The sequence below is a fragment of the Marmota monax genome, unplaced genomic scaffold (genome assembly GCF_021218885.2).
Source record: "Marmota monax isolate L192 unplaced genomic scaffold, Marmota_monax_Labrador192_F-V1.1 WCK01_AAM20220418_F8-fsc00010, whole genome shotgun sequence".
In the NCBI taxonomy this organism is placed as follows: domain Eukaryota; kingdom Metazoa; phylum Chordata; class Mammalia; order Rodentia; family Sciuridae; genus Marmota; species Marmota monax.
In genome coordinates, this window is record NW_026692321.1 from 4,117,414 (window position 1) to 4,378,899 (window position 261,486).

At 44.3% G+C, this 261,486-nt stretch overlaps 2 protein-coding genes, 1 non-coding gene and 1 pseudogene across 7 annotated transcripts; 1 reads left to right on the plus strand and 3 right to left on the minus strand.

Annotated features, from left to right (window-relative positions):
• Nucleotides 1-12,287: 12,287 nt before the first annotated feature.
• On the minus strand, nucleotides 12,288-143,174 carry Mboat2 (membrane bound O-acyltransferase domain containing 2). Of its 5 annotated transcripts, XM_058578350.1 has the most exons (14): nucleotides 122,859-125,779; nucleotides 100,309-100,454; nucleotides 94,656-94,733; nucleotides 67,174-67,287; nucleotides 59,625-59,720; nucleotides 47,627-47,682; nucleotides 42,162-42,216; nucleotides 36,163-36,346; nucleotides 29,866-30,058; nucleotides 26,072-26,175; nucleotides 23,318-23,382; nucleotides 21,545-21,677; nucleotides 19,422-19,573; nucleotides 12,288-18,248 (listed from the first exon to the last, which is right to left on the minus strand). In XM_058578350.1, the coding sequence occupies exons 6-14, from the start codon at nucleotides 47,676-47,678 to the stop codon at nucleotides 18,023-18,025; spliced, it is 1,164 nt and encodes a 387-aa protein (XP_058434333.1). In that variant the 5' UTR covers nucleotides 47,679-47,682; nucleotides 59,625-59,720; nucleotides 67,174-67,287; nucleotides 94,656-94,733; nucleotides 100,309-100,454; nucleotides 122,859-125,779; the 3' UTR covers nucleotides 12,288-18,022. The 5 variants fall into 5 exon arrangements, with proteins under 5 accessions (XP_058434333.1, XP_046297168.1, XP_046297170.1 ...); XM_046441212.2 differs by lacking the exons at nucleotides 67,174-67,287; nucleotides 122,859-125,779 and adding an exon at nucleotides 143,001-143,174; XM_046441214.2 differs by lacking the exons at nucleotides 67,174-67,287; nucleotides 122,859-125,779 and adding an exon at nucleotides 142,340-142,653.
• Nucleotides 52,468-53,630, plus strand: LOC124090571 (cofilin-2). Its single transcript, XM_046441215.1, has one exon. It carries the CDS (start codon nucleotides 52,483-52,485, stop codon nucleotides 52,981-52,983), a length of 501 nt encoding a protein of 166 aa, XP_046297171.1. The 5' UTR covers nucleotides 52,468-52,482; the 3' UTR covers nucleotides 52,984-53,630.
• Nucleotides 113,203-118,181, minus strand: LOC131424085 (heat shock factor-binding protein 1-like; annotated as a pseudogene).
• A 49,916-nt stretch (nucleotides 143,175-193,090) lies between the features above and the next one.
• Trnaa-agc (transfer RNA alanine (anticodon AGC)) lies at nucleotides 193,091-193,163 on the minus strand. The gene has a single exon. It is a non-coding gene; the product is annotated as a tRNA-Ala (tRNA).
• Nucleotides 193,164-261,486: the final 68,323 nt, after the last annotated feature.

A 261,486-nucleotide genomic window follows, 5' to 3' on the forward strand; every position in this document is an offset into this window, starting at 1 on the left:
TTCTCTCCTGTGTTCATGGTGGCATTACTCACTATTTCTCCAAGAGCTTGCTAGGTCACTTCCTTTAAAGCTCTTGTAGCTTTCCACTTCTTTAAAGTTAGTTCCCAATGGTACTTTGTTTGCAAGACTCTCTGTGGGTCACCCCCACTCTGAGGTTGCTCCATCCTTAGATTCCAGGGCGCCATTAACTCCCCTCACCTAGTTTAGAATGGTGTCTGGCCTCAGCAAGCCACCATAGAAGAAGCCATACATTTTAGCTCTTTATTATATGCTGTTGGAGTATTCTCTTATTGTTTCAGGAGGGTCACACCAGCTTCTGAGGAAGCCACACTCCTTTTTGGCTTTTCTCATGAATGGCCAGGTTGACACATTGGTGGAATACCAATCAGAATCATCTGTGGATTTTTTTTTTTTTTTTTGTACCAGAGCATGAACCCAGGGGCATTTAACCCAAGGGCTGGCCACATTCCCAGTCCTTTTTATTTTTGAGACAGAGCTTCACTAAGTTGCTGAGTCTGGCTTTGAACGTGCAATTCTCTTGTCTCAGCCTCCCAAGTCACTGGGATTACAAGCATGAGCCACCACTGTGCCTTCTGTGGAGCTTTTTAAAAATCAAGACTCTACACTTGTTGGGGCAAGGAAAGAAATGTGAATTTTTAAATTTACATTTATTTATTTATTTGTGGTACTGGGATTGAACCCAGGAATGCTCTGTCACTGAACTATATCCCAAGCTATTATTAATATTATTATTATTTAGTTGAAGATGGACACAATACCTTTATTTTATTTGTTTATTTTTTATGTGGGGCTGGGGATCAAATCCAGTGCTTCATGCATGCTAGGGAAGCGCTCTACCGCTGAGCCATAGCCCCAACCCCTATCCCCAAGCTTTTTACTTTTTTATTTTTTAAATTACTTTGAGACAGGGTCTCACAAAGTTTCCCAGGCTGGCTTTACACTTGCAATTGTCCTACCTCAGCTTCCCATGGAGCTGGGATTGCAGGCATGCACCCCCAGCCCAGGTGCCCCCAGAATTTCTGTTAATTCCAGCAGTACTGCTTGGTTATAGAAACCGCCATTCCACAGCAAGCCTGGGAGAAGGGCTTTAGGCAGGTCCAGACTGGTAAGTAGGCCAAACTCTGCCCACCAGCAGTGAGCTACCCTGGTGGGGAGGAACCCACACAAGCAAAGCACCTTCCTTCAGGCCTCTGGAATGCAGCTGTAAGTAAGGCGGCAGAAGGGGAGTGGGGGCTCTCCAGCCAAGGCAGCCCAGCAGTGCTGAACTAAGCCGGGGCATTCTCAGTGAAGATCTTTGCCAATTCCCATCTCAGCCCCAGAGGCTGGCGCCTGCTACCTGGACTTACTCCTTCTCCACCAAATGAAAACCCCTGTAAGCTGACCGTCCTGTGGGGTCAAGTGCCAGCCTGGGAAAAAGCAATGAGAAACAGTCTTGATATCAGCCCACACTTTAATGGTGTGGGCTGATATCATGCCCGGGCTGGTGGGGTGAGGACAGTCACCATAACAGAGGACAACTTTGTCAACTAGCCCAGGCCCCACTGCAGGCCTGGGGAGGAGAGAAATTCTAAGTTCACATTTTTTTTTTTTATTATTATATGAGCCACGTACTTCAATACTAAAATGAGGGTTTTTGATGATGAAAAATTACTAGATAACATTTTATGATCTAAAGGTAACATGAAAATTATGAGATCTACTCAAAACGCCATCCAGGGACAGGAAGCAAGGGGAGACAGGGCATTTGCAGAAGCCATCCCTAGGAAAAATGAAGGTTGACTGTAATCCTATTCTACTGCATTCTCTTGCCTTGAATATGGTCACATTGAGTAAATTATCTCTATTTTGATAATAAATATTTCCTGAGGTCAAATGCTGCTGATTCCTTTCCTATTTACTGGCCCTAACTTGCAAAGGCAGAACTGTTACACAAGGTAACCAAATGCTTTGTCCTCAGTTTTGTTTCAAAGACAAGCCTCTCTCCATGTTATTTAGTCTTTTGTGTTTTATGTAGCTTGCCTAAAACTTTCTGGCAAAGGCATCCCCAAGCTTTTACTCCAGCAGACTCACTCTGAGAGTGGTTTTGTGTAGAAGGAAAAATAGGAGTTATTTTTCCATTCGTCACCACTCTCCCCATCAAAACTGTAATTTAATCACCCTTTCATCTTTTTCCACAGGATCAGCAATTGGGATGGTGATTTCAGTAGTCCAGCATTTTTATATGGCTTCAATTTCACCGTCATATTTTCTGTAAAAATTTCAATATTTTTGCATACCACATCACTTTAAAAATTGTTCTGATTACAAAAATATGTATTCATCATAAAGAATTTGAAAAATGTATAAAAATTTGGAGATAATTCCCCTGTTCTCACCACTGAGTTCTCTTTTTTTTTTTTTTAGTTGCAGGTGGACACAATACCCTTATTTTATTTTTATATGGTACTGAGGATTGAACCCAGTACCTCAAACATGCTAGATGAGCACCCTACCACTGAGCCACAACCCCAACCCAAGTCCTCTGACTTTTTCAATAGAAATTTGGAAAAAACTTTATTGATCAAACTCATTTTAACACTCATTGTTTGAGAGCAGAGAGTGATGGGGATGCTCTCCTCTCTGGCCTATTTGATCAGCATATTCCTTCCACATTTAAAAAAAAAAAAACATGTGAAAGGAAGTTTCTTCAACTCTGGGATGGTCCCAGAAAGAAAAGGAACACACAAGAAGACAGTTAAGGGCAGACCTGAGATGCAACACAGGAAGGGCCAATGCAAAACCTCACATTGCAGTATGGTTAAAATTGGATGGGAAAGAGTTATAACTAAGCTCAGGTGAAAAAGACCTGGGGTTTCAGCCCATCACAAGCTCTGCAAGCAGAGCAGACCCGTTCATGCTGCCAGCCCACTGACTGGCCACAGGTGTGACACACTCAACCTTTTGTCATCACCAAATTCTGTCTCACTGATAGAAATTAAAAATTCAGAGCTTGTATTATGAGAATACAATCTAATTAGGGAGACAGGTGATATGCTAGTGGGGAATGTTATCAGTAGGAGATAGGCTAAGAGCCAAAGAAGTGCTGGTTCAGGGCAGACATGAAGATAGCACACCTGTAATCCTAGCAACTCAGGAGGCAAGATTGCATGTTTGAGGCCAGCCTCAGCAACTTACCAAGGACCTAAGCAACTAAGCAAGACCCTGTCTTAAATAAAAAATAAAAGGAGCTATGAATGTGGCTCAGTAGTAAAGCACCCCTGGTTTCAATCCCCAATACCAAAGCTGGGTGGAGAAAGTAAGTGGTAGTTCAGAAGAGTGAAAGAAAGGTTGAGTGAAAGGTCTCTGGAGGTTGGTGGATTTGACCAATTTTTCCAAAAAAGAGACAAGCCTGATTAGGGGAATTATGTGCACCAAGAGATGTAAATGGGCATTGTGGTGTTAGGAACCACTCGGGATTCACATCCAACACCATTGGTTTAAAGGCTTATATTTAAAGTATTTTTTTCTTGCAATATCTTTATTTTAGTTACTTATTTTATTTTATGTGTTGCTGAGGATCAAACCCAGCACTTGACACATGCAAGGCGAGTGCTCTATCATAAAGCCACAACCCCAGCCCTATCTAAAGTATTTTTAGGGCAATATCAACTTAGCTAAAGTCCATTTAAAAAGTACTTTTTATTTGAGACCACATCTCACTGAATTGCCCAAGCTGTCCTAGAACCTGGGATCCTTCCTTCCCTTCTGAGGTGGGAGGATTGCAAGTTTGAGCCCATCCAGGGCAATTTAGCAAGACACTGTCTCAAAATTAAAAAGGGCTGGCAATGCAGCTCAGCGGTAGAGGATTCGATCCCCAGTGTAGGGATCCTTCCTTCCCTTCTTTTTTTTTTAACATTTTTTTTTTAGTTGTAGTTGGACACTATACCTTTATTTTTTTATTTTTATGTGGTCCTGAGGATCAAACCCAGCACCCTGCTGGTGCTAGGCGAGTGATCTACCCCTGAGCCACCCACTCCACTCCCTCTTCCTTCCCTTCTCGAAAACTGGAATCACTACTCATTTATAGTGTCTTCCTATCTCATCCAAGCAAAATGTGCGATTCCATTAGTCTCCAAAGCCAAATTTCATTCACAAGTACAGATCCCCATAAAAGGAAAAAAAAATAGCTGGAATGCAAAGAGAAGAGGTAGTTAATATTGCATTAGATTCACTGGTTAATATTTTTAGCCCCTTCACTTCTAGGAGACATGTTAATGTTGAACTTTACTATGCCGTGTGTGTGTGTGTGTGTGTGTGTGTGTGTGTGAATTTCAGTTGTGTTGGTGCATGCCTATAATCCCAGCTTTTCTAACCTTTTTCTAAAGGTTGAGGCAGAAGGATCCCAAGTTCTAGGACAGCTTGGGCAACTCAGATGTGGTCTCAAAATAAAAAGTATTTTTTAAATGGACTGGGGATGTAGCTCAGTGGTAGAGCACTCCTGGGTTCAATCTCCAGTGCAAGATATAGATAGATAGATAGATAGATAGATAGATAGATAGATAGATGAATAGAATGAATGAATGTAAAATTCAGATCTGCTAGTTGGTACATTTTGAAATTTTATCTATGCTGTATCTTCATCTAAAATTTAGTTTCATTTTATCATATCTTAAATCAGCAATTTTTCCTTGCTAAAGACATATTAAAAATTTAGGCCAGCATATTATTTGGCAGCATTAGATTCAATAACTTTTTAAAAAATTTTTTAGTTGAGATGAATACAACACCTTTATTTATTTTTAGGTGGTGCTGAGGATGGAACCCAGTGCCTCACACATGCTAGGCAATCTCTCTACAACTAAACTACAACCCCAGCCCCAACTTCTTTTATTATTAATTATTCTACTTCTCTCTATACTTTTTCCCCCTATATCTTTCTCTAAAACCAAAGTTTAACCTAAAGAAAGTTGCTTTTCCATTTGCTTCTCTTGAAGTATTAAATCTTTTCTTTACTTCCAAATTGCCCCTCACGTGCTTCCTTGGGTTTGTATTTTCTTTCTTTCCCTACACTGGGGATCGAATCCGTGCTCTACCCCTGAGCTGCATTGCCAGACCTTTTTAATTTTGAGACAGTGTCTTGCTAAATTGCCCAGGATGGGCTCAAACTTGCAGTCCTCCCGCCTCAGCCTCCCCAGTCCCTGAGATTACAGTCTAGACCAGTCCTTTCCCGGTGAGCTACAGCCCCAGCACCTGGGCATCTTTGAATCAATATAGCATGGTATAAATCACTCTAGTTTTATAATTAGTCCTAATATTTTGTAGAATAAGTCCTCCAATATTATCCTTCTAGGCCCTGTGAATTTCTACTATTTGGCCTCGTTGGAGGTTAGTTCTTGGTGCCTCCCATTAATGTCAGAAAGTTCTCTGGCATTCTCTCTACTTACCTACTAGAACTAAGCCGGGAGCAATATATACTTAGCATAAAATTTTGGTGACCTCAGATAACAGAACTTCCTGGAGGCATAGTAGGAGAGACTGCTACTATGGGAAAATAATGGGGAAGCTATAGGATATCATTACAGACTGTGGGTTGTGGGTGAGCCTCTATTCACTCATTCATTCATTTTACTCATGCAAATCAATGAGCCTATTATGTGCCAAATACCACTTTTGTGTGGGGTTGGGGGTGGCGGGTGTATTGAGGATTGAACCAGGGTATACTCTACCACTGAGCTACATCCCAGTCCTTTCATTTTGAGACAGGTCTCACAAAGTCGTTGAGGCTGGCCTTGGATTTGTGATCCTTAGGACTCAGCCTTCTGAGCTGGGATTACCAGTGGGTGCCACCACACCCGACATCAAACACCCCTTGGATGGATGAGTGAGCCACTGTAGGACTCTCTCATTTGACAAATATTTACTGGGAAAATGTTGCATGAGTGGGACACTATACTATCCTGACAAGCTTCCCCCTCACCCCTTTTCCTTTCTGATACTGAGGATTGAACCCAGAGGCACTTAACCACTGAGCTACATCCCCACTCTTTTAAAAAGAGACAGGATCTTGCTAAGTTGCTGAGGCTGGTTTTGAACTCGAAATCCTCCTGCCTCAACCTTTGGAGTTGCTGGGATTATAGGCATGCAACACCATGCCCAGCCTTGAAAAGCTTTTCTGAAAATCTAAAACTGTTCTAAAATTAAACTTTCGTTGAATATATTTATATTTCTTCAATGATTCAGTATATTTACAATGCCCCACACTTTTTCTTTTTTGATGAATCTTATAGAATTCATGTGATTTTTAGTATTAGATATATATAGTAGAGTATATATATCTATATGCAAAGGTGAATATTTTATGCATCCTAATAATCAATACTAAAACACAAATTTCAATCAAGCATGCTAGTGGAAAGTCTGAATTATGTGTCTAATTACAAAATCAAACATTTTAAAATGCAGAGTATATGTCTAAAACATTTAAGGAAAAAAAATCAACCAAATAACTATTTAAAATATCAGATCATAGATAATAACAATCTAAAAATATAAGTCAAAAAATTTCTAGATTTTTTTTTTAAATATTTATTTATTTATTTTTCGGTGGACACAACATCTTTGTTTGTATGTGGTGCTGAGGATCGAACCCGGGCCGCACGCATGCCAGGCGAGCGCGCTACCACTTGAGCCACATCCCCAGCCCCTCTAGATTTTATTTATAGTATTGCTCAGATTTTAAAAACTTATGATTTCTTTTTCTACCTTAAATACAAAAAAGCAAATGCTTTTTTAACTAATATTGTCACCTTTATTTTCTAGAATCTCATCAATTTTAGGTTCCTCCCCCCAAAACCAGATTTTGCTCTTCAGATAATCACCAGTAATGAAAGGGACAAAGTTAGGGGTGGGGACACTTGCAGGTCGGAAGATGTGGATGGTATGGGAGTGTGCAGAGGTTCTACTCATTAAAATGAAAAAAAGTTACTCTGCTGCAACTGAAAAGGGGAGGACATGCTGGAGTTGGGACGGGCAGAGGAGGCACTAAAAAGTCTTCTAAGGGGCTGGGGTTGTGGCTCAATGACAGAGCACTTGCCTGGCACATGCGAGGCACTGGGTTCAATCGTCAGCACTACGTAAACATAAATAAAGGTCTTGTGTCCATCTATGCATATATGGAGGAAAGTCTTATTAGGGAAGGCAGAGTGAGTGAGGTGGAAAACTGCCTGACCTTGCTGGACATTGCCAAGGTCAAACTCGTCAGCAGAACCATCAGGTGCCCAGGGGCAATTGTGGTGGAGGAAGCCACTTAAAAGGACTTGTTTGGCTTTGCTGGGTGAATCTGAAAAGGGAAACAGAAAAAAAGGAGTTGAAGGCATGTGCCACGGATGGTTAGAATCCCCCACTGGGATCTCAGCAGGGTAAGAACTCGGGCCAAGATCCATGGAATAAAAGTGTCAAGGGTCAATGGAAGCTGTATACTAGAGGGAGGGAAGTGGAAAGTAGGAGATGGTTCACAAGGGAATGCCTAAAATGAGACCACTGGTAACAGTAGGGTCTAAAACATGCTATTTGTGATCCATGTAGGAAAGGGGACAAGACCATCAGAGGACAACAGGTCAGGGAACTGAAAGGCCATATTGGATGGGTCTTTATAGAAGGACATTGAAATCAGCAAGAATATGTTGTGCCAGGCGAGGTGGCGCACGCCTGTAATCCCAGCAGCTCTGGAGGCTGAGGCAGGAGGATCACAAGTTCAAAGCCAGCCTCAGCAGCTTAGACTCTGTCTCAAAATAAAAAAATAAAATGGGCTGGGGATGTGGCTCAGTGGTTAAGCACAAGTGGGTTCAATCCCTGGAAAGAAAGGCAGAAAGGCAGGTGGTGGACAGTTTGGCAAACAAATACATGAGTGTAGAGTATGACATTAGAAAACCCCACATGATCACTATAGCAGCATCAAGTTCAGGTGGTTAACCATTCACACAGGAAATCCCACCAAAAGGCACCTGATGATACAGCAAGAACACCTACTCACACCGTGGTTTCCAGGTCCAGTCCACATGGACTAAGCTGTCAGGCGCACATGACATGGTGTCAAGCCCCTACTTGGTGCTAGTCAGTTCCTCCAGGAACAAACTGGGAGTCACCCAGCTGGCTCCTAATAGGGGAAGTATCTTGATGTGCTGTTGTCTACTTTCCTAACATTCTGGGTAACATTCCTAACATTCTGACTGAATAAAAGACTTGTTTTATTTTATCTGGGTATGGCCTTACAGTCACTTGAAGAAAATTACTTCCAGGAAAACATCATCTAAGTGAAGAGACATACAGGTCTCCACCCTCTTACTGCTTCAAAGTCTATAAATGCAACTAACTGAACAACCTATTTTTTTTCTTTTTTTTGGGGGGGTGGGGAACTGGGGGTCGAACCCAGGGCATTGCGAATTCAAGTCAGATGCTTTGCCACTGAGCTGCATCCCAGCCCCCTATTTTGTTTTTATGGGTTAGAGTAGGGCTAACACGGATTTTCCTTAATCTGCATATTAGTCACGTCCATAATTTCCTTTTCTTCTTCTTCCTTTTTTTTTATGATACTGGGGACTATATACATGGCTACAAGCTGGGCAAGTGTCTAGTGCTGAGCTATACCCCAAGACCTTTCTATTTTGAGACAGGTGCTGTTAAGTTGGGGAGACTGGCCTTGAGCTTCTGATCCTCCTGCCTCAGCCTCATGGGTCGCTGGGATTACAGGCGTACATCAACATACCTGGTGAATTTCCTTTTTCTTCTTGTCCTTTCAAGTAAGATAGGTGAAATAGGTAGAGAGAGGCTCAAAGGAGGTTCAACAGGAAGTTTAAAAACTATTTTGCAAAATACATCTCTACCAATCTAATAGGAAAAAGACCAGAAAGAAACACACCAAAATGTGAAAACCATCTGTGATAGAATGACTCATGGGTTTGGGGGGCTTCATTCACTTGAATGCATTTTACTACTCATGTCAAGCCAATGTGAAGATGATGGAGGGAACAAGTTAGTGTGGATGTGGACAACTATAAAATAATTTCTAATCAGAGGGTCTGGACATAAAGTATCTGTCTATGGTACACCCTAAGTCTTATGTTTTTGTTTTATTTTGGGGGGAATTATAGTGTGGGTTTTCTAAAATTCATCAAATTTCACAACTTTCTTGCATTGTACAAACTTGGAATTATTTGTATTGAGATATGGTTTATTAAACATAAAGAAATAATTTATTTGCTGAGTAATGGTTTATTACTTAGCACATGTTGACATGGTCCTCCCATCTTAAGCACGGCCCTCAGGACTTAAAATGTTTGGGCTGTTTGGCTCTCTACCACGAAATACAGAGACTTGGGCATTGTACCTGTATATCAACCAACTTATGGCTGCTGATGAAGACCTGTGGAAACGAAGTCCCATGGCCGCAGGCACCATAGTGTGGAGTAAGCACCAAATTGTGCATTGTTCTACATTCGTTACTCCACGTTTGGTTATTTTTTTCAACTTCCAGCTACATCTAGCATTTACTAACATTATAATCACCCTGTGGCCACTTTAAGGCATGCACAGGAACAATGAGCATAGAACTTGGCTGTGGGAGGTTCAGGGGAAGATGGAAGAGTACCATGGCTTTAAATGCCTCTGCCTCCATCATAGCCTGTGGTCTGTGGTGTGAGCTCACTAAACACTTCCCCAGTAATACTGATGAAGGGGAACTCAGCAGAAAAGGAGCAAGGGGACAGGACCGACAGAAAAGTCAGGGTGACTCAGTGGGTAGAGGCCATGGTGAGCTGTGTGTAGGGGGAGCAGCCGAACTGGGGCAGAGATGCATGAGGATAAGCAGGTACTGGATCACCATAGACTTCATGCTGTTCTCAAGAGTTTATCATGAAGGCTTCAGGGAACGGTTTCTTTCTTCTTTGAAACTGGGGATTGAACCCAAAGGAGCCTAACTACTGAGCCACATACCCACCCCCACCCCCTTTTTTGAGACTGGGTCTAAGTTGCTGAGGCTGGCTCTGAACTTGTGATCTTCCTGCATTAGCCTCCCAGTCTGCTAGGATTATAGGTGTGTGCCACTGTGCCCAGCAAGTTTCATTTTTGAAGCAAGAGAATAAAAATCTGATCCGTGACTTCCGAAAGGCCTCCAGGTTGCTTTTCAGAGAATGGGCTGGGTGGCAACAGGACTGGGGAGTAGATGCTGGGTCGGGAGGCTGCTGCTGTAACTGAGTGAGCAACTGGGAGGCCAGGGTGGGGAAGACAGTCATCCTGTGGCAGGGATACAGCTGACAAAGGCAAGGATGGAAATCAGTCTCTGATTTGTGTTAACCAGGGAAAGTTGTTATTATTATTATTATTATTTTGATACCAGGGGTGTTTAACCAACCAAGCCACATCCCCAGTACTTTTTAAAATTTTGAGAGGGTCTCATTAAGTGGCTTAGGGCCTTACTAAATTACTGAGGATGGCTTTGAACCTGCAATGTGCATGTGCCACTGCACCAGGTGCAAGTCATAATTTTTGAGATGGGGACCCCAGAGGAATTCAAGCTTGGGCAATGGTGTAATGAGAAGGCAATTTGGTCTGATGTGTTGAGCTTGAAGGTGCCTATGCAAATACTTAGCAGGAACTACTCATACATTAGGTTGGGGTGGGGAGAGGCTGGAGGAAGGTGGAGTCTGATGGAGATGTGTGGGAGGCAGGCTCTGCAGAGCAGAAAACATGGGAGGTGTTAAGGGTGTAAGCTGGTTAGAGGAACCTGGATTGGGAAGGATTAATCAGAGGCAGAGAGAGAAGCAAGGCAGAAATCACACAAAAGCCAAGAATGCATCTCAAGAAAAGAGCTGACCTGGTCAAATGCTACAGAGATCAAGAGATATAGACAAAAACCTCAGGAGATTCATCAAGAAAGAGGCCAAAAACAACCCCAGTAAGTGGCTCATGAAGTGCTGGGGAGAGTGAGCGAGCCAAGCTACCATGCTGACTCCCTTCCCAGCAGCCTGAGAGGCTGAGACTGTGGGCAGCTTCCATGAGCTGTTGACTGATGCCTCCTTCCCACAAGGGCTTGATCCAAGACAATCTCTTTGAAGCTTACAACATGCATTCAAGGAGTATGGGGTGACAAACAAGAACTCCACTTTCCAGTCCCTGGGCACAGGGCGAAGACTTTCCCAGGAGCGAATGTTAACACTGACATCTATGCTCCAATTGCAGGCCAGCATATAAGGTCACTCTCCTGTTCACCTTCCACAAATGGATGGCAACCAGTGAAGGGCTCCTGCCCCAGGGTGTCCGTCTGCTCTAGGACCAGACCCCCTGCTGGAGGTGAGCCAGCCTGCACCAAGATACCACTGGTACTGTCCAGAGGAGATGACGGAAAAAAGAAGCACAGAGCCAAGCCTACTTGGACAACAAAAGCTACGCAGTAAGATAAGGTTTTTACCAGTATGGAGAAATGTGATTTTTCATGACTAAAAATCTAAGCTGCTGGCTGGGGATGCAGCTCAGTGACGGAACGCTGGTCTAGCAAGTCAAGAGCATGGATTAGACCCCCACTACCTCAGGGTCGGTGGGGGGAACACACAAATCTGACGCTTGGCAGCAGCAACAAGTGGACTGAGCCAACACAACCAGTCTGCATCTGTTAAAGAAAGGGGGCAGTAAAGCACCATGCCTCTCAACGCCCCCTCCTTCCCATTCCCCAAACCCTAGCCAAGTTAAGGGAATGAGAGCAAGCCTGGCGGGACATCCAGGTACGCAGCATCTTGAAGAACACTGGCTACCTCTCCTGCCCACTGGCTGCGCATCAGTGCAAAAAGTCAACATGAGGCATCTTTCCCTCAGCCGCAGCATGCAGCAGAGTCCCCGAGTCTGCACCTAAATCTCCAGTCACCATGTCTGCAGGGGTCACAGTGTTCTGCTTCTAAGAAGCAAAACCCAGGTCCAGATTCGAGCGCTGGGAAAGAGACCACACAGAGCTCGGAAGGCCGACTCCCCCTGCTAGGCAGTCAGTAACTTCTTCCCTCTCTGTCTGAGGAGAGAACACAAATGCTAAATGCGAACTTAAGGGTGGTTTTAATTTCCTCCCAAGTGCTTATGTGACAGTAGATTTATAAAACTAATGTTCAGGCAATTAAAGAGCCAATGATTCTTAAGAACATCATCATTACATCGAAGACTTCTTCAAGAAAAAAAACTGTTCTTTCTTATGACAGTGCCCCATTCTGCAGATGGATTTAAAGTCTAAAATAAGCAAACACACACCATTTCTTTTAAACTACTGTTTAATCAGTTTCAAAGACACACAAATTAGAAAAAGAAAACATGTACATTCAACACACCTTCAAACCCAGCAGTAAGCCACCAGAAGAGCTCTGGGGACACAGGTCAGGAACAAGTGGTAAAAACTCAAGACACCACATTGAACTGACAGTGGTGGTTGCAACTCACTGTACAACAAGAACTGACTTATGGATCTGTTGAAAAATAACACTTCTTTAAAAAAATATTTTAGAATAATAAAAACAAGCAGCACAGAACACCACATGGCATTCTTGCCTGGGGAGGGGAGAGAACACTGCTGACCGTGGCTGCTGCAGCCACACTCCCCTCACCGTCCAGTAACAGAGACTCAGCAACTTCCAGGCAGAGGTCCAGACGCGCTCTGAAGGGAGGGCGGGATGAATCACACACCTCCCTGCATGGGACACAACCCCTTGCTTTACCTCAAGTATTTTTACCTCCTTCCCTCTGCCTTATATTATGCCCCTTCTGGTTTGAGAGGCAATCCCGTAAAGATGACAGAAGACGGACAAGAACATAGTGTTCAACACTTTTTTCCTTGCGATAAAAAGTCAGTAGCAAATGTACTTCATTGACAAATCCAACTAAAAATACTTAAATTGGGAAAGAAGCATATTTAAAATGCCTCAGTACTTAAGTTTGTCCTTTCCTGGGAAGGGACGGAAAGGAATATTAACAAATCAACTTCTCAAAGAAAATCCAAACTATAGCTGGAAACAGTAAACAGCATACACTTTTTCCACTTCAAACATGCTATTAAAAATTGGTTAGTCATTTTGCTTATGTTGCTCTGTAACTTTCCGTTTTTCATTATATTTTTGTTTCTTTTTATAGTTGCAAAATTTGATAAAACATGGCTGGAGAGATGGCTGTGTATCACTGGTAAGTGTCAGACAGCAGTTTTACATGGATCTTTATACTATTTATAGAACACAGAGTCTTGGGTTTGTTTTTCTTTTTTCTTTATAAAAGTCATACTAAAAGAAGAGTTATAATCAGTTTTAAAGGCAAGACAATTTAGTTGGCATAAAAATGTGTCTTTACTTTTGGTTCACAAAATTTTCCCAATCAATGACCTGAAGCTTGTCAGTTCTTTACTGGGGTTTAACTTTATGTTAAAAACCTATTAAAATAAATATTATTTTAAAACATATAAAATATTATTAAGCAGCCTATCAATTAAAATGCAAGTGGCTGCATCCTCTGTACAACAAGAGCCTCAAAAAGCAGCTTAATCACTGATTAGAAGTGCATTCCTACAAAATATCAATGTTGAAAATTTCATTTTAAATTTTCTTCTGTAAGGAGAATTACTATAAATAGAATTGACTACATGGTGTTGCAGAAAAACACTGCAGAGACCCTTTACATTCTAGTCCTTCAAACTCAAATTTCAGTGTGGATTTATTTTTTTTTTAATGCAATCTGTTCATTCAACCACAGTGGTACAAACCCACTTTTATTAGCAGAAATTTAGCATCCAAAGAAAGAGCATGATGATCAACCACTCATTGGGTGCCTCTGGGTCAAGTGCAACAGGTGTGTAAGGGCCTTGAGGGTAGTTAAGATTGCATTCACAGTGTTATTCAGAATCCTGCACCTATGTTAAATTTGATTTATTAAATTTCAGCAGAATGGACTATTAATGTCTGACTAACCCTCAAAATACTGACCGATATTTAGAAGCTTGGACAAATCCTTAGCTGACAGCAATACAGGTACCATTTTGAGATAATCATTCTCTCAAGTAATTTTTTTCAATCTTATGTAGAACTCATAAAACCAATTATCCAATAATTATGAATTTGGAAACAAAAAGTATAAATGTCCAATTTGTTCAAGAATATCCAAATTAAATATTTAAAAGGTATGAATTTTAAACAGGAAATGTTTGTCCTAAAGTCAACAAATAAAGAATGACTTATATAAAATCATTTTAATGGCAAAAATTTTAATTATTTTCTGTAGTTTAAAATAAAGTGGTAAAGGCGGATCACAAATTCAAGGCCAGTCTCAGCAAAGGACTGGGTTCAATCCCCAGAACCAAAAATAAAAAATAAATGTTTTCTTCAGTAGAGACCATTTCACTATGAAAGTCATTTTTAAGGGCTATGTTCAGTAGAAATAGTATATTGCCACACCTTCTGATCTAATGGATTGTTTGCCCTCTGAGCCGGGCAAGGTGGCACACTCCTATAATCCCAGTGACTGAGGAGGCTGAGGCAGGAGGATCAAAAGGAGGGCTAGGGATGTAGTTCAGTGGTAAAGTGCTCCTGGGTCCAACCCCCAGTACCAAAGACAAAACAAAATAAAATTTAAAAGATCCAAACCACAACTAAAACAATCAAACAACAACTAAAAAGGTTTTCTTCTGGCCAGGTGCAGTGGTGCACACTTATGATCCCACTGATTCAAGAGGCTGAGACAGAAGAATCAGAAGTTCAAGGCCAGCCTCAGTAAACTAGTGAGTCCCTGCCTAAAAACAAAAATAAAACAGTTGGAGGGTGTGGTAGAGCATCCCTGGGTTCAATTCCCAGTACCACACACACATACACACTCACAAATACTTTGTTGCTATGACAACCTTTAAAAAAGTCATGGCTTTGAGTGTCAGTAATGAAAATTAGCAACCACAATAGTTCTCCTTGTGAATCTGCCCATGCCCTTGCACTTGGCTCCCCTTCCGGGTCCTCATTCCTCTCCCTTGCAAGGGAAGGGAGCATGAGCGCTAGAGAACAGGCACTCAACAGGCAGAGCCAGAGTTTCCAGTTCCTCCTCCAGTTCAGGCAGTGCTCACAGGAGGAGCTCCCCTTACCTCCAGAAACCACCTTTCACTGCCAACGTTTCTCAAAAGCGGTGTGTATGTAAGTCCCTGTGTGAGTGTCAACATGGTGGGGACCAATGGCAACATGTTAAACAAGTGGAAGGTGGAGGCTGATACGAGAAGTGGTAGCTGGACATTTTTGAAGCCAAATAAATCTTGTCTATTACTCTGGATATTTCAGAAGCTAAATAAACATCCCCTATTACCCTGAGTTCCAGCAAAAATGCTAATTTTAAAAACAGAATGAGCCACTTATAAAATGATGACAGTTGAGACACGCCAAAGTAACTATTATTGTTTCAAGAAAATGAAATTGAGGGAAGAATAATTATTTTTGTTCAATTTTTTTCCCTGAGTAGTATGTAATTAACCAGAAGTATAAATATGATGTTGATTGATCATCTCTAGTGTGGTTTCATGATATCTGAAGAGTGGGAAAATAATATAAATACACACTGAATCCTATTCTGCTGCTGAAGGAAAAAAAAAAGCAAGCACACATCACAATGAATCCCTTTATACTTGACAGCAGAAGAGATATGCTAGATTTTAATTCTTCTACCATAGGTAGAAACAAAAAATTAATCTTCACATCACTCCAAAGAGAATATTCATTTTGTAAAACTTTTTTTTTTCTTGGAGAAAAATCAAGGTGAGAATTAGAATCCTAGTTTTTCTTTTAGATTGCATATTTGTGATTATTTCTCCAAATCAGATGAGAGGTATTCAAAAAACATTTCATAAAAAGCACTAGTAGATTCAGGGGGGTAAAAATTACCACCAGGACGGCTCAGCGCCATCCTGGTGGGAATCCAGGAGCCAGCCCAACACTTTGCTCTTTGCAGACAGAGCTGTAGTTAGATGTTCAGTCAGCAAAAAGCAGGGGGCATGATGTGGGCTGAGAGATGAAATATACTCGGGCAACAGAAATAAATGGTGACTCTCTGTAAGTAGCTGGATAGAGAGAACCAAGAAAACAAAAAACACAAAAGTTTTTGCAGAGCTTTCTGGTTACTCTACATTTGTTTACTTTCTCTTAACAGTGAGCAGATTCTCTGCAGCACTGATTAAACTGAGAAGATGTTTTAAGAGGAGACACTTTCCATGAACATTCCTTTTTAACCTCACATTATGCAGCTAGCTTAATTTCAATGCCGGGGAAAACAGACAAAAGTTACTTAGCTATCTACCCTGGCCTGGGAGGAAGAAGTGGGGTTTGCCTCATCAGAGAGAAAAACATAAGCCTTTAGAAAAGCAAGTGTGTTTCTAAAAGTTCTAAGACAATACACTGACTTTTTGAGACCACAGAAGTTCCAAGTGCATTGACTTTGCATTTCTTTACATGAAATACTACAGAGCTTATGTCAGATTTTTGTTTTGTCTTTACTTCATTTATAAGTTTATTAGTGATCAGAAAAAGAGACTCATCATAGACATATAATTTCATTTCATAAAAATTTAAGGCAAAAAGAAAAGTTCCACCAAAGATTGGTCAAGCAACGGTGAGGTTGGAAGGCCTCATCTGCTTTCCCTGCCACAGGGTGACAGACCATCTGTGGCTGGGCCCAGCTGTAACACCTGGCCTCCAGTTCCAGCTCCTGCTCTTGCTACTGCAGTCAGCACAATACTCTGCAGGCTAAAGGAGATGCCCAGGAATTCAAGGCAAGATTATTCATGGTAGAAATGGCCCATAAGAAGGAATCACAGTTTTCTTCTTACAGAATCTAAAACTCATTTTAGCAGGAGTTAACAACAAAATTTTAATGTGAGAAATTTAAAAGCATCTGGAAACTAATCTCAAAAACGTCATTCAGTCGCTATGTCTTTTTGATTTCCTAAAACTTTTCCACATAGGAATTAAAGTGACAAGGATAGGAAATTGATTAGCCAGACAGAACCCTAATTACTAGAGACTTCTTTCAAAAAAAGCAGTCTATCACTGTTACTCTCATTATCTCTTCTAATTCTATATAATTTATGCTTGATCAATTTCACTTGAAAGTCCAAAGTATTACCCAGTTTTTAAACTTTTATGTCTTAGACAGTTACACAGAACCCCATGCAGAAAGGGGGAACTGTTTCTAGCTCCAAGTCTCACAGAGCTTTCTTCATTCCTACCTTCCTGCCTCATTTTCTCTTTTTTAAGAAAATAAGCTTAAAATATCACATTACCAACCTTTAATTATGTTTAAGAAGTTCCTCCTGGAAGGACTCTCTGACTAACACAAGGTAATTAAGCTCTCCAGCAAAATAAGCTACCTATAATTTGGCATCCATTACTGCTTACAGTTTCACTATGCACTGTAGTCATTTGAGATACTTTAAGAAAACCCTTCAAATACTGAGATGTTTATTGCATTTTTAAAGTATCTACCATCTTAAATATCCTGTTTCAAATTCCTTCACATTATACAACATCAAATATTGAAATAATCTTCTCATACTATTACACTTGAAAATACCATTTAGGAACAATATTTTAGGAAATAGAGGGTTTAAGGCAAGACATTCATTTGGAAAAGTTAACCCCCTCAATCATTCAGTCGGACACGATAAGTTTTCCACCTCTGCAGTGCCTTGGGGTACACAACATACATTCGGCAACAGGGCACACATATGACCTTGTGGACATATGCTGAGGTTGGAATGCCCCATGAAATATGAAAATATTTTTATGTAAGGCGTGGCCCACAGGGACATGGCATGGGAGGGCTGCTTCTTTCCGTTTCCAATCTGGTTTACAGGAAATTCCCTACCTATAGCTGTCCCATTTCCCCCGTTAATCTCTTTTCAAACAAACACAAACCCCTTGCGAAGGTGCTAAGACTGGTTTCTGTCAACACAAGAAAGGCAGTCAGCAGGAAGGCCTCCCCATCACTGCCTTGATGAAGATGGTCTAGAGGCTTTTTCTTGGTTCTGATTGCAAATGCTGTTTCTTGTGGAGAAACTGTCCTCTGCCAAAGAATTTTCTCTTTCGTCAACCTTTCTGGACTGTGAGAGCTGATGGTTTTCATGTATATTCTTTCCTCTTTGAGTCTTTTTCACTGGCAACAACCATAATACTAAGATACTACAGACGTGAAGGCAGTAATACCAGGAGCTAAAAGAAAAAGGAAAAGTTAGTTGTATTAAATTTGGACACTAGTAATCCTTCACTGCACCCTGTGGACACCTGCGTCACTGCTCCCTCCCCTTCAAGGTGGACTCCACACTGCGGCCCAGGGTCTCTACAGAGCTCTGCCCCCGTGAGCACGAGAGTGGATTACACAGCTTGGAACAGGACAAGAAGAAAGGTACTTATTAACAGTGGTAGTGATCTGAAAATAATCCCTTCAATCCAGAGACTCTAATTCTGAGTCACCAAAGAGACAATAAGGAAAGCAGAGCCTGGCTTGGCCACGCCCCCTGCTGTCCACTGTCTCTCCCTGAGTCACAGGGATTCTGAGGAGGAAAGCAACAGATAAGCAACAGTGCCTGGTGGTGACTTCCACACGTAAAGAAAGGCCATGTTATTTAAGATACTCAGAAACATCATTCCCCAAATCAAATATAAACCAAATGCAACCTCAACTGCTCTATAATAGTTGGAAGTTCAAGTGATTGAGAGAAGTACCTGAGATGCATCAAATAGCCCAATTTACTGCATTTTAAAGTAAGAAATGATTCTGTTAAAGTAGAAATGTCTTTCTGTATGTATGATTTTTGTAATATTGTATTTGACAATTTTCCAGCTGCACATTCTGTTCTAAGTCACTCTAAAGTCTAAAGAATTTATGAAAGGATCAAGTTTTGATCTCTAAGCTATCACTATTATGGGGGAGTGGAATTAGATGGGGCAAGGGGAGGAGATAAACAAATAAACAAAAAATATGGAATTCAAGTTAACAATTTCTAATAATACAGTGATGACCATAGTACTAATGAAACAAAAGAGTGAAAAGTCTAAGTAACTTATTTTCCTTTGATTAAAGAAACCAAGATAATTAATCATTCTTTGTAAAGACCCGACTTTTTTCCCAACCAGGTTCTGGACAATCAGGCCAGGAGGTTTCCAGTTCAACATCCCTGAAAGCTAAGGCAGCAGTTACCAGCTGGCACTTCCCTCACCTTCAAGAGTGTGAGCCATCCCATGAAGATTTGAGATTGCTTGGTTCAGGATTAAGAAGTAACTGTCATGCTTCTACCAGCAGAAAATGAGGTACAGTACTATTTTCATATCCCATGCAATAGCAAGGAACTTTCTTTCCTGACAAATCTTACGAGTAACACTTACCTGTAAAACGTGAATGATGGTTTTATAGAAAGAAGCACAAATGGCACAACTGTATAACTTATTGCTATTTGAGTTACTGCCCATGTTATGATGTCATAAAATAATTTAAGTTGGGGAGTTTTGAGGAAATAATGTCTAAAGTTGTTTCTCATCTGAAATAAAAAATAAACAAAAAACACTTACTATATCTTTAAATTAACATTACTTACACAATTATACTGGCAATGACTATATCAAGAATGTTGAACTTGCATGCAGCTGGCATGAGTCTAAAATGATACTACCACTGTGAGAAAAGCTAGTTCTGAAAAATTGAACACACCTGGGCATAAGCTGTGGCGGTGGAAAAGAAGGCATCCAGGCGAGACATGAACTCATGGATCTGGGCCCTAAGGCCTACAGGAGCTCTGTGCAACTTCTTAGTTGATCTGAAGTTGCATTAAAATGAAAAATTTCCCCAAAGAGTTAAAAACAATACTACGCAAAGCTCCTTAACTGGTACTTGGGAGAGGACACAATAGAGTTCAACCTATTTTCAGTTTCTCCTGCCACCATGAAAAGTACATTCGTCACCTCTCTCTTTAACCTCTACACATGTGAACAAATAGATCCCGTGCACTGAGCTCAGGTTAAATAGCACTCACTAGAAACAAACAGCAACCACACACATCACTCACAAATGGAAGCCGGAAGAGCCTCTCAAAAAACTGGTGTTTTCTAATCTTCACTATTTTGATGACTTTTTAATGCTTTCAAGGTAGTGAAAACATCTCAACCTTTTCAACCCAATCATGGTGCTGTCTCTTGTCCTGCGTTTCTCACTCTTCTCGTCTAGTATGTTTATGGGACGCACAGCCCTGTTCTCCAGATGCCGTCTTAACTCCTTTAGAGTGGAGCTGGCACATGAGAAATGGTTCTTCCACACAAAGACCATCTTCTTAGTGGCCAAAACCAAATCCTGCCTGTGACTTCTTGCCTAGCTCACCAGCGGGACACCTATTATCTAGTCCACTCTGCTCATTAATGACAAACCCATTTCTTCACGTATGGTGGTCAGTATTCTTACAAACCTTACCCAGCTGGGGAGCTGGCTCCCTGGCAGAGTGCTTGCTAAGCATTTCCAAGGCACTAAGTATAATACCCAGCACTGCAAAAATAAAAATAAAAAACCGAAAGACAATGAAAAGCAAACCTTACCTTAACTACCTAATACTGCAAACAGAACAGGCTTAGGCTCTTCCCCACTTTGATATTCAAGTTCTCCCATTATTGCTCTCCTCCTCTCCCCTCTGTACCTATCCAGAATTATCCACTATTTATGAATACAATTCTCCTCTTCAATTAGATTTAGTTATTGTTCTCCAAGTATAGCATGACATTTTAACCACAGTTTTGTTAATGTCATTCCATGCCTAGAGTAACATTTTCTCCCCCATATCTCCCCCACATCTCACTCAGTATTGAAATAATAATTTCCTTTTTTTGGCCCTGACGTGTGATCTCCCTGCCTCAGCCTCCTGAGTTGCTGGGATGACAGGTATCCGCCACCATGCCTAGCTCTACCTTTCATCTTTCAAAGCCCAGACTAAATGCTTTGGATCTCAATGAAGAAATATTTCTTTCATCTCTGATACTTACCATCTTAAAAAAAACCATGGAGCCTATCATACATGCCTCGGGAAACATGCGTTGGTATGTGCATATAACCACTCACAGCGAACACACACTCGATACCCGATTTCACCAAACTATCAAAGGCACAGCCTTTAGCTTCCTGACTTCCCTCGTACACCATCATGCTACCTTAAAACTTAACAGTCAATACTTGCTGTTTGTTAAATGAAGCCACCTTACCTCTGAGTGCTACCACAGCTAGTTCAAAAGCACTTCTCAAACAAACCTATGATTCTGATCATCTTTATTTAACTATTTTTCTCTTTCGCTCAGAAAATTCTGTAAAAATAAGTATAATATGTGAGTGCCTCCTGTGTGCTTCTCCGGTAAGCAGGGAAGGCCGCGTGCAGGGAGACTCGCTATGTATGTGGCTCCACTGCAGAGGACTGTGCTAATCAAGGCTAAAGAAGTAGGGTCACTGAATTATAATTAAAATTCTTGATACTTACAGCTCGTGCTGCTAATGTCATCAATACCCCTGTTAAAAAGGTCAGATAGTATCCTGGGTATACCCCATGCCAAATGGCAGAGAGAAAGAAAGTCTGGATGGTTGGACTGATGGAGGCCCGTTCATAACACACCCTAAAAACCACAAAAAAACACAAAGAACCAAGAGGAGTGAGTGGATCCGAGCTTACCAACCCTACACTGATCATTCTCCCATTACTTGGCAGGATTTTAGTAGCCAGAAGAACAAATACTATCTATTTTGGGTAATAACTTGGTCTGGAATCTCAGGGATGTTACGATTATTAAGTATCAAATTTAGAAACATAAATTCAATTCCTACTTTCCCACAACCACTAAATTATCATTTCTACTATTTGGGAGTCTCTAAAGTTTACCAGAAATTTATAATTAATATTAAAGTTAGAGGTTTTATTCTACATATTTTTTTTCTTTGTCTCCCCTCCTCCCCTTTTTTGATGGCACTGGGGACTGAACCCAAGGCTCCTTTCCGCTATTCGATCTACCTCTGAGCTATGTCCCAGCCCTTTTTGGTTTGTTTTTGTTTTTTACTTTGAGACAGGGTCTCACTGAGCTGCTCAGGCTGGCCTTGAGCTTGGGGTCAAGGAGTAGGATCCCAGCCATGAGCGATTTTATTGCTTTCGTTAAAAACACTCAAAACTTTCAATTGAACATGATTCTTTCTGGTAAATTAAATAGGCTATGCTTAGTCTGAAATTCTCCTATAATAGGGCATATAATTCAGATGGAAATGAGCTTAAAATTTAAAATTAAATATATAAGTATAAATATATAAATAACAACAATAACATCACACAACAGATGAGTTGGTCCGACACTGCTGGGGGCCTGGCTGGGATCAGGAAGGCATGGTAAAAACGAGGTATCTCAAGGGGTAAGATATTCAATTGTTTTAAAGAAACACTACAAAGGCAGGCGACTTTGAGCCCTCTCTGAACAGGAACAATACTTTAAGAATAAATTCAAGACTGAGCAGGTGCCTGTGGACACTGGAGAGAGAGCCTGGGTGTTCCGGTGTCATCCTAGACTGGACAGGCCCTGCTCTGCCCAGGGCTGGTTGCCCTCTCCTTCCGGGCCGCACATCCTAACTGACATCCTGGGGCTCAGGCTTCTGAGAAATGTCCCCTTGTTTCCCTGCGTGCCATGCTGCTCCTGCTCTCTCACAATACCCCCCATAGGGATCAGCAGGTGCCTGGTCCACTGCTGTGCTCTGAGACCTCTGGGGGGACTGGCCTATCTTTGGGCCTGTGCCTAACACATAAAGATCTGTCAGACTGGAATATTCAAACTGGAACTGTTCCAGAAAACCTGCAGCACATGTAGAGTGGATATGTACAGAGTTTCTTTAAAATCACATATTGGGCTTGGGATATAGCTCAGCTGGTAGAATGCTTGCCTCGCAGGCCCAGGCCATGGTTTCAATCCCCAGCATCAAAAATCCCAAACCAAAACCAAAAACAAAAAAACCACTCCACATCTCTGGGGATGGCAGCAGAGGCACTGAGGACTCGGGCAGAGGAGCAGAAACTGGCTGAGGAGGTGGTGATAGAGAACCGTGACTCAGGCCCAACTGTCCTGATCAGGTGGGTGCTAACAGTCTTTCCTAGGTTAATGCCAAAGCCACAATGTCACTTAACACACCATGAATTTAATTGAGAACATGAATTCGACAAAGTTCAACTTCAAGTACTAGATGCCAAAATACATCTAAAAATGTTCTTGAAGAAACATACCTTTTGAGCCAAAGAGCTGTCTGGATATTCCAATTATCAAGAAACATCTTGAAACTTGTTGACATCTGAAAAACAAAGGAAACTTTTCTTTGGCCAACAAAACAATGAAGCTATAAATATTATGCTGATGAATTAAAACTTCCGCATAATGATGATAGCAAAAGATTCCTCATTTCTTGATGCTATTTTTCGAAGATAGTAATAACATCATTCTTAAAAGGAGTTAATTTTTGAGAATGAATAAATGCACTCTCTTTCTCCCGTGTGTCAATATTTACAAAGCTTGTCATGAAATTACTACAAAGAAAGTCCTGCTGAGTACACAAACACCTTTGTCCAACACCAAGGACTGGAGTGTCTACCTCATCATCTTCCTTTCTCCCAATCCCTGCCACTGTCTGGGTGAAGTGGGAGAGGAAGACTGTGTTTTATTTTATTTTAATTAACATTTATTTGGGGCTGTGTTGGGGATTGAACCAAGGGTCTTGTGCATGCAAAACACTCTACCTCTGAGCTACATCACCAGCCCTCTTCTACCATTTTAGACTCCATGGTCCATTATTTACTATTGTCTTATCAAAATCCCCGAGGCCTTTGTCTCTTTTCCTTTCAACCTGCCTGCCCATCATAACCCCAGCCCCTGACAGCAAGCTGCCTCCTTCCCCACAGGCATATCTGCAAGCCAAGCCTGGAACAGCAGGGGCATTCTAGACCTCCAGGCTCATGGTTCTCAACTAAAGCAACCTATAGGACACTTATCTGTCCTTATCTCAGTTGACACCTCAGGGACACTTAGCAGAGCTGTCCACACTCTCCTTGGAAAAACTAATGCTTTTCTTGATGTTATTCCACACAGCACCCCCAAGAGGATGAAAACTGGTCCTAGTGGGGTGCATAAATCCGGTCTTTTCCTGTATAAACCACGTGCATGCACACAGTGGACCAAGAGACACACAGTATGTCCACAGCACTAACACTGCAGGGGGACGACCAGGGAACAAAGTGCTGGGAAGGCTCTGCAGGTGGTGACCACAAAACGAAGCCTGGACCACCACCACACTTGCGTCCCTGGCTCCGCAAGAACCCATCTTCCCTTCCTCTTCTCCATTTTTCATTCCTCACATTATTAGGAAGATTTCAAAACAATTACTACAATCGCATTTCACGTGGAGATAATGCAAAATTGATGCCCAACAAGGACATTTTAGAAACCATTATTAGATCTAACAAAATTAATAATAATTTTTCTTTTTTAGGACAGTCTCAAACTTCTGGGTTCAAGCAATCTTCCTGCCTCAGCACCCCAAGCAGGTGAGACTACAGATATGTACCACCCACTACACCCTGCTCAAATGATTTAGCATCATTTAATACCCTTTTTGTAGTCAAACATCCCTGTTTGATTTGTTGGCCACAGTCTCCTTTAATCTGTAATAGTCCCTCTCCACCCTCTACTTTTTCTATGCCACCAATGTGTTTTAAAAAACAACCCCACAGGTCATATGTCTTATGCCCTGTGAAATTTCCTAATTCTGGATCTGACAGTTGACTGACTCCTCTCTAGTCCACATTCCCTCTAAACTGAGAAAGACCCAGAGGCCCCACTCAGGTTTAGTCACCGTGGGAAACTTCCCCGGGGCCAGCGCTCTGCTTCCTGCAGCTCCTCACTGCAGAGCCTGCTGACCATGCCGGGATCCTGGGTGGGTCCAGCCTGGGCCATTTTCATAAAGTTCCCTGTTGACCTTTTACCTACAGTCTTGCAATTTCTCCTGCTTGGAATAAAGCTTCTCACAGGCTGGCGAAGCATCTGCCTGGCTTTCCCTCTTCTCCCTGCTTCTTTTCCTGATGGCCTCCTTGTCTGGCCTCCTGTGCTCTTTCAGATTCACCTTCTCTTCTCTCAGTTGCCTCTGCTGGCCTTGCTCTTAGCTTCCCCCAGGGCTATGAGTTCGAGTTCCCAAATTACAATTCTGGGCTCAGGTGTCTCTGCTGATTGACCACTTGTCTGCCTGCTGGACAACTTAGTGAGTCTGAGATTTACACACACTCTCTATCTCTCCAAACCTGTGCATCTTTGTTTCCTATCTCAGTGAGAGGCATCACCATAACCCTGGTTGCTTAAAGCAGCTATGCTTGACCTACACCTTGTTTCTCTGCTGGTTCCAATTCATTACCAAGTTCTGTTGAGTCTCACACACAGCGCTCCTTTCTTTCTATTCCCTCTGGCAGTTTCCTAGTTTAAGGCACCAGCATCTTGGATTAATACTATACCTCCCAGCAGATCTCTGCCTGTAAGGACAACAAGTTCTACATGCTGGATCCTTCTAGAACATGTCTCTGGTTTCAGCTCACTCATCTGCCCCTGTAACATACCTGCAGTGCTCCACCACTGCTCCTGCAAGAAAGTTCAAACCCCTCATATGGCCTCTAAGACCGTGCTGGGCATGCCTGGCCTTGCACACCTTGAGCCCAAGGAGCCCTCACAACTGCCTAAACCTCTCATCCTCTCAGGCTGCTCCTCCTACCTGGAGTACCTGGCAGTCTCCTGCTTAAGACATCTGTCCCTGAGACACCCGCACTAAGCTAAGCCCCAGTCTGAAGAACACTATATGCCTAGCCCTCTCTGATCAGAAACCTGATGGCACTGCTGGAGGGCCCTCTGGTACCCATCTTATTCCTTGGTTCCTTGGCACAGGGCTGGTCATCAGTAAATACTGGTAGAGTGACAGAATGATAATTTCTTCATGATTTACTCACCTCTATTTGCTGAATTCTCAAATTGGAAATCAAGTCCCAATGAGCTGCTCCATTTCTGTCATATCCTCTGAAACCAAAGCCTGCAGCATTGTTAATAGCATCAGCTGTAGCAAAGTAAAAAAAAAAAAAAAAGAAAAGAAAAGTATTAATGTGTCTCTTATTATTAAACAGTATAAATAGATGTATTCTAAGGAAGGTTAGAAACATTATCACACACATTGAAAATAACTACCCCAATAAGGGCAATTTGAATAATCAATGAAATAAAACACATTAAGCATGAGTAAAGGGCAGGTGTAATTTAAGACCTGCTGGCACCAACAGGCTAAATAAAGGTACATACTGTGTGTAGAAAATAACTTTGAAACTCTACAATGCTTCCTGGAACACAGACAAAAGCATTCAGCACCAAACTGCTAGGAGATGCTCCACTGTGAGATCACCATGTTCCTTTTAGACACATATTTGACTATATTATAAAGAAGAATATATAGATGAGGCATGTTTTCATTTCAATTTGCTTCTGTCTTAGTTCATTAGAATCCACTCTACGTCTCCAAAATCTGTTTTTTAATCCTTTTCACCACAATGCTCAATTAGTTATCTTTGATTTATATATCTGCTTGAATTCTCCCTCAAATAAGCCCTTTCCCAATCAATTGGAAAACTTTATAACTTATGCTGTTTCTGCTACAACCAAGAGTAAGCTGAAATCCACCAAAAACCAACAGAAGACTATAGATATGCACCCCATCCTTAAGTTGTTTTCATTCCATTAGTGTTTTAGTATATTAAACAGGATTTTCAAAATTTACACTTTGGAGGAAAAAAGAACACATGAGCTAGACTGATCCCTTTGTCAGGGTTAAAGAGCTTAGCTGCCTTTGGTCCAGTAAACAGGAGCCTTTCAGGTAAGCATACTGATACAGGAGCCTTTCAGGTAAGCTTATTGATACAGGAGCCTTTCAAGTAAGCCTACTGATAGGGCAACACTCACTACCAGCACGGCAGCACGTCTGTGCTGAGGCCCTGCTCCACGGAGGCTGCCACCTCTGGTTTCTTAACTTGCTCACTTTTGCCATCTTTTCTGGCCTGCTGCCATCTGGAAGTAACTCCTCTCCAACAGCTCCTCTCCCAAGGGGACTGGCTCAGAGACCAAACGGCAGGTGAGGCCTCCCTTTACCCAGCCCCCAACAAGAGCCTGGCCTGCACCTCAGGTGGCCTGAGGTTCCTCAGGGTGAGGTGAGTGACCCATGACTCCAAAGAGCCAACCACTGGCATCAACTCAACTTTGACCTGTCCCTATACAGACCAAGTCAGGGCTATGCCAACTTGAGTTAAAAACAAAAAACTGTTCAAATTCCAAGAAATGATCTATTTGAAGGGGTGAGAAGAGGGCAGGTGGGAAATCTAGAAGCCTGATTCCTATTTTGAGAAACCTTGAAATGAAAAATTAAACATTACTGTTGAGGTAGCCATTTAGTATCAAAGAAACTAAATTTAAAAACATTTATTTACAAGAACCTACCAAAGTAATTACCCACATGATCCATTCTTCTTTTAAAAATTATGATCAAAATGCAAAAACTATATTAAAGGATGATACTGGAACTCTTGGACCCTGGACCTCCAGATATCACAGAACTCCAATTTGAGAACCAAATGGACAATTAAAAAAAAAAGGCTCAGGAGGAGAGGGGATGGGCCCACTCAGATGCTGAAATAAGCCTCACTCTGCTCCTTGCCTGATCCAAAACTGCAAATTAGATTGCAGATGTTAACCATCACTAATACCTATAATAGCATAGCACACTACAAAGTTAAAGCATTTGCTGAATGAATAAACAGCCTTATAAGCTCATGGCAAAAATTCTTTGAATGTAGCTCCATTTCAAATTGTTCTGATCAAATTATGTCCTTAAAGAGGAACTGGGAAAAAAGAAAATAATCTTTTCCTGGCTTATCAAACCAAATATTGGGGTGGGGGTATACAATCTTCTAATCTTCTAATTTTTCATTTCAAGGTTTCTTCTAATTGTCACAATTAGCAAAGAAATAATTAGTTATGAATCTCTTTTTGTCTTTCATGTGTGATACTGGGAATGGAACCCAAGGGCCCGTGTGCTGAGCAAACACTTTCAGTGGTGCTACATTCCCAGCCCTTTTTGTTTCTGTATCTGGAGATGGTCTTGCTAGATTGCCCACATGAGCCTTGAACTTTCGACCCTCCTGTCTTGGCCTCCCACAGTGCTGGGATTACAGGCCTGTGCCACCATGTCTGGCATTCTTATGCATTTCTTAATGAAACCCTACAAATGCTGGGTGGGTATGGAGAAAATTCAGTCTCAATTTAAAGACAGAATACTTATTTATTTATTTATTTTGGTGGTACTGGGGATCGAACTCAGGGGTGCTCTACCACTGGGCTACAATCCCAGTCCTCTTTATTCTGAAACAGGGTCTCACTAAATTGCTGATGTTGGCCTGAACTTGTGGTCTTCCTGCCTCAGTCTCTTGAGCTGCTGGGATTACAGGACTGCTCCACTACTGTACCTAGTTTATAAGTGGTATCACAGGTGTAAAAAAACATCTTCAGAAGTGTTTGTTCACCACTAAACAAAGCACGTAGTAAATGCCAGTGCTCAGCCTGCTCCCAGCATCAGGTGACTGGCATGCTTCTTCAAGTGTTCACTCAGCCACCAAGTACCAAACACAAGGCAGATGGACACAGTGTTGAGAACAGAGGGTCCGTAACCAGTGGGTCCAAGCCCAAGATGACACATATCCAAGAGGTTTTGATTTGACATGTATCTCTGTCTCTTTACCAGGACAGGAGCTGGCCTCAGCTGTCAGCCTCGGAGGTCTGCTAAGGCTCCTTTCAGCAGGGTGGCAGGGTCTTGGGAAAGCACTATTTCTAAATCCCAGTTTCCTCCTTCCTGTGTGGCCCCAGCTACACCTGTCAAAGATTAGGTACTTCCACAGTTCTTGGCTCATGCATGTAAAACTAGCCATTTTTTAGGGCTGAGGTTGTGGCACAGTGGCAGAGCACTTGCCTAGCAGGCATGAGGTACTGGGTTCGATCCTCAGCACCATACATAACTAAATAAGTAAATAAATAAAGGTACATCAAATAAAAAGTATTTTTAAAAAACTAGCCATTTTTCACATGCTAAAGTCACATTCAATCGTAAAAACCACAATTGAGGGTTATCTTTTCTCTAATACCTGCTTTACCTATTGGGCATAACCAACAACCTCTTTTCAGTGTACCAATATAATTTTGTTCACTTTGCCGATAAAGTCCTTATCATGTGTTTAACAATCTACTTAATCTTAATGGAAGCTTAATATACTCAGATTTTGAGGGGAGAGACTATATATATATTCTAGCTAATACAGAATCTAGCATTCAATCGGCACTTAAAAATATCTGTCACTTCAATGATCTATTAGTTTTTACCTTATAATAGAATGGGCTTGATCTGGTTTTTAGGATATCCCATATGTAAATGGTGGGGCTTATGTCTTCTACCCAGACAACTCCCAATTTTCAAATTGGTCTTTAATTATACATCCTCAAGAGGGTACTCTTGCGCCAGGTATGGTTGGTGTGCCTGTAGGCCCAGTTCCTGGGAAGGCTGAGGCAGGGCAGCTTGAGTTTAAGAATGTAAAGCCAATTTGGGCAATACATAGAAGCCCCATCACAAAAAACAAAACAACGAAGACACTCTCATGATTAGCTATAAGATACACTATAACACAGAAACAGAGAAGTCTATTTACATGTTACTTACCTAAGGTCCATGCAAAATAGTATTTAGGTCTGGCAGCCAGTAGAGACATGTACAGATAGGTAATCTTGGTTGGCCATGAAGCTGTGGCTTGAAAGCGCTCGTCAATGTTGTACTCCACAGGCAACATGTTGGAGATGGTCAAGTGAACGAACAAGGAGAGCCCACACACCAGGAGTTTCTGAACCACGGATTCCTGCAAGGTGTGAGGCAGAGTCACCAACTGCATTCAAACCCCCTGAAGAGCTCTTACATGTTATCACTGATTCGCATCCTCAACCAGCACCAGCCCAAGGCAGGAGCTGCACAGCACTCAGGGTCTCAGGTGACCCATTGTCCCAAAGGAACAGCAGGAACGAAACCACAACTCAGACCAGAACCTAAGTTTGTGTTTTCAGAACTTTCAGGGAATAAAAAAATCTAAAAGCATGCACAAGGCTAAAGATGTGAATGCAAATGGATACCAAAAAATATTAACACTATAACGTTTGGTAGATTTTTATGTGAAAGTTAAAATTGATATTAATGTATGTTATTTGGAATCACAAATTGCTAAATTCATTTCCACACTAAAAAACACTTGCAAATTTCCTGGGAGGCAGGTTGCCCAAGGTACAGACCTGGCTGCATCTGTGACGGGAGATGGGGGGATGGGGGACATGGGGTTGACACCTCCAGGTTTATCTCCCCAATTCTCTTCTTTTTTTTTTAATATTTACTTTTTAGTTGTACACAATACCTTTATTTTGTTTGTTTTTATGTGGTGCTGAGGTTCAAACCCAGGGCCTCGCACATGCTAGGCGAGTGCTCTACCGCTGAGCCACAACCTCAGCCCTCTCTTCTGTTTTTAAAATGTGTGTGTGTATGTGTACACAATCATAAATAGACAAACAAACATACAGACACGCTTTGACTCTTGCTTGTTTGTTCTTTTTGTTTGGGCTGTGCTTCTTTTCCTACTTAGCACAGGGACATTTGGCAGAGGGAACTGTATACTTTTTTTTATTATTGATTTTATTTTTTATTTTTTAAATGACAGTAGAATGCGTTACAATTCTTATTACACATATAGAGCACAATTTTTCATATCTGTTTGTATATTTAAAAGTGTGTTCACACCAGTTCATGTCTTCATACATGTACTTTAGATAATGATGTCTATCACAGTCCACCATCATCATTGCTAACCCCCTGACCCACCCTTACCCTCCCACCCCTCTGCCCGATCTATTCCTCCCACGTTCCCCCTCCCTACCCAATTATATCAGAGAAAACATTCATTATTTTTTTTTGGCGGGGGGATTGGCTAACTTCACTTAGCATTATTTTCTCCAACGCCATCCATTTACCTGCAAATGCCATTTTATTCTCTTTTACTGCTGAATAATATTCCATTGTGTATATATGCCACATTTTTTAATCCATTCATCTACTGAGGAGCATGTAGGTTGGTTCCACAGTTTAGCTATTGTGAATTGTACTGCTACAAACATTGATGTGGCTGTGTCCCTGTGGTATGCTGTTAAGTCCTTTGACTCTTGCTTTTGAGTCATTTTATTTTTTTTTTTTGGCATTGTTATAAAAAGTATTAAAATAAACATGTTCTTTTATAAATTACTTAACTTGAATTTTATTTGGCTATTTAAAGTACAGAGCTCTCTAAATCCAGGTATTCTGTTATACATTCCTTTATCTGGATATATATATATATATATATATATATATATATATATATATATATACACACACACATTCATATATATATTCCTTTACCTTTTTTCCACTTGTATCTTTTTTCTGTATAAATATATAAACATCTATGTGTGTATATTTATATTTTTATGTGTATATACACATATGCATATTTTATTGTGCTTCATATACTTTCCAGGTTCTAGGCATTTCATGAACATTATTTATATAATAGACAATATATACATCTCTTTAATGGTGAAAAAAAAATTTTTTTTTTTTTTTGGCAGTATTAGGGAGAAGACCCAGGGCTCAGAACCTGCTAGGCAAGTGCTCTACCAGTGAACTATACCCTAGACCTCTTGGTGTTCTGTGGATTTAAAACTATACTACTTGTGTATTTTTAGAAGACCAGAATATTTCAAACTCATTCAATATAAAAGAGATGATTCAGGTCATGAAGGAAAAGACACAAGTGGAAAAAAGAAAAAGCTATATCCAAATAAAGAAATGTATAACAGAATACCTAGATTTAGAGTGCTCTGTACTATAAATAGCCAAGTAAAATTCAAATCAAGTAATTTATAAAAGAACATCTATGTTTTAATATTTTTTTATAACAATGCCAAAAGAGTAACTCAAAGGCAAGAGTTAAAGCATACGCTAGTTGAGCACAGTAGCACATACCTATAACCCTAGTGGCTTGGGAGGCTGAGGCAGAAGGATTTCAAGTTGAAAGCCAGCCTCAGCAAAAGCGAGGTGCTAAGCAATTCAGTGAAGTCCTGTCTCTAAATAAAATACAAAATAGGGATGGGGACGTGACTCAGTGGTTTACTGCTCCTGAGTTCTATCCCAGGTACACCCCCTCTGCCCCTCCCAAAAAGCATGTTAAATTCTTTGCAGTTCTTAAAAAACTATTCATTTTATTCTTAGTTGCTCCTTCTTGGTATTGAGGGCTCAAGGACTTTTTTTTTTGGGGGGGGGGGATACCAAGGATTGAACTCAGAGGTACTCGGCCACTGAGTCACATCCCCAGCCCTATTTTGTATTTTATTTAGAGACAGGATCTCACTGATCAAGGACTTCTTGCTGCACCTTTTTATACTGGGAACTAAACCTAAGCTCCCACATTAGGCAAGCACTCTACCACTAATCTACATCCCAACTCTTTTTTATTTTTTTGAGACAGGACCTTGATAAGTTTCCCTGGCCTCTTAACAAAAAATCCTCCTGCCTCAGTCTCCCAAATAGCTGGGATTCCAGGTATGTACCATCACACTCAGCAAGGCTACTCTTTCTTTACACAGTCTTCAAATAGCTTACCTATACATTTGAATAAAGGCATTTTAAAAAATAGAGAACAACTAAAAATTGAAAATGAAGTCAGATAAGATAAATGACCCTATATATTAGCCTAAAAATGAGGTATAAAATACTGTGGCCATTACACTATGTCTAGGGGAAGGAAGGAAGGGAGGGAGGGAGGGAGGGAGGGAGGGAGGGAGGGAGGGAAAGAAAGAAGGAAGCAAAGAAAATTAAAGTACCATAGATGTGATCTCAACTTCAAAGAGGCATAGATAGCAGTGAGAACCAATCAGTGCAGGCATCAGGTATCTTTGAAAAATGGGGGAAAAGCAGGAGGCCTAAACCTGGGAGAAGAGCTTGTGGAAAGGCAGTTTTAGCCAGGTTTCTCTAGCCACCTGCTTCGTAAGGTGGGAGTATGTGGTGTGTGTATACCACCCCCATATACACCTGATTTACACAGAGAAGATGCCTTAATTTAGAGAGGCAGATACCCCTCCATCTTTCTAGCAGGAGGCTGGAAATATCCAGGCTTAGAGACAGGTCTGGAGTAGGCTGGGTAAGATGCTAGAATGAACGTGGAGAGCCTGGAGAAAGTCCACCTCCCAAGGGATACCCTCTGCCCCTGCTCCTGCCCCCCTCCATGACCACCAGTCAAGTCTGTGATGAACAGAAGATTGGGAGATCTCTTACTCTAGAAACCAAACAGCCCCAGAGCAAAGGCCCACAGACATCAGGAGGGACTGGCCAGTGTTGCCTGGGAGCTACCCTCCTCCACAGAGCAGAGGAAATGGCACTTAGGCACAGGCAAGTCCAGCTCAAGATGCATCTCTCAGCCTCTTGGAGCCGAGTGAAACTATGCAATTAATTTTGATCAAGGGAATGTGAGAAACTCTGTGGGGGCACCATGATATCCACAGACTGCAACACCCAAGCTGCTACGTGAGATAAGCTGCTACTTTGTTTAAAACCAACTATTACTTTGTCCTACATTAACTAATGTAGATAAAGAGAACTGGGAGGAACCAACCAAAGAGCCAACTGGCTACCTGACTATCCTACTTTGGACTCTAAGAGTATGCACGGCCCATGGAGGCACAAAGAGTTTCCAAATGCAACTTGAGGGATTTATAAGTAATTACTGCTATTTGACTTTGTCAAGTATATGCCTATGGAATTTACACAAAATATACTAAAATGATGAGAAATTTTAAAATGATATTTGCCACTGTCAACAACTTCTGATAATATCTATAGCCCAAAAGGAAAGCAAGATTTTATAAGAGTAAATTCCACACAAAATAAAGTGAGGTGATATAAGCCTGTATTATTGTTGGGTTTGGTTCACTACTACACTCACATGTTTATAGTTCTTGATATTTTTTCAAATATTTTACAAAATCCCTTGCTCTTCAGATACTCCCTAAAGTGGGGAAGACATGAAGAAAGGGACTCAACATTAACTGATGAGCTCACATGATAAAGCTGAACCTATCACTAAATGTCCAGCATCTTGACCCCCAGGTTTCCATTCTCCTTTCAGTACTCCACTAAACTTATACAAGTTGTCTGTACCATTCTCCCTCAGTGTCCACAGAGGTTCCAGGACTCCTTCCAAATACCAAAACCTGCAGATGCACAAGCACCTTATATATAATGGTGTAATATTTGAATATAGGCTATGCATATCCTCCCATATGCTTCAAGTCATCTCTGGATGACTTACAACAGCTACTACAAAGTGCTGATAAATAGCTGTAATACTGTATTGATGAAGGAATAGGACAAATGTGGACATGCTCAATACAGATGCAATTAAAAAATATTTCTGGTTCAACCTGTGCATACAGAATCCTCAGATCTCAAGGGCCAACTATAATTACCTTCACTTTCTGTTATAGAAGTGAGGCCTCTGAAGGATTAAGTCTCAGACTGGACACATGAAATACTCAATGGCAGAGATTCCAATTTCAAGTCTGAGTCCAACCTAGTTTGATCTGGCATTTCTCAATTAGTACTTAACCAGTAATGAAAAATATGGAGAATAAAACATCCTTCTGGCATGAAACACAATGAGCCACATGGTACAGAAGAAGTTCTGCAAAAGGTTCCACAGTTTTTCACTCACACTTTGCTGCCTGCACATATGCAGGTCGGTGGCTCTGAGAGGAAAGGTGGTGACCCTTTGCTCCAAGCCACATGCAGAGGAAGCACAGGAGCCCCTCTTCTCCATCACACAAACTTTCTGATTAGCCTATGATTTCCCAGGGAATACTTGATTGAATGCAAGGGAAAAAGCCTATAGGAAGCCTGGATGCCTTAGAGCATTCTTTAAAATGCTCTAACTGTGCAGTCCAAACACCCCTGCAGTTCAAAGGACATAAAATTGTATTCATTTGGGAGGCAATTTAAGTACAAACTCCAGAGCCAGGCTATATGGGTCTCAATTCCAATTCTCCTCCAGTCACCCAGGAAAGCCTGGTCTAAGGGCTGCGCCTTCCTGTCAGTACTCTCCCCAAGGCAGTGAGGAGAGCGAATACCTCCCAGGACTGCTGGGAAGGCTGCGTAGCAGCTGCCAGGGAGGGGCTTTGTAGAGCCCGGCCAAGTGAGAATTACTAGCATCACTTTACTGCAGGGACCAGAAACAGCTTCATGGAAAAGACGATATGTGAAGCAGCCATTTAAAAAGGAACAAGATCTTGACGGGCAACAATTAGGATGAGGAGGGTAAAGCAGGAAATCAAAAGGAGAACAGTGCTTCCTACATGCGAATCCCAAGGCACAGGCCAAGGCATCAGCCTGGAAGGTGATCCGGGTCCAGTCCAGAAGGGAGGGCTCGCATGTAAAACAACGCCACACCCTTATACCACATCATTCTCACTAAGGGATTCAGCACGTAGAGTCTGTTCTTTAATCATGACTGTACTTCTACAAGGCATCACTACTAAGTATAATGTGAAGAATCGTTTATCTTGAAAAATATCTATAAAGAAATAGGGAAATTCAAAATGTGAAAACATCATTTTAAAATAAGATGAATGGGGCTGGGGATGTGGCTCAAGCGGTAGCGCGCTCGCCTGGCATGCGTGCGGCCCGGGTTCGATCCTCAGCACCACATACAGACAAAGATGTTGTGTCTGCCAAATACTTAAAAAAAAATAAATATTAAAATTCTCTCTCTCTCTCCCTCTTTCTCACTCTCTCTCACTCTTTCTTAAAAAAAAAAAAAAAAAAAAAAAAAAAAATAAAATAAGATGAATGAACACGTGTTTTCATAAAGGTTCCAGATACATGTCGTGGGCTTACGTTTGGAGATGGCTCTGTTCTCTCATACTGCACCTCTTCTTTTCCGTTTTCACCTGACTGTGTCATGTGGTACGACCTGCCTTCAATGAAAGTAATGTAGTCTTTGTAAGAGCAGAGTGGGCCCGCCAGGATGCCCATGAAGTTACAGTTGTAACTTACATACTCCAGGAGGCTTGGCATGCGCCTGCAAGGAAAAGACGTGCAATTGTGAGATGAAACCGTTTGAAAGATTTCACAGGAATAATATTATCTACTTCTGTTTTCATCATGTTCACAATAAAAGAAGATTAAATTTTCATCTGCACCCACACAGTAAAAACTTAAAAGACTGGGATGTGGTAAGGCCCAACAGTATTTCTGGGTTTGAGAGTTTCTATGAGCACCTGTATTAGCAACTACATTTCTACATAGATTTCTCACTGAGAAAGAAACCTAAGGCAGACACGACATGGCATAAAGAGTCATCTATTCCTAGTCACTTGCTCACTCATTCAACAAATACATGTTGGGTATCAACTACCAGCATGTGCCCAGCATGCTCCAGTGTCTTCAGATACAGCAGTCAACAAATAGAAATTCTGCATCATGAAGCTTACTTACCAGCTACAGAAATTAGATGATCAAATACATACATATATTATTTCCAGAAATGCTAAGTGCTCCAAAGAGAAGGTGGTATTCTATAATATTAGGAAGTCAGAAGCTTGTTGCAATGGTGCACACCTGTAATCCAGCAACTCAGGAGGCTGAGGTAGGAGGATGGTGAGGAGTTCAGGGGCAGCCTTAGCAACTTAGCAAAGCCCTAAGCAATTTAGAGAGACCCTGTCTCAAAAAATAAAAAATAAAAAGGACTAGGGATATAGCTCAGTGGTAGAGCATTCCTGGGCATAATCGCTAGTACAAAAACATAAATAAATAAAAGACAAAAAGAAGTATCGGGCTGGGGATGTGGCTCAAGTGGTAGCGCGCTTGCCTGGCATGCGCGCGGCCCGGGTTCGATCCTCAGCACCACATACAAACAAAGATGTTGTGTCCGCCGAAAACTAAAAATAAATAAATAAATAAATATTAAAAAAAAAAAAGTATCAAAAGGCCTCACTTGTAAGGCACCTTTGGATAAAAGACCAGAAGGAAGTGAGAGGTGTGTGAATGTTGGTGGTGACAATTCCAGATACAGGCAATGGCCAATGATACGCCCCTAAGCAAGGCATGCCCACAGCAGGATGGCCACAGGCTGGAGCACACTGACCTGGGACAAAGGTGGGTTGTGGGACCTGCCTCCTAAGTCATGGTAGGAACCATGGGTTTCATTATGAATGAGATGAAAACTATAGGAGGGTTTTAAAGATCTGTGTTTCAGAAGCATCACTCTCGTCCCTGTACACAAACAGAGCAAGGGAGAAGTAGGGGGCAACCAAGGCATGGGGGGCCTTGGGGTGCACCCTGCATCAATTTTGGCAGTAGAACCGTGGGATCTGCTGATGGGTCACCACAGGGCCCACAAGGCAAAGGAGTCCAGTGCATCTGAAAACATTTTTAATTTCATTGCCTTGAGGCCTATCCAAATGGCATGTGATATCCAAAGTATACCAAGCATCCTGGTTCTCAATGCAAACAGCAGGGTAAAAGTGAGTGCTCAATACAGACAACTACAGACTACACGTTATCATATAAATGAGTAAGGGGCATATGTGTTTATTTCTTAACACAAGTTCTACTAAGCAAGTCTACTGTTTGCTGCTAGTTACAAACCATCACAGATAAAAGAAGAACCTGGGGGCAGTGAATAGTGTTCTTGAACAAGCTATAATCTTTTCTCTAAATGAGACATGATCGCTCTTAAAAACACACTCTGGACAACGAGAGACAGAGAGTGTGTGTGTGTGTGTGTGTGTGTATTATTTTTATGTAAAACTAACCTATAGAACAACACACTACATCCTGCCCTTTGACACTGTTTAGATGAACAGCCAAAACTCCTTTTATAATTTTTTCAGAATTATTGTTGTACATTTAAGTATTTGGAATCTTAAATATTTTCCCCTTTGAGCTCAAAGCTGATGGGTGAGAATGTTTCTAGCATTCGCCATTGGCTTGTCCTGCATAATACTGACACAAAACACTTTCCCACCGCACCAAACACTGGACAGGCACCTGCAATCTCTGAGGAACATAGACACTCCATGTCCCCCGGCTGCACAGCTCCACTCTTAGCATCAATTCTTTTAGACCCAAACCTGGGTCAGGCTGACCCAGCACGGCTCAATCTCACCAAGTCAAAGTACTGTCTTGCAATGCACAAGGACAGGAGAAACGCTTAACCAGGAAACTTGCTGAAGTGATTCCCATTCAATTGTCATGTTGAATGAGTAGTTTTGTGCACTGACATAACCTCTGCTATTAAAATGAGAACTGAAGCCCGACTGTGATACTTCTTTATGATACAAAATCAAGTACTCATTCTTTCATTCCATCAATGCTGACGTGATACCAGCTATGCGTGGTCTTACGTTAAGATTTCTCAGCCCTAGAATTACAGACATTTTTTGGCAATAATTCCTTATTGTGGGGACTGTCCTGTGCACATAGAACGTCTGACAGCATCCCTGGCCCGTACCCACATGATATCAGTAACACCACCCACCAGTTGAGACAATCCAAAATGCCTCTTGACCTTGTCAAATGTCTCTGAAGGAAGAATCACTTTAATTAGTAAATCACTACTTAGGTGATAGGTTTTCAGATGACTGACAAACCAAAGTTCATGTCCTTAATGACTTTATGTTTGGGGGAGAGGGAGTGTGACAATTAAATAATGCTGTGTAAAATTTGACAGTAATACATATTAGGAAGAAAATCAAGGACATACCAGGGGCTAGAAAGTGAAAGGAGGGTAGGGAAGGAATTTTTGATAGGGTGGTCTGTAGAGGTAAGAGTGCACTGAAGTCAGGCATGGTAGTACACACCTGTCGTCCCAGTGACCTGGGAGGGTGAGGCAGGAGGATATCAGGTTGGGGCCAGATTTAGCAACCTAGAATGAAGCTGTCTCAAAATAAAAAATATAAACAGGGCTACGGATGTAGCTCAGTTGGGAGAGCACTTGCCTAGCAAGTGCAAGGCCCTGGGTTCAAACTGCAATACCAGGAAAGGAGGAAAAAAAAAAAAAAGAAATGTGGTAGTGCTCTGGGTTCCTATTGGGCCTTATGTGTTGTGGTCAGATGTCTGAAATTTTATTCTAAATTACATGGGAAACCATTGGAGGTTTTCATCAGGAAAGGCAATAATATAACCCAAAGCACATAAAGACTCTCTGGCTGCTAAGTGGAAAGGAAGCTACAAAGGACAGGAAAGAAAATAGAAAGACTAAGTTAGGGAAATAGGGAGACTAAGTTAGAAAACCTGCCAAGTAGAAAATGAGTGTCTGGGCAGAGCTGAGAGCAGTGGGAATGGTGAGCCATGGTCAGGTTCAAGAGGCAGGAGGATATCAAGTCGAAAGGACCTTGACTCACTGGTAAAGTGGATTTATACTAAGAAAATCCCCCCCGAAGGCACCAGTGATGGCGGGCACTGTAATTAACTACAAGGCAACAATGGTGAGAAACAGGAGTGGGGGAAGGAAGAGAGACAGACCAGAGTTCTGTGCTGAACGCGGCTATCACTGTCAGTGCAGCGACACTGATAATGAGGCCGGGGCTCAGGAGAGACAGCAACATGTAGGTGGTACGCAGAGGAACTGGGCTGCAGGTGAGCACCTGGAAAAACATGAGATATCTGGCCTGAGTCGTGGAGCACACCAACAGTGCAGGAGATGAAGGGACAGAGACGGAAGAGGAAAATCACATGATGCAGTATCCTGGAAGGCTGGCAAGGAGGGCATCTCAAAGTCAGGGGTCAGCAGGCAACTACCACCAAATGGTTGAGCACCTCAAAAAACAAGCTAACAGTGAAATTTGCTAAGACTATGAGCAACGTGGAAAGAACGGGGACAAAAACCTGACTGGAGGGGCAGGTGAGAGAAAGGGGGTGGGGGCATGTAAACAAGAACACCCTGAAGCCAGCCTCTTCCCTTAGGCTGGTGGGAATGATCCACACGGAGGGGGAGAAAAGAGGAGGAACGGGGCAGAGTCAGTGTGGAAGTGAACAGTGGATTACAGACACTTAATTCCTGGCTCGAGGAAAGAAAGTAGAGAATTTCTTTTCAGATCTCAGGCGGTTCTGAGGGGCACTTTCTTTTGCTTTGTGTTTTTGTGGTGCTAAGGATGGGTCCCCACCCGTGCAGGTCCACAGTTCTGCTGAGCCACGTTCCCAGCCCACCTAATAGGCTCTGGGATCGTAGAATAAAGTAGAGTTGCTTTTATTTTCTCCAAAAAATAAAGTTTGGGGAGTCTGGGAGAAAGGAGACTATGTAATGTCACAGGAGAGGGAGAGCTGCGGAAACCAAGGATGGCACTGACAGCCCGTGACAGATTCAAAACCAAAACAGCCACAGCCAGGGTCTTCCCCCAGCTCCCTCCACTGTTCAGGCAGGGGGAGAGCTGAATTGAACCAGGTCTGGGGATCCGTCAGGTGGCTATTCAAGAGGGAAAGGGGAAACAGAGCACAGGGTGCTGGATCAGGAACTCAGAAAGGCTGGAGAACCAGATCCAATTAATCCTCATCAGTCAGTGCCCCCGAGGAGCTGGGTACTGGTAACAAGACAGAGAATATCAGAATAAAACACTTTTTTTTTTAAATGCTGATTTTTTTTCCTTTTTGGGAGGGGGGTTTTAATTTTGAAGAATTTGCATTTTGACACAACATCCATAAATGGAATACAACCTCTCATTCTCTGGTTGTATATGACGTAGTGTTACACAGGTCTACATGCAGTCATATGTACATAGGGTAATAATGTCCGATTCATTCTACTATCGTTCCTACGCCCCAGCCCCCTCTCCTTCCTTCATTCCCCTCTGTCTAATCCAAATTACCTCAATTCTTCCCTAGCCCCTGACCCTTATTGTGAATTAGTATCCACATATCAGAGAAAACTTTCGGTCTTTGGTTCTTTGGGACTGTCTTATTTCGCATAGCACAATATTTTCCAGTTCTACCCACTTAACAGCAAATGCCATAATTTCATTCTTCTTTAAGGCTGAGTAACATTCCAATGTGTATGTATGTATGTATGTATATGTGTGTGTGTGTGTATATATATATATACATATATACATATACATATACATATATACCACAATTTCTTTATCTATAAAACAGAACATTTTTTAAAGGCATGCTCCTTGGGATCCAAGGGGAACATCTGTTACAGGTCTGTCTACTGTCACAAACGTCATCTCATTCTGCTAGTAGATGTGTACTTACCAGCTGAAGACTCAGGAATAAGTATTCTATAGGAAATTTTTCTTTAAGTAAAATGAGTATCTGATCTCTAACTATATTAGTTGAGACAGACCTTGCCAGACATTGAGCTATTCTTTAGATTATGCGACAGAATATTGGTAACAAATGAAGAAGCAGCCTACGCCAGAATTAATGTCTCAAGTTAACAATAAGCAATATCTGAATGGTCCTTCATTTTTTCAAAATGTGGCATCTGTGTGTTATATTGATATATTCTGTCTTGGCCAATGCCTGCTATCAAGTTACTGGTCTACGAATGGTGGCTACGACTACTACTAATAATTACTACGGGGGAGACATACTATCATCCGCATTAAAGGAACTCAAGAGTCCCAGGGAGAAAAACTTAGCAGACGGCCTCCTGGTCCACAGGAGCTGTGTACTCTATGAATACCCGGGGGCAAGGGTCTAGGGGAGCTAGTCTCACATGGCAATGTGTAGTGGCAGGGAGGTAGGAGAGGGAAGCAGCCTGGGCTTGCCTGGGCTTTCCTGAACCAGATAACTCTAGAAAGACCAAGAAGCCTTGGCCGCACAAGTAATGCATATTCTAGGCAGAGGTGGTCCGCGAACCTGGCAGGACATAATACAAAGGCACAAACCTTACAGCCAAGCCCCTCTGTGATGGAGTCAGTTCTTCATCCTTTCGAACCATCCCTGAGAAACAAACAAAGGTAATTAGATCAATTATGAATTCTCCCAAGAGGGCATTTTTCCCCATTCATGCTTACATCACCTGAAATTCATGCTATATTCTCAACAACTGTCCCTTTCTTTCTCATGGCAACAGTTTCAAACATGTGAAAGGACCATCATGCAGTCTAACACACCCAGGTCTGTATAAGATAAACAGCACACTGTCAGCAAACAAAGCCACTAACATGACTGCTGTCTAAAGGAAACTTGTTAAATTTTAAAAATTCTGATATGCTAGTACTTTTTAAACAAAAAAATTTTTTAGTTGTTGACAGACCTTTATTTTATTTATTTACATGCGGTGCTGAGAATCGAACCTAGTGCCTCAAACATGCCAGGCAAGTGTGCTCCTGCTGAGCCCCAGGCCCAGACCCATGCTGCTACTGTTTAAACTTACAAATGTATTATTCTTAACAGTAAACGCTATGACTTTTCAAAAAAGCAGCCTTAATTTTTTTTGATTGTTGGATGATTTAAATCACTAAACATCTGTGCTACAAAGTAGAATCTCAACATAAAGCAAGGAATAATTTCCTTACCCCACATGACTCCAATGAACAGAAACTCAAATCAAAATTGTATTCAAATATATTTCTTCCCAAATAGGAAGTTATTTCTATGACTACATATCAGTTTACTAGATCTATATCCTTTAAAATATATATACCCTAAATCCAATCTAAAGACCAAAAGGGGACTAAATTAAGAAGCAAATAACAGACTTAGGAAATATTTACAGCAAACATGATACAGTGTTAACATACCCTTAAGAATCAAAACCAAACCAACCAAAACACATTAAGGCGGACAGGAAAACATGAAAAACAAACCATACAAGAAACCAGCATTCAGTTAATGTATAAAATGCTACCTTTATGATTAATGATGATGACAGATTTGCAATTTCATTAACAATGAAAATGTGATCATATAACATGATCTCAATTATGTAATACATTTTAATATTATTATGTGTGTATACAAAACAAAGATAAGAAGAAAATTGTTAGTCTTAAAATGCCACAGGAACTATCCTATGGCCTAGGAACCTAAAATGCCTAGGAACTATCCTAGGCACTGGAAGCAGAGGAAAATAGAATATAAGTGTTGCAGCACTTATATTCTGGTAGGGAGAAAGAATACAAATAAAAAATAAATGGACTACTAAGAAAAACCCATGTCATCTTCCTCTCCACCAGTGGAAAAAAGCACCAGGACTCTAATGTAAGGAAATGACACAAAGGTGTGATTTGAAATGCACTATGGATCATCACAGCCTTGTACATAATAGGGAAAAAAAAAAAAAAAGAAACTACCTATGTATACAACAATTAGGGAATGGGCAAATAACTGCACATTTACTTTTTTTTTTTTTAATATTTTTTAGTTGTAGTTGACAATACCTTTATTTTATTTATTTATTTTATGTGGTGCTGAAGATTGAACCCAGGGCCTTGCATATGCCAAGCGAGCACTTTACAGCTGAGCCACAACCCCAGCCCCCACATTTATTTTTGATAATTATATAAAAAGAAAACTAGGGCCTGGGGTTGTGGCTCAGAGGTAGTGCTCGCTTAGCACATACGAGGCACTGGGTTCGATCCTCAACACCACAGATAAATAATAATAAATTAAATAAAGGTACTGTGTCCAACTACAACAACAAAAATATTTTAAAGAGAACCAGGCTTCCTAAGAGCACAAAGGAAACATTAGTACAAAGCAGCTCTGGCTCTGAAGAGCTCTGGCAGACAGACACAAAGGATCATTATTTTTTCCTTTGGACTTAATTTGCATTTTCAAATTTCCTTCAGTGAATATATACCTACATTTTGTAATCAGAAGGAAAAAACCTTAAAACTGTAGACCAGAGAAAGGTGAACAGTGGTCCGGAAGAAGCCACGGAAGACTTCTGGGACTTTAAACTCTGCTTTCTTCCCCAGGTCAGAAACACTGCTGTCCATCACTTTCTTTCTTTCTTTTCTTTTCTTTTCTTTTTTTTCTTTGTTAATAGTCTCTATATTTTTTAGTTATAGTGGACACAATATCTCTATTTATTTACTTTTATGTGGTGCTGAGGATCAAACCCTGAGCTTCACACATGCCAGGCAAGCGCTCTACCACTGAGCCACAACCCCAGCCCCTGTCTACCATTTTCTTAAAAACAAAAAGAAACCAAGGGCTCTCTCTGGAAATGAGGATCAGTATTTTCTAGAAAAGCTCCTTACCATTCTGTGGGCAGGGACATTGCTCCTTTTACCAGGAAGGGGCCACGGTAACAGCCCCGTTTGGGAAGCCAAGCCATGCTCCATGTCATATTTGTGCTGTTTTGTCAGCATTTCCACGCCTTTGGTGTCGTGGGCTTCTGTGTCCATTTGATTTGCTATCCTGACCGGGGAGGCTACTATCATTTTAGAGTAGCAAATGAGCCAAGGAAAGTAGAAATGGGCTTAAAGGAGATTCTCTTAGACCCGTTCTGTGTTTTGTGTTTCCCTGTACAAGGAATTGAGCCTCCCTTCTCAGTTCACAAATTGGGCACTTAAATAGAATGACCAAAAACAGATTAAAGACAAGATGCTAGTTTTTAAAGCCAGAAATCCAACCTAGTACAAGTCATGCAGCCTGCATCTGATAGGAAACAAGGCTCCCCGCCTTCCCACGCCAGGCACAGGCCCCAGCAACACTGCACGGTCCTCCTGGGAGGCGCCAGAGAAAACATGCCACACACTCCCGCAGCCAGGCAACAAGCACATCTTCAGGACCTCATCTACCTGAGGCCTCAGCAATGCCATACGCATACTTCAAAACCAGAAGGAAAGAGAGGGAGGGAGAAAGAATACAAATAAAAAATCTCATCTCATCACCAATCCTGTGAGGGTGACGAGATGTCTGAAAATCACGTCTAGCAGTTTCCGAGACCAAAGAGCACCTGCTTCCTGAGGCTGCCTGTGTGAGCACTGCCCCAGGGTGGCCTCTGAAAAAAGACCAGAGACTCAGAGAAAGGCCCCACCTGCTGAGCCTGCAGTGCTCAGAAAGGCCTACTGGTAAGAAGATGGACCTAGGGCTCACTGAGTTGGCAAAATGTCCCTACCAATATAAATGCTCTCTTATGCCAGATGCAGTGGCACATGCCTGTAATCCCAGGCTGAAGCAGAAGGATCACAAGTTTGAGACCAGTCTCTGCTGTTGAGGCTCTAAGAAACTTAGCAAGACCTTGTCTCAAAATAAAAAAATTTTAAAAAGTCTGGGGATATGGCTCAGTAGCAAAGTGCCCCTGGGTTCAATTCCCAGTTCCAAAAGAATAAAAGAACAGACCAATGCTCCTCATATCTGGACAGTTTGTGCCAACAATATTACTTACTGTGAAGTCCTGCTTGCCCTCTGGGTGCCTATGTGACTGGTCCCTAAAAGCCTTGGGTGCCGAGTCCTAGCGAACTCCCCGGCAGGCCACACTTCTCAGGCCTTGCTGTGACTTGCTGCTGGGGGATCCAGCACATCCTCTGGAACTGCACTGGGGACTCCTGGAAACCTGAGCCTGTTTTCCTCCAGACCACACTACAAGTCCTTTTGATTCTGATCAACTTTGCCTGGAATCCTCACTGTAGCAAGTATGAGACATGAATTCAATGACACGGTGAGTTGAATGGGCTTGGTGTCCCCAACACACAGATGAGGAGGCCCTCCTTTGTAAGACTGCTGGGGAAACAGGCCAGAGGGCCAACCCTCTGCCCCGTGAGCATCAAGTGGCAGGGTATGGATGCAGCAGGGCCAGCCTAGGAGACCAGGAGAATGGACTGAGGCAGATTGCAGGGGCACCATTTTGAAGTCTAAACTCTTCAACTATTGCCAAGGCTAAACAAAATCTAAACTGCTCCAAAGAAATAACTAAAAGAACAGGTCAGGAAATGAAGTTCTGCTGCTTTTTTTTTTTTAAAAGCTCTGAGTTGAATATATATTCTCATGTGCTTCTAAACCAATAAAATTAGATCCCTGATCCTGACTTTCCTACATTTTCCTCCCAGAGTCCTGGGCATGATTCAGGATGTGGAAGTCTCAGCACCCAAAGATAACTTAAAGTTTCATGACTGGTTTAGTACCCTGTCTGGAGAGCACTACCCACTTCACTGTTGAGGACATGAACCCGTGAGACAATATAAATCAGCTATTATCCCTTGAAAAGATCCTCCAAAGGGGATCTCGAACTATGACTTTACATATGAGAAACCTGAAACAGGAATGTGCCGCCCTCAGAGGCCATCTCTGTCTCAGCTGCCACCACCCCACAGAGACTCAGATGCCAGTTCTGCCTCTCCCTGCCTCAGATCTCCACATCAGAAGGACAGACGTTGAGTTGCTGTTCAATACACACATCTGATTAAACAAGTATTTGAGACTCCTTGAAAGTCATCTATTCTCTCCCTCTATTCCTCCAAAAAGCTAAGTCGTTTGATTCTGCTTGTCAGTAGCCAAAGGGTAGAAGAGGAACACCCTCCCTCTCTTCACAGCTTTGTCAAGGCTGGCCCCTAACTGTACAGTGCATTCTGGCTGCAGTGGGCACAGGCTGGGTGGAGGGGGCACACGGGGCTCCAGGGATCACTCTTCCATCTCCAAAGAAACCAGAGCCTAAATTCTGTGATTCAGAGTTCTAACTGCTATCATTTCCTATGGTTACACGTCCATTTGAAATAAAATATATAAATGCTTACCCTAAAAGTGTATGTAAATATGTACCTATGCATTGTAAATATAAAGGGAGGGGTAGGAAAACATAAAAATTTTAATATAAATTCAAGGCAGAGATGAAACAGAAATGAAAGTAGATTTAGAACCAAAGTCTCTTTCCTTTGTATTTTAAATTGTCACTAACGTGGGCCAAATGATTGGATCTGCTACTTCACTTTTTGTTGCTGAACTGAATTAAAAATCAGGGTAGGGGGCTGGGGGGTGTGGCTCAGTGGTAGAGCGCTCGCCTAGCACACGTGAGGCACTGGGTTCAATCCTTAGCACCACATAAAAATGAAATAAAGATATTGTGTGACCACATACATCTAAAAAATAAATATTTAAAAAAAAAAAATCAAGGTAGGGTTGGGATGTAGCTCTAGGGTACAGCACTTGCCCGGCATCTGCAAGGCTCCAAGTTCCAACTGCAGGACTGCAAACAAGCCAACAAAGCAGAACAAAGAAGCCACCAGGGCAGCAAGCCTGCTCGGGCAGCCCAAGCCCCGTCAAACCCCCCGTCAAACCCCCACCTCACCGCATGCTGTCCTGGCACTCTGCGGGGAGAAGAGAACTGTGGTAGTATCTCAAGCAAAAGATTATTTGAATGGGACTATATTCAGAAATGAAGAATTAATTTCAGAATTCTTACCATCATGAATTTCATAAGCCAAACTGGTGATCTTCTGAGTGATGATCATCATCGGGCTACAACAGACAAAAGGCAGGAGGTTTAAAAGAGGAAAGTCAAAGCACTAAAGGCATGTAAAGAGAGTTCACTCCTCTTAGGGGACTACAGAATGATGACATTTCTACCATAAATGGGATTTCAAGACCAGGGGTCTTCTGTGAGCCAGTGATCAGGTCCTATCTCTTCATTTCATGCCCCAGAAAAGGACGTCCAGAGGTCACACACCTGGCCTCTTGTGACCCAGCACCTCCTTCAACACACACTGCCAGCTGCTGCCTCCAGCCCGGGTGGGGGAAGGTAGGACATGACTGCCTGGGAAAGGCGAAGGGCTGGGAGACAAGGGCGTCTGGGTGAGAAGTGGGAGAGGTGAGGGCAACAGCACAGGGAGGAGGAAAGGAGAACAGGGACTGCTGCAACTTCCCTGATCTCAAAGCAGTGCATGCCAGCCACCACGCAGGGCAGGCCAGGCACAGCAGCTGAGCCTTATTTGAAGGAAAAGAGGACTTCAAAATCAAGTTGCAAGCAAGACAATGGCAACACTTCCCCCATTTTTAAAAAGTGTTCTAATTAAATGGATAATTTGGAAAGGAAAAAAATGAGCTACACAGGAAGCACATAGGAATGTGGGTGTGGTTCAGGGGTGGAGTGCTTGCCCAGCAAGCAGGCGGCTGGGTTCTACCCCTGGTACTGCAGACATAGTTACCTAGGTTAGGTTAATTTAATTTGGGAAACTGCAAAAACAAAAGGCATGAAATTCATTTGCTTGGAGGCAACACATGTACTCTGTGTGCCTGGAGCAGAACGTCTCACTGCACCCTCCTGGCAGAGACTCACCTGCACTAGGCAGGAGGGGCAGGGAGCTGACCCCACCAGGAGGAGTCTGTTTCCCCCACCACCTCTCTGCTCACAGCACAGTCGTGCAGTGCCAATGGCCACCTCTGGCAAACAACCGGTGTCTCTCAAGACAGGACACTAGTTACACTATGTCTCCCAATGTCGGCCCACAGTCTGAGGGCCTGTTTCCAACACTTCCACTCTAGAAAGCAGACGGGAACATGGCCCGTGAGCACGTGGGCTCCTCCTCCACACCTGACAGGCCAGGGTGGAAGAAACTCCAAGACTTAAGGGAGGGGACCTGTGTTTAGACCACACATTCCCAAGAAATCATTCCTCAGTCAGCCTAATCCCCCTCTGCTTGGAGAGCAGACTCATGCCCTCTAGGCTTCGAAGACCATCCTTCATGGGGCCGGGGTTGTGGCTCAGGGGTACAGTGCTCGCCTAGTGTAGGTGAGGCGCTGGGTTCAGTCCTCAGCACCACATAAAAATGAAATAAAGGTATTGTGTCCACCTACAACTAAAAAATAAATTAAAAAAAAAAGAGAGAGAGCATCCTTCATGATCTTAAGGACCATAAACCTGCTCTACCTCTTCCATTCCCCTGGGAAAAAAGTACCATTTTTCTCACCCTGCCTAATTCTCTTCTTAGTTTATCCTACCAGTAAATTATGAAAGCCATTTCAGTTCTAAAGTCTAATCCTCAAGTCACCTTAAAACATAATTAACTGATAAATTATTAAATTTAATCAACTCAGTGACATGGTAAGCTTCCAGGTATCATATATAAGATGTTCAAAATGCTTTCTGAATACTTGCCCACACTGTCCCCACCCACACTCTGCACCTTCATGCAACTTCTATTTCACCAGATGCAAGGGATGCAGAACCTCAGGATGTCATGCTCAGCTGGGAGAAGAGTTGGCTCATGGGTGCATGTGGGTTACGCTTCTGGAGCTGTGATGCAAAAAGACCTACAGCCCCTCCTTCAAGTCTCAGCCTGAAAGTTACTCTCTGTCCAAGAGGCCCTATGTCAAACAGCTCCGCTGCACAGATGCCCACACTCAGACACTCCAAATCATCAGCTGCACAGATACCCACACTCACACATTCCACCTCATCTCAGCTTCTTGTCTGTTTCTTTCAAGGTGTTTCTCATATTTGCAGTTCTTATGTTCATTAAATTACAATGGTTATTTTTAAAGTGTCTCCATTCTTCTTCTTCTTCTTCTTTTTTTTTTGGTGGTGATACTGGGGACTGAACCCAGAGGTGCTCTACCACCAAGTCACATCTCCAGTCCTTTTTTGAAATTTTGAGTCAGAGTCTCGCTCAATTGCTGGGCTGGCTTTGAACTTGCAATCCTCCTATCTCAGCCTCCCAAGTAGCTGGGATTACAGGGTGCTCCACTGTGCCCAGCAATCTCTCTCTTTAGAAGCCCATGAAGCAGGGAAGCCCAACGCCCTCCATACTGAACCTCCAACACACAGTTCAGCCTGGTACCAGACAGGAATACTGTAAAGACACAAAATGACGTGACCCTGCTAGGTGTCTACCCAAGAGGTGTCTCCTACAGGCAGTGACACTTCTCTCCATCTGTCCACTGTCACCACTGAAAGCATTTGTCATACTAAAATAAGACTGTTTACTTCTCTGTCACCACAAAAATACCCATGAACTATTCAATAGCAGGAACGCTGCCTTATCTTTGTGCCTTCAGAAATTGGCACCTGATACACAAAGTACTGCCTGGTTTATGAAACTGTCTCATAGTTGTTTCTGTTTCCTTTACTGGTGATCATCAGCCCCAAACATTCCCTTTGTTTTTAATTAATTAATTATTTATTTTTTAAAGATAAAGATAGACACAATATCTTTTTATTTTTTTTAATGTGGTGCTGAGGATTCAACCCAGGGTCTCACAACTGCCTCTGGCCCAACCTATCTTCAGGGCAATGGTGAATTTAAGAAAAGAACAGAAGGTAAAATTATCATAGAGTGACTACAAAGGGAAAGTCAGTGTGGGATAAAAGGTCTAAGAAGAGTTAAGAAGCAAGCGGCAGGTAAACAGACAGATGACTGCAGCCCAGCACAGGCACCGCGGGGAGGCAGAACAGAGCCAAGGGAATGTGCGGACCTCACCCTGTCAGCAGACGCTGCTGGACAGAGAGGCACCCCCCCAGTAAAACCAACACCACTAGCCACAGAAGCAAGCTGCAGATTTCAACAGCAAATATGTTCCCAAATATCTTTTTCAGGACAATCAGAGCGACTCTCCCAATTATTTCATTCTCACCTTTACTGATACTTTTAACTCTCCACTGGATTTGTGTAGAAAGGAACTCTTGACATGTTCCCCTCCCAGGTCCCAGGAAAGTCTGAGATAACCACGCCTGTTTCCCAGGGGGAGGCTGGGAGCTGGAGGGCAGGCAGGGGAGCAGAGGGCTCCAGGACCCGCCAAGGAAGAGTCAGTGGGACTTCCTCTTCCTTCTGTGTATCACAGCATCACTGTATTTAAATAGTATTATAGAAATTTTCTTCCAGGGAGACTCTGCTAGGAATGTAGGAAAACATGGAATCTAACTAGTCAAATAAATAAACTAATGGAACAGTTTCAGCTAATATAAATTAAAATACTCATGAGGTACAGAATTTTGAAACTCCAGACTTTCCAAAACAAAAAGGAGGAAAGGCTGTAAAAAATTTTAAAAATATTTACACGTTTCCCTACAAAGAACAAGAATAGTAGAAGTGGTTCTATAACAATGGACCCTCAGCTGTCGTTATACACTATTGGAGAAGGAAGGGTTAAATGAACACATGCTTTCTGAAGAAGTGCTCCATTATCTCTCCCAGACTACGGAACTCAAGTGATGCTTGTATGTTAATCTTACAAAGCTTCTACAGAGACCTACTAGGTAAATGGTCAGCTTGAGACTAGGATATCAATCACTTCAGCACAAGGCAAACTGTCAATTACCAACTCTCAGAAATCCCTAGGGACACAAGTACTCTTTATCCACAAAAAGTGGGGCTCACACCAAACCAACCCCACTTGCCTAATGCCAAACGCAGGCTGGAAGGCTCACTGAGATCAGAGTCCTGCACCCGTCATCTACTTGTTCTCTCATCTAGAAAACAAGCACTAGTGGGCATCTAAAATGCACCAAGCACCACTCCAAGTGCTGAAGACAGAGTGTGGACAAGACAAAGTCCGTCCCGTGGTGGATAGCAGTGGAGAGAGAGAGATTATAATGAAGAAGCAGGTAAACATACAGCATGCCAGATGTCACCAAGAGCTGCACAGTAAAAGAAGCAGGGAGTGCAGGACACAGGTGGGCACTGGCCATATCTGGAAAGTGGCTCCTAACAGAGAACAAGCCCATGGACACCTGGGGTGAATATCCAGGAGAGAGAGAAGCAAGTTCAGCAGCCCATGGACAGAGTCTGACTGCACAGGGTTGAGGAGGACAGGTCACTAAGACAGGCAGGAGGAAACAGAGTTGGCAGGCTTCGGTGGGGCACTGTGGCTTCAATCTGAGGCAGAGAACTCCTGGAAGAATTTAGGCCATGAGGTGATCAGGTTTTAAACAGAACCATTCTGACTCTGGGTTGAACAGTGACAGAGGGGTAGAGGGCAGGTAGGAAGGGACAGTGGCTCAGACCAGGGAACAGGACAGGTGTCTGCAGCCCATTCCAGGTATATTCTGAAGGTAAAGGCAACAGGGCTGAAGGAGCTTTGACACTGCATTTGATGCTGAGTTCAACACCCGACGCCACCAAGGTTTCTGAACAGGGATATCAACTATAAGAACAGGGCTGACTGGGAAGGAAGGCAGGGAGCGGAGACCATAGGGAAGGGGAGCCAGCTGGGGCGAGGTGTGCCCAGAGTGATGCCCACAGGAGGACACGTGGGATGTGCTGAGGAGGCATTTGGACACTGAGGTCAGAAAACACAAACCCAGCAGTCACAGCCGCGGGCACTATGGCATCTGGAGTTACAGTGAATGATGAAGTCATCAAAGTTTTTAATGATATGAAAGTAAGGAAATCTTCTACACAAGAGGAGATCAAAAAAAGAAAGAAAGCAGTTCTCTTCTGTTTAAGCGATGACAAAAGACAAATAATTGTAGAGGAAGCAAAGCAGATCTTGGTGGGTGACATTGGTGATACTGTAGAGGACCCCTACACATCTTTTGTGAAGTTGCTACCTCTGAATGATTGCCGATATGCTTTGTACGATGCCACATACGAAACAAAAGAGTCTAAGAAAGAAGACCTAGTATTTATATTCTGGGCTCCTGAAAGTGCACCCTTAAAAAGCAAGATGATTTATGCTAGCTCTAAAGATGCCATTAAAAAGAAATTCACAGGTATTAAACACGAGTGGCAAGTAAATGGCTTGGATGATATTAAGGACCGATCAACACTTGGAGAGAAATTGGGAGGCAATGTAGTAGTTTCACTTGAAGGAAAACCATTATAAAATGACCATCAAGTGCCATCTGGATCTTAAGGGGTTTCATTTCTCCAGCTCAGTCCATTGGAATAGCATTAGGTGTTTTTTCATTTTTTTTTTTTTTTTTTCCCTTTCCTCTGGGCCCTTCCAACACAGTGAATGAAGGAGATATCATTCATTTAAGCAGCCTGTCAGTGATTGCCATTAGACTCTTCAAAATGGTTATTTTTATGTAGAAGGAATGCCTTCCTGTCTTTATTTTAGCCAAAACAACTGGTTATATGCCTCCTTTGCAGCAAGCACTACAATGAATGTGATTGTCAATGTGAATAGTCTAGAATACTGCAAAGGGTAAGCAGATTGAATGCCTTGAAAGTATTATCCACTGGTCAGATGGTGAACTTTTTTCAGTATTATTATAGTTGCACTTGATTGTAGTTCTGTGAGGCGCTGGAGCATTCATACACCTCACCTGCCTTGGCAAGCCTTCTTTTGTGACATGGCAGCACGAATATAACACTATGCATTAAAAGCACTTTTGTTTTTTAAATGAGTTTAATCCCCCCAAAGGAATGCCAATTAAGTTTCATTAACTGTGTCATCAATTTATCCTAGTACCTCAGTGTTCATTCCTATTACCTACATATCTTCTTAAAAGAAATATCTGTTATTAATGCCTTTTTGTTTTCCATTGAGTGTACACTACTGAATAAGTGTAGGAGTTTTATGTTTACCATGTGAGTCTTGCGACACTAAAGATATTTTGAATATCAGTCATGATGGCAATTTCTGTATAAAAGAGCCTTAAATGGAACATTGTTTTGAGATCAAACTCCCCATCCTCACAAAAATGGCCACGTTGCAATAAAAATTGTGGCATGTTAAAAAAAAAAAAAAAAAAAAAGAAAACACAAACCCAACTCCACCACTCACCCTCGTGGAAGAGGGCCTTAGTTAACATTTTTCACAACTGTCCTTGTCTATAAAAAGGGGACCACACTGCCACCGTGGGGTTAAATGAAATGGCAATACGACAAAGCCCTTAGACAGTATCTGAGTCACAGATGTTGCTAAGCGCTAGCCCTGTCCGACATCCAGCCTTCTTCTGGCACATGTTGGAACTGCTACCAAGAGCAAGGCACTGGAGGGACACAACCATCCCGTGGCAGCGCTGCTCCTAAAGAGGCCTCCTGCCTAGAGCAGCATCAGCAGGGGCACGAGTGCAATGGCCTCCTCACCCTCAGTTACGATTTCTGTGGTTTTGATTACTAATTGCCAAACAAAATCTGAAGATACCAAATGGAAAATTCCACAAATATACACTTCCTAGGCTTTAAACTACATGTAGTTCTACGTAACAGGATGAAATCTTGTGCCTTTCCCTTGTGTCTCACTGGGGTTGCGAACCACTCGTCTGTCCATGCTGCATGCATCACCCATCCATCAGTCCTTTCCTAGCTGTCTTAGTTATGGTATCAACTGTCACAGCATCACATGCTTGATAATGTCCCCAAGTACACAAGTAGTGCTGACAGAATTTCAGATATGCCCAAGAAAAGCTGTAAGGTACTTCCCTTAGTGAATGTCAAAGCTGATCACAGCTCTGTAGATATAGGAAGAGGAACAGTGCATGGAGGGTCTGGTGCTATTGTGGTTCCAGACACCTCCTGTGGGTCTTGGGGTGCCTCCTAGGGGTAAAGGGGCTACTGTAACTACATAAACAAGTGTCAAGTGAAAAGCACAACAAATGTGCAGAGGTGAGAGAAACTTCACACCCACAGAGCCAAGGGGGAAATATCTCAAATAAGTTATTTAATTCAGTCCTTTAAGATTTGGGAGGTTTTGACAGGCAGATATGGTTGGAAAGCTGTTCCAAGCAGAGAACAGGGTGAACAAAAGTACTGCCAAAGAAAGAACAGGAGAGACAGACCTGAAAAGCTGTGAGGGGCTCTGTAGGCCTGTGTTAAGAAGCACTGTGTTTATTTTTTTTTTAATTAGAGCATTATAGTTATACATAGAAGTTGGGTTCATTTTGACAAAACTACACATGCAAGGAATTTGATACTCCATTTCAGCCCCTGGTCCCCTCCGCACGTATGTTTCTGATAGAGGTTATGCTGCATTGCCTTGTAACAGCCATAAACTCAGAGGAAAAGCCCAGGCATGGGTGGGGGACAGACAAATGATAAACAGGTTGTCTCTCTTCACCCACAGTCACCTGAGCCCTATTAGCAGCAGCTAGACAGGATGGTTCCTGTAGACAAATGTAGGTCAAGGGGTTGGGAGATACTCCCACAGGATGAACCAGGACAGGTGGAACACCATGGCTTGTGAGCACTTGAATAATTTAGTCACCCCATTTACAGCTGCTTCTGGGTGCACTGCGAGGCAGAGGAGGGTCACAAAGAGCGGCCTTTGTCCTCCTTTCACAGAAGGCGAAGAGATCCCTAAACTTAGACTCTGCATTTAAATACAGCTGAAGAGAGTAATGAAGGGGACAAATCACATCTGCAGTTCTGGAACCAGGGCCTGTCATTGCATGTGCTTAACAGAACTGTCACCTACAAAAGCACCTACCAGAAGGCACACCACCCCCACCAAGGACAGGCCCAGCTAAGCCACAGCGAGTAGCTTACTGAGCATCTGCTTCCGTCTGCTCTGCTGAGACAGAGTCTGGATTTGAATGGAAAATTATGTCACACATAGCTTTTTTTGGTAGACATATTAAAAAATCTCTTTGGCATCACAAAAATCAACATATTTCAATCAGAATTCATTATCCTTCTGCCAGAAAAACTGCTCTTGCCTCCATCTACAATTTGTCAATCTCCATGTGAGGTAAGGATCTGCCTTTCCCTCCTCCTCCTCCTGATGTCCTGGTGCTGAAGAAATGGGCCAGGCTTGCCCACTGGTTTTGATCCCACCATTGCTATTCGGTATTTTTATTCTTAAATCCCTGGGGTCTCTCCTTCTAGGTCCTCTACCCTGGCTTTCTTGATTTGTCTACTCCTATGTCAGTTCCATAGTATTTTAATGACCTTTTGGGAGGGGGGTTATTGGGGATTGAACCCAGGGGTATTCTACCCCTGAGCTACACCCCCAGTCCTTTTTACTTTAAGACAAGTTCTTGACCTTGAACATACCATGCACCTGTCTCCTCTTCAGGTCACTGGGATTACAGGTGTGTACCACTGCACCTGGCTTAATGATTCTTATTTTATAGACAGTAGCAATCTTTATACTGAGTTTACTACTCTCAAGAATTTAACCTTCCAGACAAACTTTTCAATCACTTTATCTTATCTCTATCAAAACCCCAATTTTTACCACATTCAGTGTCAGGTTAACAACAGGAAAATTACCATCCTTACAAAACTGAATTTTACTATTCTTATGAATGAATGATTCTCAAGTTAGTATTCAATGTCCTAGAATAAAAGTTTTAGTTTTCACACAGAAATCCTGCTCATTTTTTAAAACATGTATTCCTAGATATTTCATAGTTTTTACTGCTTCTGAAACTTCTGTGTTTTCTAATTGATTATTGTTGGTATAAAGGAAAACTATTTTGTTGTTTTATATTTCTCTTGTATCTATTTTCTTTTTCTTTTGGTACTGGGAATTGAACTCACAATGAGCCACATCCCCAGTCCTATTTTTTGTATTTTTATTTAGAGTCTCACTGAGTTGCTAAGTGCCTTGCTTTTGCTGAGGCTGGCCTTGAACTTATGATCCTCCTGCCTCAGCCTCCCCAACCGCTAGGATTACAGGCATGTGCCACAGTACCCAGCTCTTGTATCTATTTTCTAAGGCTAATCTAAGCTCTAACAATTTCAGCTTTCAATCTTTCCATAAATAGAAACTTCTATTAACAGACCATTTTAGGGGCTGGGGTTGTAGCTCAGGGGTAGAGCACTTACCTAGCATATGTGAGGCACTGAGTTCGATCCTCGGCACCACATCAAAAAATAAATAAAGTTATTGTGGCCATCTACAACTAAAAAATATCTTTTAAAAAAGAGTTCCTCTTGGGCTGGGGTTGTAGCTCAGTGGTACAGCGCTTACCTAGCATGTGTGACACACTGGGTTCGATTCTCAGCACCACATGTAAACAAAAAGTAAAGGTCCACTGACAACTACAATAATATTTTTTTAAAAAAAAGTTCCTATTATCTAATTAATGTTTTAAACATATCCTGAATTGTATGTGTACATACCTTGTGCAAAGACACCACCTGCCCCATCAACTTAGAAGAAGTTGCCAGAGAGCCTGAAGGAGGTGGAAATACAAGAAAGAAAGGGCCTGGTCCCCTAAGTTATTGTGTGGAATGGAAGCGTCATCCTCAGTGAACTGTAACGTGAATGAGAAGTAAAGTCTTATGTTATTCCACTGAAGTTATGTGACTGTGTAACAGCAGGTAGCCTATCCCTAGCTAATACGGTGAGATGTTAGGTGGAGGACTAGAGAATGAAAAGAGTTTGGAGCAGCAGATGAGACAAATGAAAAGGGTAATGACTAATTTCAAACTGAAGAAAAGGTAGTAAGGGTCTCTCTGGACTGGTCACACAAAGCTGTATTAGCATCAACCCACTTGGTTGTATGATCAAATTCAACTGGATTATACTAAATTACTTTTATATCTGGTGGTTTTAAAAAATAAAGAGAAGACTTCTTAATGAAATATGTAGAATCCTAAAATATTAACTAGCAAAACCTTAACTGGGGTTGAAACAAGACTGGGAGACCTAGAACCTCAGTGGCTTAGCTCCTTATCCTCTTGCACTGCCTGCAGAACTTACCATGGAGTCCTAGGACTCCAGGGGTGGAAAAGTAATGATTGCACGGCACTGTCAGCTTAGATGCTGATGTTAACATTTCTGTTTTCAACATTCATAAACTAAATTAGTTGAGAAAATTCTTTTTGTTTCTATTTTATATTAAATGCCTAATTTATTTCTCATTTATTACAACGCAAGTATTCAAAGCTATGAATTCACCTCTCGATTCAGTTTGTCTGCATGGTTCATGTTTCCCTATTTGGGTTTTTCCCTTTCCTATTGTATTTTCTACTTTTTCCCTTAAGTATTATTTCTAATTCAATTAAATATTTAATACCATTGTGTGCTACTACAGTACGGATATAAGATGAACAAGGGCAACATGATCACTATTCTTAGGTTAATTTTTGCAGTGACCGTGATACTTTTTAAATACTTCCTAACTTCATTACACTATGATGACAACATGTGACAACATGTGATTCTGTTTAGGAGCTCAATTTCTTTCTACTTATCTATCCATTCATCCATATACATATGTGTATATACACACATACACACACACACACACACACACACACACACACAGGGAAACTAAAGACTGACCCCAAGGGTGCTCTACCACTGAGCTACATCCCCAGCCCCTTTTTGGGACAGGGTTTCACTAAGCTGCCCAGGCTATCCTTGAGCTTGCCATCCTCCTATCTCAGCCTCCAGAGCAGCTGGGGTTACACCCATGGCCATTGCACCCAGCCACAGCTCAATTTCTTCGAGAACACCTACTACTCATAAGAAGCTTGACAGTCTGTTTTCCTTTTCTGCGTTCTAGGTATGCATCTCAATTTCACTCATTTTGAGTGAAACTGCTAGTTAGTGGGTTTAATTGGTTTTTATGGCATCCTTCTGTTTTCACTTGGTTTTATTTCTCATGCAACCTTACTTTCATTCAAGACTACTTTTATATCTGTACAGTAAAACCCACTTGGTCTCTTTAGGGAGAAAAAGATGGGTCATCTTCTGTTTCACAGAAGTGATTTTTTTTTTTTCATCAATTTGGGCCCATTACTATTGTCGAGCAATTTTTTCCTCCAGAAGTATTGTAACCTGTTTTGTCTAATTTTTTTCCAATTTACTTATTCTTAAATTGGATCTATTACTGATTATTGTGCTGTCCAATGACTCAAGACTGACCTAGCATCTTCTGTACGCTGTCCATGGAGAAAGCTGTAGAGCCCGACATAAAGAACACTGAGGTTTAAAATCTCCCCCTCCCCACCTGGCCCACTGTGTATGAAGACACCCCTGTGTAGAAGGGGGAGTGAATCAGGAGACAAGGGCTTGTGCAGCAGGGTGTCTTAACAGAAACTCCAACAGCTACTAGAACAGGACAGACCTAACTGGCCAGGGAGGGAATGAACCCCCTCTGCAGCAATGGAAACCTGAAGTCACCTCCACTACTGTTGAAACTAATGTCAGATAAGTGGAGTGGAGATAGTGGGAAAGGGAGAGGGAAGGGGGAGAGGGGGTAAGGGGGTGAGCGGGTGGGGGAGGGAGAGGGCAAGCAGCAAGAATATGGGCTCCAGGGGGCTAAATTTCCAGAATCATTAATTATTGCTGAAATCTCTATCAGAATTAGAAAATGCTTTCAATATCAGAATGTTATGTAAGAAATTAAATTGTTATATATTTAGAATAATATTTTGTGACATAAAGTATTATAAAGAAACCAACTATGATAAGAAAAATTCTAAATTCATAAAGGAATTTTGAACTCAAATGTTTAATGATAGTCTTTCACTGGAACTAGTAAATGCAACTATATTTTGTTTTATTTTAACCAAGAGTTACAAAAGATAAATTGGAGTGCTGAATCAAAGTTTTAATCTTACCCTGAAAAATCAGCAGAATATTGTCCATAATCAAAGATATAGACTCTAGTGATTTGGCACACTGTGAGGTATCCCAAAGCAAACACAAAACAGTATCTGGAAAAAAAAAAAAAAAGAAAAAAGAAAAGCCAGATTAATAATGATAAAAAAGTCATTTAAAGAGTATATTTTAAAGTAAGTCATTAATTAAATGATATGCATGAATGATTAAATCTCACTAGATCTACTCTCAAATAACGGGCCCAAGAGCACTCTACCAGGAAGCTATATGCCCAGCCCTACTTTTGTTGAGACAGTGTCTCACTAAGTGACAAAGGTTGGTCTTAAACTTGTGACTGTCCTGCCTCAGGCTCCTAGGTTGCTGGGAGCACAGGCTGGTTACAGGCAGTTGCAGCTAGCTCAAGTAACTTCATAAATTAAGAAAACTCTTCCCTAGTTATCTGCTTTGGTTTACTTGGCTACATGGTAAATGCAATCAATTACTGCCTTTATTCATTTACTTGTGAAAGACATCCACACATCATGTTACATATTTGAAAGTTATAATTACGAGCATAAAATTGTAATTATTGACATCTGCTGTGTCTACTGATTCTTATATTCTAGAAAACAAAATTTAGCACAAAAATACTTGGCTCAGATATACATTAAAACAAATTCTTAACAGGAGTCTAAAAATGTCCTCAGTAATCTAAAATCATAATCACACATCTTTGGTGTGGGTTAGGTGGCATTTAGCCACATTTAGATGTATGAACACTTAGTGACTTTCACCAACTTAAGACATCTGGGTTGGAGTTATAATAAACAGTATGAAAAATAATTCACATATCAATAGAAAAGAGCAGGAACATATTTTAGAATATATAACACTATACAGTGCAATAAAATCATGAGTCTACAATGTGAGGAAGTTCTGCCTTCACTCCACACTATGACAATGGACTACAGAATAAAACAAAATATATACCAAACAGGAACTGTGGCCAAAGATTCAAATGTTCTCAATTCAGGAAGGACCTTCTAAACATATACAATACAGAGAAATGAAAATGAAAAGTAGTGTACTTGACTAAACTAAAAGCTTCTCATGTAGGCAATTCAGGTGATTTTATGAAACTGTGTTTTTTTTTTCAAACTTTGAACAAGGACAAAGGGAGGACGATTTCCTAATTCAAATGCTGTACAAAGTTAACAAACCATGATCATTACACCTCACAATCATTACACCTGTGTGCACATGTGATCACCAAGCGCTCACAAACCAAACTTAAATTTCTAGAAACCACTCATTTCCTAGTCACAACATCTCTCATCATAAGTTTTCTGCAAATTTGCTTGCTTCCCCACAACGGGACAGTCTGTTTCTCTGTCCACCTCAGTCTGGGCCAGTCTTCTATATGAAACATACTGTGAGTTCCACACACGGCCCCTAATTGTCCTGGCAGTTGCTACTTCTTGTTCTTTTGGTGGTTAATTGTCATGAGAGAAAAGTGACGCTCCTGAGACCACTGCATGTGGGGGTCTGCAGTGTGAGACTGTGGAGGAGAAGGGAAGGGGGGCAGACACCAGGCAGGGGTGCCTCCAGTCATCAGGCGGTGAGTGAATAAGCCAATGGCACAGGAGAAAGAGAGGACCATTCAGCTGACCTTCCCAAGCCACAGAAACACAGTAATACAAGTCACTGTTTTAAAGCCACTGTGCTCTGATCTAGTGACATCATTAAAACAGACTGTAAAGCACTTTGGAAATGGGGTGCTTCTGTAACAAAAACATGAAACGCAGCACAGGGTTGGGGACTGGGTTGTGCTCAGAGGCAGAACAGCCCCAGGAGATGTGGGCTTAGGCAGGAAGGCCAGAGAGGGAGCTGGCCGGAGCCCGAGCAAGGCTAAGCAGGCAGCTGCGAAGCCGAAGCCGAGAACAGGAAACACACCTAAGGTTAACATTAGCCGGCTTCCTGCAGATGCCATCGCAAGGTACGGACCCAGACAGAAAGTAAAATGAGTGTTCAGGTTTTAATGAGGATATACAAAAATAGGAAGGCCCTTCTAGTCAGCAAAATGTTCTTAGTCAAGGTAAAGATGAAGTCAAGTGTCATCTCCAATGATCCCTCAGCAAGACTTAAAAGGCACACCTTCACAGAAGTTCTCCAGTAAAAGCTAGTTTCTAACAATCTCCAGGGCATGGCCTGTCAACCATCTGTTACAAAAGGAAGTCCCCCGCCATCCACTTTTATTTACTTTTCATTACTTTAAACCCTCAGACAGTATGGCACCACGCATCACAGATTCCTTTTCAAGCGGCCCTAGCATTTCAAAGAGTGGCTTTGGATTTTGGCATGAACCACACCACAGGCATGAGTTCTCTTTGCCCAGATAACTCTGGTTTTGTCCGGCTAGTCACTGAGAGTCACTGTGTTTTTCTTTAAGCATATTTCTTGCCCAAGTATAATTCATTTTTATCTCAGGCCTAAACACCTTCAGTATTAGGAAGAGCTCTGTGCTCTTTGGTTCCATAATTCCTTGCTTACAGACAGCAAAAATGGCCTTGCACCCCAGCCTTCCATACCTGCCCATGGGAAGTCCCGTTCCCAGCAGGCTTCTGCAGGCTCCAAGATGGCAGAAGAAGCAACAAGAAAGGCATTCAAGAACCCAAGTGTATTGTTGTTCCTGGACACTCTGACTTTCAGACCATGGTGGCAAGGAGATTGACTTAAAGAGGTTTATGAGTGTGGTTTCTGTCTAAAGTAATAGATTGTAATTAGAAGCACAGGAAGCCCACAAGGTTTTTTAAAGGCATTATAAATAGTTCAAAACAAAAAGAGAGGGGCTGGGGTTATAGCTCAGCGGTAGAGAGCTTGCCTCGACTTGTGAGGTACTGGGTTCGATCCTCAGCACCACATAAAAAATTAATAAACAAATAAAGATAAAAAGAGAGAGAGAGACAGACAGAGATAGATAGATAGATAGATAGATAGATAGATAGATAGATAGATAGATAGATCAATCAATCTGGGTCCCCAATTTTCTACTGGTAGGTAGTAGACTAGGAGAGCTTTTCAACTGTAAAGCAGGTTAATTTTTATGAAAAAGGAAGGAATTCACATCTGTCTGGACTTCACAATTGCTCTGGACCACAGACTGATGGGGCCTTCCATTCCCACCTTCTTTGAACAGAAGCATCTTCTACAGTTATCTACCACTGTTCACCACTAAACGCCAGGTGTGTGAGAGGCAAAACCTCCCTCTTCAACTCCTCCATGGAGAACTGTACTTGAGGCCCACCCTAGAGAGAAGCTCATTCATACTAGATCTGACTCAGATGAGAAGTCAGAGCACATGCGCCTGATGCTGCAACGAGACGAGACCCTGAGAATTCTGGGAGGACAGCGAGTGTCCGTTTCTCATGGTATATATGTGGACTATGGAGACTGTCTCTGAAGACTGCTGCCACCCATGACAACCCCCCTGTTGCACACGCTGCTCTTGGGATAAAGAGCAGAAACATAATTCTCTTCTTCTTTAACCTATGCGGGACTCAATTACTTGCTTTACCCACAGAATACAGTGTGCATTTAGTTTCTTAAATCTTAAGGCTACATCATAGGAAGGCTTGCAGTTTTAGCTCTGGTCTTCCTGAAAGGCTGGCCCTGAGTGCTCTCTCTGAGCCTTGGCACCATAGATGAGAGGGCTGAGGCCACATGCAGAGGCCACAAGGAAGTGCCAGTCAACAGTTCAGCTGATCACCAACTGCTCAGCCAATATCAGCTCAGACACACAAGGAAACCATGGTGGATATGAAGCAGTCAAGCTTTCAAATGACTGCAGCCTTGGCCAACATTTACAGCAGCCACATAAGACCCCAAGCAAAATATCCACCGAAGCCTAGCTGACACACACAACCAAGGAAAACCATAACTGTCATTAAAATAATCAGCTATCTCAGAGAAGCGTATTTTATGATTCTATGAGGACTAGTAATATATATATATTAGGAAAAAGGAAGGAAAATTGTGGTGTGTGTATGTGTGTGTATAAAATCAAAGTGATACATCAAAGGAAACAATAGATTAGAAGGGCATTTATGAAGATTCAAATATATTTCAACACAAAACTCTTAGTAAACTAAGGGAAAAAGTCACTTCCTTAACATTAAAAAAAAAAAAAGTCTACCTAAACATTCAGTATCTAGCCCACGAGGGGAGCAGGAGACAGGTGCATGTGTCAGCACAGCTCCAGCCCCACTCAGGTGGACGATGCAGGAAACATGGAAGTCCACTCTACTGAAACTGGTCTCTAAATTTAGCATCGCAATCCTAATCAAAATTCCAACCATACTTTTGGTGGGGCCAAACTAGCCGATTTCCAAGGTCCTCCGGAAAACTAAATAAACATAAGCCAAGGAAGACTTGCCCTAGCCCAGCAGATAAGAGAATATGCCATGGTGATTTATAATGTAGTATTGTTTCAAAAATAGATCAAAAGATTGAGCAAATGGGAGAAAGTTCAGAAAGACTCATTGTAAAATGGAGAGCCTGTTTATTATAATGCTGGCACATTTAATTAGTGGGAAGATGGATGAGGTTAAATGAGGTTAAAAAATTAGCTCATATTTCAGAAAGTTTCCCAGTTCACAGCATGCACAAATGTAAAAACAATCCAGTAAGATTATGGAAGACCCAGGTGTTAAAACAATACCTTAAAAAGTAAAATAATAAGAAACAAGAAAACACCCTCAAAATCCTACCTTGGACATAACTTTGTAAGCACAACAAAAATCACAATTGCCTGAACATTAGTCTGACATATATTATTACATAAACATAGAAACTTACAGATGACAAGGACAAAAGATTAAATATGTAACAAAATTATTTACTATCTATAGGTTAATGTTTTTAACAAATCCTTCAAGTCAATGTGAAATAGTAAGAATTTAAGTAAAAAATGGATGACAACATAAAGAGAAAAATTATAGAAGAAAAAACTAACCTCCAGTTCCTTTAGAAAAATAAATGAAACTCAGGACAGGAATAAACAGTAAAAGCCTGGAAATGCATATTAGGATGAAAATATCTGTCCAACAAAGGACTAGCAAGTTAAAGCACACACCGTCCCCGCTGGCTGGGGAAGACAGGCTACTCCAACACAGCTAGTGGACACCACTGGAACAGCCTCTTCTGGGCAGGTGATTCTGCAGAACACATTAGAATGTGTACATGTTCTCTGAAGTGCCAATTTCACTTTCTTATTTCACTTAATACACTTACAACAAAGTTTACTTACAAAGATGTAATGGTGGAAATACTACATGTCTGCTACTGAGAATTTCTTTAAAACTTTGCATTTATGAACTTAAAGTTAGTGGTTTTAAATCTTATCAAAGTGGAAGTACTTACACCAAGAATTTGGCAAAAGTCCAGAAGCATTCTATGGGTGTCAACTGGCTGTGTAAAATTTATAGTAAAGAGCATTACACATTTTATATGTAAATTATGTGGAAAAAATCGACTAGATTTATAATTATATAATAAATTCATGTATACCACTATCCCCCAGTATCCCCCACAGACAACAAAATCCAGCTTCTTCAGTCTCTTATATAAAATGGATTTGCATATAACCCACACTCATCTTCCTGTGCACTTTAAATCCCCTCTACCTTATTTATAATACCTAGTACAATATAAATGTTTTATAAATTGCTGCTACTCTGTGTTGTTTAGGGAATAATAACAAGGAATAGAGTCTGTACATGTTCAGTACAAATGCATTTTTTCCAAATATTTTCTATTCATAGTTGGTTGAACCCACAGATGTGGGGCTCACATATGCAAAAGCCCAACTGTGTACTTTTACATATATTTTTCCTCAAAAGTCAGTTACTTGTTAACTGATTAATTACTAGCCACATGTGATTGCTGGGCTCTTGAAACTGAGATCTGTTATAATTAGAAAATATGCCCCAGATTCTGAAGATCAATAATAAAAACAAAATGAAAATATCTAATAATTTTTATTGACTGCACTTTAAAAATGGTAATGTTTTGGATATACTGGGTAAAATAAAACATATTACTAAAATAAACAATGTATTTCTTTGCAGTTTTTTAAACTATGACTACTAGAAAATTTAAAATTGGCTTGTATTACGCTTCCACCACAGAGGCTAGGTGTTCTTGAAAAGGGGAGCGAGACAGCCAGCGTGGCTCTTCCCACTTTTATCTTTCTTTGGGCCCTGCACATGGATGTGACAGTTGCCCCAGCAACGCCCTGCATGCATGAGGACAGCACAGCAGAACCAGAAACCTGGTCTCTGGAAAAACCCTAATTCCAGAAAAAATTATAGGTGGAAAGCTTCTTTTCTACACTTTGCAACTGATAAAGAGCACATCAAATTTTGTTATCTTTTGAGAAAGATTGCAGGAAGGATGTTGGGCAAAGCTTTGATTCTTTAAGTTCATACATCAGCAGAAAAAGCAGATGTATTAGCCAATATGCAAATGAGCATTTTAAGTGCTATGGTCCAAGTATGAACTTCACTGAACATCTTCAAAAAATAATATGCACATGCAAATAAGACCTGGACAAACCTGAGCTGGATTTAGACAACAGCCTGGTTCTCTCCTCCTAATGGGCAGATGCCCGATGAGTCCGTCCCACCAACTCTGACACCACCAGTGCCCTCACCCTCCTGACCTCTGTGCCCTCACCCTCCTGACAACTGACAGGAAGCTTAGATCTGGTCAGTGAGACATGATGCACAGATTCTGGGCAATTCTCACTCTGAACATGGGGCATCTGCTACTGTCTGTCATATGAGAATATAGCAGCCACTTCCACTGATAAGAGGAGAGCACTTAAGGAATACTCAATGTGCTGGGATGGCAAAATACAAAATTAAGCAGAATATGCATTTCTGATGCTCTCATCAATCCTAAATTAGCTAAAACGAATTGCCCTGCCTCAAAACTTCTAGCTTTGAGAGGTGATACTTTCTACAGTTTACACCACAGTACCACGGACATGGTATTCTTGCTCTGTGTAGCTAAAAGTGTTCCAATACAATTATTACTAATATCAAAATTAAGTCAACAGCAAATGAAAAGTTCCAGAACAGAACATTTTTTTAATTCATGAAAAAATACACATGTTGAATTACTGCTTTGCTTCAAAAGCTAAAATGACATTTCTAACAGCTGTTCATTTAGGTATCAGACACAACCAAAATTGTTCAGGAAAAAACAAGGTGCTCAGGGAATTAATGAACTCAAAACGCTGAGGACACAGAAGAATTCTTCCCAAGCAAGGAAAACAGGTAACATCATCCAAAGATTTTGAATTCTGATGGGACATGGGCTGGGGATGCAGCTCAGGGCAGAGCTCTCACCAAAAGTCCAGACAAAACCCTGAGGTTCAGTCCCAATACCGAATAAACAAATACATGAATGACGGGGGGGAATAAAAAATTAACAATAAATACTTGTTTTATTGTGCTGAAGTCAAATTAAACAGTTTACTTTTGGAGATTCTCAAGCTTATATACCAACCTTTTTGTTTTGCCTGTGTGATCTTTAAAAAGTTGTTATCCTGCAGGTGGGGATGTGGCTCAGTGGTAGAGTGCCTGCCTAGCACGCACAAGGCCCTGGGTTCCATCCCCAGCACTGCAAACACAAACAAACAAAAACAACAAAAATACTATAATTATAAAAAAAAAAAAGCTAAATTGACTTCATCAAAATATAAAGGTTCTGCTTTTCCAAAAAAAATTCAGAACTTATCTACCTGGCAAAGGACAGAGGTCCACAATACAGAAAGAATTATAAAAAGAAAAGTCCAGCAGTAAAAGATTTGAAGAAAATATCTGCCAAGAGATGCACAATTAGTCAATCAGCACAAGAAAGATGCACGCCTCATCACTAATCATCAGAGAAATCAGGTGGCAGGAAAGATAAGACCAATACCACGGGACAGTGAGATGTACTCTCACACTTTGGTAGCAGGCATAAAGTGTTATGACCATTCTGGAAAGTTTGTCAATCTCTTATATGATTAAAATACTTTTTATCTTTTGCCCTAGCAATTCCTTTTCCAAATAAAAACATATCCACAAAAGACTCGTATAAGAATGTTCTATGAGTTTTATTCCTAATAGCCCAGATTTTGAAATAACTGAAATGTCCATTGATAAGAATAAAGATACATGAATTGTGGTACATCCAGAAAATGGAATGCTACTCGACAACAAAGAGGAACAAACTTTTAATAAACACAACATGAATGAATTTATTTAACATTAAGTTAAAAAAAAAAAGAAAAAAAAAGCTAGACACAAAAGACCAGACTATGATTCAGATTATTTGAAATTCTAGAGCGGGCAGAACTATGGTGATAACTGATCACTGTCTGCAGGGAGCGGGGGTTGGCTGTACAGGGGATAGAGCAAGTTTTGGGGATGAGTGAAAAGCCTGAGGGGTGGTGATCTACACATCTGTCCAGATTCACGGAACAGATATACTTTAGTAAAGTATATCTAAATAAAGTAGATTAAAAATTATTTGGAAACAATCAAATTTTATAGAATCCCTTTGCAGATTCCTTCTCATCCTGGGGCCCCAGGGTCCAGTTTCTTTCTTTTCTCCATTTATACTCATCTTCCCAGGATTTCATCTATCCCATCATTTAAAATACCCGCTCAATAAGGATAGCTCCCAAATTCTATATGTCTAACTGGACATGTCTACTGATGCCCAAACTCAAAGCAACAAACTACATAACTTCTCTACTTGGTTGTCTAATGAGTATCTCAAACTAGAAACTTCCCACTCGTCTGTCTTGGTAAAGGGATCATTCTTTTACCCAATTGCTCTGCCCCAAATACTAAAGTCATCTTAATATATCTTTATGACTTATCATCCCATGCCCAATCTTCAAAGCTATTTTCCTATCTCACATGAAATATGACTCAAACCCAAATCTACCTTCAAAATTCACCCTGGACCAAATTAGTTTCTACTTAAGCTCATCCAGGCTAGGACCATCATCACAATGTCCTGACTAGTCTACCTGTCTTCTCACCCCTAGTCTGCGGTTCACAGAGCATGCAGGTGCTCAAGACTTCTAACAGCTATCCACCACACTAGAATAAAATCCATGTTTCTTAAGAATGGTCCAGGGGCTAGGGATGTGGCTCAAGCGGTAGCGCGCTCGCCTGGCATGCGTGCGGCCTGGGTTCGATCTTCGGCACCACATACAAAGATGTTGTGTCTGCGGATAACTAAAAAATAAATATTAAAAAAAAAGAAAAAGAAAAAGAATGGTCCAGGATGGGGCTGGGGTTGTGGCTCAGTGGTAGAACGCTTCTTCATACTTGTGAGGCACTGGGTTCAATCCTCAGCACCACGTAAAAATAAATAAATAAAATATGAAGTTACTGTGTCCATCTATAACTAAAGAAAAAAAGAATGGTCTGGAATCCAGGTTTTTGTTTTTTGTTTGTTTGTTTTCTTTGGGGGGGGGGGGCTGGGGATTAAACTCAGGGACACTCAACCACTGAGACACATCCCAGCCCTATTTATACACACACACATATATAAGTTGTTAACATATACACACACACACACATACACACACAATTTTTTTTTAGTTATTAATAGACCTTTATTTTATTTATTTTTATGTGGTGCTGAAAATTGAACCCAGGGCCTCACACATTCTAGGCAAGCACTCTACCACTGAGCTACAACCCCAGCCCTATTTTGTATTTTATTGAAAGACAGGGTCTCATTTAATTGCTTAGTGTCTTATGATTGCTGAGACTGTTTTTGAACTCGAAATCCTCCTGTCTCAGCCTCCCAAACCATTGGGATTACAGGTGTGCGCCAGTGTACCTGGCCAAGTTTTTTTTTTTTTAAATTAAGTCTTTTCTTTGATTTTTATGGAAGAATGATACACATTTACATGTGTATATTTTGAGACCAGTAAAACAAGAAATCTATTGGTGCTTAGAGAAGCTCAGCAACACTCAAAGTACCCATCACTTGGGTAGACCACTGGAATCCCAGCAAGGATGGGGGAAGGTTAAGTTATCACAAGTGTCATCTCAAGTTAGGTACAATTTTCAATCAGTGTTGTTTTTACATTAAAATGGAATGGAGCAAAGTAATTAAAGACAATTTTGTTCTTGTTTAACTATTTCTTGCTATGCCATTCTGAGCCTTGCTTGTTTTCTCTCCCTTTCCTCCGAGTTTTGGGGACTACCAAGTGGAAACAGTGGTCTAGACAGAAAGGAAAGATCAGGTTCAAACTCCTAGGGGCTCACAGAAGCTCTAAAGACAGGGTCGGTCTAATGTGTGCTGTTATCTACAAGCCTCTCTCACCTCTCGGCATATCAACTTGCATCCTGTGTGTTATCTCTGTGACCGCGAAGAGAATTTACTTACCTCTAAGCCAATAATTCTCCAAACCCACATCTTAAGGCCATTCCTCTAGAAAGCTATTCTGAAATTTCTAAGCACAATTACACATTTCTGTTTCTAGAATACCCCATTTCAACAATTAAATAATTTAAATTATAACTCACCCAATCTAGCTAGACCATCTACTTCTTTTTGTTTATGTTTTGAGACAGGCTCTCACTATGTTGCCCAGGCTAATCTTGAACTCCTGGGCTCCAGTGATCCTCCTGACTTCTCCTACCTGTGTAGCTAGAACTATAGGCACATGCCACAATATCTGTCCTTTCTTTTTTCTTTTTCTTTTTTTGTTTTGTTTTGCTTTTGGTACCAGGGATTGATTCCAGAGACACTTCAACCACTGAGCCACATCCCCAGATCTTTTTTATATTTTATTTTGAGACAGATCTCACTGAGTTGCTTAGGGCTAAGTTGCCGGGGCTGGCCTTGAACTTGCAGTCCTCCTGCCTCAGCCTCTTACGCCACTGGGATTACAGGTGTGCGCCAATGCACCTGACTGTCCTTTATTTCTTTTTTAAATATTTATTTTTTAGTTGTAATTGGACACAATACCTTTATTTTATTTTTATTTATTTTTATGTGGTACTGAGGATCAAACCCAGAGCTTTGCACGTGATAGGTAAGTGCTCCACCACTGAGACACAATCCTAGCCCATTATTTCTTATCTATTTAAACAGTAACAAACATAAACCTAAAACCTCAAATTAATAAGGGGGTAAATACTATTGGGGTAGAAAATAAAGTGAGGACACATTAAATTTAAAGATGCCACTAATCTGAGAGGTATTTAGCAAATAATTTACGGGATCTTAGTAATAATTAACTAGAAAAATACCACACACATGACCTTAGTAGACACACAATTTACTAACATGCTAAATATAGACATGTATTTTTTAATCTAAAAATATAAGTCATGTTAGTGAAAATGTCTAGACATAAAAAATGTGTTGACCCAAAAATGAATGGAATAAAGGAAACGAACCATGAACATCCTATTTGTGGGTATAGTTCAAAAGAGGATCTGAAGTCTAACAAAATCAGAGATCTAGATTGCTTAAAATTTACTCATGTATTTTACTGAAGAATTTATCATTAGTGAAGTTGGTCCACTTTCATGAAGTAATACGTGCAAGGCAATCTGAAGAACTATTCTTCCATGAGATAGCATCTGAATGCATGCTATTATTCTGAAGTCAGCATTCCAAAGTGAGCTTGTCTCTGCTATATTTTTATGAAAATTGTAGGTGCACAGAGTTTACCAGTCAAAGGGTAAAACCTGGCCAACCAGACAGGCTCTGTCTCTGCCGGTAACCGGCTCACCCCTGCAGGCAGAAGCCTGCTCTCCCAGCCAGAGGGCTGTTTCCTCCAGTGTTCAGCACTGGGCTCAGCCACGCCAACAGCCTGGCTCCTTGGCATCACCACCCTCTGTGAGCACTTGGAATTCCAGCCTCCCTGTGAGCTTACACTCCTTAAGTGGAATTTCAGAACATGGAATTTCAAAAGAAAGCAGAAATATTTGTGTTTACTCTGCTGCAATTACCTGAAAATATCAGAATTTCATCTTAAAACCACTATCAGAGTATCGAATTTCTAAACTCTTCTTGGTAATTCCCTGACTTTTAGTAACAATCCACTTGTATTTGATGGAATTTTTATAAATTTGAAACGGAACACTTCTCACTCTTTGTGTGCAGGAATACATCCTAACACACACTGTTTCTATTACATTATCACAACTAATTACTAGCAGGTGATAAATCAATAACCAGCCAAGTCATGTAGTCTCTAAGGGCCAAGTTTCAAGGCCCTCCCACTGCTCCCACACTCAAACATACCCTCTTCACAGATACCCAGCAGCCAGTCTTCACAATTGAAGACAGCATTTCTCATCTTTTTCCTTAGAGTTGGTTTGTTAAAAATGTCACTTTGACACAATACACGTGATTTTTACAGGACTGAATAGAAAGAACAGCAAGATACAACCTGTCCACTTCAAGAACCTGCAATTGAATCAGACATCCAAAAAACTGAAGCAGCAATAGCAGGTTTTATGGGATTAGCTATCAAAATGCCACCACCTGGTCCCTATAGCCCACTGTGTTCCATCCAGAAATGTCTACCACGTTTTGTGATAAACTGGTTTCTCATACATCCTCATCCTTCACTAGACTGAGCTCCTCCAAGAGCTCAGACATCTCCGTTTCTGAGTCTGGCCAACGGTGGGCCTTCTGTGAAGTCCACGGCATAACATGGGCCTGAACAGACACCTGCAAGGAAGAGGGCAGGGCAGAGATGAGCTCGTGGCAGAACAGACCAGTGAGGAGATGGACAGACTCCAGAAGTGCCCGAGCTCCTCCAGGATGGCAACATGGACACTGCGTCACACAGTGCAAGAGACCCAGAAAGAGTCTTCCCTGTCCGTGAAATGCTCTGAGCCATGAGTCGGCATATCATGTGGTACCACTGCAATATTTATCTAGCAAAAACTGGGGAAAACAACGGCAAACAAGTGGGTTGGTAAGGAGCTCAGAGCATTCTGAAGGGACCTGAACTCCTTGAATGCACACGCTAATTACTCTTCTGTGAGCATGAGAGAGCTCGCGAAGATTTCCATGTGACGATGTAATATGATGAAATAGTTTTTAGGAGACTAACGGAGAATAATCCATAAAAGTGAACTGTAAGAGAAAGAGAGTAGAAGCCAGGATAGCTCTGCAGCATAAGAAATGGGGATGGAGTAAAGATGAAGGACGTGCTGGTAGGAAAAAAGCACTAAGGATTTCCAAGGGAACATATAAACATTTCAAAAGCTAAGAACCAGTCAAGTTTTAAAATTTGGGTGTCTCAACACATAAAGTTGAGGTCAGACCTGGAGTAAAGGTTGGCACTGGCTGGGGTGCTGGCTTGACCTTTTACTAGTAGAAGGACTTCAGACGAGTGGCCTGAATGGAGCCTCAGCCCTCTTCTCTTGTGGGTTTGCACTCTCTTCCTAGATGATTTCATTGAACTCCAAGGCCATCTGCCTTTACACTGAACTCCAGACCTGTCCAACTGATGCACCTAGACATTGCCACAAATGTCTAAGAAGGCTCCCAAACTTCACCTGGCCCAAAGGCTCTTGACCAATAATGTGTTTCTCCCTCCACCTTCTCACCTCCTTAATAACAGCAGGACTCACCAGCTGCTTGAGTCCAGAAAAGGCGATTCCCCTCTTCTCTTCATGCCCACACTCAGTGGTCAATCCTCTTAGGTCTGCCTCTAAAACTGACCCTTCATCTCCACCTCTATCTCCAAAGAGGCCTTCCTACTTGAAGCCACCAACATCTCTTGTCTATATGTTGGAGTATTCTCCTACTGGTATTTTTGCTACCATGCTCGCCCTCTACCTACACACAGTAGCAATGGTACTTTGACAAAAAACACCACCTTGCTTATAGCTCCCTGGAGGTTCCCACTGCACTGAAAACTACAATCTGGCCCAGCCCGCCGCCTGGACTTCATCTTACACCACTGGGCACCTTGCTCACCAGGCCCAGGCTCACTAGCCCTGCAAACACCCGACTCCTGAGAGTCCCACGAAAGCTATCCGATCTCCCAGAGTGCACTTTCTCTGGCTCCCGGTAAGTTGGCTCTTCCCCACTCAGTTCTCAACCCTTCTACAAGAGAGCCCTTCTAGGGTCCTAGCTAACCTGTCATGACACTTCACTGGCACCACTCTGAACTAACCCCATGTCCGAATGCAGCTGCTCACTGTCTGTCTCCACCATCTGAACACTGGCAGCAGTTCACCTCAACACAGAGAACACACTGTGGCACAAAGCAGATATGGGGATACTGACTGACTGAATTCACAAATGTGCGTCCAGGGTGTTTTAACCTTTACTTGAGAAAGTTAATTAACCTCACAGAGACCCTCAAACAAAGAAGCAGGAAAAGCATATGACAGCAGGATGCGAAGCAAGGACTAGGGGTCACAACAGCAGGAAAAGGGGTACAGAGTGCTGCCAGGACTCTGCACTTCCGGCAGCTGAGTGAAAGAAGTGACAGGAAGCAACATGGAAAGGAGCCTCCAGGACTGAACAGGGCAAGTCTGGAATGCTGCTGGCTGAGTAGGGTGGCCGAGGAAGGGGACATCCCCAAAGACCATCAGAGAGCGGAGTGACCCTGCTTGTCTTCTGCGGCTAATGAGCACAGCAGTGACCTTTTTATTTCATGAAGGACACTTTCTGTATTCTCTTCCATCCATAAACCTCAATCTTTGTACCTACACAATAAACAAAGAACCTGCGACCTCCTGGAGCCTGTCACTACTGTATGAGTAAACTTATTTTGACTGAAGCATGTTTTAGTTACCTGCTCCTTCTCAGAACCTTCTGTCATGTATATCAAGAGGCACATAAAACTCAGATCTATCAGATTTTAAAAATACTCTTATGTTAAAAAGTATGTGAAAGTTGTAGGTTAATCTGTATTTTAAGACCCAAGAAATAATACCATATCTTCAATGCTGGGCACTTTTAGGTACCAAAACTAAATATGAAAGGATAATATTTTGTTTGAGCCAGGAGTGATGGCACATGCCTTTAATCCCAGCAGCGCAGGAGACAGAAGCAGGAGAATCACAAGTTCAAAGCCAGCCTCAGCAATTTAGTGAGGTCCTGAGCAACTTAGACCCCATCTCAAAGTAGCAAATAAAAAGAGCAGTGGTAAAGTCCCCCGGGTTCAATCCCCAGTACCCACACTGCAAAAAAAGACAAGGGCTCCAACTCGAAGCAGACACCCTCCCTGGTTCTGCCTGGCCTATACTGGAGAGCACCCACACACCTGCACTTCAGCCAAAGAGCAGGTTTGGGGGCCAGAAAAGCAGCTCTGTACAGTGCACACAACAGAAATACTGTGGTACGGGGCGGGGAAACGTGACCCTAGGGCCACATCTGGCTTTCCTCCTCTGTTCCGCGTAAATAAGCACCACAATCAACAGAGTGAAGAGAAATACCTAGTGAGAGAACAGACTTGTACAATTTGCATCTAATACCACTTAATTGGTAAATAGATCTCAGTAGACTTTTCCCTGAATACAGACTGCAACACCAGGTTCTTGGATGTAGTGACCAAAACACACATTTGATTCCTTTCTAGAGATCTGCAGATAATCTTGTGCTCCTTAATAAAGACTGCTATTCCTTAGAAGTCAGCCGTGCCTTGTCTGACCAGGTGTTCTGAGTGAGAACAAAGAGATCTCAAAGTTTTACATACATAAAGTTGTAAAGGATTTTGTCTGTTCTTTTACAAACACTATTCATGAGAAAAGGCAAGGGGCTTAGCTGTATGCACTAAACCAGACATAAATAGTGATAGTGATGTATGAAGCCATTCGGTTCTTTCCTCTTCTTGTTTACAGATGACAAAAACATACCAAACCACCTGCCTCTTATTCAGTTCTTTCTTCACAAAATTCAACTTTTGCTCCCACACCTGGCTTAGTAACATAATTAAGACATTTAACTGTCATTTATGAAGAAAATTTCCAAAATTGACTCAAATATACAACAAAATTGGGGGGTTTTTTTTAAATACTTTTAAGAATTTTAATATTTATTTTTTAGTTATCGGCGGACACAACATCTTTGTATGTGGTGCTGAGGATCGAACCCGGGCCGCACGCATGCCAGGTGAGCGCGCTACCGCTTGAGCCACATCCCAGCCCCACAAAATTGGGTTTTGACTGTTGGTATTAAGCAAGATTACTTTGTCTTTCAGATTACGAAGAATAATATTATAGTTTACAACAACATTTAAGATTTCTTGATGTAGTTCAATATATCATCCAACTAATAGTTCCCAATCCAGCTTTATCTAGTATCTCAAAAATACTTAGGAACCAAAATTTAGAGCTTTTAGTAACATCAATCGTGCCTGACAATAATGATTGGGGCAACTGAGAAAGGCAATTATCCACAAAAACACACATCAAGATTTTACCTTATTCTAGGTGCTGCTAAAACCAGGACTCAAAAAAATGTTTTGAGAAAACTTCCTCTGACTCCCAACCACGCCCCAATTCTAAGGTCTACGGCCACCACAACCAGATGATAAGGCACCTGTATAATCCTTCAGGGTACATTTCAATAAGCAGTGTTCCTGCCCAGATCTCCCACTCCATAACCACACACACACTCTCTCTCACACACACAAAAATCACTCATCTCTCTTCCACTATATTTCAGGAAAAGTATTTATAAAACATTTATGTAGAAAATTATGGCAGGGGTTCCCAAACAATTCTGTATAGTTCAAAAATAGACAAGAATGCATGAGTTCTTTGCATTCCAAATTTTGGCTCATAATGCAAGTGGTCTGAGAAGGAGGAAGAGGAGGAAGATACCCCAGCAGCTGAGCAGGAGCCCAGCAGCTCAGATGGTGAGAAGTCAGGACTTGGAGGAAGGACACACATCAGTGTGCCCTCTGCAGGTATGACAGAATGGGCAGCTCATAAGCAGTCGCTGTATCTCAATTACCTACGACTGTCTGGTGAGGGTCTGAGGACACAATATGAAACAAGACTTAGTACTCGTGTTCTTAAGAACAAAGTCTAGAAAGGGAAACGGACAGTCGTCAGGCATATGGCACACCTCTGCTGGGCCTCTGTGTCCTCTATTTCACCTTATTTGATACACATCTATTTTCACATTTTAGTATCTGTAAAATCAAGACTCCCTTCTCAACTGATGCCATGAAATCCTCTTTAGTGGACATGAAATAATGGTTTATCTGACAATAAATGGCATCTTCTATTTAATGAAATGCAGTATCTCATTCAGTTTTCATTACAATCCCACAAGGTAGACATTGTTCTTACTCCCAATTTAGAAATGAGAAAATTGAGGCCAGAGAAGCCCACTGTGCAGATGAACAAGGATGAGAAAGGTGTGGCTCTGGAGGCGGGACTGTCACCAGGGCCCCAGTGTCTGAGAACAGGTATGCACAACGCAGGTGAAGCACATCACACAGGGGCAGAGGCGACTCGTCCTACCTGGGAGAGGGGAAAAGTCTCCACCCCCAGGCCACAGTGGACAGGGCTGTGAAAGCCCTGCAGGAATTCATGCGGGGGCAGTGCTGCTTGCAAATACAAAGGAGCGAATGTGAAACAGTGGGGCATGTGTGTGGAGCGACAAACGGCTCATTATGGTGGGCAGTCTTGGCGGAGAGTGGAAAAGCAGGCGGGGCTGTCACAGGGGCACCATTAAGCAGCCACACCAGCAGGGACAATATGGGACTTGAAGCAAGGAGGCACAATCAGACAGACAGCAGAGCACAGTGAGGGTGTCCAGGTGTGAATCAGGGAACAGCAGACCAGGAGGAGCTGAGGGGCAGCAGTGAGGGGACTTCAGGAGGGAGAGGACAGCAGCACACGCTCACAGCTGTTTCCTGAGCGCTCCCTACCTGCCAGGAGGTGCAGCTTAACACCTGCCAGGTGCAGCTCTGAATGCTTCACTAATGCCAGGTCCTCAAAGTGGCCCAAGAGCCAGAGAAGCACAGACAGCTCTTGTGATGGCTGCCCGTGGGAGGAGGAGGGGGGGAGGGTGTCATCCAGCCATCTGGCTTGGCTGTCTGGATGGAGAGCTCAGCCAGAGAGTGTGAGGGCGCGAGAGGAGACCCGGGGCCAAGGGTGAGTTCAGACTTAGATGCACAGGGCAGGGGCCGGGGAGGAATGTGCAGGACAAGCCGCAGTGGGGGCCTCCTCAGCCCAGAGGCAGCTGCAGACACAGCTCCCAGCTCCCACCCTGTGGTCGCTTCCCCATCTCCTCCAGCTGCCTCTGCACCTCCCAGTTGTCTGTATCCTCATCTTACAACTTTTAATCACAGATCTATACTGTCTGCCAGGGATGGGAGAAGTGAATGGGTTGAACAAGGTGGCTACAATTCAGACTAAGCTCTGAAAAGAACAGGAAAGGGAAGTGAAAAAATGTCACTACAATGACTTTCAAGAGAGCTGGAGGCTTCAGCCTGCTCCTTCCTGACTCCACAGGGCTGCCCATGCGCAATAGAAGCCCATGTGCACCCAAGATGAAGTGCCTGGGGGCGACAAGTGCACCCCAGGACAGAGGAGGTGACGTGCAGGAGGACAGGAGAGCGAAGGGACGCCCCTCCACACCTACTCACGGAGGTGAGAACTGCTGGGCTTTGTCATCCCGACAAAACTGAGAATTTAAAAATATTTGTTAATTCAAATATTTGTTAATAAAAATGACAGTAAATCTATTACAGGCCAACATAAATAACATTTCTTTGAAAAATATATTCCAAAATAAAAGCAAATTAGTGGAAAGAATGGCACTGTTTTACGTTCTTACAAATCTCTTTAGCGTCTAACTCAAAAGAGACAGCTGGATTCTAAAACAGTTCTGCTACAACATCAAGCCTTCCATTGCCTTCGAAAAGCCCCACTTCCACCTGGAGAGAATGAGGTGGAGAGGGCAGACAGTAACGTCCAAGTGTCCACATCAAAACAGTTTCGACTTTATTACCTCCCAAAGGATCTCAAGGACTACCAGGGTCTCTGGGCCAAACTGTCAAGCAACTCATCAAGAGGCTGGCAAGTCACCCCAGTCAGAGAAACAAAGAAAAAAGCAGTCAGATTGCACCCCAAGACTGGAGGAGTGGTAAGTAGAAAGTGGTGGTGGGAAGATAGGGGAACTGCCCATGACGGTCCGTCGGCAGGCACAGTGAGTGAGCAGGTCAGCGAGGACCATTTGTGTTTATTTTTTGTTTTTCAGGTGTAGAGAGGGTAAGCCTTATCAGAATCACTGTCTCACTCCCCAAACTTCTGATAAAACCATTTACTCCACAGAGGTGAGAACTGCTGCTACTGAGTCCTCTTGCTCAGGCCTGGAGCAGGACGAGGAAAGCTGCCGAGAACCACTGACGTGCCACAGCTCCCACACTTCACAGGGGTTACCAATCGAGGCCCAGATAAACCAAGAAACTAACTCGGGAATTAGAATGAACCACCCTCGGGGCTGGGGGGTAGCTCAGTGGTAGAGCATTTGCCCAGCATGTGCAAGGTCCTCCCCTCATCTCAAAAAATTTAAATTAAAAACAAAAGGAATAAATAGCTCTAGCTTCTCAATTCAATACCAAACTAAGATCATTCATGTTACTTGCACACAGACCAAGCAATGATAAAGGAAAACAACCCTAAAAGGATAGAACACTGAGATTCACAGGGAGGATCCACACAGCAGTGAGATGGGAGGAGCCGAGTCTGGTGGCCAGGTGCAAGTGGCTTCAGCACTGCAGACTCCGGTACCAACTTAGTTTCTACAGAGGACACGCTGCAAACATACTCAAGCTCTCTGTTTTTCTCCACTGAAAGCTGAGGTCACAGTCTCTAGCCAGGGCAATCATAAATACCAAATGCCAGGAGAGGGGGCAGTTAACACTGATCGGACATAGCAGTAGTGTCTGCAAATGCTAGGGGCTGATAGAATTTAGTTATTAATAAGACTCTAACGGTAATTAAAGCTGTGATGAGTTACACAGATTACACCTTGTTTTGCTAGATTTTATTTGTAACTCAATTCAACTACTTTTAGGAAATCTACAGAAAACAGAAGACCACATATTAAGTAAGAACTTGAAGACAACCCTACTGGATTCCTGAAAGCAACACACAGAAAGAGCTTGCCATCCCAGTCACTATGGTAACGAGAGTCTCCTAACCCAGAGGTCACGGAGCAGCACTCATCTCACCTGCAAGGCTCCACACATCCCGCTGACCTTCTGGCCTCCATACAGAAGCTTCCAGCATCTGTGCCACAGACAGTTACTCAGAATCCAGTGCAAGGCAGGACCCTGCTGGGTAGGGAGGCTGTGCGTCCCTGTGGGTGGTGGCAGGGCACCACACTGCCCACTGACACACAGGAACCCAAACGTTAAGAACCAGGCAAGGACAGAAAATGGCAGGTGACGGCCAGAAGACAGCGTCTCAAGGAGCAGGATGCTACGGGGCGCACTCTCACAACAGAGGGACTGGGCTGGGAAAACCACCACGGACGGACGGGTGTCGCTCCATCTGCCTAAGATCAAAGCAGCCCTAGTGTTTCCCCGGGGAGCTAAGTCCTTTAGAGTAATGAAACCTTGTCTGTTTGGGCTTGTCTGTTTGTTTTAAAATATGTAAGGATGAGAATGAAAAGAAACTGGATAAGAAGATATCAAAAACACACAATTTAAACAAGGAATGAAAGTGATTAAGTGTAAAACAAAATGGGATTCTGACATAAAATGCACACAAATGCAATCACTGGACCGGAATCAAACACCAGAGAGATCAGAGACTGGTTTCAAAAAAGATCCTGCAGAGTCTTAAATAATCAGGAAACAGAGAATGATATGTTTCTATCTTTGTACATTATTTTCAATTGATCCCCCTCCTTCCATTTCCTAGAGCAAAAATGAATTCTGAGCTAAGTGTGCTCAATTCAATCATACTGATTCTATAGAATTAGATTTTAGATTTCATACTTTTAAAATTTGAGTAGCTACAAAAAGTGCCTAACTTAAGGCCATTTCTAAACATCTTAAAACTCCAGTGTCTAAGAAAAACGTGACAACAGGGTAAGACTTCATCTCCTGCTCTCGTAACAGCCTCTGACCTCCTGGGCTGTGAAAGCAGGGCGTCCCTCCACAAGCTCTACAGAGCTTTAAATTTTTCTGAAAGACAAATACTGGCCGCCCCATCCTGGGTCTGTCACCTTCTCCCTATGGCAAGGCACACCAGGGAACACTGATGTGCAAAGCCCAAGGTCAGTTCCTAGGCCAGGACACACCAGTAATCCCACCTCCTTCCCACAGGCAATGGTCTCCCAGCTCACCTGCCAACAGCAGTTCACCAAAAAGCCAGGGGGCTTTTCAGACCATTGATGCTCCCTCTATTTCCCTTTGTCTGTCTTTCAACACATGCTCTACAGAAGGATTTTTTGTTTGATAAGCTGTCATTAAGACAATGTCACACTGGGCCAGGTATAGTGGCACACACCAGTGATCCCCGAAGCTCTGGAGCCAAAAGCAAGAAGAGATCACAAGTTCAAAGTCAGCCTCAGCAACTTATTAGCAAGACCCTAAAAAATAAAAAGGACTGGGGAATGTGGCTCAGCAGTTTAGTACCAAACAATCTGGAAATTTTTAAATAAATTCTAAAGATTAAAAGACCCTCCAATACCACATTTTGGTAAAGATTAAGAAAATGCCAGTCATAATACAATATCTCAACAGTATCTTACTCTTTTAAAAGAAAAAAAATCAAGATTTTTATGCCGTCTGATAAGCAAATAAAAAATGTTTCCCCAACTTAAATTTTAAAATCATTTTAAAAGAATCTCATTAAAAAAGCAATCTAACCATCCCAGCAACAAGGGTGAGCTTCTTGGACCACAGACTTCCAGAGCTGCCAGTTTCTAGTTTTGTTTTTGTTTTATTAACCAAGACTGAACCCGAGGGATACTTTACCACTGAGCCACATCCCCAACCTGTTTTGGGTTTTTTGTTTGTTTTGAGACAGGGTCTCACTGAGTTGCTAAGGGTTGCACTAAGTTGCTGAGGCTGACTCTGAACTTGAGATCTTCCTGCTTCAGCCTCCTGAGCCACTGAGATTATAGGTGAGCATCTCTGTGTCTGGAACCAGTTACTAGTTTCATGACCATGTTCAAGTGATTGGATCAAGTAATAAGAATCTCAGTTTCCTCACATGTACAGATAAATACCACCTCCTACCACATAGGATCAACCTAACAGGTAAAAAAGATATTTGTTTTAAAAACAAAAAGAAAAACCCAAAAACTCAACAAAGTGCCTGGCCTGTAGAAGTCAAACCACCAAGTTTCAAAGTCAGTCCAAAGGCTTCCTGTAAAACCACATTGCCTCCAGTGTGGAACCCGCACTCCCCAGGGCTGGCCACCTAGGAGTGCCACACCCAGGTGGCGCTCTCATCCAGCAAGCCCCTGTTTCTCACATCATGTAAAATAGCCGTCACTCATGCTTTCTTCCCACAACACTTCCACAAGGACCACAGGTTTTATGTAAATAGCACGGGGTCCAGGAAGGTCACAGAAGGACAGTGTTCATTATCCACAAGGATGGACTCATTTTTTCTTTTAATATTCATTATCCACAAGGATGGACTCATTTTTTCTTTTAATATTCTGACCAGACTTAAGACCATGATATAAAAGCAAGATTAGTTTCTAGGAAGTACCTAATACCATAATACTCTTATTTTTAATTATTACAACTACCTCATTATTTTAAAATAATGGTATTTTCAAGACCAGAAAGACATATCATCCAATTAGATAACATCTTCAAAGTTCTTTTATTTTTAATTGGATACTTTGGCATATTAGCTATTAAACAAACATTTTTGACTCCTGACCTGGTAGAGCCCCCAGCCCATAAGTAATACATGCAGGTTTCTTTCTATTATAATACATTTAGACATAATAAAACACTCAAAGTAAACCTTTTCTTTACCAAAGAGGGTGTTGGAGTCTGGCAAGCATCCCTACGTGAATGTAACCCCTACTTCATTCACAAGCCCAGACCTGAATAAAGAATGCTCACCTCGTGTTTTCAAGAATGGAAACTCCTTAACAGGGACTCAGTTTACAACTGGAAATAAAGTTTAGAACTGAAAAACCCCCAAGAGATTCCATAGTGACTAACAGTATAAAGGAATCTGAGCCATGTCCTTCGATCTGATGCAATAATAGTATGTTCTACAGATTTTCAGAAATTCCCTAGGCCAAGTAGACTCCCTATGGGAGCTAACAGTATCTGAAAAGCCTACACTGTAAACACAATATGCCAAATGACAACTGCAGTCTTTTGAAAAGGAACACCCGCACATCTGCTCTCAGGAAGAATAACTAACCCTACAAACCCCCACCCAACAAGGGCCCAGTCACCCTCTTGGCGCCTCCATTTCTCCTCAATCTATTTAAGGTATTTTCTTTCCTTTGGTACTGCTGGAACTCAGGCCTTCACACTTGTACACCAGGGTTCTACCCATGAACTACATCTCAGTCCTTTTTATACTTTTTGAAACAGGGTCTCCCTAAGTTTCCCAGGTGAGTCTCAAACCTGCCTCAGCTGTGATCAGAGGCGTGCACCCACACGGCCAATTAGGGTATTTTTTGAAGAACATGTTTTCATAATCACAGTTAATATTAAAACTAACAGGACACAATGATGGATAGCACAGGCCAAATGGAATCAGGCTCCAACCTCAGCCACCACCTATGCCCACTTCTGGTGAGATGGTATTCCACACCCACCTCTGAGGATGGTTAACAGGATGGAATGATGATGCAAACACAGGGCAGACACAGAACTGCTGGAATAGCAACAATCATGAGGACAAGATGAGACTACAAATCAATTTTAGAACTGCTAACAGTTTTAGTTTAGTATCAGGAATACCAAAAGTACCTGTACCTTTGTTCCAAACCTTTGAAAGGCTTTTTTAAATATGGTCCACAAAGAGTATAAAAGAAAAAGACGTAAAGTCCACTTTCTTTCCTGGCACATTTTATTATGTCTCATGGGATTGTCCTCACTAAAGGTAATACTGTCCCCCTCAGGGTCTGCTGAGCAACTAACCACAGCTAATCAGCTTCATGAGAGCAAATTTTCAAATGGCTTCAGGCTTCTGCCTGCCAGACCACAGTTCCAAGATCCTCCTTCACTCCTAACACAGTCCAGGCAGTTGTGACACATTTTTATCTAAGAACCCGCAATGTAGGAGCCTCTTCAGCCCTGATGGGTGATGTGCTGAGGCAGACCCTGATGCTGCCTGCCTTTCAGGGTCATGGTGGGCAGAGAAAAAGGCCACATGAGCTAAGGCGGCCCCTACTTTCTCTAGCTCCACCCACTGGCCAGTCATGTCCACTGTTCTGTGGTGAGCCCAGGATGGGAAAAGCAAGTAGGGAGAGAGACACAGGACAGCCACCTCACTGCAAGCCACCCATCAAACAGGGCACTCAAAGCCACCAGCATAGATGCTATCTGGAAAACAGTTACATTCAAGAGACAAGGAAGAGATAATTTCAAGTACTGAGCAGCTACCATCTATGTGTTCAACAACAGTGTGAAAAGGTGTCCATGTTCTGAGGAGAAGCAACAAGGATCTGTGGTACAGACCGGGCACAGGACAGCATGAGCACCTTCAAACAAGCCCGTCCGGGCTTCATCAAGCAGTCAAAAGACCCAGAAAAGAAATGCTTCATACCAAGAATGACCTCCGAGAACAGTTCATCCAGAAGTTCAAACCCGGGGTCCTGGTAGCCAAACCTCTACCCAGCAAGGGCTCACGGAGCCACCCACACATGCAGTGCACACACCGTGCTCCTGCATATGGCACCGAGTCCACTGCAGGCCCAGGAAGGCCACATCCCAAAGCTAATGGAAATCTAGCAGAGCTTGAAACCCAACTCCTCTCTGGCTTCAAAACAGTGCTCCTAAGACCCATACTAAGGCCACCCTGTGGAAGCCAAAGCTCGAGTTTGATCTTTTCTCATGTCCTACTACGCTGCGCCAATTTTTTAAACATCAATAAAATGGACTTCTGAGGAAAATACCACTTTACTATTTCCTAATATTTTAAAATACTCACCCTGTAGTGTGACCGTTTCTGTCTTACTCCACTGAATAGTCAAGGGCTGGGACTCAGTCACCCCTCCTCCTCCTCGCTGCCTTTGACACCACTGTCAACGCAAAAAGTACTGCTGCATGAACGACCGCCCTCAACCAAGTTCAGAGGTGTGGACCACACGGCCATTACCACTGAGTTTCTGGACATCTTTAGCCACAGGATAAAGACTGATCCAACCTGAGGGAAGCTGAGGCACCTGAGAGGAGGTTTGAAGTCACTTTCCTGCAGCTCTCTCAGAATAATCCCCCACACAGGGGGCAACATGTTAGTTACACACAATGTATACTTACATCTTTCACATTTTTTACATAATTTGTGCTGTTGAAAACCATTTGCAGGCTGGGGTTGTGGCTCAGTGGCAGAGCGCTTGCCTAGTACATTGTGAGACCCTGGGCTCTATCCTCAGCACCACATAAAAATAAACAAATCAAATAAAGGTATTGTGTCCATCTGCAACTAAAGATTCTTTTTTTAATCAACTGCAACATTACAAAGAAATATTTCAGTTCCATTTCTCATGGCAAAGAAGGTTCTCCACTCTTCCATTTTAATAGTTTCTGCTATTTAGACTGAAACAATGGCAGTTCCCTTGTGCTGTGTTCCAAACATCTCAAGACTATTTTTTGGAACTCAAAATTTTCCCATAGAAAAGTTAAAAAACAAAAAATGAAATACAAGAAGGTGCCTTGATTCCCACGACCATCCACAAAAGCCTCTTCAGCACAGTAGAATACACAAAGCCCTGTCTTCCTAATGCCAATTCGCTGTGCCTGAAACCCATTGCTATTCCCTCCCTCTCCCATGGCCTAGGTGGGGAGCTCCCTACACGCACCCCTTCCTTACTGCTTCTCCCAATTCCGCGCCCCTGGAAACAGGAACAGAAGTACAGCCCAGCAGCAGGCGCTTCAGATACAAAAATCAGGCGAGGGAGCGCTCCCGGGTGCAGAGGAAGCAGGAGGAGCAGCCACTGCTGGCCAGACTCCTCGGGGGCAGGCCTGTGATGAGCCAGTGGTCCTCAAGGAGCAGAGGCTGCGGCTGGACAGCATGAGCTCCAGGAGGTCACCTGATAGGCCTGCTGACACACAGAAGCCATGTTCCGTTCATTCACTCATTCAGTAAAACTGAGAACGTACAACCTCCTAGGTACTGCACCACACCCGGAAAACAAAGCAAGACGACGACGTCACAGAACTTGTCGTCTGTGAGGGCAAAACCTCAAAGATCAGTGAGAGAGAGGGTGGGAGGAGGAAGGGCTCTCCAGAAGGAACACATGAAAAGCACCTGCAGAAGAAGACAGAATTTCCCAGGAAGGAAAGCAGCTCACCCCGGAGAACAAGGCCAAGTGGCCAGCCAAGGACAGGGAAAGCACGCTCCAGCCTGGACGAATTCTTCTGAGTCCCCGAGGTACCAGGCACGCTGCTAGGCCCTGGGGGTGGAACAGCGTATGAGTGAAGGGTTCATGCCCCAACTCACCCACATCCACAGGGGAGGGCAGACCAAGAGTGACATACACACTAACTTCAACCAGGGGTGTGTGACCATGAAGCCAGCACGCAGCTGGAGGAGCTCTACGCACGCACAGCACACCTACTACCAGGCCTTTCGATGCTGCTAGCTGGGCCAGACACGTGGGGAGTGTGCCCATTACCAGACCGTATATTTCTATAAGAAAGGCCATGTGTCTGTTTTTAAACCATATATACTAAACAAATGCCAGACAAAGGAAGTCAGCCTATCTACATTCCTCATACGTGATGAGGAATGTGATGCATCTGCTTCTCCCTCGACAGCACAGGGAACTATTACACAATGCCCTTCAGCCCAAGAGAGGGAGGCACTCACAAGTGTGATCTGAGTTGACACTGTCCCCTCCCCAAGCTCGCCTTTCCTCTGTGCCTACCTCACACTCACACACACTTCCCATAATCTCTTACAATCGGCTGCCTAGTAAACCACCAGTCCTTGCACTCTGGCCCTCCCGCAGGCTACTGGCTGGCATCAGGCTCTGCCAGGCTACCACTCTGGCCAGCTGAGGCCCTGACTCACAGCACCCTGCCCCTGTTCTCCCGGCTCCTGGGTGGGTCAGCCATTTCTACTTTAAGCTGCACAGGTTTAAAGTGTGCACTCACATACCTCCCCCCAGCCTCAGCCCTGAGGGAAGAGGCTGAGGGACAGCCTGGCACCCCGTGCAAGGGTGCCAAGTCAGTCTAGTGAAAAGAACAGATGCAGATGTCAATAAACAAATAGACTGACTGCACAACTAACAGCCCCTGCTGGAATCCTGCCCACCACAAAACCACCAGGTCATCTTCCCACAAAATGAGGCCTGATATTCGTGCACCCCAAGAGATTTGCTGTGACCCTGGTTCTCACCTATGTATCATACCCGAGAAACCTGTCCCACTGACAAAGCCACTAGAGCTTGAAGCCCCAGCAAATCCCATCACTCACCTCCCCCTGCTCCAGAGTCAGAGGTCCTGTGACCGCTGAGGCCAAAAGGAATGGACAGGACAGAGCTAGACGGAATCCATACAAGGGGCAGAGCAGGGCAGAAAGTGTCCTAAGGCAGATGAATGGAAGGGAACAGAGACTAGGAGGTGACACAGCTCCCAGCCTCTGGGCCCCAGCTCCAATCAGAGACCACCAGGCTCCTGGGCCTGGCACCCACACACGTCCCAGTAAATGGACCTCAGCTGCTGCCATCCGGGAGGCATTGCTGAGTCGGAATGACACATGCCATTGAGATGATAATGGTTATGTTAAGCTGTGTGTTCAATTGTATATTAGACCCCTGCTGTCCCCTGCTACTTTGGAGTTCTCTCGGGGATTCCCGGAGAGTTCCCACTGGTTGGGGAAGTGCGGGAGGAGGGATTTCCGGAGGAGGGATTTCCGGTTGGTGTGGTGTGTCCAGGGAGAAGGCCCCGTGCGTGGCGTTGGGAAGTTTGTTCCTGCTTCAGTGGCTCGTGATTTGTGCCCAGCCAGACTGCAGCAAGGCATGGTCCCTGAAAGAGCAGAGGTGAGGTCAGGAAAGAGCAGCAAGTCCTCTCCCCAGGCAAACTGAGAGCACACACTTTGGAGACAGCTCTAAAGCACAGCAGGATGTGCAGACCAACAGGAAGAGCCGCCCTGTACTTCCTAGTCCTGCTGATTATCTAGAAAGACTCCTGTTAGCTGCTATGTGTGATTCCTTTAATAGCAACAGCTTTTCATTTCATAAAAAGGGTAAAGGGCACGCTGGCTGTGACAGCCAGGAATGAGTGTTAATCACGGGATGAAATCACTTAAAAGAGCACACCTGGAGTAATGGACAGGGGTACAAGTCCACAATCCCCAGCCCCCAGGCCTGGCTCCAGTTGTCCAGTCATAGAGCGAGAGGCCAGCGGCAGCTCCCCTTCCATGTGTTCTGGTGGCATCAGGAAACAATGAGGTACTGCTATCCAAAAGCAGCAGTGCATGAACTGAGGCATAAGGCAGAGAAAAGGGAGAAAGTCAAAATTGAAATTATGGGAACTCTCAACTTTATTTAGGGCTTTTTATAGGTATGAGGGGGGGAAGGTACTGGCACTCATAAACATCTCACATTCTGGGGTTCCAGAAAGCTCCAACTACGGCTTATCCCGAATGACTTTCAGAAGAGAATCTGGAGGGCAGCTGGCACTGTCCCCTACAGTATTCAAACCAAGTTGTCCCCAAAGCATCTATTTAAATGTCTCAAGGACAAAGCAATATTTCACAAATCACACTGTTATCAAGGTCATCCTTCCTCGGACCAAAAATGTGCCTTTTCACATTTCAACTAGTGATCCAATCCTGTCTGGAGTAATCCAAAGCCCAAACAAACCCTCTCCTTTCCAACACTAAATGGGTGCTACCAGGTCTCCCCTCTAACATCTAGGTTTCCACCCTTTGAGGGTCAATGTTATCTTTGACCCTTCATTCTTATAACTAAATTCAGGAAAAATGTGGATGCCTATAAACATTTCTAAATTTGCTAAAATGAGAAAATATTTTAAAAATCCTTAAAACAAACATTTCCAAATGGTACCTCAATTTTAATATTGATCTTTCTGTATGTAATTCCCTTTATAATGCTCATTTTTGTTGGGGAGGCAGGGACTGGGGCAGGAACCCAGGGCCTCTCATCTGCTTTACTGAGGTAAAATTTACATGTCATAAAATGTAAATTCAATGGATTTTAGTAAATTTACCTTAAGCTCAGCTTAAGAATCCTTCCATCACCCTCGCCCCCACAAATTCCCTCATTTCCATTTTCAGTCAATCCTCAATCCAAGCTCCAGCTTCCAGCAACCACTAATTTCCTCTTTCATTACAGTCTTCCTTTTGTAGAAACTCCGCACAAGTGGGCTCTGGCCTGTGTTCTTCCACTCAGCATAAAGGTTCTAGGAGCCATCCGTGTGTGGCAGGCTCCTGCTCACTGACCAGCAGTGCTCCACCCAGCAGAAAGACCTGCACGTCTGGGTAGTTTCCAATGTGGGCTATTGTGAATGCACACAATGGCTACTGAACATGCACACACGAGCATCTATGTGGATATGTTTTTGTCTCTTTGGGAGCAGAATTACTAGACTGTATGATAAATACGTGCTTAATTTTTTTAAAAAACTGCCAAACTCTTCCCTTCTTGGGCTGCCCCATTATACCTTCCTGCCCTGTTTTCTCTATGTGATCACCACACCTGCTTCTTAGGGACTGTAAAGTGGTATCTTGCTGTGGTTTTGTGTGACCAATGATCCCAAGTATGTAATCATATGCTTATGTTGCATTTGTTTATTGTTTCTCATGATGTGTCTATTCAAATTTTTTGCCCCTTTCTTGATTGGGTTGTTTGCTTAATATGGAGCTGTAATAGTTCTTTAAATATTCCAGATACAATTTATGTTTAAATATTTTTTGTTTAAACGTAGATGGACCCAATACCTTTATTTTGCTTATTTAGTTTTATGTGGTGCTGAGAATTGAACCCAGTGCCTCACACATGCAAGGGAAGCACTCCACCACTAAGCTACAACCCCAGCCCCCAGTTATAATTCTTTATCAGATAAATATTTGCAAACTTATTTTAGTCTATGGCTTGCCTTTTCAGTTTATGAACAGTGTCTTCTGAAGAGCAAACTGTTTTATTTTAAATGAAGTCAAAACCATCAATTTTCCTTTTGTTGTTCATGTTTTTAATATCATCACACCTTCACCTAATCCACTGTCAAAAATATTTGCTCCTACAAATGGTAGAATTTCTGGTCTCACATGAAAGCCTCCAATGTATTTTAAGTTAATTTGTGTGTGTGTTTTAAGGTAAAGGTAAAGATTATTTGTTTGCATGTGTTGTTCAAATGTCATAGTACCACTATTGAAATGATAATCCTTTGGCACAGTGAACTGCCCTAGCACTTTGGTCAATAATCATTTGACCATATTTTGCTCAGCTAATATGCATGTCTACCCCCACACCTGTTGTACACTATTTTAATTACTAGAGCTTTAAGGTAAGTTTTGAAATGAGGTACTGTAAGCCCTCCAACTTTTTCTTTAGGGGCTATCCCAGGTCCTTTGTGTTTCCACTTAAAATTTGAGATCATCTTGTCAGCATCTACAAAGATATCTGTAAGAATTTTAACAGGAATGCACTGAATTTATTAATCAAATACAGATAAAATACCATCTTAACAACTTCCAATCCATGAACATGGTATACCTTCGTATATTTATCATGGTATATTTATCTAGGACTTCTTTATTTTCAAAGCAGCGCTTTTTTTTTTCAAGTCTTCATACATGTACTTTGGATAATGATGTCTATCACATTCCACCATCCTTGCTAATTCCTTGCCCCCTCCCACCCTCTTCCCTATCTAGAATTCATCTATTCCTCCTATGCTCTCCCTCCCTACCCCACTGAGTGTCAACCTCCTTATATCAGAGAAAACATTCGGCATTTGTTTTTTGGGGGATTGGCTAACTTCACTTAGACTCAGCAGTGCTTTTCATTTCCAGTATAGTTGTCTCGTGCTTCATTAAATTTATTCCTAAGCATATTCTTCTTTTTGATGCTATTGTGAATCAATTTAAAATTTTCACTATTAGACTGTTCATCTCTCTCTCTCTCTCTGTTTTTTTTTTTTTTAGTATCAGGGATTGAACTCAGGGACACTCGACCACTGAGCCACATCCCTAGCCCTATTCTGTATTTTATTAGAGACAGGGTCTCATTGAGTTGTTTACCACTTCACTAAATTGCTGAGGCTGGCTTTGATCTTGTGATCCTCCTACCTCCACCTCCTGAGCTGCAGGACTGTTCATCTCTAATAAAATAACAATTTATGTGTTCATAAGCCTTTACTTTTACCATATTCCTTTTTTGTTGTTTTGAATAACATATTCTTCACTTTAAGTGTTAAATATCAGCTCTTACCTCATTATTCCACTTCCCTTCTACCAAAATAAGTTATACCAAGAGGAAGGCAAACATTTCCACCATCTCTTTAGGAAACTATCTGGTTTAGAACAGTAATTCAAAGTGAGCCATTAATAAACAAAGCTCAGATAGTCCACTATTTGTGCTATATAACATTTAAAATTACACTTAGCAAAAAACCAAACTTATAACATATTTTTTTAAGTTGGTATAAAGAATCTCTCTGCCTCCCACTCTTAAAAATCTTAGTTTTCACGTTTGAACAAATTCAACTCACAACCTCTTTCGTAAATAAAACATAACTGAAGCACAGCCATGCTCAATTGTTGTGGCTGTCTTTGAGCTGTAACAGCAGAGTGTATATGTTTTACAACCCAAAAGCCAAAGTTCACTATTTGGTCCTTTACAAAGTCTGCTGTGTGAATCAGGCAAACATTGCACTCTCTTAAATTAAGAAGAATTAATATCCAATGTGTAGCACTACAGAATGTTTGTATCACTGCTTAAATGTCAATCTTGATACCTAATTCCCAATGTGAGGATATCTGGAGGTGGAGTCTTGCGGATGTGATTAGATCATATGGTAGAATCCTCATAATGAAATTAATGCCCATAGAGAAGAGACCTAGAAAGCTCTCTTGCTCCTTCTACCACGTGAGGTTACAAAGAGAATCTCAATAACTATGAGTCAGAAGCCAGCCTGCACCAGACCAAATCTGTGAGCCTGATCTTAGACTGCTCAGCCTCCAGAACTGTGAGAGAAATTTCCATTTTTTATCAGTTTATGGTACTATGTCACAAAAGCCCAAACTAACTAATAAGATATGTAAGAATACTCTGTTCCCTAAATATTTTTCCTTAGTCTTTATCACCTAAACTTTTCAATTATTTTTCCTCAAAATTTTTAAAGTTTATTTGAAAATACTGGCTATTAAAAAAAAAAAAAACAGTGAATATTAGAATAAGTTAAGTTTCACAAGTAAATTACCTAATATGGACCAGAATAATACAGCCTGTATATGAATGTTAAATGAAGGGAGCTACAAAATAATCAAGCTTATATTGTGTCAAAAGATTTTAATTTACACACGGATCTGTTTTAGAGAACAATGATACAATAAACACCTCATAAAGACCATAAAGCAGATAGATTCAAGAAACTGAAAACTGTTGAGTACTCGGAGAAGTACAAATTATTCGTTTTAAACATTTAAAACCCAGCTGTTCAAAAAATATGCATACCACGTAAAACTAGACTGAAAGATGTAAGTAGAATTATATAATACATGGACAATAACTTTGAGCAACACATAAGAATGTTCAAATCCCATCCATCTAGTGTAACTGGGTTGTAGCTCAGTGGCAGAGCTTTTCCTTCATATGTGTGAGGCCCTGGGTTTGAGCCTCAGCACCACATAAAAATAAACAAACAAAAATAAAGACATTGTGTCCATCTACAACTAAAAAAATTTTTTTAAATGAGCATATATGAGTAACAAGAAAGAAAAAATAAAGTCAAACACAGAAACATAAATGGGTATAAAATGAAACAGAAGAGACCTTAAAATATCAAAACACACATTTTTCCAGTTAATTATTCCCCTGCTATTTGTTTCCTAATAACAATTCAGATGGCAAAACCCAACTCATCCTAATCAGTTCCATCAGCAGTGTCAGATGCCAACACCTGAATTCTGTTCTAAATGTCAGTTACATATACACAACTATCATTTTCTCTCCAAAAACTTACATAAAGAAAAAACACACAACTATCTGTCTTACCATAAAGATTTTACCCAACTATTTGTCTCTAAAGCAGCACTATCCAATAGAATTTTCTGAATAACAGAAAAGTTCTCTATGTTAGTCACATGTGGCTGTATAACAACTGAAATGTGACTAGTGTAACTAAGGACCTGAACTGTAAGTTTTAATTAACATATTACATTAAATTAACATTAACCACATGTAGCTAGTGGCTACCATATTGAACACTACTCGTCCAAAGTACTAGAAAGTTAACTTCACAGATTTCTATTGGTTCAGAAAAGAAATAATTTCCTTTTTCTTGCTATGAATTAACTAACCTTCTAACCCCAAGGCATATTACTTCTGCTTTAGCAAGTAAGTAGCACATAAATCCTGTTTTCAGTAACGTAATCTGGTTTTTCTCCTACCATCTCCAGATGAAAAACATACAGCTAGTTTTTATCAGATATCAAGGGTACTGCAGTTTTACTTTGAACCAGCCATCTATACAAGGTTTTAAAAACAGGATCATAAAGGTGCAGATTGCTTCACCTAAAACACCACCAAAATGTTCTTTTTTCTCTTATAAAAACTAATTCAAGGGCTGGGATTGTGGCTCAGCCTTGCATGTGCGAGACCCTAGGATCGATCCTATAAAAAAGCACCACATAAAAATAAAATAAAGGTACTGTGTCCAACTACAACTAAAAAATAAATATTAAAAAAAAAACTAACTCAAACTTCAAGAACTTTTAACCATTGATTGGTGAAGAACACAACAGAAGGGTGATGAATAGTGTAAACACAGAAGATGCAAAATAAAGTGAGACTTAGAAAAGCACTCATCAAAAGCTGCTGGGCTGATTCCTTGTGCAAAACTCTTGCAGACATTTGTGTTTCCAAATTTTGAAAAATAATGGACAAATGTTATATATCACTTGTCAGGTATTATGGAATACTCCAGCAGGAACTGCTAGTATGCTCTGTCCCTGGGTTTTACATTAAGTACCTTTTACATATCTTTTACATATTTCCAAATTTATATCTCTAATCCTCCTATCCAGATCCCAATATGTGTATACCTAGCTACCCAACTGCCATTACATGTCTCCAGTTACTTAAAGTCAACATTATTTACTCAACAAATACTTATTGAGTGTTTACTATACACCAAACATTGTTTTAGGGGCTGAATAAATACCCACTTGAAATGCTCTATATCCTCAAAATGATCCCCACTTTCGAGTAGAGTATGGAACCTGGGACTTCCTTATTTTCTACCCGCACTACCCGTCAATCATCCACCCCTTCTAAATTTACCCAAGTCTCTCTCCAATTCATTCACTCCACCCCACTTCACTGCTGTCACCTATTGACTAGTGGAGGCAATATGGCACCACAGGACATCTGAAAACATCTGGACTCATGGTTGTCACACTTGGGGGGTGCTGCCAAGATCTTCTAAAGGTCCTTCAGTGCACAGGTCAGTCCTGAACATCAAAGAACTAGCCACCCTAACATGCCAGCAATGCAGAGATGAGCAGCTACACTCTAAGAGACTGGAAGTGATGCGTAGCACCAACTCGGCAGTTTTTCCCTTAAGGAATCATGATTCAGAATTATTTTTAGTATAACAAATAAAATTCTCTGAGTTGAGTACTCACTTGTGCATGCTCTCCACTCCTATTATGATCATGATGCAGTAGGAAATCCCACTTTGCACAAGAAAATGTAAGGCATACCTGTAACAAAGTAAGAGTCCTGTTAGAAAAAGTCACAGACATCGAGCTCAAATAACTTAAGCTAACAAATACTTAGACAGAACCCAGAACATTCCCAGATTAAAAAAATAAGGAATAAAACCTACAAAGCCAAAAATCCAAAAATTCACTGGAGAAGTAGTCCCATGTTCAGCCCCAGAAGCTGGAAACCAACCTCTAAACACTACACTCAGTGGCCCAGGATTCCATGTCTCCCAGCAACAGGAAGCAGGGTGGGGTCTGTGGCTCAAGGATCACAGCCTTCCTCCTACTCAAGCCAGTGAGTGAAGGGCAGTGTTCAAGGAAGCCCTGCACAACATCTGCTGCTCCCAAGCTGCCTTCTCCAACCCTAGCTTGACTCTGCCTTTCTCTGTTGAACAACTGTACTCACAAAACAACAAAAAGTACTGAGTATTAGCGCTTACTAAAAAATGAGTATGCCCAAATCTATTCACAAAACAATTCTAATAAATTTAGAATACATTTGTCATCTGATAATTTGCTGTAATGTACCTACAAGACACTCTGGCTTACATGGAAGCATTTTCTAATATCTTAATATAGAAAATAAACAAATGAGAGAATTTATCCATTCATTTCACAAAATTCAGGCAACATAGGATTAGGATCTCTGGGATTAAAATCCATTACACCATCACTGAGGTCACGCATGTGCGTGCTCCCTCTTTCAATCTTTCTCCTTTGGTGGCATCAATAATTCATGATAAAAATTTCAAATCACTGTGTACAACTGAAGTATTAATAAATGTCTAAAACCTATGATTAGAATCACTTTTTAACTTAATCATTATGAAATAACTGCCACCACTGATGTAGAAAAGTTACTTAAATATTTGAACACACTTTCCGTACGTAAGGAAGAAGGTCCAAGGCAGGCACAGAGGAGCAACTCCCTTTGCCCACTGGGCCAGGCAGGCCGCTCTGCTCCTGTCTCTCACACACAGGACACAATGCTGGCCTGCAGTGCTGCCGTGGTGAGAGCGCTAGGAGATGGCTGAAGACCTTTACGAGTATAAATTCAAATATAAAGAGGCTTAAAAGAAAAGCATGATTAACACACACCCTTCTCAAAATCATCCACATCCTATTTATTGCCAGCACAACAACTCACTCACAGACTTGAGCGAACATGTTGAAGGGCCTGCTAGATTCTTCTAGGGGCTTTTAAAATTGAGAGCACAGCTCATTAAAGGTACTTATCTTAAACAAGAGAAAAGAAAATAAGCTGTAGTATTCTTTGGGGAAAATTTTACTTTTCTATGAGTAAATTTCCTTGGAATACAAGACATGAAAACTCTGAGGCCAATGATTTTATTTCTCAAACAGCACTATGGTGCCTACTGTCACTTTCAGGTGCCCACTCTCCTGGCATCGCCATTCTGACGACCTGCCTGGCAATCTTGTGGATGCAGTGCAACGCGTGGGCAGCTGTCTAGAGCACCTCCACATCCAGCACCAGCTGCTGTTCGAATGGTCACTGCACTTGTGATGTCCTCGTGCTTTCCTGAGGACTCCGCCTGTCCTCATTAGGAAGATGGGTGCAACGGATCTACAACAGCCACTTGGGTCTTTCAGGACTGAGCGAATAGAAGGAAAGCACTGACCGGGTTACCTGGCAGGGAAAGCACCCAACTAGTAAGCATTATTAATAGAGTAAAAAAATTAGAAAATTTTAAAGAAATTCTTTAGTTTTCTTTTCTAAAAAAAAAAAAATTAGAAAAAGAATTTTAAGATGGGGCTGGGGATGTGGCTCAAGCGGTAGCGTGCTCGCCTGGCATGCATGTGGCCCATACAAACAAAGATGTTGTGTCCATCGAAAACTAAAAAATAAATATTAAAAATTCTCTCTCTCAAAAAAAAAGAATTTTAAGATGCTCTCTAACCAACCTTCATAATTTCAGAGTTAAGGAAACTAAGGTCTGACACCCAGTCAACAAGAAAACTTGTGTTGTCTCTGGCCACTGGTTGATTCTTCAAGGGGCAGGGTGAGGTAGAATGTGCATCATAATCTTTTCAGCTGTGTGAGCACTTTGAAAATAAATGCTTTCTCCCCAAATTTTAATTTATTTTTTACTTCAGTTGTATTAGTATTTTATTGACTGACTGGCTGATTGATAGAGGTGCTGGTGATGGAACCATGCTGGCCTCATGCATGCTAGGCAAATACTCCACCACTGAGCTACATGCTTAGTCCTATTTTTATTTTATTTTTTACTTTATTTTATTTTCTGGTACAAGGGATTGAACTCAGGGGCACTCAACCACTGAGCCACATCCCCAGCCCTATTTTGTATTTTTTATTTAGAGACGGGGTCTCATTGAGTTGCTTAGCACCTCACCGTTGCTGAGGCTGGCTTTGAACTTGTGATCCTCCTATCTCAGCCTCCAGTCCAGAGCCACTGGGATTACATGCATGCACCACCACACCCAGCTAGCCTTAATTTGTTTTTAACTAACACATGTTATTTATTTTGAATTTCAAATCACACTAAAGATAGACATAAATTTATTTAATAGAGCACAAGTTTTAAAAAGGCTGAAAACATTTGATTTTTTCAACTACTTATTGAATATTATTATTATTATTATTATTATTATTATTATTATTATTATTATTATTTTGAAGTGTTGGTGATTAAACCCAGGGTCTCCAGGTTTTTGGGTAAGCACTCTACCACTGTGCTATAACCCCCGTCTCCTGAATTGTCATTTTCTGAAAACCACTGTGGTAGACACTGGAAATATAAGAATAAGATGACACCATTTCTGGCCTCAGAGAGCTTCCAGTCTAGAGAGAAACACACAAATAAAACAAGAACACTACTCCAATACTGTATGATAAACACTAACAAAGAAATTGGATAAACACAAAAATTTCCAATCTGGATCACCAACTATGTGACAGGAACCCAGCTTGCGCATTTGTAATCTACAAATTCACTCCCAACGGCTTGCCTCCAGAGCATTCCAGAGGACAGGTTTGTGGATGGGAGATGCTCAACTACTGAAGTCTACACAAATATTTCAAAAACTATGGAACCAGAAACACTTTTGGTCCCAAGCGTTTCGGATAAGGGATACTCAACCTGTGACACATAAGTGACCTTGAGTAATGGCCCCTGCTCACAGCGTTTGCTGTAGCACCTTGGCTTTTAGTGCTCAGAATAATCACTGACTGCACTTTACACAGAAGCAAGTGAAGCTAACAGGGGTCAAATAACAAGTCCAAAGTCAGACCGCTACAGGCAAAGCCCCCAGACCTCATCGGGTCTATCTGACTTCAAAGTCTAAGCTTCATTTCATTACCCTATACAGTTACCAAAGGTATTTAAATGATTTTAACTATTAACTAATTTTCAGTTTAAAAAAAAAACCTTACAGATGATAGTTTAAAAAAAATTGAGAACAAGCAGAAGTAGGTAAAATAATCAATTATTACAGAGTACAAATGTATGTCCTTCCAAAAGGAAGTTGTAAAAACCAGTAACAGATGATTACCTTTAAGCCTGAAAAACAAAGTGCTAAAATGTAAATGAAAAAATATTTCACTTCTCACTAGCTAAATTCAACTAGCAAAGAGTGATCTTACACATGATGCAGAGGCATCAACACCTCTCTTCCCAAAGGAAGGAGAGCAAAATGGATTTCTCTTTTAAGAAAGGAAAACTCAATTTTTAAAAATCCTGATTATCACATATAACTTGAAATACTAAGATTACATAGCTGGGCATGGCAGTGTCTGCCTGAAATGCCAACAACTCAGGAGGATGAGACAGGAGGATCGAAAATTTGAGTCAGCCTCAGCAACTTAGCAAGACCCTGTCTCAAAATTAAAAAGGGTTCAGGATGTAGCTCAGTGGTAGAGCGCCCGTGGGTTCAATGCCCAGTACCAAAAAAAAAAAAAAAAAAACAACTTGCAATTATCTAACATTAAAGCCAGGTATCATGTGCCACCATGTTACGAAGCATCCAAGGCAGCTTGCATGTCAAGGAAGTGCTTCGTCAGTAAAGAACAGTGAAGCAGAGAAACCTGCCGGCCCTACCTCTATGTTACAGGGTCCCAGCATCATCATCCACTGTTGCCACAGGCCACAAATTGAGTGATATGCCCTGGCCAACCTCCTCCAACCCTCATGAGAACATTCTACAAGTACATATTGAAAACCCAAGTTACTTATGTGTAAAATGTATAGGCAGAAATGTACTTCACTCTAGAAAAATAAACTGGGATAAGAAAGAATGGTAGGGTTTGATACCTGTTGAAGCTGGTGATGGGCACCTGAGAGTGTATACTCCTATGTTTAAAATTTTTCATAATAAAAAGTTTTTTAAATGGGTGTTTATAAATAAACATAAATAAATATAAACACATTAATGTTTATATTTTCCCCCCATTGCATGATTTACCAGAAGCCTTGGTTTCTACCCAAGAAAACTTTGATGACACAAATCTGATGTCATCAAGGAAGGAAAAGACCATGTTTGGATCCACCTGGGAGATCAACTCACACCTCCTCCTGCACACATGCATGCCCAAGACAGCACCCTGACTCAAGGCTGGCCACAGGGCCATGCAGGCAGGGACACAATAAATCATGCCTCAGTGACTTTTCATGAGTTTCTAGGAAACACCTGCAATTGCCAGAGGCAAAAATTAGACTAAGAAATACCAACACACTCCAGAATGCTACATCATCCCAGAACAAACAGAAGTGTCATCAGACTGCAGGTGCCACACCCCACGGGGGCAAGTGGCTGGGACAGACCATGCGGGTGCACTTCCACCTCACCGCACTCTGCTCTCAAGCAGCCTGGCATCCTCCTGGAGTGGTGAGCAATCAGCAAGTGACACGCAAGGTAAGTGTCCTAGAAAGGACACCAGAGGGAGGCACCAAGCAGCCCTTCACCAAGAGTCCACCTGGTTAAGATGCTCTCCCTGGCACCCAGGAGGCGCTGTTCTGGATGAAGGCTCTCAGGTAGCCCAAGATAGAGAAGGGGCTCACTGAAGGACCACCCAGGCCCACACGAAGGACACAAATAAAGCCCTCCATCATAAATAACTTTTCTTCACCAAGAGCACACTCTTTTTGCCAATGGTAGAACCTAAACAGTGGTAAGAGAGCTCTCTCAATATGGACATTACCGGCCTCTTAGAAGCCACTAGCACCAAAAAAAAAAGAAAGAAGAAAGAAAACCATCACCAGCACCACACCCATTTAAAATGTTCTGTCTTGGCATAAAAGATTTGCACAGTGCTGCAAAGAACTACCCAGCCAGATGAAAATGTCTTTTTACATCCTTTTTTATCTCTCCTTTTTCATAAGTTACAATTTAGTAAATTCCTCTCTAAGACCAACCAAAGAGTGACAGCCCATTCCCCACTCTTTGTTCTGCTATTAAAAATAAAAATGTTAAGTCTTGAGAGAAAACTTTATAAGCAAATAAAAGAACAAAACCCTTAAATGTATCTTTAGCAGCTCAATTCTCAAATATATCCAAATAGTCTTCATTTAAACGTGATCAAAATAATACTTACCATCCAAAGCAAAAAAGTGCAAGATAAAGGCCCAAAAGGGTAGCAACTATATGTCTTATAAAAGAGCTAGTTTTGCTTGAATGTAGATAAGTTCGAAACCAAATGGCTGCTAACAAGGCAAAGAGTTGGCACACTACAAAGTTGACCTGTAAAGAAAAATCAAAATTTTGCATTAGCAACAGACTTGAATTTTTCATTTTATGGTACATTTAAATTCTCAGGACAAAAACATCATGGTTACATAAAATTAAGAGCTTCCAGTTTAAAAAACAAACAAACAAAAATCCAGCCTGCCCAGGGAGGAACCTCAAGCTTCAACACCCTCTGTGCACACTGCACCTAGCACGGTCAGATGGGCCCAGGTCGGGGAGTCTGGAAGGGCACCTGTGTGGCAGAGGGAGCCCAGGCGTTGGAGCCCTGCACTAACTCTCCTGGGGGAAGAGGAGCTGGCCTCCACAGTGCTCCAGGGCATCCGTGGCAGTGGGAGTGGGGCCTGCACACTCTAAACGCCACGCCTGTCAACCAAGGGCCCTGGCGGCTTAGTCTCAGGGACAGTAAGAGGACTGACAACAGACCTGCGGCCTTCAGAAAGCCACAGGGAAACTCCTCCCCAAGTTCCCAGCAGCACCTCCAGGTGGCCTCACAATGGCCAGCAACCACAAAACCCCCGGGAGAGGCGAAGGCTCTGGGGCCTTGGCTGCTCTCTCCCCGAGCTCCACAGAAGGGCTCCGAACATGGTCTTCACGGGCACGTGGAGCCTCAAGGAAACCCACCATTTTTCTTTCGAGGCACATTCTCACAGAATGTCCGGGAAGCTGTGTCCCTCAGTCTGTGCGCACCAGACACCACGTTGCCCCCTGAGAGGCACAGCTCTCCGACACACCCGCCTGAGCCCAGTGTCCCGGACAGGCTGCAGTGCTTATGCTCCTAAAGGGTTCCAACAGCATTTTAAAAAATCAAACCCAAAGTAAAATACATCAGAAAAGTCAGTATTCTTGATATTAAAAACTGTTCGCACTTCCATAGCTTTTTACAGTCAAAAAACTTCCAAATATATCAATTCTTTCTTTCAAATCTCTGAATAAAAATTAGGATATGATCTTGAAGAAATTCTTTAAAAAGAAATTTCTTTCCTAATAAGAAATCTTAGAAAAAGAATTTAATACCGTCTACCCAAGAGTTGAGGAAAATAAGGTCTGACACCTATAAGTCCCTCGCCGTGCATGCCCAAGGGGCAGCCACAGGACATGTACAAACGCCCAGGCCCAGCACCGGCCCAGGGTAATTCTGATATCTAATATAAATAGGAAACATATGCACAGAATTTCAATCAATATTAGACAGCCTCTTTAAAAAGTTTGCAGATAGTGGTTTAAGGACATCATAAAGGAGAAGCCTGAGGGTGAATGTCACCAAGCAGGTGGAAATGCTGGGCCACAGCAGTAGGGAGTTCCAAATCCCTGTTTGAGGAACCTCCCTCCTTCTCCCTCAGCCTTCTCTCTCTTCCCATACTTGTATATTAATATAATTTAAAACAAAGTGTGGGGAATGGGGTGGTGGCTCAGTCATAGAGCACTTGCCTAGCACATGTGAGGAACTAGGTTCCATCCTCAGCACCACATAAAAATAAATAAATAAAATACAGGTATTGTGTCCATCTACAACTAAAACTATTAAAAACAAAGAAACAAACAAAAAGTGTGAAGCTGGGCATGGTGACGCAGACCTGTCATCCCAGTAACAGGGGAGGCTGAAGCAGGAGGATCACAAGTACAAGGCCAGCCTCTGCAACTCAGAGGGACCCTGCCTCAAAATTTAAGAAGGGATGGGGATGTAGCACAACGGCAGCCGCCCCCCCCCCCGCCCCATTCAATTGCTACTACCACACACACTCAAAAAAAAATATGATTACTATAGAAACATTTTAGAACTACTGACATATCGGACGGATTTTATAGAATCTTTGTGACCATCTATTTTCAAACTGTCATCTTTTTAGATCAAGAAAACGAGATCAGATCTTACTGTAATCAAAATCTTTGGTGCCCGAATGTCTTTGTCAACACACACCCGTGCACACATTCTTACAATCCTCAAGGCATGAGAACCATCATGCTGGACAGTAAGAAAAAGGGGGGAAACCCTACAACATTAAGGAAGCACTCAGTGATTAAAAGTGCAAATGAAGGGCTGGGGATACAGCTCAGTTGGTAGAGTGCTCGCTCGCATAAACAGGCTCTGGGTTCAACCCCAGCACCACAAGAAAAAAGAAAAAAAATGTGCAGGAGAGAAATGAACAGGGGATGGAGATGAGAGGGAGGGAGGGGCCATAAAATATAGCAATGAAAAACCACTGACAATTTTTTTTTCTTTTAAGAAAATGTGATTTGCACTCTGCTTCTGCATAGGAAGGAAAAGAACAAAAAAACACAGTAGGAGGCCACTGCTCCAATGCCCGGAGGACAGAGGCCTAGACTTGCTGGGAGAGAAGTGAGCTAAAGAAGAGGGTCAGGGTGGGTAGCTAGATAGGACTAGAGCATGGGAAAGGCAGCTCACAGCTGATGGACGCTGGGGAGAAGGTGGGCAGCAAGGGCAGTTTAGGGGAAATGGACTCTATCTTAGCTGTTCTTGGCTTGGGAGTGCCCAGGGGACAAGCTGGCACACTGCAAACACAGCTCAGCATGAGAGGAAACCTTAGGCAAAATCCCAGAGACCTGCAAAGCTCACACCCAAGGCCAAGCACCAAGAGCAACAGAGGAGCAAGCAGAAGTGTAAGAACGAATAGTCCTGGGGTGGGGGCAAATGCTCAAGCAGCCATGGTCACTGCCAAGTGTCAAAAGTCCAAAGGAGCCTCCTGATCTGGCCACCACTGGTGATCGTGGTGAGAGTAGCTGACAACTCCCCAGAGCCATATCTTATAGATGAGAAGATTTAAGTCCCAGTGTGGAGGGAGCCTAAGAATTCATACATTTACCCACCAACTGCCCAGGTAACCATGCGGGAGACAGGAAGATGCACAGAATGTGGTCCTGCTCAGGAAGGATGAGGAACAGTTCCGGTCCAGAGCTGGAGCAGGAATCCAGTGCTAAGGCCTAGAAAACCCAGGGAAAGGGCAGCCCCCACCCCCCTGCGGAGGGGAGGCTTCCCGAAGGCAACCCTGGACCACAGGCCTTGTAACTGCCTGTGAAATAAGATTGGGACAGTCGTCGGTGGTAGAACTCTAAGGAGGGGGAGCAGCGTCATTCATATCAAGATGTGCAGGACAGCCAGATGGAAAAGTCCAGATTATCTGTTACTTGGCTAGGAAAGACTAGAAGACGTACACACCCAAAATTCCAATAAGTCCTCTGAAAGTTCTTAAATGTAAAACTTCCCCACACAGAAATCCTATCTGTCTTAGTCGCTGAGATCAGGTGGGGCTGGAAAGGCAAATGAATCCTGAGGGAGAAAGAGCAAGAGTGCAGGTAGGCACGCACCTCCAACAGGTCCTCCTTCAGGACCCCAGGGTTGCGGGTCGCGCTACCCACCACGCGCTGTGCTCCTCACACTAACTCCATCATCCAGTCCCAAGAACGGGGAGCTGCACCCCAAGTCACTCAACCAACTAAGCACCAAGCTCAAGGTCACATAAAGGAAGACTTAAGCCCAAGTCTGACTGAGCCTGCGCTGTCCCAGCCTCTGCTTCCAGAGGTGGTCTGAAGATCACACTCAATTGCTACAGGCAAGATTCTGAAAGACATGCTATCTACTAGGTATGGCTGTTCTGTTTCCAAAAAACCCACAAAAGGCCATTTCACATAGCTAATAAACATGATCAAAAATACGCTGTGTGGAATTACTGTACACTTGTTTTGGCCTGTTACAGTTATCTTTCTATATAAGTTTTCTTCCAGGTGGAAAGAAGTAAACTAAAAAGATTTTATGTTCTTCTTTCAAAAACTATTTTATTGAAAATACAGACATGCCTCCATACCTGCAGGTTCCACAATCACCAGATTCAACTAACCATGGGTGGAAACTCTGTGTGTGTGTGTGTGTGTGCTGACCACTCACAGACTGTTCTTCTTGTCATTATTCTCTAAGCACTGCAGTATAACAACTATTTACATTGTATTAAGATTGTAAATCATCCAGAGATGAGCTAAGTATACAGGAAGTCACATTCAATACTGCACCATCTTAAATAGGAGACTTGACAGCCATGAATTTTGGTATGTGAGGGGGATTCTGGAACCCTCCTCCCCAGTACTGAGGCACGTCTTATGGTATTGAAATGACCTAACCCCTGAAGTAATGAGCCTGAAAACTGCATTCAGTAATGCGGGAGTGGGAGGCAAAGGTGGACAGCACAGGCAAAGGAGAGAGAAGGCAACAGTGAAAAACTGAAACCTTTTGAAGACTTATTTATAACACATCTGTTTGTTACAAAAGAAATTTGTTTAAAAAACAAAACAAAATTAAAAAAAAAACTGCATCTAAAAATACTTAGAAAAGCCATGGTTTAGATAGGACAGAGGGGTGCTTACTCTACATAGTGTAAGGGAAGTATGTTTCAACACTGAGGGACTGGGTTCAATTTAACACGTAAGTTAGTGTCTGACACGGAGTCTGAAAGCCACCTTAGCACTTAGTGGCTCATAAAACTTCAAAGTAATACCAACAAGATTATCTTTTAAAGACATTCAAAGAATTTAATAATAAATCAAAATAAATTTGAAAGAAGTTTAAGAGATTCCTTAAGAGGAAATTTGAAAGCCTTTCCCAAGGGAAAAAAAAAACAGACATAAAAAAAGACCGGTAGATTTTGAATACACAAAGATTTTTTAACTACATACGGGAAAATGCAGAGAAAAAAAAGCAAAAAACAAAAAGTGGGGGAAAATATCTACAAAACATGACATTTTTTTAATATACTGAAAACTTTTACATAGCCATGAGAAAATTATGAACTACCAAAAGCAAATTGGGCAAAAAGGCATGCAAATTTAAGAATGTCAATGTCTCATTCAGATCTAAGAAATGTTCTTTTTCAACCCTAACTAAAAACGTGTGCATTAACCACCAAGAGGCACTGCACTTCACCTCCACTGGGGATCTGCTGGCTAAGATGATGCATGGACCAGAACTCTCAACTGCCAGAAAAGAAATTTTCAGGACCATCTTTCTGTAGTCAATGTTCCAGAAGTGAGAGCAAAGTGGGCCCCTCCATCCGCCCATGATTACACAAAGAGCAAGACAGACTTGGTGTTTTAAGCTGGTGAGGTCTGGGGATGGCCTGTTAGTGCAGCATAACCTAGCTAGTTTTTCCTGACTTGATATATAACTAAAACAATGTCAAAGAAAAATATACACATACCCCCATGAAACACATAATAAAGCATATTAAAAATATGTAGAAAGAACTTCAAGAAGTCAAAAGAAAAATACATTATGTGGAAAAAGAAACTAACATGTAAGTCATAGATATTACCAATTAAACAAGATTGTTAAATGTGGTAAAGGGAAGTATATGGATCTGTCCGCTCTAACAGGTAAGATCGGCAGCGTATTAGTAAATGAAGTGCGAGTTGCAGGACAGAAGGGAAATCCCATCTATGAACACCCGTTCATTAAACATGCATTCATCTGTACTCACTGGCAGCCTCCTGTGCACTGACCACATGCTAGACATTAATTAATACACACCACCCTCATTCATGGTAGGCGCTCAGCACGTCCTAAGTGTGTGCCAGGCGTGTGCAACATGCTCAACCACAGGAATGAGTACATAATCCACAACCAGGCACATCTCTACTCAAGAGCCCATGTCACCAACCACAGGTTACTCTGCTTCCACACACTCAGACCCAGGAAAATTGGATAGCAAGCCAACAGAGGCGGTACCTATAGGAGGGAGGTAATGAAGAAAGATGCAAACTGGAAACAGCCCAGGGTTCCCCACATTTCTGAACAGCGAAGCCTCTGGTGCAAAGCCCTCCTTTCCGACCCTGTCCTCTCCACTCCCCGCCTACAAGAGTACTTGCCAGCCTTAAGATGGCTAGTAGCTTCCTGCATATTTCCACTCTCACCACCTATATAATTTACTTACTGGATTGCTTTGAAAGATTAACTTTATAAAAATGGTGAGAATCTAACCGTAAACTCTTACAATTGAACATTGCTGCTATTCATCCATGCTGGCACAGGCGGCTACTGCGCGTGTCTGACCAGAAGGAAGACTTCCAGTCAGCAACTGGGCTCCACCTGGCAGCGTTCAACTGCTCTCCCGGGAAGCAGGGCCCTGTTTACAGCCACACAGCAGTATGAGTTCAACGGGTCCCTATTTTTTTTGTTGTTAGAGCTACATATAAAAGTTTTATTCTACTACTTCTACTTTTAAATATATTAAGTACTTCTAAATATCTAGAAGAAATGGACATTTTGCATGAGAATAAGCCTGCTGTGTGATAGCCCTAGTGGAAAACTCACACATGGCCACGGTGGTGCTCCCAGCTACCTTCTACTATGGGTCAGTGTGGCCTTGAACCTTTCCCTCCTCACTTCCTTCTTCCTGCCTTCACTTCCGTGAACAATAGAAGGCATATGCAATCCCTAGAGATGACTGAACAAATTCATATCCAAAAGTCGTTTATAGAGGAGAAGCTTTCCTTCAAATTCCAACAAAAAGTATATAAAACGTGCTAATTTTACTAGCTACTTCATCATGATGACACTAGCAAATTCTTTAACACCTAGAGACTAGATGTTGCAAAACTGGGACTCCTTTGTTCACTGCCACGTATTCTTGATAACAGGTGGTACTGTCAAGACTTTTGATTTTTGCCAAGCTAATGAATATAAAATGTTGTCTCACTGTTTTTTAATTTGTATTTCCCTGATTACTGGAGCCAGGCATTTTCATTAGATGTTTAGCTTCCTCTGCCTATTTTTCTACTATGTTGAATTTTTCAGGTTTTTTTTTTTTAACAGAACATTTATTTCAGGCTGAGGATGTAGCTCAGTGGGAGAGTATTTGCCTAACGTGTGCAATACTCTGGGTTCGATTACCAGCACCACCAAAAGAAAAAAAAAAGAATATTTATCCAAGCCAAGCACAATGGTGTCTGCCTATAACAGCAGCAACTTAGGAGGAGGCTGAGGCAGGAAGATAGCAAGTTCAAGGCCAGTCTGGACAACTAAGGAAGACACTGTCTCAAAACAAAAACTTAAAAAAGGACTGGGGAGGTAGCTCTGTGGTGGCACATCCCTGGGCTCAATCTCCAGTGTTGCTCCCCCTCCAAAAAGAAAGAAAAATCTAGAAACTGAGCTGCAGAGAGCATCTGTCACAGCCCCCAGCTTGCCTTTCACCTTCTTTACAGTGTCTCTTCCAACAGCCACTTCCTCTCAGAGCTGTGCTTTTGCTGTTGGCACCACACACACAACTGTAAAACAAGAATATCTGAACACATATCCACGTGGGTTTTTTAAAAAACAGAAAATGGCTCAAATGTGATTAAATCAGTAAGAGAAAACAGGAATTCTGCAATCCCCACTTTCAACACTAAGATACCAATCTGATTCCTATTTAAACCCAGCACCTTAGTGCTCCCAGTACTAAGGTCTTATAATTCTCAGTAATACATACCATATTCCATTCCTAAACCTAAGTTATCCTTGGTGCTCAATGACGTCAAAATCATCTCCACGTAAGAGCAAAGAACAAGCACAGCAGGATCGGAACCTTGCCCTCCAGGCTCTCATCTTGTGTTTTTTTCTTTTTAGTCCCAAAGTTAAACCTGATCTTACCATTTTCTCATTTTACTAAGGGTGTCTAGACTATAATATGTGACTAAAGAAATGTGAAAATTTCACATATTCACATTCTGTCTGCACAACAGACTGCATTTTCTCTGCTTTACATCTCCTCTCCCTTACTGGAACACACAGAAGGCTCTGGGGTGTTCAAAATGCAAATCAAACCATGCATTTATACCTGTGCAATTTGCTAATGGATCTGCACTGCTAATTAACAGCCATCAGCCACATGTGGCCAAGAGCACTTGTCTGCGCATATTTTAAAAAGAGATGTGTTCAAGTGCCAGTGTACACAAGACTTTGGAAATGTAGTATGAAAAGCAAAAGAATGTAAAGCATCTCATAATAACTTCACATAGATTACATGTAAAAGTAATATTTTATACTCATTAATAAAACACATTATAAACATTAATTTTGGTTGTTTCTTTTTACTTTTGATGTGTCTACAACAACATTTAAAATTATATGTATGACCAGCATTTGTAGTTCATTTTACTTCTAATGGATAAACCATTATATCTTGTCTACTTTATTTCAAAAGGTAAAAAAACCTTTTTTCTTCCTTTTATGAAAAATACTTTAACTGACACACATGCCAAACAAATTTGTTAATTACCTTTTGGTATCAAACACTTAACAATATGCCAAGAACTGACTTAAAATACCTTTAGGGAAAAAAAAAACTTTAATTTCAAGACAGCTCAAAAGATTACAATCCAGGAAAAATCAATAAAAGCACACAACAAAATCTGTTACATCCACATCTCTGTTGATGGAATACAAAATATATTTTAATGCTAATTTTCTACCACTATACATGAATTCTAGATAACATGCTTTCATTCTCAGCCCATCCCTCCCAAGATGAATGGCAGTTGAGACCCCACTTAGATAGAAAGGAGCGTGGAGAAGAATAAGCCAAACAGCCAGAAGCCCAAGATACCTAGAACACCCTTCTGTTTCCTGGCACCATGGGATTCCGCCTGCCAAAGTCTAACTGCATCTTAACCACCTGGACAGCTAGTTAGAAATACCAGCCCCAGAATCTTTCCTCATTTTTGAAATGCAACCTTGAATTCTTTTTTTTTTCTCTTACTTTCCCAGGCCAAACTCACATGTAGTTTTTGGAAAACAAAGGTTTCATCCAGCAACATCATCTGCCACAAACCAATACCAAAGCCAAGCAGAGATGATAGGGCCCAAAGGTAAAGGAAAGAACCACTTTTTAGAATTTTAGAATACAAACTAAAGTCAAACAAAACTACTGGAATACTTTATCAGAAAACTTAACAATAAAACTGGATGGGGGAGCTGGGGCTGTGGCTCAGTGGCAGAGTGCTTGCCTACTGTGTGTAAGGCACTGGGTCCCATCCTCAGCACCACATAAAAATAAAATTATTTAAAAAAAAAAAACTTGATGGGATTTTTCATGCAGCAGGCAAGCATCAGACCCAGTGTCATAGCGGGATATATCATGACCACACAAGCAGACGAGAGGAAGGAGGGCTCGGTGTATGCTCAGAAGCAAACACCCCATCTATCAACTTCAAAGACTGACCATTTTTCAAATTATTTGAGGAATCATTAATTTAAAAAAAAAAAAGCAAATGTCACCTGACCACACCAGTGTAACTCTTGCCATGTGATGGTTTTAACCCTCTGGTGTTCCGTAAAGCGAGGAGAGCATCATGAACAAGTGCAAGCAGATGAGATGGCAGGAGGAGTACTCATTAGCAGTTGCCCTTAGACAACTCACTGACCTCTCAGATTCAGGTCAGAAACCAGACAAGAAGTTAGAAGACATAACTGAAGATCAAAACTCCAAATACAATAGGAACAGGAAATATTTAAGTCACTGAAAAAACTTAAAAATACAAATCTAGGGCAGGTGTGGTGACACACGTCTGTAATCCCTGCAACTCTGGAGGCTCACAAATCGAGGCCAGCCTCAGCAACTTAGTAAGGTCATGGGCAACTTAGCAAGACCCTGTCTCAAAATAAAAAGGGTTGTGGATGTAGCACCTCTGGGTTCATCCCTAGTGCCTGCCCCCTAAGGGGGGAAAAAAACTACAAAAGCAAAATTTTAAATACCAGAAAAAGATTTAAAAACACTTGGGTAAATTAAAAAAAAAAAATACTTGGATAGAAAGACTCAATATCATTAAAATGTTAGTTTCTCCCTAGGTTAATTATAAAGTACATTTAATAGAAATGGCAATAGGTTTAAGAAAAATTAGCTTTAAAATAGAGAAATACAAACACATGAGAATATCCAGGAATTTATAAAGAAGGTAGACTCTCTTTCAGAGAGTACATTTTTTCCATTAAAAATTTATTTTTAATTTTATTGTTGCGTTATAATTACAAATATTAGTGGAATTCATTGTTACATATTGATACATGCAAAAAAACATAATTTGGTCAATAGTAAAGTACATTTTTTAAGAAGCTAGAATGATGAACAGATAGATAAGTGAAATATAACTGGCATTCTACAGACAGCCAAACACAGTGGTATGATATCACGATAGTGGTGTGATATCATGACAGTGGGGTGATATGATCGTGGTGTGATATCATGATGGTGGTATGATATCGTGACAGTGGTGTGATATCATGATACATATATCTTGGGTTTTGCGCACAGTGTCGGGCTCATAGTTCCCTTTCCAAGCAGGCCATGGAAACCAGAAGGTCTCTTTCACAAGGCAGGTCATAAAAACACTACTCTTCCCTGACTTCATTTTGGAGTCAGGCATAAAGAAATTCCTGAAACTACCCTTTTAAAGTAGGTCATGAGAAAGATAAGCAGTCAATCAACAAGTACATGAAAAAATGCTCACCATTTCTAGCAATCAGAGAAATGCAAATTAAAGCCACTCTAAGGTACCATCTCACCCCAGTAAGAAAGGCAGCCATTATGAAGTCAAACAACAACAAGTGCTGGCAAGGATGTGGGGAAAAGGGTACACTTGTACATTGCTCGTGGAATTATAAATTGGTGCAGCCAATTTGGAAATCAGTATGAAGATTCCTCAGAAAGCTGGGAATGGAACCACCATTCGACCCAGCTATTCCCCTTCTAGGACTATTCCCAAAAGACCTAAAAAGAGCATACTACAGGGATACAGCTTCAACAATGTTCATAGCAGCACAATTCACAATAGCTAGACTGTGGAACCAACCTAGATGCCCTTCAATAGATGAATGGATTAAAAAAACGAGGCATATACACAACGGAATATTACTCAGCACTAAAAAATAATAAAATCATGGCATTTGCAGGGAAACAGATGGCATTAGAGCAGATTATGCCAAGAGAGTCAGCCAATCCCTAAAAAACAAATGTCGAATGTCTTCTTTGATATGGGGGGGGGCAACTCAAAACAGAGCAGGGAGGAAGAGCATGAGAAGAAGATTACCATCAAACAGGGATGAGAGGTGGGAGGGAATGGAAGAGAGAAGGGGAATTGCACAGAAGATGGAAGGAGACCCGCACTGTTATACAAAATACATATAAGAGGATGTGAGGCGAAGGGGAGGGGAAAAAAGAGAGAGAGAAAGAAATGAGTTATGGTAGATGGGATAGAGGGAGGAGAGGAGAGGGGAGGGGGATAGGAAGGGGATAGGAAAGGCAGCAGAATACAACAGACACTAGTATGGCAGTATGTATAAACGTGGTGGTATAACCAATGTGGTCCTGCAATCTGTACACGTGGGAATAATAAGAATTCATACCCCATTTGAAACAAATGTATGATATATGATATGTCAAGATCAATGTAAGGTTTTGAGCAACTAATAAATTTCTGATGTTAAAAAAAAAATAAAAATAAAGTAGGTCATGAGATCCTCCTCGTTCCACAGGGGTCCTGTCCCCATTAGCTGAGGGAGGAGTGTGCAGGCAGCTTGCTGTCAGCGCGAGGTCACACCCTTTCTGTCCAAGCCCATTTAGACGCAGTTACCCTTGCTCCAATCATGTCTCCACAGTGAAGTCTCCACAAAGAGCCAGAGGATGGGTTCACAAACTTCTGAGTAGCTGAACCCAAGGAGGTTCTGCGAGGGTGCACACCCAGAGAGGTCCTGAAAGTGCCACACCCTCTCACACGCTTCCCCTGTGCGTCTCTTCATTTGTATCCTCTGCATTATCTTTTATAATAATCCAGTAAATAGAAGTGTTTCCCTGAGTTCTGTGATCCACTCAAGCAAATTAACAGAACTCAAGGAGGAGGTGTGGGAACCCGATTCACAGGGTGGGAGGCACAGGGAAGCCCTACTCTGGGGAGGGCAGCCGAGCTGAGGGCAGAGCGCCTAACGGATGGGCGCTGGCACTACCTCCAGCACATGTGTCAGAACTGAACTGAGTCAGAGGTACCTCGATGGTGTCTCTGTAGGACCAACTACTTGTGGGCTGGTGGGGAGAAGTCCCCATAGCCCTTCTGGCCACAGAAGTCTGTGGTAATCACTGAGGCTTGAGGACAGAGGAGGAAAAACACTCCCTCATGGCAGGATGCAATAATCAGAGTTAAACACAAACAACAAACTTCAAGGAATATTTATAAGTCATATCACCCAGAGCTAATTTCCTTATATATAAAGCTCCTCAATATATAAAGCTAATTTCCTTAATATGTATATATATAATATATACAAATTTTCCTGATATATATAAAGAGAAACACTGTTATGGAAAAATAGGCAGAACACAGGCATGATCTAGTCTCTGAAAGGGAATTACAAATGACTCAGACATTTAAAGAAAACTCTGTAATAAGAGAAATGGAAATTAAAATCAGAATGGCAAAATAAAAAACTTCAAAACCACATGCTATTGTCAAGCATATAAGGAAACCACATTTTTTTTAAGAACTGCCAAAATTTTAGTGTTTAATAATTAAGAGCACAACTGACCAATTTCCAAGATGTGAAGATACCATGTTTGAGAAACTGGGGAGAAAAATTGCTCTAAAACCTCACTATACAGTATGTGGTAAGAACACACTGTAATATAGAACCTGTCCACACTTAGTATTTAGTTGCAAAAAGCCACTCAGTCTTCTCTTGGCTGGAAAAACTATGTTCTGGATTTTAGGGTGATCAGAACCTTCGACTCCTTCATGTGGCAGGTATCTTGTTTTCACCTTCCAGCTCTTCCACCCCAGCCTGTGTCCTGAGGTCTGTTATGTTTTCCTCCAGATCATCAATGCAACTACTCATATCATCAAAAAATTCTTCCAATGATCTGGTTGGACATGGTCTGAAATTCATCTTGCATCTGCTGCAGGAGTGTCTGCACCACCAAGGTGAGGTCCAGCAAGGTCCTGGGATCAGTCTCAGCCATCTCTCCAGTTCCCAGCTTGGCGGCAAGATCTCAGACTGACACCCCACATTTCCATTTGTCCACACAGGAAACCACCACTCTTAAAACACTGGTTGTGCTGGACTTCATGGTGCACACCTGTAATCCCAGTGATTTGGGAGGCCCAGGCAGGAGGATCACAAGTTCAAGGCCAGCCTCAGCAACTCAGCAAGGCCCTGAGCAACTTATCGAGACCCTGTCTCAAAATCAAAATTAAAAATGTCTGGGACGTGGCTCAGTGGTTAAGCACCTCTGGGTTCAATCCCCAATAACAAAAAATAAAACACTGGTAGTGAAGGTTAGGGATGTGGTTCAGTGGTAAAGGGTCTGCCGAGCACGCACTAGGTCCTGGGCTCAATCCCCAACACCACACACCCCCAGATACACACACACACACCACTGGCAGTGAAAGTCTACTTGATACACTGCTGCTAGAGAGCAACTTGGATGCCCGGAGACCGGCATGTTTACACCATGCACGGGGGCAGCACTGAGGCAACAGAACTGGAAACAAGGAGCAGCCCTAAGGACTGGGTAGGAAGAGCTTCCAGACACCTCTTAGCAGCAAGAGAACCCTGGCTCTGTTCATAACCAGGCAGCCACTCACTACAAGAAAAGCAGACCCTCCCCTGGTCCTGTGGCCTCAGCCAATCAGTGCCTACCACTGATTCAGAAAATGTGCCAGTGCTGCATCTGATCAATGAAAAATGAGACTTGAGACCACTGGGAGTGTCCTCACTCAAGACAGGCACTGCCAAGAGCCTGGGCTTTTGCTTGTGGACTTTGCCATATACATGAGACACACGAAATGGGAAAGGCACCTGGGAATAATGAGGAGCAACTTAAGAGGAAGACACATTAAATCAGAATGCACAGATTAAAGAATGCAGTTGTGATGGCATATCTGAGCTACTGATATGAGGGATCCTGGAAGCAGTGTCCCTGCATATCCAGAGAAGGGCTCAGGAAGGTACCCATAGGTGGGGAACAGTGGCTGCTGCACAGAGTCAAGATAGGGACAAAGGGAGACTTATGTTTCATTGTGTTCCGGTCTGTTTATATTTTACAGTACTGGCATTTATCATCTACTCCTAAATAGATGATTTTTTTAAAAAGTGAAACACACTTTAAACAAAGCAGCACCAGGATTTAAGATAGTAATTACCTAATTTTCCTAACACTGAATGTACAATGCTAGTTTTGTCCCACTACATTTTATGCAATTAGCAACTATGTCTTAAAGAACATGAGCATTTGCCGGCAACAATGGCGCACACCTGTAATCTGTGACTTGAGTGACTGAGGCAGGAGGAACACAAGTTTAAAACCAACCATAACACCTAAGGCCCTAAGTAACTCACCAAGACCCTGTCTCAAAATAAAAAATAAATGTCTAGGGGTGCTGGGGTTGTTCTCAGTGGTAGAGCGCTTGCCTCGCACGCTTGAGGCACTGGGTTCAATCCTCAGCACCACATAAAAATAAATAGATTAAAATAAAAATATTATGTCCTTCAACAACTAAAAAAATATTTAAAAAAAAAAAAGAAAAGGTCTGGGCTGGGGATGTGGCTCAAGCAGTAGCGCGCTCGCCTGGCATGCGTGCAGCCCAGGTTCGATCCTCAGCACCACATACAAACAAAGGTACTGTGTCCGCTGATAACTAAAAAATAAATATTAAAATTCTCTCTCTCTCTCTGACTCTCTCTCTTTAAAAAAAAAAAATGTCTGGGGATGTAGCTCAGTAGTTAACAGCCCCTGAGTTTAATCTCCAGTACCAAAAATAAAAAATAATAATGAGCATTTTCAAACATTTCTAGAGACACAGAAAAACAACTTTTCAAGCAAAAAGTAATTAAACTCCACTGTTTATTTAGAAAAATACAAATCAACTTTGGTAATATACAACATTTAAGTCAAGAACTGTGACCTCTCCATTAATAGTACAAAGGAATTCAAACCTACAAATTGGGGACACAGTCTTTATAAATCAGCCCAGTAGATTATGCCAGTCATCTACAGATTGTCCCTCAACAAACCATTCACACTGAACATATCCCGAACTGGATCCCTGCACCTGCCCCACGTCATCCCACCACCAAACCTGCCTCTTTCCTCCTGGGCTCCCTATTTTAATGAGATCACTTCCATTCAGCAACTGGAACCTTTATTCCACAATATTTTAAAACCATCACTTAACTCACTCTCTGGACTATTGGTCTGACTTTCCCTTCAGACTGGGAGCTTCTCAGGGCTCAGGAACAAATTTTATTCATCCAGGCATTCCTACTCATCCCTGAGTGGACTTCCTGGCTCAAGCGTCTGCTTAAAATATCAAGGGGCATCATCTACCAAGAATACAATTTCTATTTATCTTCCATCTTTCTTAAGGCCATAAAGCTCTTAATATCAATTGCTATAATTAGAAACCTGATAACTAGAAATTTTAAACTAAGTATAGTAATCATAAAGATGCACTTACAAATCCCAGCAGCCAGCAACTAGAGAGACGACCAACAGTAACAACTGTGATCTCCAAGTCTCAGGGTGCAGGAGGATCAGCTCTGTGAGCACACAAAGGACAGACCGCATGGCACGCCTCTCAGGACTGCCTGTCTCCTGAACAACAAGGCAACTGCCCAACCTGATCCCACTGTGCGCACCGGCAAAGAACCTCTCCCCCTATACCGGCTGCTCCTCAGACACAACATTCTCTTTTCTTTCTCCCCCATCAGGGGCACAGAAAACTGCAAGGCTAGACCCAGGCATCCCCTAAACAACTCCTCCACACTAAAGCAGATGCCATTAAAACAGCCAGACTCCCAGGGGCTGATCAACTGGCAAATCCCTAAGTATATTCTCAGATCATCCATAGAAACAAAAAAAGCAGAAAGCTTTTCCAAGTGCACTGAACAGAAGCAGAAAGCATGGGATTTAATCAAGACACCACAGATGAAAGGAAGTGTCTTCTATTTATCAGGTTAATGGGGGCTTATCTCATTTTCATCTCAGTCCCAACCAACTATATAAAATACCTATGCACTACGAAGGAATTTATTTAACTCCCTTGTGAAGTTAAAAGGTACTAGATTTACTGCCCTCACAACTGCTATACTGTGGAGCTAAAGTAAGGTAATTTGCTGAAAAAAAATATAATCAAAATCAAAAATAAATAAAGCTCAATATACACACATCCAAAATATCACACAGGACACAGACACAAGGAAGGATGGGTCTGCTTCCCACTCACAGCAATGCCAAACTTGTTCTAGCAAATGAACAACCAAGTAGTTCATCCCTGAACTGGCAATGGGATGAGTACAAGAACAGGTAACCCCTCTTATCAGAAGAGCTGAGGGTGGGAGAGTGTGGATGCTCATTTAAATGTCTCCCAGATGGTCACAAATAACACTAGCAAACAGAAGACATGCTGAAGGGGAAAAGCTGTCTAAGCCATGAAGACTGGAAAAGCACATCTGCTCAGTCCGTCCGCACAGCAGGTACCACTCAGCAATCCGAGGAGAGAACTACTGACACCAACAGCACGGCAAGCTCCAAAATGAGTGAAAGAAGCCAAAAAAAAAAAAAAAAAAAAAACCAGAAGAGTACCTACCGTGCGATCCACTTACATGACTTTCTAGAACATGCAAACTCATCTGTAGGGGAAAAGCCTATCAGTGCTGCCTGGCGCTGAGGGAGGCGGAGGCTCCCAGTAAGGTATGAGGGAGGAGACACCAGTAAGGGACTTAGGAAGCTGGCAGGTGACAGATGTGATTATCATCATTATCGCAGTGGGTGGACACCCATGTCAAACATCACATTTTACACTTTTAATATGCACAGTTCATGGTGTGTCATTTATACCTCCACAGATGTTTTAATTTTACAAACATTTGGCACTGATCATCGCTTGAGTTGAACTGGAAACCTCACAGTGTCACTTTTTTTTAGGGAAGGGTTATTTCATGTCTGGCACAGATCATGCTTTTTGGACCAGCAATTTTGGGAGGAACACAGATGTGCAATGCTTAAATGTATTTCTTCCCATCCATCATTTTCATGATTGAAAAGCTAGAAGCATTTTAGTAAAAATTCCCATCACTTTTCCCAGAGAGTTTCTCTCAGCAACTATCCTCTGGAACTCAATAAATGCAGCCATCAATCCTCAGCTTTAAAATACTTAACTAGACTGCCCATCATAACAAAAATAAACTCTAACTCTTCCGCTGCCCCACAGAACCAGGGCACCCCCACCTCCCTAGTCTCGTGTCCCCTGGCACTGTGTGTCCTCAACTACACGTTGACCTACACACCACACTCACCTCACGCAAGATCAGGGCCTCGCCTACCTGCACCAAGAAGGCACACACACCTCCACCCTCACACCTCTGCCCAAAGGTCCCTCCACAGCTCCAGACGTGAATGCCAAAGCCTCACGCCATCTGCTGTCACCACAGACCCTACTTTGCTGACTTCATAGTTCTTACTCCTATCTAAAATTCTCATATAAACCTCTTTACTCACTTATTATATTTGCTAATACAATTTACTTGTTGGTTCATTCCTGCTATGACTATCAGAAGCATCAGCTTAAGTAAAAACAATGATCTTTTCCCAATTTAACGTGAAATCACTCATCTCTAGGCACCCAACTGTGTAAAAAGCACCAACCTGGGCTAGGTTGTGGCTCAGTGGTAGAGCACTTGCCTAGCACGCGTGAGGCACTGGGTTCGAGTCTCAGCTAAATAAAAAAAAATGTCCATCAATAACTTAAAAAAAATTTAAAAAAAAAAAGCACCCAACCTATTAACAAAAGAAAAAGATCAATTCCAACTCTCATACTAATATCACAAGGCTTCAAATGGTGCTCCTGAAGAACTGAAGTACTCACTCTGCTCCAGAGCTGCCTCATTGTCACCAGATCTCAATTCAATGCAAGGGCAACTTACAGGTGCCTGGCATGGCCCTTTTCATAAGGGATCCTTTTGACTCGAAAGGGTTATCTCCCAATGCCCAGCGTGGAGCCGGACACCTGGCCTTCGGAACACTCGACATTAAACACTGGAATCCAACTGCTCTCATGTAACCATTTTTAATTTCTCACTTTTTCCCAATTTTAAAGTTTTCAGACACTATTACCAAAAGATTAAAATTGGTTACTTTTCTTCTCGATGTCATACTCTCTAAATGATCTGATGACAAATCATTAACATAATCACTGGAATGTACCCTCCAAGAGGATGGGGATATTTAATGGCTTTGGCCTGGCTGCCTGACCCCCCAGCACCTAGTCCCCGACACAGACATGTGCTGTCAAACACCAAAAGCTCATTTACCTCCTGAGATCAACACATTATCCAAAACTTGGGGATACTGCCGATGACATACGTCATCTCTTTCTGGTATTGCTTGAAACTTCAGTAAGCACGTCTCTGGCTTCACACTACACAGCAACGTGTGGTGAGTCCAGGCCAGAGGTCAGTGCCGACGCTGACCCACGGTGCAACCAGCGTGGCTCCCCTTCGCCTCAGGCGTGCTGAGGAGGGAGAAGAACGGGAGTGGTGATGCTGGGTCCCAGAGCACTCCTGACAGCAGCGTCCATTCTAGCCAGGGAGAGCACAGACGGAAGACTGGCACTGCCCCACCATCACACAGCCACACCCCTCCACGGCGACTGCTGTCCAGCCCCACAGAGCTCCATGAAGAGGGCAGGGTCAGCACCATCAAAGGCACTGATCACAAACAACAGGAAAGTGGCTCAGTTGAGAGGTGTTTCAAGTAATTTATACTAATAAAAAGCTAAAGTAGTCAAGTTTGTGAATGATTTAATAAAGATGTCCCCAAAGCACTGCCCTCACCCTCACATTTCCGGGAGAAACAGAGATGCAAGCAGCTTGCAGGGCAAGGCCTAACAAGGTGGAACGGTGGCTTACAGGCATGTCACCTACTGTCACAGCAGACTGACAACACAGATCTGAAGCGAGAAGATAACCATCACCTCATGGACTGTAAATATGAACCCTCACTCCAGCCTTGACCAAGCACCTATGGCACTTAGGACTCTACGCCTTAGTTTCTTAAGGATAGTAAGCACAACCCCTCATCGAGCATGCTTCTAGTCCCCCACCACCATGGCTCGCCAGCCTGGACAGCTGGACAGAAGTAAAACAGGGTCAGAGCCTCTTGAGAGAGGTCCAATACAAGACAAGAAGATAATTCAACAGGCAATTACTTTTTTAAAAATTATAAAATGTTATGCATTATGCTGCCCACACCACCATGGCCTACAATCAAAAAGACACATAATAATAAGTGTTGATAGAATGTGGAGAAATTGGGATCTTCGCACATTGCTAGTGAGAAAGTAAGACAGAACAGGCCACTTTAGAAACCAGCTCCTCAAAATACTAAACACAGAGCTGCCGTTTAACCCAGAAACTCCACTCCCACATACATATGCAAGAACACCTGAAAACTTAAATACACCCAAAAATTTCTACACAAGTGTTATCAGCAGCATTATTCACAATAGCCAAAAGTGGAAACACCCCAATGTTGTTATTTAAGGGTATTCATCTCTCTCACTGAGAAAGAATAAATAAATGTAGAATATCCATATACTGGAATATTATCTGGCAATAATAAGAAATGCATTCTGATACATGCCAAGACATGGAGAACCCCTGAAAACTCTACATTAAGTGGAAGAAGCCAGACACAAAGGCATTTTATGAGACGTCTAGAACAGGCATCTCTGTAGACAGAAAGTACATTAGTAGTGGTCTTTCTTTTCATGATGAAAGTGGTCCAGATTCATCAGTGGTGATAGTTGCACAATTCTGTGAGTATATTAAAACCACTGAATTGTATACCCTTTTTTTTTCTTTTTTCTTTTTTTTTAAACTCCCTGTTGTGGGGAGAGTTAGTTTGCTTTTTTTTTTTTTTAATCAGGGATTGAACCCAGGGGCTCTTTACCACTGATCCACAAACCCAAGACTGAGTCTTGCTAAATTGCTTAGGGCCTCACTAAATTGCTGAGGCTAGCCTCAAACTTTTGATCCTCTTGCCTTAGTCTCCAGATAGCTGGGATTGAACCCCGGAGCACTTAACCACTGAGCCACATTCCCAGCTCTTATTATTTTTTATTTTGAGGCAGGGACTCAATAAGTTGCTTAGGGCCTCACTAAGTTGCAGAGACTGACTCTGAACTTGTGGTCCTCCTGTCTCAGCCTCACAAGCTGCTGGAATTACAGGCAAGCACCACCATGCCCAGAACAAATCATATCTTGATAAAGCCGTTAAAAATCACCATGTGGGGGCTGGTCCTTGCCTGGAATGTGTGAGGCACTGGATTCGATTGTCAGCACCACATAAAATAAATAAACAAACAAACAAACAAACAAATAAATAAACAAAGATATCGTGTCCATCTACAACTAAAAACAATTTTAAAAAAATACACTATGTGGGCTGAGGCTTGGGCTCAGTGGTAGAATGCTCACTTGGCACATGTGAGGCCCTGGTTTCGATCCTCAGCACCTTATAAAAATAAAAAATAAAAATAAAAATAAATAAATATTAGTTTTTTAAAAAGTAATTGCCTGTTGAATTATCTTCTTGTCTTGGACCTCTCTCAAGAGGCTCTGACCCTGTTTTACTTCTGCCCATGTATTACCCTTAAATAATGACTACAGCTTTCAGGAACATGGTGGCACCACCTGTAATTTCAGCTACCTGGGGGACAGAGGGAGGAGGCCAGCAAGTTCAAGGCCAGCCTGGGAAACTTAGCAAGACCATATTCAAAATAACTATTTTACAGGGTTGGGTATTATAACTCAGCACACGAGTTCCTGGCCTCAGTCCTCTCTATCACCAAAAAAAAACTACACACACACCCATAAAATATTTCATAAAATGATCTCTTTTATCAAGATGGAGAGAGACAGTGTGTGTGTCCCCCTCAGCACTCCTCGTCCATGCAGTTACAAAGCACTGTCACATCCCTAGACCCCACGACCACAGGTCCCCCTAGGGCATTTATGCCAGAAATAGGGATTTCTTAGGTGAAAGGTACCAACTCCATAAAAAGCACAGACTGCTGTAATTCACCCAACAGGAATCTGAATTTACTATTATTTATTCGATGAGAATTACGAAATCTGTAATTTAAAATGTTCTAAAAAATAAATTGTCCAGGCCTTGATGGTTTTATTGGAAAATTCTACCAAATATTTAGAAAACAATTAAAACCGATTTTACACACTTTCTTTAAAATAAAAAAAAAAAAAAGGAAAGGATATTTTCCAGTTCAACAAAGGGACGTCCTAGACACAGGGGGACTGAAGAGATTTGAGAAATAAATGCAAACTGTGACGCTGAACTGGACTCGTTTGCTAAAAGGCCTGGCGGGATGAGTGGTAGTATCTGAAAGAGGTCTAAAGATCTGAGGGAGAAATGTATATATTTCCTAATTTCTGATGGTCATCTGGGGGTTATAAAGAATTATTCCCTTGTTTATGGGAAATGCTACAAAAATATTCAGAAGTGATGTGACACCAAGTCAGCAACTTATTTCCAAACAGTTCAGGGGGGAAAAAATTCTCTGAACTATACTTTTAACTTTTCTGTAAATATAACATATTTTAAAGTTAGGAAAATTGTTTTTTAAAAAGACGATACAAGCCAGGCACAGTTGCACACCTGTAATCCCAGCAACTCAGGAGGCTGAAGCAGGAGAATTATAAATTCAAAGCCGGTCTCAGCAACTTAGCAAGGCCCTAAGCAACTTAGTAAGATTCTGTTTCAAAATAAAAATTACAAAGGACTGGGATGTAGCTCAGTGGTTAATGTCTCTGGGTTCAATCCCTGGTACCAAAAACAAGAGACAATACAAGAGCATACCTTTATGATGGACACAAAAAGAAAAATTTGCTACACGAGGTTCAAAAAATTGCAAATGATAAATAAAATGTTATCAATTCATTCACACTTGAATAAGACCTTATTACAATGGAATATTATTCAGCCTCTAAAAAGAAGAAAATTCAAGTTCATATGACAACATGATACATATGATAAACTTTGAGGCATCATGCTACTGAAATAGTCAGAAAAAGACAAACTATAGGTTTCCACTTAAATGCAGTATCTAGAATAGTCAATTTCATAAAAATAGGAAGTACAACAGTGGTTCCCAGGGGCTGGGGTGGAGGAAATGGGCAGCTATTCAATGAACATGCAATTTCAGTTTTGCAAAATGCAAGTTGTGGAGATCAGGTGCACTGCACTCATCACTGCTGAACTGTATGCTGAAAATGGCAAAGATGAGAAACTGTCATTTTTACCACACACACATGCACATCTGTGGTTTGAAGAAAAGCAAAGAATTGACACGTACCCTATCTCCAAGCTGCTCCTCTCTGGAACAAGGGTCTAGAAGGGGCACACAAAGTCGGAAGAGGTTTTCCTAAGCCAGAGAGACGGGCACAGTTTTTTCATCACCCTCTATGTACACAATGCTTGTAGATATTCTGCAAAATTGAATATATATATGTGTGTGTGTGTGTAGTTGATAGACCTTTATTTTATTTATGTATACACAGTGCTGACAATCAAATCCAGTGCCTCACACATGCCAGGCAAGTACGCTACCGCTGAGCCACAGCCCCAGCCACTGCAAAACTTTCTTAAAATCAACTCCCCAGAAAAGGGATGATGGGCCAGTACAAACTCTCTAAAAATAAATAGAGTTTGGGGGGAAAGAAAAGGAAAGACCCATAAATTCCTCTAATAATATTAACTTAAAATTTTATTTTCTAAAAATAAGGGCTGGGGATGTGTCTCAAGCAGTAGCATGCTCGCCTGGCATGCATGCGGCCCGGGTTCGATCTTCAGCACCACATACAAAGATGTTGTGTTCGCCGAAAACTAAAAAATAAATAAATAAATATTTAAAAAAATAAAAAATAAATAAAGTTAATAGGTCTGCTTCTATGTAGCAATTTAAAATTTAAGTTCTCAATGGTTATGGTCAAACATAATATCATTTTTCAAAACTGCCATATATGTTAAAGTCCTATTATGTAGCCAAATAATATAAATGTTATAGTCTCCCCATCTTCATCATCACAATGAGAGACTTCAAGACAGAAAGCCAGCCCTCCCCAGGGGACAAGGGAGAAGGCAAAGTAGAAGGACACAGGCAGAGGCGCCAAGACTGGCTTCCACCTGGACAAGCATGAAAGCTAGAGCCGTCACCACCCGCATCTAGGGAAGCCCCTGCTCCTGACTGATTACCCTCTGGAAAGAAGGAGACAAGAGGCACTGGTACGCGGCTGTCCCCAAGGCCAGACACACACTGCTCCTTGGGGAAGAAACGGACACTGCCTCTTTCCCAGTAGTTTTGAAGTATCTAAATCAAACTAAATTGTCCACTGCTCAACTTGCTATACTAGCCGGGACTCAAAATCATACAGAGAGGCCACCAATGCTGATTAAAAGGTTATCTATATTGTTTCTCATCGTGTTTATTAACATTTGTGTGATGTCAGTCTTTTTCATCACTCTGACCAAATTATGCCTGGGCACTTTATTCTACCAAACCAAATCCGTAGCCTGAAAGCACAATGGAATTATTTAAAGATACAATGTGTAACCCCCAAATTGAATCTTGAGCCCTGCCACATACCCTGAGGTCAGATTCAGTCTTCAATGGCCTACACAATATTTCTACTGCAGTTTAATACAACCCCAAACACATGCCCAAACTGTAGAAAAACCTCAGACAAACCCAGCGTGAGGGACATTCGGCAACATCCCTCAAAACTGTCACAGAGAAAGCCTAAGGAACTGTCACCATCTAGAGGAACCTAAGGAGACAAGAAGACTCAATGCAATGGCAACAGCAAAGGATCCTGGAACACAAAAAGGATCCTGTTACAGGCTAAGGGTCTGTGTTCCCCAAAGCTCTCTGCTGAAGCCCCAATCCCAATGAACCACCCAGCCAGGTGCAGGGGTGCACACCTGTGATCCCGTCACTCAGCAGGCTCAGGACAGAGCAGCACAAGTCCACCAACAGCCCAGGCAACTTGGCAAAAAACGTCCCAGAATAAATTTTTTTTAAAAGGAGCTGGAAATGTGGTTCAGTGGTAGAGTCCTTATTTAGCAAGCACAAGGCCCGGGGTTCAATTCCCAGCAGCCCCACCCCAACCCACCAAAAAGAAATAAAGAAATCTAAACAAAGTATACAGTTTGGTTAGTAATGTACCAACACTGGTTCAGTAGTTGTGGTAAATGACCATACTAATGTAACATAGTAACAAAAGGGTTACGTCAGAGGACTACTATGGGAATTCTCTGTACTATCTTCACAACTTTGTGTGAAGTAAAATCATTCTAAAATAAAGGGTTTATTCTAAAATAAAGTACAATGGTTTCCCGTCGTATTCAGATTATACCCAAATGTAAAAGAGATCCTGCCAGTTTCTTTTCAACTCATCGTCTAATGCTGCACTGTTCTCACCTGGGTCTACCACATTTTCTTTCACAAGGTTTTCAGAGGACATGGGTAACAAGCACATGCGTTTGTGAGTATTGTTCAAACTGTACATGGAGGCTCTGTGCATTCCACCACATAGAAATTAAAGTTCAACATTTTTTAAACACATAATTGCCAAAAAGAAAGCTTTGATGACATTAGCCAAGCTCAGTGCCCAAACCTGTAACACGCGCCTTGGGAGACTGAGGAAGGAGGATACAAAGTTTGAGGTCAGCCTCAGCAACTTAGCAAGGCCCTAAGCAACTTAGCAAGACCCTGCTTCAAAGTAAAAAATAGAAAGGATTGGGGATGTGGCTCAGTGGTTAGGCACCCCTGGGGTTTTGGGAACCCCCGCCCCCTGCAAAAAAAAAGTTCAACATAAACATTACTCTAGAACATGGTGGCTTAAGATAATAACAACATTTCTTTTGCTCTAAAAATCTGCATTTGGGGCAAGGTTCAATAGAGACAACCAGGGCTGGGGATGTGGCTCAAGCGGTAGCGCGCTCGCCCGGCATGCGTGTGGCCCGGGTTTGATCCTCAGCACCACATACAAACAAAGATGTTGTGTCCACTGATAACTAAATATTAAAAAAATTAAAAAAAAAATAGAGACAACCAACTGGAGCTCTACTTGGCATGAGGGACTGGAATTCTCTAAAGGCTCAGTCATCACCTGTCAAATGGTTAATGATAGGAGGAAGTCTCTCAAAGACATGGGTAATACAACAGAACATGTTGTGACAGAATTTATCCAAAAGGTCCAACATCTAACAAATAAAGAATTCCAAAAAAAAACAAAGAAAGAAGAAAATATTTAAAAAAAAAAAATCAGCAAATTTCCCAGAACTAAAGAGCATGAATCTTTGCATTGCAAAAATTTACCAAGTTATCCATATAGACACAATAACATGCAGTGCAAGATAAACAGAAGAACTTAAGTAATCTTCGAGAACAATCAGATCAACTACAAAGCCACGAAAACTAGACTAGCATCACACTTCCAGCAGCATGATGTAAAGTAATGGCACAACCCTACGTTACACCGGGAGTCACTGACAACCTGCAGTTCCGTGATGACATCTCCAAACACTTAAGACTGAAATTTACTTAGAAAGTTTAATTTCTTAGGAAGTTATTTAGACATATGCTTCAGCAAAACAGAAGTCTAACCAAAGAAGGAATGGCACAGGATTCAGAAAATAAAGCATTTTGTTCCTGTACACAGTCAGAACAAGTAGAGACTGCAGTCAGCAGAGCAGAAGTGCAACCAGTCCAGAGGGGAAGAGAGGGAGCCCCTCCTGAAGGGAGTTGCCCAAGGGAGAAAAGTAAGGACTGAAAGTACTGACAGAACTTTCCTCCTACGGATTTGAATTCAAGATTTAAGTTGGCAAAATACTTTCCCAATTTCTACAATGGAAATTGTTAATTTTGTAACAAAAAAAAAATTTATAAAGAAAAATTTAAAATAGCAAGTTTAAGGGTCAGAAAATTACATAGAAAAGGTTTTTAAATCTGTTTATTTGCCTAAAACTAAGTCTGTGGAAATTAATTCCCTCCCAAAAGAGAAACAGTGATCATTAAAATCTTACACTTCCCAGCCTAAACAAAGGCAATAACTTTTCTTTTTGCCTGCTTATATTATCAGTTTTTAAAAGTTCCATTCTGCATTCTAGAATAAGTAGTTTATAAAACCAACACATAATTCTAAAAAAAAAAGTGAGTCTTTTATTAACATCTAACTCAGAAACCCACAAAATATACTTTTCATTATATGTTTTTGCTCATTTCAAAAATAAGTACCTATCGGGCTGGGGTTGTGGCTCAGTGGCAGAGTCTTGCTTAGCACGCCCAAGTTTGATCCTCAGCACCACATAAAAATAAATAAATAAAATAAAGGTATTGCATCCAACTACAACTTAAAATTGATATTAAAAAAATAAGCACCTATCAACATATATGCACACACTGGAATAAGAGCCTCACAGCAAACGTGTCCTCGATCCAAGTTCTGGCCTAGGGCCTGCCACTCACCAGCTGCCCATCAGGCAGATGGGCCACTGCTGTCAAATCCGTAACAAAAACTATATAGTATCGTTTGAGGACTAATGGAGCAATCAGGACACAGGAGGAGCCAACGTACGCCTGCACAGTGCAGGCACTCACTAAGTGGAAATTATTTCATATAATTTCCCCTCATTCTAAAAGGATGACAAATAGTAACTGCCATTTATTAAGCAGTTACGATGGCTTCCATTAATCGAAAATACTCTTGCTTCCCTGGAAAAATACTATTTTTCATATGAGGAAAGTTTTCATTTTAAAAGCAAGGAAACAAAAAAATCAGAAAAATCAAATAATTTTCTATAGTCACACAGCATGGGAGCCAGAATTTTAAGCTCCAAAGACCATGCTTAGTCCACTACTCTAACCCCTTAAGCATATGCAATTAATTCAAAAGTTTTGGGAAAAAAATTATTGGGGGGGGGGGATTAGTGTTTTCCAAAATACAAGTGCTCTTTCTGGAATCAGAAGATTTAAATGGCCTAGCATTGTTCACTACTGGTAAGGTCGCCCAGAGGTCAGAAAAGCTGCCTGGCAGGAGACACCATCCACAGTGATGGTGGTAAGCATCATCAGCTACAATCTGCCTCTCACCAGGCACGGTGGGAACACACAGGGTGTGGCAGGGCTGCATAACCTGCAAAACACACTGCTGGGAGGACAACAAGGACGCCCATCAGGAGGAACGGGAGTCGGCTACTGCTGGCTGTAAGTGATCTGATGTGGAACTGGGACCTGCACCTTAAATGTCAGGCGTAGAAGGTGGGGTTATTCTCCACCAAGAATTCACTTGCTGTTTACATGCAGACCTCTCCAAAATGAGCTTCACTGTATTTATTCAATATTAATTCCTCCTACTTTGTCATTGCTTTTTTAAAAAAATAATTTAGATGTTGATGATGTTTATTTTATTCACTTATTTATATGTGGTGCTGAGAATCGAACCCAGCGCCTCACACATGCTAAGCAAGTGCCCTGCAATGAGCCCCAGCCCAGCCCTGTCATTGCTTTTCAATTAGAAAATGCACTCTAATATTAACATCTGTAAATATTCCATCACTCAGCAGGACCTGACTTCTTCTCCACTACCTATTAATGCAGAGAAAAGAAATGCAGTAAAATATAGATCAAAGGAAATATTCAGGGTGTGTTATTTTGTGTAGCTTGGTTCTTGGATTAAGCAGAACTATTTTAATTACTACTGTTAGAAACTTTAAGTGTGGATGTATTAGTCCACATTCTTTTTCTTGGTACTTACTTTTTCGTATCCTGTCCTTGAACTAGGAAGAATTTAAAGCAGATTTCTTTTTTTGACTCTAAAATCCACCTCCTTTCCACAATGCCATGGTTCTCAAGCCATTACTTATCCACTAACAAGCCAACACTACCGGCTCATCCAGTGCTGGAGAGTCAGGGGACAGTGACTAGCTCCTCCCCCAAGGGGCTTCTATCTAGTCTAAGGAGTAAGCTGTAAAATAACATCACAGTTCTGAGTGACAGCACTAAGTAGTGACGTGCGCAGTGTCGACATGACAGAAAGCCCAGTAGCCACTCAGCACTTACACACCCCACCTTTTGCGCAGAGCGGTATCGACTCCCCACCATGGTCAGTACTGCTTTTTAGGGAGCACTCCCATTCCCTGGACCCTGGGCGTCCTCCAGGGTGCTCTGGCTTTCTGTGACATGCCAGCCTGCATGGGACGATCCCTCTGCAGGTGAGAACACAGGACACAGGTTCTACATCTGAGTGTTCAAGTAGCAGCCAGATGACTGACAACCAGCCGGCCCACAGCAGATTCTGTTTCCCAGGAGCAGTGCTTTACAAAGGAGCAACAAGGTGGCCACAGTGATGTCTGCAAAGTGCTCCCTCACACTAGGCCCTGTCCAGGAGAAGCCAGGCCCTTAGCCTCACACAGCTGGGAAGTGTGGCAAGGGGAATGTAAGCCGACTCCTGAACCCTGACCTCAGTCACCACAATCTTAACACAGGAAACACGTTTTAATTAGCTACCTCATCTACTCCGGCCCACTTCACCCTCTCTGAAATTCAAAGCCTAGCACAAAGCCAGGCGACCCATCCATCTTTACTGAAAGAGTGAGCCTGCCCTTTCTTTACTTTGCAAACACTCTCCTAATCTAGCATGGAGCCAGTACTGAGCTGGGCACAGTGGCACTCAGCCGTATTCCCAGAGGCTTGGGAGGCTGAAGCAGGAGGATCTTGTTTGAGGCCAGCCTGCGTAACTTAAGACTGTATCAAAATTTTAAAAAGGGCTGGGAATGCAACTCAGTGGTAGAGAGCCTGTGGGTTCAATCCCTGGGGGACAGTGGTGGTGGGGGCTTGTTCACACTTTCTCTTTAGGATACCAAGAAAATTTATTCTTGAGGCCTGCCCTGATCTTCCTTTGTAACAGAACTGTAACTGGGCAAGGCTCCCAGCCACCGTCCCACTTCTACCCCAATCCATCTCCTTGCAGTGACCTCTACCATATGACAAAGCTCTCGCAAAAGAAACGTGAGTGGAAGTGATAGTGTATGTGCTAACCTACGACAATCTCTGCCCTTATCAGGAAGCTGAAACCCTCCTGTCCCCCAGTCCCCCAGCACTCCTGCAGCCTGTGAACCTGTCGGTGATTTGAAAATTAACAGATACCAACCCAACTCTGTGGTAGAGCCCAGACTTTTTATTTTTACTTTACATTTTTAACTGATACATAGAAACAAAAATATGTACACATCCATGGGGTACCATGTGATGTTCCAATACATGTACACATTGTGTAATGTTTAAATCAGACTAAATATATCTATTTCATTTACCATTTCTTTACAGTGAAACATTCAAAATTCTTTCATCTAGCCTCTTGAAATATATAGATCATTATCATTATCTACAGTCACCCCACTGTGCAATAGCCCACCAGACTACCACCAGGATCTACTACAAATCAGCATCCACTAATCAACCTCTGCCCACCACTCCCATCTACCTAACCTCCTCCTTAGTCTCTGGTAACCACCATTCTACTCTCAACTTCTAGGTCAATACTTTGAGATTCCACATGGTTGAGGTAAGTGATACATGTGTCTTTCAATGCCTGGCTTCTTTCATGTAAAATAATGTCCTCCAGTCCCACCCACTGGTTGCAGACAACAAAACTTGATTCCATTTTATGGCTGAATAATATTCCCTCATGTGTGTGTACATTTTCTTTATCCATTCATGGGCTGACAGACATTTGGGTTGTTTCCATTTCTTGGATACTGTGCTGCTGAGTGCTGCAATACTCATGGTATTGTAGGTGTCTCTTCAGCATTTTCTTGGGATGGGTGCCCAGTGGTGGTACTGCAGGATCATATGGTAATTCTCAACATCAGTAATCATTAGGGAAATGCAAATCAAAATGCAAAAAGCCCACTGTCCTAAGTGAGCGAGCCTCAACCAGGCTGCTAGGGATGAGACCTCAAGTTACAAAGCCACAGGCTAGAGGCACACAGGTCTCTAGAGTATAGCCAGGTGGAGCGGAGTTACCCACACTGTGGACTGTTTACATCAAAACTGTTATGGGGAGGGGGGGGCGCAAAACGTCTATCATCTTTAAGTAGCTGGATTAATGTTGGGACTCTGTCACAGCAGCCTTATCCAAACTCATCCCAACACATCTGTCTTCTAACACTCATTGATACACTATAAATATCTGTTAGTCTTCCCATCCCACTAGACTAGAAGCTAAAGGGCCAGAGAGCACTTGTTCATCTTTTTCTCTCCAGGAGCTACTAAAACCCCTTGGTAATTCTCAACATCTGAAATGATACCAAAAAATAAATAATACTAAACCCATCACTTTCCTTTTAAACAAAAATGTTCTAAAATCACCAACATTCATTAAAAACAAAACTCTCCAAATCTACAAGTCCCAGAATAATGCCAACTTGCCAAATTTTGTCCTCTGTACTACAGAGCCTACATGATGTCAAATTTCAGAGAAAGGTCTTGATTTTATAATCGTCCATCTTTCCCAATATGTTAACTGACAGTAACACACAAAACAGTTGCGTGTCCTCTTCTACCCACGCCCTGCACCCACTGATTACAGGTGGCATAAAAAACAATGGACCTGCCTGCTAACCCATGTGACCAACCTAGTCAGGACACACTGACCTGCACTGCCTTTCTCCTTTGTTTTGCATCTACCAGATCTGGAGGTGGGGACAAAATGAAGTCACCTAATATTTTCATCATTTTCTAGAAGTTCCTACTTGCAATAAAATAGAAAAAGGAAAACAATCCAAGACCAGCCTTCTGTACTATTCTAGTTTAATCTTTGTACCAACATCCTTTTATTTTTAATATTCCAAGTAGGATTTTTTAATCTCCTCAAGTATTTCCTACCCACTGCTATATTCCTTTAAAAAAATTATAGATCACTTTACAGTCCTATGAAGTAAAACTCTCAATCTATGCCAAAAACATTCTTGGAACTTCATATTTCTCCATAAATTTATATTTCCTATATCTTAGAAAGAGACAGGCTTTATAAACGAATCTCTCCAATCCAAATCAAAAATTCAACTACATACAATTTAACAATACTCAAACCCCACTGTTCAACTTTGATTAGTGTTATCAGAATCTCCATCCAGGTTTAATGGAAAGCTGAAGTTCGATGTTTTGATGCCAAGTTATTACGTAGATTTACAACATTTCCCAAGAATAAAAGGAAAAGATCTATGCAGCCTGATCGCACAGGAAATGCACAGGGACTACAATTATGGCACCTAGAATTTTAATTTTCTCCTATGGTTCGCTCCCTTGACTATCTCTAGGATACTAAGTACTAGATAGGGTACCTCCAACCTGATCTCTGCCCTCATCCTCTTGGCTCTATTCATGCACCAAAAATCTTTGTCACTTCTATTCTTGGGACGTAGCTAATACGAACAGCTGTGCAGTTCTACTGTTAGAAAAGGCAAAGGCAGGCTCACGGTCATCGTGAAGCAGACTACAGATTAAAGTTAAACCCCAAAGCTAAGTAGCTATCACATGATAAAACACTCTGGCCAAAGAGTTAAGAAAACTGGAAAAACTGATGGGGTTTATAAAACAATCAATCTTTTTTTTTTTCTTTTTCTTTTCTTTTTTGAGACAGGTATCACTACGTTGCCCAGGCTTGTCTCCAACTCTCAATGACTCTGCCTCAGTCTCCTGGGTAGCTGGGACCACGGGCGTGCACCACCACTCACACTGTAAGACAATCTAGACCTTTCCGAGTTATTTTATTATTCCCCACTAGCCAGACTTGTTTTTTCAAAATGCTACACTCCATAAAATAGCCTTTACAATGTATACCAGTTAACAATTGTAATACTGAATCTTCAAAAAGAATAAAATAATAGTAGTGTAAAATTCCAGCTTTTCACTGTAATGGGGTATTAACCTTTGAGATTATGCTAAGGACGTGACCCTCTCCAAATGAAAAGAGCCAGATAAAATGTAATCTGAATTTTTTGGATGAAAAAGGATGAAATGATCAAATGATAAAATAAAAAAATGTCATTGTCAGCTACTTGCTTGAAATGTCTTCTGAACCCTTGTTGGTCCTACTTGCCCTGCTCTGGTTATAATCTAGAAAGTTTCAGAGCAGAACACTGTACTTCAGAGTGGACTGACCACCATCAACTCTAATAGAACCTGCTACCTAACTCTTGGTTGGGAGATCTGCCTAGATGTGGGCTCAAAAAGAAAAAACTTGAAGTTTTTTTCCAGAATTTAAAAAATCGTATTTCCATTAAAAAATCTAGATTCGAGCTTCCTTTGAAAAATGAACTTGGGCAGCAGCAAGCCAACATCCTCTTTATGGCGATCAGTGGAAAAGCAAGCAGAGGCTTTCCCTTCAGACTGCACGTAGCTTCCAGATGGTCGTGCTGTGCAGGACTCAGAAAACGAGGCACCAATATTAACACTCATTTATGTACCTTGTCTGGTACCCTCTAGGCGTCTAGAGGGTACTAGGGGATGGAAATGGCATTAGCTACTTCATCTAACCCCATGACCTGGTCAGCTAAGCTACACCTTAAATAAACAGACTGCTAAGGTTCACTATTAAGATGTATTGCTAGTTTCAGGCAATTTTCTATCTATAGTTAATTTCTAGAACATAATTGCATGTATCAATATTTATCTTGATTAAATGAGATGTGTTCTATTCAATCACCATCTACTGAACACCCAGTAGACAGGTGGTTTTGAAACTAATGGTTTTGCAAAAGGTGGAGTACCTCTCTCTCCACTCAGTATCCACAAGGAAGTATCATCTGGATATCTATCATGTATGCAGTATATTCTACCTACAATTTAGTTCAAAAAGAAAATTAAACGAGTCTGAATCTTTTGTTTGTTTGCATAAGCAAGCAGTTACTTTAGCATACATGTAACTGAACAACTTAAACACACCTAAAATGTTTATGTTTAATATATATTATTTATAACTCTAACTTTCCACAAACATCTACTCTGGCCCAAAAGGACCTCCAAAAACTAAAAAACTTTCTATAGAATTACAGATTAAAGCAGGAGGTACGTTATGTCTTTATCTCATGTCTTGACAGGAGCAAGGCAAACTGATCAGAAGAGGGTGGTCTCTCTGATTGGCAGCTGGCCAGTCCCCTGGCTTTCTTCTCTCAAGGACATCAGTTCACCTGCCTTTGAGCTGGTCTGGGAGGATCCGCTGAGGAATCACTCACCTGATGGGGGCCAAGAGTCAGGCCTGCCCTGGACTAGATGGGAGACTTGGAGGATGAGGAGGACGTGGTGGATTTGAGAGTGGGGAAGATATGCCAAAGGAGTCCTTTTTGAAGTGGCAGTCCTTTGTTCTTTACAGATAAAGACAACTGTGTGATCAGAGGGCTTCTTTTGTTTGAATCTCTTGATTAAAACGCTGATAAAGCTTCCCTTTCCAGCCACTGTGATCACTTAGCTGCAACTACTGACTTACCTCAAGAGTTACCTTCATTTCTTTTTTGAACAATCAGTCACACACCCCAAAATTTCTCAATGTTTGCATATCTTTGGCTTCCCAGGAAACTAACAGAAGAAAATTAAGTCAGCCAAAAAGGTTTATACCACTGGCTTCTCCCTCAGAGATCTGCTGTGCGTCTGTCCTTCAGGAAGCCTGACCAACCAGGGCCTCTGAGCGCTGAGCAACACACAGCCAGCAAGAGGCTCCATCAGCCCAGCGGCTCCTGGCCAGTGAAGTGGGGCTCCTTGTTCTCAGTCCCAACCTGCCTTCCAGCCCAGAAGGGCATGGGTGCCAGGGGAAGCCAGGGAAGCCCCAGATGCAACAGGAATGTCCCTAGCCGCTCCGTCTCCCTGAGCAGGATTCTTTTCCATCTGACCTGAGCTGCAGTGTTCTAGTTTACACTCACCTCATGGGACCACAGTCACTTTCCTCAGTGTCCCCTTGTCTAGCACACTGCCAGCTGTTAGGGTCTGTAAACAAGTCAAGATGGCGCCTGGCATTTTGCCAGAGGGAGTGGTTTGTGAAGTAACGCCAGCGAGCCATGAAGTGTGCAGATTCCTTATTGGTTGACTGCTGTATGGAGTTTATGTTAATTAGATAAGCTGTGTGGAATGTATCTATACCCCTCCTGTCCTACAATAAACGGCTCCCACTCCTGCTTATCAATGTACACAAGTTGCTCGTCACCCCCCCATCCCCCGTTATTTTGCTGCAGCCGGACTGCGGCAGCCAGCCATGCTAGACACTCAAATACTTGTCAAATATATGACTGAGAAGACTCCAGTAGACCCCTCATGAACTGAGGACTGGGCTAAGGTCAGATACAATTTTGTGGCCTCCAGCCCCTGCAAGAGAATCACAGTCGTCAGTAATCCCCAGCCCACACTCAGCCTCTGCCTCTTTACCTCTGCAGTGCTAACCTCAACCCTGCGAAGTGGGCCCTACTACACGCCCCATTTTATACACCAGGAAACTGTAGCTAGCTAACAAAGGATCAGCAACTTGCCAAAGCACAAAGCTAACAAGTGACAATCAGAATCTGAGCCAGTCTCTGCCCTTCATCACATTAGTGCCACTTCCTCCAAACATACCCCAAGCCAAGTCCCGAGCAGAGGGATACAAAGGGTCCTATTCTTAAGAAATTTATAGCATGGTAAGGAGACTTGTTGAGTAAGCAAAAAAACAAATGTTGCTGGCACAGTGGCAAGCACCTGTGATCCCAGCTACTCAGGAGGCTGAGGCAGGAAGACCACAAGGTCGAGGCCAGCCTCAGCAACTTAGTAAGGCTCTGCCTCAAAACTAAAAAGGACGGGGGATGTAGTTCAGTGGTAGACCATCCCTTGGTTCAATCCCAAGTACCACAAAAATAAATATATAATTGTTTTAATTCTTTAAAGGACTGGAGATATAGCTCAGGGTAGAAATGCCCCTGGATTCAATCCCCAGTATTGGAGGGGAAAAACTAATTAAATGATCCAGATGTCATCAGAGCTCATTAAGATGGGAAAAGGACCTGAGGTCACTGCTCTGAAGGCCCTGACCAAAAACGGAAGTCTGGTAGCCTGGAGAGGTAAGGAGAATCCTTGTACACTGCTTCCTAGAGTCAGAAGGAAATCCACATTTAACTAGGAGCCTTGGAAAGGAGCAAGAAGCCCACAAGAATACTCCCCAAAACTCCTTGCTAGGAAAGGCAGCTCTGGCTGGCCCTGGGCTTTTAATGGCAGAAACAAGAAGGGCTGAGAGTCCACGGCTGTGGAGCGGGCAGGACTGCAGCTCTCTCTTCTCTCAGCGCGTCTCGCAGACCTGGCCTCATTGCAGAAATGCCACACAGGATGTAAGAGACAGCTCTCTGCAAAGGATCCAAGGTGTCAGACCACCAGGGACGCGCTCAGCCCAAGGTAGCAGCACTGCACACACTTGGAGTACGCATGTTGCACACACAGACAGATCACACACACAAGAAGCCCCAAATGGGAAGCCAATGGTTGAAAAAGGAGAAGACATGTCTTAAAAGCTTCAACAGGAAGGCAGTCTTTAGCCGAATATTGGAAAAAATCTGCCAGGCCAAAATGGGGGAAGGGGATGTCACAAAGAGTTAAGAGAGGAAACTGTACATAACTGAGAATGCAAGAATACCCCAGAGCAGCAGGCAAGCAGTCACACTCCGCTCATGCGTGGCTTTGGGCAATCTACTCGGCCTCTCTGGAGAGAGAGGGAGCATCACCAAGGCCCTTCAGGGCAGCGCTTCATATTCTCAAAAACAAGCTCACAGTGAGACTGGATGGAGTGAGCCTCTCCCAAGGCAGGCAGGCCTCTCACTGGCATCCCAATCCTAGGCTTTCCACGGCTTCTATGTATGGGCTGGTGGAAAAAGTCACACAGGATACAGTAATAGGACTGAAAAACGCGTACATTATTAAACAAAAATCTTATCCCATTTCAGGGCTACACTGCTTAGAAAGGAGTACATTATGAATTTATTTTTCCTAAATCTTGTGATATTGTCAACCACACCATTACACCTGGGGAGTGTCGTACCTGGGGTGTTACATGCAAACATGATTAAAAAAATACATGGGCAGGGGGTAGAGGGAGCAGTGCTGGGGATTACCCAGGGCTTCATGCATGCTAGGTCAATGCTCAAGCACTGAGCTACAACCCCAACCCCACATCATATTTTTATAACTTTTTTTGGGGGGGGTACCCAGGATTGAACTCAGGGGCACCTGACCACTGAGCCACATCCCCAGCCCTATTTTGTAATTTATTTAGAGACAGGGTCTCACTGAGTTGCTTAGTGCCTCACTGTTGCTGAGGCTGGCTTTGAACTCACGATCCTCCTGCCTCTACCTCCCAAGCCACTGGGATTATAGGCATGCAGCACCATGCCCAGTTTTTATAACCTTTTAATAATATGAAGAGCCTAAGATATTTGGCCCTAGCCTCTAATGGTGGTGGGGAGTGGAAAGGAGGTGAGGGTTCCCTGGCCCTCACTTAGTCCATCTGGGTAGAGCCAGGGAAGGTATGTTTTTAATAACAATACCAAATGGCTTTTGATACAAGTCATCCCAGAGTCACTTCAGGAAAAACAGCAACAGGCAACATGGACACGGTGCAGAGTTGTGAGCAAGGAAGTGACTGAGGAGTGCTGTGTTTCTCAATATCTGTCACCGGATTTGGCTATTAATGCCGGAGACAGAAGCCTGATAGGGACGGTTTTCAGGGTGAATGGAAATTAGGAAAATGAAAATAGCAAGAGTCACCTACTCTTTCAAACAACATGACTGAGGAGAGAGAATGAGGATGTGCATAAAAGAACATGATAGCAGGATTTTTAGTTGCATTTATCAAGGAGAGAAATGAATAACACTGAAGCAACACAGTTCTGGCTCGTATATAAATTCCCCTCCAGGTCTAATCTCTGCTGTGCCCCCAAAGCATCAACACCGAGTCCTCAGAAGGAGACACCAGCAAGAAACCAAAGGTCAGGAGGAGAGACAGATGTGCCACGGTCCCTCAGGCTCAGTGCAGGTTGGCAGACCCCCTCACTGGAGGCTTCCACTGCCTCCTGGGCTGTGATCCTTCCTTCCTTCCCCTGGCCCCCTGGCCTAGTGCAGCTGGTTTGGGAACTACTGTTTCTTGGTGAGTTCCCCAAACCTTCCCACATCTCTGTAAAGAGTTCTTCAAGTCTCTTCAGCTCCCTGGTTCAATCTGTCTCCTATCAGGAGCCTGACTGATACATACAACGTTCAGCAGAATGCAAACATCAGAACAGTGCCAGATCCAAAAATCACTTGGGGCTCAAGTAAGGAAGCAGTTACATCAGATGAGACTCACAAAAAGGTTTGTGTGCAAAGGGACTGGATGTCAGCTTGTAAGGCTGGGGGGGGGGGGCTATGACAAGCCACAGAAGGGATCCGTCACTAGCTCCTGGGAGAGGGGCCTCCTCAGTCCTGATTCTATCCTTCCATACATCAGCTGCCTCTCCTCCTGTTCTACACCCTACTTCCTGACTAAAGCAGGACTTCCATCTGCACCCACGTTAGTCATGAAGTCATTAACTGACCGCTCTGCTGAGAGTCATATTTATGGCTCGTTTTATTTTAAAGAAATCTCACATTGTATCCTGGTAGAAGCCCACCTATAAACCTGACTGCAGACCAAAGCTACGTGCAAGCTGTTTTGAGGATTTCCCTGGAAAGTCAGGCTGAACAGACCCAATAAACAGAGACCAGGGCTTTTTGTACTCACAAGGGGCAATAACATCTAACACGGCAGTTTCAAGCTGGAAACAAAGAATTTCCTAAGCAGTAAGGAAGCAGAAAACTGTTTTTATCACCAAATTCAAAACTAAATTTTAAACCTACTTTAATCACTGTGTGGGCATGTAACTGAACCTGAATCTTATACTTCCCTTACTAAAAATGAGGTCCTAAGGATTAAAAATGCAATATACGAACAAGTATTAATTTCTCAAAATAAAAATATAAAGTAAATTCTAAATATTTTATAATTTGTAAAGGAGGAGGAACTGTGCAACATCTACTAGGAGCCAAGCATTTCACATAGATTTTTGTTTTAACCTTCACAAAAACCTGCAAGTATCTAATACTTATTATTATCCTTATTTTCAGGTGAGGAAACTGGGGCTTAAAAAAAAAACAATCATCTGCTTAATGGCACAAGGTTTGCAGAGTGTGGCTCCAAACCCACCTCTCCACCACACCACCACACCAGTGCTTCCTGTTGATGAGGAAGAGGAATGCAGGGACAGATACAGCAGCACCACTGCCTAGCAGGTGGACTGAGTTGGACTGCTTTGGTTACAGAGTCAGTTTCAGCTCTTTATTGCTGAAAACTGCTTCAAGAGCATTAGTCCACTCTCCTCCCATTTATTTATATTCCCTCTAACATGGGGCATCTTTATCAGTTAATTTTTAAAATAAGCCCAATACATGTCTTATACAGGAAGAAACATTTATGTAGAGTGGTGTTTCTAAAATTGTTAACTGACAAGGCGATTCTCAATCCCATATGCCTTTCTGACTGAAAGGAATCTTCCACAACAGACTGTCAGCATCTCAGGATTTCTGTGATGAAAACTGATTCTCATTATAATGGTAAAAGCAGGAGAGGAAGATGAGTTAGTTAAATATTACAACCGAAACCTAGAACCAAACTTAGAGCAGTCAACTGGCAACCTTCAAAGAAAACAAATCCTTGGTTTGCCTGCTTCATGGCATGTCCCTTTCCTCCTAAAAGCCATAAGAATCTACACTGAGAATTTTACTTATTTCTTCGTCTATAAAACGGGATTCATCACAGTTCAGACCTGTAAGGGAATTAGGGGAATTTAAAAAGCTGAAGTTTTAAACTACTCTTCCCTGATCCGCCGCTTCATTTCATTGTCATTGCGGCACAGGGAGGGAGGGTGGGGGCTTACAGGAAAGGGCAATCAGCAAACTGACCACAAAGGAAAAAGGATTTCATAGGCTTCCACACTGCTTTCTCTTACATACACATTCCCTATCTAAATCATAAGGGCCAGTGCATGAGTATGGGGGTGGGGGTGTGAAAAGTTCATGCTCTCATCTTCCCCTCCAAAAGATACCTGGTGGCCCAGATCTAAAATGAAGGTATGACAAAAGTATCTGCCATATATTAAAACTGTACTGAAACTGACCTTTTATACAAGGGCTTAATAGCATGTCACGCAGACATACCTGAAGCTAAATATTTTGGGCTTTGACTCTTACTTCCCAAGGTGGTGTGAGGACGTAATGTAGTGAAAAAGCTCTGAAAACTGTCAAGTGTTAGGCATTATAATTACTAAATGTGCAGGATTCCTAACTGGGTTCTTTCTTCTGCCCTCATCCATCTTCTCTCTCCTCCAAACCTTTCAAAGTATCTTGAGTGCCTCTCGTGCCCCTCTCCCTGCCCCAAGAGTTCAGCACATTAACTCTAAAACAGTAACACCTGTCCCCAAAACAGGACTCTACGGCCAATGACTCATCCTTAACTGGCCTTATGCCAAGCACACCATCCTGGACATCACATCACTAGGGAAATTCACTCCATCTATAGTGGTAATTACAGCATCATGGGAAATAAGGAAAGAAAAGTGGATGAATGGATGGCTAGGTGGAAGGCAGGCAGGCAGGCAGGCTAGGGAAGGATGAAGAGGGGAAAGGCCAGTAGCAACCTCATCTGGTAACTCAGAGTACTAGGCAAACCACAACAGAGGACACAATACGTTGAAAGAGAACACTCTAAAAAATATGTTGACTTGGACTTTTGATTTTACTATTCACTTTGGTGTCTTAAAAAGGCACTGTGGATCAGCAACATACTAAGGACACAATTCCATCCAGAGGTATCTGACATCTGCTAGGTGGCACATCTGCTCTTTTTCTCTGGCACAGCTCTCCCTCAGTCCAAATCCATCCTCAAAACCCACTCTCAAAATATTCCCTCAATCATATCCACCTACAAAGTATTATTCTACAAAGTTGCCTGGCTATCTTTAAGAACCACAAAACCTCAATATGATACTAGATTTTATATTTTTATTTAAATTTAAGGCCTACTGAAAAATACTAGGGCTCCCCCAAGGTCACTCTGGAATTCTCAGTGAAGACTAAACAATCCAGGAGTCCAAAGCAAGATCTCTTGCTGCCTCTCCCTCCCTGGCCTGGCTCTCACTGCACTCTTTCCTTTCTCTGCTGCTTGGTCCTGAAAGGTGCATTCCTGTGCTCCACAAACACCAATGACTGCTGTCATCGCATCAATTCCCCACTCTAGTAAAAAAGTTAACTGTCTTATTACCCTACAGTCCCTTTCTTCCTGACATCAAGTACGTGCTTTAATGATTTCCTGAATTTTCAAAACACTATTAGCACATACAAAATTAACATGCTGACAAGTTATATACTATTACACTTTTCATTTCCTGACTGCTTCCTGTTGAGTCACACTATTTGATCACAACCAATTCTGAGGTTTTCTCTCAATTATTTACTTTATAAAAATTTTGGTTCCCCCTAATTTAAGATAATGGCTAAAGGACTATTCATCTAATTTTACAACACGAATTTTCAGTTATTGCAAGAGCTTCATCAATAAAAAGGTCAATTATTTGATGCTTCAAAGAAAGAATTTATTCTCACTATAAAAAGTTGTGTGGTATTAACTCAATATCCTTAAGACCTGCTTAGAGCAGAGAAAATAACTCAAAATACTACACAAATAGACACCCAAACTCAGGGCTATACATGACTACACAAATTTAGAATAGTTCCATTAAAATGAAAGTTGTTCAAGACACAAACTCAAGACCTTTAACTAGTCAAGCAGCACACTCAAAAAGAAATTTAAGCCCTGCCATCTTCCCTTGATTCTCCTCCTTATTTCAGTACAGAAAAGAACTTTCTCTGGCTTTAGTGCAATGTTTAAATAAGTTCTTTAATATTATATCATTTAAAAAGTTATAAGCACCATATACCGCTAAAGGCATTAGCATAGTAAAGAATACTTCACCACAGTCAAGAAGACTACTGCAGGGAGGGAAAGGGAGAGGGACGAGATATACCTATCTCCTAAAAGAAATGAAAAGGTATGACAAGCCTGTAACTCCCTTGCTTCTCATCAGCAAGAAAATTTTTCGTCAGACCCTGGCCCACAAACACTGGCAGCAACCTAGTTAAGTCAGCAGCAGTACTCTCACAGACCAAGCATGACACTCCAGTTTGGAAAACAGAGTCCTCCACAGGGATGAGAAGACCCAAAACCTTAAGTCCTGATTAACTTATTAATAAACAGAGAAGACTATCTCTGCAAAACCCACAATTTCACTAGTGGCACTCTACATGGGACGTACACCGTAAGTGCCGTTCAAGGTACGTGGGGGATAGGTACTTCACAATTCACCGGAAGGTACGCTGAAATACAAGCAAGCAATTAGACGTAAACAGAAGGCAGAATTTCTTTTTAATACTCCTTCCGCATACTTCAGACTTTTATTTTAAACAGTAAAGCACAGAGAAGTCCTTTCCACCTCGCTGAGGTGGGGTCTGGGCCGCAGGAGTCCTGTGTTGTAAACCAGATCCCTAGTGGGGCTGAGGACAGTGAGCCAGTGTCCCCAGTGAAGTGCAAACCCTTCAGATCAAGACACTTGGAAGAAGGGCAGGCAGAATCCCCAAAGCCACCACCTTCCGCCTGGGCCAGACAATTCACCAGACCCTACCAACGCCTGCCCAAATCGCACCCTCAGGACAAAATACTTCCAAACTTTCTGAATAAAAATGGCGCTGCTTTCCCCATCACAATACTGTTCACTTCTCGGGAATCCCGAGGCCCTTCCAACAGTCGGACTCGATGGCCTCGATTACACGCCCGTCGCCCCGGCCGGTGTCAGCTGTTGTTCCAGGTCGCTGAGGGGACGGGGTGGCTGCTCCGGTCTACAAGGTTGCAACTTTCCCGGCTGCAGAGCCTGGCTAGTGAACTCGCTGTGACTTTTCTCCATAACCTCTGCCCCCCCCCCCAAACTGTTGCCTCCGGTGTCCCCTTCAGCCACGCTGGGGCGCGAGCCGAGCCCGGGCGCGGACCGCCGAAGCCCCGAGCGCAGCCTGCGGGGCCGCGGGGCCGGGGAGGGACGGCATGCCCGCGCGCACGTCGGTCGGGGAGCCCTCCCGGGTGGCTGTCGCCCGCGACGCCGTGCGCCCACCCCCGCCCGGGGCCGCGATGGGGGGCTGGGTGGGCGCGCCGCGGCCCGAGGGAGGCGGCCGGCGCCCGCGGGCGAGGCGACAATGCCAGGCTGGGCGCCCCCTCCCCGCCGGGCGGCGGGCGGCGTGACACCCACCCCCACCCCTCCCGCCCGGCGGGGGATCGGGGCGGCCCGGGCGCGATGCCCCGGGCACGCCGGGTACCTGGTCGATGGGCAGCTGCACGGCGTTGCTTAGGGGCTGCAGCAGGGTGGAGCCCGTGGTGCTGGTGGTGGCCATGGCCGGGGCTCGGCGCTGCGCCCGCTCCGGCCCGCTGCCGCTCGCCGGCTCACGCTGTGCCGGGCGACAAGGATGGGGATGCAGCGGCGCGACCGCCCCTGGGCCGCCCGCGGTCGGAGAGCGGCGTGGGGAGGGCCGGGGAGGGGCCGGGGGCGGCGCCCGGCTCGCCCCTCCCCTGCGCCCGCCGCCCGCGCCCGCCCGCCCGCACCGGCGCGGCCCCTCCCGCCGCCGCCCGCCGCATCCCCCGCCCCCCGACTTCCAGCAGCTTCCAGCGCCCCCTCCCCACCTCACGCGCTCTCGCGCCAGACAGCCCCGCGGCCCAATCGCGTCGCGACGCCCCGACGCCCGCAGCCAATCAGAGGGCGCCGGCCGCGCCGCGCCCCTCCCCGTGCCGAGGACCCGGGCGAGGGGCCGAGGCGCGGCCCCGGGCGTCGCGCGACGACTGTGCGGGCGAGTGGCGGCGCCTTCCCCCCTCGCCTCCTTAACTCTCCGTCCTGGGGGTCGGCGACGCCCCCACCCTTCACTATGAGGCCTGTGGATTACAAAGGGCGCGGAGTAGCGGCCAGACAAAGGGGGGCACGTGTCGAAGCAGCTCAGCCAACCCACGGGCAAGTTGGGGACAAAGCTGGAGCCAGGAGCAGGAGGGCGACAAACCAAAAAGTGGCGTAGCTAAGAAGTCCCTTTGTGCCCAGACTGTTGTGTAAAAGCCAGGACTGGAGAACAGTGCCTGTGGCCCACCCCTTTGGCCACCTGCAGCCCCACCTGGGCCTTCCCCCAGCCCCGGGCCCGCCTGCGACTGGTAACAGGTCTCACCTCTTCTGTGTTAAAAGTCCAAGTCCTCGGTCGCCAGCTGCGCGTTAAAGGTCCCGCCCCCTCAGAAAGAAAGGTGGTTTCCCAGCATCTCTGCACCCATGCGGGTTCTCCCCGCACTCTGGAACCGTGTCCACCATCAACCTAGGGCGTTTGTATGTCATACGAGTATATTTGCTCTATTTGACCAATTAATAAAAGTAAACCATTTGAGCTCCTTGAAAATGCCAGCATCAGCTACTAGATATACTCTTTTATCAAAAGAGGATAAAGAAGTGCCATAGGAGACTATAGGAAAGCTCAAAATTAAGGCATTTGAATTTGGGGGTAGAAATAACACACTTAGTTAGCGTTTAACCTCATACTTCAATGCTGTAAACACTGCTTTAGATATTTTAAAGGTAAGATAATCATTTAGTCCCATAAACACTTTTGGTCTAACAAAGAAATTGAGTTACAGAAAAATTAACTAACTTGACCAAGAGCTAAATAGCAGGGAATTGGAAGCCAAGTAATCTCCAGATCTGACCACTTAAACGCTAGGCCTTCTTCCTCACCTTTACACCCTGTCCAGAAATTCCCATAGGTTACTGCATTTAGCTGATGACCACTCTAGGGTCTAGGATAAGACAGTTCAGATAGGAACACACACAGTGTATCCTCTGAGGACCTCAGTTGTCTCTCTGAAAAGAGGGGAATTACCTAATCATTACAATCTCTGTCTAATATTCTTGGATTGGTCCACTTAATCCTCATTTGATAGTTTCTCATCCCTGAATAGAGGATGTAAGGAAAAATGAAGAACCAAGACCTTCCTTCTCTGGGATAGTGTTTCAATGGGAGTTGTAACCAATTAGAAGGCAAGCTTGTTCAATAAAGTGCTCATTGAGATGTATTATCCCAATAATCTCTCTATTAACATAATCTTAGAATAACCTCTTCCCCCCCACTCCTTTTCTCCACTTTGGGAAAGTGTAGAGGAAGTGTACAGGTGGCTCAGCATACAAACTGAAGGAAAAAATTAAAATTCCATTTTAAAAACTTAAAAGGTGGGTGTGGAAACATATTGCAACCTAAAGTAGGCAGCATAAAGATACAGCCCCAGAGCTAGAACAAATACTGTCTGCAAAAGGAAATTTCCTTGGGCTGAATTTTTTTTTTTTTGGTGGAGATCATTGTCTATTAGACGTGACTACATGAAATTATTTACCTTAATTTTTAGAAGAGGGAGGATTTCGGCCATCTGGGAAACTGATGTGTGTCGTAAGGTCTGGGGCAGAATGCTATGTGATAAGTGATAGCTCTGGACAGACTAGGTTCTGACTGTCTCCAGCACTCATTCTTTAGCTACAAAATCTTGGGCAAAGTCTTTCTCAGCCTCTGTTTCCATGTGAAATGAACATAATATTGCCACCAGTTCCATGGGTGATAAAAGCATACCTTGGTAAAGAGCTCAGTACTCTGGTTGATACAAAGTGAAGCGTAAGAAATACTGCATTAGTCAGTGTTCTCTAGAGAACCAATAGAATAAACAGAGATGCATAGGAAGAGATGTATTATGAGGAATTCACTTGAAATTATGGAGGCCAAGGGGTCTCAGGTCTGCCCTCAGCAGGCTGGTGGCCCAGGAAAGCAGATAGTGTAGTTCCAGTTTAAGCCCAGCCCTCAGAACCAGAGGAGCCAAAGGTGGGATTCTTCTCAACAGCAAAGCCAGGAGCACCGATGCCCAAGGAATCCATAAGAGGGACATCCCAACTCAAGCAAAGAGAACAAATTATCTTCCTCCATCTTTTGTTCCATTGGGCCTTCAGTAGATCAGATCAGGGGATGGCCACCCACATTGAGAAGGGCAGGTTTCCTCACTCTGTTAATTCAAATGCTGATCTCTTCCAGAAATACCCTCTTCTAGACACACCCATTCTCCGAGTGAGTCACCATTAGCCAACTGCATTAACACATAAAAATAACCATCCAAGAAATTTCTAGGGCCTGAGGTATAGCTCAGTGGTAGAGTGCTTGCCTAGCAGGTGTGAGGCACTGGGTTTAATCCTCAGCACCACATACAAATAAATAAATTAAATAAAGGTATTGTGTATGTCTACAACTAAAAAAAAATTTTTTTAAAATATATCTGAGACTGGTGTCATGGCACATGCCTGTAATCCCACTGGCTCAGGAGGCTGAGGCAGGAGGATCACAAGTTCACAGCCAGCCACAGCAACAGCAAGGCGCTAAGAAACTCAGTGAGACCTTGTCTCTAAATAAAAAATACAAAATAGGGCTAGGGATGTGGTTCAGTAGTTGAGTGTCCCTGAGTTCAATCCTGTTACAAGAGACAGTCATGATAGCACTGGCCTGTGATCCCAGTTACTCTGAAGACTGAGGGAGGAGGATCTCAAGTTTGGGACCAGCCTCAGCAACTTAGGGAGACACTGTTTCAAAATAAAAATTTTAAAAGACTGGGGTTTGGGGCTGGTGATGAGGCTCAATGGTTAAACATTTGCCTGGCATTTGGGCGGCCCTAAGGATAAGGATAAGGATATACCTCAGGGGTAAAACTACTAGGGAACAGATGAGGATGGTGGGAACAAGAAGTAAAGAGAATAATTCTATAAAATGGGCCTACTGTACTGACCCCCACGTTCTTTCTTTTCCAAGAAGCAATTTACCTGCAGCCTTATGTGGCCTAAATGGACAGGATATGTCACATTCCTCAGCAAACTACCTATTAACTGAAGGAGAAATGCAGGCTTGAGATAAAGTTGGTGGGAGGAACCCAGGAGACTTTTGTGACCAGATCCTGAAACTCTGAGAGATAAGGACAGTTCCTCTTAACTGTAAAATTTGTAAGAATGTGTGGTTACAAATCAGATTAGAACCATTCAGCATGGGCCAAGGTGACCTAGAGTTGCCATTACAGTGGGGACTTGAAAGTCTGATGTCACCCTGCTGCCAGGCAAAAGTCAAGAGGTGGATCTGGGTGGAACTCTGGAAACTTCTCTGGGATCCCCTCTCAAACTGGAGTGTAGGAGAAGCATGTTGTCCCTCTCCTCTCAGAGTGTCCCCTTTCCCTTTTCCTAGCCCTTCAATAAACTCGTTCTTGTTACTCTGAGCAACGTGTCTTAAATCTTTCTGACTTGATTGCAAGAATCGGCTTTGAAGAGTGGAGTCTTGGAGCTGCCTCAGTTTCTTGGAAGGCCCCAGCTCTGTAACGGAGCACCCCTGGGTTCAATCCCCAGTATGCAAAAAATATATATATATATAGATAGATAGATAGATTTAGATTTAGCCATTTCACAATGTATATCAAAACATCACCTGGCACACACTGTAAAAATATACACTATATTTGTCAAGTATATCTTTATTTAAAAAAAAAAACTACACCTTCATCATTCTGATAAGGAAACAGTCCCACATTTTATACTAATGACTCAGGGATGAGAGCATAAGTTGGATGCAATCCTTCTGACCAATATTAAACAGGGATGAAAGGGGAAGAATTGAACTAATTATATGTAATGTTTCACCATCCTACCTCAGATAACACCCATCCTATAAAAGAAATTCCCAGATTCATAACTTTTAAAAATATTTATTGAGTAGTTACTATGTCCAAGGAACTGTGTGGGATACTGTAAAAAATAAACGATGCACCTGGCTTGGTGGCGCTTGCCTGTAATCCCAGCAAACCAGGAGGCTCAGGCAGGAGGATCCAGAGTTTGAGGCCACCTCTTCAATTTAATGAGACCCTGTCTCAAAATAAAATTTTAAAAGGGACTGAGGGTATAGCTCAATGGTAGAGTTCTTGCCCAGCATGTGTAAGGTGCTAGGTTTGATCCCCAGTATGTCAAAAGAAAGTGCCTTTAATTGATTGGTTGACTGATTGTTTTTTGGTTTATTTATTTATTTTTGGTGCTGGGGATTGAACAGGGACACTTAACCACTGAGCCACATACCCAGCCCTTTTTTATATATTATTTGGCATGTACCACCACACCAGGCTGGTGTGTATAATTGAAAAAAGAAACTACCATACAGAGAGACAGGTGTTACAAGAAAATTACTAAGTAAGGTCATTATTTTAACTTTGAAAGAAAATGCTAGAGAAAAAATGTGGTTGGAAACCAAATACCTGAATCCTAATTCTGACTTTTGCACCAAATAGCTGTGAGTTTTAGAAAGGGCTTAACACCTCTGTGCCTTAAGTTTCCCCTACACACTGTCCTTGCTCATAGGAGGGCTATGATGATGAGCATGAAATTAATAATAGGATAGGTTATTTTAAAAGATACTAGAAATATTAGTACTAGGACTAATAACATGAGTAAAGGAGGTTAAAACAGCAGCACATTGATTTTTGTTTTGTTTGCACTACTGGAGATTGAACCCAGAGGCTCCTTACTACTGAGCCACATCCCCATATTTCTTTTTTAAAGAATTTAGCTTTTATTTTATGTATGTATTTGTTTATTTTTCTATGTGGTGCTGAGGATGGAACCTAGTGCCTCACCTATGCTAGGCAAATACTCTACCACTGAGCTACAACCCCAGTCTCCCATATCCCCATATTTTAGTTAATCTTTTTTTTTTTTTTTTTTTTAGTGGTTCTGGGATTGAACCCAGGGCCTTATGCATGCGAGGCAAGCACTCTACCAGTTGAGCTATATCCCTAGTCCCACATCCCTGTATTTTGAGACAGGATTTCACTAAGTTTCCAGGCTGGCCTCAAACTTGTAATCCTCCTGCCTCAGCCTCCCAAGTAGCTGGGTTTACAGGTGTGTGCACCATTCCTGGTCTAGCAACCATATTGTTAATAAGTGTCACTACAACCAAGGCTTAAGGCACTGAGCAGGGGCTGGGGATGTGGCTCAAGCGGTAGCGCTCTCACCTGGCATGCGTGCAGCCCGGGTTTGATCCTCAGCACCACATACAAACAAAGATGTTGTGTCTGCCGAAAACTAAAAAATAAATATTAAAAAAATTTCTCTCTCTCTCTCCCCCCACTCCCTCTCTCTCTGCAGTATTGACTTGTGACCTGATGGCAGGGTAGCAGTGTGCCATTATTGCCCTAGCCTCCAAAAATGGCTATGATAATTAAAGATTGCTACCATAAAATGTTCCCTTCTCAACTTATTTTTAACTTTGAATAAACCACTCAGAAGAAATGAATAATCTGCCAAATTGCCTTTGTTTTGTAAAACTGGTATGTGTCATGAAATTAGAGCTCTTGGGGGCAATTGTTTTGCTTTTTTCATGCCCTTTATACGCTGGAATAATCTAGATGATGAAGTGCATTGAACTATACACATGATAACAAGTCCAGTTAACTGGTTAGCATTTTTCAGCACTCCAATCTAGAAACTCCAATCTAGACCAAACCTTGGAATTGAGAAAGTCCTTCTTCAGGACCTGGTGTTCCTTAGTTAGGAAATCACCAAGGATCTGAACAGGAGGTGACAACGACATGCACATCTGAGTTTGGGCTCCGTAGCTTTATGACTCTGCTGCCCAGGTCTGTACTGAAGAACAAACCACTCTTCTTCATTGGCTTGGCCTCCGTGTTAAGAGATTAACACACAATGATTTCAATGGTTCCTCTTCCCATAAAACTCTATGATTCCCAACAATTTCTGTCTCTGTCTTCTTGAGCCTCCATTCAAACTAGGTTTACTTGGTTAAAAGATGCAAACAAAACTAATTATTGTCCACTAATTTGGAAAACAGCATTGCTTCCCAGTTGCGCCACAGGTTTCAGAACTACCTCTAATTCATTATAACTCTGATCAACCTTTCTTCTTAAAAAAAAATGCCTATTATTTCCCAGTCACTGGCGTAGATTTCTGTTTTATATCTGTGAGTCCTTGGAAAATCTTCCGTTTTCCTTATAGATATATCTGGCTTTTCACTTTTCTGAGAATGAGTCCAATTCAAAATAGCTATTTGTGCTTATTTGCAGTGAGTACACAGTGTATGACCCATGACTTTTAGACATAGAAAAACAAAGTACCCACTCTTTTAATGCCTCCACACATTTGCATGGTAGTATTTGTGTCCAAATTGTGAGACATCTTAAATATCAACCACCACAACGACCCCAGGTCTGTCCTAATCATCACCACCAGCCCCATATCCACTGCTTCTGCTGCAGACATGGCACTCGGTATCTGAGCTCCGCAGACATGGCACTCGGTATCTGAACTCTGCCTGATATTTCAGGTTATTTCTGTCTGTCATTTTCGGAGGAGTGCCCTTCCTGAAATATGCTGATGTGTCACTGCTCCTCGAAACAGTCTGGCAGGGCCACTGGGGAAGGGGCTATGGTCACTCTGTTCGAGGCCAGCTCTGTAATAGTCGGAAGCCTGTGGTGGCAGTCCTTCTGCAGGTGTGTCAAGCAGCATATCTTGTTATAGATCCCTTCCGCTTAAACCCTTCCCCCATCACCCATGTGTTTAAATGCTGGGTTTTGGTCCACAGTTTACAGTACCAACACCAGAGTCCTAAATAGGGAAGTACTGGGAGCAAGAACCCTCTCTACTGATGGTTACCACATCTAACCCAGTTCTGTCACCAAAGACCTTGCTCTCCAGGATGGGTGACTCTTTCTGAACTTGAGGCATCTGCTAAGGAGTGTCCTTAAAATCAGATAAGGCTTGGTTTGGATTTCATCAAATTATCTTTTAATTTATCTTCTATTTGAAAGCTGATAGTTATTCCCTCTTATTTGGGTTTTTATATGTAAATTATGATCTAGGCCTAAAGTATTGTATATATCACAAACCTTTAAAGTTAATGGGAAATCTAAATAAATAATAAATATTCCCAAAGAAGCTTAAACCAACTGTATCATTAAACCTATAGGTACCTAATTAAAATAAATTAATTAATTTTTTAAAAAGTATAGGTAGGTTAATAGATTGCCACTTTCACAGTGAGGATATAGATTGGGTGGAAATAATCACCAAAGAAGGACATTTTTATTAGATCCCTCATCTGACATATTGCCCCTCACTTTGACGAGGCATTGGTGGGTAGGATTATAGATGGCACTAGGTAGGGAAGTTGGCACTAAAGTAGATTTCCAGGTAGAAGTGTAAATCAACAATAAATTGTTGCTTTAGTAGCTTAGCCCTCTGAATTGATAGGAAAAAGTAAAAAACCCAAAAACACCCATGGTGGATATTGGAAGTACAAAAAGAAAACATTAAATGATTCCATAAAATCCTGATCTGCCTCCCTGAAAACATTAACGGAATTTCACATTTATGGAAATAAGTGGGATAACACTAGTTTTGAATTTTTTTCTTCTTAAATGCTGGCATATAACTGTGGTAAGTTTGATTATTTTGTTTTTAGCTGTCAGTATCTATTCTGAGTCCTTACAACCTACACAGTAGGAAAAGGATTTTAAAAAGACAAACAGTAATTTATATAAGGATTTCATAGGTGGGAACTAGGAAAATGAATGTAAAATTGATAATTTAGAATCTTACTTGGTAACACATTTAAAACTATGAGTCCCATTAATGATATTGAAAATTCCAGGCACCACTAGACATTATTCTTCAGGACATTATTTCTCTAAATACCATTTCTGAATCCACAAATATTTATCTTTTTGGTTCATATCCAGCTGGTAGCCAATGAAAGGATCCTACATTATTCTAGGACAGGAGCCAGGAACTTGGTCTTACTGCATAAAAGCTACTCTTGCTCCTTATGTAAAATATATCCAGCTACTGGTCCCTAGATACTTCTTGGAGAGACTTAAAATTGTTCCCTTTGGAATTGCTTGAGTGTCATTGAAAAATAAATTAAGAGACAAAATCAACTCAAGTATGTCTGATACAGTGTGTCTGAGGCTGTGTGCTCAGTAGCCCCCGATCATCTTTGTTAGAATTGCCCAGGTTGCTTGTTGGAAAACCCAGATACCAGGACAATAACCAAAGGATGAAGAATCAGAATTTCTAGGGCAAAGGCGCTGGAATCTGCATTTTTCCGGTGTTCATGAGTCATTCTTAAGCACACACTGATGTTTAAGAACCATCACCCTAGGCCTCAACAGCTTTTACTTGTTAAAACAAAAACAAAAGAACTTCATTATGATTAAGCAAATACAGAAATAATTCACAAGATGCTGTTTCTTGTATCAGAACAAGCAATTCAACTAGGTTTTGTTAAGAGCCTTTCCAATTTACAAGTAACAAATCCATAACCCCTTTTCTATTTTAAAAGGTGAATTAAATTCACTAATATTAAGTTAGTAGTAATAACTATGACAACTAACATTACTAGACCCATTTTATTATTTAGGCAAAATAAAAATCAAGTGTTCAGAGGTAATTTTTATTGATTGTATATTATAATAAAAATAAAATACATTCTTTTATATGTCAGGGCAACTATGGTTTCTTACAAATATCAGAAACTTGCCAACTTTGACAAGTGTTTGAGAATGAGTGTTGCCTGGACTATGCAGATGACAGTGGGACCAGGAAGAAGATTTGGAAAGCAAAGGAATTCCTCAGCCCTGTTCCAGGTGATGGGCTCTCTAGATGGAGACCCACAAGGAATGTTCATATCTAAAGTCTTTGCCCAAGAATGGCATATCTGAGATCTACTAGGAGCATGGGAGGAATGGAGGAACTTTAGATAAGGCAAAGGGAGGGAGGGGAAGGGAAGGGGGAGGGGAGGAGAGGAATGAAGGATGAAAAAGGTTCATAGACAAAAATTAAAATGATTGCTCAGGAAGAAAATGAAAAAAAAAAATGAAGCACTGAAGACAACTTAAGGCATTTCTTTTCTCTTGCTTTTGTTTTTTGAATTTCATTTCATTTCTGTTTTTATGAAAGTAATACATGTACAATTTTTAAAAATGAATAGTCCTATAAGATACTAAGAGAAATCCCTGCCCTACCTCTTCCCACCCCTGACTTTTGCTTCCCACAGCCAATACTTTCAACTCATATAGCCTTTTCTATTGGTTTATTAGTACATTTTCCATTGCTGTAACAAATGCCCAAGACTGGGTAATTTGTGGAGAAAAGAGGTTACTTAGCTCTTAGTTCTGGAGGAGCTTGGCACTGGCTCCTACTCCAGTTTGGTAAGGGGTCTCATGGCAGATGGCATCACCATGGCAAGGAGTATATTCAAAGAGACCTGGAAGCCAGGATCTGGGACGTGGCAGCCTTGTGGTTTTTTAACCACCCACTCTCATGGGAACTAAAGTAGGTCCAGGAGAACTACATTACCTCCTTCCTCCCTAGGTGTTCTGGACCCAGCTACCCCTGCTCCATTCTGTACCAGCTGTCCTCAGACTCCAAGCAAACCTTTAGCCTAGATTTTCCTTCCGAGTCGTGGAGGAATTCCTTTCACGCCTCTCCTGTACTATAACACCTGGATGTTCTACAGCCAGGAACAACACCCAGCCCCACCCCAGGACTGTTCTAATAGTGATCCCGTAGCCACCGCCACCCTCTGGGTGGTACTTACAGTTCTAGGGAACAGATTAGTACATGCTTTATCAACCACAGTGAAAACTGGTTCTAGGGAATTTGGAGGTAAGAAAACCTACTCTTTGAAAGGATAAAGCACAAATATCCAAAGGACATAAACAGAAAAACAGTATATCTATGGTATTAAAATTTTATGATTGGCAGATGCCCTTCAGTAGATGAATGGATAAAGAAACTGGGATGTATGTACACAATGGAACTTTACTCAGCATTAAAAGAGAATAAAATCATGGCATTTACAGGTAAATGGAAGGAGTTGGAGAATATCATGCTAAGTGAAGTAAGCCAATCCCAAAAATGTTTTCTTTGATATGAGGATGCTGACTCTTAAAGGTCATGGGGGATGGGGAGGAGCATGGGAGGAATGGAGGAAATTTAGATAAGGCAAAGGAGGGAGGGGAAGGGAGGGAGGAGGGGAAGGGGAGGTGAGGGGAAGGGGGAGGGGAGGAGAGGAATGATGGAATGAGTTAGACATCATTACCCTAAGAACATGTACGAAGACATGATGGTGTGGAAATACTTTGTGTGCAATCAGTGACTTGAAAAATTGTGCTGTATGTAATATAAATGAATTGCAATCTGCCATCATGTATAACAAATTAGAATAAATAAATAATTTAATAAAAAAAAGAAGACTAAAAAAAAATTATGATTGGGTATAATTAAGGAAAAACATGTCTAAAACGGCCTAAAGAGGGGCATTAGTGAAAAGAAAAAAGGTTGAGACACTGACATAGTAGGACACTTGCATTAGACGCCCAGAGTATGGATGGGGGGGCTGTGTCCCCACCTCCACCTTTGGAGTCTCTTGCTGGACAGTCCTTGGGGCCATGCTGAATGCTGTTGCCTTGAAGCGGGGGAGGTAGGCTTGGCACTAAGTTCACCCAGGGTAACATCTGCTTCAGCTGGGCCTGGAATTTTAAACTGAAACCCTTTTCTTTTAGAATTTGAAAGCATTGCTCCTTTCCAATGATGCTGTTAAGAGATGCCATTTCAGATAGTGGTGTAGCTCTGGTAAAGCACTTGCCTAGCATGTGGGAGGCCCTGGGTTCAATCCCCAACACTGCAAAACAAAAAATAAAAAATAAAGAGAAGTGCCGTTTTAATTCCTTATCCTTTAGATATGACCTGTTGGTGTATTTGTTCATTTTCCCTCTTCCCTGTCTGGAATAGTTTGGTTGTTCTTTCACTGATGTTTTGGAATTTGGGTGATGTGTCTGGGGTGGGTCTTTCCTTCTAGTGAGGAGTGTTTTCCAAGGGTCTCCTCAATCTAGAAACACGTAACATTCAGTCCGAGGACGTTTTCTCATTACTGGATAATTTTCTCCCCTTCATTTTCTCTGTTCTCTCTTTGTGGGATTCTTAATTGTGGGAAATTGGATGGTCCAAATTCACTCTTATTTAAAGTTTGTCTCTCTTTTCCAGCTCTTTTTGTTTTTTTCTTCAAAAATTACTTTCTCGAGGCGACATCCCCAGCCCTTCAAAAAAATAATCTTTTAAAATATATGCATATATTTTAGTTGTTTATGAACCTTTATTTTATTTATTTATTTGTAGGTGGTGCCGAGAATTGAGCACAGTGCCTCCCATGCCTTAAGCAAGCGCTCTACCATTGAGCCACAGCCCTTTTTAAATTTTCTTTTGAGATAGGGTCTTGCTAAATTGCCCAAGCTGCCCTTGAACTTTCAATCCTGCTGGGATTGCAGACATGTGCCACCACATCCAGCCCAGCCTTTTCTTGATTGACTATTTTTTCCATCAAATATTTTTCACTTGCTTGTTTACAAAATATATATACATTTCCTTCATTAAAAATTCTTGTAAAGAAAAATGTAACAAAATAATGAATTCTATTTCACGGCCTAAAAAATGTTCATGTTATGAGAAAGAGAATTTGTATGATAAAATAAAACAGCGAACAAATGTGACCACTCAGAACACACCCAGATCTATACACAAGGGCCACACCCACCATCTACTTCCCTGTGTGCCATTGTTTGCACAATTCCTAGATAAACCACTTATGAAATGCAAGTGAGAGCTTTCAGAAATATGAGATCCACTCACGTTTCTGATTTTCACAGTATCAGTGACAGCCTCATAACAACATTTTTGGTGACTCTAAATATTAAATGTTTCCAAAGGAAAACAAACAAGACACTTAATTCTGATAGCTTGCTGAGCAGGTTTTGCTGAAAGAGTGACTTCCACTATAATTATAAGGAGAATTGTTGCAACTTATATTAAAATAGCATATGTAACAAGGAACTCCAAATAAATAGCACTAGGAGTAATGACCTCATGTATGAAAATATCCATTAAACTATGCTTTAATGAAATAGAATGCCCATTAAACAAATTTATACATCATAAGACATAAATCTGTCAAAGAATATTGAATTCATCTATCAGAAGTTTTCAAGTATCTATCATCCAAATTAATAGTTTTGCGCTTGTTAAGAACTACTATTTAAGCCAGGCATGGTGATACATGCCTGTAGTCCTGGCTACTCAGAAGGCCAAAGAAGGAAGATTACTTAATCCCAGAAGGTCAAGACCAGTTGGGGCAATAGCAAGATCCATAAAGAAAAAAGAAAAAAAAAAGTAAATAAATAAATAAAATAAAAATTTTAGTTTAGTTTAAAAAGAAGCCAGAAACAAATGTACACATGCGATTTTTTTTTTTTTCTTTTTTGGTACTGGGAATGGAACCCAGGGTGCTTAACCGATATCCATAGCACTTTTTATTTTTTATTTTGAGTCAGGTTCTCTCAGGGTTGCTTAGGGCCTTGCTAAGTTGCTGAGACTGGTCTTGAGGATTTGTGAAATCCTCCTTCCTCAATCTCCAAAGTTGCTGGGTTTACAGGTGTGAGCCACAATGTCCAGCCACATATATCTTTTTAATTTAAAATATTTCATATTACACATAAGCAATGTTCAGATTTAATTTTTGAACTAAGTTTACTATTTCCAGAGTTATAATTATGTCCAGACTCATAAATATAATTTGAATAAATTTATAGTAGTGTTTTCGATGCCTGGTTTCTTCCTATTGAGATATAAAAACACAAAACTATTCTGAATAAAGGTATATGAAAGGGTTTGGGGCATAAATATTTTTTCAGGCAAACAAATTAGTACAAAAATTGGCTTTCACTTAAAAATATGTACAATTCATAAGTCTCTGGTTTTCCAAGTTGAAATACATCTTTAGATTTCTAGAGAAGACATATGCTTTATTTAGAAAGGGGGAGAATGAGTTACAAAGTAATCAGCATATTGAAAGTGCCTTTCATTTAGAAAAGTCAACACTGCTTCCAAAGATGTAGACAGTGGGTTATAATGGGGACTTGAATTTCACAAATTATTAGTCTTCCCAGTTAACAGTATTTCTATAGAAAGTTAAATACATCTGTGCCTTGAAAAATGGTCTCATCTGTGGCCTGGTAGATACAAAATATATTTGTATCTACAAACTGAGCATTTTCTCCCCCAAGACATCCTATTCACAAAGCTCCAAGTCAAAGATCTACCTAGGGAAATAATATCAGCAGAGCCAAATGAGCCATCACTCCTGGTTGACAGGGTAGAAATTCTGAACAAGGTTTTCACCCATGGGTATTTTGATAATGCTTTAGCACAAACTACAATTTTTATCACCCTTAAGAAAATAGCAAAGAGAACAAGAAGGTTGACCAGGGAAAGTTTCCCACTCCTACAAGACAAGTTCAACCAGTGTAAAGTATAGACTCAGCGGCACAGTCAGAAAGTTGAGGGCTCAAAGGTGAGCCAGAATTAGGGAGAAGAATATTCCTTCTGGGGTGTTGACTCTTCTAATTTACTACTCATGTCCCCATCTAGAGATTTTTTTTTTTTTTTTTTAGTTTTCCGCGGACACAACATCTTTGTTTTGTATGTGGTGCTGAGGATCGAACCCCGGCCGGCCGCACGCATGCCAGGTGAGCCCACTACCGCTTGAGCCACATCCCCAGCCCCCCATCTAGAGAATTAAGCAAATATGAAACAACCTAAATGAATATGCGGAATTAGCTTTAATCATTATTAGCAATTTTAGAAATTCCACTTTTGCTTTTAAAAAATTCACAAATAACAAAATCAAGATGAAATCAATGGACCAATATAATTGAGTGGCTCACTGAGCTGTTTGAAAATATTTTTTTTTAATTTTTAAGATTTATTTTATTTTATTTTTGAGAATATTTTCAATTGCATATATAATTCATGAAATCAAGATTTCTCTAAGTATTGGTTATTGTTCACTGACTCATTTATTCCCAAAATGTTTATTGAGTTGCTATAGGTGACAGGTAATGGGCGATCACTGGAAATAGCAGAGTGAACAAGACGATATTCCTGTCCTCTCCAAGAGAGTGGGATATCCATATGCTAGTAGCATAGGGATACTGGAGAGACTCTAGTAGCACATCCAAGGGTGTTCCTGTACACTGGAGTAGTGTCTAACCCTAGGCATGTACCACTTCCCCTGTTTTCTAGTACATACAAGAGTCTGGGTAATTGGGAAGCACGACACTCAGTTAAGCCTTCTCCTTTATTGTCTGAATCTTGTTTCTACCCCTCGTGCATAGAATTGAAGGTGCATTTCTTTGCTACACCAGTGGACCAAATATTTCAAAAACACCTGATGCTTTTAAGACCTTAAACATGATGGTGGATTATATAGTACAAAATAGACAAAGATCAAATTAAAAGATAACTCATTTTGATGAGTAAAAGAGGGCCTCCTTCACATCCATTATTATAATTTTTTAGTAACAGCATATGTATTGAACCAGATTTCTTACAACCTCAATCTGAAAACTGATCATTTTGACGACTCTTTCATTATAGTCCAGCAATTTTTAACCCAAAGAAAGAGGAAGAGGAAAAGAAAAATCCTGGGGAAAAAAAATCTATTGGTAAAGATAAGGAGTATTAGATGTACATCATATTGCTAGAACCCCCAGACGCATTTCATCTTCCTAACCAAATATATTGCAGATGACTTTCACAGCACAAGAACAGCCCGTGGAGTGTGGATCAAGTGGTGTAAAACCTACTTAGCTGCTGAAAAACAGTTTGTGTGTGAGGCCAGGGGGATCAGCTTTCTCGGTGCTTAGGTTCAAATTCATTATCAGGGTATTCATGGTAAAGGAAAGGTGTCACCAAAATGAAAAATAAATGACCTAAGAATGGCTTGGTAAATTTGCTCAAAACATCACTAAAATTGTTGAAGTGTTTTTAATAGTACCGGCTGATGTGCTATTAAGCATAAATACACATTCATATGCTACAAAAAATTTTACATGATACATCTAGGATATAAAACTGCTTTGACATAATCAAGTATTGAACTATTTGTTTCACAACAGGAAAAGTCACCTACTGCCCTCCAACTTGACAAATAGTAAACTAAGGCACAGAAATGTATGTTAACTTGCCAAGGTCAAAGAGCAGTTTAGTGGCAGAGCAGAGACTTCAGATCAGGTCTTTATGTCCAGAGCTTTCCAGCCCCTATGTAAAGTGTCTACCCTGGGCCAGCATTCTACCAGGGACTTGAGAAGTACAACAGAGGACCCACCATGTAGCCCAGGTTCCCCCCCCCCCCGCTCAAAATAATCTAAACAACTCAGTGGCAATGCAAGATGTTCATTCAATGTTAATTATTTTCAAAAGCATACTCACAGACGCACTCAGAAATGTCTTACCAGGTATCTGGGCAACGCTTAGCCCAGTCACATCACCTTATATCAGCTTGCTGTAGCTGTATTCCAAGATACCCAAAACACGTTAACTTCAAACAACCTGGAAAGGAAGCAACGGAGTTTCAGAAAGCTGAATAGGAAAACTGGTGAATTTTATTTGACCTCTAATAGAACAGAGCCCGCGGCAATCAATGAATTTTTGTTCAGTATATTAAATTAAAACTTTGAACACAGAGAGAAGAATAATACTCAAGTTGTTCGGAAAATTTGTATAGATATGATAAAAAAATTTTTAAATTCTGACCTATAATAAAATCGAGGGTCTGAAAAATTCCAAAGTAGATACATGATAATGATTTTTCATTTTTTTAAAAAAGAAGTTATCCACAATGAAATATCAGAAAAATCAAAAGCTGGAGGCAGAAAGATAGGTAGCTTGGGTGGGGGTTTGATGATTCTTTTTTATCTTATTTAATTTTTTTTTTAGTTGTAAAATAAGATCTTAATTTTATTTATTTATTTTTGTGTGGTGCTGAGGTCAAACCCAGTGCCTTCCACGTGCAAGGCAAGTGCTCTACCACTGAGCCACAACCCCCAGCCCATGATGATTCTTTTTTATTGTTTTAAACATTATTTCTCTTTTTCAGAAAGGGCAGAATAACAACATCAGCAACAACAAAGACAACAACAACAAAAAAAGAGATATGCAATAAATAGAATCTTGATTAAGAGGAAAATAAGCCAGCCATGGTGCCATATGCCTGTAATCCCAGCTACTAGGGAGGCTGATGCAGGAGGATTCCAAGTTTGAGGCCAGCCTGGGCAATTTGCTGAGATTGTCTCAAACTAAGGGGATGTTGAGAAAAACGTCTTTCCTGAAAATCCATTTTATTTTTTAAACTTAGTTCCCACAAAATACTGTGCTATGGACCAGTTATTGGAAGATTAAAAAAAAGACAGAGCCCCTTCCCCTCAGGACTGCACAGGAGGAGAGACAGAGATGCTAGCCACTCGCTGTAACACCAAGTGCAGGACAGAGACACGAGAGGCCTGGGGCATGCCAGAGACACACCTTTGATATTCATTGCTGTTGGAGCTGAGACACAGGAATGTAGCTTTAAATAAGGATCCCAGACTCGATGATCCTCTAAATCCTATAAAAATTTTTTTGGCAATAGAATATGTGTGTATGTTATGCTTGAATTCAGGACCCCCAAAAGACCACCAGAGACCAAGATAGATGTAAACAGCAAAGAGGTGTTTATTGCAAGCTAGCTTGGTCCTCTGCGCGCACACACAGCAACTGGTGACGCTGAGAGGCCCTGAGCCCAGGGTTCGCAGCAGTTTTATACATTCTTTGGAGAAGGCAGGGACCCCCATATACATCATAGCATCGCTTAGCAAATCATCACACACCGCGGGGAAATCAAATAACAACTCTAAAACATGATTAGTATATTCCCTGGCGGGAACAAGTTGGGCAGGGGTGATTGGTTACTACAAAAGGGGTATTCATTTGAACTGATTGGTTTAAGCCAAGAGGGGAGTAGTGCTGAACTACATGGTTTCCCAACACGTTATCAACCACCATAAACTACTGGGAGGGTCATCTGGCATCCCAGGTATTTTCCTTGTCTCATGCTGATGGGTGGCTACTAGGGGGTTGCTATGGGTCCCCACCTAGCCTGACTGAGTCAGGGACACCTGGCACAGCAGATCTCTCCTGTTATTTGTAGATAAACAACTTAGCAGGGTGGGAATGTGCCTAGGAGTGCTCTGTGGGTCTTTTCAAGGACAAAGGTCATGTCCCTTCCTTGGACAGGCTTTGCTCTGAGGTAGAGGCTGGTTTTTCATGTAGAACCACGGAACTACACACCTGCTCATGTGTTCTAAGTTTGATGATGCAGGGTGGGGATTACAGCATCAGTGTCCTCCACTGCCACATTCGTCCTACTGGGAGGACTGGAGGACAATAGCAGGCTTGGAGCTGGCACCTCCTGGGACAGCAGTGTCTTCTTCAGGAAGCCCTCCTGGGGAATCTGCCTGGGCAGCCTCTTGGGGAGGTGTTGCTCTCTTCAGCACCTGTGTGCATGATGGTTCGCTTGTAAGCAGAGAATGCACTGGGCACATTCCTCTGTCAATGAAAACCTCAGCCTCCAGAGTAGCTAGGATTATAAGAATGAGCCGCGGCACCTGACTGTGGAAATTTTTAAAAGAAAACAATCTTAACTGTACTTGGTTCAGAGAGAAATTTATTAGCTAATTCTAATCTTTTATGTGACAGTGTCATTACTATTTTTTGAACTTTTTTAGTGACAGTCACTTTACTTCAAAGTCTATTGCTCTGTGACCATTATTTCCTGAAATACAAAAAAGCAATGCATTTTATTTACCTCATATATAATATGGTTTACAATATAAACATGCATGCAATATTTATCAGTCAACTGACACTAATTTAACATGCACACAACCAAGAGAAAATGTAAACCATGGCTTTCAGTGAAAAAGAAGATCAAACAAACATGGAAAGATAGCTAGGTTTCTCCCTTCTAGGGAATGTCTAGGTTTTAAAAAGTACCCATCTTGACCAAGCTAATCTTCTACCCACCTTTCATGAACCAGACTGTCCTTTAGTGTCAGGAAAAAGCATCCCAGTAAGAACTGACAACACAGCCTTTGTTTCATGTCACAATCTGAACTTGAATTTAAAACTCTTCAGTTGGGGACTTCCTATCTTCTTATCTTCTAGAAGGCAGATTATATTTCATGATAAGTTCTGATCCTCATGAGCAGAATGAGAAGAATTTCAAAACAGAGAAATAAGGCTCAGGGGAAGAAAACATGTGAACTCATTTGTGAACTAATTTGGACCAAAAATGGGTGTTGGAGAAAGCTTTTCTGGTTTCCTGTATAAACCATTTTTTTGAAATGTTTACAATTAACATAAATAAAATAAAGCAGCCTTAACTTGAAGTTTATCTTCCACTTAATCTTGCAGAATATGCCTGCAGCAAGCACACAAGTTTTTTTTTTTTCCCCTGACTTTGCCTACAGGGAAGAAGACGTGATGAGAACCACACTCATGGTTAAGGCTTTGGTGTGAGAAGGATTTAGTTGATGAGGCGGAGGTACACAGCTTGCCTCTTGATGACAGGGCTCCACGGCTGTTTCCTGAAGTGCAGCGTCTGGTCTCCACTCGACAGAAATGATTCTTGACTAAGTTTGCTCTTGGGGCTCTTTGCCTTCCACAGTGACATTAGATACAGGACAAATGTGCCATGTGCTTGGGGGAGCGCTTTGGAGAAGGTGTGAGGCAGGTCTCTTCAGTGTTGAACCCACAGTTTCAGAATAACTCCTCCAAAACAGTACTCTGATTACTTTAAGGTAGAGAAGAAGGAAAATAATTTATATTTACCGTCTGACTTCTTCCAGAGTAGGTTTTGACGGACAGCATCGTAAACCTCTAATATAACATAAAAAATAAAATGACCAGGTAGATATTAGTAAGGGATGATAAGGAAAAAATATAAATCAGACATCTAGGACTGGGAACCTCTACTGCCCACATGCACATAACCAGCTTTAAATTTCCTGGGGATGGAGACCAACGGGGAAACGCGATTGGTTACATACATTCCCTTGTCTTAGAAGATGACACATCACATCTCGTCTGGAATTTCCCCAGTTGTGGTGTCCGAGAAGGACCTGCCATGTGGACGGCAGGAAGGAGCCCGTGCTGGGCATGGGCTCCCAGAGGCGCTGGAAGGAACTCAGAAGTTCTGCTCCTGCTGCTTCTCAGTGGCCCTTATAGACCTGAGGCCACTCTGAAGCTCTTCTTCCATGACCAAGGTGCCTCGGGGACACAAGCGGAGTCCACCCTTCCTAGAGATCTGACTTGGGGAATCTTGAGGAATGAGGCCCTCGCCAACATGAGCTGTCTCAGCTGGACTTTTGATATGATCCGCCTTCAGACCATTCTCGATGCTGTTTTCAGTAGGTGGCTGAAGGCTCTAGACCCAAGGGGACCCAAATGCTGCAGCGCAGTCGGGTAGCAGCAGAGCACCTCTGTGAGCACAAAGCAGCCTGTGTCATGTTCTTCACTGGAAAGCTCTCCCTGCCCCCCGCTGGAGGTGGACCATGGGACACAAGCAGGGACTTCAGTCATGTATATTTTTTAATTTTTTAGATCTAAATTTTTCCACAGAAACATTTGAAAGTCGATTTTGCATAAGACTGATCTAAACTGAATATCCCTGGAGGTTACTTCCAATTTTTCTGTCATTACTGAAAGTGTGTTTCTCCAGACCTTCCTTGCAGTCTACTTGATATCAGCCCTTCCACTAAGTGGTTTCATTTACTGTGCTTTAATAGTACTTTTCTCCATAATATGACAAAAATCACCTTTCCTCGTTTTAAAGCTGTGCGGATGGTCCATGAGAAGCACACTCTCCCTGGAGAGAGACGGGGAGCGCAGTGGTTCTGGGCCTCCTGGGTCATTCTGGCTGCATCTTGTTCACTTGATGCTGAAGACCTCTGTCCCTCTCCCGGCTGGCTGCAGGCATAGGGATCCCAGATGGCGGCTGCGAGAGTGCGTTCTGGGTGCCTGACCTGGGAGTGAGCAGAGGGCCAGGATCACTACCACTGCCTGAAGCACCCCACTCCTACCCTCCCTTAGGAATGCTGCCCAGGGTGGAGGGAACCCAGAGGGGCCTTTAAGTCGAACAGTTAAGAAGCAGTGATTTTGTGTCCTTTTGCTTCCCCTTTTTCTTTTACAGCCTGGAAGGAGAGACGTGTGCTCGCTGCCTTATGTTACTTTGGTTCCCTGTGGACTGCATCTGACCAGCCTCTTTCTCACACCTGAGCTTCCCTGGGCTCATGGAGGAGCGTCTTCCTGGAAGGAGCTTTCCCAGGGCGGTGCTTCTTGTATGATAGTCCTTACCCCCATGTAGTTATTTGCATATAAATTAATTAAAATTCAAGGGCAGGGGTTGTGGCTCTAGCACAGGCGAGGCCCTGGGTTCAATTCTCAGCACCATATAAAGACAAATAAATAAAATAAAGGTATTGTGTCCAACTACACCTAAAAAAATAAATGTTTAAAAAAAATTTATTAAAATTCAAAATCCCAAGCAGGGCATGGTGCTGCATGCCTGTAATCCCAGCAGCTTGGGAGGCTGAGGCAGGAGGATCACAAGTTCAAAGCTAGCCTCAGCAACTTAGTGAGACCTTGTCTCTAAATAAAATATAAAAAAGGGATGGGATGTGGCTCAGTGGCTAAGCATCCTTGGGTTCAATCCCCAGTACCACACAAAAACAAACCACAAAAATCCCTTTCTACTGAAATTGCTACAATGCCTGAGACTTGGATAAATTCATGTCAAAGAAAACTGTGGCATAGAACTTTAATGGAGGTATTTTACCCAAGATTATACCATGGTTTCCCTTTATCTATGGGGGATACGTTCTAGGACCCCAGTGGATGCCTGAAACCTCCGTACGGGACCCTATATATAATGTTTTTTCCTATACATTTGTGTTGAAGTTTAATTCATAAATTAGCACAGTAAGATATTAATAATAACTAATAATAAAATATAACATTATAAAAATATGCTATAATAAAAGTTATTTAAGACTTATAGATTATTTATTTCCAGAATTTTCCATTTAATATTTTTAGACCACAAATGAATGTGGTACGGAGAGCAAAGCCACCAAATGAGGGGTGGGGTTGTTTGTACAATTTACAGTAGCCAGTCTGAGACCTAAATATTTTGCAAGCTGGTCTCCCAACTGCAACGTAGGGCTTCCCTATGTGGACAGAATAGCATGGACTCTCCAGATCTGGCAACTCTTGCTGAGTTAGGCAACACAACAGGAAGATCTAATATCTTAAAGGCATTTGTGCTCCTGCCAAACTCAAATCATGTGTGTTTTATTTTTCTACCTTTTGTATAATGAGCTTGAGTCTGTTGAGAAAGTGGGCCCGCACAAGCAGAGGTAACAGACATTCTTGCTCTCAGGAGCCTCTGGATGAAATAAGCACTGGAGAGTTAACAAGTAAAATCTTCTCTGCTAATCTGGACTTGCACCAAGAAAAGAGTTGGAGGAAATTCCAAGAATTTTTTTTTTTTTTGAGAATTTTAATATTTACTATTTTAGTTTTCAGCGGACACAACATCTTTGTTTGTGTGTGGTGCTGAGGATCGAACCTGGGCCGCACACATGCCAGGCGAGCGCGCTACCGCTTGAGCCACATCCCCAGCCCAAATTCCAAGAATTTGACCCTCAAAATGAAATCTGAATTTAAAAAGACTACAGTTAAAAGGGGAATATTCTATTTTTTTTTTTTTTTAACCAGGGTGGGGCAGAATCTCAGTCTTCTAGTGAGCATGCTGCTGTCCTCTGCTGTAAGCCTCTGGGAAGAGAAAATGTTGAGTATTTACCTTTAGGAGATCACATAATTGAGAGTGAAATAGTCTAGTTTGAATGTCAGAACTCTTTGTTCATATTTAATTAGATGATAATATTTGCTTTTTCTCTCTGTGTGTTAGAAATATTTATCATGGGGCTGGGGATGTGGCTCAAACGGTAGAGCGCTCGCCTGGCATGCGTGCGACCCGGGTTCGATCCTCAGCACCACATACAAACAAAGATGTTGTGTGCCGAAAACTAAAAAAAAATAAATAAATAAATATTAAAAAAAAAAAAAGAAAAATTTATCATTGTAAATTCTCACAAATTTATTTCTATCTTTTGACTATAAATGGTTCAAAGTAGAATTCATTATTCCCAAAGCAGCTATTAAAGAAGTACACAAGCATTAAGTAATATACAGAAATACAGAAAGACATAAAAAAGAAAAACATCTCCAAAAGGCATCTCACATGCTTTTTATAATGTATTATTTTTTAGTTGTAGATGGGCACAATACATTTATTTTATTTATTTATCTTTCTGTGTTGCTGAAGATTGAACCCAGTGCCTCACACATGCGAGACGAGCGCTCTACCACTGAGCCACAACCCTAGCCCCTCACATGTTTTAATGATGTGATTAAAACAACTGGATAAATGATCTTTCTCTGAGATTACATGCTTTTTTGGAGATACCGTTTTTCTCTGGGCCAGCTACATTATGGAAATAATTCCAACCTACCAAATCCAAATTGTGTGGCATCTGCCACCTCGCCTCTCAAGATGTCTCAGCATGCTGGCGGCAGAGTAGGAAGGGTGTTTATCTCACGGCTCACATTATTTTAATGGCCTTCCTATGAAAAATTTAGTTTTTAGACTAATCTTTTTTTTTGGGGGGGGATACTTTTCCCACATAGCACCTGAGTTGTAGAAAGATGTTTCAGATGTCTTAGGAAGGGACACCATGGATCTATTTTGCTGGAGACAAAGCTGCACCTGTCATTTTTACTGGAAAAAGTCTGAAACTCAAAATAATTTTTAGTTAGGACTAAGACTCTGTAAACAGGCAAGAGAATCACAAGATTTGCCAAGGACATGAGGTTAACTCCATGAAATATCCAACTATTAAATATGACATGAACACCTGAGGCTAACCAATTGTTAAAATAAATAATTAAATAATTCCAAAGCATGGTTTTAAGTCCACAATATTTGGAGACACTTTATGCTACTTCCTAGAACACTTTGAGAATTCAAACTATTATGTCAAATGAAATAATTTCAAAGCTTGTATAGAAAGCTGGGGTTTGAATTAATTGTGCATACCAAAAGCAATAAAGCAGATCTGCATGACAAAATGCCGCATTCTCCTTGCCAATTTCTGTCTTTGCCAAGTTCTGTTGATTACTTGGGGCAGTCATCAATAAACTCTAGCTTTTAAGGATTTGCTGTCCATCATAGTAACCTGGCTTTCTTAGAACTTCTTTGTTCTGTGTTTCAGATGGCGCCAGGTTTTAGGAGTCTATTTGAGACTAAAAAGATCTAGAAAGAGGAGCCTCTTCTTGCTACAATATGGAACTCTGTCCAAGACAACCGAAAACCCTGTGCTATTTCCATCCACAGGAAAGAGCAGTTTATGACTCAAGGAAGATTCAAGAAACGTGCTAGCCTGCTTGCCCAGAGGATGAAATCCTGTGTTTACTCTCTGTGCTGGTCTTGTAACTGTCACTTACGGTAGTGAGGGATGGGCCGGGGGAGTGTCCTAGACCCTCCTAAGGCTCCTGGTCTGAAATAAAACAGACAAAGAGAGACTAATGAGAAAAACATGATACATTTAATTAATCAAAATTTTAAGTGACACAGGAGCCTTCAGAAATGAAGACCCAGTGATACAGGGAAAAGGGTCTATTTTTATGCTTAGAATCGATGAAGAAGAGACAACATACAGAAATGTGGGTGGGAAAAAAGTTTGGTGTACTGTAAGAGACCCCAAAGGGAATGCAGAAAGTGTTTGGGCAGATTCTTCTTGGTTCATCAGTGCAGGATTCTTCCTCTGGGATGTGAGGCAGGATCCTGATGGAATGAGTTTTATGACCAACCCGTTATACAAGGAAGGTCGGAGAATTCCTTTAGGGCCAGCTCCCACGCAGAAGGGCAGGGAAGCTTCGAATGACTTGCTAAGTTAGGTTTTATGGCTTATTTGGGGGAGTAGGGGTTCTAGTTTCTATGACCTGCCTTGAGGAAGAGGACTCTGGTTTCTATGACTCACTTCTGAGCAGAATGAGGGATGAGGGAGGGAAAGGCAGGAGAAGTGATGCTGGTTCTGGGGCTGCTTGTGAGACTTTCAATGACTGTGGTTCAGAATTCTCAGCATGCTGGAGACCCATTCTTTGGGGGTATGGCTTTCTGAGCCCCAACGCTAACATAGCCTTGAATATAAACACCAGAAAACTCAGTGTTGTTTTTTTTTTTTCTTGGATCTTAAATATGACACCAAAAGCAAAAGCAACAACAACAACAAAAATATCTAAGTTGTACATCAAAATTAAATACTTTGGGGTTCAAAGGACATCATCAAGAAAGCAAGCAATTCATACCCACTAAGGTGACTAATAAAAAGGCCAAGTGTTAGAAGGGTGTGGAGAAATCAGAGCCTTTGTATACCGGCAGTGGAATGCAAAATGATGTGGACACTTTTGACGAGAGTTTGACAGCTTCTCAAAAAACTAAACATAGTTAACATATGACCCAGAAATTCCACTCATGTGTGCACAACGAGGATAACTGAAAAGTTCACACAAAAACTGGTACACATTTAACATCCATTAAAACTCTAAGCGTTCAGGCTGGACATGATATGGCAAGAGCCTGTCTTACAATACAATTGAAGATACAGGGCTGGAGATGTAACTCGGTGCAGTGGTGGAGTCCCTGCGAGGCACATGTGAGGCTCTGGGTTTGATTCCCAGCACCACAGAAGAAAGAAAAGAAGAGAGAGAGGAAGGAAGGAAGACAAAGAATCCACTAGTCTGTACCGATTGTAAATAGCCTAACCAATGCAAGAGAGAAGGGAAAGATCTACTCATGTAATTAATAAACTTAGAGAGAATGGTAGACTTAAAAAATGGCCTTTTACAGCAGTGATACGGGTAGTTGATTAAGTGAGAATCACCAATGAATGATGAAACTACATGAGGGTATCTCACCACAAATTATAACTTTTGAGAGTGCACTTACTGTGAGCGAGGCAATCAGTGCCTGATCATCCGAGCCTGGGGAGGCGTCTAGGATTATGGCTATCCCCAGTCTACAGTTTAGAAAACTGAATTGTGTGTCTGCATGTGGCATGTGCATCTCTGTGTGGATGTGTGCATGTGTTGCTGGGGACCAAGACCAGGGCCTCGCGTGCTAGGCAAGCATCACACCAGAAACTGAAATCAAGATATGAAGTAATGGAGGAACATGGAGGCAGGACTCCATCTGGTTGGCCACAGTGGTGCTGACCCTTGTCCTCCCATGCCCCCCACCCACCGCCTGAGCTGGGGATCCACACAGACTGTCTAGCGTCCTAAGCTCTACTGGGAAGAGGTGTGGGTAGAAGTGAAGCTCCAGCCTGCACGAAGGACACAGCACAGCTCTAGGGACCCTATCACAGAGGCCCAGGTGAGGTGCCATCAGGCCACAACTGCATGGGCAGCAGATATTCAATTGTCTTTAGCCCTCGTCCAATTCCTCCCATGCAGTCTCAAGTCCCTGCTTTGCCTTTGAAAGCAGAGGGGAGGGAGGAGGATGTTACCTGAATCAGCCAGATAGTCATCTCGTGCCTTCATTATTTTGACCCATGTAAACAGACCCAAAGTACTCCAGTCAGCGGAAATCTTGGGTATCTCTTGAAAGTGGCCCCCGGGTCCAGGCTGAGCTGGCGAGTCATCTGTGCATATCAGGGCCTGTTTCCAGAGGACCTCAGCATCTGCCACTGCACGTTTCTCTGACTGGGATCTATAAATAGCCCCAGAGACACCTGGCAGGAAAAAGTGCCTCCATTGTTAAAGGCCAGCAGAGTACAGCATTGACTCCTGTAATCCTGTTTTGCAAATTATTATGATTACTTGATTTACTTACTTTCAGTACATCAGGAACCTCAGAAAATGGAAGAGACGTTGGTCCGATTTTCCGCTTTAGAGTGTAATTTCTCCGAAGTTATGTGAGGTCACATGACAGTCAATAGAGGGTGTTGAATCAAATAAAGACCTTAGTCTATTAATCTTTCAAACAACAGACCACCAGTTTTAAAATACTGTCTTAAATCTAGTTAAATAAAGCAGCAGGAAATCAAAGAAAGATGATTTCAGGACCAGGGAAAAACATGACATTCTAGCAAAATAATGATCAAGTTGGCTCAGTGCTAGCGAGTCATCTCAACTGTTCATAGTTAGGAGCTCCATTTGCAGTATTTCTGTAATAGAGTTCTTTTTCCTGTTGTTGGCTATAGTATTTCACCTGGATTAATGGCAGTTTTGTATTTTTCTGTTGAGATAAAAATTACAAGGAAGCTGGGTTGTGGTGGCACACACCTGTCATTCCAGCTTCTGGGGAGGCTGATGCAGGAGGATCACAAGTTTGAGGCTAGCCTGGGCAATTTATGAAACTCTGTCTCTAGAATGAATGAATGATGGGGCTGGGGATGTGGCTCAAGCGGTAGAGCGCTCGACTGGCATGCGTGCGGCCCGGGTTCGATCCTCAGCACCACATACCAACAAAGATGTTGTGTCCGCCGAGAACTAAAAAATAAATATTAAAAAAAAAATTCTCTCTCACTCTCTCTCTCTAAAATAAAAATAAAATGAATGAATGAATAAATAGGCCTGGGGATGTAGCTTAGTAGTAGAGTATCCTGGGTTCAACCCCCAGTAGTGCAAAGGAAACAAAAACAAAGACAGCCTCGTGTGTGTGTGTGTGTGTGTGTGTGTGTACGCGTGCACACAAGTGTTTTTCTCAGAATCGATCTGATCTGTGGTCCTGGGGATCTGTCTGTGTCACACTGGGCTGTGAAGTCTGCAAGAGCATGTCCCTTGGTGTGTCCACTTCCCTAGTGCCTGAACCATACAACATGCTCAATAACCATGAGCTCCCGTGAGGCTTGTGTCTTCTTCTTAGGCGAGAGAGAAGCTTCCCATTTGGATGTGAGTTGGGGGAGTGGCCTGGCATCCATAGTGAATCACAAAGTGTTTGTTCCTGCTCCTCCTTCAGAACACAAGCAAAAGATGTGGCTCCTGAGCACATGAACCTTATAGTTTCACTCACACACATGGAAAAATTAGAATCATTCCCAAGTGTCTAAGACAAAAGCCAAACAAGTGCACAAATAGGACCTGCTATAGATAATGCAAAGAAGCCTTGGGATTGGGTTTTGAAGATGTCTGGAGCTTCAAGAGAGCACGCACAGAGGAGACTCAGCTGCAACGCTCAGAGGCATGGTCAGCGAGCAAGACCAGGACGGGCTTAAAGACACGGAGAAGGTTATGAATTAGGGACCAATAAGAAGTAGGTCTCAGAGGGCCGGTGAAGGCCAACACACATGGAGCTTTGATATTCCAAGAATCTTGGACTTTGTTTTACAAGAAATGAGCTTGTGTGTGAGAATTACATTGGCCGTATATGACATAACCGACTGGTTTAAAGGGGTGAAGGGACTTTTAAGAGAATCTGGGATATCGTGCACCTGGTGATTAACTGATGGATAGTTGTTATACAGAGTTGAAGTGTTTGGATGCTCTTCCTTTGAGATGGAGGGGACATGAAGGGAAGAACAATAGACAGGATGAGGAGACAAAGAGGGGGTGCAAGGATATCCTCTAGATGACCTTGATGAGGTCATTCCAATTCTGTTATCTTTTGCCTCACTCCTCCTTCATCCCAAGAGGCCCCTCATTCCCCAAAGGCATGAAGAAGACCAAGGAAAGAACTGGGTCTGCCTGTTTTCTGCCTGTACTTCTGCAGCCAGGGAGTAAGAGTTTCCCCTTAAAGGAAAATATTTCCGTAGGAGGAGCCCTCTTCTTCCCTCCCCACTTGGCTCTGCACATCAGTATCTCTATTGCATCTCATTCTGCACAAGGCAGGACCGAGTCAGGCAGTATTATTATTTTGAAGACCAGGGTGCACATCTGCACACTGTCTGATCGATAAGCATAACAGTTGTAGCGAATTTTCCTTAAGTGTACATCTTAATCTTTTTATTTTGAGAATTTGTTCAAAGGGCAAACTCCACTCAGCCTGTTAATATTAGAATCAGCAGCTGTAAAAGCATGAATTCTTTGAAAAGCTGTGGGTGTAGGTCAGACAAAACCAACATTACTTCATTTGTTCAGAGAAGAAACAAATAAAGCAAATTAAAAGGAACATGGAGATCAGAGAAGGAAGCAGTTTGGGAAATGTGAATGAGCAAATTTTCTCATATCTCACCCCCTCCCTTTTAAAAAAAAACTATTGTGAGCTTGTGATACTTTATAGGAAGAAAAATTTGATGTAACATTGAATGCAATAACGATTTTCCAATTTAATTTACCTTATCCCAATTTTATTTCCAGTCCGTTCATGTGTATCTGCAAACTCTACACAAGGCACGTGTAAGACGTGTGTTGTTCTAGGTTTTCTTTTTTAAATCTTACATAAGTGCGTTCATGTGTTGATGTTTAGGACATCTGCATTTTAACATCCTTCTAGCATCCTATTATGCTGACGTAACCCTACATATTTGGGATCTGCAGAGTGAGTTATTATTTATTGGTTCCAAATATACCCTTTTACACTCTGCTTTGTGAAGGTGGAGCTGGGACTCTGTAAACTACATTTCTGGTTTGCCAACAGCTCTGTTTGACCTGTCAATAATGGGGCAAGGAGAAGTCTTAAAGTCTAGAAGAAAGAAGGGATTTATTTGCTTTTTTAAAAAATTACTTCCTTTCACTTCCTATTTCCTCTGTGACTTCCTGTCTGCTTCCTGTGTGACTTCCTGTCTGCTTACTGTTCCTGTGGATGATAACCATTATCACTTCCTCACCCTAGCAGCAGTAGCTCCTTCCTGAAATATCTGAACCCAGTTTGCAGTTTCCCCAGCTCTTGCAGAACCAATTCCATGGCCCTCCCACTTCATCCCAAGCACAGAGTCCCAGCTGAGCACTCTTCCCTCCTCAGTGTCTGGGTCTGTCATTTTTCTTTGCTTCTTACCTGCCTTATGTTGAAACAATAGCTTTTTTTTTTTTTTTTTTAGTATCCCCTTATCTTCTTCTCTACTGGTATTGACGTTGTAAGTTGCATTTCTATTCTTTTGGTGATTATGTTTAATTTTTGACACATTTTAAACATTTAACCACTAACTTTTCTAGGAGAGTACAAAGTTATTTAGAATTTATCTCTCCCCTAAGAATGTGACAAAGACTTCATTTGTTCAGAGAAGTTTTACTTGCCCAGTAAAACTCTACATTCACTTTATCATTGTTATTCTATTTTTTTATTCAAAAAATTTTCCAACTTAATTAAACTTATCAAAAATGTGTTACTTTTTTTAACTCACCTTTGTTTCTTGTAGCTCATGCCTTCTCTCAGAACTTGTGTTTCTACTATATTATGCCCTCTTATATTATTTAGAAACTTATATCACTCATAAACAATTTTTTCTTTTTGATCATTTCTGGTATATTTTCTTCATTTTTTGTTGTTAAAATTATAGTATCTTAAAAAATTATAGTCTTTCCTTTTCTGTGTTTATAGCTCTTACTTATTTTTCTTCTTGAATAGCTATATCTAGCATTTCTAATACTGTATCAGACAGGATCTAGTCAAGAAAACAGAAACTATAGGAAGAACTCAATATGAGTTTTGCCTAAATTGGTTGTCATTGAAGGATGGAAAAAGTCAAAAGGAAACAGGAACAGTGAGATAACACTGAGATGACAAAGGCAGGAAGAAACTGGGAGAATAAAGGAAATTGGAATGATTGGCACCTAGGAACTTGGTAGCAGAAACCTGCACAGCTGGTCCCAGGCCTCTTATAAGAGTCTAATCACCTGTTGCTGGCACTTTAAGAGGGGCTCTAAAATAGGCTGATGGTTCTGCATGTGTTGGGAAGAAAGCTAGAGACTGGAAACACCACTGGGGCCGAAAGCCACTGCTGGGACTAACCAACAGGGAGAGCAGGCAAAATGGAAGGGACAACTTCCTTCTTTCCTTTCCCACCTTTCAGCCCCTGTGGTGACCCCTGTTGATAGAACCCAACATGGAGCCCCATCATCAAAGAGCAGCACATAGAAAAGCAGGTTTAGAGCCTGAGATCTGGCACAGGCATTTACTAAAGAGGGAGCCGAAAGGCCATACCTTGGCCTTGATCCTATGTTCGAAAGAGAAGTGATGCTAGAGATATACTGCTGAGTCGTTTTAAACCTGCATTCTTGTTCATGTAAAGGAATGAATACTCAGTTCCTATTGTGTTTAGATATTTCTTTTTAATCAAAATGAGATCATCTCTTGATATCTGTCAAAATAATCATGTTTTATGCCAGCATTTTTAGTCTTGCAGTTGATGTTAGAAGTGCTATGTTATCCATGTCTTAGAAGTGAGCCATTGGTTTGTCGTAGTAATAGAATGAAATTTCCCCTGCAAAATTTGGTTTGAATGTCGAGACTGGTGGCTTGATATTTTATTAAATTTCATTGAGATGAATCGAACCAGATGCACTTGAGCATCTTAAGTTTTCATTTTATTTTGAACATTGGTATAACTTCTGACTTCCTGGTGCTTTTGTGGAGCAGCAGCATACACCGGCCGTTGGTTTGGGCCAGAAAACTCCCTCAGCACCATCTGGTTGAGCTTCTCTTTTCTGGCAGTTCTTGGCAACTGGTAAGATCTGCTTTTTTTGCTTTTCCTAAGTACCACACCACAGAGGAGCATTATAAACTAAAGAAGTAGCTGTTAGCTGAGGCGAGGGGAGAGGGAGAGGGAAAGAGGGAAAGAGAACGCACCTATTCCTGGCAGACCTCTTTCGTTCTTTGTAACTGGGCTCAGGAATGGCTGCAGATGCCGAATCCTCTGCTGAAATGCCTAGGTCTCTTTTCACCAGGATCAGATCAGTTTTCCCAAGAGGCAGCTCCTGGAGAAGCAGAGTAGGACTTAGGTCTATTTCACTGGGGGAGACTCTGCCATAAGCAACGTCAGGGATTAGATCTGTGGATTTGAGAGTCTCATGTTCACGGGCTGAGGAAACCCTGGTGTGTGATGAAGAACACAGAAGGCTCTGAAATCAGCTTGGCCCGACTGAGAATTTTGGCTCTTCTTAGTTATGTGACCTTGTGCAAATTTCGGCTCCCTGAACCTACCTGCACCTCTGTAACATGAGGCCAGTTTTAAGGAGAGCATGCACAAGACGTGGGCATGGCCCAGACACACAAATGACAGCAACAGAACCCCCAGCTGAACAGAAACCCGCCCTGAGGTGGTTCTGTGTGGGCTTCTCGGAAACAGCAGCAACAGCATTGAGGCCCTGCTTTCCTCTCATCTCACCAACTGCAGCCTTGGCCTGCAGAATAGTCAGCAACGTTCTCCTCCTCTCCGAGGTGCTGGGCTGAGGACCCCGCAGAGGAATAGGAAGTTGTGCTGAAATAGGACTTAGCCCTGCATCCCAGCTCCAGCGGGACAGGCTTCGGGGGGCTTAGGGCTCAGTCTCCCTACTTCACTGTATTCATACAGGTAGCACAGGCCATCTGCCAGGACTCACACTCTTCTCTAACCAGGGCATGGATTTTAGACAGGAAACTCACTTATGGAATTCCAAAAAGTACAGCATTGATTTCTCCATCTGGCCCTCTGTCCCCAGAACAAGGCTCTGCCTCCCTCTGTCTCTTTTAGAACGACACCTCCTAATATACACAAATAAGCTGCCCCTTGTGTCCAGAATGTCTTCTTTAGCAGTTTTCTCAACTGCAGATCTGGCTTCTGGGTACCAATGCTCGCGCTCCGTCAGGTCTCTGTCGGTTCCTTGGACCAGCACCCTCCCTGTATTCAGTTTTGCTGTCTTTTGGGCTTTCTCTGCTGGTGTGTGGTCGACCCCCGAGTCTTCTGTAAGGGTTCTGCTCTGGAGGGCTCCCTCTGATGCCTGGCCTCCTCCAGGAGCGTGGAGAGTGTGGCACAGCCGTACAGGGGCACAGGGCACCCCTGTTGAACACTCTTCCCTTTTTCTTTTTTCTCTGCCATCTGTTCATTCAAAACCATTAAGCAGTTCTGTGGTTTCTGCCATTGTGGGTGTCTTGTCGGGGTTATTTCTATTTTGTTTTGAGTATTTTTGTTCATATTTTCTCTAATGTGTTGAGCTTGGAGAGATGTGACTTTCCTCTTTCTGGCAAAAGCTCTCTCACTTATTACAGTTAATGGGATGTATTGATGTAACATCTCTATCTCATTATGCTGTGCTGTTCTGGGGTTGATCTTGACTTCTGTGGTTCAGCCTACTTAAACAAGACATCCCAGACAGCAAGACACTAATTTTATTATAAGTTTATTTTGTCTAATTTGATCATAACTTGGCAAGATATCCTAAATATTTTACTTGCTCAATTTCCTAGTAACGTTAGAAAAGGAAATTAAGACTATCATAACATCAGCAACATTGGATGGGGGCAAAAATGACCATTATTTGGAATTCTTTGCTCCCAAAGACTTCTGGAAGCAATCTAGAAGTGAAGTGTCAGCGACAGAGGATACAAGGTATTGGAAATTCACGTTTCTGATCGATGCCATCTATGTAGGATGGTGCCTGTGGTGTGGCTATGGTCTGGCTGTGTCTCCTCAAGTTTGTGTGTTGGAAATTTAGTCTCCAGTTTCATGTTAATGGTCTTTGGAGATGGGGCCTTTGGAAAGTAATCAGCATTAGATTCGGTCATAAGGGTGCCCATAGTGGCTTCATAAGATGAGGAGAAGAGACTCCAGCAGGCTCCCTGTCCTCACCTGTGAGGCCTCCTGCCAAGTCCTGATTCCAGGAGGGCCTTCACCAGTCACCAGCCCCTTGATACTGGACTTTCCAGCCTCAGAACAGTAAGAAGTGTCTGTTCTTTATAGTTACTCAGTCTTTCATATTCTGTCATAGCAGCATAAAACCGCCTAAGACATGTGTCCTCCAGCACAAGATTCCGTGTCCTGCAGGGCACATGGACACTCTGGGCTCCTTGGCAGTACTGCAGTAGTGACGCTAGCTACTGCCTCTTCACCACCACCGTGGTGTAACTTCTCAGCAAAACCTGAGAGGCAGAGCACTAACAAGCAGACACCAGCTATCGACTGTGGCATTTTAAGATCAAAGCAAAATCTGCTCCAAGGTTTGTACTGTTTTACAAACAAACAAGTCTGCATGTTCGTGGTACTTCTTTTTTTTTTTTTTTAATTTATTTATTTTTAGTTCTCGGCGGACACAACATCTTTGTTGGTATGTGGTGCTGAGTATCGAACCCGGGCCGCACGCATGCCAGGCGAGCGCGCTACCGCTTGAGCCACATCCCCAGCCCTCGTGGTACTTCTTATTCTCCATTTCACCATCTCCAACTCCAGGCCGGGGAGGAGGAGGAAGAGTCCAGGCTACATGCTGCTCAAGAAACGTTCAGAGTCAAATTAGTAGGAAAATAGGTTTTATTCAAAGCCAGCTTTGAAGGAAGGTAGAAATTAAACTGTCTCAAAAGTCCATTTCCACCTGGGTGCCGTGGTGGATGCCTGCAATCTCAGTGGCTTGGGAAGCTGAGACAGGAGGATGGTGAGTTCAAAGCCAGCCTCAGTAACAGTAAGGCTCTAAGCAACTCAGTGAGACCCTATTTTGTAAATAAAATACAAAATAGGGCTGGGGGTGTGGCTCAGTGGTCAAGTGCCCCTGAGTTCAATCCCCAGTACCCGCCCCCCCCCCAAAAAAAAAAAAATCCATTTTCAAAATCCCTGAGGATGAACAGAACTTTTACAGGAGAAGAGGCAGGAAGTGAGACCAAAGGCAGAACATGTGCATTTGAAGACTCGGTCAGCCTGTGCTGGACAGGCTGGGACAGAGGGGATCCCATTCCCATCCTGCCAGGGTCGGGGGTTGCAGCCCTTCAGCATTTGCTCTCAGTGGGAGGAAGTTCCTCTTAGTTCAGAAGGGCTCCTGTGGAACTCCATCCCTCCCTGCGGAGCCAGCTTGGCAGGGTTTGACCAGTTTCATACCAGCGTGACCCACAGAGCCTTGCCTAAGGCCCACACATCTCGCCTTTCACTTCCTGCCATCTCTGCTGGCAGGGGAGAGCTGTGAGACCACAGTACTCAAACAGGCACAACCCGCACACATGGGGCCCTGACACCCACTGACTGCAGGTCAGGGGAGCAATAATAAATAAATGCTTCTCCCTTCAAGCTCTGGGCAGAGTTCTAAATACATCTCCTCAAGGCTCCCAGGGTCCTTAAGTGCCGGGCTCCCAGGGGTCCGAGAGCTAGTCACCTCTAGCAAGAGCTGTCGGGGCCATAATGATTGAAATCCCAACCCAAAGGTGATGGAGAAAACACTAGCACTATTGAATAAGGATCAAACCAGAATATGATGCACCTCACAGCAACCCTCTAAGAAATTGCAGACAGCCAGAAGCGCAGCTCCTTTACTAACCAAGCAGGGATGACCCATCACATGCATGTTTTCAAGACAGACAATAAGTAGTCCTCAAACAAGGGGACTTGACAGCACCCTTTGTCCTAACTGCCTAGCAATTGGGTTGACCAGCTGTACCCACTTTTTGGCTTTATCCAGTGGAAAAACAAGCTTGTGGCAAAAAGCAAATTGTATAAGGAGCCCTCCAAAATGAGGCCCCTAAGATCCCACAGAGATTGGGAGATGTGGGAACTCTTCTGATGTTTCAAAAAGATGTCTGCATTTTAAAGAGGGGATTCCCGTGTTCTGGAGAAAGACATTCTTGGGTCATAAAGCTGGGAGAAAGGGCCAGCTCATGAAGAGCCCATCTAATCTTCTAGAAGATACATCTCAAGGAGGAGATGCCAATGACCTTACCATGCAAATTATATAGACAAATGATCTGAAAAAGAGAGAGGAAGGAAATCTCTTTCCCCCATTTTCTTTTCTTCTTCTTCTTTTTTTTTTTTTTTGGTGGTGGACACAATACCTTTATTTCATTTGTTTATTTTTATATGGTGCTGGGGATTGAACCCAGTGCCTCTCGCATGCTAGGCAAGGGCTCTACCACTGAGCCACAACCCCGGCCCCCTTTCCCCCATTTTCAACAGGGAGGATTTATCTGTGTGTGTTCTTCCACGGCCAACGCAGTGAGGTTCCTTGTGCTGGCTTCCTGCCCTTTCCTGGCCACCAACCTTTCTTCACCTCTGCTCCTTAGCAAAGTGCTCTAAAAACTATCACAATCAAAACTAAAAGGCAAAGAAGTTGAGCAAAATATTGATTACAATATTTTGTGAGGGACAAAGTATTAAAATTCCTAATACAATAGAAGAATGTGCGAATGAATAAGAAAGATAAATGCTAAACCCCCAAAGAAAGTTGCAACTTTACATTACAAACTTTTTTTTCCATCAGTAATTAAACATTTTCAATTCTTTTTTTCTTCTTTTTTGATGGTACTGGGAATTGAACCCAGGACCTTGTGTATGCTAGGCAACTGCTTTACCACTGAGCTATATCCCCAGGCCCACTAAACATTTTAAAAGACGATGTTGTATTGAATCAAGTCTGAGATGCATTAATAAGAGGTACCATTATGTCATTAGCCATAGGAACAAAAGGAAGGAATGCTATGTATTAAATAATGAACGACAGCCCACTTCTTCACTTGATGGGTTTTTCATTTCATTCATTTCAAATTCTTAGGCTTCAGAATTTCTGCAGTGTTCTTTTTTGTGATTTTCATCTCTTTATCTACCTTCTCATTTTGTTCACGTACTGTTTTTCTAGTTTTGTTAAGCTGTTTAGCTAACTTGTGGCTTACTGAGCTTCCTTAAAACAATTGCTTTGGATTCTTCCTTTTGCAATTCGGAAATCTCCATGTTTGGGTTGGTATGCAGGCTCGGTCAGCCTGTGCTGGACAGGCCAAGACAGAGGGGATCCCATCTCCACCCCCAGCTAGAACACCATTGGGTCCTTTGCTGGTGTCATGTTTCCTTGAGGTTTTGCTCTCCTTGAAGTTGTGCCCTGCTGCCTTCCATTTGAAGAAGCAGACACCTCCTCCTGTCTTTGCTGACTGGCTTCAGGGAGAAAGGCCTTCACCAGTCAGCCTGGCTGGGGATTATAAGGCTCTCTCAGGCCCTTTTTGTGAATGTGCCTGCTCCAAACCTTGTGTTTCCTGGATGTGCTGGGGAGGGGGTTCTCAAGGTCAGATGCCTTCTTCCATCCACAAACTCAGACTGCTGCGGAGCCTCTCCTTCACTTCCCCGGGGGCCAAGCTCTGAGCTGCTCCTCAGCATGTTCCTCAGAACCCCAGAGCTGAACTGGAAGCTTGCACTGCCATGTGCAGGGTGCATGAGGGAGCAGCCTGGGGTGGGGGTGAGGCACGTGGAGCACTGGGGGTCTGGGGGCCGCAGGGAGTTCATACATGAGGCACCCCAAGCAGCTGGTGGGCAGGTTCCTGGTGGAGTCCATGGAGCAGTTTCGTGATTGAGTCTAGGGACCGTGGCCTCTTGTCCTTGCTCCCAGCGACTACGGACTGCTCGGGAGGGCTGATCACCATCAGGTGATCTTGGGCAGCATCCTGCATGGCTGGGCACTCAGGCACTTCACTTTCCATTTCCCTGCAGGAGAGACCCCAGGCCACGAGGTCCCGCATGGACCCCTGCTTGCCCTTGCTCGGCTTCACAACGCGTTCCTTTACCCCTGGGCCCTATTCCACTGCGTGGCTGTGGCTGTGCCGCGGTGTGTTTACCCATTGACCTGCTGAAGGACGTGGGTCGCTTCCAGTTTGGGATGAAGCTGCTGCTAGCATTCACATGTAAATTTTTGTATGGACACGAACTGCAAATATCGACTGTGGTTTCTCCTGAGTTGATTTTACCTTTCTCGATCATTCTTTTAATTTTCAAGTTCTCTAGGATATACTAAATTTTTTTAAGTATAAAATGTCCTCTTCCAAAATGATTTTCATGCTCTCGTCTAAAGGGAATTGTCCTCCCTCGTTGAAATAAAATCTACTTAAAGTTTCTCATCGGTCTACAAATAAAATCAGTTTTAACAGGCTTTTTAAGAGGAAGCAGCCTTCGCATTCTGTATCAGCCTATATAGTCGATTTGACTTTCTCCGGGACGTAAAGTTCGACACAAGTTCTCACTGCTAGATACACAACGTGGGCAGAACCTCCACTGCCAGAATGAAGATTCTAAAGAGTGTAAAGCTCCTTTTTCTCGGAGTGGGCAGTGCAGGCTGGAGAGGCCTCTCTCACCACAGGTCCTGTGGGACCGGCTTCCCTTCCCCTGGCCTCCCGCACCTCCCAGGGTGCCGTCCTGACTGCACAGTAGCAGTCAGTGTCTGGCCCACAGGGAGGAGGCCAGGGAGGCTCCAGGTCTTGCTGTTTCATCTCCAAGGTGACTCAAAAGCCATTCAGTCCCTCCTGTTCCCGTCCTGTGGCTCTGGCTTAGTCACTGGGCCACACCTAGCTTCCAGGAGGCTGGGAACCATGGCCTGTGGCTCGGGGCTGTATGCTCTGCTAACGCTCTTGGAGGTTTTAAGCGGGGGTTTGGGGGGCTGGGGCCAACTGCACAAGGTGGTCAAGATGTCTGATGTCGATCCCCGGTAGAGGCTCCCGGGGCCACAGTTCTTGGTGGCCATTCTTCAGGCGGAGGCGAGTGTCTCCACCCAGTTCTCCTTTTCTCATGTCCTTGCTTCTTTCCTGCTCTTCCCAGCCTCAAAGACTCCACACGCACCTGCATACCAACAAAACCACTCTATCTCCAATCGCTGTGAGCGGCTCTCTCTTGGACAATACAACTCATTCCCTTTGGGGCACAGACCTTCCAAACCCAAAGTCCGAGGTGGATCATGTCCAGGATGTCCCACTCGGACCTGGAATATGCTTTTCTATCCTTTCAAATGGTGAAAACAAACAAACAAACAAACGAGAAAAGAGAGCTCATCTCTCCAGAGGGCAGGAGAAATTGTACTTTAAATTGCTTCAGATGGATCTATTGCAACAAAAACAAATTGTAGGTGGATATCAATAGGTCTGCACTCTACATTAAATTATAAATAAATTTCTATGCTCTACTTGTGAATTGTGTCTCCCCCACCCAAAAAAGAATTACACACACACACACACACACACACACACGAGTCCTAATTCCTGGTACCTCAAGGACGTTACCATATTTGAAGATAGGGTCTTTATGCAATGGTTACATAAAGATCAGTCATTAGGGTAGACTCATCCAATATGACTGGTGTCCTTATAAGAAGAGATTGGGTCACAGACGTGTGCACAGGTGAGACCAGGGGAGGACAGGAAGACCAGCTCTCTGCAAGTCAAGGAGAGAGGCTCAGGAGGAGCCAACTGCCAGCACCATGGTCTAGGACTTCCCGCCTCCAGAACTGTGAGAGAATGTATTTCTTCGTTTCAGCCTTCCTGCCTGTGTTCCTTTGTTATGGGCAGCCCTGGCAGACGAATAGAATGCAGTTTCCAAGCACAATGCAGATATTGTAGTAGGACATTTATAAATATTTGCTGATTTAAATGTATTGATTAGTAAGAGAGGGAGTTAGCTCTGGGACTGTGGACTTCTAAATTGTGAATCCGTTGGGCCCTACCATTCAGCCTGCTCTCGGGAGCATGACTAGATGGTCTATGTAACAAAGGGCTTCAGGAGATGGTCCCTAGGCCCCGATTCAGTCCATGCTGGATGAAACCCCAGCCAAGGAGCTACCCAGCTTCCACGGGCTGCTCTGTGCAATCCTCCAAAAGAGGTCAGGTAGATTTAGGACGCTGTCTGTATCCTGCTAAGACCTAAGGCCCATTAGCCTTCTGAAGGGTTAGGGAGTCTCAGAGGAAAGTAAACCACTGGTTTAATCAGGCATTTCCTAAGCTGATGGGAGACCAGAACAGTGTCCCTTTCCCAGGCCCTCCTCATGTGTAAACATCCTGAGCCGCTACATTCCACGGGTTTTGCTGGGACAATGCCGGTCTGTGCTGCCACTTTTCAGTACCACGGTCTTTTTTTTCTTTTTTTTTTTTTAATACAAATTATAAAGGAAAGAGGTTTACTTTGGCCCACAGTCCTGGTTGAAGGGCAAGGGGCCCATCCGGTGTTGGCCTCCTTGCTGGCAGAATCCCTAGGCAGCTCGGGCATCACAAGGCAAGACAGGGAGCAGGTGTGTGTGTCTCCTCCATTCTCTGCCTTTTCTTATTAAGCCACCAGTATCCACTAATGTGGCTAATATCCACTGATGATCCTATCTAAGCCTAATCTATTCTCAAAGACCTCACTTATAAACACTATAACTGGTCAAGTCTCCACCCACTTAACACCTCACAATGAGGATTAAACTCCAACATGAGTTTCAGGGGGACAAATCATTTTTTTTGAAAGTCAATGATATATTTTTTTAAAATATTTTTTAGTCATTGATGGACCTTTATTTAATTTATTTATTTGTATGTGGTGCTGAGAATTAAACCCAGGGCCTCATATGTTCCAGGCAAGCACTCTACCTCTGAGCCACCACTCCAGCCCTGACAAATCATTTTTAAACCAAAGTGGAAGGGCTGGGAATGTGGCTCAGTGGTAGAGCGCCTGCCTGGCATGCAAAAGGCGCTGGGTTAAATCATACTTTAAACCATAGTAGGTGTTCAAGAAAAATTATTCCAATGCTTATTTTGAAACAGCAAGGAAGACTTCAATCACACTATCAATAAATGGGTCAAGACTGTAGCCACAGGGACTTAAGATGGGGCTCAGCTTGGACTATAGCAAGGACCAGCAGAGGTTTAGCCACTGAGCAGAATGAGGGCTCAGGAGGTAGGAAATGACTGACAGGAGACGTGAGGGCAGGGGATTCTTGCTGGATGGGTTTTCTGGCTGAAGGCAGCCCAGGGGGGTCAGACATCAAGGATGTGGCAAATCTCGCCAAAGTGACCTAACAGGATTCTTGCGGAAACTAGGCTACACAGGCTGAAGACAGGGCCAGGATGAGCGTATTTGTCACCGGGTCTGTGAAACTTTAATCCCCTGAAGTGACTTCCATGAAGTCTGTGTCGTTCAATCTCCTTCAGTCCCCTCCTGCAGATAATTTCAGAACAGTCTCATTTTGCAAGAGGGGAAAAGATGGGAATCCAACAAGAAGGTTTCCTCCGCACTCTCTTCAGGCGAGCTGCCCACACTCTGTGGTGAACGCAGGGAAACACGTCTGCAGTGAGCAGGTGCACAGGCCCCTGATGGCACTGCCCGGGCAGCCTGGCCTGGAGCGTGGCTCTGCAGAGCACTGTCTCTCTTCAGAGGATGCTCAGGCCGTTTTGGACGACTCAGGGGAGTGAGATGACAGGTACCTTCGGGCCAACTGCAGCCAAGAAAAGTCCAGAGACTATTTCCATCCCGAGTGTCACTGTACCCTCTCCCTTTTCTGTCTGTCACCTCTTTTTATTCTCAGCTGCTGTGGGGCATTTCTATGGGAAGGTGGCAGCATCCTGTTTCCCTGGAACGTGGATTTGTGTGAGGCGAGAATGCTGTGTTCACGGGAAATGTGGCAAAAACACTGGTGTGTGCTTTCCCCCACACTTCACTGCTTCTCAGGAGCCTATTTATGACAAAGGCTGAACGCCCAGCTGGGACAGGATGGGGCTACACAAACACTTCTTTGTACCTTTACACATCCCCGGGACTATGTATGAGAACATCACGAACCGCCTGGTTCAGCGATTCCCACTCCTAACTGAGTAGGAATACTGGGGAATTTGAGAGCCTTTACCTTACCTCCCCTGGCATTCTGGTTCATTTGACCAGGAAGAAGGAAAGGGAAGGACACTCTGAGCTTTTAAAGAAGACACCTGCGGGCTGGGGATGTGGCTCAAGCGGTAGCGCGCTCGCCTGGCATGTGTGCGGCCCAGGTTCAATCCTCAGCACCACATACAAACAAAGATGTTGTGTCTGCCAATAACTAAAAAAGAAAAATAAATATTAAAAAAAATTCCCTCTCTCTCTCTCTTTAAAAAAAATAAAAATAAAAAATAAAGAAGACACCTTCGAAAGATCTCCCAGGAGACTTTAATTTCCAACTAGGATGAGACCATTGATCTGTTTTCACCTCCGTACTTTGTGAATGAGGAACCTGAGGCCCAGAGTAGGGGATTAACTTTCCCACTGGCAAAGCCAGACACAAAACTGGTATTGTGTGGCACTGCAAGTTTTAAGGAATTTACTTAACTTCCCCTGGTAACTCCAGTTGGCACACAGGTTAACTTAGTCTTAGAAATAAAGAATAAGCTGGCAGGGTGATGCATACCTGTAATCCCAGTGGTTTGGGAAGTCGAGTCAGTAGGATCCCAAGTTCAAAGTCATCTTCAACAAAAGCGAGGCACTTAGCAACTCAGTGAGACCCTCTCTCTGAATAAAATACAAAATAAGGCTGGGGATGTGACTCCGTGGTTGAGTGCCCCTGGGTCCAATCCCCAGTACCGTGCCCCCCACAAAAAAGAACAAAACGTAAATATTTTTCGCCAGTTTTTATCTAAATTCACTCCCGATTTGGACATGCTGAAGAAGATGAAGTTGACGAGGAGGTTGGGGAAAAGTTACATTTTAATTATTGTGTTTAATAGTTTCTAAATATTTGTCATAATAAATATTACATATTGCATGCATCATACCAAATATGTATCAATGTTGAATATAACTGACCCTGAAAGAACTGCTGAAGAATAAAACAGGGACCAAATTTTCAAGAAAATAATGAAAGAGGTTGACGGGAAGAATGAAAATATACCTTAGATTTATCATTGCTATGATACCTACCCTCAGGATGAACAAACAAGGCACTAAGTGCTGATTGCTTTTATTGGCATTACTTCCCCGTGAAAACCAACCCTATCCTTCCTTCCCAACCGCCTTGCCCAAAGTGAGGCTGAAGACAGCACATCTGCAAAAACATTCCAGAGCCGCCCGGTCCCCAGGGCCTCTCACCACCCTCTCCTGGTCAGACCCTCCTCTTTCCCAGCAGCCTCCTGGGCGCCCCTCCTTTCCCTGATTGTCACAGGATGTCAGCCTCTCCAGCTTCACCTCATCAGCTTCATGACAATTCTGCATCTTTTGGAAATTTCACAATAACACTTCACCAGTAATTTGCATGTATTTGCATATTCCCATGTATTATTACAATTTGTGAGATATTAAGTTATAGCTAGAACTATTGGGGATAGATGCTGTGGGAGTCACATTTGAATAGGGACTGATTTTACAATGGTCTGATCCTTAGTTCTTTTTTTTTAGTTTTTGATAGTGATGTTGAGGATTGAACCCAGGGCTTTGTGCATGCTAGGCGAGCATTCTACCAACTGAGCTATATTCCCAGCCCCGTTCCTTCGTTCTTTCACGAATATTTCCTGATACATCCAGGATAGTCATCCCAGTGCAGTCTGTAACAGACTGTGGGAACCCGGATGATGATTGCTCAGATGTAGTCTGCAGGAGGAAATATGTCGTCCTAGTGGATTAATATGGAAAAAAATAGACTCAGCATCTCCTCCACCCACGGCAGCTATTCTTTGTCTGGGACGCCTCTCCTACTTTCCTGTGCTAACAGACCTCCCTCTGGAAGACAGGGACCGTGCAGGGCTGATCATCACACCCCATCCTTCCTTTAGGGTTGGTCACAGGATCATTCTCCATGAGTGAAAACTCCATTTCCAAATGGGCAGCTTCTTGGTTAGCCTGGTGTCCAGCAGTTGCCATACAGACCGGCTCAGCCCTAGCTGCCTGGAAACCCAAGTCAGGGGCCACAGCTCTAACCATTATGTTAGTAGCACACAGCCCCTTTATCCGTGGTTTCCGTTCTCTACAGTCAGCTTCCATCTGAAAATATTAAATAGAAAACTCCAAAAATTTCAAGAGCTTTGTAATGTTTTGAACAACTAGTAATAATACAAATTTTTTTAAAAAATTTCAAGGACATAAAAAAAACTCCAAAAATGAATAATTCATAAATTTTAAATAATATTTTTTGGAGGGAGTATTAGGGGTTGCACCCAGGGCACTTAACCACTGAGCCACATCCCCAACCTTTTTTTGTATTTTATTTAGAGACAGGGTCTCGCTGAATTGCTTAGGGCCTCACTAAGTTGCTGAGGCTGGCTTTGAACTTGCAGTCCTCCTGCTTCAAACTCCCAAGGGGCTGGGATTACAGGCATACACCACCACACCTGGCTTGAATAACTTTCGTTACAGTATGTTGTTATAATTTTCCTGTATTGTTAGTAGCTATTGTTGTTAATCTCTTGCCAATGTCTTCTGTGCCTTTATAAATTAAACCTATCTAGGCATATAAATATTAGGAAATCACATAAAATACACAGGGTTCACTGCCACGGGAAGGTTGAGACATCATCTGGGGCCTTGGAATGTATCTCTGCAGAGGAGGGGACAGCTTGTCTCCTCTGCCTTAAGGACATAGTATTTATTTCTAACATCTCATCCAGATTTACCTGTTGGTTGGCAGCCATGGAAGCCATAGCTATTTTGATGGCTGTCCTTGTGCTGTGCCTTTATCAAGAGGTTGCACAGTGACCTTCCCAAGGAAAAGGAGTTGGGAAAGTGTCCTTGAGACAGAAACCAGAGACTCAAATATTCCAGCTCTCTTTGTACATTAACGGGACAAGGCAAAAGCATTTTGGCTCCTGTCTTTCAGTCTAGAATGATTGGAATTCTTTTGGCTACAATTTCTCTGCTGTCTAGGAGGGATTTTATGGGAAAATAATTCCTGCTGAGGTGCAGGAATGGGCCTGAGGCAGGGCTAAAGTCTGGACCTGTCTAGAGATGTGATATGATGTGCAGGTCATTGGCTTCCAGTTAATCCAGAGTCATGGAAAACATTCTCTCTATGCCCGGGTGTTTTATACCAATTATTTGTATCTGGCGAGGATGTGGGATGCATATGGTGTCTCCAAAGTCAGGAACAGGTGGCACAGGAAATAAGAAATTAAACCATGACCTCCTAACAAGAATGGCAAGTACTTTCCCCTGGTGGAATCGTCAGACTTGCAGTGGTGCCACCATTAGCCCTTAGGTCTGTGTATTCTCTGACTGCTTTCATAATCTCTTTTAACCCTTTGCCACCGAGTGACCTTTATAACCTAGCTGTTATCTATCCATCAATCTACCATTCCTTTGTGATAACATGTCTTAAGGTTTAGATCACATTTTTAAAAAAGACCTGATGGTTTCAGATTGTTGGTTCTGGGGTCAGGAATGCCTGAAGGAGGATCCCCTTCACTCTGGGTCTTGAGGCCACGTGCTCAAGTGATGCCTGCAGGCCAGCTTGCGCTAAGTTCAAGGTTGTGACAGACCCGAAGAAATGGTTCTCTTCACTTTTCCTTATTAAGAAAGTAAATATTTACTGGACAGGGCAGCTGCCTCCACTGGCCTTAACTCTGCTGACCTTGATGGTGCCACAAGATGAAATGGGCAAGTTCCTATGACCTGCAGGTTCCGGAGGTGGCAGAAGGTTCTGAAAGCAAGAAGGCAGTGCTATTACCGCACACCTGTGCTGCTTCGGAAAGTTCCCCCTCAGCATGGAGCCCTTCCAAGGGCTGTGAGCCCAATTTTCTGCTTTGACATCTTACAAATCATCATGGGTGATCCTGAAAATGGTTCCACAGGTAGTTTTGGGTAGGATGCCAATGCGATTTCCTAAGAATTGAACCGGATTGTCTCATGGCGTTGAAAGGCCTATATTTTATCTGTGGGGGAAAATACAGAAACGATTCCTTCCAACCTGGGTTGTATGGAACTTGTACATGGGCAATGTGACCTAGTTATCCGGATTCATAAAACAGCACCAATTCATTTCTGTTACTCTATTTCAGAAATCGATCCCGTGAACAGCTCCCTGTGCAGGGAGCCCTCAAAGCTGGTAGAGTGATTCAAAAGCTACTGCTTTCCCCCAAAGCTGGGTCGGGTTTGACGGGCTCCCAGGTGGATTCCAAAGGCCCTCAACTTGAAGATGCAGCTGTAAACTGTGAAATATTAAAAGCCCAAATAAATGGCCCTCTTGGGGGCACGTGTGCCCTAATTGGCAAGGAATGTGTGAGCACCCTGGATCATTCAGTCACTTTTAACGAGGACATGAGAAAGGTTGAAGGTAGAATCCTTTTCTTCATAAAGACTCCCACCCTGAGAGAGAGCCTTGCTGCAGCTGCCCACCCCCAGGGGGGCGCGGCTGAAAGGCACGTGGAGCTGGGTGGTAGGTGGTGCTCATTCATTACTAAATCACTAATAGAATGTTTCCAGGACTTTCTTTCTTTCTTTCTTGTTGTGGATGGACACAAACTTTATTTTATTTCTTATTTATATGTGGTGCCAGGGATTGAACCCAGTGCCTCATGCATGCTGGGCAAGCACTCTGCCACTGAGCCACAACCTCGGCCCTGATGGGTCTTTTCTTCCTCCCCTGGCCTCTCAAAAAAGCTAGAGACTTGCTAAGGATGAAGGCAGGGGGTGCTAGTTACACTTGTGGGAGTGGAGCTCAGAAGTGAGCTAGAAAAAAGGAATCGAGGAAGCACTCGCATATTCCGAGGGGGAGGTGTTGAAGCCAGAGGCCAGCAGGGGTGAGCCCTGGTCTGCTCACAGCAGCTCCCATGGAGGGAGGGCCAGCTCCTGGAGATATCAGGTGCCCCTGAGGGAAAAGACAATCCAGTCAGGTCCCAAGAAGGGCTTTTGGAAAATGAGATGAAATGATTTTCCAAAATCATTGGATTTTTCAGATTTAGAAATTCACTAAATCAAACTAAAAAGGAGATGTTCATGGTGTGGCCGGTCAGGCAGGTGAAGCCTTCTCAAAATCCAGAGTGGACATGCGAAGAGTTGGAAAACATACTGGAAAAGGTAAGATGCTTGAAGGAGAGGGTCACGATGGTGAAAAAGTAAGAGACAAACAATAATAATCAAATAATGGGGGAAATCTCATCTGAAGATTGAGCCCCTTCAATCAGGCAAGACTGAAGAAAGAGATAAATAACGAACATGATCTTATAAAATTCCAAAATCTCAGGCCCAGGAGCCACCTCTTAGTGTTCCCTGTTGTCAAATGGGCCTGCCCCAGCCAGTTTCCTGGGCAGAAGGTAGCAACACTGATCTTGCTCCTTGGCCTCCGAGACCTGCTCATGCGGCAGCTGTAGGTCAACTTGTCGCTGAAGTTCCCCGAAGCCATCTGCTGCGTAGTGACTCATGACCCGGCATCTCCCTCTTGGTCTTTGTGGACACTGGCTGCGAAGGACTCCCTAAAGTCTGTTCCTGTGCTTTGGTTATGATGACCACAAATGCAAGTCTTAATATTTTGTTAGGAAATGCCCAAGAGTTCAAGTGTTTTGTCCCTTAGGGTGACAGGTGCAGTTAAGACTCCTTTCTCTGGATTATGATGCCTTTGGAAGGAAATATACATGCCCCCTCATTCCTTTTTCTTTTTAACAACTGGGTTCACATGGAACTATAGTTTAATGTCTATTTTGGCTATGTTACAGGACACTCATGTTAAAGACCACATATCCTATAGGCCAGGTTGGATGAAGCTGACATCCCACCTGTAGATACGCTTAAAGTCAGAAGCCCTCGCTTAGCTTCAGTACTAAGAATGTTACCTACATATGATGACAAATTCTGCAGTCTTTAAATCCTTTTAGGATCAAGGTAGAGTGAAAATACATATAAACCAAGATGTGAATAATTTATCTAGAAGATTTGCTTTTCAACTACTGACCTTAGATTTTTAAATACAATGTCTGCATAAATATTAGCAGTGATGTTTCATGTGCTAATCATACTGGGGAGTAGGGCTTCCCCCCTGCCCCTCTGAGAAATTTTACTTTCATATGGGGGCAGTAAGTTGTACATCAAAGAAAGATGAATAGGATACCACAGATTCCCTATTATGTGTTAGTCCATTTTCTATAACTATGACAGAATACCTGAAGCATGCTACTTTACAAAGGAAAAAAAAGTTTATTTGGCTCACAATTTTGGAGGCTGAAAATCTAGGATGAGGCAACACCATTGGTTCAGCTACTGGTGAAGGCTTATAATAGATGGTGGGTGTGCACGTGGGAGCCAGAGATCCCATGGCCAGAGTGGAAGCCAGAGAACAATTCAGGGGTCAGGCTCGGGCTTTTACAAGTTGCTTTCCAGAAAGCTTACTGTGGAAGACCAGCGTTCCCTTCCAAGAGCACAACCCCAAAGACCTGAGGACCTCCTGCCATGCCCAATCTTGTGAAGGGCCCATCTCCTGCCACTCTGGGACCAAGCCTCCGACACATGAACTTCTGGGGAACAAGCCCAGAGGCTTTTTCTTTCAAAAGCAACAGAGTAACATTAAAGCAATATTTTGAGAAACTAGTCTAAATCCCACTCTCGGAACACAGAAGCCATTTTCACGGGTATGTCTTCCGCCTGTGAGTGTGAACTTCTCCACGATGTCAGGTTGCACTTGTGCCTTTACAGCTGCACTTCTGATCTCGTGTGGTCAGGTACTCTGACATTCATACACACCCCTAACAATGACCATTTTTTAAAGGCTGCATGTCGCCAAGTTGTGTTTTTCTAGACATTTTCTAGTGGTTGGATATGTTAGTCATGTGCAAGCTTTCGCTTTTTCAGAGAACCTGGCAGAGAGCCAGCATTAGTACTTTCCTTTTCCAGAAATATATTCCTTCCTAGTCAGATGGCACAGTGAGCCCGACTCTGTGTTCCAGCTCACCGCGTCCCCACCAGCACGGGCCACTAGCGCTCTCGGTGTATTTCAATAATCTGGGGTAAATCATTCCCTCAAGCTTCCTTTGATTGGCATTCCTTTAGCCACTGGAGAAGAGGAACATTTTTTGCAGCTTTTGTGTCCTATGATCACAGTGCTGAAAATAAACTGAAAAAGACAATAAATCTGAGTTAAATTTATTGAGTATTCTCATCAATGACATCGATTCGACCGACTGGCTGGAGGCGTTGATGTGATCCTGGTGCATCGACCTCATAGCTTCTTGAGCGATGGTAAGTCTCTTGTCGTGACAGGCTTTCCCTGTCTCCGCCCCAGTTCGGCTTAAGGAGGCCATCTGTGTGCAGTGTAGCATGGGACTCCCCAGCAGTACAGTGCCTCTGCTTTGTTTGTCCTAAGACATTGTCCCTGCTTCACAGAGGAGGACTTTGCAGCTGAGGGGACAAGCCACTTCTTGAGGTCAGACAGGCAGTGACTTGGCGGAGCCAGGGTTTGAGTCCAGATCAGACTTTCCGACAGTGCAGCACCCACCAGCGCATCCCTACTAACCCGCCCCAGGTAGTTCTAACGAACAGCTAATTAAAAACCCCCTCAGTCCTTCTGGCCAGCAGAGCTGAGCGCTGATTCTCAGTAGTTGAATTCACTGATGAATTCAGTCGGATATGAGGTTGTCCCATGGCTGTCACAGCAGTGGGATTCCATAAAACATGAGACAGAGGGAGGCATCCAACCTGCTAATGTGGCCTGGGCCCGTCTTTATTGTCGCGCAGGAACCAGATGTAATTACCTCTTGCTGACTGGTTTCATTAAGATTTAAGAACCACTCATTCTTTTGGATGCACATCTAAATGTGTACTCACCGTGATAAAACCTACTGGACAGAAGTCCGTGGATGTGCTAATTAATAAGACACAGCTCTTCTTTTAGTTGTTTGGAAAGGTACTTTCCAAACATTCCTTTGGGCAGCTAATGTGTCTTTTAATTTTTTTTTCCCCTTTATGCCCTTAATGAGGTCTTGGTTTCAATCAGATCTGAGAGAGTCCTGCTGAACAATGCTGTTCTGTGAACACAGTAATTTGATAGGAGCTTAGTGGCTGGGGACCATGTGCAGCCAGGGTCCTCCTCCTCGTTAGGTGCTGGATGCAGCCAGCAATCCTAAGCAGTTTTCTAACTTGGTAATTGGAATATTTAGGGTGAATTTCCATCATCAGTGGGAGTAGGTACACTAAAATACCTGATTCCAAAGTGCATGCACAGGAATTGTGAGTGGGTGGAGTGCAGGATGCTTGATTTCTGGGGAAATGTGAGCTTGAGGGTGAAGACCACTATCACTCACCACAAATGCCATCACATCACAGCCACGTGATGCAGGGTATGTGACAGGGAAAGGGACTTGTTCAAATGGATTTTGTTGGCTGGTTGGTTGGTTGGGTTTTAATCTGTTCCACCAAATCCCACAGCTGATAACATTGAACATTTACAAAGTACCTGATTTGGATCAATCCCTGAATGAAATGCTATTTAACTCTCTCTCTCTCTCTCTCTCTCTCTCTCTCTCTCTCTCTCTCTCTCTCTCTTGTTGTTGTTTGGTGGTGCTGGGGATTGAACCCAGGGCCTTGTGCATGCTAGGCAAGCTCTCTACCAACTGAGCTACATCCCCAGCCCACTACTATTTAACTCTTACATCCTACAATTATTATAATTCCAATTCTACAAGTAAATGATGAAAAGGAAGCCCAGGGAGTTTATGTTATTTGTCCAACATGTTGAAGCTATATAACACCTAAAGAGAAACGTGTAATTGGATGGGTTTCCACGAAGTGAGCTCACTCATGGAACCCCACCCAGGACAAGAAACAGGGCACAGAAGGCGCCTGGGACCCAAGCACTCTCAGCCCTTGCAAGGGTCACCACCATCTCATTCTAACACCACCCCAGGCTCGCCTGTGTTTGAGCTTTCCTGTCGTAGACTCATACAGCATGTGGCCTTCTGTGTGTGGCTCCTTTCACCTACAGAGAGGAGAGAGGTGGGAGAGGGTCATTCTTTTGCAGGGAGGTGGGGGGAGGGCCTGCGCAAGCTAGGCAAGCACTCTGCCACTGGGCTGCACCCCAGACCCAGAATTGATTCTCAGGCGTGCCATAGGAGAGTGTCATTGCTTTTCATCTGTCACTGTTTATCAAAAAGACATTCATGGGCCCCTGCTCTGCTGCGTGACTCCTGCCATAAATCAAAGTGTCCCTCTATGTGGGTCTTCAGGCTTTCTGACTTGTTCTGATCATCTATTTTTTTCTCTTCTTGCGTCAATAGCGCACTGAAGTCTTGGTACCCAGTTGAGAAACTCTTCCAGATTTTTGTTCTTCAGGATTGCTAAGTAATAGACTCATTGCATTATCATGGAACTTTTAGAATTAGCTTATTAATGTTCATAAAATGCCTGCTGGAATTTTAATTGGGATTGTATTGCATTGGGACAGATCAATTTGGTATATAACATCACATTTTAGTCCATGAACATCTCTCCATTTATTTAGGTCTTATTTGAAGTTTTTGAATATTATTTTATTGTTTTCAGCATAGTAGTCTTGAACATATTTTGTCAGATTTTCTGGTTGTTAGATTTTTTAAATGTTATCTTTTTTTTTTTTTTGTACTAGGGATTGAACTCAGGGATACTCAGCCACTGAGCCACGTCCCTGTATTTTATTTAGAGACAGGGTCTCACTGTTTTGTGCCTCGCCATTGTTGAGGCTGGCTTTGAACTCTCTATCCTCCTGCCTCAGCCTCCTGAGCTGCCGGGATTACAGGTGTGCGCCACTGTGCCCGGCTCTACTCATTTCTTTACTATTTATTTCTTTTCTCTTTCTTTGAGTCTAATTTGTAATTAAACTCAATGAATTTTCTAACTTCATATTTATTTTTAGCCTTTCCCAACACACTTTCCTGTAAACTTAAGTTCAGTTATAGCCCACAAATTTAGGATTGCACTATAGTTCGGCTCAAAATATGTTCTAATTTCCATTTTATTTATCTTTCACTTGTGGTTTACTTAGAAGTGCATTTTCAAATTTTCAAACACATTGGGATTTTTCATTTATCTTTTTGTTGTAGATTTCTTAGCTAAAGAAAAAGGTAACATGGTATAGGTACTTCAAATCTTTTGACACTTTTCAAGACCTGATTTGAGTCAGCATGTGGTCAGATTTTGTGAAGATCTGTGTGAGCATCAATGTGTTCCCTGCGGCCACTGGAGTACCAGATTCTTCTGTGTCATTTGGATCAAGTTTGTTAAGTAAATTTTTCAAGTCACCTGTGTTTGTTCTGATTTTTATCTATTCTATCATGTACCAAAAGAAATGTGTAAAAGTTTCCTACTATCATTGTAAATTTGCTTACTTCTCTTAATAATCTATCCATTTATGCTTCTTATAAATTGAAACTGACCTTGGCACTGTGTAATAGTGACTGAGGAGGCTGAGGTAGGAGGATTGAAAGTTCAAGGCCGACCTCAGCAACTTAGCAAAACCCTATCTTAAAAAAAATAAATAAATAAAAAGAAGGGAGATCTGGGGGTGCAGTTTAGTGGTAAAGCATTCCAGGGTTAAATCCTTAGTACAAAAAAAGTTAAAAATTGAAGTGGTGCTATTAAGGTGTATACAAATTTCTGAATTGCTGTATCTTCCTGAAGAGTTGGATATTTTGTAATTATGATCTGTCTTCCCTTATTGCTCTTTGACCTAGAGTCTATTTTGTCTGATATTAGAGAGCTAAATTAGTTTCTTCTATTTGTATGGCACTATTTTTTCCAAACTTTTTACTTTTTACTTTTTTTTTTTTTTTTTTTGATACTAGAGATTAAACCCAGAGGCACTTAACTACTGAGCCTCATCCCCAGCCCTTTTTATTTTTTGAGACAAAGTCTTGCTAAGTTGCTGAGCGTTTCCCCAAGTTGCCCAGGCTGAACTTGAACTTGCTCTGGTTTGAGGAGCATGCTGCCAGGCCCCATTGACGTGAACCCTGCTCTTCTGAGCACCCCTGGGAGAACGTGGTAAGCTGTAGGAGCCCAGGGAGGTCTTGGCTGGAGGAACAGAGGCCTGGTCCTTCTCAGGTCTGAGAAGCTGAATTTAACCCCAGGACCTAGAGGGGCTGCATCTTGTAGCCATCCCACAGATTTGGGGTGATATCAATCAGTAAATGAACCAGTCAATGTCTAAAACTGCTTTTGTATGAAGCAGACGTGGACATCAGGAGAAGCACGGAGACCCGGGCACACCCTCAAACCAGGTCGGGGCCCGCGGAGCTGTGGCTGCTCCCACGGCGTGGATGCTCTCTGGAGCAGAGCCTGCCCTTCTCAGAAGTCAGGGGCCTCCGGGGAAGAGGGTTTCCTTGGCATGCGCCCAGGGACAATGGCTCAGCGAGGACCTTCTCACTGGTGAGAACCAGGCAGGCGAGCAGTGTGGCTGCCACTTTCTGGGAGTGACTACTTCTGTGATTCTGTCCTCGTCACCCGTGCTGTCCTGGGCTCTGCAGGCTGAATTCCCGCGAGTAGACAGGGGCCCGCGTGCTCCTGTGCTCTGGACCACCCTACAGCAGTCTGGGTTTGGGAGGAGCCAATGTCGCTGCACTGCCCCCAGCCCCCAACCTGCACCACCATCGTCCTGCCAGGGTGACTGCTGAGAGAACAGGAAGTGCTGACCGAGGCCACCCAGCTACTTGGTATTCTGGGGAGGAAGGCAGCAGGAGGCAGAATCCTCAGCTGAACCTGCCTGGCCGCTCTGAGGCTGCAGGGCACTTGGCAAAAGGGCCAGGAAGTGAAATAACAAAGTTTCCAAAGGCCCACACTCAAGGGGGCCTGGGGCATGCAGTGGCCTCCGCCGTCCCCACTCTGTGGAGAATCTCTGGGGTCCAGAAAAAGGAGGAAGCTGTTGTGCTGGGGTCAGGAGTCATCCTATAAGAAGCCAGCCCGAGGGGTAGAGGACGGGGCACCTCACCAGCACCACCAGCAGCTTGCTGAACAGTGCCCCCTCACAGTGCAAATGACTGATGACAGCCCAGGAAGTGCCCAGCCTCAAGGTCATGCCCCAGGCCCCCTTGAGTGTGGGCCTGAGATGAGGGAGGGGAGGGGAACCACAGTCACGTTGGTGGGTGGGCCAACAAACTACTGGTCTCCCCTATTTCCTGGAAGTCAGACCCCAGAATGTAAATCCTATTAACACTGACGAGTGAAAGAGGCCTGAGACGCACCAGGTGCTTGGCTCTGGGCTGACAGAGGCCCTGGTGCCCAGGGTCAAGCATGTCTCCCTTCAGACAGACACACACCCTGCCCCGGTGTCCCCCTCCCAGTCCGGCCTCCTCAGACCTGTCTTCAACTCCTGGCTGACTCCTCTGAGCTCTGCTCAGGTGGGGCACATGAGGAGGGCGTGGCAGGGCAGGGCAGCCGGCTGCTTCACCGGGCACCTTAGGGTCCCTGCTTGGTCAACAAGGGGAGCTGATGTTGTGCAGGCCTTGAGAACCCAGGGCCCCTTCAGCAAAAGCTACCCACTTGCAAAAATCCTGCTGACTCAGCCCCCGAAGGCTGACCAGGCTGAGGTGGCCCCACCTGCTCAGAAAGTTCCAGAGCAGGTAAATGGCAAGGATAGCACACAGAGGTAACTGGTCTACTGCCTCTTCTGGAGAGTGAGCCAGAGGCCGCTCTGATGGATGGGGGTCTTCAGGTGGCGAGTGTGGGGGGCATCTGGGCAGATAGCAAACCAGCTGGGCCAGAGCATGGAGACTGGCATGGAGGCGGAGGTCTGAGGGCAGGTTGGGGCGAAGGCGCCACCTGGCCTGCCCCAAACAGGTGCTGCATGGGGGGGCAGAGGCTGAGGGCCAGGGGCAAATACCACCCACACCCACTTCATCCACAGCAGGAGGAACAGTGAGAGGAACCCCAGACACATTGACTTTCCCTTGATCCCCAAAGACATTCTTCCTGTGCGGCTACTTGAGATGCAGACATGGAAAGTGGATATTTGGGGGTCAGTAGGAGGGAATGGCCTGGCCCCATGGACGGGTAGGGAGACAGGGATGGTAGGGAGACAGGGGGCCCCGGAAATCCCCAGGGAAGTTCTGGGAGTAGTAGGGACTTTTCTTCAACCCTCAGTCCCTTCCCCAGATAAGACTTCCAGTTCCCCCAGCAGCCCAAGGGACAGTCACCATGGTTTGTGGACACTAAAATGTCCAGAATGTCAGGTTCACATGATGCTCCTGCTCTGTAGGCAGCTTCCCCAGAGCTGCAGGGGAGTTCTTAAGGGAAGTGTCATGATTATTGCTGCTTTTGGAGTACTACCCTCCTCTCTGCAGGGCCCTTCTATCCCCTCCTATTTAGTGGATGTGTGTGTGTGTGTGTGTGTGTGTGTGTGTCTCTGCTCACCCCCAATAGGAGGCCACCCATAGGTGCTACAAGGACCAGACCCAGAAGCTGGGTTCCAACCAACCATGTCCACAGGCTCCATGCTGGGTGGCCTTAGACCAGGGTCATGAGCACTCTCTTGACTCTCTTGGCCTGTCTTTACTCATTCATCTTTAAAAAGGATTTTAACCCTTTAGGGGTGTCCAAAAATCAGGGGAAAAGATGGATGTAAAGGAATCCACCCATGATTACTCTTTAGATGGAAAGGGCACATATACACTTATTTATTTGCTATTATTCATTCATTCAACAAATATTCTTTGTGCTTGGTACTAAGAAGTCAGCAGAGAAGGAAAGACAACAGATGTAGCCCTTGTTCTCAGGAATCCAACAGCTCAAGGCAGGCATGATACAGAGATTGCGGTCCATGTCACGAAGGGTCAGGTGGGAGTGGTGAGCCCAGTGGTGAGCTCTGAACGGGGACAGTTCGCCAACATGACCTGGAGGATGGGCTGAACTACCCAGGTCAGCCCTGGAGGCTGAGGCTCAGCAGAGGATCTGAGCCTGGGAGTCTGTCCACAGGGGACCAGACACTTAGGCTCATCCGTCAGAGTAAGACCAAGAGCCTGGCACTCTGCCCACACAGGGATGGAGCCAGTGGTAGCAGATGGGTCCTGGGTATGTCAGAAAAGGTGCTGGGAAAGGGGGGCCCAGGGCAGGATGGGGAGTCCTTTGGGGGAAATGGTAGAACCATCAGAAATCCAGTTCCCGGAGGACCAGTTACAAGGGTGGCATCTGGGCCAGGCAACAGTGTCCCACACGGTCTGGCCACCAGCATGGCCCTCTCCCCACCGCACCCAGGGCCAGATCATATGGCTTTGTCTCTTTTATCTCTGGCCCCAAGCACCACCCAAGGACTCTGGCTTTCCACACTCTGTTCAAGGTCAGGATCGTATGCTGTTACTCCATGGGGCCATGCTGGCTTTGGCCTCCTTCTGAGTACGCAGCAGGTTTCAGAGTCTGGGACCACAGTGATCTTCTGGACGGACGTTCAGTGGTGCCGGAGCGGTGCTCTTGTGTGCTGAACACACGGTGAGGAAAAGCCAGAGGGTCGAGATGTTTGGAAACAAGCTGCCCCTTGCCCTGTACGCGCAACTCCCCAGGCCAGGATTCCCAGGGACTTTTAAGGAGTTAACAGACACAAACCCTTAAATAGGTCTGATATTATAGCCCTGTAATTACAGAGAACAGATTCCCTGTGGCTCTTGACACCCATTCTCCATCCTTAAGTGGTTCCAGACCCTGAGTGCTGTCCTCACTGGGCAGTGGGTGCTGTTTGTGTTCGTTTTCAAGGGAAGGACACAGATTCAAGGCAGGGAGGACCTGGCCCATGGGAAGCACACAGCCGGCCACATTCACAGCTGCTTTAAGCAGCCAGTTCTGCTCTTGACCTTGGACTTGGGCTAGGATCATTTGTCCTTGGTTCCTTTCACTTTTGTGACTAAGAACATGAAACCATCAGGGTCCTTGTTTGTGTTTGTTTTCAATCTCTGCAGCTTCACTACAGGCTGATCCAGGGCTCCGGCTGCCCCATTGTGATTCTGCGGCCATTGCCCAACTCCATGGATGCTGACGTCAGCAAAACCACGTGAAGAAGGGTCTTCTGCGCTGGACGCTGCCCAGGCGTGTGGTGGGCAGCCAGCAGGTGTCCTCTGGCATCAGACCTACATCCAGACAAGCTCATGATAATTCCTGGGAGAGGCTGGCCCCAGAAAAAGAAAGGAGCTTTCTGTGAAAGAAACAAATGTCCCAAGATGCCTCCTTTAACTAAGAAGAGCTAGGGAGTGACACACAGTCCTGGATTTTAGAACCACCATTGGACTGAAACAAGTGTGCCAAAGAGGAGCACAAAGGACATCACCTTAAGACTTAGAGGAGGTACATACTTAATGGTGTTAAGCATTGCAAAATGGAAAAAATTACAGAAAGCCATTGTTTTGGACTAGGCTTCTGCACTGGCCCCAGCAGACCAGCTAAAACCAAAAACGGAGTCCCTCAGGCTAAATTCCACATCACCACACTGAAGCTAAGCTGTTTATCTGACCTGTTGAAACTAAGCTCTTTATCTGACCTTTGAGAAATCAGGATTAGAGAGATAATAGCCAAATTTCCCAAACAAGCTGGCGTGATAGTGAAGTTCCCTCTGCTTTAATCTTCACAGAAAAGAAGTCACCTGATATAACCTGATATTATTTACCAATGGCCATTTTTTCTCTTCTGCCCCCTTTACTTTTGTTTCTTGCTTTCTTTCGTCTTTGTCTATAAAATTCACCTCTTCTGCTCAGACCATGGGAATCCTTTTCTATTTTGTGGAAAGAAGCACTGCCAGGATTCTACAGTGGGAAATAAAGGCGATCATGTGCCGTCAAGTGAACCTTTGTCATTTTTCCTTTGGTGATGGAAACGTCTTGACTCTGAAGCCCCTTTGGGTAGGACTCCAGCTCCCACTTTCCATGGATGAAGCGGCCTTGCTCTGCGAGCAGCTGAGAAGCTTTGCGGAGACCATCTCTGTGGAGCACATGATTTGAAACCATAGCTAAGATAATGTACTAAATTGGTATGAGTCAGAAATCAATTAAGACTAAGCAAGCAATGTGGTTTTATTTTCCTGTATCACTAGACCTCATTCTTCTGGGCTCTAACAGCTAATCTCAGTCACATTGGAGTGTCCCTCTCCTCTCTGCTCTGTGGTTCCAGGGAGTCCCAGGAGCAATGTGGTTGTGGTGGGATGACAGGGTGTTGAGTTTTTGGAAGGGGGACATCTCGTCCTCATTGTCGTCTTCTCTCACCAATGCTTACGTGTTGTCAACTTGTAGTATCTCAGCTTGTGGTGTCAACAGAAACTTCCCCTGTCCCCCGTAACCTGTGGCCAAGCACAGCCTATCCACAAGCCTCTCTTGCTGTCCACACAGTCGTCCACTAGCCCTCTCCTGCATGTGGCCTGTTGTTGCTCAAGGACACCGTTCAGTGGCTCCTGTCTCATGCTAGGGACAGAGGTGGGCAGAGGTCCAGTTTTCCTGGTCACCTCATGTCCCCTTGTCACTTCACACCATTTCTTCTCTTAGAAGCCATTGCTGTGTTTCTACATTAGGGCACCTACCAGCTTCTGGGACTTTGGTGCCTCTCTGAGGCTCACAGCCTAAGGATCAGCCACTCTGTCTCCTTCCTCCAGAACCTGTGCCCAAGTGCCCACCTGCCCCCTGTCTGCACACAAAAGGGCCTGGTAGGTGAGCGGTGAGGAGGCCGACCTTCAGTCGTGCTTTCCCTTCCCAAGCTCTCTGCCAAATGTTGTCTGCACCCTGATGCTCTCTGGATTTCTGGTTTTTTTGTACCAGGGATTGAACCCAGGGGTACTTTACTAAGCCACATCCCAACCCTTTTTACTTTTTGAGACAGGGTCTCACTAAGTTGCTTAGGGCCTAAATTGTAGAGATGGGCCTTGAACTTGCAATCCTCCCGCCTCAGCCTCCTAAGTCACTGGAATTATAGGAGAGCCCCACCACACTCAGCTCTTTCTGTTATGATTTTGTTTTATCTTGGATTTTTAGGTGGTGTTTGTGCATAGGTTCATAGTAGTCAATATTTGGTCTTCAGTTTGAAAAAGACAGAACATTTCCCTCAATCCAGAAGTTTCCCTCATAAAATGGCCTAGACTCTACAAAATCCGGAGAGCCCAACAGCTCTCCCCAGTGTGTTCCTCTGTCCCACTCTGCTCTTTCCCTTTGCCCTGGCCCTACCTGCAGCTACCTACAAGGCCAAGGTACTTAAAGAGATAGGGTGGGGGACCCATGAAGCTGTAGTTACAACTATATCCTCCACATTAACTCCCAGTTACAAAGTTACATTCATGCTGTGCCTTATAGTTGACCAAGGACTTTCACACTGTTTGTCTCAGCTACTGTTACAGCAACCCACTGTGTGTGTGTGTATGTGTGTGAGTGTAAACACAAATTATCGTGCCCATACTTCAGAGGAGAAAAGTGAGGTCCAGAGTGGAGATGTGACTTTGAAATGTCCCACAGCTGGTAGACATTGGAGACGAGCCAAGGTCCAGATTCAAGCCACCACAGTTCTGTTTCCAGGGAGCCTAATAATTCCCAGGGTTTGGAATAGAGAATACAACAGGCAGTGGCTGGTACAGAAGATTCTGAGGGGCTCCACTTACCTGGGCCTCCTAAGCCCCTAAGATAGGGCTCCCTCCTTATATGCCCCAGTAGAAACACCTACACGTCAAAGACCTCAGAGAATTGGCCCTTGGAGTGCGTCTGGAAGACAAGGCCTGGCAAAGGAGCTTCCAGGAGGAAAGAGACTAGGAATAACGACAGGGTAGACGCAGTCCAGAGCCCAGTGGGAGCCCAGCTCCTGGCCCCACCCAGCTTCCTCACTGAGAAGCTGGGCCATGCTGGGCACCTTCCAAGCTGATTTTAGCCTCAGTTTTCTCACATGTGAAAGAAGATAATAATAGTGTCGTCCTCCAAGGGTCTGGAGAATCACATGAGCAGGTAAAACCCTTCACCCGCAGCTGCATGGGCACGTGCTAGCCAGTGGCATTCTTAAAGGAGGATGTGAAAACAGAGACACGGATATTTCACTGGAGTGTCACTAATGCTGCAGGAAAGCTACAGGACGTTCTGCTCCTAAATCCCCTGGGTACAGTCTCTCTGGGGGAAGCTCTGGGCAGAGGCCAACGCTCCATCTCCTGGTGAGAGTAGAGCCAAGGAGAACCGCGGTGCTGCCCTAGAAGTAGGCCAGCTGAACAGAGCTGTGAGAAAGCCCGGCAGGTCCGAGCACGCCCCCTCCGTGCCATTTGGCAGGCAGGAAGGCGCGAGAGGACATACGGCTGGCTTGGGCGACTCGGCTGGGCAGGGCTCCCCAGAGCAGCTCATCCCAGATGGAAGGGGGGACTATGGCCAGGGAGGGGAGAAGGTCAAAGGCACCGTGGGGCTGAGGGGCCAGGCTTTTTTTTTTTTTTCTTTTCCCTACAAAATTGGAACCTGAAAGAGCTTTCAGTTCACTGAGGCAAATCATCAGGTCTAAAAGATCAGAAGCCACGACGGAGATTCCAGCACAGAGCCTGGCCCTTCCCCGAGGGGCCCCCCAACTACTCGGGGCCCTTAGACTGAAAGTCCAGGACAACGAGGCCTGTTCTGACCACTGCACCCCCAGTGACGCAGCCGCCCATCAGCACTTGTGCACTGAAGCCTGAAGACGTGGATGTTGTGAGAATGCGCCCCCCAGCCCCTAGTCATTTAGCACTGCCCAGGGACCTGTTTTCTAAAATGTTATGATTTTAGCCTCATACATTTTTCTTTCACCTTAGTTTGCTGGTTTGTGGTGTCTAAGCCATCACACAATTCCGTAGGTGTGTAGCACAGAGATGGAATTCTGCTAAGAAGCAGGATAAGAAGAAGAACCAACAGCCCTGTGACAGTTCACAGCTTACAAAGCGCTTTTGTTGTCTCTTGAGTGTCTTTGGCTTTGGAGGAAACTGAGCCAAAGGACATGGAAAAGGTCATTCATTATCTTGGAGATGCAGAAATGACCATGAGATAAGTGTTTACAGGTAAAACCAGGTGGGTTCTGGGACTTCACCCCCCTGCACCATTTCCAGCAGCAAGCGAGTGGATCACCAGCAACAGCAGCAGGGAACAGATAAAAGGAGGGGAGAAGAGACTCCTCTGCTCCTTGGTCCAGTGGCTCTTTACCAACGAGTGAGCAGGGACTGGAATCTGTCCTGTGTAGGAGACCTGGCCCAGAGCAGCCACCAGATGGGCGCTGCTCAAGACACTGGCTGGGTGACTTGACCCGTCTTGGCAGGCGACCCTGTGGGACGTGGAGGGAGGCAGGCTCAGGGTGGAGTGACAAATGAGGCCATCGTCTTATTGCCTGGGCCTTCCCTGGGTGCACTTGGAGAGGTTTCTCTCTTCCCAAGGTGGGGAGAATTAATTAATGTTTGCAAAGACCTTTATGATACTTGCCAAAAGTGCTGGGCCAGCTCTGATTACCCAAGGGCCAGGTGCCACTCTCTGCTATCTCTGTTCCGCATCTCAGCCCTGGAAGATGTCAAACAAGTTCCATGGCTGAGGTGGGAATCAGCCGCCGTCATCAAGAATCCAGCTTGTGTAATTTCCTGTCTGCATCTCCAGTGGCTTCCCAGGATTCCACAGCCTCGCAGGGAAACAGGGTGTCATTCAGGGTCTCCTTCATGCCATCAGACCTGCAGCCCAGCCCCACCCGGGAGGAGGCAGCTGCCTAGCAGGGATAAATTTGCAAGCTCTGGAAACGCCCCACACATCCAAAACCCACTCCCCGATTACTACCCACGGGGGCTGGAAATTCTACCACTAAATATTCACTCCTTTGGGCTTGGAGCTTTTTTGAGGCGCTTAGGATGTTGTCATGGAAAGAGAGCAAGACCAGCAGTCCGAAAACCAGATCCCAGGTGTCCTGCCCTGGTCCGGTGCTGGCTCTGCCCCACTAGCCTGCGGTAAGCCCATCCTCTCTCGCCCTCAGGTACTTTTCCCATCTAAAATGGCAACGCTAATGCCTGTCTCGGAAGGGCCTCTGCGAGTGAGGATCAGACGAGATAATGGATGTGAAAGCCAGGAGCTGCAGGAAGGAGGAAGCATCATTACGACAAAAACGCTGTCCGCCCACGCTGGGTAATCCTGAGGGATTAGTCCATGGCTCCGAGGAGCAATGAGCACCACGGGGCTGTGGGAGGAGATCTACGACCAGGGAAGGGAGGGGCTCTCCTGCTGGCACAACCACCAAAGTGTGGTGCCAGGCGAGCCCAGACGCCCACGGGCCCTTACAGGGCACCAGCTCAGCCCCAGCTTCCGGTTGCCCAGATGCACAGGATGTCCTCATGAAATGGACATTGATGGTCACTCACTGAGTTAAAGGACCAACAAGAAAAATAACCAAATGTGTCTGGATCTCCGCAGACGCAGCCCTCAGGTAATTGAGGCAAAGAGGCCCAGCCTTGGCACGAGCGGCCCATGTACGTCAGACCCGAGTAATTGCTTTCTTTGTCAGAATTTCCTGGATAATTTCCTCTCCTTTGTTTGGCTGATAGACCCTGGCCTCGCATCTGGGAGCCTGCTTGCCAAACATGATTGGGTCCTTGGAGATGGAAGATAGAGAGTAAGCTATTTTCCATAAACACTTTGGCACACATATTAATTATCACAAGGGAGAAAATCTGTCTGTGGGTTTCATCTGGGAGGCAGCGCGATGTGGTGGAGAGAGAAGAAGGGACCACACCAGACACTTCTCATCAGGAACCTGCTGGGACCCAGGCAGATTGGGGAGCTTTTGCACTGAAAATCTCAGTTAATTCTTACTGAACCCTGTGAGGCAGACTCCAGGAAAGACAGAACCTGGGTGCAGAAGCACATCTCGGTGGGTGTGATTTGGTACAGTGAGAGCCAGGCAGGCGGCCTGCGGGCCAGGGATTCAGTCTTCTCACCTGCTAAGTGGAGTCCTAGGGGCTTCGGAAGGGCCGGGAGGACTAACTGCAGCTTCCAAAACACAGCAGGCCTGTGACACGCGGCAGCCCTCTGTTGCCCTTCAAAACAAGGACGGTGAAGAGCAAGGGAGTCAGACACTTGGCCAGTGTCACCTGATTGGTCACCGACAGAGCTGGGTCGGTCTCTGCCAAAGGCAGCTTTTTCCCTGGAGGCAGCTGAACTCCTGCTCTCGGTCACTGCGGCTGGTGGACTCGCACCTCCAGAATCTGTGAGCCCTCGAGGACAGGAGCATCCCCGGAGCTAGCAGGTGGCCCCTTCATTCTTGTTAAATGTGTGAAGGGGCCAGAGCCTGGTGCAGGTGGGTGGAGCTGAGTGGCGGGTGGCGTGACGGTCCCTAACAGAGTGCTGCAACCTTGAGCCTCCTTGGTGCCCTTGAGTCCCCTCAGCAGCGGAAGCTGGTGAGCACCTTCACACTGACTTGCTGGACGCCTGGGGGAGCATCCTGTGAGCAGTCACAGGAATTCACAGGAGCTGAGGTGGAGACCACGAGGACACTTGTGACAAGGAACATTGGGAAGATCCAAAGGGATGATGGCGAGGCAAGCTCTGAAAACACCAGCGCCTGGGAGAGGACGGGCCATCATTTCTGTCAGTAACAGGATTCTGGGGCAGCAGTGTGGGGCCTTTTGGGGCTCCCCAGGCGGTAGTGAGAAGGCAGGAACCACAGAGGCCAGGGGGGACCAGGCAAGGATGGAGCCAGGAGGGTGAGCGAAGAACAGCAAGATCTGGACAGCTTACCCACCTATTCCGTGACCTCCTCAGGTTCTGAGGCCACAGAGAAGGGGTTCCCTTGTCCCTCAGCATGATGCAGATACACCTGACAGAAAACATTTCCACTAACCAAAGAGGGCGAGTATGGAGGCCACGGCCTCACTTCCCTCTGGCCGCCATCTTTCTTCTGAGAGAAAAAGCCCTCATCAGGAGGATTTTAATAAGTCGGAGTGCCATGCCAAGCCCTCTTGCCACCCACTCGGCAGCCGACTGCAGCCCAGCCTGTCTGCCCTGGCACAAGGCACAGAGCACATCATGGTACATGGGCTGTCATGGTTTGGGGGTGTCATGGCACATGGGCTGGTGACGTGGCCTGTAGTCATAGACTGGAACTCATGGGAAAGTTCCCCAGGCTCCTGGCTCAGGGCTTCCAGGATGCAGGAGCTGAGTCTAACACTCTTAGACCTCTGAAGAAAGCACAATGTGACCAGGGTGACCTCGTGTGAGCTGGCAAACTGACCCCTCCAGGTGGAAGGCCAATCTGCTCCTCCAGGGCAGAGTCCTGACCTGCGACATGGCCCCCCCATAGTCCTGGTCCTAGCCTGCTGGGGAAGTCACACTCCTCCAAACACCTCCCTGAGGTACCTGCAGAGGCTGGCTAATTAGGGTCTCACTCAGCCCAACCTGCAGTCACGAGCTCCCAGCCTGGCTTCCTATCCCAATTGTCCCTTGAGGACTCTGCCACCTCCCTCACAGGTAACGTTTGACTTCCTAGATCTGCGTAAACAAGAATTCTGTCTAATTCAAATAGCAATGACTGCTCAAAGGCACTCACCTGTCTGGTGGAGTTAGACGCACCTGCCTTGTCCCTGGTGAGGAGGAGTCGAGGGACAGTGGGGGGAGGGGGCATGGCACTGATGGACTGGGACGAGTGCTGGTGAGGAGGGCTTCTCAGACAGCGATGTCCACGAACTGAACCTGGTGGGCAGGTGAGCAGGACGTGGAACAGCATGAGATGCCGTTCACCCCACTCAAGTGGCACAGGTTAAAAGCCTGACTATGCCCAGTGACAGGGCAGATGTAGACCCATGGGTTCTTTTCCTGGTGGTGGTGGGAGTATAAGTTTGTAATGATCTGGAAAAAATTGGACAGCTCCCAGAGGGACTTTCATGCCCTGTGACCCTGCAGTGCTACGTGTAGGTACACACCCAAGAAAAACTTTAATGCACATTCAAAAATGTTTATAGCAGGACTGTTCAAATGCCAACAGAAGATCGGATGAACAAACTCATACTCGGGGTATCGTACCGCAGTCAAGATACAAGAACTGTGGAGACACAGGACGATACAGTGAGGCTTCTCATCTTGATGCTGAGTGGGGAAAGTATTATCATCACTATTATTGTTTAGAGACAGGGTCTCTATGTTGCCTTGAACTTGAGATTCTCCTACCTCACCCTCCTGAGTAGCTGGAATTACAGCTGCACACCTCTGCACCCAGTCTTTTCCATCATGTTAAGGGTGACCTGTTACATAGGTAGTATGTAGGTTAGGCAGAGAGGTAGGCTGGTGGGGCCCTGGGCAAAATAGCAAAAATAATCAAAACACGCCATGAGCCAAGGATTATGATTTTGCCAGTTTTGTGTATCACAGGCTGACAAGACCAGTGACTGAGGCCCCCAAGGGTAGAGGACATCTTTGTACACCAGGGACCCCAAGTGCACCCACATCCCCTCACTGAAACTCATTTCCCTACACAAGCCTCCTGGATTGTCGGAGATGGACTTCCTGCCACCTGATGGAATGGCCACCTCAGTGGACATGTAGACCAGCAGCCTGAGTTGGTCCCACGGACATTTGGGCAAGTTCCTTAATTTCCCTGTTAAGATTTCCTCATCCTCAAATGGCACGGTGACAGCACCAATCCTCAGAGACTACGTGAGTGTCCATTCAGAATACCTGGCCCAGGCCTGGCCGTGCTGGGTCCTGGTGTCTGCTGCCACCAGGTCTTCTCACCCTCGCTTCCTCCCTCCCTCCCTGCTGCTCAGCTCAGTCCCCCTCACTCCACTCCAGCACCCTGTCTCCAAGGCCTGGGCCAGGCCCCACGCCAGGCTCCTGCTTCACGCTGCTAGTGTCACCCCTGCCCCGGCTCTTCCCCTGGCCTGGCCTTTACACACTCAGGTCTCCACCAACCTGAGAAAAAGAAAGAGAAAACCTCCCTCCACCCTCCACCCTCCGATCTCATCCGCCCTCCCTTCCCTGGCTCTCAGCCTCCACTTCCAGTTCTTCTACTCATCACCCCACTGCCCCCAGTCCAATTGCACTCACCCCACCCCGCAGCTCCCTGAAAAAGTGCCCAGGGCCCTTTCAGTTGCCAAACCTAATAAGACCTTGTCTTCAGTCCTTATCTTTCAGCTGTCCCCACTTGGAGCAGCTCTGAAGTCCTTCCTTGCAATTCAGGATTGCCTGGTCTCCGGGCCTCTTGTCCCTCCCACTTCTCAGACTCTCCTCCCTTCTTTTCTTTTCTTTTATTTTCTTTCCTTCCTTCCTTCCTTCCTTCCTTCCTTCCTTCCTTCCTTCCTTCCTTCCTTCCTTCCTTTCTTTCTTTCTAGTACTCAGGGGCACCCCCAGCCCTATTTTGTGTTTTATTTAGAGACGGTGGCTCACTGAGTTGCTTAGCACCTTGCCGTTGCTGGGGCTGGCTTTGAACTCACGATCTTCCTGCCTCAGCCTCTCAAGCTGCTGGGATTACAGGCGTGGCCACCGCGTTGGGCAGACTGTTCTTTCATTTGCCTCTTCCGTGGGAAGGTTTGTCTCTGGCCCTCTCGCCTGCTCTGCCCACTCCTCTGGGTTAGCTCCACTGTTCATGGATTCAACCGCCAAGCATTTGCCAAGGACCCTACGTCTGTGTCTACAGAGGAGACCCTTCTAGCACCCAATTCCCTTGTAGAGGTCACAGATGCAGACGCTTCACTCATGTGTCGAGACAGAATCCGTGGGCTGAGGATGAGGCTTGGGGCCGAGGGCCTGCCCAGTGTGCACGAGGCCGTGGTTCAGTCCACAGTGCTGCAAGATACAAACAGAACGACGGGATTCACGTTCCCCTAGACTGAACTTCCTTTCCACTTCCTCCCTCGGAAGGCTTCACAATTGGGATTCGCTCTTGCTTCTTCCTCCCCCATCACGAGTCACCACGTCCTGCTGACTTTGTTCCAGAAGGTTTCTTTCCTTTCCCACCCTCAGCCCACCTTGGGCCTTGCTGTCTCTGGCTTCTCTGTTGAATCGGCTCCTATCTAGGAATCCTCCTCTACTCATCCGTCCCTCTGTAGCCAGGATGTTCTTTCTACAGCCCAGGCTCCAGCCACCCCTCCCTCCTGCCCTGAGTCTCCTCCCGGGGAAACTGAGGCTCTCACTCTCTCTCCTTGTCACATTCTCCCCTCTCCATCCCGTCAGAGGACCAGGGTCCTCCTGAAGCCTGCTGCACGCCCCCTGCCCCTGCCCTTCCCTGGCTCCTTGCCTGTGCCCTGCTCTGCCTCTCTGGGGGTGCTTCTCTGATCTTGTCACCCCTCAGCCGGAGACCCTGTGACTTGCCCTCTAGTCTGGGCCTAGGCGCCCTTCATGGCTCCCCCGGTGGGGTGGGTCCTCTGCCCTAATCCACGGGTGAATCTCCACTGCCACACCTTCCACATTACATTTGCCTCTTGTTAATCAATGCAGACTCAGAAATTGTAAAAATAAAGGGACTCTATTTGGGGTCTTAGAACTTCAGTGCAGGAGAAACAGGCCCTGTGGGCTTGGAATCAGTGTTCCAAAGAAGGCCGGGAAAGTGGCAGCTTGTGCCGGCTGTGGCATGCTGGGAAGGAAGAGGGGCAGCATGCCTGAGAAGATGAGGGAGGACTGACCAGCAGAATGGGGTGTTCACCAACCACCTCTGCACTCACATCGTGGGCCTCTGGGCACAAAGCAACTGTAAGGTGTTCAGGCCATTCCCAGTGCCTGTGGCCACAGGTGAAGGTGATCAAAGTTTGTGCTCCAGGCAGCAGCTGGAGTCCTGCCCAAGTCCTGCTCCCAATTAGCCTCCTGACTCCACTTTGAAGCGGTCAGTGTGGCTTTCATAATAATTCTCCCTTTGTTCCTCCGCTGGGTCCACATCCCTCAGCAGATCTGGTCGGGAGCTGGGCATCAATCATCTTTCTAGACTGGGCATCACTGCAAATCCTCACTGGATTGGCGTTGGCAGGAAAAGTGAACGAGTGACCAGTGAGGCCCCTCCAGCTCTGAGCTTGTCTTTTGACTTGAGAAAATGCTCAACTTTGAGCTCCAAAGGAGTAAAGAAGGTGGGAGAGTGAGGCGCCACCCAGAATTCTCGGCATACTCTGGGCCGAGAGCTGGGTTGAGCCGGGTGTGTTGAACCAAGAGATTCCCCTTTAGATCTGAGGGTGGGTCAGATCTCATTCAGAGATAAAAACAGTGAACCAAAACCAAGTTCACCTACTGACCTTCCCATAAAACTTAGGACATAGATTTAGTAGTACAAGGAAAATGATGAAATGGGGAATTATCACCAACGTAACTGCACAGAACTGGCTGCCTAAACAACTGAGACTGGTAGAACTGCATAATTTACAGGTCTAGAGGCCCCCCTAGGAAGTGAGCAAAAGCCCCGTCCTGGTTTGCTCACAGCCCTTGCACAGCCTCAGGGAGCCCTGAGGGCCAGGAAGCCTCCACTTGAACCCTGAGTCAGAGCCACTCACCAACATGCCCCTGACCTGCAGCTGCCCCTGCATATGTAAAACGGATATGCTTCGACCTGTTTTTCAGGGTTCCCATGAGGATAAATTAGGGGCCTATTGCTACAGAGAGCATTCAAGAAATGGGATCACTATTATTGTTAGAAGGAAGAAATGAATAGTATCCCTGGCAATTAAATATGGGAATGACGACAGTTTAAAGACACCATGACATGTCTATTAGAGTAGCAGAAATATGCAAGTTCACAGAAAAGACCTGACCAAGACAATTCACAGCATTTTTAGCTCTACTTCCCCAATGCTGAGAAGATCCCAGGTGTCCAGCAGTAGATAAACAAATTGGGGTATACTCACACATTGGGCTACTTCTCAGTTATAAAAAAAATAAATTTAAAAATCAGGCACCAGGACATAGCCTAACAGATGAATTGAAAAATCATCATGTAAGATAAGACGAGATTTCAAACTGGATGATTCCATGTGTATGAAATTGTGCAGCAGAAAAAATCCATCTATGGTAGGAAAAAAATCACAATCCTGATTACCTTTGAGGAGGGCAAGGATTAACAGGGAAGAGACATGAGGGGATTTTCTGGAGTGATGGGAATGTTCTAGAATGTGCTGGGGGTTTGTATGTACATTTCTCAAACTCAGTGAAGGTACATTTAAGAGTCATGCATTTCGTTACATGTAAAATTCACCTCCAAAGGAAGAGCTAGAAAAATGCATTGAACTCTAATGATGAAGTATTTAAGGGAAAGTAAAGGTGTCAACAATGTACTTGGAATTATAGAAAAAGTAAGATAAATTATTGAATGGTAGATGGGTGAAAAAGTGATAAAGCAAACAGTGTAATATTAAGGATACAGAGAACAAAAAACCTGAAGCCGGGCATTTTATACTAAAAAGAGCTCTCCTTGGCTCATGATTTTGGTGGCTGGAAACTGCAAATGGTATGGTACTTGCACTGTTGAGGGAGACTGGTTGTGTCAAGATCCAGCAGAGAAGCAGAAAGGGAGCTGGCCGAGTAGAGAAGGGGCACACGAGGAGTGAGAAGCAAGATCGGGGCTGGGGAGGGCGAGGCTCACTCCTATCACAACCCACTCTCTAGGGAACTAACCCAGTCCTATGAGAATTATAGAGTTACATCGCCCCCTTCTTAGGGTGGAACCCCATGAAGTAATCCTCTCTCGCAGGCCCACTCCTCAATACTGCTACACTGGGACCAAAGTTCCAGGACGTGAAACTCTGGAGGATATACTCAAACCTCATCCAAACCAAAGCAGGAGGAATCTAGGTGGTGAGCGTTCACTGTAAAATGGCCCAACTTTTCCACCTGTTTGGATCCTTCCAAAGTAAAATGTTGAGAAAATGAATTAGTGTTTTCAGGACATTGGTGGAACAGCGAACACATTCTATAGGGCAGTCCCCAAAACATTAATCTTCCTGTGGAACATGCTGGCTGTGTGGTCATTTTTTTGACCTAGTAACTTCACTTTGCGTTTCTTGTTTGTGTTTTGGGTACTGGGCATTGTCCCTGAGATACATCCCCAGCCTTTTTATATTTTATTTTATTTTTTTAATATTTATTTTTTAGTCATAGGTGGACACAATATCTTTATTTTATAGTCATGTGGTGCTGAGAATCGAACCCAGGGCCTCCCGCATGTTAGGCCAGCACTCTACCTCTGAGACACAACCCCAGCCCTTTATATTTTATTTTGAGACAGGGTCTGGCTAAGGTTCCCAGGCTGGCCTTGGACTTGTGATCCTCCTGCCTTGGCCTCCTGGGCAACTCAGATTGCCGGTGTGTGCCACCTTGCCCTTGCCCGGCTAGTATTACACTTTGGATAATCCACCCCAAAGAAATGACTTTAATGTGGAGAAAAGAAGTAATTTTTAAAATGTTCATTTTAGAACTAAATAGAATGGTGAAGAACTGGGATCCCACCCAGGCCCAACAGCTGGGGAGCAACAAAGGCTGTGAGGGCACGTTCTCTGGAATATTAAATGATTAAAATGACAATTATTGATCCAATGGACCATTGCATGCCTGGGTTTTCTATGTGAATGATTGGCAAGCAAGCCTCACAGAACCCAAGTCAATGTGCTCGTATGGAAGTACCGAGTATGGGTAGTCATGCATTTTTCATTCATTAAGTTCTTCCCTGCACCAGGCCCTGGGAAATCAGAAGTGAGGGGCTGGGGATGTGGCTCAAGTGGTAGCGCGCTCGCCTGGCATGCGTGCAGCCCGGGTTCGATCCTCAGCACCACATACAAACAAAGATGTTGTGTCCACCGAAAAATAAATAAATAAATATTTAAAAAAAAAAATCAGAAGTGAAAAAGATTATGTACCTTTGTAACGCTGTAAGATTTACGGCTTTATGAGGGTCTGTCACCTTTTAAATAGACAATTACGAAGCATGAGAAAATGATTGTATTGGAGGCATAAAGAGACCGTCACCCATATTCTTGGATGAATGTTTCAGAAGACCTTGGAATGAGATGAATTAACGTTCATTTTTCTTTCAGCTTCTCTTTTCCCTGTTGCTCATTTTTATAGCTTTGTTCTAAGAATAAAGGTTCAGCTCTTGCTTCCTCTCTGAAAAGGATTATGAAGTTTCATGAGCAAGAACATGCTTCTCTGTTCTTCTGGCTCCCCCACATGGTAGGGGCACTTACCCTTGACAGCAGGGAGCAGCCAGGCAATGGTACTTGGACCTGCCAAGAGGTTCTTGGTTCCTAGCCCCCCTGGTAGCACCCTTCTGGGTCACTGCATCCCAGTGTTTCCGGAGAAGCCGCATGCACACCTTATCGCACACAAGCAGCGTGTCCCCGAGAACCTCCAAACAGCTCCCTGGTGTCAATGCGGACCATGTGCCAGGAGCTCACTCTCATCCAACTACTTCCAACGCCTTTTCTCATTCCATCCCCACAGTGGCAGGTGAAGGAGATTTTTACAAACTCCATTTTACTTTTGAAAGTGTCAAGTGACTGCAAGAGCCCGAGGCCCAGGAGTTCTGATTTTTAGTTGAGACCACATCCATCCCCTGAGCATCTGAGATGCAAACAGTAAGCTTTCCTCCTCGACATTGTCAGCAAAATACACCCTGATCCTTCTTTGGAACTCTGTTTTATGTGATTGCTTCAAGACCTTCTTAATTTCTTACTTCCATTTTTAAAAATCCACAGCTAAAATCATGCATACTTATCATGGGCGGCATGATGTTTTAAAGCATGTCCATTGGGAAAGGGTAGATCCAGCAGATTAACAAAAGCGTTCCCTCACTTCCTTTTTGGGGGGGAACCCTTAACATCCACTCTGGGCATTTTTCAATAACACAGGGGGTCCTCCTTAGCCACAGTCCCCACGCCGAATCTCCTCACCTGCCTTCCCCTTCCCGCCTTCGGTGCTCCTGTCTGTGCCCCCGGAAGGGAGGGAGTGCTCACTGGCATGGGGCACGTTTCCTCTCCTTCAGCTTCACGGTGGCACTGTGGGGGGTGTCGACCTCCTCGCAGGGAGACGCTGAAGGAACAGGGGGTCACAATCCAGGATAGATACACGTGGTGTAATGGTTAATCCAGAAGGCTGAGGCAAGATGAGACTTTTCTAAAAAATATATTTTTAGTTGTAGGTGGACACAAAACCTTTATATTATGTATTTATTTTTATGTGGTGCTGAGACTCTAACCCAGTGCCCTGCTAAGCAAGGGCTCTACCACTGAGCTACAACCCCAGCCCAAGATGAGACTTTTAAAGGAAAAAGGAGAAGCACAGCATGTCGTTTTCAAATAGGAGCTTGTTGGTTGCAGGGGCTCCATGCAGGCGGTGAGGGTGAGGGGTGCGCTGGCTGCTCACAGATGACATCCGAATGCAAGGCTACGGCTTAGCCATGCCACATGCAAGATTGTGTCAGGACTGGGTTACTGGAGGGACGTCCACCTGAAGGGGGCCTTCATCATTTGTGAGAGCTCCTGTTATCAGGCCAACTCCATTTTATTAGAGTTTGACATAAGTGACTCCGTTTATATTCTGACAACGTCCACAGGGAGTATTACTTCCCTCCTTTTACAAGTGTGGAGGTGGAGATCCAGATTGCTACAGTAACTTGCTCAGTGAGACCAAGGAGCAAGAGCGGTCTTTCTTAGAAGGTGTCATCATTCTTTTAGACTAAAACTATTTTGAATCGATCTTATTTCTAAATGAAACTTTTGATTATAGCGAAAATGGTGAACACTTTCATTTTCTAAGAGAAGAATTAGTCCCTCATTTCTTCTAAGATCTGTTGTAACAAGATGCTCAGGGTGTCGATAAAGAACTCATGCTAATTTATTGATTTTGTTTGTTTGGTGGTTTGGTTCTTTTTTAAACATTTTTAGTCCCACGGTTTATAAAAACATTAGCTGTGTTTGGATTTATTGTTGTGGCCTCCAGGAGAACTTGGGCTTTGTGTAACCTCCTGAGGGCCAAATTTGTTAATCAGGTAACGGATCATCGAGCTCAGTGCTCCTCCTGGGGTGCGAGGGCCGACAGCAGCCCTGGCCTGCCCCTTTCCACCCTGTAGGTCCTGGCCTGGGCAGCAGCTCTCTTGGCTCTGAGAAGATACAAAACCCAGTGGAAGGAAAAAAGAAAAGATCCCTCAAAGACTTTTAATGAGTTATTAATTACAAAAAATAACATAGGCCCACTAGAAAAATGCGAATTTCTTTTTGGCTTTATGATTCCATTTGCTTGCGACTATGGAACCTATGTGGGGTTTTCTGACTGTGTGACTTCTATAAGTTAATTTGCTTTGTACATCTTTTACTCTTTTTTCCAACCCATTAGAAAATGGCTGGCTTTACCCAACAGGTGACTCAGGGGTCTGGGTCCTGCCGCCTCATGTGCCACCTCCACGGTCCTAGTCCAGGGAGACAAAGAACGTGGATGTCATTCAGGGAGCTGTGAGGCCCGGAGTGCTCACATCACTTCCAGCTCCGCTCTGCGGGCAGATCCCAGTCAGGTTGTCCCAACAGGGCTGCAAAAAAGGCTGAGGGAGGCGCCCAGGCCAGTCTCTACCTCCACCCGATGGCCACCTTCTGCTACGTGGCCGCGCCCACTCCAGAAGCTTTCTTCCCATAGCCTGCATTTAACACTCCGTATGACTGCATTGACCATGTTATTGTCAATCTTCTCCCATGAGATCATCGGATCTGAGGGCCGGACGTTCACGTCTGTTTTGCTCATGGGTCTAGAGGAGACCTTTCCCTGCATACTTGTTGGAGAGGAATCTTCTGGAGCTTGATAAGTGCCAGGCACGTGCTCTGTGCCTTCTCCTTGATGCATCTTCCTCTACTGCCAGCAGCCTGGCCAGCCTTCAGAACTCACCCCGTGATTCTCATCCTTCCTGGCTCTCCTGCAGAACCGATTGTCCCCTTCTCCGTGACACAGTCTCACCCTATGATAATCATCTCTACTGTACTCTTGGCCCGTGTTTCATAAACTCCCATAACACCCAGCCTCATTAAAGACGTCACAGTATCTGTTGAATGGATGGATGAGTGGTCGGATGGGCCAACATCTTTCACAATGTGGACATCTTCAAAACGTTCCGTGGAGTTTGAATGTGGACGAGGTGTAGATGATACTTGATAGGTGTGGGAATGGCATTGGAGTTGTGTAATGTATGTAATGCTATATATCATGGAGTGTGTGGGGGTTTTAAAATATTATACACAGTACATGTCTATTAGAGATACACCCTGAATCACAGGTGAACCCGGATGTCTGAGATTTGCCTTAAAATAAAATTAAATTAAATTAAAGCAAAGTGTGTGGAGAAGGACAGAAGAGAGGGACAACTGCACAGGAAACATGATGGGGACTTGGTGACAGCTGAAGTCGGGCACCAAGAACGTGGATGTCCCATGCTTTCACTCTGTGCATGTTGAAATTTCCTTAACAAATATTAAAAGTGAATGAAGTGATGTAGCCATTTGTACTCTGCTCCATAAAAAGGAAAGAGGATCTTATCCCAGCCTGAGCCCACTCCACCTGTGATTGACCTCCCCTTGCCTGGCTCAGACCTCAAAGGCTCGTAAAATACATTTGGAACAGGATAGTGGAACACACCTGTAATCCCAGTGATCAAGAGGCTGAGGCAGGAGCATCCAAGTCCAAGGCCAGCCTCAGCAACTCAAAAATAAAATAAAAAGGACTGGGGACGTAGCTCAGTTGTAGAGCACCTCTCGGTTGGTAGAGCACTCCCTGGTTCAGCAAAAACACAAACAAACAAACAAACAAATTTAGAGAAAGCCATCAGTGTAAGTAAAATGTGTTTAGCGGTTAAGACCTGAAACCAGAAAGGCATGTCAGCCCCAGGACCCTGGTGTGTCCCCACCTTCTGAGGATTAATGGCAGAAGTGGATGAGCAGTGGAGGATGGGCTACTTAAGGCCCTCACAAAACATTCTTGCAGAGTGTTAGGAGGTCAAGGGGTCTTAAAAACCAGTGACTCCATGATTTTACCAGTGACGGGAAACCTGTTTCTGAAACTCCCTGAGTTCCCACAGTAAAAGAGCAGCCACCCCAGAGCTAATCCCTTCTCTGCCAACCCTGGAGCCAGTTTCCCCCAGTCTCAGATCTGCTTGTGAAAAGTGTTTGTGTCCTATCCACCTTTCAAATACTTTCCCTGTTCCACACCCATCAGAGATAACAGACCGGTATGCCCTGGTGACATGGATCAGCATTTGTGAAATTGGCTGTATGCAATAAAACCTACTAAAACTTATCAGGTTAAAATGCGGAGCTCCCTTGGAAAACCATGAGTTCAAAGGACACTTTGTGGGAAAGACGCACCCAGGAAAAGCAGAATGGGTCTCTTTGTTCCCGCCTTCCGCCCACCGGTCAGATGAGCCAGCAGAGCCAGGGGTTTGAAGTAGGCTGCTCCGCATTTCTCCACCACAGATGGTAACACCTGCAGGCACGGGTGGTCATCACCCAATGCTTTCAACAATCCTACAAAGTACGAATCATTTTCCCCATTTGACAGATAAAAATAATGAGGCTCAGAGGCAGTAAGTGACCTGCTCAAGGTCCTACACCTAATAAGTAGCCTATCCTGGACTCGACTCCAATCTGTCTGACTTAGCAGCTTTTTCTCTTCCCACTTTGCCAAGCTACATTTGAAGAATTCAAATGATTTTGGCCAAATTAGCATCACTCCTAGAGAGGCCAGAAGATGTCTTTCATCCCAAAGGAAAATGGCAGACCTTGAAAGATGGAATGAGGACGTCTCCTTGGCTCTTCAGGTGAGGTCCCTGGCAGCAGCCCCACACTTTATTGATTCAGGAACTGTCCCAGGCTGCCAAGGGCCACAGGGCAATGGCAAGGTAATCCCTGCTGGCTGACTCATCGATGGCAAGATTCCATGTTGTCGTTCCAAGTCGAACTGTGCCAATGAGAGGCCTGAGCTCAAATTGCCCTAGACCCTCCTCACCTGTACCTTTTGCCAGCTCAGTATAGAGCAGCTGTGAGAGGGGAGGCACTCTACAGCCTCTCCACCGAGCACCTCCCCAGCTCTCCTCCCAGCCTGTTTGCTGACCTGCATGCCTCTCTTCCTGAGCCCAGCCCACCCACCATGCACTGCCCTTCCCATTCTGCCTTACAGATGAGAAACCCGAGCCAAGCAGATTTATAGTTCACTCCTAGAAAAGAATCACTTGGTAATAAATGATAAATAAAAACACACATCCATGCAACAACCTGATGGCAGCATGCTTCATAACAGCCCCAGAGTGGAAACAAGCCCAAGTGCCCATCGACTGAGGAGTGCATAACACAGTGGGGCTTATTTATCCATGCCATGGAACAGCGTCCACCTGAAAAGGGACTGAATGCCTTGCGACTACAACCTGGATGCTAAGTGAAGATGCTGGGCACAAAAGGGTATTGTCAGCTTCATTTATATGGAATGTGCCGAATAGGCAAGTTCACAGAGATGGAAAGTAGATTAGTGGTTGCCTAGTGAAGGGAATGGGCTGCTACTCCTTAAGGGTTTGGAGTTTCTTCTGGGGTGATGAAAATGACTTGTGGTGACGGTTGCCCATCTGGGTGAGGAGAGTAGGAACTATTGAATTGGACACTTAAACAGATTAACTGTACAGTGCGTGACTTGTATCCCATTCCATCTGTTAGCCAAATGAGCAAACAAATCATAAAGTTCCCTGGAGTTCTAAGGGTATTGCACAGCTACCTGCAGTCTCTCCAGCCTCGAGAGATGTGGAGGCTAAAGTACACGGAGCTGCCTGGCTTCACACAACTTTACTGAGTGACCCCTAAAGAAGTCCACAGAGAACCTGCCCCAGGAACACACTGACATATGGTGTGCCTGGCACAGGTGATAGGCCTGGGTCCCAGCCTGTCACTGTCACTGTGAGATATGAGTGGGTCCCCTAAGTCAGCCTCATCAGTACATTAGGGAGGCATAATAGGAATGGACTATAAACTCAGTTCTTGCACACTGGTTGTTAAATCAAGTCCCCATCCAAAGGGGAGACCTCTAGACTTAGAAACTGACCAGAAGAGGAGAGCACACCATGTCCTTGTAAGACGCATCTCAGTGTTCCAATCACCCATGAGGCTAGATTTTTGAGGGCTTGGGTGCAAAGTAAACTCTCTCTCAGGTAAAACATTGGAGCAACACATTTGTCCATGTGCAAATCTGCACAAGGCAAAAAACTTGAAGAAGAGAACAATGCTGGTCCACCATTTATGGGAACTTGCCCAAACCACCTCCCTCACTATCTCACTTTCTAAGTCACCAAGTCACTAAGTGCAAGGGGCTGGATGTGGGATGGATTCCACAGTAGGTAGCTCCCAGGGAGCTCTGAGTAATCCCACTGGGTGAGCAGGGATGTTATTAGCACATGTGTTTTACAGATAAAGAAAGGAGGGCCAGGAAAAGCGAAGATCTCATGACTACTGTGGTTGCTATCAATGTTGGAACTCGAGCCTGAAGGGTCCTGAGCCCTAGCCTCATGTCTCCTTCCTCTGGCTAAGGGCTCTCTTTTAGGACACCAAGAGCATGGGTTTGAGACTGTCAACAGCACCACTGCCTCATAAATAACCTAACAATGCGAAAGACTCTTGTCAGGACCTGCTGGGTGACTTGCAGGACCCAGTGTAAAATGAAAATGTGGGCCCCCTGGTCCCAATATCAGGGACAATTTCAACATGGTGATGGCAGAGCATAAAGCAGAGGTCCTTCTAGAAATGGGACTATGGGTGACTACACAGGTCACACCCCTCTGAGGACAGCCCCTGGCCCTCCTCCCTGCCACAGAAAGGCCTAGCACAGGGCAGATGTATCTCTGAGCAACTCTGCTGTCTGGCTCCAACAAGAAGCGAATTCTCTTGGCCAGGCTGTGAGCTTGCCCTGACCCCATGGACACGCATCTCCTGGGCTGGCTGACCCAGCCCCCGATTTGTAGATTGGCAATCTCTTGGCTGGCAATGCATCTCCTTCTTTGCTAAGAAACCCGGTCTCCCTGGCCAAGGTTCAACTCAGTGACCACAGATCCATTCACACCCACCCAGCACAAGAGGCGGAAATACCTGCTTCAGCTGAAGGGCTCTTTGGCGGGGTGTCAGGCCAACTCCTTCCTCCTCCAGATGGCAGTAGGTAATTGTCTCCAGGGAGCAACACTCTCCACCAACAACCAGCGAGTCTTTCTTCCCAGCCATCATGAAAGCCTTATTTTTTCTGAATAATAGCTACACAGGAACCACAGAGAAGGTGGAGGCCACTAGAATTTCATGAACAAAAAAAGATAATTTGGGATTCATGAGTCACCAGAGGCAGCCAGAAGAGAAGACCCAGTGAACTGGCCGTGAGACCTGAGCCGGCCTCCATCGCACTCAAGATGGGAATTGTATTCCCTAAGGAAGGCGCGTGGTGGACGGCCTCGCGCCCTGGGTGGCTGTGTCATTCAACAACTCCCACCGCAGCCTGCAGGGTCTCACGGTGCCCCCACCTTCTTTTTGGAAACCTGGGTCCTAACCCAGCCAGGGACTGAGTGGATTGGACAGTGGTCGTTCTTGCTCAGGCCTGGTCCACTTCTCAGTCTTCCTGCTGGAGGACTCTTCAGGGCCTCTGGCTGAGCCTCTCCTCCTGTGTGGGCCCCAAATCCAGTGCATCTTCCTCCCAGCCTCAAGCATGTGCCAAGTCTCACATCTGAACCTCCCAAGACACTACTTTTGAATTGGAATCAGCTTGCTGAAGGAGGGACAGGTACCAAGATCTGCCCTCTGGATTTCCTGTGTGTGTGTGTGTGTGTGTGCAGCTTTTTCATTGCTCACAGTGGGAAGTTAAGTCTAAAACAACCGAGTCCACCACTGTCAGAACACAATTCCCAGTTGCTGTGATTTTGATTTTTATCATGTAAAATTTCAAGACAGGTGAAAGTAAATAGGCTAAGATAATAAATTGCCATGTGCTGGTTGCCCAGTCTAAATAATGTTCAACTACTACCACTCTTGCTGCTTTTATACCCCCTTTCCCCCTCCCCATATTATTTTACAGCAAATCTAAATCATATTTTTCATTAAAATATTTCATTGTATATTTCTATAAGATAGGATTTTTCCAATATAATATTATCAATATTTGGCCTAAAAGTAATAATATTTCCATGGCCAGTGCTGAATCGATTTTTTAAATACTCCCCTTGTAAACCTGAATGGTTGGCCAAGGACCATCAGGCATTATCTTCAAAATATAAGAAGGAAAAGCGAAAATAAATCCAATCCAGAAAGAATAAAAACAGCTGGGGGTGGGGAAGGGGATAGCATAAATAAAGAAACAAGAAAACATTAATTAAATATAGGATAAAAATTAAAAGAAAATGAATATAGGTAACAAAAATGTACCAAAAGGTACAGTCAGAAAACTAGAGTTCTTAAAAATTAAAAATGTATAAAGTTTAAAAATCATAGGGTTAAAAATGAGGTAGAGGGCTGAGAATGTGGCATAGTGTAAAGCACCTGCCTTGCATGCACAAGGCCCTGGGTTCCATCCCTAGAATAGAGGGGATCGGAGTTAGAGGTAATCTTTCAGGAAATAGAAAAATAGGCAAATACTACATGGAAAGCAGAAGAAAGGCAGAGGCTTGTTCTAGTACGAGGTGGCACCCCAAAGTGGGTTCTGAAGAGAGCTTAGTTAAGGGTCTAGTACAATGGTTTGGGCTGGGTTAAGGGAAATTAACGAGGACCAGGGAAGCCCCACCCTCACCTCAGGACCACCAGCAGCAGAAAGACTTTCTCACACTGAGTAGAACCAGGGATGTCTGGGGATGGAGAAGTGGCCTTAGGAGCTTACCTCCTGCCAACCACAGCAGGGAAAGTGGGAGGCGGGGAACAAATACCCAAACCCTTCCACTGTGTCCCCTCTGGTCTTTTGCTTTCTAATGGCTAACCTCATAAGAGCTAGCTTCCTGGGGCAGGGAACAGGGTAGAGAAGGGGAGGGACAAGAAAGTTCTAGAAGGGTAAACAGAAAACATTTAGAGCAAGGTTCAAATAAAGTAAAGATAAAAAAAGAAAATGCCTCAGAATGACAGAATATAGAGTCTAGGTTTAAAATTAAGTGAAAATTGAACATGTAGCCAACAAACAAAAAGAAGAGTTTCAAGGTTTTATTGATGAATTTGGAGATGATTATTGTTAGGTACATAGAAAACTCTGTAAGTAAGCAAGCAAACAAAATGTAAGAAAATAACTTCAGAAAACATATAAAGTTGTATCAGGAGGAAGACACGCTAGCTGTAGGTATGAAGCATGTCCTCCTGGTCATTATTGGTCATCATATGACTTGGTCATTTTGGTCAAGTCATATACTAACTTGTCCAAAATTCATATACACTATAGAGATGGGGAGAGGGAATGAAAGAAGGTACATAAGAAAACCAAATGCCGGACCATGTTACAAATATGGCAATAACTATTGTCTAAGAAAAGAAAAAGTCCTGAAGACACATTCCTAGAAATATGAAGAAAATTCCAGTACAGATAACAGACCTAAGAGCTCCCTGAGAGGCAGGCCTCAGTTGAAAAGCAGGAGGCTGGTCACCTCTGTTTTTGCTACAAGTGTTGTGACATTTGCCTTTTGAACTAGGTACTTGTGTTGCTCCCATGCAACTAAGGGAGAGAAGAATTTATTTCATAATGGCTGAATTAACAAGTGTTGAAAAGCAATTTTCATCAAACGGAGGTGGAATTAGAACACATGAAAGGTCCTGCTATTAATGGGGATATGTGGTTTCACTTACAGAACACATCAAAAGCCTCTCAAATGTTCGGACCCTTTCAGCCAATTTCCTTCCTCTAGAGCCCTGGGATCTGTGCAGACCAGCTGTGACCCCGGGCCAAATCCAGCCTACCACCCCTTCTGTACACTAAGCTAAGGTTGGTTTTGATGTCTTTTAATTGCCAAGGAAAAAAGAACATTTCACAATCCATGAAAATGGCAAGAATTTCAAAGTGCCCCGCCTGTGCACAGTTGTGTCCTAGAGCAACGTTGTCCACTGGTCTGCACGTTGTCTGTGGCCAGTTTTGCACAAGGACAGCCACGACAGAACCCACTGACCCACAAAACTAAAAATATGTACTATCTGGCCCTGTACAGAAAAATTCTACCCGTGGGGCACAGCACAAGGCAGTGTCTCTCAGTGGGTCTGCTCTACCCCAGCTCCTTGGAGCAGCACCTGGCACGCAGCCCGCAATGGATATGCGTACCCCATGGATGTCGCAATGGAAGAACCAGGTATATGTGCAAAGACCCGCACAGTGAGTGCCACTGGAGGCAGTGTCCTGACACCTGGCTATCCCCACCTGCAGTTTGGCCACAGTAGGGACCCAGGGCTGGTCCACAGATTCACAGTCAGTCTACTGTGCTGTGACCCCGACATTCCTGAAAATCCCAGAGCTCGGCTTAAAAACCACAGGGCTAGTGAGGAAAAGGGGACCTCATCGGTGACACATTTTTTTTAAAAGATAGGGGCCCAATTAAAAACGATAGCACAGCTTTCCACATTAGGTAGTTTTAAAAATGCACACATATTACAATACATGTGGTAGTTTGCCTTTAGGAAGCCCCTCACTTTGCTTGAGGGAGTGGGTGTGGAGGGGTGAGAAGGAGAAGTAGGGTGATCTGGAATGGGAGGGAAGTTCTGGGTCAGATGTGGGGGTGCACCACACACCGCCCACATCTGGCCTGGAATTTTCCCTCTCATTCCAGACTTCCCTCCTACCCTTCCCATTGCTTGGTGAACCAAGGTGCCGGGAGGTGTGGGGTGTGTGCATGTGTGCACACCCAGGCTGGGCTCAGCAGCGTGCAGTGCTCTGGTGTTTCCAAGGACATTGTGCTGAGCAAATATGAACTTTGAAATTTATGTCACACTCACATCTTTCCCTAATGGGTCAGTTGTGTTGGAACAAATTCATGTTTCAAAAAGCACAGCGCAGGCGAGTTGAAAGCACTGCATCCTATAGGACTCCCGGACTTGTGGGGAAGGGCGCTGCCCAGGAGGAGGGGTCAGCAGGCAAGGACTGCTTGGCAGGGTAGTCACTCAGCTAGGCTGCCTGGCAACGGCTCCCTGGCCCTCAGGCAGCTCTCCCCTGCCAGGTGCACAACTGCTGTTCACTAAGACCGCCCAGGCACCTCCCAGCAGCCTCACCGAGACAAAGGACAGACCTTGCTTCACCTGATTGGACAGAGATGGGAAATGAGGCTCAGAGATATTGCTTCCTTGACAAAGCCTGGAGCCTGGGTGGAGAGCACTCCAACTTCCAGGCATGCTGGCCTTCCACCTGTACCCCCTGCGATGGGACTGGGGAGCCTTCACCAAGCAGTGGGTAAACTCCAGGGCCCAGGCCATATGTCCAGGGGCTTCCTCTCACAACAGGAGAGGTGTGGAAGAACCGAGAGACCTACAGACACCGGCTCCGGGGAGTCCACTCCCAGTACTGCCACCTGTTTCTGCCTTGAACAGAAGAACAAGCCTCCATCAGCTCTGCCTCTTAAGAAGCAGGACTGAGGAATTTCCAGGGTGGCCAGAACGTGATTGCGGCATTTAGTCCTAATGTGAGTCAGAACTTCAGTGAGGAAGTGAGCAATCTGCTTGCAAGATGCACAAGGAGCACCCACTCCAGGCTCTGTCAGACACCCTGCCCAGATCCCACCCAGGCCTCGGTGTGCAGGGAAGTCAGCCTCACTGGTGGCCATGTTGACATGAATCAGCGGAGGTTCCAGCAGCTCACCTGGGTCCAGCTCCCCAAAACCTGTCCAAACAGGAAGCAACCTGGTCAGAGGTCACCTGAAGTGACCGCCTGTTTCCCCTTCGCTGCTCTAAAGCAGCCCAGCCTCCTTCAGGCAGTGGCCTGCTCTCCTGGAACCGGCTTCAGGGCCTGGGCATGTTCCACCCACCTGGGCCCCTGCACCTTCTCATGCATGTGTGTGCGCACACAAACACACAGACACACACACTGTCAAAGAACCTGGGAAACAAAGCCGGCTGTGTCCAAGAAAGGCACAGACACATTTTTAAGCAGATCCCTACGCCACCTGCTTGGACTATAAAATGAGGCCACTTTCCTCTTTCAGACTACGTCATCTTCTTGACAATGTCAGAGTATTCCATCCAGAGAGTAACTCCAAGACCCCTCCCCAAGCTCAGCAGATGCTTTCTCAGCCCCAGGGGTTAACTCCTGGTCACAGCACTTCAAGGAGTGATAACAGACAAAAGTCATCTCAGGATCTGTTCACTGTCACCACCAGTATCACCATTAAGAAAGGTGGCTTGCCATGGCCCCACAGTCCACCACTGCCAGGGCCTGAGCCACTGGACAGGTTCTGGACCCTCCTGTCTTCCCTGATCCCCTCTGTCTTGGTTGGATGCCCAGCATCAAGCCCCTTGGTGACGGCATGCTGTGGGAACACTCTTCCCAGGAATGCTGCGTCTATGTGAGGCCCTGTCTGTGTTCCAAACCTCACCCCAACCTCCCCTGCTGGTGGGGATGGGGCGGAGCCAGTCTTTCACCCCCCAACACCTACCTGCTTCCTGCGCAGGGACGGTGATATTTCACCATCCCACATTAAGGACAGTCATTCCACATTAAGTTTAAAAACATAGCTGCAAGTGGGTGGCTGGGGGCGTATTTGCTGTGAGTCTTTTGTAATGGCTGTGAGGCTCTGGTCCCCAGCAGACTCTGAAACCTGCTGGGTGTGCACTAGGGCAGGCGAGGCCAAGAGCTTCCACAGTGATGAATAGATTCTGCATGGAGAAGGTAGACCCGGAGTTGGCCCTTGAGAGAAGAGCCACTGCCATCCTGTACTTAGGGACATAAGTCTGAAGCCAACACTGCAGCACTTAGTTGCTGATAGGTGTGCACACATGTGCAGATCCTGCGTGAGGGTGTAGACACATGCACATGCATGTGTGCATATGAGTGTGAGTGCTCTGACGTGTGTTTGTACGTATGTGTATATAAAGATGTACAGTATTTTAAATATGTGCTGGTTTGTGTGTGTGTATATATGTGTATTGGTATACATGCATGTGTATACTACTGGGCATACCTGTGCACATGAACACATTAACCTGTATGCATGTGTAGCATAGGCATGTATACACGTGCAGATGTGCATACCTGTGTGTACATCTGTACACTTACTGTATTGAAGCCATGCCCTTGTCCCTGGAGTGGAGGAGCAGCTGGCCAGGGGCTGGAGTATAGGTGGGGAGCAGAGACTACGGCCACCTTAAGCCTGCCATGCCAAGCTACGCCGACCTGTCACCCCGAGGCAGCCCCACCAGGGACCAAAGTGGATGCTCACTCCAAACAGTGCCACGAATTCCACCCAGGAGTTGCCAACCTCCACCTCGGGAAGCTGGGATCCAGACAGCGGACTGAGAACGTGGAAGTGGTGCAGACTGGATGGAAGTTCAGACTGAAGGGTGAACCAATAGCCTTGGTACTTTTCCAAACCCTGATTAGCATGAATTCGGACCAATGGCACCAACCCAAGTGCTATCTAACCCCCTCTCCTAGCACCTGCAGGCGGCAACCTCTGTGAGTCCCCCTTGCCCTGTGAGAGCTCTGTTTCTATTCCTCACATGAATAAGTCCCTCTTCTTTCTCTCTTGCCTTCCGTTGTCCTGCAAACTTCCTTCATCAGATTCGTGAGACGAGAACCTGGAAAGGAGCTGGTCATAGCCTGCCACTGCTGTGCTTAGCCGCTAACACTAACAGGGGCTTTCTTGGTGGCAGGGGCCCGCAGCTCCCGCAGGCCCCACCCACCAACAGAAACGGGGAATCATTTTGTCCAAAATCCCCTTTCACCTGTGCCATGTGTGTCCAGGCATGCAGGCACGTCGCTTGGCCTGGTTTACTAAGGCCACACACAAGCAGAATGCTCTAGGTGGACCCACGCCCTCTAGTTCCCAGTCCTCACCCTTCCCTTTTGCCCTACCCCCCCACCCTTCTCTGGGCTGGATCTGGGGGGGGGGGGGTCCTGACCCAGCAGCGCCACCTGCTGGCCACCTTGGTGTTTCTGGGAGAACCTGATTGGCTGCAGGAATCCGGAGAGGAAGCTGGATCCCAAGAGAGGTTCAGGGGGCCAGGGCATTGCACACAAATCCTCAGGACGACAGTGTCCTCAGATGGCCCTACGAGTCCCTAGCACTCTAGAGATGGCCTCAAAGGGGGCCAAAGGGAAGCCTCAAGAAGTCAGGGAGTCCATGCAAGTGCAGAAAGCTCAGCCCCAGAGGGTCCAAAGTATGGGTGACACTAGGAAGGACAGGAACTTGTTGGGTGGCCTGCCTTGCACTTCTATGGCTGGTGGGGGAGGCCGGTCCCAAGCCCACCTGACCTACCCAAGCCTGTGGCCAGGCCTCCAGGCTGGATGGTTACTGGGGAGAGGGAGAGCTTCACTGGCAAGGTAAGTGGGGACCGCATGGTGGAAGTGGTAGCCAAGGTTAGGGAGGATCCAGAGGGCCCCAGCAAGTGGATGCAGGGGTTCAGGAGAGTGGAAGAGAGTTTGGAAGCATCAAGCCAGGGAACACGGTCTGTGTGGAAACCCAGGACCCTTGGGATCCTCAAGGCGGCCGATAGGCATGTGGGCGAGTCATGAGGGTCAGAGTTGGGTCCACCATTTTCCCAAGTCAGGAGCCCCACACCACTGCTCAGGCTGTTACAAAGCCCCTCCTGGCCTCCAAGTTCCCCTGCTCTGCTATAGTGTCCTTCCATTGATCCTCCCAGATAGGTCCATTCTCTCCCGGGAGACCAGCCCCATCCATTTGTCCATGGCCTGCACGTCCTTGAAGGTCACTTCAGCCTTGATATTTCCCTTTTAGGTGGGAGTCTTGGGTCTTCATTCCTCCCCTGCTCTGGATCTATAAAATAAAAAGATTAGGTAAGAAGGTTTTAAAAGCCTTAACATTTCATAGTTCTCTGAAAGTTCAAAAGCCATCTAACAAAGAGGTTGGTAACAACGTAAGGGGAGAAGTAAATGTAAACTAAGTAAATGTTTAATCTAAATATATAAATGTGTAGCTATAGAATACTGGCACAAATGTATGTGTACACATGCACAGACACTGTGTGCTTATCCACACTGCATACATGCATTTCACCGAGAGGGTCTGGGGCAGTGGACTTCAGGTCTCAGATGCTGACCTAGGTTTGATTTTCCATTTAAGGGAGGGTTGGGTGCTTCTTGGAATGATGGCTCACTCCTTTGCTGGAGGAGGAAAGATGCAAGGCCACAGTAGAAGAGCTTACTGTGCCTGAAAGCAAGGGTGTCCTCCAAGGATAAGGAGCAGGTCAGAAGACACAGAAGCCAGCTTCCAGGGTCTCCCTATGAGCAAAATCTGGGACAATCTGAGCATCAAATAAATAGTGAGAGCAACAGATGAGAACCCACTGAATTACACAGGGAACCTCAAGTATATACTGATATAAGTGAACAAATTGAAAGACTGATGAGGAACAGGAAATTTTCCATTTCAGCACCGCACACCACAAAACATGTATTAATTACAAGAAGAAAAGAGTAACTGCAGGAAAGGAGCCCGGGAGATGCCTCCAGTGGGGAATAGTCTATAGGATAACGGGCTCATAACCTTCAGAAGTGTCAAGGTCACAAAGGGTCACATCAAGGTCATGAAGAATCATGCCAAGGTCATGAAGGGTCAAGTAAGGACTACAGAATAGCACCACACTGCGACACTGCAGGAGAGTCAGGAAACACCATGGACAAATGCCACAGGCCCATCTGCACTTGCTATAAAGGAATCACTGGGCCACAGGCTGGGCTCAGGATACAGCAATCATCCTCTGTGTTGACTTCCCGGTTGAGTGGTATGTTGACCAGGTAGAAGGAGGTCCTTATGTGCAGGAAATACATGGAAGTATTGGGAAATGGAGTAGTGGCACTAAGAGTGGATAATGCACTGAAAATGGTTCCAGGGAACATAGTTATTTGTCTGCAGTTGAAGCTTTTCTGTAATTTTTTTTTGTACTGGGGATTGAACCCAGGGGTACTTTACCACTGAGCCACATCCCCATCCCTTTTTTATTTTTTATTTTGAGACAGATTCTTGCTAAGTTGCTTAGAGCCTCACTAAGTTGCTGAGGCTGAGTTTGAACTTGCAATTCTCCTGCCTCAGCCTCCAGAGTTGCTTGGATTACAGGTGTGCACCTGGCCTGTTGAAGCTTTTCTATAAATTTGAACTTGTTTAAATTTTTTTTTTAAATTGCACACATTCCCACAAAACAATCTCTGGCAAATTCCTAAGAAGAGCAGGACTCTCTTCCTCTAGTAACTCCAACAGGGAAATCTGCTCCAGCATGCACACACCCAGCACCAGAACCCAGGCTGTGGAGTGGGCTACCCCCAAATCCTGCCAGGATGGACTTCGGGGAAACAACACACATCTGGCAGACCAGAAGAACATCTTCCTATTGGGTAGGGCACAGCTAACTTTTGCTGGGCGCTCATGGTGTGGGTGGGTTTGGGAGTCTAGCAGAACAGGGATTGATTCTTGATTCACATTAGCTGTGTGAGCCTAGGCAAGTCACGTGACTTCTCTGAGCCTCAGCTTTCTGCTGTGCAAAATAAGGACAAAAATGTCTATGTTGCATCTGTGGTGCAGATTAGAGAGAATTATGCAGACTGTCTGGTACATGATGGTCTCCAGACATTGGAGCTTTCTGTCTGCCTCACAAATCCCTGGGAATCTCCTTATCAATACAGGTTCCTGCAGCCCGCCTGCAGATTCTGATCAAACTCACCCTTCTGGTTTCAGTTCCACCTGCCTTACCTCACCCACCTTAGGCTTAGGCCAGACGGGACTGTTTATAGCTTCCCGAATGCTCTGCAGTACTCCTTACTGTGCCATCTCTGTACGCACAGCTCAGCACCTAGAGGCCCTTCCCTCTGATTGGAAAGCTGCTACTCATCCTGTGAGACCCCACTGAAAAGCCTCCTCTGGGAAGCCTTCCCTGACCCCTCCCCTCTTCTCAGTGTTGCTCTCTTTGTTCAACCACTTGTTATCACATGAACAAGAAGTGAATTACCTTCCACCAGTGATCTGTTTCGCATAAGGATGCCTTTAAAACAACCCGAGGGACTCCTGTGAGCCCATTTCCCTGTTGGGACTCCAGCCCCATGCTGCCAGGCCGGAGCCCAGAGTCCCCCGTTCTAGTCATGGTGGCCTTGGCTCTGTCCCCTCCACAGGCACTGAGCTCTTGGATGTCAGGGACCACCTCCAGCTCACCCAGGTCCCCCCGTGCCAAAGGCAGGGATCTGTAAAGGCTGGTGGCTGTCTCCCAGCTCTACAGCAGGCTTTCTCTGGGCTAGGTGAGCAGGTAGATCTGGGAGACTCTGAGGCTGAGTTAATTGCGTACCTTTTGGAGGTGACCTCTTTGGGGTGGTGACTTTGGGAGAACTGAGGATGGGGGACCAAGCTTGTGAGGAACACGGTCGCCTTCCCCAGGGCGCAGTGCTGAGATCTACCACCAGATGGCGATGCTGCATCATTTCAGGCACCGCCTCCGCCCTAGGAAGGTCGCGGTCTCTGATGGGAGGTTGCGAGGCTGATTCTCAGTCCCAGAACTTCAGAGTCCATGCACAACTTCAGAGTCCACGTGCAAGAACCTGAACAGAACTATGTAGAGCGTGAAATTGATACTAAGAAAAGAGGGTATGTCCCTCCTCGGTGAAAAACGTCACCAGCTGAGGCCCTCAGGAGACTCCACCAGCCTGTGCTCTCTCTTGCTGGAGAAAGATGCTGAAATGCAGACTTTAGTCATAAACCACTGAGCTCCAGGGCCCAGGGTCACCTTGGCCCCGGGCCATGTGCTCTCACCTGCTGGTAGGGACCTCAGGTTTCCTGGGAAGCTTTAGCTACAGGTGTGAAATGCTATTGTGGTATCCCCCAATGCATCTGTGCTTTCCAAACCCAGAGTTGATGCCCAGGGCCCAGGGAGCCTCCAGATACTAACTACCTCTGGAAAGTGCAGCTCAGGTTCTCTCTATCTGTGGTCCTTCCTGGCTGGGGGTCTGCCTTGACCTTTGTGAGGACGTTTCTGCCTTGGAGTCGGCTGACCGTGGACTGAACCTCTCAAACTGGAACAAAATAAATCTTTCCTCTTCTGAGTTGTTCTTTTCAGGTATTTTAGCCACAGCAAGGAAAAGCCGAGTGACACAGAGCGTCTGTATTTCCGTCTGCTCCCTGCAGCTTCCTCCCACCGTGGTTTTGAGACACATGGTTTGCCTGGGCTCTGTGCACCCCATGCCTGATGGAAGAGGTTCGGTCTCCGAAGTACAGAACCGTGTAGTTCTCCCGTGTCCAGATAACACCAGTGACGCATCCATTCTCCCGGGTTGCTTGGAAATTGCCACCACCACAAAGAAGGCTGCAGGCCCACCTTTATATATCCTCCCTGGCCCTTTGAATGTGGCTGCTCACCCACCTGCCACGGAGAGGCCCTGCCTCTGGGGTGGCTGCGGGACCTCCACCGTGCTCCTTCCTGGATTTCTGCTCTTCATCTCTGACTGGGCGCTCCTGTGTCTTCCTCCTCAGTGACCTGCCAGCTCCCAGTCCCTAGACTCACTATCATCCTCTGTTGTTTTAAACATGGAGTCCTCCTTTCCCAGCCTCCAGTCTGGGGAGCCTGCGGTGGGGTTCGGTTCAGCTGCTGCCCCACACCCTCCTCTTGCCAAAGCCAGGGGGGAGGGGCGCAGTATGCTGCTCCTCCCATCTGAGCTCCACTCTCCAGGCCCCTCCCCACCAGCCCCTGGGGGCTACCTGGCCTTTCCAGGCAGCTGGCTGTGGTCACTTACAGCACGTACTTCATGGCTAACATGAGTGGGGTCCACCTTTGCCTCTGCCATTACTTAAAGAACTCGGTAAAAAGAGAGATCTGGTCTCTCCCATTCCTCTTTCCCCAAGACCCGCAGGCCTGCACACGCAGATGGTCAGCAAGTGCTCTGTTAGAAGATGTTTCCCGCACTTCCCCTGTGCTGGGCAGAGGGCTCAGCACTCCATAGCCATTGTCCCAGGTTTACACCCTGCGTGGCGAGCGACTCTTAATATCCTTTTGAAGGTGGGGAAACTGGAGGCTAAGGACATTGGTTAAGGTGTCCATGACCACACAGCGAGTGAGGGTGTCAACAAAGCACAAAAACATGTTTCCAGAGCTGAGGTTCATGCCAGGCACAGCCACTGCCCAGAGCCATCTTCCTTGGCACAAGAACACTGCAAATTACTGTTCTCCATGGACAGCGACGCCCACAACCTGCAAGAGTCACGGGATCCTGGGGGAGTTGTATGGACGACAAGGACACCACACATCTCCACTGAACACAACCCAGGTGAGACTGTTTGAGTATCTAATCTGCAAAGGTGCTACCCAGCCAGGAACCAGACCCAGGCCAGGATTCAGAGAACCCCAGGAGAAGGGGCAGAGAGGGGTGGGGGCAGGGCTCACCCAGGCTCCAGAAACCACCTGGCTAGCCCTGCTGCAGGCCGGGGAGGGGCTCCTGCCCCTGTGTGCTGGTTACTTAACTGGGAAATCAGGGTTGTGCTGTTCCTTCTGAGAAACTGTCAAGCTAACCCCCTGAGGAGGAGCAGCTGGGACGGTGAGGCCCGTAGAAAGCAGGTGAGGCCAATCAGGCAAAGCACCAGGGCCACCTTCCAGCTCCAGGCCAGCCCCTATGGATGGGGGGTGCTGTGTGCTGGCCTAGGCAGGGCCCCATCTCCCGCCTGCTCTGATAGGACTACCTACTGCTGCATTCCCCAGGCCCCATCAATCGACCCCCAGAGAAATGAAGCTTCAATAAGTAACCAGGACAGGAGCAGGAGAATCCGGCTCAGTGGAGTGATTGGGAGGTCGTAAATCCGGCCTCTCTCTGGAGGAGGCCCGGAGCCTGCTAATCCTGGCTTTCCTACTCTCGGTGTGGTCTGGGGTAATTAAGCTCCCTGTGCCTTGGTTTTCTCTCTGTGTAATAGGGACCAGAAGCAGCACCTGCCTTGCAGCAGCTGGAGGGGATGAGATGGAGTGATACCAGTAGATGCCTGGAAGACAGCAGGCATAGCAGCGGGCATGGTGGTGGGCACGCGGCACGTCCTCGGTGGAGGGGAACTGCTCTTCTCGCTGCAGTTCAGGGCGTGTGGGCAGGGAGGAAAGGAGCCCAGCCAGGAAAGGAACTAGAGTCTGGCCCTTCAACAGATACTGACCAAGGGCCCAGTGATCAGGCACTGACCCGGGGCCTCTGGTATTGCCACCATGCCCTGTCCTCAAGAAGTGTATCCTCCATCATGGAAACAGAGGTGGGGTGCTGGGGTTGCCTCCAGTGACCCTGAGATTACAACCTGCAGTGGTGCATGCTCGGGGTGGGGGGGCGGAACAGGGTTCTAGGTGAAGACGCCATGCGGGTTCCTGGAGGGGTGGGGCTGTTCCAGCGGACTCCGGGGTTTCCCTGGACTTTTCGTCCTCCTGCAGGGCAGAGCTCTTTGAACCCTATTCCACAGCTCAGATCCAGGATCACACAGCCAGGTGGGAGGCATAGTGGGGAGGGTCACCCCCGATTTATCCAAGCGGAACTCAGCCCACAGAGTCTCCACTTCTCCTCACTCTGCTGGCCGTTACAATTTGGGCTCAAGGAAGGTCACCATTATGTGTCCCCAGGAGAACAGACTCTCATGGTGTTGAGGCAGATGGGTTTTCTGTCCCTCAGCATCCAGCTGTGAGTGGCAGGGCCCTTGGGGGAAGTCCAGTCATTAGGCCCAGAGAAGAGCCAGCAGCAGGCTCTGTCACTCGGCCTGGGGACAGAGGGCCCCTTCAGGCTGAGAGGAGGTGGCTGCTGGAGCAGCTGGCGAAGGAAGGACATTCCTCAGCTCGTGGTGGTCACACTTGTGCCCAGTGGGCCTGGAAGGAGATGGAGAGCCAGAGGCTGAACTCCAGAGGGTGCTTGCTCGGCATAGCAGGTTCCAGAGCTCAGTGTCCAGATCCCATCTTCCTTTTGTCACAACCATGAAGGAAAATCCTATGTACAATGGTCGCCTTTAGGGCATGCTTAATCCATTATTCAGAGTGCAGTGGCCAGCCACAGCCACCGGGAAGGTAGAGCCACAGGCAAGACCTGCCACCAGGGAGTTCTCAGGCCCCCAGAGGACAGACGCACCAGAGGGTGTAAAATAGCCTTAAACTTCACGTGAGGCTGCACTGGGCGCCTGGGGAGCTGGTGCAAGACAGCCAGTCCAGCCTGCGAGTTCACACAGGCCCCCTGGAGCCATCACGTGGGAGTCCAGCCGTGTTAGGCAGCCCAGGTGTAAGCAAAGGCCCCAGATGGGCCCGGCAACTCAGACAGCTGGGTGTCTGGGAGTCTGGGGGGAGGGGCGAGAGGAAGTGGCCAGCCTTGTGAGTTAGGCCTTATTCAGAAGCCACCTTGGAGAGCAGGCTGGGCCCTGCCCCGAGTTTCTCCAGGATGCGTAGAACAGCAGCTCTCGGCCGTGTCTCCCCCTGAGTCTCTCTATCTTGTAAAGCAGCAGTTTGCCATGAGCTAGTCCATTGTGAGGAGCAGTGCCAAGGACCTTGTGTGCAAGTGAGCAACCACCATCCGCCTGGCACAGCCAGGAGGCTCACAGTGACAAAGAATTGATGCGTGCACCTTCTCAAACCAACCCAGGACACCTGGAGCCCCAGGTGGGGAGCTCCTCAGCCTCACCAGATGCCACACCCTCACCTCAGACCCATAAAAGGAGGAGCCCCCCCAAGACTGGACTTGGTGGCACTCTGATCCCATCACCTGGTCACTTGTCATGAGCCTTGCCCAAGAAAATTAAGATTGGAATAAAAGAACTTGTGTCTGCCTGGCTTATGACGACCAGGTGACCCACAAGCCTTCCATGAACTGCCACCCATGGAAGCGGTGTGACCTGTGAATTCATTGCTCTCCAGAGAATCCTGACATTGTGGGAAGACACAACGTGTTTGGTCCATGTTGAGGGCGCAGCTCATCTGCAAAGGCCCCCCAAGATTCCTTTTGTGGGCAGAGCAAGCCAGGGCGATGGATGGGGAGGTGAGAGGACGGCAGGACGTGGGAAGGCACCTGGTTTCCTGGTGGCACCCACGGCTCTCATTGGTGTGGATGGGATGTTTGTTAAGGCATTCTTTGTCATAAAAACTAAACGCCAGCCTGTGGAGACATGGCTCAACAATTCTGGTGTGCGGAAAGCTCACACTCATGGAAAAAGCCCTCCGTGACAGTCTAGGCCCCCCCTCCCAGACATGTGTAAAGAACAAATGCACAGAGTGGTCCATTCATAAGAGCGGCAGGGAAGATGTGTGGGCGTTCTCAGCCACGCTCTCCAGGATCCTGGCCTCCTGTCCACGCCTTCCGTAGGTGGGGGACACCACTTCTAAGCAGGCCATGAAGCACCGTGACTGGCTCTTTCCACCTTGTCCCTGTACACTCTGAGGGAGGCTCAGGGGGCAACAGGGCCTGAGGAGCGGGCACTGGGGTGGTTGAGGGCCGTCTGCTCTGTGGCCCTGCGGCCACAGCCGAGAGCACATCTGAGGAATGGGACCCTGGCCTGTGTGGCGGCCCTGGACAGCAGGATCAAGAGGGGAGGCCGCTCCTCACGCACACTTGGGAACTTTGCGGTGTGGAGCCCAGTGAACAAACAGCAATTCAGCAAAGACACGGGGACCCTTAGAGAAGGTGGCACTGCGCTTTCTCTGCACAGGGAGTCCCGAAGGAGGAAGAAAAGGAGGGACCGGGGCCCAGGCCCCCACACCAGCCTCCCATGGGGTCTAACCAGCAATGGACCAATGACATGGAGTCCAGGGGGCGTCTCAGAACACACACAGGTGCTCAGTGTTCCACTCACCACGCACCACTGATCACCACACACCATACACACCCTGCAGAGGCCACACACACACACACACACACGCACACGCCATAACACACATGCTACACACCCCACACCTCACACTCCATGCACCACTGCCACATATACACACACACACACACACACACATGCACACCAGATCCTATTTCAACCCTCCCTGGCCCTCTCGCCTGGTCCAGTCCTTCTTAGGAAAGCAGGACTATTTATTTGAGCACTGGATCAAAGGAGGAAATGTACCCATCCCCTCCTGCTCCTTGTCCTGGTTGAGGAAAACAAACTGTCCCGTCTGAGGATGGACGTTCGGCGGGTGTGCTTGGGTCTCCTGCCCTAGCAGAGCTGAGGATGGCCTTCCTCTGTTCCTGGGGAATGTGGGGGTGCCCCTGCAGGCAGCTCCCAGAGGTGGGAGAAGCAGAGGAAGGTTCCCCTCCCTCCCATCGTCCTTGAGGCCCAGTCACACCCCGGGAGCAACCTGCAGCTCACCAGCTTTAACACAGCTAGGGGGACGAGGTTGTAAGTCAGGACTGTCCTCTTGCCAGGTTTGCTGACCAGTATGGGTGTCTCCTTCATAGCAGAGTCCGACTCCCAAGGCAGTATGGGTTCGGCTTCTCCTTAAAGGGAGGGGTGCTTCGTAACAACAAGCCTGGGAGGCCTCTCAGAAAGGGCCGGCCTGCTTTTCCCTTCCAACCAGCCGCCAAGGTTCGATCATCAGAAGCCGCCGTTTAATTAATCCCCACATACTCTGCTGGGCCTCAGCCATGTGCACACATGGAGTAGTGTAATCCTGTGGGCATCTCCACATGTGGAGGAAGACCTCAGGGATGGTGACCATGCCTATCCAGTGGCGGGGAGTCACAGTGAGGGTCTCTGCCCCCAAGCCCACATGGCTCTGACCTTGGGAAATCAGGATAACCAATCTTCCTCCACCAGCTGATCTCCACCCACACTCTGGGCTTTTGCAATTTTACGATTCCATCAGTGTTAAGAGTATGTTTTAATGAATGGATTTCCAACAGCAATTCATCAATTAGGTAAAAATTGCATCTGATGAATTTGCCCATGAGGTTGGGCTGCAGCCACTTCTGGGAAAGGGAGTCTGCTGATCTTGCTCTGAATTTAACTTCTCTGCTGGTGGCGTCTTGTCTATGGCCAGGGGGCAAGTAAATCTGGTGGCAGGAAGAAGGAATCTCTTTCACTTCAGTAAACCATGTTTCTTTTTTTTTTAATATTTATTTTTTAGTTGTAGTCGGACACAATACCCTTATTTTATTAATTTATATGTGGCACTGAGGATCAAACCCAGGGCCTCACACATGCCAGGCAAGCACTTTACTGCTGAGCCACAACCCCAGCCCAAAACCATGTCCCTTTTATAGAACGGTTTTTAGAATCAACAAATCAAATGCTTCAAAATTTAAATAATTAAATTTTAAAATAAATCAATTTCATTAAGATAGGTGGGGGAGGGGATACTGATGTTTCAGGCATGAAGAATTAGACACAGTTGAAGAATAGCAACATTACCCAGTAGGCAGAGCACCATCTAGAACCATGCTTGTGATGGGCAGTGACTTCTCCCAGACTCTTGGCTCCCAAAGGGGGTCACCAGGGCACCCTAGCACCTCCCAGGAGGTAACCAAGTCTGGATGTTGATTGGTTCTGTTTCTGGACTATAGTTGATCATTGTATTCTGGGCTACTATCACAGAGAATGAGAAACCCCAACCTAACCCATTCTTCCTTTCTTCCTTAGTAACAAAACCCAGGAAAGCAATGTGCCCTTCTTGAGATCTTCCAGAAACAAACCTCCTTCCACTTGGCAAAGAAGAGAGGTGCCTAGGAAAATTCTTAACTCAAGCTATCACTGCAAGACCAGCTAAGGAGATTTCCTGCAGAGACATGGTAAAGAGAGGAAGGCCCTGTTCCTTCAGATGACACAAAATTAGACTCTATTTCCTCTGTGTGTTGGTTGTAGCCTGTGTGGATATTGAGGCATCCGTGGGGCCCCGGCATCCTGGCCTTACCCAGGAGCAGGCCGCTGAAGGCTGAGCCTCTTGATGTTTGATCCAGAAGCCCACTCACACTGCAGACCTGACCCTCTTCCTTGTCTTGGCCGCAGGCTGGCCAGGTGCAAGTGCTCGTGGAAATTCAAAGGAGTCGGGGTGGGTCTTCCCAGAGAAGCTAACCTTGCTAGATGGTGAGCATGTCCAGTTGGGGGAGCCACAAATCTCTGAGCAACAAGGTGATTAGAGTCAGGAAGGGACCCTGCCTGGATGGGGCAAACAAGGTCACTTGGGGCAGGAGAGAGGGTGGAGAGTCAGTGTGAGGCATACAGGTGGGATAAAAGAGCAGAACACCAGCTCCGTCAATAAATAACCCAGTTCCTAGAGCTTCCAAAGGAGGTGAGATTGGAGTGAGGATGAGCCACTACTGCGCACGGCTGCATGTGGCACTTGAAGCCAAGTGGCAGTTACCCATGGGGTTGAAAGCCTTCCGTCCTGAGGGTGTGTCAGTGGAACGGACACAGGTGCATTAAAATAGGTGGCAATCATAATCCACAGCCATATGTAATATCATATTAGTATTATATTATTGTTACATTGTTATGTATAACATGTAATATGTATTACACATATAATTATATTACCTATGGTGCACTATAAGATTTTATAGGTGTTCAGCAGCTGGAACAAAGTGCACAAAGTGGTTTTTAAGGCAGTGAAGGTGTGGGCTTGTTCGTGCCAGGAACCGGGAAGTGCTCATTTGCAATTGAAATTTCTGCCTTGGCATTTTAAAAATCAACTTAACTAGTAACTTAAGTAACTTTTCTATGAAGGTGGAATGGTTTATTGGCTTTTCAAATAAAACCTTGTCTTTAATTACAAAAATAAATCATGCTTGTAAAAATTCAAGTAAAACGTGTATAAAATTAAGAATTCCCCTCAGATCTCATCCCTCGATAGAAACGACTAAGCGCTCGATTATGTCCTTCCCAGCATTTTTCTCTGCAAACATAAACACATCAACATGCACTATGGTTGATAGCTTTTTAAATGAAAAATTTACAGAGATAAGTGTAGGTTCACTGCAGTCACTAGATGCCTTGGCCCAGTTTCCCTGGTGATAAAATCTCACAACATGACTGCAGAGTATCACAGCTGCTGCCACGGGTAGAGCCCTCTGCCCTCTGCCAGGTTTTCCTGCTTTACCCAGGGCTGGGTGTGTGCCGTGGGTATGCCCTGGGCACCCCCCACCCCCGTGTTCATGACCCCGAGTCCAGACCCCAGGCCGTCCAGCCCCCAGGCCTCCTTTTGCCCTTGAAGAACCACACATGCCTCTCTCCTTTCCTCTCTGGGTTTGGCTTCTTGACTGAGCTGAATTCCTTGGAGACTCGCGGTCAGGTATGCCAGTTCTCTCTGTAGCTGAATCTCTGTCCCTGGCTTGTGTGTATCACAGCTGGCTCAACTCAAACCTGCTGGAGGACACCTGCGCTGACAGCTATTTGGGGACATTACAAATAAGGTTGCTCTGAATATTTGCGGCCCAGTCACACCCCGGGAGCAACCTGCTTATGTGTGAACAAGGGTTTTGTTCCTCAGGGACAGATGCCCAGGGGTGCGAGATGCCCAGGGTCATATGACAGTGGCATCTTTGGTTTTTTTCCTTAGGAAATAGCCAAGCTTGGGCTGGGGTTGTGGCTCAGTGGTAGAGCGCTCGCCTAGCACGAGTGAGGCCCTGGGTTCCATCCTCAGCACCACATAAAAATAAATAAATAAATAAAGGTGTGTGTCCATCTACAACTAAAATATATTTAAAAAAAGAAAGAAAGAAATAGCCAAGCTCTTCTCCAGGGTGCTGTACCATTGACATTCCCACCCACAATATATGTTTGTTTGTTTTTTGTGGTGCTGGGGATTGAACCCAGGGCATGTGAGGCGAGCACCCTACCAACTGAGCTACATCACCAGCCCCCCAACCACAATATGCCTGGGATCCAGTTTCTCTGCGTACTTGCCAGTACCTGGTGGGCCCAACATTTTTTTTTTATTATAATCACTTTGATAGCTGTGCTGCAGCTTCTCACTGTGCTAGTTCACAGCTCTTTGAAAACAAAGATAGGATCAACAGTTGTGCCTCTAACTTATATTACTTGACTGGTCGAATCACATTCCATCATGTAACTCTTTATTAATTTAGTTATTTTCCTATCACTTATTTAACTTATATTTTGCTACTATAAAATATTATTAACAGTACATGCATACGTTAATTTGCGTATGCCTTTGTATATTCTTTATTGTGCTTCATAATGTCTGCATACCTATGCATACATTAATTAGATAGATCTTTGCTCACTCATATGATGGGATCCGTAGAATTGCCAGGCAAAAAATATGCACATTTAAATTCTGATACATATTTCAAAGTTGGCTTCCAAAAGTTTGTACCAGTACAAACTCCCAGCAAGATTACAATGATCGGCCAGGGTTGTGGCTCAGTGGTAGAGTGCTTACCTAGCATGTATGAGCTACTGGATTCGATCCCCAGAACCACCAAAAAATAAAAACAAATTAAATAAAGGTATTGTGTCCATCTACAACTAAAAACAAATTTTAAAAAAGATAACAATGATCATTTCCATAGATACCCTATAATAGTAACACAATACATTTATTTTTTTTTCAGTATTATAAGTGAAAGGTGGTTTCTTATTCCAGTTTGCATTTGTGCTAGAGGGGATAAGCATATTTTTACATTATTATTAGTCATTTATATTTTGTCTTTCTCTTATTTTATTGTGCCTATTATGTCATTTTCTTATTTTTCTGATTGTTTGGGTTTTTTTATTTTGAGTTGGCTGGGATTGAACCCAGGGCCTTGTGCATGCAAGGCAAGCACTCTACCAACTGAGCTATATCCCCAGCCCCTCTTCTTATCTTTCTACTGCTTTGTCTTCTACTAATGATTTATGCTTTAAGAGATTTCCCCGACACAGAATTTTTCTCTTATAATAATCTTACACTTTTTACACTTGCACCTCAATTACTTTGAAACTTATTTTTGATTGTGATGCAGGCAAAGGTGGCAACAGAGGCTGTTGGGGCTGCACCCAGGTGCTGAGACCCAGAAGTGCTAAATTCATGTTCTCCCAGGGACAGCCTTTGTTATGGTTTTGATAGGAGCATCCCTCAAATGCTCATGTGTGAGACAATGCAGGAAGCTTAGAGGTGAAATGATTGGGTTATGAGAGCCTAATCAGTGCATTAACCCCCCCCCCATAGGGATTGAGGGGTGGTAACTGTGGGCAGATGCAGTGTGGCAGGAGGAGGGGGGTCATTGGGGGCATGCTGTGGGGATATATATTTTGCTCCTGGTGAGCATGGCTCTATTTCCTGGTGCCATTTCCCAGTTGCTTTCCTCCGCCCACTCTTCCACCATGGTGTTCTGCCTCCCCTTCAGCCAGAGCAATGGAGTCGGCCGTCTATGGACTGAGACTCTGAAACCGTGAGCTCCAAATACATTTTTTCCTCTTCTAACTGTTCTTGTCGGGTCCTTCAGTCACAGCAGCAAAAAATCTGGCTAAAACAGGGTTGAACCAAAGACCACACTGTGTGGGTGAAGGGGAGTGTGCTCTCTTGATCTCTGCTTGCAGCAAGTTTGGGATTGTTCATCCTGCCCCCACAGCTCCCCCACGACGGAGCAGAGTACCTTCCCAGCGGCTCTGCTTGGTCCCCTCCCTTCCCAGTCTCACTCCTCTACTCCCAGATTGGTTGTTCTTTAAGAGGTCACCGTCACACAAATCCTCATCTTGAAATGTTTGTGACGAATCTAACTTAAGACAAAAATCAATTTTATCTTTTCCAGGCAGATGGCTAATTTTCCCACCATCATTTCTAGAACAGCCCAAACTCTTTCACTGTTGGGAAGGGCACACTTCTTCTGTGCTGGCAGCCGGAGCTTCTGGTAGGCCTTCTTTACCCCAGGCTCCCAGAGCCCTGCAGAACTGCGGGGGGGGGGGGGCAGTGGGTGGCAGCCCCATCAGAGTTCTCCCGTGGGGGCTCCAAGTGTCAGGAATTTCCCAACACCCCCCCACGGTGTGTCCTAATGCAGCCAGGACCACCTGAGCTGAAAGGGCTTATTCTACCATAAGTGATTGGGTTAGTTCATTGTCCTTTTCTGCTTCCTCTAACTAGAACGTGGCTTCCATAAGGGGTCTCGTCTGTTTCCCAGCCCCTGAAACTTTGTCTGACACACAATGAGAGCCTAATAAATCGCTGCTGAATGAACAAATGTTCCACATTTCCATATATTCCGTGTCTGTGGCCTGTCCCATTTACTTATTTGACAGTTGGTGGGATAGGGCTATATCATTTTAGTTACTGTGGCATTTATTACCTCTGGAAATCTGAAAGAGCAAGTTTCTCGGCTGTTCTCCTATATTTACTTCACTACATATGAACCTGAAATTTAATTTATAAATATCTCTACAAAATGACATTGAGGTTTTAATTGAAACTGCAATGCACTTGTAGATTAATTTGAGGAGAATCACCATTTTACAACGCTGTCTTTCCATGGAGGATCAGAGATCTCTCCATCTATTCAGCTTTATCTTCAAGTGCAGATATGTTGATCACCACTAAATCTTCTTGATGTATGACCGTTATCATAACAAAATGTCCTTCTTGTCTTCAGTAATGATTTTGTCTCACAGTCTGTTTTGTCTGACACCAGCATAGCTGCCCCGCTCTCCTCTGCTTACTGTTTACATGGTTTATCATTTTCCATCTTCTTACTTTCCACCTTTTTAAAAAATAGTTTCTTTTTCCTTTTCTTTATACCTTTATTTTATTTATTTATTATCTTTATGTGGTGCTGAGGATCGAACCCAGCGCCTCGCACGTGCACGTGCCAGGTGAGTCTCTACCGCTGAGCCCCAGCCCAGCCCCTACTGTCCGCCTTTTTGTCTTCATATTTATAGGGTGTCTCTGTGAGCAGTGCAGTGGGAGAACATTTTCCATCCCTTTCTTCGCTCCCTGTCTTCTGATCCATCTACTTTCATGTAATTTTTGCATTTACAGAACAGCAGTTACATCTCTTCTTTATTTTCTCTATACTTTACATATTTTATGTTTTCCTACTTTTAATGCCTTCTCATGTGTTAAATGCATACTTTCTTATACTAATTACAAGTACAAGAAAGTACATACTTTAATATAACTTACTTTGCCTCTCCTTTGAGCTAATATTATCATATAAATTATATCTATGTACATTCTAAGCTCATCAAAGTTTTATAATTATTTCTTTATACAATTGTCTTTTTAATTTTTTTATATATATGATAGTAGAATGCATTATAATTCTTATTACGCATATAGAGCACAATTTTTCATCTCTGGTTATATACAAAGTATATTAACACCCAATTTGTGTCTTCATACATGTACTTTGGAAAATAATGTCCATCACATTCCACCATCATTTCTAACCCCATGCCCCCTCCCCTCCTACCCCTCTGTTCTATCTAGAGTTTGTCTATTCCTCCCATGCTCCCTATACAATTGTCTTTTAAATTAGTCAGAAGGAAAGAAATTAAAAACAAACACGACTTTTATATTTAACCTCTTTAGTTATTTTTAGTGGTGATTTTTTTCTTTCTTCATGTAGAATCTAGTTTCTACATCATGTCCTTTCATAGAGGACTCCCCTTGCATTTCTTATAAAGCATGTTTTCTACATGTTTTGGTTTATTTGGTAATATCTTACTTTCTCCTTTTTTGAATGATAGTCTTATTGGATATAATATTCTTGGTGATAGTTTTTCCCCCGAGTGCTTTGAATATGTCATTTGTTAATTTTATTAGATGATCTCATATTTGATTTGTCTCTTTTACCATCTTCAAGCTTTTTGGGTTTTGGGGGGCTGCTAAAGATGGAACCCAGGGCTTCATGCATACCAGGCAAGCACTCTGCCCTCAGCTACACCCGGAGCTCCTCAAGATTCTTTGTGTTGGTCTTTTGACAGTTTCACTATGACAGAAACAGGTGTGTATTTCTTTGGCTTCTGCTTCTGAAAGTTATTGAGCTTCTAGAATGTGCAGATTGATATTTTTCAACAAATTTGGAGAGTTTCCAGCCCTTATTTATTCGCATATTTTTTCTTTTTTTTTTTTTAGAGAGAGAGAGAATTTTAATATTTATTTTTTTTTAGTTTTCGGCGGACACAACATCTTTGTTTGTATGTGGTGCTGAGGATCGAACCCGGGCCGCACGCATGCCTGGCGAGCGCGCTACCACTTGAGCCACATCCCCAGCCCCACATATTTTTTCTTTTCCTTACTTCTTGGCTGAGCTGTATGCATGAGAGTGTGTGTGTGCAGGTGTCCTGGGGGTCTCTGAGAGTCTGCTCGGTTTTTCCATTCTTTCTGGATTGTCTCAACCTTCCCTTTCTCATGTTTGCGGGTTCTTCCTTCTGCAGCTCTTACCTTCTGAGCAATTCTTCTGGTGGGGTTTTCATTACAGTTGTTCTAATTTTTCACTCCAGAATTTCTATTGGGTTCTTTAAAAAAATAATATCCATCTTTTAATCAATATTCTCCACTTGGTGAGACATTGTTGTCCTGTTTTCTTTTAATTATATACATATTTTCCTTAGGTTTCTTGAACGTACTCATAACAGTCGATTGAAAGGTCTTGTCTTGGGGGCTGGGGTGGTGGCTCAGTGGTAAAGCACTTGCCTAGCACATGAGAGTCTCTGGATTCGATCCTCAGCAACACATAAAATAAATAATTAAATAAAATGTAAGTATTTAAAAAAAATGAAGTATCAATCTTAGAGCCTGGTGTCTGCAGTCAGGGACAGGTTCTACTGTCTGCTTTTCTTCCCATGCATGGGCCACACATCCCCATTTCTTTGTTTCTCATGGTTCATTGTTGAAAATAGCACATTGTAAATAATATAATATGGCAACTCTGAAAATAAAATTAAACTCCCCTCCCCAGATTTGTTGCTGTTGCTACTTGTTGGTGACAGTGCTCTTTGTTTAGTGATTTTTTTCTCAGGCTAATTCTATTAAATCTGTATTCTTCATCTTGTTTAGCCCCTGAAGTATATGCTTGGTTCGACAGAGATTTCCTTAAACACCTTGAGCCAATAAGTCTTCCAACCTTTGCAGAGAGAGAGAGAGAGAGAGAGAGAGAGAGAGAGAGAGAGAGAGAGAGAGAAAATGAGCCTGTGTGTTGTGGAGGTTTTTAATACCCCTGCAGGCAGCTTGACACTCTGCCTTCTCCTTACTTCCTGCTTATGCCGAGGCTAAAGGTCACCCAAAGTGAGCAATTAGGGCCTTCGTAGGTTGTTCTTGGGTTTTCAAAACAGCCTGATGCATGCACATGACTTTCTAGGGTACCAGAAATACATCCAAGCCTTTCAAGGCCTCCTCTGCCCATCTTGTTCCCAAGTATTTCCTTTAAGTTCTGTGGTTAGACTCTAGTTGGACCCAACTGGTATTGTTGCTGCAGACAGTTGCAACATTAAGCAATTGCTCAGAGATTCTGATTGTTTTTAACAAAAACCTGGGGACAAGGCTATTGGCAGAGAGTGATCTCTGATTCAGGTCAAATAAAAATGTCCTAAGAATAGAGCTCTTCTGGAAGCTGCCAAACGTCAAATTGTGACTGTTGTCTGGGGCTTCTGAGGAGATCCCCCGGTGGCCACAAGGCTGCCGTTTTACATAGCTACCATAGGTGCATGGCTATTGGTTTTCAAGACTTTCCCAGAACTGGGGAGGAGAGATGGGGTGAGTGCAGATCAGAGCTCCACAGGCTCACTGTAGTGACCAGGGTGCAACTGCTTTTCTGGAATAAATTTTCTTTGGATTGTTATGGAAAGCCTTTAATTCCTAGAGTTCTAAAAAGTTGATAGGGACATTCCTCGCCAGTGTTCCGTTGCTTTACGGAAGAGCAGGTTTCGGCCTTCCTGGCTTTTCTCTTCCAGAAGTGCTTCTCCCAAGTTACCTTTCTTTTGTGCTCTTTGGTGACCTGCGAAAGCCTGCGGATTTCTTCTCAGAATAATTTTTAAATGCATAAAATAAAAATAAGACTTCAATGAAACCAATTACATTGAAACATTTATCAAAATATTAAAAATTATGTGATATAGTGTTATATGTGGATTCTTATTTAAATGGAATCATATTATCTATTGGGAAATCTAATAACTCCTATAATTTCTTTTGTGTATGTGTGACACTTGAGATTGAACCTGGGAGAAATACTTCACCACTGAACTACATCCCCACCCCTATTTTTTTTTTTTTTAAAGAGAGAGAGAGAGAAAGAGAATTTTTTTTTAATATTTATTTTTCAGTTTTCGGCGGACACAACATCTTTGTTTGTATGTGGTGCTGAGGATCGAACCCGGGTCGCACGCATGCCAGGCGAGCGTGCTACCACTTGAGCCACATCCCCAGCCCCCCACCCCTAATTTTTAAATTTTATTTTGAGACAGGGTCTCGATGAGTTGCCCAGGCTGACCTTGATCTTGGACTCCTCCTACCTTGGCCTCCCAAGTTGCTGGGCTTACAGGTGTGCACCACCACACCCAGCTTCTAATTTCTAATTAATGATGAGTATAACTATTATTTTGAGATATCTGCAACAACTGTAACGAGACGTAGAATGTCCCTATGATTTTTTTTATTCATGACAGAATTATCATGTTCAACTGCTGTGACATATTATTAGAGAAGATGCTAAATTCTTCTGAATTCTGTGAGTCCGTCAGAAGGTCTGTATCCCAAATTAAGAACTTGAGCAGGTTACGAATCCCAGGCTTTCTAGTAGAGGCCTGTGGAAAGCAAGACGCTTGCCTCCTAAGAACATGAAATTGCAATGTGACAGATGGCGTGTGCTCGTGGAAACCCGAGAGGGCCTCCTGCTGCCTCATAGCTCCTCTGAAAATGCGGGGGAGGCCCATTTTTAAGCCACATACTCAGGTATGCAAAATGTATCTTTCTTTAGTTTTCTAGAACTAGATTTAGCTTCTATCTTTAGGCCCTGTTCCTCTAAGTGGCAGGAAATAAAATCTTGCTAATTCAAAAGTTTCTCAGTTGACTTCTGATAAAATTAGACAGTTTCTGTTGATCTGCTCCCACTTTCTCCCTAGCAGCTAATCTCCCTGGGCATTTTTAGCATGGGGCAGAGCGAAGGCATCCAGTTACTTCCAAACGGGTATCCCTGGGATGTCCACATGTTCACGAGTGTATGGGTGGGTGACCACTGTACGTGATGCTGGGTACCCAACTGGACACTGCTCTTCACACTTTAAGGTAGTGAGTCACAACCCTGATGTGTGTTAAACTCACTTGGGATTTTTTTTTTTTTTAAATTCCTGATGTCCAGACCCCAGCTCCAAAGATTCTGATCCAATTGGTTTGCATTAGGGCAAACATGAGCCTATAAAAACCTCCCTGGTGATTCTAACAGGGGTCCTGGACTGAAATAATAGTTTTTCAGAATCAAGAACTTAATCTTTTGTTCTCAGATTCTGTCATAACAACTTCCTCTTGGAGCCACGGAAGTCCTGGAACCTACCAGGTGGTGTGAAGGGTGGAGGGTGAGGGGAGCAGGGTTCATATAATGGACAGTTGTCTTTCTTTTTGGCCCTACAATAGCTGAACCCCTTTCCTGTCACAAGGGGTTCCCCAACTATAAGCCTTCTTGTGAGAACGTCCTTCCTGCTTCTGGAAGCTGACAATGCCAATACTCACTTCCTGGGCCTCCTTACGGCCAGCACATCGCATGTGACCCTGGTCTTGAACTAGAGTTTCATAATGAAAAAGAGCAGAGAGAATTCTCTCTGGCAGCAGCCGCAGCTCACAGAGCCATCAGATCCCCAGTCTGACATGGCATTAGGATGTCTAGTGGCCAGAGCTGGGACAGCAGTGTCCTCGGAGGACGAGAGCTGCTTGGCAGTCTGCATGTGGCTCTGGCTGTGAGCTCGCCCAAGTTACCCATCATCTGCAGATGAAGTCCCCTTCTGCTTTGGTCAGCCAGATTTGGGTTCTGTTTGCTTAGAATAAAGAAACTTCTTGGTACGGAATTAGAGGAAGAGTGATAAAAAAAAAATTGGTTGGACCTTCAGAGAACCCTGCACCTAGAAGAGCAGACACAAACCACAGTGCCCCCTGGCTCTTCCTCAAGCTGTCCCCCAGTCCCTGAGGGTTACCAGACTGTAAGAGGGGACAGCAGAATGCCCGCACTGGGATCTCCCGGTGGAGAGTCCAGTTCTTGGCTCCTGCCCCAGTGGGACTGCAGCCTAGTCTGAGGGTGTGGAGCCTGGGTCCCTGCATGTTTGCTGAGCTTACACATGCTGATGCTTGAGAGTCACTGCGCCTGACGGTGAACCTCCATCTCCGGTACTGACATAAAAGAATACTTAGAGGAGAAGAGCTCTTGTGCTGGAAGACTGGAGAACATGAGGGCAAAGCCTTTGTTTTCAACAAGAATACTGAAGTGAAGAGAGACCAAGTGATTTGTTCAAGGTCAATCATTTCATAGGGATGGGAGCGGAAGGCAGAAGATTCTGGAAGAGGGATCAGTGCTGAGAAGGAGGGGCCTGTGGCCATCAGTCAGGGCCCATCAGGAAGGCAGAAATCTCTGATTGCTGAGAATTTAATAAACAGAATTGGAGCTGATAGCAGAGAGGTGGTGAGGCAATCTAGAGACCAGCAGCAGCAGAGACCACCATCTCCTAGGCTACAGGGGGAAAGAGGTGGTGACATTATCGGAACCCAGGGGCTGTGGTTATGGAGCCCAAACTGGGGCCACAACAAGCCTGTCCAGCTGCAGGACCTGCAGCTGCTGGTGAGGATGCTCTGGGCCCAGAGCTGAGGGAGAAATGCAGCTCCCACCTCCTCACTCCTGCCTCTCTCCTTCCAGAGCTCCCTCCACCAAGCTTCTCCAGAAAGCAGCTAACACCAGAGCCTGGAACTCAGTCCTCAGTCCTCACCACCTTGTGACCTGGAGTGGAGAAGGAAGTAGAACTCAGGGAGAGATCGAGGGACAGCAGGCTACAACCAGCACATCCCTGGTTCTCAGGTTCCAGGGGAAAGGGGAAACTGAAGCCAGCTGAGAGTCTTGCTCCAGTTAATAAGTAGCAGAGCAGGGACTCTCGTCTCCATTCCACACCAGTCTTCACTGCTGCTGAGCAGACCGCTCCTGTGCTGCTTTTGATTTGGGTTCTAGCAACTATGTCTTACGTGACCAGTGAGTCAGCTGCCCTTGTGACATTTTAAGACTGGATCAGGGCAGGGCAGGGTTGTTGGGGATGAGGGTAGAGCCCTGAGACTGGTGGCCTTGGCCCTCTCTCTAGGGAAGAGGTTACTCCCCCTCCTAAGGCACTGTGTGGCATGGAAAAGATAGCAGACTTCAGTGCCTGTGGGCCTGAGAATTCCGTGCACTCCAGGGATGATAGGTGAGGCCTGGCTTTATAAAACCAGGACTGGGACTCAGTTCACCACCAACCTCTCTTTCTCGGCTCGCTCGTGGACGAGCCGACCCAACCGATGTTAGGAAAGCAAACAGTAGAGTTGGAGCCAGAACAAGATCTGGAAGTTGGTGTGCTCATTTTCAGGTAAAGGTCCCATGACTCGGAGAGGTAATGAGTTGGTGGCAATTTCATTCACTTTGGCTTCTGCAAAAACTAGCCTTTCTTTCCAGTGGCCATCAATTTAGGAATAGCAGAAGAGATCTCATAAGAACTGAGCCTCCATGGTGCTCCCTCTACGGCCTGGTTGACCTGAAGTGTGACCTTTGCTAGATACCAGGATGCAGCTGGCCATCAATAAACAAGCGTTAATCGACATTGGAGCCAAATGCTAGACTGAGAGTCAGGAGGGCCAGTTCCCACCGTGAGGCTGCTGCTAACCAGACTCTGAGGAAACTGCTAGACACCAGTGTCCTCAGAATGCAGTGACCTTTAAGGTCCCTATCAGGCCCTTGCTGTGCCACCTGGGCCTTTTATCAACAGTGCCTATTTGTAGAACAAGGCTTGTTCTCAGCATTGGTCATTCAGCTCTGTCCTCTTGGCCCTTGTGTCAATCTTCAGCACAGCAGCCAGTCAGCACCCTCTGGTCTGTGGGGAAACTCAGCCCTGGCTAGAAGGCCCCTGGAAGGGGCTGTGCTATCAGCTTTGGCTTCAAAGATACAGAATGTGTGACACATTGCCCAGTTCCCGGGTGAGCTGACCAGCATTTGAACAGCCTAGAGCTGGCTCCAGGGACTAAGCAACACTGTTCAAATCTGCTTTTCATATTGAATCAGACTGTTTATTTTTCCCATGAGACAGGACAGGGTAAAAATTCTGAGTGTTGTCTTTACAATAAGACATTTTTTTAGAACTGGTTTTTGTCTTGGAATGTCAAGATATGCCATGACTCTTTTTTGGTTTGCTTGTGAGGAAGCCAACCCAGGTAACTTTAGGAAAGTGAAAAGGTAGGGTTGGGAGGCTGGAGCTAGGTACACCCCAAGGCCATGACTTAAACAGCTGGGTAGAAACCAGGGGTCCGGTTTTAGTTTCGCCCTGAAATCTGCTCTTCAGCTACTGACTCATCATAAGACTGAGGTTCAACGTGTGGATTGTGGAAAAGCAGTGGCCAGTTAGTGCACACCACATATTTTGAAAGTTGAGAAACTGCATAGTGTTGTTATTAGCATCCTGGCCAATAGCAGTAACATGTGAGTCATCCAAAGAGCCAAGTTCAGATGCACCGTGTGACCTCCAGCCAGCCCAAAGCACCAGAAATCCCCGCTCAACACACAGATTATTTGCATTCAGGCCACCAGTTAGTTGTGGAAAAAAAAATTAATCTCTTTATGTGATGATGTAACCCACTGTGGGGGCAAAAAAAATGGTTAAAAGCAAAAGTGCAACTAAAGTATTTTCCTGTTCTCACTGGGGTTGGCCTTGCTGCTTTGGAACAGGTGCAGGACACACCACAGTTCCCTAAGGGCTAGACAGAGTCGCTCTGCAGTCAGTGAGAACTACAGAGGAAGTAGGTGAGTAAACCTGTAAGGACGGCCATGGTGATGGGCCCCAAGGCCAAGGCTGCAGCTGAGGAAGAGCCCCAGGAGCAGGGGAGCAGGAGCAGGAGCGGAGGAACTGGACACGGGACAAGGAGCTGGGGCACACCACAAGAGCAAACCACAGAGCAGCAGACCCAGGCTGAAGGAGTTAGACCTGGGTTCCTGGCACAGTCCTGGACAGACCGTCTAGACCAGAAAGGTGGGTGCACACAGCCAGGGCAGACTTTCCAACAGGACTCCAATGAGCAAGCTCTAATGCCTTAGAGCACTCACTGTATGTAATGCATGCATGTCTACCTGTATTGCATGTAACACATATGCAGCGTCCATTGTGATACATTGCACTTGAGTATACAGTGTATAATGTGCACACATATGTGCATAAGACATCTATTCTATGTAACACACATACACACATGCAGCATCCATTGTAAATAATACATTGCAGATAGATAGACATTGTGTGTAATAATTATATGCACACATGCATACATAAGGCATCCACAGTATGTTATACATTTTACCTATGTATAAAGACTGTCATGGAGAGATTTACTGGAGGATACCCTAGCGATCAACACTTGATAAAGAAGTGAAGTACAAAGAATTGGGCAAAGGAGTTCAAATGTGGGGTAGGATATGGTCAAAGTAAAGTTTTCTCCAATCCCACTACTCCATGAGGAGCCCTAGAACTGGGACTGTCCTTCAGCATAGTCTGGCCTTGAGAAAAGAGGACCAAGAGCATGTGCTCCCTTCTTTCACAAGTCACTGGATGCAGGCTGCACTGGGGAGGGTGTGTCCTTGCAAGAAATTGCCCTTGGGTGAGGACAATGACAAGGATTCAGCTGGAAACAGCTGGCCACCACTGCTCCCGGAAGTGGGGACGATGCTTCAAACCAGAAGGGGCATCTGGAGTCTCTTGATATCAGCACGTCTCTGTAGACTTGAAGAAGCTGATTCAAGAATTCATGTGGAAATGCAAATGACCTAGAATAGCCAAAACAACTTGAAAAAGAACAAAGTAGAAGGACTCATTCTGCTTGACTTATTATAAAGCTACAACAACCAAGACTGTGGGTACTGACATCAATATAGCTGGATAAATAAGGAATGAAGGTCCAGAAATAGATTCACACATATGTGGTCAAATAATTTTCAAAAAAGGTGCAGGGGCAATTCAGTTGTCATTCAACAAATGGTGCTAGAAAAATTGGCTTTTTCATAGGTAATGAAAAAGTAATAAATAAACTTCAGTTTATATATCACAGAGTGCACAGAACATTCAAAATGGATCACAGACTCTCTCCTAAATGGAGAACCTAGTGCTCTAAAATTTCAAGAAGAAAACAAAGAAGGTCTTTTTGATCTCTGGTGAGACGATGATTTCTTAAATACACATCAAAAGGGCCACCCGTAAAAATATGTTGATAAATTTAACTTTATTAAAATTGATAACTTTCACCTTAGGAATGCTATTAGGAGAGAGAAAAGCAGCCCAGAGAATGAGAGAAAATATTTTCAAATTATATGCCTGATGAAGGACTGGTATCCAGAATATAAACAGCACTCTCCAAGCTCAATAATAGGAAAACAAAGACCCCATTTTTTTAATATTTATTTTTTAGTTGTAGTTGACACAATACCTTTATTTTATTTACTTATTTTATGTGACGCTGAGGATGGAACCCAGGACCTCGCATGTGTAGGCAAGTGCTCTACCCCTGAGCCACAACCCCAGCCCCACAAGGACCCAATCTGTAAAATGGGAAAGGATAAAAACAAACATTTCATCAAAGAAGATACAGCAGATAAGCCTGTAGGAAGATGGCCCAGCCATTCTGCTCCTAAGTGTTTGCCAAGACACAGCGGAGCCCTTCACCCAAAGGCTACACGAAGGCCCTAGCAGCTCTCCGTGCAATAGTCCAAACCTGGAACCCACCCGGAGGCCCATTGGTAGGTGAGCAGATAGATGGTGGTACCCCTGTACAGAGGATATTATTCAGCAGTAAAGGGGCAAGAACAACAGGTATACACAGCAATTATTTTACACTCAGTGATTATGAGTGTAAAAAGCCAGGCCAAACAACAGTACCCGCCATCCAATTCCATTCCTACATTTACCGTTGTGGAAGATGAGGACTGATCTTCAGCGGCAGAGGGCAGATCAGGTGCTGCTTGGGATGGGCAGGTAGGGTGAGATGGGAAACAGGACTCACAAAGGGTGCTGAATATGTTCATTATCTTTACTGTGGTGATAGTTTCATGGATTTGCACATTTGTCAAAATTTATCAAATTATACAAAAATGTGAGAATTATTATATGTTAACTATGCCTCAATGAAAGTATGTTTCTAAAAATAAATAGGAAAAAAATTCTTCCTCTTGCCTCATACAGATCAGCTTCCGCATCTCTGATACCTTGGCCCCTGTGGACACCAGGCAGGCATCCAGTTGTCCACAACGTTCATACTTGGCAGCCTGGCCCATCCCAAGGGGTTTATCAAGGCATCTTCCCCAGCACAGGATATTCAAGTGACATTAAATATTAAAATTTTCCCCCTATACCAATTCCTAGTAAAGAATAGAAATAGATTCCAAATAAAACTCTGGATAGATCAAAAACAATATGCAAATATTAGAGATGAACAATGAAAATCAACGAATCAAATAGCAATCGTTTTGGTGAAGGAGGACTTCTCCACTGATCGGTGGTCTGTTAGTTTCCCAGGATTCCTGTAAAAACGCACCTCCAGGAGGGTGGCCTAACCTAAGGAGATCAATGTTCTACAGGTCTGGATGCTGAAAAGCCAGGATCAAGGTGTCGTCACGGTTGGTTCCTTCTGAGAGCTTTCCCTTTCCCTCGGCTTCCCCCTGACATTTCTCCTGAGTCTTCCTGCTATGCTGGTGTGTTTCTCTGTCCAAATTTCCCCATTTTGCATGATGATGAAAATACCCTTGCTTCCAAAGCTCTTAAACTAAACTGAAATTGAAAAAGAAGAAAAGCAAGTTTCTCCTTTTTATAAAGATACAAGTCATGCTCAAGTAGAGCCACCTGGAGGACCTCACGTCAACTTCACTACCTCTGTAAAGACCCTGTTTCTAAATCAGGTCCCATTCTGGACTACTGGGGCTCGGGACCCCAACACTGCTCTTCCTGGGGACACAGTTCAGCTAGGAACAGATGTTACAGGACTTTCAGACCCTTGTGCAGAGTGGTGCTCAGAGCCAGAGACACGAAGGAGGAGCCTCCCTTTAGCTTGGCATTGCTTTAGCAAGCCACTGTCGGTGTCACCTAAGAGAAAAGGTGAATAGGTCCCATGCCATCTGTGCTCCAGGGTGTAGGGTGGGGTTTGTCCTCCGACTGGGTTGTAGGTTTTCTACAGCTTGGCTGCAGGGCGGATGGCACTGCATCAGGAGCCTTGGATTTGCGTCTCTGAATTGGATGATCTCTCAGTTTCTGTTCAGTGGATCAAAGCTGCTCCAAAAGTACCTAGTTGGTTTTGAGAGATGAGCTTATTAGAATGATTATTGATAAGGAGCATCAGCTGAACACCCCTGAGGACCTGGAGCTCTGTGGTTCCTACCCAGGTTCCTACCTCGTTGCTAAGCTCAGTTAGCGCCTATGGTCCTCCACCTGGGCACTGTTGACATTTTTCTGTGGTGGGGCCTGTCCTGCACATTGTGGATGTGTGACCACATCCCTGGCCTCACCCCATGGATGCCTTGGCGCTCTCTCCCCATCGTGACAGCCCAGATTGCTTGCAGTCGAGAACCACTCACCTGGACCCTACAAGGGACTCTTGTTTATTGGTAATGTCCTAACTCAACCTCCAAGACTCTTTCCTCTGACAAATCTTTAACAAGAAAGTGCTTTGAAGAATCATGTCACAGTAATGACCAAACTGATGTGATGTTTTAAAAAGTGAAAACCAATTAAAACCCTCCTGTGGACCAATAGGACCTACGGCCGCCTCAGAGTTCTTAGGTGAGCCCCGAGGCAGGCCGACGTCAGAGCCTTAGATGTACAGATGCTCCCCCGGGATGCGGGGCTAAGCAAGGTGGCCAGGTACTGCCTCAGCCTACCCTCAACGCCAGTCAGGGCTTTTGGATGATCTGCATTTGAATCTCAGCTCTGTACTTATTGGCCATCTACGTCTCCCCTCTGAGCCTCGGTTCCCTCATGGCAAAGTGAGGATGCAGATATGTTGTAGAGAATGCCAACTGCCTTTCTTTATATCCATTTTCCCTTTTAATTTTTAGCTGATTCTGCCGCCAGAAAGAATACAGCTCCCAGCCTAATATAGGGGAATGGCTTTCCCTGCTACCATCCCATTCTTCTTTCTGTTGTTTGAAAGGAGGATATGATAACTGTAACTAAGGAAATGATAACTGGAATTCTAGCAGCTATTTTGTACCCAAGAGGAAGGCTTGGGAAAGGAAGCCACGTGCTAAAGAAGTAAAAAAGATGGGGGCCCTGGCTCCCTAATGATAACAGGGAGTAGCCTACCACAAGGCTTCCCTTGTGTGGTGCAGAAGTAAACTCTCTTAGATAAACTAATCTTATTTTAAGTTTTTGGGTGGCACGCAGCCCAGCCTCATCCCAGCCTGTGGTGAGGATTATGAAACTCAAACGTGAAGGCTCCACTGTGGTCCCACCCATTGACAACAGTGTCTGGACCAGCGGGTGGTCAGTCCTCCACGGGGATGGGGTACCAGACCATAAACAACTACCTGCCGATTCATAAACCTTCAATTGTAACTTCAAATGTACATTCACTCACCCCTGTTTGGAGTACTTGTAGCTGATTAGAGTTCCACATGTAGCAATTCGCCCTTATTAAGTCTTTCATCTAAAATAGAGTTGTTGTTTCTGGAGAGCTCTATTTACACCCTCATATTTCATTGGTTGCACATGATAATGAAACCATGTAATTAAAATAACGAGCGCTTTGGTAGAAACAGGTTGGGACCAACAGCTGCCTCGTGGTGACGTGGGGCTTTGTGGAAGGCAGGGAGAGCCGTGGGCCAGGCCAGCTCCACTGACGGGAGGGACATGTGACAGGAAAGGAGGTGTCCAGAGCAAGCGGCACCTCTGGGAGCACGTGGCCTCACTTAAACGCCACCACCACCACCGCTGCAGAAGTGCCGCCAGGTGCTGAGGACTTCCCCCAGACCCGCCAGCAGCAGCGCGGGGCTTCCTAGGATCTCCTCCTGGGCTCCAAACAAGCACTTGCTTCTTGCTTCATCCTATTTCTGTTCTGCAGAGACAAAGGAGGAAGGTCCACCCACCCCAGAGTCTACCCCGAGTCTGGTTGATGTTAGTGGGTTCCCGGTTCTTGGTCGTAGATTGCCAGCTGCTGGGGCTAGAGCAGGTAGGAGGATAGAGAAAATCCTGGGGGGAGCCTGGGGCGGGGCGTCAGTCCCTCAGCGGCCCCTCTGACACAAGGCCTCCATGGCTGGTCAGGTAGTTCTGTGCTTCTGCCTCACCGATCCCGAAAGACTTGATACCACGCCAGCCAATCCCAACACCAAACCCCACGAGCCACATTCCCAGGTAGAATCCAGGGAGATCCACAGAAGCCAAAGAAAGCTGGGTCCACGGCTGTATTTAATTGTTCTTCAGAGAATTTTTGGTCAGAGAAGCTAGAAGACCCACGTTGAGCACCTTAGTCCTCTCTGGGCATTGGCCCATCCAGTCAGTGGTGGCTGGGCACCAACCCTTAAGAAGGTGGGCAAGGCCCCACGCAGACACCAGGAAGGCAGCTCTGGCCCCAAGGACTTCACAGTCTGGTAGAGACAGACAAGTGAACAGGGAGAAAACAGAGCCGGCAGCGAGAGGGCCCAGGAGGCCAGTGAGCTTCCAAGAATGACAGAGGACCAAGTGACTGTGGCCTGGGGTTGGGGAGAGGCCCTGGGCTTCCAGAAGAGGGACAAGAACCAGCAGTCAGCAGGAAGAGGGTGGTGGGACCACAGTCCAGCACAGGGTGCTGGGCAGAGAATGCCATCCATGCAGGGGCTGTGCCTTGGGAACAGGTCGAGTGCAAAGGCCCCGGGTCCCCAGACTGCAGAACTGCTCCCAGGATCTGCCCCGGCTCCCCCTCCATCCAGGGCAGCCCTGTCTTCTGCCTTCCTGTCCCCTCCTTCCTTGTTCCCATCAAATCTGGTTCATTCTTCAGGGCTTGGCTCAGGAGTCACTCTCTCAGGGACTTTGCTTCCATCTGTCACCCTGCTCCATGAGGCAGACACGGGTGCTTCGTCCACACTCTCCTGCCTGCACTAGCACAGTGCCTGGGACACAGCGTCTTCCAGCGAGAAGCAAGGGCGTGAGCCAGAGCAGGGAGGGTCTCGTGAGCCAGGTGCAGGGCTGCGATCCTGAAGCCATGGGACGCAGGGTCTTAAGAAGGAGATGGAGAGGCCGCACGAGCATGTGGGGGGCTAGCTCTTGCCCCGAGCTGAGGGTGGGCTGGAACTGGGTGCAACTGGGAAGGAGCTTTGCTCAGCCCCCTGCAGGGGCCAGGGAACCTGGGGCGCTGCTCTCCAACTGACAGCTGTGGGCAACGCGAGCTTGGACCTGGCTCTGTGCCCTGCCTGGGCTCACCCTCCCTGACTTCCTGTCATTCCCATGACCACCCTGAGGTAGATGAAGGTAGAGAAGAGAAGCAACGGGCCTGGCCACTAGGTAAGAAGCAACCCATGCCTGAGTCCAACCCACTTCACCAACTCACTCTACCTGCTGATGTGCGACCAGGCGAGGACAGATGGGAGACAGGTGCCCAGGGATCTAGAGAGGAGCCTCTGTCCCTGACAGGCGTGGGAGGCTGCAGGTGTGAGGGGCTCCAGGGACCAGCTGGACTTTGCTCCCTTTCTCCTTCTGCCACCCATCTGCCCCAGAGGTTTTTGTCTCATGCTGAAATGGGGTTGAGAAGAGGGGTTGCCCCTAAAGAGAACGACGGCAGCCTGACTTCGGGCACCGTATGCAGGCATGATGAGCCAGTCTGGGGACCCACCCTGGGTCTTGCTGGAGGGAACAAGCAGAATGCCTGAAATTGCTTCCTGGACCTCCATCATGTGGCTGGTGACAGGCTCTGACAAACAGCATCTGCACCAGGAACCCAGCTGTTGTGGGAGAGCAGCTGCTGTCAGGTGCTCCAGGGCACCTCCGAGGCATATTTTTGGATGTCAAAAAAATCCTGTGCACCCACACTGTTTAAACTGCATCCCCGTGGAAGTCACAGACTGAGGCGTCTTTGTTCCTGCTGAGTGACTCATGAACGCCCTTTAAAAGAGAACGAAACAGACGTGTTTTGATGGGGAAAACACATGAAGAATGCAGTGCATTTTTCCAAACAGCCACCAGGCCGTCTAGTTTAGGCCAATAAGGGCAAAGCCTGCGAAGCCCCCAGGCTGACCTGCCCCAGGAGGACCTCGTCTTGGCCCAGGAGGAGGCTGGAGAAGGGAAGCCAGCTCTCCCTGTAGCCATGTGATGGGCTCGTCATAAAGAGATGAAGTCCTTTCAGGCAGCACTGATTGAGCTCAGCACAGTTCTGTGTCCAGAATTCTCCTAACTCTCCAAATGAGGAGCTGGGGCACAGAGAATGAGGAACTTATCGAAAGCCACACAGCTAGCCAGATGGGAGCAAATCGGGCAGTCTGGATACAGGGTCTGGGCTCTGGTGGAAAGAGCTCTTCCATGTCAGAAAATCTGGGCAGGAATGCAAGCTCCACCCTTTACAACCTGAGTGACCTCTGGAAAGTCACTCGACCTGCCTGAGCCTTGGTTTTCTACTCTGCAGTTGCAGGGCGGGGCCTCTCTGATAGCTGTTGGAGGACCAGCCCCTGCTCGAGCTGATGTGAATCCAAGGAGAGCACTGTCCATCCATCTGCCTTGGGCCTCACTCAACCAGCCCATGCTTTAGAAAGCCCTCGAATCCACAGTGTTGAGCACAGTGGCAGAGAGGAAAAAATAAAAGGCAGGGAAGGGTCTCAGAGGCCTTTAGGTCATAGTCTGTTGTTGTCAAAATGGTCTAAATTATTGATAGTGCCACCCGCCCCAGCATCTATACATGCATGGCTCCTGACACACACACACACACACACACACACACACACACACACACACACCCGCCAACAGGAATCCTCATTTTGAACTGCAGCGCGCCTTCCTAAGTATGAAGAAGCGCCTGCAGGCTCTCCAGCTGCTGCCGGCATCTGGAGTGTGCGTGGCCTTGGCTTTGCAAACTGGGTCGAGCTTGGAGTCCTGGGGACACATTCTTTTCCAGAAAATGTGGCTGGTTTGCATCAGCCCTGGGTCACTTCTCTTTCGTCTTTTCAAATTCTGGAAATCCCACGTTGTTGATAAAGGGGAACCAACCAACCACGGTGGGGAAAGGCACAGGAGATGCTGTCTGGGCAGGTGCCTGGTTTCAGGCAGGTGCCTGTGGAAGTTGCTCAGCGCTGTCAGAAGCACTGGTGTTCTTGAACTCAGACTTCGTGACAAGAAGGGAATGATTTTCACATGGGGGACAGGGGCCCCCAGGACCGGGCGGGTGGAAGCCCCTGACTGATTCCTCTGTGGCCTTTCCAACACCTTCCTGTGCCCCACCCCCCAGATTGAACGCCTGGCCTCAGTCCTAAACGCCCTCCGGGGTTCCTCATGGGAGAGGCCCTGGGTGGTCCTGCCCAGCTTGCAGACCCGTGGGGCTGCACAGAAGCCGGCTCAGGACTGGCCTCGAGCTCCCGGAGGTAGCTGATTCTTCAGCCTCTTCTTGACCTTGTCTCAGCTGCCACACTGGCCTCAGGTATCCTGGGATGGGACAGCCCACCATGAACCCACTGGCTCCGTCGACCTACTTCTTGATATTTACACTTGCTAGTCAAGCGAGCCAGGAAATTCTTTTTCTCATATAAAGGTTTCTTAGAATTGGATTTTTAATCTCTCAAAACAGAGAGCCCTGACTAAGGCAGAAATGTTTCATAGAGTGTATTGAACTCCAGGCTGAGCCCTGTGAGCCTTGATCTGTGGGAAGAGGGAGCGTTGGAAATGCTGGAGTTGACAGACAGTGCACCCTTCCACACACTCCTGATGAGGGCCATGTGCCCCTGCTGGACCTGGGTCCCTCAGTCAGCACCAGCGTGCTCTGCCCTCGAGACCCACACTGTCTCATCTTTGTCCGTAGTGATTTTCGGTTGCTGATGATGTATAGAGTACTTCATTAAGTCCTTGTCCACTAAGATGCTTAGTTCAAGATGGTGGCAGAAATCCACTGTTGGGAGATTGGGAGATGGAACCGGAGGTGCCAGCATTGGGAGTCCCAGAGAAAGAGGACAGAGGTGGCGCTGGAGCCTACCTGAGAGGCGGTGCAGGGAGGGGACACAGCCATCATGCAAGTGAGCAGCCTGGAGACCGGCTGAGCACAAAGACTGAGGTGGCTGGTTGGTAAGTCAGCCAGGAGGAGTGGTGAGGGCCGGGGGAGTTGGCTTAGCCATGGAGCTGCAGCGCCAGGCAGAGGCAGGGGAGAGGCCACGGGGTGTGCGCCAGCCATTCACTGCGGGTGTTCAGGACGGCACTTCAGAACTGGAGGATGGCGTTGAGCTCTGGCCTGTGACCTGCATGTCACTTGGCCTTTCTAAATTTCAGAGGTTCCGTTGAGGCCCTCCCTCTTTGCCTACCTCAGAGGTACACCAGGTGAACTGCTGTCACCTGGAACATGCCACATACGTGTTGGTTGATGAGCTCTAAGAGCATGGAAAACCCTGGGAATATAAGCAAGAGTGGCTTCTGGACCAGAACCTCTGGATCATTAAATGCTCCCTGGAATCTGTAAAGACAATCAGAATCTGGGGCCTGAAAGATGGCAGTAGCTCCTCAGTCTCCACTGGCCCCCGCTGGCCCTGCACTGGGAGGGTGGCTGGAGTTGGCGGTTTCCCTTCCTGCCACCGTGTTGCCTTCCCAAGGCAAAGCCTGTCACTCAGGATAGACACAGGCGTGGACCCAGGCACT

What these genes read in the sequence shown, in the direction of transcription:
- LOC124090571 (XM_046441215.1), top strand. Translation starts at nt 52,483, where the DNA reads ATGGCATCTGGAGTTACAGTGAATGATGAAGTCATCAAAGTTTTTAAT.
- Mboat2 (XM_046441212.2), bottom strand. Translation starts at nt 143,075, where the DNA reads ATGGCCACCACCAGCACCACGGGCTCCACCCTGCTGCAGCCCCTAAGC. An exon ending in GGAGTGGAGAGCATGCACAA is followed by an intron (nt 59,721 to 94,655) that starts GTGAGTACTCAA and finishes TTTTTTTTCCAG; the next exon opens with ATACTGTTTTGTGTTTGCTT. An exon ending in TGAGAATTCAGCAAATAGAG is followed by an intron (nt 23,383 to 26,071) that starts GTGAGTAAATCA and finishes TTTGTTTTTCAG; the next exon opens with ATGTCAACAAGTTTCAAGAT.